This window comes from Aotus nancymaae, unplaced genomic scaffold (assembly GCF_030222135.1).
Source record: "Aotus nancymaae isolate 86718 unplaced genomic scaffold, 86718_ANA_hifiasm-v0.15.2.pri h1tg000062l, whole genome shotgun sequence".
Classification (NCBI taxonomy): domain Eukaryota; kingdom Metazoa; phylum Chordata; class Mammalia; order Primates; family Aotidae; genus Aotus; species Aotus nancymaae.
In genome coordinates this window covers 15,370,182-15,658,539 of record NW_026988476.1, presented here as the reverse complement: position 1 = coordinate 15,658,539, position 288,358 = coordinate 15,370,182, and the positions used below count along the sequence as shown (strand labels likewise).

Genomic DNA, 288,358 nt, shown 5'->3' with positions numbered 1-288,358 from the left:
AAGAATAGATGTGAATGATGCTGAGTTTCTTGAATTTACTACCTGGTAGATGTAAAAAGAAAATGAAATTTAAGGACCTTTCAAATTTATTAGGCCAAGGGGAAAAGTTAAGCCTTAATGCTTTCCAAACAGTTGCCTTTACACTTTGCACTTGAATAAACCCTTTTAACTGGATCCTGAGCCTTTTGATTATTTTAGGTTGACATGGATAAAGGTGCCTTTCACAGAGATTGGAAACATAATAGGGGCAGAAAGTTTGGAAGGAAGATATTAAATGGGATTTTGGATATTATTAATGTAAGATATCTGGATGAAAAACAAATAGAGATAACAAAAAGTTGTTGGGTTTAAGTTAAAAGACAATTGTGAGGCCAGGCATAGTGGCTCACAACTGTAATCCCAGTACTTTGGGAGGCTGAAGCGAGCAGACTGCTTAAGGTCAGGAGTTTGAGGGCAGCCTGACCAACATGGTGAAACCCTGTCTCTACCAAAAATACAAAAATTAGCCAGGTGTGGTGACAGGCACCTGTAATTCCAGCTACTCAGGAGGCTGAGGCAGAAGAATTGCTTGAACCTGGGAGGCAGAGGTTGCAGTGAGCTAAGATCGCGTTCACTGCACTCCAGCCTGGGAGACAGAGTGAGAACCTGTCCCCTTCACCACCCTCCCCCAGCAAAAAAAAAGAGAGAGAGAGAGAGATAATTGTGACCTGGAGATGTAGATTTGGGAGTCAGCACCATAGAGGTAATTCTTAAAGCCATGATAGTGCTGAATAGCACCCAAGTGAGAAAAAAATTATGGCAAAACTTTGAGGATTACCTAAAGAATAGTAAAGAATGGACAGCAAGAAAGGATTCTGCAAAAGGGACTGACAAGGAGCAAGACAGAGAAACTGGATGAAAAATGAAGAGTAACATACCAGAGCAACTACTAGAAGAGGGATTTTTCAGGATAAATGAGTGTGACTGGGTCAGCAGCATCAAATGCCACTGATGTCAAGTAATAGTAAAAGGAACTGAAAAATGCCCACTGGACTCAGCTACAAGGAAGTAAGGACATTGACAGAAGTACTTCAGGGAAGTGAAAGGATGCTATCTGCAAACAGATTGAAAAATAAATGCAGGTAATGAAACAGCAACAGAGCACATAAACAACATTTCCAAGAGACTCAAATGTAAAACGGAAAAAGATAAAGAAGAAAAACAAGGCAGGATTAGTAAGAGTTGTGCTGTAGAGAGATTTTATTGATTTGATTACTTAGTTGTTTGAGTAGTAATTTTTTGCTGTTGTTTTGTTTGTTTTAAAACAGGAGAAAACTGAATATGTTTAAATGCTTATGGGAAGGTATGGGAGTCAGCCTCCAAAATCACCTCCATGATTCCTGTCTCCTGGTATTCATGCCTTTATGTAGTTTTTCTCTCCACCTTACAACTCCCCAACTCTCACATTCAATAGGACAGATCTATATAAACAATAGGATAATATGGAAATGATGGTGTATGATTCCTGAAGCTAAGTCATAAAAGGAATTGTAATTTCCTTTTTTTTTCTTTACAACGAAGTTTCACTCTTGTCGTCCAGGCTGGAGTGCAATGGCCTGATCTTGGCTCACTGCAACCTCCGCCTCTTGGGTTCAAGCAATTGTCTGCCTCAACCTCCCAAATAACTGGGATTACAGGCATGTGCCACCACGCCTGGCTAATTTTTGTATTATTAGTAGACACAGGGTCTCACCATGTCAGCAAGGTGGGTGTCAAACTCCTAAGCTCAGGTGATCCACCCACCTTGGCCTCTCAAAGTGCTGGGATTATAGGCGTAAGCCACTGCACCTGGCTGAGACATTGTAATTTCTTCCTTGTTCTCTTGGATGCCTAGCTCTGGAGGAAGCCAGTTGCCATGTTGTGAAGACACTCAAGTAGCCCTTTGAAGAGGTCCATGTGGCAAGAAACTAAGGCTTCCTACGAATAGTCCTCTAAATGAGACATCCTGAAAATGGATTTTCTATCCCTAATCAAGCTTTCAGGTAATTGTCAGACTCAGCAGACATCTTGACTGCAACCTCCTGAGACACTCTGAGCCAAAATCGCCCAGCTTAGTCACTATGGAATTTCTGATGCACAGAGACTATAAGATAATAGATGTGTGTTGTTTTAAGCTGGTAAGTTGTTATGCAGCAATAGATAACTAATACAGAAGGTTATAGTATTAAAGGAAAGAAGTTAAAAATATTTTTAAAAAGGAGGAAATCATTGATATGCAACATATCTGGGGACAGAAGAAGGAAGTGTTCTCTAAGTGAAATGAACAGCCTTAAATGGAAGAAAGAGTGCCTCTTTCATTTCATAGGAGGAAAATAAAAGGATGCTGCATTAGGTCAAGTTGTTTGTCAGTACCAGGGAATGACGAAGTATGCATCCAATGTTCTGTTTTCTCTGAAAAGTAGAAATTGGGGTTATCTGTTAATAATGATGGAGGAAGTGGAAGGGTTTAACTTGAAAAGGATAAAGAAATTTTAAGTAGCTGCTGTGGAAAATAGTAAAGACATGACTAAGGAATCATAAAAGAATTTCTCAATAGCTTTGAGACCTCAGTTGATATCAGAGATCATGAATTTTTTTACATAACCAATCTGTAAATTTTCTCCAAAATAGAGGTGAACTACAGGAGTTCCTACTGGCAAATCCTCACAAAGCAGCTTTGAATCACACTTCAAATTAAGACAAAGTTGCCTGCACTGTGGTCTAATCACAGCTTGACAATTAAAAATGGCAGGTGTGATTGAAGAGAAGCGTGGTGCTTTACATCCAAAAGAAATGGAAAAGTATATGGCCAAAGAAATGCTTATACCTCTTTCAGGCTTAGATTTAATAAATTGCATTCTTCAGAACTAGCCCATCAAATATATTTATCCATTAAATGCAACATATACATAAATTTAATCTAATAAATAACTTGAGAAATAATTGCTATGATCTAAGATATAAACTTTTCTCTCTAAAATAAATATCCATGATTGGAATTCAAATGTCAGAGCACCAGTATATAAACCACCTTCAATCAAGCTTTTTCTAGTTTGTCTCTTTAAATACAACTTTTTTAATTCCAAGATAAACCAGGCTTAGAAAGATGTATACAGTCCCACCATGCATTAGCCAAACAAGAAATAATACCTTAAATGTGAATGCTGCTCCCTTATATTAATCATATTCATTAAAGAATAAAATATGTCACACAAATGAAAAATTTTAGGCCCCAAAGTATGGAATGTAGTATTTTTTAGCCATGACTTTTTAAAGAGGTATATTTCTAAAAATACCTTGGGCTTTATTTCAGTAAACAATAACACAAAATAATATAAACAGATACACTGCCAAATCATTATTCCCATCCTTATTAAGGCAAATGGCACCACAGACTAACCTGAAGCACTATAAATAATGAGAGTGTTAAACTGAATTCAATGAATAATTCACGAAGCCCAATTTTTCCTGTATTCTTGGCAGTACTCTCACAGCCAGATGAAACAATGCAGAATGATTTCAAAATGTATCATCTGTGTTACTGGGGTATGTGCCTTATCTATTAAACTAGCTCATTTATTTAAATAATAATAATCATCTCACAGCTACTTTGTATTCTAAATGTTTGCTTTTGTAAGCTAATGTGATGCAAATGTACCTTACTGGAGTTTAAAAATGAGATAATGTCCGAATGATGTCTGCTTCACACTCAGGACCTGATTTAGGAGGGAACTGAACCTCCAAGAGTAAGACGGCACACCCTGTGACTCTCAGAGACACTGTATTGCATTCCTGATCCAGCACTTCACCAAGATGAAGGAGTTCAGTGTCATCATAAAGGATCCGGGGAGTTCAGTAAACTGAGAGACAGGTTCTATTTCTGGATCTGCCATTGACTTGATTTGACCTCAGCCAAGTAATGAAACTTGTCTAGATTTTCATCCCTAACTCTTTTGCATGAGACAATGGACTGGAATAACTATGAGGCTCCTTCTGGTCTTCATTCTCAGCAATCTACATCACCAAGAAACCAATTTTCTAGCTTCTAGCCATATTCTACTAAATTGTAAGAATCATGAATGCAGAGAGATGTTTTGTTTACCAGTGTATCCTCAGCACCTAGCATGGCATTGGAGTATTTCAACATATATTTATTGAGTAAATAAATTAACCTAGAACAATTGAAAAATACAATATCAATCCCAAATGTGTTTCTTCTTTAACACAACGTTTGACACAGCAAAAGTTTGGAATAGCGAAAGCCCTAAACTACTGACAAAAACTAAAGAGTCATTACATTCAATAACAAATATCTTCATGTTTGGTTTTCTCACCAAACTATCAGAATAATATATTTTTCAAAGTTTATGGTACAGCAAGTATTGAAAGTTTGTTTTTCTATTGCTCTGAGTAGCTAGGCTTAGGTCTAGCATTCTGAATAATCAGCTGGCTATTCGTTTTGATAGTAATCCTATTACAAAGCAATAAATCCTCTCCCTCTTCCAATATACAGACATGAGCATATATGCACACTTAAGCCTATATCTCTTCTCAAAACATAAACTTAAAAACTATACACACTAAGAAAAGGTTTAAATCATGGAATATTCTAGAAGAGACTATTCTAAAGCTTCTGCCAACTTTATACCTGCCACCAGTCTATCTTGTGATTTATTCCCTTTGTCTGATTGAACCTCTGTCCTACAGAATTTTAGCATTTTCTCCCATAATTGAAGATTAACATTCTGTTACTACCCTCAGAAATTCTTCCTGATTTAGGCTAGCTGTGGTAGTGAGGGGAAAGCATTTTAAGTTTTGGTTTCCCAAATATCTGAAATGTATTCAAGCAGATTCTTTTAATGACTTAAAAATTTTTTAAAAAGATATTTATAATGTTTATATCTAATAAATGTCTCTGTAACCGATGATTTCTACCATATTGTGCTTTGTATAATAATAATTCAATATGAATGATTATAATGTAAACTATCAAGTATAGCAGATAAGCCCAGAACCATTTAATAAAGATTATAATGCTACATTATAATAAGATTATAATGTAAACTATAAAGTATAGCAGATAAGCCCAGAACCATTTAATAGTGGTGAACCTTATAAAAGATACCCAATATTTACTTATACCATTGTTCCATTGAGTAATAAAAATATGGTTTCAGAATCTTATCTAAGCGTACATTTGTTAATAACTGGTTCAAGAATGAGTAGAAACATACCTCATTTAAGTGTGCTTCACTTTAGGGTGCTTCTCAGGTGGTGTATTTTTTATAAATTGAAGGTTTGTGACAACCCTTACATGGAACAAGGCTACTGGCACCATTTTTCAAATAGCATATGCTTACTTCCTGTCTCTGGGTCACATTTGGTAATTCTCACAATATTTCAAACTTTTTCATTATTGTTATATCTCTAACAGTGATATGTGATCAGTGATCTTTGATGTTACTATTATAATGTTTTGGGGGCACCAAGAACCACTCCAATAGAAGATGGCAATTTTAATATATAAATATAATGTGTGTTTTTAGAACTCCACCTCTCTCCCTCTCCTTAAGCCTCCCTGTTCCCTGAAACACAACACTACTGAAATTAGGTCAGTTAATAACCCTATAATAGCCTGTAAGTGTTCAAGTGAAAGACAGAGCTGCATATCTCTCACTTTAAATCAAAAGCTAGAAAAGATTAAGCTTAGTGGGGAAGTCAAAAGCAAAGTAGGCAAGAGGCCAGGCCTCTAGCACCAGTTAGCCAAGTTGTGACTGCAAAGAAAAAATTCTTCAAGGAAATTAGAAGTATTACTCCATTGAACACATAAATAATAGGAAAGCAAAACAGCCTCATTATTGATAATGAGAAAGTTTTAGTGGTTTACATAGAAGATCAAACTAGCCACAAGATTTCCTTAAGCCAAAGCCTAATTCAGAGCAAGGCCCTAACAATTCTCTTTAATTCTATCAAGGCTGAGAGATGTTAGGAAGTTGCAGAAGAAAAGTTAGAAACTAGCAGAGGTAAGTTCACGGGGTTTAAGGAAGCAAGCCATCTCCATAACACAAAACTGAAAGGTGAAGCAGCAAGTGCTAATGTAGAAGCTACAACAAGTTATCTCAAAAAATCTAGCTAAGACCATTGATGAAAGTGGCCACACTAAACAATAGATTTTCAATGTAAACAAAAAAGTCTTCTATTGGAGGCAGATGCCATCTAGACTGTCATAGCTAAAGAGGAAAAGTCAATGCCTAGCTTCAAAGCTTCAAAGGACAGGTTGATTTTATTGTTAGGGAATAATGCAGCTCGCATCTTTTGGTTGAAGCTAATGCTCTTTACCAACCCAACAATATCAGGGCCTTTAAGAATTGTGCTAAATCTACTCTACCTATGTTCTAGAGATGGAAGAACAAAGCCTGGATGATGCACATCTGTTGACAACATGGTTTACTGAATATCTTAAGCCCACTGTTGAAATCCGATGCTCAGAAGAAAAATTTCTTTCAAAATATTACTGCTCATTGACTATTCACTTGGTCATCTGAGAGCTCTGATGGGGATATACAAGGGAAGTAATGTTATTTTCATGCCTGCTAATACAACATCCATTCTGTAGCACATGAATCAAGAAGTCATTTCAACTTTCAAGTATTATTATTTAAGGAATATATTTTGTAAAGCTATCACTGCTCTAGAGAGTAATTGCTGTCATGGATCTGGGCAAAGTACATTGAAAATATTCTGGAAAAAAAAAATCATTCTAAATGCCATTAAGAACATTTGTGATTCATGTGAGGAGACTGAAATATCAGCATGGAAATAGTTTGGACCTTTGTCCACTTCTAATCTAATGAGGAAATGTGATCCCCAATGTTGGAGGTGGGGCCTGGTGGGAGGTGTTTGGGTCAGTGGGGTGGATCCTTCATGAATGGCTTAGTGACTGCCTCATGATAATAAGTGAAGTCTTGCTCTATTAGTTCACATGAAAGCTGGTTGTTTAAAAGAGCCTGGCATCCCCCTCTTGCTTCCTCTCTCACCATGTAATACACCAGTTCCCCTTCACCTTCTGCCATGATTGTAAAATTTCTGAGGTCTCACAGAAGTCAATTCTGGTGCTATACTTCTTTTACAACCTGCAGAGCTGTGAGCCAAATAAACCTCTTTATAAATTTCCCAGCATCCAGCACTTCTTTGTAGCAATGCAAAATGGACAATATAAACGTTAACAAGAATTTGGAAGAAGTCAATGCCAACCCTCTTGGATGACTTTGAGGGGTTCAAAACTTCACTGGAGGAAGTAAGTGCAGATGTGGTGAAAACAGCAAGAAAACTAGAAATGGACCCTGAAGATGGAACTGAATTGCTGCAATCTCATGATAAAATTTGAACAGATGAGGAGTTGCTTCTTATGGAGGAGCAATGAAAGTGGTTTCTTCAGATGAAATCTACTCCCAGTGAAGATGCTGTGAACACTCTTGAAATAACAGAAAAGGATTTAGAATATTGCATATAGACAGTTGATAAAGCAGCAGCAGGGTTTGAGAGGATTGACTCCAGTTTTAAAAGAAGTTCTACTATAGGTAAAATGCTAGCAAATAGCTCTGCACACTACAGAGAAAATCTTTCATGAAATAGAGTCAATCAATGAGGCAACCTTTATTATCCTCATATTGCTGCAGCCACCCCAACCTTCAGCAACCACCACTCTGATCAATCAGCATCATCAACATCAAGACAAGAGCCTCCACAAGCAAAAGGATTATGACTCACTGAAGGTTCAGATGATCATTAGCATTTTTTAGCAATAAAGTACATTTAAATTATGGTATGTACATCTTTTTTAGACATAATGCTATTTTATACTTAATAGACAGCAGTATAGGGTAAACATAACTTTTTATGAACAGGGAAGCCAAAAAATTCACGTGACTCACTTTATTTCAGTATTCACTTTATTGTGGTGCTTTGGAACTAAACTCGCAAATCTCTGAGATATGCTTGTAGTGGCATAATTATTATCAATTAGATATGCAAAGAGAAATGCTAGGAACCTCTAGAAATATTATTCTTTGTTTATAAAACACAGTGAGAAAAAAACTGGTGTCTCCTACAGCTGGACAGCTACACATGAACAAGAAAACATGTAGCTCAGTTGCAACCACTTAAAATCACAAAGGGAATCAGCCTTAGTTTGAAGTCTGACAATGCAGATGGCACAATAGAAAATAGAAAGAAGCTAGATCCATGATGCCATTAATGAGCTACTAAAGCAGTTAAACTTCTAGCCTACCTTACCTCTAGATGCTCTGTTATTTGAGAAAACCAATGTCCTTGTTTAAATTCGTTAAGTTAGGGCTTCTGTTACTTGCAGGCCACAGAATTCTATCTAATATACATAGTTATCTATTTGTGGGAATTTTAAATATGCATATAATTAATGTGATTTAAGATTATTTTAAAAACAGGCTAGGTGTGGTGGCTCACACCTGTAATCTCAGCACTTTGGGAAGCCAAGGCAGGTGGATCACCTGAGGTCAGGAGTTCAAGAGCAGCCTGGGCAACACGGTGAAACCCCATGTCTACTAAAAATACATGGTGGCAGGTGCCTGTAATTCCAGCTACTCAGAAGGCTGAGATGGGAGAATCATTTGAACCCCGAAGACAGAGGTTGTAGTGAGCAGAGACCATGCCATTGCACTCCAACCTGGGAAACAGGAGCAAAACTCCATCTCAAAACAGAATTTAAAAAATAATAGCAAATCTGTGAAGAGTTCTGCCATACAATTGTACAAAAAAAGCCTTCTCTGAGCACATAGTATTCTAAGCAAATATTTCCTATTTAATTTATTGAGGTTTGTTATTTGTTCACAAGCAATTTTTTGACAAAGTTAAACACAAAAGATATACTAGGAATAAAACTTTGTGTGTCAATATGTCACTGTGAAAAGAGCTTTATGAATGTAAAAGATGGAAAAGGTCTGTTTGATTGGTACTTTTTCCAAGACGTGATAGTTTGTTACCACATACTTTCTTGTTAAAATTATACAATGGGTCTCAATCTTGAGGCGCTAGTGGATAAGCTGACTTCTAGCTGGGATTGAAATGAGATTTTTCCCCCACACCCCTTAAGGAATAGTACTACAAATATGATCAAGTGAACTAGTGAGGAATTTCACCCTACTCTATAAGACTCCTAGTCTGTTCCAGCATGATAATTTCTAAATACACAAGAAAAATTAAATCCAATGTAAAAAGTTACTTCATGCCCTCAGCTTCCAAACAATCATGAACAGATATAGTTTTATGTGGAACTAAACTTTCTAAAAGATCATTCTGGTAGGTCATAATGACTTGCCAATTTTCTAAGGGCCACAAAAACCAGCCTCAATAATCTAACTTGTCCTTACACCCTAACCACACATCAGTCACATTAATCTAGTTGGGCTTTATAGTCTCTTATATTTATTCTTCCATGTTTTTATTTATGATGTCTCTTTCATTTCAGATGAACTCCCTCTCCTCTCATATTTCCCACATTCCTCTCCTCTCCTTCCTCTTCTCTGCTTTTCTCCCACCTTTCCTCTCTGCTTCCTCTTTCCCTTTCAATTCCTACTTCCTCTTTCCCTTCCAATTTCAGGTCTAATTCATATCTGACAACCTGCTGAAAACCTTTCCTGAGCACTTCTCTCTTCTGAAATCCTATGAAGGAAAGTCTGTAATACATAATCCCAACATGTCTTGATTTAACAAGGCAAAATGGTATAATAAAGAGCTTAGTCTTTAAGATGAAACAAATGTTGAAAGCCCAGCTCTGACACTCTTTAACTCTGTGACTTTGTATCAGACCCTCAACAAAGAGTACAGATTATTATTACTAATAACAACAGTAATAAATGACTATTAAATCCTGATTCTACTATTTAGTACCTTTATGATCTTGAGCAAGACATTTGATCTACCAGAATCTCAGTTTCCCTATGTATAAATGAATAACATCTGTCCTACTGACCTCACAAAATTGTGAGAATTGAAGCAAGACTATGAGAGTAATAGCATTTGTAATGATTATACAAATATCTACATGATAGATTCTGTGAAATAAGAATAAATCCTAAGCACCCCCAACCAACAGAATGAACTCTTCTTGGCCAAGGAGACTCCAGAAAAACTTAAAAAACTAAATTTTTGAGCCATGACAAGATGGGAGGTTGGTCATACCTCAGTGCACTCTCTTCCTTGCTAACTATTCTCAGACTTTTGTTTTCTTTTACTAAAAGTTAAACAGAAGCCAGCCCCATAAAACAAAGAACAAAAGACACACTCCTCCACTGACTTCAGCCAACTGCCTGACACTGCAACCAGACTCTCCTCCATTTCTGTGGTTTCAACGTGGCAGCTGACCAGTTTCACAAAGCATCCTTCCTGATAAATGACCACCAATCACAAATGGTTCTGATTAGTTTACCAAGGCTGCACACTAAGCACCCTTGTGTTCTGTTTCAGCTTTTGAAGTATAGAGCCTAATTTTATCGCATTTTTTCTTGTGTTTTTTTTTTGTTTTTTTTTTTTCCAGAGACAGGCTCTCGCTCTGTCACTCAGGCTGAAGTACAGCGGTACAACTGTGAACTCCTAGGCTCAAGCAATCCTCTTGCCTCAGCCTCCTATAAGCACAAGTCACCATGCTTGGCTAATTTTTTCTTCATTTTTGGAGAGATGGGGGACTCACTTTGTAGCCCAGGCTGATACTGAACTGCTGGCTTCAAGCAATCTTCTTACCTCATCCTCCAAAGCACTAGAATTACAGGCATGAGTCATCACACCCAGCCCTCACTGTATTTTAATGTTAACCCTCCATCCCAAAGTGAACATGGGACATGTGTAACATGTCTGTTTGCTTACCATGCATGCACATACCCCTTTTATGAATATTCAGATCCTCCTATAACCTATTAAATATATATGTTTCATCAATCTACTTAGCATAAAACTCCTGTCCCACCCTTCCTCCTTCAAAGTTACTGCTTTCAGTCTCAACCAAAGGCTCTACTTCCCAGCCTGCAGATTGTAATCCTTTTCAACAAAAAGAAAGTGGCAAGGCATGATGGCTCATGCCTGTAATCCCAGCATTTTTGGAGTCCAAGGCAGTCAGATCACAAGGTCAGGAGATAGAGACCATCCTGGCCAACATGGTGAAACCCTATCTCTACTAAAATACAAAAAATTAGCCAGGTGTGGTGGTGCGTGCCTGTAGCCCCACCTACTTGGGAGGCTGAGGCAGGAGAATCATTTGGACTTGGGAGGCAGAGGTCGTAGTGAGCTGAGATTGTGCCACTGTACTGTAGCCTGGCGATAGAGCAAGACTACATCTCAAAAAAAAAAAAAGAAAGAAAAAAGAAAAAAAGAAAGAAAGAAAGAAAGCTGTCCTTTCCAAACTAATAGATCTCATAATTTTGAGTCAATAATCCTGAGAGTAATTAAATATATTCATAAAACATTTTAGTAATGTAGGAAAATGCTTATGTTCTAACATCAAATGAATTGAGAAAAATATATCCCCAGGACAGGCAATCAGCTAAACACCTGTGTCCCAGGCCTTAAAAAAAACCACATAGGCCAGCTCATGCAAAAATGAACCCAGGCCAACCAAGAAGCCTTGTGCCCAAATCCCAAGCCTGAGAATCAGCTTTGCAGTACACCCCTGCCAGACATTCCCCTAGGCAAGTCAATCAGCTGTGTGTCCATGTCCCGGGCCTGAGAAACAGCCTCATGGGCCACCCAGCAGGCACATACTTGGAACTGCTAAGCAGGCATATGATCCCATACGGGGCCTGAGAAACAGCACCATTCACTACCAGCAGAAAAGCCCCTAAGCCAGTCAAGTAGCCTTGTATTAACATCCCATGCCTGTGAAGGAGCCTCATGGGCCACCCTCAGCAGACAAGCACCCAGGCCAAGCAAGGAGCCATGCACCCATATACCAGGCCTAAGACACAGCCCTGTGAATCATCCCTGACAAATATACCACAGACCAACCAAGCAACCACATGCCCATGCTTCCAGCCAGAGAAACAGACCTATGGCTTCAATCCCAGCCAGGCAGACCTCAAGTAGGCTGACCCCAGGTGTACATGCATGTGCTTCTGACTTGAGAAACAGCCTAGAGAACCCACTCCCAGCAAAAGCACACCACCACTGCCACAACCTCCCTCAGCTTAGGCCACTAAGACACTAACAAATGTCATTCGTGTATATTACAGCTGAAAAAACTACATAGAGATGACACTACTGTATCTATCTAGAACAAAGGCCAAACTATTCATACAAATAAAGCTTTCCCATGAAACCTTATCCATAAAATTGGAAAAGGCTACTTTCTCACCAGATGCATAGAAACAAATGTAGGAACACCACATCGAACATGAAAAAGCAAGTGATCATGACACTTAAAAATAATAATTCTGTAGTAACATATCACAATTATAAGGACATATATAAAATGCTAGAAAAAGATTTCAAAATCATCATCTTTCTTAAGGAAACTCAGTGAGATACAAGAGAATACAGACTGATAATGTAACAAAATCAGAAAAACAATTTATGATTTGAATGAGAAACTCAGCAAAAAGATAGATATAAAAAAGAGCCAAACAGAAATCTGAGAACTAAAAATTTCAAGAAATGGAATAAAAAATGTAATTGAGAGCCTCAACAGTGGATTAGACCAAGCAGAATAAACTTGAAGGCATATATTTTAAAATAACATAGACAGACAAAAAAAGAAGAAATAATAATTTTTAAAAATGAAGAAAGCCTATAAGATTTATAGGACACCATTAAGCAAACAAATATTCAATCATGCATGTTTCAGAAGCAGAGAGGAGAAAGGCATAGAAAACACATTTAATGAAATAATATCTAAAGGCTTCTTAAATCTTGGAAGATAAATTGATATCCAGGCTCAGGAAACTCAAAAAAACCTCAAGTCAATTCAAACCAAACAGGTCCTCTCCAAGACACATTATATCAAATTGTCAAAAGTCAATGACAAAGAAACAATTCTAAAAACAGAAAGAGAAAAGCATCGAATCAAGTATATGTCAAACTCCAATAGATTAACAGTTAATTTCTCAGCAGAAACTTTTCAGGCCAGGACAGAGTGAGATGATGTATTCAAAGTCCTGAAAGAAAAATACTGTGAGGCCAGAATATTATAGCCAGCAAAACTATCCTTCAGAATTGAAGGATGAAAAAATCATTCACAGATAAGCAAAAACTAAGGTAATTCATCACCAACAAACCAGCCTCAAAATAAACAATAAGAGAGAAAGTAAGGAACAAAGGATATATAAAACAACTAGAAAACGATCAATAAAGTGACAGGAGTAAGTCCTCACCTATCAATAATAACCTTGTATGTAACCACATTAATTTCCCCATTAAAAAGATATAGACTGGCTGGATATATTTAAAAAAAAAACAAGACCCAACTACATGCTGCCCACAAGAAACTCATGTCACCAGTAAAGACATATAGACTGAACATGAAGGGATTAAAAAAAGATATTCCATGCACATAAAAACTAAATGTGAGCCAGAGTAGCTCTACTAATATAAGACAAAACCGCAAAAGATACTGAATAGCCAAGGCAATCCTGAGCAAAAGGAACAAAGCTAAAGAAATCACACTACCAGCTTCAAAGTATGCTCTAAAACTATAGTAACCAAAATATCATGGTACTGGCACAAAAACAGACAGATATGAATGGAACAGAATAGAGCTTCTAGAAATTAATCCACATATCTACAATCAACTGTTCTTTGACAAAGGTGCCAAGAATATTCACTGGGGAAACAATAGTCTCTTTAATAAATGGTGTGGGGAAACTGGATATCTGTATGCAGAAGAATCAAATTAGACCCTGCCTATCACCCTATACAAAAATCAACTCAAAATGAATCAAAGACCTACATATAAGATCCAAAACTGTAAAATTACTAGAACAATACATATGGGAAATATTTCAGGATATTGGTCTGAGAAAGATTTTGTAAATAAGACCTCAAAGCACAGGTTTAGAAAAAAGCAAAAGTAAACAAATGGGATTATATCAAACTAAAAAGCTACTGCATAGCAAAGAAACAAAGATGAAAAGACAACCCAGAAAATGAGAGAAAATATTTACCAACTAGTCATCTGACAGGGGATATTTTAATATCCAGAATATATAAGGTACTTGATATAGTTTAGATATTTGTCCCAAATCTCTTGTTGAAATGTAATCTCCAATGTTGGAGGTGGGGCCCAGTGGAAAGTTACTGGATCACTGGGGCAAGTGTCTCATGAATAGTTTAGCACCATCCTCTTGGTGCTGTCCTCACAATAGTGAATGAATTCACATGATATCTCATTGCTTAAAAGTGTTTGTTAGCTGGGTATGGTGGCTCATGCCTATAATACTAGCACTTTGGGAGGCAGAGGCAGGAAGATCACTTGTCAGGAGTTCGAGACCTGCCTGGCCAACATAATGAAACCCCATCTCTACTAAAAATACAAAAATTAGCTGGGTCTGGTGGTGTGCACCTGTAATCCCAGCTACTCAGGAGGCTGAGGCAGGGGAATTGCTTGAACCCAAGAGGCAGAGGTTGCAGTGAGCCAAGATTGCACCACTGCATTCTAGCCTGGGTGCAACCTCACTGCAATCTCTCCCTCCCGAGTTCAAGTGATTCTCCTATCTCAGCCTCCCAAGTAGCTGGGATTACAGATATGCATCAACATACCCGGCTAATTTTGTGTTTTTAGTAGAGATGGGGTTTCACCATGTTGGTCAGGCTAGTCTTGAATTTCTGATCTCATGTGATCCACCCACCTCAGCCTCCCAAAGTACTGGGATTACAGGCATGAGCCACCACACCCATCCAAAATGGCTATTATCAACAAGACAAAAAATAAGAAATGCTTGTGAGGATATGGAGAAAAGGGAACTCTTATAAACTGTTGATAAAAACATAAACTAGTATAACCACTACAGAAAACAATATGGGGGTTCCTCATATAGCTACCAATAGAATTGCCATATAATCCATTAATCCCACTACTGGGCATTTATCCAGAGGAAAGGAAACCAGCACATTGAAGAGACATCTATACCTTCGTATTTATCACAGCACTATTCACAACAGCCAATATATGGAGTCAATCTAGGTGTCCAATAAGAGATGAATAGGTAAAGGAAATGTGGTACACAAGGGAATACTATTCAGCCATAAAAAACAATAAAATCTGTTATTTCTGGCAACATGGTTGGAACTGGAGGGCACTGTGTTAAGTGAAGTAAGCCAGGAACAGAAAGTTAAACACTGCATGTTCTCATTCATATGTGGAAGCTAAAAATAAGTTGATCTCATAGAAGTAAAAAGTACAACAGCGTATACTGTGGTAATTCACTCAGAGTGGCAGCAAAAATATTAAGGGAAAAATATTAGAGAAAGTTATAGAATATAGTCTCAAACCCTTTTGGAAGGCCTAAAGGTTTTTTCTATAGTTCTTGGCTGAAGGCAGCCAGAGTCTCTTTGCAGGTGCCAGAGAGATTAGGACACAAATACAAAAGAATGTGAGTAGTTTACCTAGCTAGCTTGTTTACTCATATGGTCTTAAAACTAACCTTTAAGCCAGATGGCCTTCTTGGGAGGAGGTAGACCAGGGTATTACCCACTAATGGTGTTTGCTTTGGGCATTGGAACCTATCCTTTAATCTTTAACCTCTAGTAGTGTTGACTCAAGCCTTTGTCAATTAAACTTTACTAAATAAATGTGAGTCTCACTGGCTGGGAAGAGCTGGTGGTTGCAACTATTTACAGGACACTCCAGGGAATCTGTAAGCTGCCCAGACCCTCAGCCGAACTGGCAAAGCATAGTATCTGTGTGACAGTGTACTTTATTCATCTGTCGTTGAGTCAGGGTCTGCAGGACAGAACCCCACAGCACAGGTGGTGACCCTGACAGGATGCTAGAAAGGAAGAATCAGTTCTAGTATTCTGTATCACTGTAGGATGAGTATAGTTAATAATAACATATTATATAGTTTCCAATAACTTGAAGAAGGATGTTGAACATTCCCAACTTAAAGAAATTATGTTTGAGATTATGGATATGCTAATTACCCTGATCTGATCACTATACATTACATGTAGTAAAATATCAATGGGTACCCGATAAATACATAATTATTATATATTAATTTTTTTAAAAGTAAGCTGGGCACAGTGCTCATGCCTGTAATCCCAACACTTAGGAGGAGACCAAGGCAGATGGATCACTTGACCCCAGGAGTTTAAGACCAGCCTGGGCAACATAGAAAGACTTCATTTTTACAAAAAAAAATTAGCCAATATGGTTGTGCATGACTATGGTCCCAGCTACTTAGGAGGCTGAAGTGGGAGGGTCATTTAAGCCTGAGAGGTCAAGGCTGCACTGAACTATGATCATGCCACCACACTCCCACTTGGAAGATAGAGTGAGACTCTTGTCTCAAAATAAATTTAAATAAATAAAATCTTTTTAAATATGCAAATGTTCAACAATATGAATAAAGCTACATAAAAAGTACATTTTACAAAAGACTATAATGAAATATACCAAATTGTTAATAGTAGCTTTTATGGCAGGGACTAGAGGGTAATGCAAGTGAGGCACTTAGGACACAAAATTTAAGGATACAATCACTTATCTCCTGCAAATGTAAGGTCAGCCTCCTTAAATTTCATGCCCAAAATAATATCCTGGATACCCAGATAAAGTTGCATTGCTGGGATGATGCTGATGGTAATAGCAAACAATCAGGAATGACCAGTGCCTTCTTTCACCTCCTGTCTTCCAATCTCCCTCTATTGCTCCTGGCAGATACTAACAGAAAACTAGCCAAGAACAAATAGTTGGCAGTCCCAGACCCAGCATTACCAATTATAGAGCAGCATTACCAATTATAGAAGGTCAACTTGGAGGTGGAAAATAATGGCTTAATAACTGGCACACCCATCAACTAAAACTTCCCTAGGAATAATATAACCATTTTTCTTTTAATCAAATTGTATGCAAAAATAAATTCTGACAAAGAGCAGAATCTCAACTCCCAGCTAGAAAAGGTCATGGAACAAAGGCAGGAGTACTATTGTGGGTTTCAGTGCAGTGAAAGGACTTGCCTTAAGTTGGAAATTGAGCCTGCCTGAAATTATTTTTACTCAATATATGATTTCATGGACCTGGAATGATCAATCTTCTAAAGAAATAACTCAATGGTAACATAGGTCACAAGAGGTTGTGTTTGACTACATGAATAGTGAAGCCAAAATTTATGTAGCCAAACTAAATAAAAGTCATTCTCAAGAAACTCACTAGAAGAGACACAATTCACATTCAAATTATCTAGTTTCAAATCCTTGCTTCACCATATAAGGGTCTAGTGACTTTAGGCAAGTTACTTAAATTCTTTGTGTTTTAGTTTTCTCATCTATAAAGCTAACATCATAATAGTAGCTACATGATTGCGCTACTGTGAAAATTAAATGAGTTAATCCACAGTGATTAGAGAAGCACAAGGAACGTGGTAAATGCTTACTAAATCTTGGCCATTATATGTGATTGATTAAATTTCTTCCTTTAGCTTAAAGGAATCTTGTTAGTTTGAAAAAGTATTAATGTATCTTGAGATAACACTTTATTATTGATTATTTATGCTACAGTGTAAAGAAAAGATCAGAGGGTGGATTTAGAAGAGAATATAAGGGGTCAATAGTGAAGATTTAGGAAAACATGAGAGTACTAGGTTTGTAAAAAAAAAAAAATAATGAATGTTAGAATATACTGTAATGGCTGAGTGTGGTGGCTCATGCCTGTAATCCTAACACTTTAGGAGGCCGAGGCACACAGATCATTTGAGGACAGGAGTTTGAGACCAGCCTGGCCAACATGGCAAAAACCTGTCTCTACTAAAAACACAAAAATTAGCTGCAGGTGGTGGCACACACCTGTACTCCAAGCTAGTTGGGAGGCTGAAGTAGGAGAATCACTTGAACTTGGGAGGTGGAGGCTGCAGTGAGCCGAGATTGCACCACTGAGCCCCAGTCAAAAGAAAAGAAAGGAAAGAAGAGAAGAAAGAGAGAGAGAGAAAGAGAAGATACTATAAGATCTACAGTATTTTGCTCATAGTTATATTCCTTGCATAGTGTCTAACACATAACAAGTCTCACTAATTATTTGTGGAATGAATTACTTGAATAAATTTAGTAACTAAGGAGTGTTGAAAGTAAACAATGTAATTGACATTTCTGCCTCAGTTCAATCTAGATGGAGGCTGTACAATGCTTGAAGTGAGTTGATTGACCTAAATATGGAACAGAAAGATGTAATATTCTTCCTTCATGTAAGGCCAGTAGCCTCGCCGGGAGCACAGACGCAGACCACCCCCCTTTTTTCCAAAGCCCGGATGAGCTCGGTCAAGCTCAGACATGCTCAGGCATGTTCCCTTCTCCCATGCTCACACAGCCTGACCTTCCCTTAAAAAGCCCAGTATGCAAACAAGGTGCTACAACCCTAGCCTCTTTCTAGCCAATAGCAGCCAAGTCTTTCTAACCAATAGCAGCCAAGTCTTTCTGGCCAATAGCAGCCGAGCCTTTCTAGCCAATGGCAGCCGAGTAATTCTAACCAACAGCAAGCCAAGTCCTAGCTGAAGGCTTGTAATTCTACCCAGTAACAGTCTTGCTCTCCCACAACCAATCGAGCTCCTTCATTCCCTATAAAACCCGGTGCCTGAGAGGAGTCCATGCAACTTCTCCGGTCCCTCCTGTCAGACGGCAGAACCTCATCCAGGAGCCTGAATAAACCCTTCGCATTGGATCTTCTTGTGCTGGCCTCAATTTCTTCATTTTAAACTCGGCGAGAACAAACCTTACACTTCCCTTCCACTAAATAAAATAATAGATGTTTGGGAGGAGTTATCTAGAGCTATCCAAATGATACAAAAAATAAATAAAAGATGTTCTCAAGAAATTCACTAGAAGAGACACAATTCGCATGCATGAAAAAATTGACATTATCATCTGATAGCAGCATATAGCAAAGAACTATATTGTCTGGAATAAACAGTAAATGCCACAGCAGTTTAAAGATAGAATAGTCAAATCACTAATCTTATAGAGGCTACAAGAATTCATCTCTCCTGCTCCACACAACACTCTCCAGTAGCAATGGCTCCTAAGGTCCTGGAGTAACAAATTAAGTCAAACATAATTTGACTGGCAGATTCTAAGATTTTATTTGTAACATATCATATTTCATTTATATTATGAAAATCAAAGAATATCTCAGCCTAACATTGAAACTTTTATGAAGATCTTCTAAGCCTCCATATTATAATAATTTTGTAAGTTTCATCCAATCCTCCCCTGTGTCAATATACATCTATGTCCATTTAACAAGGAAAGAAGAGGAGAGGAAGGAGGAAACGGAGTTTTGTCAGGAAAGCTTGCTGTTTTGTCCCAAAAGTTTCTAAATCTATCAATGTTGTTATCTTAGTCTTTGATCTTTCAAATAGGCTATAATGACACTCCGTGATCCCAGAAGACAAGCCTCAAAAATCTTAAAGGTATATATAGTGAAAGAAATCAGTCTTAAGCATTCCAACATTAGTCTTGTTTTCTGAAGTAGTTGTAACTGATCCTTAGAAAATGAGTCTCCAGAACTCAGCTACCTGGCTTTCAAATAGTAAAATATTTTTAAGCTATGCTTTGCAACTGTTTAGCGAATCATGATATTGATTATTTTAATTACGTAATATATATGTATATAAGTATACATATGTTGAATCATGACACAAAATGCATTCTTACTATGGGTCACAAGTCAAAATGTTTGAAAAACACTAGTCTAATTTGTTAACAGGGAAGAGATCAACAAAGGAAATTCAACATATTGACACTCAACCATGCAAAGTTATATTAACATTATTTTCAGCAAAAGAGAGGAGAAGATAAGTCATCTGATTTGTCTGACCTCCTTATAATTAATGTCATAACAGTGTTAATTATTAATAGGATAGTACAACTTGCTTCCTCTTATGGAAGGATCTGAAGAAAACTTCACATATTTTGGGTTCACCCTCCTTGACCATTTACAATGTAATGGCTGTTTTCTCCCCAGGTCTGTAAAGAAAAACAAATGCCTATGGGTGCTGAATAATTCATGTGTCTCTATATAGAAATATAAAAGTATAAAAGTTATACGTCTATGTATAGAATATGTAAGTGCAAAAGGTCATTTTTTTGTTAATATGGGCATTACTGGACCTGTCTGTAATAATTAAGTTTGTTAAGTAAACTTTATCAGATAGAACACATGCAGCATAGGCTATTGTCTTGTAGGGTGTGGGAAAGAATGCCCTAAAGAAACATGCTGCAAGTTATGATAAGCTGTCTATAAGCACTGGATAAAAGCCCACAACTGGGTGGCCAACAGGACAGCTGACAAGGAAGACAGACCAGTGTATGTGTGAAATGGCTTCCTTGCTCATTCTTATCCTGCTGTTTCTTCCTTATGCACCATAGAAGTTCAGCCCAACTGGTGCCAAACAGCTTTGAATATTAATCCAGGAGTAGGTGAAGCAAATTGCCTTCATCACCATAAATGCTCATTATTTCATCATTTCTTTTTCTTCTCTCCTTTAGATGATGTGCATTATATGTTATATGTACTAAAATAACAAATTCACAATATAGGTTGTTTGCTACATTTTGTGTATAAAGTTATTCAAATAACATCTTCCTAAGAAAATCATTTTTTCTCATCTGCACGAACTCTATCTAAAAGAAGTAGAAAGGCTAAGGAAAGCATACACAACTTCCCACAGAGCAAAATAAATTCATTTCACTTTAGTCTAGCTCTTTATCCCCAGATATGGTCATTATACTACTTAGAGCTGACATAAATAGGAGAAATAAATGCATAGATGAGGGGAGACTGGGTATAAGTACTTATTTAGTGCCATTTTTATAGCTTTTAGCAATTTTACAAAAGCACTTAAATATACATTATAACATTTAATCCAGATTACATTGTGATGCAGTAAACAATATTACTTATCCTTATTTTTCAAGTAAAGAATGGAGGCTCAGAAAGGTAAAAACAAACCCAAGACTCAAACACAGTCCATCTGTTTCTTCCATATACCACACTGCCCCTCTATTGACCCAAGATGATTGAGGCTTCTTCAAACAGGATGAATTGAAACTCTGAAAACAAACAAACAAACAAACAAAAACCTGTAGCGTGGCATATAATCCCAACTCCTTTTGACTTTACCTATAATTGTAATTCTATACAATGCTGCATAGGTCTCATAAATACCTGCTCTTGTCACAGCTCTCTGCTGCTATTAATTATTATGGCTCACAGCCATTAAAAGCACTGGCACTAACTGTCCAGAACTGAGCAAATACGCCAACTGTGCCCATCCTCTCATGGCAAAACTAATTTCTCTATTTGAACCTAACAATTAATTAGACATAAATTTCAAAATGCATGGTCAAAATCAGGAAATACTGTCATGTTAATTATATGTGTAAAATACAACTACAAGGTAACCAATGAACCCAAGTAAGAGTAGTCTTAGGACATTTGCTCATTTACATGGGTGTGTTTAGTGGGAAAAGCTGTGTCAATGTGAAAAAAGAAAGCTTCCCCCAGCAATTCAATCTTTCCTGATCTCCTACATCTAATAAAATGATAGAAAAGATTTTAAACTATTAAAAAGGGAAGATAGATCACTTTGATGAAGTTAGCATTATATTTAAATGTGTGGGTGTGTCTACATATCCATGGTGAGATATATATATATACACACACACACACACACACACACTATATAGTGGGTGTGTCTATATATATATCACTATATATATAGATGTGTGTCTATGTATATCTGTCACACATTTATATATATCTCTCACTCTCACTTATATATCTCTCTCACTTGCACATTAGCTATATTTATGCATAGCTAATGTGCAAGGCAGTGCATGCCACAATCACCACAAAAAAAGTGATAGTGGTAGAGCTTCAGAGACCCTGTGGTCCAGTCCCTTGGGAAATAGGCAGTTACTTCTCTTTATATCCTGTTTTGATGCTCCACTTTTTATCGCTCTCCTGCTTTCTCCCCTATAACATTAGCCTATAAATCTGACACAGAACTAAAAGTTTCTAATTGGGACCTCTCATATCCACGTAGTATCACAGAAAAAACAACTCTGAATGACCCCTTTCCTTGATATAATAGTAGGTAACATCCCATAAATTGAACATTGTAATAAAAGTACAACAGGGTCTTCTTAGAGCATTGTTTTGCTCTTTTACAAAAAAAATTGTAAGGAGTTATAAAAAAGTTTATGAGAATTTTACCTTATGGTTAAACTAATTAAGATTACATAAATTTGTTTACAAGGTTGCATTAAGAATTAGGTTTAACATTAATAGAACACTAATGCAAAGGTAAAATTTGCCTTTCTCTTTTGAACAAGATTTTCATGTAATATTAAAAGATAATGAAAGGTTTTTTGTTGTCCCTTTGGGCAAATGGCAGAAAAAAGGAAGAAGAGAGAGAAAAGAAACAGATTCAGGTGACTTCATGCTGTCTTTATTGAGTCTTGTTGTTTAGAATGCTGATTCTCTCCTCTATCAGTGAGTATGAGGTTTTGCCATTTAAAAAAATTTTTTTGAGTCACCACTTCAGTTAAATAAACAACCTGCAATCCTGTTCTGTGATAGCCAGTATTTTACACTTTGATATTTGACAAACTTTCCAAAATCAAATTATAAATTATGTCTCTTTCTGACCTAAATTAAACTTTTAGATATTAGGTACCCTAACAACCAAAAACGGCATTTTTGGCATATGTGGTGTAAGAAATCATATAGGAAGCATTATCAAATATGAAATGTGTTTGGCTTTCTTTAGGCTGTAGTTTTATAAATATATGTTATTGGCATATGTTCCAAAATTATGGGAAACTCCTAAAATTTGATATGACTTAGTATACATTATTAATAATTACAAGTGTTATGTAAAATTGTTGTATGCCACAGAAGTAACAAAAATTTCTAGTCAATTGTGGCTTTAATAGTAGCTATCCTAAGACTTGTCATCCACAGACAATTGTTGTCTTGCTTTGATTCTTTTCAAAAGACAATTTATAATCAGATTAGTACTCTGACAGTACTCTTAAATGCAGGTCTCTGATAACTTTAGAAATTATGCTATTGGAATGGAAGAAAAAAAAACAAACTTTTAGACTCTCACAAAGAGATGATGCATTAAACATTGCTAATTCTTTTGTTTTTCAGAGTCAAGAAACTTTTTCCTTTTGAACTACTACAACTTTTAGCAATTGAGTAAAATGTAACTCCTGTGAGCAAAATTTGAAGTACATTGCTTTCTCTCTGCCTGATTTCCCCAGAACCATATGTGAGTGTTCTCAATTTATGGCAGTACAATTATTTGGATAAGTGCAATGAGAATCTGTTTTCTTTTCTAACACAACACAATTAGACTAAATGGTTATTTTATCAGGCCTTTGACTGGAATGGCATACTTTCAGATTTTAACACACTGCTTTAGGGAATCAAATTTGACCTACAGAGCCAATAAAAGCCCCTTGGGAAAGCTGGCCTCATATCTTGTCTATGCACTTCCTGTACAGAATTCCTCACCTGTGGTAAGTTAAGCATATCACTTTCTGACAAGCCCAGGAGCCCCAGGTTATCTTGGGACCTTGAAAGGAGGAAAATTCCGGCATAGTGAAAGAGATAAATCCATGGCTGGGCTTCAAGGCTTTAAAAAGTACAAACTGAGATTTCTTAGAGAACAAAGTTTCAGCAAAGCCAATATTTAAAAGAGCCTATATGGCAAATAATTATTCCTATTGCACTTTATGCAAATAATCAGCCAGAGCACGGTAACACTAAAACTTATTTTGCAAGTAAATTTGACTTACTAAGATTTATTTTTAATAAAAATGGGTATTGAAAAGAGAAAAATTATGATTCAAAAAAACTATAGTACAACTGTTAACTGTTCCTGAGTTTTTTGCTGCAATTTAAACTAACTCCTAAATTATTTGTGGGCTACAAGTCCCCAAACTAATGCTTTCAAATCTTTACTTTAAAAACTGGAAACTGCACTCCTTATTTTAGAACTCATTATTTACCCTGTAGTATGCTGTTTGCTTAAATGCTGTACTTAAACTACAGGCAAGAATACAAACACCTTTGTTGTGCAAGCCTTGGAACCCCAGCCCAGCCTGCTGGAGTACACACAAGACAACTGCAAAATGGTTCCACTTTTCTTACTTTGGGGTCAACACCTACCTGACTATGCCACTGGTAAGCAGGAAGAAGTTAGAGTGGCCTTCATCCTTTATCCATCTTAATTAGCCCACACCTTAAAATTAAGATGTTACAAAACCCAAAGTGAGGGATTGAAACTGCCATTGCAAAATTATAATTGAGACAGTGAAAGAGATATGACCTAACCAAATCCATCTTGCCTCTGACTTCCAAGCTGTCCTTGTTCATTCCTGGGCATAGACTGAACTAACTTAGAGAGGAACTTAGTTCGTAGTTTATAGTGTAAAACAAAAGAGGACAACAGCCCTTTCCCCAAAAGAAGCCCCCTCTTGTCTGGGGACTAGGCTGCCTTTGTAAGATTAACAAATTAAGTACATGATTAGAAATTATGATATAGGAGTCATGAAGGTGGAGGCTACAAGATTTTGACTCTTCCCAAATTGTTCCTGGGGACATCACTATTATAAAACCTAAGATCAGTGCCTGAGATATTTTGCAGACCCTGCACTTGATGGATCAGCTGGCACCAGCCAAATCAATAAACTGACTCATCATATCTTCCCCTCTCTCCCTCCACCAGGCAGGAACTGACTCAGCACAGGAGGAAAGCTTAGACTTCCTATGATTTCATCTCTGACCCAACCATTCAGCACACCTGACTCACTGGCCCCGCCACCCACCTTAAAAACTCTGATAGTCGAATGCTCAGGGAGACTGATTTGAGTAATAGTAAAACTCCAATCTCCCACAATAAAAAAGGTAACATCTCAAAAGGATTTTAAAATTATGTTCAGTAATCCCATGGGTGTGTTGTTTTGGAGGAGTGAGTGGTTTTCTTCTTTTGCTTTGATTTGTGTTCAGTTGGTTTTGATACAATTATTTGGGGTTTTTTTGTAATTATAGCTCATATGAGAGGATTTATTAATGAAATTCACAAGAATAACATAATGAGATTACATACAACACACATGCATGCATGTGTACATATTATATAATCCAAATCCAAATTCAAAAGAATCAGGATCAGCCAGGCATGGTGGCTCATGCCTGTAAATCCCAGCACTTTCAGAGGCCGAGATGGGCAGATCACTTGAAGCCAGGAGTTTGAGACCAGCCTGACCAACATGGTGAAACCCCATCTCTATTAAAAATATAAAATTAGCCAGGTGCGGTGGTGAATGCCTGTAATCCCGGCTACTTGGGAGGCTGAGGCAGAAGAATCACTTGAATCCAGTAAATGGAGGTTGCAGTGAGCTGAGATTGCGCCATTGCACTCTAGCCTAGGCAACAAGCAAAACTTCATTAAAAAAAAAATCAGGATATAAAAGAAAAGATATCAAAGAAGCATCAGAGTAAAATATACTTGTCACTGCAATTAACATATGCTTTACTTTTTTTACCATATTGATTTTTTATCATATTAGTGATTATTTATCTTGTAATACCATTTAGTCATCAAGAGACAGAAGTATTGTCTACTTGTGTTTGAAAACAGTTTTAATTGTGCATTCCATACAAATCTTCTATTTTAATCATTAAAATTGTAAAGTGAATATTTATTCTAATACATAAACTTGAAATTGTATATATTGGGTTTCACGTTGGCTTTGTTCAAAACTAACATGGGTCATTCTGAAATCCTATAATCACAACGAAGTGATGTTTTGAAAATAAGGCTGACTGTATATCCATCAACGTTCAATGTTAACAGGCTGGAAACACTACATAACTTTCTTATTCTACAATCTCACATTGCTTATATCAAGTGGCCCAATCATGCATTTCAGATACAAGAAGGACTTCAACAACTCTAGTGTCTGGTTCGTATTGATAGGAAACCTCTTAAGAAAAATTTAAAATGACAACCTAAGTTGGTGTGAAAAGGTACAACCTAATGGTCTGAGATACTGCTCTTTCTTTCTGACCTCAATCTATCATCCGATAACATAATGTTACCATAAGCTAACCAAGACTGAGATTTATGCATATTGAAAATTGCTTAGCAGTTCTAGAACAGCACATGCCATAATAATGTGCATTAAAATTTTTCTGATTTAGAAAGCTCAATTTACAGTTACTCTCACCAGACTTGGGTAAACTAAAATCTATCCATACCTTATTAACTGAAAGTTTCAAAAACAACCACTCATTTTTTTTTTCCTGGATTTTTCCAGGAAGGGATATGAGAGACAATAAATGCAAAAAAGAATTAGTTATCAATATCGCCTTTGGGGAAGGTCCTCAGTGGTCTAGAAGAGTCTGGTTTTTATGCTTTAAATTATGCTTACCCAGTGGCTCACCAGAAAGTGGAAAGTAAATCAGCATGAGAGGAAGACTCTCAAGGGAAGAATGCAAAATTCTTAATCCCTCAAAAGTTTCCTACCTCTGGTCAACGTCAGATCATACAAAGTTACTTCACATTGGAAAGGGAGGAGAGCTAGCGCTGAAGAAAAAGAAAAGAAAAGGAAGAGAATAAATCCAAAGAAGAATATCCATACTCCTCCAATTGTCCAATTGTCCAACTCCACTTAAGCTTGTGGCAAATGCAATGTCCACTAGGCCAGCAATGAAGTAACAGCCCTTCTGGGGCCCTGACTTGGGCCCGCCCTTGCCTCATTGGCCACAACTATGTGCCTACCATTCACCTGAAGCTGGGCTGATGTGTTTTACTAAGTAACAGCCTCAGTTATTCAAGTGAGAAAAATCTGGCATTGACGCCTAAATCACAAACACAAGATAAATGACAGACATCTTTTCTCCCTGCCCTAACAGTGTGGTATACACCACAATAATTTCATGAGAGCCCTTCAACCTTTCTTTTTTCAGTAACACATAATCATAAATGTAACAAACAGTTCTAATTAAATACATTAGGCTCCTAAACTTTAATTCAAATAAAAAATTCAACAGGTTTTATTTTTTTCCTCTCTGCATGTGAGAGGTAAGGGAACTACCAATAATTCCCTTCTCACTTAATTTTTGTTAAGCTTTTCAACTTCCAAGTATATTTATCTTTCAGAAAAAAAGGAATGTTGATTTAAATATTATTTTCAGAACAACAAATTATTGTTTAAGATGAGCAAAAGAATTGCAAATTTTTTAGAGGCTACAGGTTACCTTCCCAGAGCACGGCAACAATGCATAAAATTCAGGCATCTTACATGACTCCTTTGTTAAAAATAAAATTTCCAAGAATGGTTTTATGACAAAAATAAAATTGTGCCCATGTTTCTGCAAATATAGAGGAAGAGGGAATATTTTATCTTTCTTATCATGCTGAGATTTTCATCAGTAGTTAGAAATCCCTACAGTTTTCTTGCTAGTACTAGAATTTCATAAATTAGCATCAAGAGAAAAATAAAGAGTAGGCTGAAAAGCTCAAAACTTACAAAACAGAAAAAAGAAAAGGCCAAATAAGATTATTAATACGTGAAAACTGGGAAAATCAGGCCATGAAATGTTTTCCAACCTCATTTGACAACTCAGTAACATTACAGTTGCAAAAATAATTATAATTACTCATATAAAGGGTGCAGGATTACATAGGGGAATCATGATAATCTGCATGGATATTTTATGTTCCAGAAGTCTAACTTAGCCAAAAAATGTAACGTTAACACGTTAATTCTAGACATTTCTTTCATTTAAAAAGTTAGTAAAACTATATAATCACTCATGTGAAATATAAATAAATTTTTAATTCCTTAAAGGAATTCTGCATTATATGAAAGGAATTTGAGAATTAGTATGCAATTCTGAGGATCAAGGTCCTTTCTAGAAGCATAAAATATTCAATTAACTATCCTGTAGAATTTTTAATTGTGACATTGAAATGCTAACCAGAGCATTAACATCTATTATTCTTTATGAATTAGTATTTTCCAGGACTGTACACACTGTCAGTTCTATAAAAGCACTTTAGGGTGCAATTTAAGGTTTTGGTTTCATTCTCAACTCATGTTAAAAGGTAGTGTTTAATTCCAAATAAGCTACTTTTCACATAATAACCAAGCATCATTTCAAACCAAGAAAATACTATATTTCCTTAATTTAAAAGGAAGATGATTTTTAATATATCAGGCCATCTTACATGATTTCAAAATCAATAAGATGTTCCAGATTCCCAGTGCTATGCTACAATACATTTTTTTCAAAATGTGCTTTTTGGTTCATTCCTTTCCTTCCCACACACACAAAAACAGGTCCTCCACCCCACTTTCAGGGAACAAGGCAGCCCTGCACAATTGTGCCATCAGCACAGAATGGAGGAAGCATGAAACAGAATGTTGACCACCACCAAGGACTTCAATGAAAAGAAGTAACCAGGGCTATGAAGTCAAAAGAGATAATTTGAATATTGGCACCATTAGTTTACTAAGTCTATGATTTGGGGCAAGTTTACTTAATTCATTTAAGCCTCAGTTTCCTTTTCTGTAAAATAAGAATAAGGATAATACCTATTTCATATGGATGCTATGAGAATTATGAGTAAATACAGGTATAACATTGAACTCAGTGCCTGGTACCTAGAGAGTGATCATTTGATGTTTAATTTTTATTACATTAAAATTCTGATCAATCATATGGGCATTTCATGTTCGGTGTAACTCCAGGATAATAAACAGGTTCAAACATGTCTATAGCTCCAGTCAATTGGCAGCAGCTGCCTAGAGCAATGAATTAAGAATAACCAATGAAACCAAGAAAATATTTGCTCAATAAAAGCGGAGTTGTATTTTTTAAGGCATCAGAACAACTTCTTACAAAATTTTAAAATCAATAAGATTTTCCAAATCTAAATCTGGACTCAGGGGAAAAGCATTATCAATTAGTGCGCTCTACTGTGGGCACAAAACAGTTTAATAGCGTGTTTTCCATCCCTGGTATAGGTATGTATTTGTTGTCATAAAAGTAATATTTTCTGCGTAAAGAAATTGTTTATTTCCCACTTAGTTAAGCCTTTGTGTGAACAGGAAAATCCACTCATAGATGTGAAAGGACAACTGTGTGAGCAAATCTACAGAAAATTAATAAATCACTTTTAGTCCAGGATTCCCTAATTCAAACTACCAATGCAATACTGCCAAGAAGTTTTGATGGATCATCACAATAAATGCTTACATTTTAAAATAAATACATTATGGATAAACATTAGGTGCAATATTTTTGCATATTGAAAACTGTGTAGATTCCTTTTTGCAATGTATGAGGAATGCTGAAGATCACATGCATTAAGACAATTTTTAAAAAGTAGTGTTTTTTTTTAAGAAATGAAATAAACATTCAAAAGAGATCAGTCACAAGCTCTACATTCTACCACATTGCTGTCAACTTCCCTAGTTTAAAAATAGGTATGATTTTAGAAAAAGCAAGCAATGCAGAAGAGAATATAATCTTAAAAATAATTTTAAAACAGCTCATCTGCTAAATTCATGTTACATAAATTTAGTAGATTTATAAAAGATGTTTTTCAACAATTCAAACTGAATCTTATTCAATATTTATCCTCTGTTACAGAGAATGTATCAAAGTATGGATTTCTTACCACTAAAGTGGCATAGCTAATTATAGCATCCACTAAGACATAAAAGATTAACTCATGTTTCCCAAAATATTAACATAGCCAACAGGTTTAATTTGCAAACTTAAAGTTATTGCTAATTCTGTCACCACATGTAATATAATTACAGGGGTTTTATTGCAACACAATGCTACCACCCATAGTTTGGCTAATATGTATTTTCTATTTAATTCTCTTTATGCTGTAGCACATCTTCCTTGATAGATAAGCAGAATATTCAACTATTATCTACAAATTTCTATTTCCTTCAGGAATGGCCCTATGAAGAATCTACCGTAAAACAAGTGGTCTAATGCAATTTGTATGCAATGCTTTTCACTAAATTAGTATTTTGAAGAAAAAAGAAATCTTTGTATTTCAGTATTAGAATAGGGTGTATCCTAGGCCAGGCACAGTGGCTCACACCTGTAATCCCAGCACTTTGGGAGGCCAAGGCCAGCAGATCACCTGAGGTCAGGAGTTTGAAATCAGCCTGGCCAACATAGTAAAACCCCATCTCTACTAAAAAATACAAAAATTAGCTAGGCATGGTGGCGGGCGCTTGCAATCCCAGTTAGTTGGGAGGCTGAGGCATAAGAATCCTCTGAACTTAGGAGGTGGAGGTTGCAGTGAGTCAGGGTCACACCACTGCACTCCAGCCTGGGGGACAGGCTTTGAGACTCTGACTCAAAAAAAAAGAAAAAAAAAAAAAAAAAAGGATAAGGTGTATCTAAAAATCATAGAATGTAAAAGACTGAAGATTGCTTAAAGCAGTAGCTACCAAGGTTTTAGCCAGTAAGGACCTCTTTTTAATTTTATCTAAAATAACTTATGCTTTTCTATATCGAGTAGAGAAGAAAAATAAAAAACTCATATACTGTTGGTGGGAATGGGAATGTAAATTAGTACAGCCATTGTGGAAAACAGTATGGAGATTTCTCAAAAAACTAAAAATAGAACTACCATACAATCCAGCAATCCTACTACTGAGTATTTATCCAAAGAAAAGGAAATCAGTATATTGAAGAGATACCTGCACCCCTGTTTACTGCAGCTCTAATCACAATAGCCAAGATATGTAATCAATCCAAATGTCCATCAACAGATGAATGGATAAAGAAAACACGATATATATACAAATGGCATACTATTCACTCATTAACAAAAAAAAAAGAGGAAAATCTTGTCATTTGCAACAACATGGATGAGCCTAAAGAATATTATATTATGTTAAATAAGTCAGGCACAGAAAGATAAATACCACAAGTTCTCAATCACATGTGGGAGCTAAAATAAAAAATAAAAAAGGAGCTCACAGAAGTAGAGAGTAGAACAGAGGTTGTTCAAGTTTAAGAAGGGGAGTGAAAAGAGGATAGGGTGAGGCTAGTCAACAATTAAAAAATTACAGCTTAGATAGGCCAGGCCCAGTGGCTCAGTCCTATAATCCCAGCACTCTGGGATACAAAGGCAGGTGAATCACTTTAAGTCAGGAGTTCAACATCAGCCTGGCCAACATGGTAACACCCTGACTCTACTAAAAAAAAGTACAAAACTTAACTGGGCATGGTAGCGCATGACTGTAGTCCCAGCTACTTGGCAGGCTGAGGCAGGAAGATTGCTTGAACCCAGGAAACAGAGGTTATAGTAAGCCAAGATCATGCCATTGCACTCCAGCATGGGCAATAGAGTGAGACTCTGTCTCAAAAAAATAAAATAAAATTACACCTAGATAGAATAGTTCCAGTGTACTGTAGCACTAAAGAGAGAATACTGTTAACAACAAGTTAGTGCATATTTTCAAAAAGTTAAAAGGATTTTGAATGTTCACAACACAAATAAATAATAAATGTTTAAGGTAACGGATATGTTAATTGCTTGACTTGATCCTTGCATATTGCATACATGTAACAAAATATCATTCTGTAGCCTATAAATATGTACAATTTTTATGTATCAACTAAATAAGGGGGGAAAAAAATCTTTCCTATATCCAAAAAAATGCATTTAGAAAAATGATGATTAATTTTTCCATTCAATATATGCAGACATAAATGCCCACTTTCCAGTGGGCTTTAGGAATACCAAATAGGCTGGACACAGTGGCTCATGCCTATTACACCAGCACGTTGGAAAGGCAAGGTAGGAGAACTGCTTGAGGCCAAGAGTTTAAAACCAATCTGATCAATATAGTAAGAGTTTGGAACCAATCTGATCAATATAGTAAGATCTTGTCTCTACAAAAAATAAAAAATTAGCTGGGTGTGGTGGTGTATACCTGTAGTCCCAAGTACTTGAGAGGCTTAGGCAGGAGGATCGCTTGAGCCCAGGAGGTCAAGGCTGCAGTGAGCTGTGATTACACTGCTACACTCCAGCTTGTGCAACAAGCTCCCACCTACCCTCCCAAAAAAAAAAGAAAGAAAAGAAATACTGAACATAGCTCTTGGGCCAGTTTGAGCATGGTGCACTGATAGAGTGTGATTTCTAGAGCCAGATACCTACATTTAATCCTAGATCTACCACTTACTAGTTGTGTGATCTGTGCTTGTTTCCTTACCAATTAATATCATGAGAATAATGAGAGTAACTACTTCCTAGGCATGTATACTAACATTTATGTCGAAAGCTTTTAAAACAATGCCTGGCAGACAGTAACTGCTCATTAAGTGTGAATTATTATATGAATATTACCATGGTAGTCCCTGAAGCAGAAGCCGTCTTTGGAACTCATCTAGTCTATGTCCACCTAATTCAAGTGTCCATTTCTAAAACAGTCTTAACTAATGGCTATCCATTTCTTTCTTGAACATGACCAAACAACAGGGAGTGTGTCAGTTATCTATTGGCACAGTAATACTGCATAACAAAGCACCTCAAAACACAGTGACTTCAAACTGTAAGTATTGTACATCTCACTCTCCAATCATCTTGCCCCAAAATATTCACATTGTGCTGTCAAAGGTACAAGAGAAAAGAAACCCCAATGTGCGAGCCTACTTCAATCCTCTGCTTGTGTCATACCTGCAAATGTCCCATTGGCCAAGCAATTCACGTAATTCAGCCCAGAGTTAAGGGGCAGGACAGACAACCCTTCCCATAGCAGGAGGCACTACAAAATTACATGGAAAAGGACATGGATGCAGGGAGTGGTGAAAGAGTTAGGTTATCATTGCCATCATACACAGAGAGTGGACTAGATCAAAAGGCAGTCCTTTACAATTATTAGACAGATATGCTTGGGGCTAAGCCAAACCATCCCTCCCTAAAACTTCTGTGGTTTCTTCTAGTTAATTCTCTGGAGCCACAACTGGGTAAGTCTAATCATTCTTCTACATGACATTAAGTGCCATTAAAATATTTAATTATGTTCCTCATAAATCCTATCTTCTGCAAGCTAAAAAAAAAAATCAATCCCTTCTATTGTACTTCATATAACTTGAGAAATGATCTTGCTTTTACTGTCAATGTTTCCCTTAAATCATGGCACTTTATATATGTCAGATGAGGTCTAATGTTACCTACATTATTCTAGGTACTGTACATGTATTACAGCATTTAAAAAATAGTATAGGCTTTTTTGCTGCCATATCACATTGTAAACTCACGCTGGGCTTGCAGATAAAAGGCCCAAGTGTTTTGCATGCGGTATTATTGAAGTAAGCTCCTCTGACTATAATTTCTCATAGAACAACCCAATCACACACTTTCCTGAGTACATGCTTTAGTTCACAATGAATCAGTATGACTACGCCAGGATTTTTGTTGCTATTTTATAAACTAATTGATCAGTGTATCCCAAATGCTAGTCCCTAGTCAATTGCTTTAATGATACATTTTGGTCCTGTAAAACCAGCTTTATTAGGACTTCCTGCATTAAAGAATGGATTTGGACTTACTGTGCTTCCATCAGAGGTGGTTTATGTAAGCTTATAAACTTAAGAGTTGGAAGGGCAATTTGAGATTATCAGCTCCAACCTCCTCCCCAATACGGATAATGTTGAGTAGTCCTGACAGGTAAATCAGGTCAATGTCTAAAGAACTCTAGTACAATGCTGTGTTTGTGGGAATACATTTCCTGGTTACAGGGACACCAGAACGAGTTTGCAGGGGAGGGTATCCTTACCTAGTTCCTTATATTTCTAAAGGCTTTTCAATTTCAAAGTGCTTTCTTATCGATTATCTAATTTTATCTCCTTTAATCCAGGTACTCACTGATTTCCAAATTACTTTAATAGGGCAAAAATCTTTGATTTAGCAATTAGAAGCACTGGAAAATTCTAATAGCTCTATGAGAAGAAAACTACTGATTTATCTTCACATTAGGATCTAAATTATTCATAGCAGAATTCTTTCCCCAACAGATATTTAAAGGGTGTTGTGGCGTCACTGGGATATTTAAAAAGGAACAAATTAAGTTCCAAATAAATCTTACACACTTCAAAACTATGGCTAGGCGGGAAAGTAGTGATAGATTAGAAGAGTAGTAGATTAATATCGGAGAGTCTTAACTGTCCATTGAATAAAACTGCAAAATAGAAATGAGTAAAAAATAACCACAAGCAACTATTTTTCTTGCTATAGGAAACATGGTGAATAACCAATTAAATGACACTGAAATTGGAACTGTCAGCTCTTAGCATTTATTTCCTTTGGCCATAATAATGGAAGAAATAAGAATACATGCTGGAGCAAAGAATCAAATAGCTGATAATGAAAATAATAACATTTTTGAAGAAAAATAGATACAACCACAAAATTAATGAAAACAGGAAGAAAATATTCAAACTTTGCCTTATCCCAAATGACATCACTCATTTCCAGGTTGTGAGTGTTGTCCCTACAGAAAGGAACTGTGGTGAATGTCCTCTCTCTTTTGGTTTGGGTTTGCTCTGCTCATTCTGCTGTGTGAAGGATGAGAATAAGAACTTTCAGAAGTATATAATACTCTCAGCATGTGAAAAATCCCAAAGAAGGAAAAACTGTATGTTTTCGATTAAATTATTGAGCTTCATTCTCTCCTTCACATTCCAAGTTTGAAACACACACACCACACACTCACACTTCCCAGAAAGAGATAGGGGAAGGTCTGATTTCCCCTACTAGATTTGCAATGCAATTGAACTACTTTTAATTTTCAAATAATAATCCAATTTCTTGGACATGTCAACAAAATGATTGCTTAAGCAAACCTTAAGGGCACATTTCCTGTCTTAAAGAATTTTCTTGTGCCACTTTTCCAGACAAACTGTCTTTTCAGGTCTCCAGATGGCACAGGGATCTATCCAATGTAGTCCTACCACCTACTGACAATCCATTTATCATGTTTCATTGTGAATTATTCATCTACATATCTGTCTCCTCTACCAGACTGTGAGCTCCAGAGGGCAAGAATTACTTTTTGTTCAATTTTTATATCCAGTGCCTAGCATAAGTTCTCATACATGGCATTTTTTTGACGAAGCAAATAAATGGAAGCATTCTGCAGCACCCTGCATCAATCTCCTCCTTTTCACTTCACCTCCGGCAGCCACTCAGGTTGACTCCTAGCAACAACTTGATAGGTAAAAGTGTGACTTAGAGGCTGGCGCAGTGGCTCAGGCCTGTAATCCCAGTACTTTGGGAAGCCGAGATGGGAGGATTACTTGAGGCTAGGCATTCAAGACCAATCTCGTCAACACAGCAAGACCCCATCTCTTAAAAAAGGGGAAAAAAAGTATGACTTTGGAGAAAGGGACAAAATGGCTGACTAGACAGCTGGAAGCAACTCTTCCCTAGAGAGGAACCAAAATATCGAGCAAACCTTCACACTTCAATCAGATTTTTTGAGGGAAAATATTAAAAGTCAACAGAGAGGTGACAAAGACTCCATGGTTGAAGAGGGAGGAAACAGGGCAACCTGCTTAGAGTCCCTGAGTTCCAGGACCAGCCCAAGAACCTGGACCAGACCTAAGGAGGAGGTGAGTGAAGGAACCCTGGGCCACTGCATTCCCACCATGGGCCTCTGAGATCCTAGCTACAGGAGTTCCCATGCTCCTCACAGATCTCTGGACTGGCAGGGGAAGCTGCACAGAGAGCAAATAGAAACACAGTTTGAACTTATGCAGAGCCCAGAAGGCTTCACTGTGCTGTACAACTGCAGCAAAATGCAGTCATAGGGGCCCATCTGCCAAGGTTCTCTGTCTTGCACTGAGAGGTTGCAGCACCTGCTGTCTGTTCAGCTGGGAGGAAGTAGGGCATGGGTACATTCACATGCTCAAGACAGGCCCTGTTGCCATTGCCACAGGACTGAGGTGCATCTGATCCATGTGAGTTCTTGCCTGCCAGCCCCTCTCAAGGCCACCTACCTGGCCGTTTCTACCCACAGCACAGGCCTCACTGCCCCACCTGAGAGTTGTATTGGCAGCCTGCGAGCAGTTCACCACCCCCATCCCAGCTGGTGTTTGACCCTAAGACGCTAGCAGAAAAGTCCATGGACCTGGTCCCAACTCCTCAGGACTCAAACACACTGCCCTGGGATATCAAGCTGAGATTTGTGGTCTGATCTCAAGTTGGGGAGAAGCTCCTGCTGTCAGAACACAGAGAAGAGTGTGGCATAGGTTCATGTGCCAGCACAGAATTTGGGTGCCCTCCCCTAGTAAAACTGGACTGGGAAGGGCATGTCCTGATAGCCATGGCTTCTTCCCCAGGGAGTCTCACAGCCTGGAATGCCTGGAACAGCTCAGCAATCTTGGCACAGGTGGCTTCACACCTCAGTCAGATTTTTTGAGGGAAGATACTAAAAGTCAACAGAGAGGTGACACAGACACCATGGTTGAAGAGGTGTCTCTGGCATTCACCCTGGCAGGAGGCCCTAGCCATTGAGGCCTTCTGCCAGGGTGAATGCCAGCAACCAGCTGGGTCAGAGGAACATGAGCTGGGCAAGACCCACAGCCACCTAGTAGTCTGAAAATCCCAGGCCACAGGCACCATACCAGTTGTATATCAGCAGTGCCACTGCCTTGCCTGGGAATCCTCCACCCTTGATCTACTGCACCACCAGACCATCCAGACCCTACAACCCACTCTGACTTTGGCAAGCACAGAGGACCCAGGTAAACTGCAGGTCACCTGGTGATCTTACCCTCAGCATGAACCACCCCTGAGGGAGTGGGGATTGCAGGCCACCAAAGCCCCTCTTCAGACAAAAGAAACATGGGCACAGCACACCCAGCTGAAGAGGACACCACCAAGGCTTGGAGAGGTAGTCTTCTCTTCCTCCTGACCCACATCCTCTCCCCAGTGCACTGTTGCAGACATACTGAAATACAAAAGGGATGAGTGCAAGCAGCGGGCACACTATTCAAATTTCTCTGCCACCTCTGCCCCCATTGAAGACAACTGGGCTGAATATAAAAGCATATATGTCACCTCCTTCTTTTGAGCATCATCTACTAGACTGCAGCCTGCATTATACCACCAAACAAAAATATACTGCTACAACAAGCAATGCCTGTAAAACCCACCACAGGAATCTATCTAAAACCAAGGAACCCATACAGAGCCTTGACTTTCTGAAGCACCCAGAAACAAAGCCAATTGATTATACCCAACATAGACCACAGTCATACCCACAAGGGAAACATAATAAAAACTCAAGAAAGCTTCATCCATATCACAGCAAATTCAAAAAGAAAAAGAAGCATCAGTCCTACAAATGAGAAAGAATAAGTGCAAAAACTCCAAAAATACAAAAAGCAAGAGTGCTTCTTCACCTCCAAAGGATCACACTAGCTCCCTAGCAATAGATCTTAATCAGATTGAAATGTCTGTAATCACAGATATAGAATTCAGAATCTGGATGGCAAGAAAACTCAATGAGATCCAAGAGAAAGTAGAAATCCAATCCAGTGAAGCCAGAAAAACAATCCAAGATTTAACAGATGAGATGGCTATATTAAGAAAAAACCAAACATAACTTTTGGAATTGAAAAAGTCACTACAGGAATTTCAAAATGCAATTGGAAGCCTTAATGACAGACTAGACAAAAGCAGAAGAAAGAATTTCAAAGCATGAAGACTGGTCCTTTGAATCAATTCAATAAAAAAAAATTTTAAGAATTTTTTTTAAATGAACAAGGCCTCCAAAAAATACGGGATTATGTAAAGTGACCAAACCTATGACTCATTAGCATTCCTGACAGAGAAGAGGAGTAAGTAAGCAATTGGGAAAACATATTTGACGATATAATCTAGGAAATTTTTCCAATCTCACCAGAGATTAATATGCAGAATTACTAATTTACTAATTATAATTTATTAATTTATTAACATAAATTAATATACAAGAAATCCAAGGAACTCCTGTAAGACACTATAGAAAATGTCCATCACCAAGGCACAGAGTCATCAGACATTTCAAGCTCAACACAAAGGAAAACATCTCAAAGGAAGCTAGAAAAAAGGGTCATATTAGCTATAAAGGGAATTCAATCAGACTAACGGTGGACTTTTCAGCAGAAACCTTACAAGCCAGAAGGTATTGAGGGCCTATTTTTAACATTCTTAAAGGAAAGAAATTACAACAAAAAATTTCACATCCTTCCAAGCTAAGTTTTATTAACAAAGAAGAAATAAAGTCTTTCCCAGACAAGTAATCACTAAGGGAATTTGTCACCAACAGAATGACCTTACAAGAGATGCTTAAGGGAGTTCTAAACATGGAAATGAAAGAACAATACTTGCTACTACAAAAGCATATGTAAGTACATAGCCTGCAGTTTCTATAAAGCAACTGCACATCAAGAATACAAAACAGGCCGGGCGCGGTGGCTCAAGCCTGTAATCCCAGCACTTTGGGAGGCCGAGGCGGGTGGATCACGAGGTCAAGAGATCGAGACCATCTGGTCAACATGGTGAAACCCCGTCTCTACTAATACAAAAAATTAGCTGGGCACGGTGGCGCATGTCTGTAATCCCAGCTACTCAGGAGGCTGAGGCAGGAGAATTGCCTGAACCCAGGAGGCGGAGGTTGCGGTGAGCCGAGATCGCGCCATTGCACTCCAGCCTGGGTATCAAGAGCGAAACTCCGTCTCAAAAAAAAAAAAAAAAAAAAAAAAAAAAGAATACAAAACAACTAGCTAGAAACACTATGACAGGAATAAAACCTCGCATGTAAATATTAACCTTGAATGTAAATTGCCTACGTATTCCACTTAAAATACAAAGAGTAGCAAATTGGATTAAAAAACAAGGGCTAGCTTTCTGCTGTCCTCAAGTGACTCATATCACATGTAATGAACCCTACAGGATCAGATAAAGGAATAGAGAAAGATCTGTTATAAAAATGGAAAACAAAAAAGGGCAGAGATTGCTATTCTTGTATCAGATAAAACAGACTTTAAACCAACAACAATAAAAAAGGACAAAGAGGGCCAGGAGCAGTGGCTCACGCCTGTAATCCCAGCACTTTGGGAGGCCGAGGTGGGTGGATCATGAGGTCAAGAGATCAAGACCATCTTGGCCAACACGGTGAAACCCCATCTCTATTAAAATACAAAAATTAGTTGGGTGTGGTGGTACGCACCTGTACTCCCAGCTACTCAGGAGGCTGAGGCAGGAGAATCTTGAACCCAGGAGGCGGAGGTTGCAGTGAGCTGAGATCATGCCACTGCACTCCAGCCTGGTACCTGGCAACAGAGCAAGACCCTGTCTCAAAAAAAAAAAAAAAAAAAAAAAAAATGAAAAACAACAACAACAAAAAAAGGACAAAGAAGCGCATTACATAATGATAAATGATTCAATTCAACAAGAAGATTTAACTATTTTAAATACATATGCACCCAACAATAGAGCACAATTGTTTTATAAATAGAGATTTATAAAAAAATTACTACTAGAGCTACAAAACAGACTTAGGCAACTACTCAATAATAGTGGGGGAAATTCAACACCCTACTGAGAACATTAGACACATCACTGAGGCAAAAACTAACAAATTTAATACTTAAACACTTGACTGATTGGACCTAATAGATACCTACAGAATACTCCACCCAACAGCCAGAGAAAATGCATTCTTCTCATCTGCACACAGAACATACTCTAAGATTGACCACATACTCAGTCATAAAGCAAGTCTAATAAATTCAAAATATTAAAAGCATGCCAAGCATTTTCTTGGACCACAGTGAAATACAAATATAAATTAATACCAAGAGGAACTATCAAAACCAACAAATACATGGAAACTAAACAACGTGCTCCTGAATGACTTTTGGGTCAACAATAAAATTAAGGCAGAAATCAAAAAATTATTTGAAACAAATGAAAATAGAGACACAATATACCAGAACCTCTGGGATGTGGCAACAGCCGCATTAAGACGAAAGTTTGTAACGGTAAACACCCATATCAAGAAGATAGAGAGATCTCAAGTTAACAACCTAATGTCTCACACCTAAAGGAACTAGAAAAGTAAGAATGTACTGAACACAGAGCTAGCAGAAGAAAAGAGATAATTAAGATCATATCAGAACTAAGCAAAATTGAGACCACAAAAAACACATAATGAATTAACAAATCAAAAAGTTTGTTTTTTGAAAAGATAAATAAGATCAATACACAGCTAGGTAGTTTAACAAAGAAAAAGAGAGAAAAGATCCAAAATAGCACAATAGGAAATGACAAAGGTGATGTTACAACCAATCCCACAAAAATATAAAAGATCCTCAGCAACTACACAAACACTTCTATGGGCACCATCGGAAAATCCAGAGGAAATGGATACATTCCTAGAAACACACAACCTCCCAAGATTGAACCAGGAAAAAACAGAAACACTGAACAAACCAAAAATGAATTACAAAATTGAATCAGTAATAATTAAAAAAAAACATACGAGACAAAAAAAAGTTGTGTACTAGATGGGTTCACAATCTAATTCTATCAGACATACAAAGAAAAGCTAGTACCAAACCTACTGAACCTATTCCAAAAAATCAAGCAGAAGGGATTCCTCCCTTACTCATTCTATGAAGCCAGTACCATTCCCAGACTTAAACTCTCGCAAAGACACAATGAAAAATGAAAACTACAGACCAGTATCCTTGATGCATATAGATGCAAAAATCTTCAACGAAACCCTAACAAACCAAATCTAGCAGCACATCAAAAAGATAATCCATCATGATCAAATGGGCATTATTCCTGAGAGGCAAGGATGGTTCAACATGTGAAAATCAATAAATGTGTCATCACAGAAACAGAATTAAAAACAAAAACTACATGATTATCTCAATAGATGCAGAAAAAGCACTCAATAAAATCCAACATCCTTAATGACAGATTAAAAAAAAAATCTAGGCGTCAACAATCTAGGCATCGTAGGAATACACCTCAATATAAAAATTGCCCTCTGGCCAGGTGTGGTGGCTCACACTTGTAATCCCAGCACTCTGGGAGGCCAACGTGGGCAGATCAGAAAGTGAGGAGTTCAGGACCAGCCTGACCAACATGGTGAAACCCCGTCTCTACTAAAAATACAAAAATTAGCTGGGCATGGTGGTGTGCACCTATAATATCAGCTACTTAGGAGGCTTAGTGAGGAGAATCGCTTGAAGCTGGAAGGTGGAGGTTGCAGTGAGCTGAGATTGTGCCACTGCACTCCAGCCTAGGCAACAGAGTGAGACTCTACCTCAAAATAAAAAAAAAAAATTGCCATCTACTACAAACTTATAACCAATATTATACTGAATGGTCAAAAGTTAAAGCATTGGTTGGGCACAGTGGGTAGACCTGTAATCCCAGCACTTTGGGAGGCCAAGGCAGGTGGATCACCTGGGGTCAGGAGTTCAAGACCAGCCTTGCCAACATGGTGAAACCCCATCTCTACTAAAAATACAAAAACTTAGCTGGACATGATGGTAGATGCCTATAATCCCAGCTACTCGGGAGTCTGAGTCAGGAGAATTGCTTGAACCTAAGAGGTGGAGGTTGCAGTGAGCTGAGGTCACACCATTGCACTGTAGCCTGGGCAATAAGAGCGAAAGTCCAACTCATAATTTAAAAAAAGTTGAGCCGGGTGCGGTGGCTCACGCCTGTAATCCCAGCACTTTGGTAGGCCAAGGCGGGTGGATCACGAGGTCAAGAGATCGAGACCATCCTGGTCAACATGGTGAAACCCCGCCTCTACTAAAAATACAAAAAATTAGCTGGGCATGGTGGTGCATGCCTGTAATCCCAGCTACTCAGGAGGCTGAGGTAGGAGAATTGCCTGAACCCAGGAGGCGGAGGTTGCGGTGAGCCGAGATCGCGCCATTGCACTCTAGCCTGGGTAATAAGAGTGAAACTCCGTCTCAAAAAAAAAAAAAAAAAAAAAAAAAAAGTTGAAAGCATTTCCCTTAACTGGAACAAGAACAGACAAGGATATCTATTCTTACCACTCCTATTCAACAGAGTACTGAAATTCCCAGCCAGAGCAATCAGGCAACAGAAAAAATAAAAGGCATACTAATAGGAAAAGAGGAAGTCAAGTTATATCTCTGTTGATGATATGATTCCATACCTAAAGAATCATAAAGATTCTGTCAAAAAACTACTAGACCTGATAAACTACTTTAATAAAGTTTCAGAATACAAAATCAACATTTAAAAATAAGTAACATTTCTATACACCAATATCATTCAAGCGGAGAACCAAATCAAGAACACAATCCCATTCATAACAGCCACATACAAAAATAAAATACCTAGGAATACAGCTAACCAAGGGGGTGAAAGCTCTCTACTAGGAGAATTACAAAACATTGCTGAAAGAAATCACAGATGACACAAACAAATGGAAAAACAATCTATGCTTACACACTGGAATAATTAATATTGTTAAAATGTCCATACTTCCCAAAGCAGTTTACTGATTCAATGTTATTCCTATCAAATTACCAACATTATTCTTCACAGAATTAGAAAAAATTACTCTAAAATTCATACAAAACCAAAAAGAGCCCAAATTGCCAGAGCAATCCTGAAAAGAACAAAGTCAGAAGCATCACATTACTCAACTTCAAACTATACTACAAGGCTATAATAACCAAAGCAGCATGGTACTGGTACAAAAATAGATACATGGACCAATGGAACAGAATAAAGAACTCAGAAATAAAGCTGCACACCTATAACCAATTGTTCTTTGACAAAGTCAACAAAAATAGATAATGGTGAAAAGATCTCCTATTCAATAAATGGTGCTGGGAAAACTGACTAACGGTATGCGGAAGAATGAAACTTGACCCCACCACTCACCATTTACAAAAACTAACAAAAATGGATTAAAGACTTAAATGTAAGACATCAAACTACAAAAATTATAAAGAAAACCTAGGAAATACTCTTCTGGGCATTGGTTTACAGAAATGATTTAAGGACTAAGTCCTTAAAATCAAATTCCACAAAAACAAAAATTGACAACTGGGATCTAACTAAACTAAAGAACTTCTGCACAGCAAAAGAAACAATCAACAGAGTAAGTGGTCAACCAGAATGGAAGAAAATGTTTGCAAACTATGCATCTGACAAAGAACTAATATCCAGAATCTTTAAGAAACTTAAATCAACAAGAAAAAAAAACAACCAACCCCATTAAAAAGTGGGTAAAGGATATGAACAGACATTTCTCAAGAGAAAACACATAAGTAGCCAAGAAATACAAAAAAAAAATACTCAACATCACTAATAATCAGAGAAATGCAAATCAAAACCACAATGAGATACCATCTCACACCAGTCAGAATGGCTACTGTGAAAAAGTCAAAAAAATAGCAGATATTGGTAAGGTTGCTAAGTAAGGGAACATTCATATATTGTTGGTGGGATTGTAAATTAGTTCAGCATATGTGGAAAGCAATTTGAAGAGTTCGCAAATAACTAAAAATAGAATTGCCATTAGACCCAGAAATCCCATTACTGGGTATATAACCAAAGAAAAATAAATCATTCTACCAAAACACCACCTGTATTAACATGTTTACCGCAGCACAATTGCAAAGACCCAGAATCGATACAGGTGTCCATCAACAGTGGATTAGATAAAGAAAATGTGATACACATATTCCATGGAATACTACACCGCCATTAAAGAATAACAAAATTATGCACTTTGCAGCAACATGGAGGCAGCTACAGGTCATTATCTTAAGCAAATTAACATAGAAACAGAAAATCAACCACCACACGTTCTCGCTTATAAGTGGAAGCTAAACATTAAGTAGGCGTGGACATAAAATTTAGAGCAACAGGCCCTGGGAACTCTAAAAAGGGGGAGAGGGACATAGGTAGTTGAAAACTACCTATTGGATACTATGCTCACAATTTGGGTGATGGATTCAACTGAAGCTCAAACCTCAGGATCATGCAATATAAGCATGTAACAAACCTGCACAAGTACCCCCTAAATGTTTAAAAAAAACAAAGTCTGACTTGGTATTCTCTCCTTTTAAGATTACTTCTACTTCTTGTACTGCTTCTCCCTAACTCCAGGCACCTAATTTGTGTCCTACTATTGACTGCACCTTGATGTCCCTTAAGATGCTCATTAAGAATAGCAGAAAGCATTAAACATAAAATATCTTCCACATGATCCTTGACAAATAGTTGAAAAGTCTCTGCTCAAATACTTGAACTTCTAGTTATGGCAAAATTCCTCTAAAGAAAAACATCCGTTTACAGATAACTCTTTAACCAAAATATACTTTTTTGTCTCTCTAACACGTGCATGCTTCTAAGTCAGCCTCTGGGGTGTCCTGGAATAAATATAATTCTTCCACGTGACAATCTTTTAACTATTTAATGATAGAATCAGGTCCATTCAATTTCTCTCTTCCATTTTAAACATTTTCTATCCTCAACTACACCTCATGTGATACAGCTTCAATTCACTCTTCTCTGAATATACTCCAGTTTATCAGTCATTTTCAAAATGGGACACTCAGAATTAAACACAATCCACCAGATGTTTTACAGGGAAGAGAGGATATCACTTCTTTTGTGATGTGATCAATGTCTGCATTATGAGTTTACGGGTTTTCTGTTTCTGGGTGTTTTGTTTGTTTTTGCAAATACACCACACTGTCAACTATTTTAAGTTTACAGTCAGTAATACCCTTAAGATGTTACCATAAGTGCTACATTATACATTATGCCTGGGTTTGTTGATGGTTGTTGTTTAGTCACCTAAAAAAAAAAAGAAAAGAAAGAAAGAAAAAGAAAAGAAGAAAGCAGTATTTTAAGTTTAGTGTCAGAAAATTTCATTTTCTTAAATTTAACCTTCTATCTCCTGTTCCAGCTAATCAGGATCACTTCAACTTTAATTCTATCATCTGACATATTAGCTATGTCTCCCAGCTTCATCATTTGCCAATTTAATGAATATGTCATTTTAACAAAATGACATATTCATTAAATTGAAAATGTTGAACGCAACTTTTCAAAGACACATTACTAGAGATATACCTTAGGCACTATTTGAACACTGCCTTCAAACCAGTTACAAATCCAATTCCTGCATTTTTAATGTACTATGCCTTGAAAGCATGTTTAGATTTTAGTGTGAGAGCTTTAAAAGATCAAAAACCTGCAAGGCCAATAGAAATTAATTTCTAAAGATGAAATTTTTGAGTTGTGAGAGAAAGTGTTCTTCCAGGAGAGTTCTTCTATTGTAGGTGTCTGTCTGTTCATAAGCCTATACTGGCTAATCACATTCTTACCTAGGTTTTTAATTTCTTCTTTCCACAATGGTGATTGAATTGTGCTAAGAATTTATTAAAAGTATTGCCTTGAGTGAAATTGATTTGGAGAGATATGATCTGCTGATTTCTTTTAAGCATAAACTCTAATATATATCATTTCTCATGCAAATATCCATGGTGAACAGCTCCATATAAAAAGTCCCGAAGGGTTCCAGGTAATCACAAGCACTGTAACAATATAATATTAAAATGATTTCCTCATGTAAAATCTAGAAGAATTCAGAGCTTCTGGATATTAGGCTTGATTTTTAGCATGCACAAGTTACTATGATCATCTTCATTTCAGTTTCAGCTATTTTTTTTCCATTTTTACAACTCTCCTATGTCATTGAATCTTCCCTGGACTCTACAGCCATGACTCAGTGAAAACAAAGTGAATCACAAGCTATAGTTGTTTTATTTTTAGTACACAGCACAATGCTGAGAGAGTTGCAGATGTTCAGAGACAAAAACAACCACCATCACCTTGTGAAAAGCCAAAATAACACTGCCTTGCACCTTAAAGTGAGGATCTCCTGTTACCTGAATCTTAATAGATGTCAACAGAGATGGGGCAGCTCTAACACTTTCAGGAGAAACTGTGCACTCTCTCTGTACTTTTCTGGTGCCTTTTTCAGTTTCAGAGAAAAAGCACAAATGGCAAAGGAGGAATACCCATTCATGACCCAGGTTAGACGTCTACCACACAACTTTATTACTATTACACACAGGCTGTGTATGAAATGCATGAGAAAAATGGGAACCGGGGGTGGTGCCTTTCCAGCCAATAGAATAAAAAGAAGCCCTTTTTATCAGAAATGAAAAAGTCTGCTAAAATTATGCTGAATTACAAGCAAATTAAAAAAAATGGGTTCCAAACATCACTCTAAAGCTATTTTTAAGCAAAGTAGCCACTCATTTGGATAATAAAATGTCTGCCAATATAATTAATTCTACTTTTCCTGCTTTCTATTTGCTTTAAAAAGTTTTATATTTAACCTAGAGTGCTATAAGAATTCAATATAAACTAAATCTGATCTTAGAATATTATTATACCGGGCCGGGCACAGTGGCTCACACCTGTAATCCCAGCACTTTGGGAGGTTGAGATGGGCAGATCACAAGGTCAGGAGATCAAGACCATCCTGGCAAACATGGTGAAACCCCATCTCTACTAAAATACAAAAAAATTAGCCAGGTATGGTGGCGCATGCCTATAGTCCCAGCTACTGAGGAGGCTGAGGCAGGGGAATTGCTTGAACCTCGGCAGCGGAGGATGCCGTGAACTGAGATCGTGCCACTGCACTACAGCCTGGGTGACAGAGAAAGACTCCATCTCAAAAAAACAAAAAAGAATATTATTATGCCATTCAAGTGTTTCTTTTCCTCCACATGAATTTTAAATTAATGAAATCACATAACATCAGGCCTTATTATGTATGTATTTATATTTTAAGAGACAGTCACTCTGTCACCCAGGCTGGAGTGACAGTCCTCCCATCCCAGCCTGCAGAGTAAATAGTCCTGTAGTAGGACAATAGGCACATGCTATGCCCAACTAATTTTTTTTTTTAATTTTTGTACAGACAAGGCCTCACTCTGTTGCCCTGACTGATCTTGAACTCTTGACCTCGAGTGATCCTCCCACCTCAGCCTCCCAAAGTACTGGGATGACAGGCTTGAGCCACTGCACCTGGCCAGGCCTTATTTTTATAATACACTGAGTGTTTTTCTATAAGTGTGCCAAGATAACTATAGCTCAGTAAAAAATACTGTTTTTCCTTTACCTTGGGAAAGTAAGTGACTACATAGGCTAATTAGTGATGGGGACTGACCACAGCAATGACAACCCCAGCCACCAGAGACTGACACCACCTCAGGATATCATGAGATAAAAAATATCACTCTGTAGAAGTGTAACTCATGTAAAACAAACAATATTTTGAAATTAATTGGGTTTGTTTGTTTGGAGACAGGGTTTAGCTGTCATCCAGGCTGGAATGCAGTGGTGCAATCATAGCTCACAGCAAACCCAAACTCCTGGGCTCAAAGGATCCTCCCACCTCAGCCTCCCAAATAGCTAGGACTATAGGTATGTGGCACCATGCTCAGCTAATTTTATTTTTAATAGAAACAGAGTCTCATTATGTTGCCCAGGCTGGTTTCAAACTCCTGGCCTCAAGCCATCCTTCCATGTCAACCTCCCAAAATGTTGGGATTGTAGGCATGAGCCACCATGCACAGCCCAATGAATGATCTATTTTTAATTTAAATGTCACGCCATAGCAGTGGCATTTGCCGAGCTTCCTGATGGATTCATGGCCCATGTGTACAGTCAAACAGAGAATTTTTAAGTTGTATATATTATATAATTGTAGAAATAGGATATTTGGATATTTTTATTTCTATCATTATACCCTGCATCATTGTACCAAGTGTGATTTGTACATCAGTCCCATTAACCTCACTTAGAAGCTCATTAAAAATGCAGAACTCAGGCCCATGCCAACTCCTGAGTCAGAATCTGCATTTTAAATACAACCCCAGTTGATTCATATGCACATTAAAGTTTGAGCAACATTATCATAGTACACTTTTAAAGTCTCTTCTAGCTCTGATCCTCCACAGCCAGAATCCTGTACTCCCATTTAAATAACCAAAACACATCAATAATAGATGTCTCATTGAATCTTGCCTTCCTTTTAAATTAGCTGGAATAAAAAATTGTATGAACTTTGGTCAAACGATGAACAAATAACTGACTATGGTGGCAAAAATGATGGTTACATAAAAATTGTCTTTGGCCATGGAAAACAAATAACATCATTCATTCTTTCAGTATGCCAACTGCTGGTCAAATTGCAAATGATGCTACTAAATAAGACAAAATGACACAGCTATACAGAAATCAAAGAAGCACATCTGAGACAAATGCACAAAGAAAACTGTAATGCCAAAAGCAAAATTTCATTTGAAATAGGAATTGTTGTGCAGAAGAGTGTATGGACATGACAGTGTAATATATAATCATGAGGCAGGTCCTTCTCTCTTGTCTGTCACCCTTCCTATATGTTGTGGGGAGAAGCCCTATGTCCTATCCCTGGGCAAAACTGCTCCTAAACAACCACAAGCAATTAACCATTTCAACATTTTGTTGTTTTGTTTTAGTTTTTGTTTCTTCTGGCTTTTCTAACTTTTAAGTTCAGGGGTACATCTGCAAGTTTGTTAAAAAGGTAAACTTGTGTCATGGGGATTTGTTGTACAGATTATTTCATCACCTAGGTACTAAGCCCAGTACCCATTAGTTATCTTTCCTGATCCTTTCCCTCCTCCTAACCTCTACCCTCTGATAGGCCCCAGTGTGTGTTGTTTCCCTCTATGTGTCCATGTGGTCTCATCATTTAGCTCCCACTTACAAATGAGAACATAAAGTATTTGATTTTTCTGTTCCTGCGTTAGTTTGCCAAGGATAATGGCCTCCGGCTCCATCCATGTCCCTGCAAAGGACACAATCTTGTTCGTTTTTTTGGCTGCATAATATTCCATCATGTATATGTACCACCTTTTATAATCCAGTCTAACATTGATGGGCATTTAGGTTGATTCCATGTCTTTGCTATTGTGAATAATGCTGCAATGAACATATACATGCACGTGTCTTTATAACAGAATGATTTATGTTTTGGGGGGTATATACCCAGAAGTGAGATTGTTGGATCAAATAGTACTTCTGTCTTTAGGTCTTTGAGGAATTGCCACACTGTCTTCCATAATGGTTGAACTAATTTATCCTCAGACCAACAGCATATAAGCATTCCTTTTTCTACAAACCTTGCTAGCTGCTGTTATTTTCTGAATTTTTATAATAGCTATTCTAACTGCTGTGAGATGGTATTTCATTGTGGTTTTGATTTGCATTTCTTCAATGATCAGTGATGTTGAGCTTTTTTTCATTTTTTTTTTTTTTTGCCACATGCATGCCTTCTTTTGAAACATGCATGTTCAAATTGTTGACAAAAAGTCAAACTCTGTAAAATATTTGAAGAGATTTATTCTGAGCCAAATATGAGTGACCCTGGCCCATGACATAGCCCTCAGGAGGGCTTGAGAACACGTGCCCAAAGGGGTCAGGACACAGCTTGGTTTTATATATTTTAGGGAGGCCTGAGACATCAATCAAATACATTTACAACTCAAAGTTGGGGTGGGGGGCTTTAGGCTATAGGTAAATTTAAACATTTTCTGATTGACAATTGGTTATCTAAAGACCTGGGATCATAGAAATGAAATGTTCAGGTTAAGATAAAAAATTGTGGAAATCAAGGTTCTTTTGAAGTCTTATAGTGGCTACCCTTGGAGACAATAGATGGCAAATGTTTTCTATTCAGATCTTTAAAAGGTGCTAGACTTTTAGTTAATCTCTTTAGGATTGGGAGGGCCTGGAAGAAAAAGATCTAGCTATGTTAATAGAGATTCTTTACAAATGCAAATTTCCCCCCAAAAAGGATTGCAGGGTCATTTAAAGATATGGCAAAGAAACACGTTTTGGGGTAAAATATTTTGATTTTCTTCTTTTTCTCGTAATGTTATGCCAGTCAGTTTGGAAAGTAAATTACAATATATAGGGTTAAATAAAACCCATCTGATGAGAATTTATTATTTGTAGGGCATGACTCCCTAGACTCCTTAGATAGGAATTTGGGCAAGACAAAAAAATTGGAATTTAGTTCTCAAACTCCATTGCCCACTATTAATGGGGTTTGTATTTTTTCTTGTAAATTTGTTTAAGTTGTTTATGGATGCTGGATATTCAACCTTTGTTGGATGCATAGTCTGTAAAACTTTCTCCCCTTCTATAGGTTGTTTGTCTACCCTGTTCATAGTTTCTTTGGCTATGCCAAAGAAGCTCTTTAGTTTAATTAGATCCCATTTGTCAATTTTTGCTTCTGTTGCACTTGCTTTTGGAGTCTTCATCATAAAATCTTTGCCCATATCTATGTCCTGAATGGTGTTGCCTAGGTTTTCTTCTAGAGTTTGTATAGTTTTGGGTTTTATATTTAAGTATTTTCCATTTTGAGTTAATTTTTGTATATGGTGTAAGGAAGGGGTCCAGTTTCAATCTTCTACATATGGCTAGCCAGTTATCCTGGCACCATTTACTGAATAGGGAATCTTTTCCCCATTTCTTGTTTTTGTCAGGTTTGCCCACGATCAGATAGTTGTGGGTGTGTGGCCTTATTTCTAGGTTCTCTTTTCTATTCTGTTGGTCTATGTGTCTATTTTTGTACCAAGTACCATAGTGTTTTAGTTATTGTAGCCTTGTAGTATAGTTTGAAGTTGGGTACTGTGATGCCTCCAGCTTTATTCTTTTTGCTTAGGATTGCCTTGGTTATTTGAGCTCTTTTTTGTTCCATATGAATTTTAAAATTGTTTTCTCTCATTCTGTGAAGAGTGTGAATTATAGTTTAACAGGAATAGCATTGAATCTATAAACTGCTTTGGACAGTATGGCCATTTTAACAATATTGATTCTTCCTACCCATAAGCATGGAATGTTTTTTCATTTCTTTGTGTCATCTCTGATTTCTTTGAGCAGTGCTCTGTAGTTCTGATAGAGATCTTTTGTCTCTCTATTTAGCTGTATTCCTAGGTATTTCATTCATTTTTGTGGCAATTGTGAATGGGAGTTTGTTCCTGATTTGGCTCTCAGCTTGACTGTTGCTAGTGTATAGGAATGCTAGTGACTATTGCCCATTTATTTTGTATCCTAAGACTTTACTGAACTAGTTTATGAGCTGAAGGAGCTTTGGGCCGAGACTCTGGGGTTTTCTAGACATAGAATTATGTCATCTGCAAACAAGGATAGTTTGACTTCCTCTCTTCTTACTTGGATGTCCTTTATTTCTTTCTCTTGACTGATTGCCCTGGCCAGGATTTCTAATACTATGTTGAATAGGAGTGGTGAGAGAGGGCATTCTTGTCTTGTGCCAATTTTCAAAGGTTTTTTCCATTCAGTGTGATGTTGGCTATGGGTTTGTCATAGATGGCTCTTATTATTTTGAGGTATCTTCCTTCAACACCTAGTTTATTGAGTGTTTTTAATGTGAATGGATGTTGAATTTTATCAAAAGCCTTTTCTGCATCTATTGAGATAATCTTGTGGTTATTTTCATCTTTAGTTCTGTTTATGTGATGACACATTTATTGATTTGTGTATGTTGAATCAACCTTGCATCCCAGGAATAAAGCCTACTTGATTGTAGTTTATAAGCTTTTTGATGTGCTGCTGGATTTGATTTGTCAGTATTTTGTAGAGGATTTTGCATTGATGTTCACCAAGGCTATTTGGCCAGGTGCAGTGGCTAATGCCTGTAATACCAGCACTTTGGGAGGCCAAGGCAGGTGGATCACTTAAGCTCAGGAGTTCAAGACCAGCCTGAGCAACCTGGCGAGACCTTGTTTCTACAAAATACAAAAAAATTAGCTTAGTGTGATGACATGTGCCTACGGGCCCAGCTACTCAGGAGGCTGAGGCGGGAGGATCACTTGAGCTCAGGAGGCAGAGGTTGCAGTGAGCCAAGGTCGCATTCCAGTGTGGGTGACAGAGTGAGACCCCCTCTCAAAAAAAAAAAAGAAAGAAAGAAAGAAAGAAAAATGAATACTGGCTGGAAGTTGTTTGTTGTTGTTGTATCCTTGCCAGGTTTTGGTATCAGGATGATGCTGGCCTCACATGAGTTAAGGAGGAGTCCCTCCTCTTCAATTTTTGGAATAGTTTCAGTAGGAATGGCACCAGATTTTCTTTGGACATCTGGTAGAATTTAGCTATAAATCTGTCGGTCCTGGGTTTTTTTTCAGTTGGTAGGCTATTGCCAGAGTCATTTTTTAACAGCTTTATTGAGGTATCGTTGATATACAAAAAAAAAAAAAAACTATGTGATGTATACAATTTGATGAGTTTAGACATATACATACACCCCATGATACCATCACCACAATCAAAGTAGTAAATATATCCATCACCTCCCAAAATTTCATTGTGCCCCTCTGTATGGTTTATTTTGTTTCATTTTATAGTAAGAACACTTGGCATGAGATCTACCCTCTTAACACATTTTTAAATACACAATACTGCATTGTTAACTAAAGAAACCATGTTGGGCCAGCCAAAGTGGTTTATGTCAGTAATCTCAACACTTTGGGAGGCCAAGACGGAAGGATCTCCTGAGCCCAGGAGTTTGAGACTAGCCTAGGCAACATATCAAGATCCTATCTCTACAACAACAACAACAACAACAAAATTTTAATTAGCTGGGCATAGTGGTGCACACTTTTAATTACAGCTACTTGGGAGGCAGATGCAAGCAGATTACTTGTGCCCAGGAGTTAGAGGCTGCAGTGAGCTATGATCACTCCACTGCACTCCAGCCTGGGAGACAAGAGTAAGATTCTTTCTCTAAAAAAATAAAATAACAAAATAAAATTAAAATCAAGAAAGAAAAAAAGAAACCATGCTGTACAGCAGATTATTAGCATAACTGAAACTTTATACCAATGGAGCAACAACTCTCCATTTCCCCTCCACCATCCCAGCCCCTAGCAATCATCTTTTAAATGGAAAAAGCAGTCCTTTCCTACATTAAAACCCTTCAGTGTCAACAGGATTAAGACCAAGCCCCTTAGCAAGTACAGATGCTTTTCAACTTACGATAGAGATAGGCCTCCATAAACCCATCACAAGTTGAAAATATCATTGCTGAAAATGAAAATGCATTTAATATACCTAACCTACTGAAAATCATAGCTCAGCCTAGCCTACTGTAAACATGCTCAGAACACTTACATTAGTCTTCATTTAGGCAAAATCATCTAACACAAACCCTATTTTAAAATCAAGTGTTGAATATCTCATGTAATTCATTGAATATTGTACCGAACATGAAAAACAGAATTGTTGTATGGGTACTTTCAGTTCGGTTTCTACTGAACACATATCACTTTTGCACCATCATAAAGCCAAAAAAAATTGTTAAGTCAAACTAATGTAAATCGGGGACCATTTGTACACAGATCCCTTCATAAGCTGTTGATGACTTTCCAGGCTCATATCCTTCCACTTCCACATGACCTACCACATAACCATTCCACACTGCCGACTCATACTGCTACACCTTTGGACTTCGTTGCCCCTTACTAGAATGGTGTCTCTGTCCCTTTTAGCTTCTGGATGCTCATCATCCAAGTCTCAAGTTTCAGTTACCCTACATAGATGAGATTGGGCGTGTACAGAATCATATGGCCATAGACATCAGTTACTCTATATAGAATTACTCTTTTATCTGTTCTACCAATGTAGTAGCACTTAATACATTGTACTCTGATTAATATCTCTGAATCTTCCATTCAGCCAAACCCTTAGTCATCTTTGTAACCCCATCACTTGGTACACTGCCAAGCACTTACCACCACTCTTTTTTTTTCCACTTGGAGACAGTCTTATTCTGTCACCCAGGCTGGAGTGCAATGTCACTATCATGGCTCACTCCAGCCTCAATCTCCCAAGCCCAAGCAGCCCTCCTACTTCAGCTTCCCAAGTAGCTGAGACAACAGGCATGTGCCACCATGCCCAGCTAGGTTTTTGTTTTGGCTTTATTTTTTAGTGATTGGGTCTATGTTGCCTAGGCTGATCTCAAACTCCTGAACTCAAGCAACCCTCCTGCCTCAGCCTCCCAGAGTTTTGGGATTACAAGCATGAGCTACTGTGCCCAGCCAATTTACTGCTACTCTCACTAGATGTGTGTCACTATTGTTGGATTCTCTATTTTTGGATTAGTTTCTGGATTAGCTGGACTTCATTTGATGAGAGTTAAAAAAAAAAAAAAAAACTCTTAAATGCTTATGCCCTGACTACTTTATATTTGAATTATAACATAGATGAATGTAATATTTTTTCTATGAATGTGGTGGACAGCTCTATTTCTTCCAGCGCTGTTTCTGTAAAAAGTCTGACACAAGCTTGAATTTCCTTTTGTTAAGTAACTTGCTTTTTCTACTTGATGTCTGAAGAATTTTTTTTGTTGTTAAAATCTTGACACTCAGTAACATACAGTACACTTGTCAATGTTGATAATTCAGTATCAATTTTTCCTATTAGATGTGTGTGCTTTATTATTAAAGAGATTTTCCATTATTATATCTCTGAATACTTTTTCTCACCATCTGTTTTCTACTTCCAAGATGTCTGTTGTTTTGTCAGTGGTTCATGTCTACAGCCTCTTCCTAATTGCCTTCACCTCCATCTTGCCTCTCATTCACTGTAACTCACGCCTTTTTTCATCACATTAAATTTTAACTGTGTCTCTTCCACCTATTATTTTAATATATTTATTAGATTTAAAATTCTGCTTTACATCTGAGTTTCCTTGACCTTGCACTTATCTTGTTATTTCATTCTGTTGTTTTATACTCATCTTTAAACTTTCTTTTCATTGAATTTCTATTTGTGTAAAATTCTTGTACAGCAAGAGACATTCACAGGAAACAGTTTCTGTTACAGAAATTATTACTTCTTTTCTGCCTTTTTTTTTGTGACAGAGTTTCACTCTTGTTGCCCAGGCTAGAGTGCAGTGGTGCGATCTTGGCTCACTGCAACCTCTGCCTCCCAGATTCAAAGGCGTCTCCTGCCTCAGCCTCCCAAGTAGCTGGGATTACAGGCTCCCCTCCACCCCACCACCATGCCCGGCTAATTTTTTGTATTTTTAGTAGAGATGGGATTTTATCATGTTGGCCAGACTGGTCTCAAACTCCTGACTTCAAGTGATTGATCTGCCTCAGCCTCCCAAAGTTCTGGGATTACAGGCATAAGTCACCACACACCTGGCCTTTCTTTTCTTTCCTTTTTTTGGAGGCAGGGTCTTCACTACGTCACCCAGGATGAAGTGCAGTAGCATAATCACAGCTCACTATAGCGTCCACCTCCTGGGCTCAAGTGATCCTCCTACCTCAGCCTCCCAAGTAGCTGGAACTACAGACATGCACCATCTCCTCCAGCTACTTTTTGTACTTTTTGATACAGATGGGGTTTTGCAATGTTGTCCAGGCTGATCTCAAACCCCTGAGCTCAAGCTATCCTTCCACCTCGACCTCCCAATATGCTGAGATTACAGGCATAAGCCACCGCACCAATCCAGAAATTATTATTTCTTACAGATGGTTTCCTCATTTTTCTTCTACATGCATGTTTCTCTCAGTCTCTCTGTTTCTGTCTCTTTATATTTGTCTTTTTCTGTAGTACTTTTGCAGAGTTTTATGCCATTTCCTTTCATCTTGCATATGCTTATATAGGTAACACTGTACAGACACTATTTGCTATAATATAGTGTGTTTTGCAATCATTTTTACTTGTTTGTGCACAGTCTTCCATAAAGGTCATACCAGAAGATTTAACCCTGCTAATGTCTATAAGAAGAAAATAATAAATAATTCTTTTAAACATGACACAGTGCCATGATACATTGATTTACTACAATTTACTTATGGGGGGCCCTAAGATGTAGTGGTTAGGAGAGCAGGCTCTGGAACAAACTGTGTGGGTTTAAACCTGTATATCTTAGACTACTAAATCATTTAATCTTTCTAAGCCTCAGTTTCCCAGTCTCTAAATTGGGATTAATAAAAACACCCAATCTCATTGTTAGGGGGAGCAAATGAAACAAAGTATGAAAAACACATAGGAGGCACTTCATGTTTGTTAAATGAATAAATGAATACATATTCTCCAAATAAAACTTTTAAACATCACAATATATTTTCACTTTCAGTTTGAATAGCTTGATTCTAAATTTGGCTAAATCTGTGAATTGGTGCCTTTATCATTTTGATATAAGTGCAGCTGTCTCATGCAAAGATGTAAGTTTTAAACAGCAGCGATTTTTTAGCTTAATGCCACTGAGAAATTCAAAGAGGAGGCCTGCCATCTAGTGGAAACCTGTTAAATTCCAATGCCTCTTCTAAGTCTGCCAAATTCACAAATTAAGGTAAATTTTTCATTGTAATATGTTCGAGAGAAATTTCCTTTATATACCATGTTTGTGCACATTTACAGGAGGGAAATGTTCTGCGGTAGTACAAAATAATACTACTACTAACAGTAATAATAATCAACTTGAACTGTCCTCTGATTGAATGGGATTGGCTTTACAAGATACCATATATTTCACAGCATTCTCAAGTCAGACTTGAAAGAAAATTCCAGAAAGTAACGATAGAAAAGATATACTTAGTGTAAGATATGCCAGAATTTCTTCCACAATGCTCATGTAGAAATGTCATGAATATAAGTGGCCTCATGCTCCCAGGTCTCTTTCTGATTTTAAGGCCCAATTTCTTTGTTCTCATGAGCAACTTCCTTTCTTCTCCTTGCATTTAACTTTTTGTGGATAAAAGCCTGATCAGAAACTTCTAACCTATTTTGTCCTCTTAAACCATTTCCTTTTACTATCAAAAAATATCCTAAACAATGTTCTTTTTTTTTTTTAACAGATTGTCAGGTCTAATAAGTATTTCTGGGTTAAATATTATTCCTTTAATCATCACAGAGATGAAAACCTGAAGTAGCCAAGTCTTACGAAACTACTCCATATCTCAAGAAATAAATTACACTGGCAGGGTCATGAGCTGTGGCAATGATGTAGAATTCTTGGGTCAAAAAGGTAACCAATCTACATGTTGAATAAGGTCCTCTCTCTAAAAAGGTGGAAACTTGACAAAGTTATGGGTGATAATTCTTAAAAGAGGCAAGTAAGTGGATTCCGTTAAATTATTTGAAAGGTTAATGATTTTAAAATATAGTGAGGCAAGAGCTATGGTTAGGAGGGAAAAAATGTATCAGTGAGACCAGGGAGATAAACGCATCTGTGCAAAGCATGTAGTAGACAACGGTTCCAAGGACCTTCTGTCTTTCCAAAGCAACCTTTGAGTGAGGCTATTTTTGACTTTTATCTACATACTGAGCTGATCCATCCATCAACCAAGCTTAAATTTTTTTCTTTGTCCTTCAGGTAGAATCCTCCATAGAACCAAAGGCATGAGTTGAATGAAGGGCACTGTTAAAACAGTGATAGGTGCCATGGGGGTCTATAATACCTACTCGTGAAGCTTGTTTGAGCCATCTGGTTATGATTATACTTGCTCTCAAATGTACGAACTCCATCCTGTGAAGTACTGTTGCTTGGCCTGTCTGACCTTTCTATTTGGTAAGTCTGACAGAACCCAGCTTACGATGGGAATTTATATAATACATACATGGTTACTTGATACTCCATGGTCAGGCATCGTATCTCCACCAGGGCTCAGGAGCACAGCAAAAGGTATGTAATTCTCTACCAAAAACAGCATTATCTTGCTCCAGAAACCAAGAGACTAACATTATAATTTGCCCACTGGGACTTGCAACAAACTCTACACAGCATCTTGTCTTACCACTTACACCTTTATAATTGTAAGTTCTGCTAAATTGTATGACTCAAGTGGCAGGGCTGCTTGCACCCCACCCTGGACCTGTTGCTGAGATATTTCCTACTCCAGATCTGATTTAAAGTTGGCAGCATTCCGTGTCACCCAGTATGTTGGCTGGAGAAGCATCCCTAGTTGTAGAATTGTGGCTGCCTCCAGAACTCAGAGGCCCACCAGATGTTGTGCTTCTTTTCTAACACAGGAGGTACAAGATGCAAAAATTTGTCTTTTATGTTAGACAAATATAGGCACAGCCCTGATCAATAAACTCCTAAAGTATTTACAGACGTAGCAAGCACTTATATCTTCACAGGGTTTGTCTCTCACACACGAGAGCGCATCTTGCCAATGCCTGTACTGTGCTAGCCCTCTCCTGCAAATCCAACTCAATCAAAATCATGTCATCAAAGTAACTGATCAGAGTAATGCCAAATGTCAAGATGGTCCAGATCTCTTCAAACGGTATTATGACAGAAGACAAGAGGATTAAAAACAGCCCTGGGACAAATCTATAAAGAAATATTATTGTCCATTTCATATGAATATAAATTGTTTCTTATTCTCCTATTTAATTAGAAAAGAACACATTTTCTGACCTTATCTGTAGCCCAGTGAGACTGATTTTGGACTTCTATCCTTCAGAACTGCAAGAAAACAGATTTGTGTTGTTTTAAACTATCATGCTTGTGGTAATTTGTTATAGGAGCCATAAGAAATTGTTACAGCTAGAAATCTAATTGGTGTATGTTCACCACACAATGTTAACCCTTCAAGTCCATCTTGGATCTCATAAAAGATATATAAACTCCACTACAATACCTGTATCCAAGAAGCCATTTTATTGGAAGAAAGAAAAGGAAGCTGGCAGGAAATAGGATTTGTGAGATTAAACATTTAATACATTGTGTAAGTCATAAGGGATCAGTTTTTCATTTATCAGTAGGGGGCACTAGTGAGCATCTGGAGAGAGAAGACAATACTGGTCTTGGGCAGTGGCAGCCAGACTTAAATGTAAGGAACTCCAAATGAAACCAGCTTAAATCTTAGATTCTAAGAGACTATAGGAAAATGAAAGATTGGTTAACATCCAGAAATATCACCTACTGATGAGATCATCTAAAGCTCCTTTACTTTATGCTTCATGTAACACCAAGTCAGGAAAAACTGATGTCAAAGACTTCTGTAATCACAGGAATTGGGTATTCTACAAGACTACAATAGTACAAGTCCATCAGGGGAGTTCCCCAAGGTTCATATTCTACTATGCCCTATATATTTAGGGTATGTTGGTCCAAAAGGTAAAACTCAACCAAGAATCACAGATATTGGAGGCCAGTAACCAAGTTTAATGAAACCCTAGTTAGTTGAGATTAACTAGCATCATAGCTAGTTAAAACTTGGCAAATGTAGAATTGAGAAGAGACTCCAAATAATCCTGCTTCCAAGGTAACAAAAGCTCATGTTCCTGCCATGTGTTCCCTTTCAATGGATGTGACATATGGAAGACCTTAGCTTATTCCACTGTTTTGCATCTTTACCATCTTTAAGGGCCTCAGAAAAATAGTTCTGACTCTGAGGAAGTCATCCTAACAAAACGGATGTAAGGCTAACTCTAGGAACCCCAAATTCCTAGTAGAGTTTTGAGCTTTTTATTGCTTATCAATAAACTTATTCTTGCAGAGGGAAAAAAAATTCGAAATTGTTTCATCACAGGCAGAGAGTTTCTCTCTCACTGCCTCTCCTAAAACAGAGGCAAAAATATAAGAAATTACTATTGGTTCAAATACCAGTTTTAAAAATTGCCACATTCATCTCTATGTTATGTTGATAAGAGTAAAATTAATCTTTATAACATGCTTCCAACCAAATCATAACCATTATTGAACCTTGGACATTAGTATGGCCTTGGCTTCTATTATCCAAAGGAAGAAAAACATCTGCAGAAAAAAATTTCCAAAGTACAGCTGGAATAAATTTTACATTTTTTTAAATTTTGTTTTTAACTCTCAAGTTTAGATAATCATAAACAAAACCCAAGAAAGTTCTTCTATAAAAACTCCTCTTTAAGATGACTCAGGTAAAAAAAATAATAATAAATGGGGGGAGGCAGAGGAATGTTTTAGTTTTTATTTAAAAACTAAAACACTATATTATGACAGAATATTTTTTATTTAAACCAAATATATAGAGATACAGCTACAGTTTTGTTTTGTTTTTTGAGATGGAGTCTTGCTCTATCGCCCAGGCTAGAGTGCAGTGGCATGATTTTGGCTCACTGCAAACTCCACCTCCCAGGTTCAAGCAATTCTCTGCCTCAGCCTCCTGAGTAGCTGGGATTACAGGCACCTGCCACCGTGCCCAGCTGATTTTTGTATTCCATGTTGGCCAGGCCGGTCTTGAACTCCTGACCTCCTGATCCACCCGTCTTGGTCTCCCAAAGTGCTGGGATTACAGGTGTAAGCCACCACATCCAGCCAAGATATAGTTTTTATTTAAAAAGTAAAACAGCAAAAGATATATTTAAATTTTAAAGAAAAACCTGTACAAAAGCACTGAAATGTCTGAAGAGGACTGTGCTGAACAATTCTTGGTCACACATAGATATGACAATTAATATTCTAACCTTATCTATTAGACAGAAACCATTCCCAAAAAAAGGCAGTTCTCTTACTTTTAAAGACTTCCAAATGAAAAAATCTGTATCTGTTTCTTTTTTTTCATCTGTTAGGTGCCCTCTTCTTTAATAAGAGTATCCACTTTTTATGTCACTAAGAAAGAGTAGACTAACCTGCCTTAGTTCATTCCCAGAGTATGGGTCTCAGTAAGAAACAGGACACTCACCTGAGGTTTGTAGGTAACTTAATAAATAAACTATCTAACTTAATAAATAAACTATCTACAGATGTGTGAATTGGGTTAAGAAATGTTACAGGGATGCTGAGCACTTTGAAACTTTCACCACCCCTAGGCCTGAAGCGGTAAAGTGGAGGTGGAGTGCATTAGTTCATTCTCACACTCTACAAAGATATGCCAGAGACTGGGTAATTTATAAAGAAAGGAGGTTTAGGACACAATGGCTCACGTTTGTAATCTCAGGACTTTGGGAGGCAGAGGCGGGCAGATCACTTTTGGCCAGGAGTTCCGAGACCAGCCTGGCCAATACGGTGAAACTCCAACTCTATTAAAAATACAAAAAATATATATATATATATATCTGGGTGTGGTGGTGCGCACCTGTAATCCCAGCTACTTGGGAGGCCGAGGCAGAAGAACTGTTTGAACCCAGGAGGCAGAGATTGCAGTGAGCCGAGATCCTGCCACTGCACTCCAGGCTGGGTGACAGAGTGAGACTCTGTAGAAAGAAAGAAAGAAGAAAGAAAGAAAGTGGCAGGGAGAGAGACAGAGAACAAAAGAAAGAGAGAGAGGAAGGAAGGAAGAAAGGGACGAAAGGAGGAAGGAAAGGAGGGAGGGAGGAGGGGGTAGGGGAGGTTTAATTTACTCACAGTTCTGTATGGCTGAGGAGGCCTCAGGAAATGTTAACAATCATGGCAGAAGGGGAAGCAGGCACATTTTACGTGGCGGTGAGAGGGAAGTGAGAACACAGGAATAAACTACCATTTATAAAACTAACACATCTCGTGAGAATTCACTCAATATCACGAGAACAGCATGGGGGAAACCACCACCAGAATCCAATCACTTCCCTCCCTCAATCTATAGGGATGACAGGCCCCTCCTTCCACACGCGGGGATTACTTTGGAGATGAGATTTCGGTGGAGACACAGCCAAACCATATAATGGAGTAATGGAGACGTTAGGGGAGTGGAAGCCAATAGTTGCAGAGCTGCAGCCACACCCAGAACACAGGTCCAAGACAGAGATGGAGAAAAGAAAGAAACGCCCTAATCTCTCCTATCTCCCCACTTCCTGCAACCCCTCACTGGTGTTTGTTATTGCCTGAACCAACGGGAACTCGAGTAGAAGAGTATAAGAAAGTACAATGCAGTACAAGAAAGTCTATATAACACAGTTTATTGGGGTCCATCACCAGGAGAAAAAAGGAGGGCAGGGAATGGTGGAAAATAAATCTGGAGAAGAGTAGGCAGGGAAGCAGAATTATCAGTCAAGCACTGAAGTATTTTACCCATTAATAACCAGTAAAACAACCCATGTCCCATTTCTCTAAGAACCTTCTAAGAGATGTCCCTGGGGAGTGTCATCCCAAGTTCGATGGCATGTCTCCACATTGAGTTGCTACCTCTCACCAGAGCCAGAAACAAGTTAAATCTCTAACAGAGCATTCTGATATCCTTACATTATTTTAGTCAATTATCAGAATTGTCCTACCTACTCTGCTTCATTCAAGCAACAAGTCACAACTTTTCTCTAAATGCTTACATTACTTTGAAAATTAGGTTGTTTTTTGTTTTTTGATTTTGTTTTTGAGATGGAGTCTCTCTCTGTCACCCAGCTGGAGTGCAGCTGTGCAATCTCAGCTCACTGCAGCCTCCACTGCCCAAGTTCCAGTGATTCTCCTGCCTCAGCCACCCGAGTAGCTAGGATTATAGGTGTGCCACCTATAATGCCTAGCTAATTTTTATATTTTTAGTATAATTGGGGTTTCACCATGTTGGCTAGGCTGGCCTCGAAGTCCTTACCTCAGGTGATCCGCACACTTCGGCCTCCCAAAGTGCTGGGATGACAGGCGTGTGCAACCACACCTGACCAAATATTAAGTTTTAACTAGATACTTTGTTGCAAGTCATAATATTTTATGGCAAAGTAGTTATATCCATTTTTGGAAAATCACTTAAATATTTTAGGATGACAACTAAATCCAAATCACATATGTGACATCATACTAACCAGAGATAACAGTGCTACAAAAACTATAGTATGAATTAAAAATATAAGCAGTTTCCCAGGCAAGGTGGCTCACGCCTGTAATCCCAGCACAAGGTGGGTGATCACCTGAGGTCAGGAGTTCCAGACCAGCCTGGCCAACATAGTGAAACCCCATCTCTAATGAAAATATAAAAATTAGCCAGGCATGGTAAAACACGCCTGTAATCCCAGCTATTCAGGAAGCTGAGGCAAGAGAATCACTTGAACCCAGAAGGCGGAGGTTGCAGTGAGCCGAGATCGTGCCACTGCATTCCAGCTTGGGTGACAGAGCAAGACTCCATCTCAAAAAATAAAAAATAAACAGTTTCTAAAAATCACTTTAACCAAACATAAATATCTCATATCACTTAAAACAAAAGAGCAAACGAAGGAAAATTAAAAAGAGCTATTTAATAGGAAAATAATCCAAATATACTTTGAGGTATACACATTATGTAAAAATGAGTTTTTCTTTCTATATATAAAAGATAGCCAAAAAATTAAAGTCATTACCATTTAGGCTACATGACACATTTGGATGATTTTACTCTGCATAAACAATCACTAAAATTGTACATTCCATATCATACTTTTATCGACACATTAACAACTCAAGTTATCTTTAATTTTTCAGGTACAAAGTATCTCATGGACTTGGGGTCCTAGGAAAGAGGCATGATAGAATTATTTACTTTCAGAATACTCCATATGAGAGTTCTATTGTAGAAAGGGCAGCATAATGGTTAAGAGCATGAGCACTAGAGCTACATGTCCAGCTGTATCAGCTGTGTGATTTTTTTCAAGCATACCTAACTTCTCTATGACTCAGTTTCTTCATATACAAAATGAGTAAATAGTTGTCTCATAAGTCTGGATTAAATATGTCAATTCAAATAAAATGCTTTCAGCAGTGTCTTGAATAAACACAGAACACACAGTAGCCATTGCTATAGCTAAGCTGTCCCTCACGCCTAAGATTACTCCCTGGAAGCAAATTAAGTGATTTTGAGGGAATAGGATCTCTTGTGTCATACTTTCATTCTTTCACCCTACAAATTATCCTTACTCTCAATACGATAATTGATTTCAAAGGAGATCATACATAACGGTACACAGAAAAACTTACTGTATCAGGAACTGCATAAACAGACTTTAAAAAAAAAAACTTTAAACTCACAAAACTTTATTCGCTCCTTGCAGAGACAGAATGGTGGCTCCACAAAAGCATTAGTGACACTGGCTCATTCTAGCTTCTTCATCATCCATAGAAAGTAGCTTTCATTCTCAAAGTCATCTCATGAACCAGGAAGACTGCTGAGCCAAGACACAGTGGCTCATGCCTGTAATCCAGCATTCTGGGAGGCCAAGGAGGGTGGATCACCTGGGGTCAGGAGTTCTTCACTTGAACCCAGGAGGCGGAAGTTGCAGTGAGCTGAGATCCTACCACTGCGCTCCAGCCTATGTGACAGAGCAAGACTCCATCTCAAGATAAATACATAAATAATTTAAAAAAATAAAAATTAATTAGTAACAATTTAAAAATTAAAAAGGAGTGGGAGTTCCAGGTGAGCCCAGAAAAGCAGTTTTGAAACAAAGCAAGCAAAACAAACTGGATTGCTTTACTAGAACAAAATAACCAGAACTTTCATTTTTCTACTTTCCACTTTTTGCATTTCTTTGTGATAAATCACCCCACATTCTGCCAGGGATAGCCATGTGCCTTAAGAACATTTAGGTGTATTATAGCAATTATGCAAATGACAGGAAAAGTTCATCTTCACCTACTGGGAGTCAAAATAGGATCTTAAAGCAAGTCTTGAAAGCTAGGCTTAGTATTTTTTAAATTGATTTACTTCCAAGAACATATCAGGAAAAAATCTCGAGGGCTCAGACCATAGGGCAGAGAGGGCATGGAGGATGCACTCCTTTTGACTAAAATGGCTAGGCCCTGAAGCTTGCTATATAAGGCACAGAATAGCAGTTCTCAAAGTGTGGTCCAGAGGACCAATGGGGATCCTCATGACCTTTTCAGGATATCTGTGAGGTCAAAACTATTTTCATAATGTACTAAAACGTTTTGTGCTTTTTTCACTCTCATACTGTCATGAATGGAAAATGGAGTTTTCCAGGGGCTACATTATATATGAAATTCCAAATAATTGAATACAGAAGCAAATATGAGTTACTATTTAAGCTATCTTCTACTTAACCAGACACTAAAGGGAACACTAAATATAAAATAATGCCACTTTTTTCATCAATGGTGTTTTATTTTGAAAAATATAGTTCATAAAATATTATATGGTATGTAGTATAATTAATATTAAAATTTCTGCTTTAATTTCTTATATGGCAAATATCGATAACTATAACCCAAACAAATCAAATTTCTTTGAGGTCCTTGAAAATTTTTAAGAGTGTAAAGGAGTCATGAAACAAAGAGGTTTGAAAATCACTAACATAGAAGCAGAAAGTCCAACCCATCCAGGTATAAAGTGTTATAGAAGAAAAAAAAAGAAGAAAAAAGCTAGAACCAAGAAGTCAGATACTTGGATTCTCATATCTCTCTCTCCCTCTATGCCCTGTACTTCTGTCCAAATCTTGAGTGAGTTTAGAAACATCCAGATAGGTATGGGAAACTCAAGAATAATGAGACTAACATATATTAGAAGAAGGCTGAAAACAAGAATTCTCACATTTCTTTGTACCATGGACCACCTTTGGAAGTCTGATAAAAGTATATGGATCCATTCTTAGAATGTTTTTATATTCATAAAATAAAATACATATAATTCCAAAAATATATGTTGAGCTATATTTTTCTATTCATATGCCCAAAAAAATGTCCTGCACACGACCACTTCCAAAACGCACAAAAAAATGTTGGAATAGCAATTGCAGGCAGCTGTGGATAAATGAGCCTAGAACAATACCCGTGGTTCCCTATGACCAGTCCTTTTCAAAATGCACAGGATCCACATATTCCCAGGGAATGGATACCGAAGTGTAAAAGACCTGGGACTTAAAAATAAGAAAGAAGACAGAAGGAAGAAAAGAAGAAGAAGAAGAAAGAAGAAGGAAGAAGAAAGAAGAAGAAAAGAAGAAAGAAGAAGAAAGAAGTAGAAGTAGAAAGAAGAAGAAGAAGAAAGCAGCAGAAAAGAAAGAAGAAGAAGAAAGAAGTAGAAGAAGAAGAAGTAGAAGAAAGAAGAAGAAGAAGAAAGCAGCAGCCGCCGCCATTATATGGGGATACTTCGACACTTCAAAATAGCTTGGACCATGTACTCTAACAGCTGACTTCAGCATGTCACCTGCAGACTTCAGCGTATCAGACTTTAGCACATCAGCACCCCCTGCTGGGGGATGCTGAAAATGGGAGACACTATGCATGTCTGAGGACAGGGGCAAATGGCTAATCTCTGTACTTCCCTCTCTATTTTGCCGTGAACCTAAAACTGCTCTAAAAATTTTTTTTTTAATGTTCAGCATTGCTCCTGTTGCTCATCCCTGAGTCTATCTAGACATTTGGAATCACAAGACTAGAATAGGTCTCACTATATAGGTTCTCAAAGCAATCCGCAAGTCCAGAGGCTTGTCTTCATTGACCATTCCCATATAACAACTGAAGTGGAAGAGAATGAGATCCTCATGGACATGTGCAATGGTCATCTTGGATTAGATGCTCCATGTCCCAGATAAGAACCAACATTCATGGGCATAACTTCCTATTCCCCACAAAAGACATATCAAGTTATTTAGGAAAGCCCAAAGTTTTGGGTTCACATCAGGAATTTGTAGTTCTTCACAACTAGTCAAGGTAAATTTATCAATCAGGGTTATTTTTACTATAAACAACATTGCTAGTTACATAGTTGACATTCTGCCATGTACAGGTTTCTAGGGAAATGTAATTAGAAAGTTAATCCAAGTTAAATTTTGTCCACATAGAAAGAGAAAAAGTTTTGCTAACCTTCACTCCTTTTTTTTTTTTTTTTGAGATAGCATCTCACACCATTGCCTGAGCTGGAGTGCAGTGGTGCAATCTCAGCTCACTGCAACCTCCGCCTCCCGAGTTCAAGCAATTCTCCTGCCTCAGCCTCCCAAGTAGCTGGGATTACATGTGCCTGCCACCACACCTGGCTAATTTTTTTGTATTTTTAGTAGAGACGAGGTTTCACTATGTTGGCCAGGCTGGTCTCAAACTCCTAATCTCGTGATCCACCCGCCTCGGCCTCCCAAAGTGCTGGGATTACAGGCGTGAGCCACCACACCCAGCCCACTTATTCTTTCTATGTACCCTTTCCCAACATTCCATTAAACACCCTTGAAGCCACTAAAGAAGGTGGAAACTCACATCAATACCAAAAACTACGACTAATAGATATTTCAAAGCTGGATCTGAGAGAAATAATCCTTACTATAAGACAGATGGAATTTTTCTGTGAAAAGCACTTAAACTCTGCTTCATGAAACAGAGATTGCCTGACAAGAAGTAAGAAAATAATGCATACTTTCCTGCTATCTGTTTCTGAAGTCAGGGATACGGCATCTCCACCAATCAGAAATTTAGAATGCTATTCTTCTTTTTAAAAAGGGCCAGTCCACGCGTCGACTGTGTCTCTCCTCCATAAGTTGGGAGACAATTCTCCAATGGTCTCTTGTGTTTCTGTATATCTCATGAAGAGGCACTGACAGCTTTTGTTTCAGACTACCTTCTCAAGGATGTCTGGATGGAAAACAATCTTAGAAGATAAAAAGTTGAGTCTCCCTCTAGAGCAGAGCATATATTTGTTTCCTGCCAAAGATAGTAAATGTGTCTCTAATGAAATATTTTCTTGAAAACTGACCTAATAGAAAAGCGATATCATAGACCTCACTTTTAGGAGCAAAGAAGCTAATAAACAAGCTGATTTGTTTTGCAAATCCCAGAAAGTTTCAGGAAATGGAGGCTCCAGATACATCTGAAGGCAAAGTGTAGAGGTGAGCAGAAAACAGAAGAAATAGTTAAAAGTCTGTATTTTTAGGCCAGGCGCGGTGGCTCAAGCCTGTAATCCCAGCACTTTGGGAGGCCGAGGCGGGTGGATCACGAGGTCAAGAGATTGAGACCATCCTGGTCAAAATGGTGAAACCTCGTCTCTACTAATACAAAAAAAAAATTAGCTGGGCATGGTGGCACGTGCCTGTAATCCCAGCTACTCAGGAGGCTGAGGCAGGAGAATTGCCTGAACCCAGGAGGCGGAGGTTGCGGTGAGCCGAGATCACGCCATTGCACTCCAGCCTGGGTAACGAGCAAAACTCCGTCTCAAAAAAAAAAAAAAAAAGTCTGCATTTTTAAAACAATCATTTCTCAGTCCTCTTTTCTTAGCCCATAATTTGAAGGCACTTTTGCAGCTGAGGGATTAGTTCATCTGAGAAGAGGTTATTAATTGAAAGTCTTTATACTAAAATGTGACACCCCTAACCCTCTTTCCAGTTTGTCTCACAGAACACCAGCAGACAGGTTTATACTCTGTGCTGACTGCTCTCTGTTTGCCTCTCCTGGTCCTTTCTCTGTCATTTTCTCCCTGGCCCTGAGAAACTGACTTCTGTGGACTGTATCACCCAGGCTCTCTTAGTCTCAGGCTTCCATTTGGATTCAGCCAATGAGAGCCACCAGCATAAGATCCAGGGTAAAAGGAGAGATGGGTTTGGGCTTTTATTCTCTTTCTCCCCTTTCCCTGCCATTTTTGGCAGTTACTACATTTTTCTACTTTCAGATACAGCAATTGTTAGATGCCCTTTCACATACAACTACAGATCACTCCAATTCCAGTACACTGTTAGGCCTAGGAAAGGTAAGGGCTTTCAGCTGTTTTTAGTCCTGGAGTATTTTACCATCTCTTGATTGTTCCTGTCTGTGAAGGTTTGTAATGTTTTCCTCATTAAACTCTCTTCAAGGAATCCTTTCACTACTCTTTGCAATTTCCTCTTTGAGTGATCCATCTGTTTCTTATAGGCCCACAGAGTCACATAACCTCTAGCAACTTTGCAGGATGCCTCTGCTGAACTGGCCTGAACAAGCCCGAGAAAGGCCTACAAGATGTTTATTTCTAATCAAAAGGGGAAAGCATGAATGAATGATCATAGGCATGAAGCAGTTAATTGTGTTCTGGGAACTATAAGTGCTACTAGGTGTTCCATGTAGTGAAGTGGGCAGTGAATGCAGAGTAGGCCCAGAAAAAGACAAATGCCAACTCAAAGAGTATCTTGTAACTCACATCAAGGATCTTGGAGTTTACACTGTAGGCTCTGCAGAGGCACTGAAGGATTTCGTTTGAGCTTCAATCAATGCTGGAATAAAAATGAAGGAAAATGTTGATGCAGGCAAGGCTAGAAGATGGAAGACATGACAGAGACAAACAACTGCAATGGTTTCAATGAGAAACATTAGAGGCCATGATTCAGACAGTGGTAAAGGAATGGAGGAAATGGACAAAAAATTAGCGGCTATTGGGGGGCAGAATAGGTGAATGAGGGAATGGGGGGAAACAGTCCAAACTGGTTTGTGGGCCTCTGACTTAGCAATGGATAAACAGCCTTTCAATGAGATAAAGTGCAGAAGAAATGTGGGTGAAATTGTCCATGAGGTGCAAGGAAAGAACTTCCCTTTAACCCACTGAGTGTAGAAAACATTGAACTCTGAGTTTTCCCCTACCTCAATGAGGGAAACCAAATCGAGATCCACAGCAAAAGAAAAACAAAAACAAACAAACAAACAAAAACAGCAAATCTGCCTTTGATCCTTAGCATAGTAGTAGGCAACAGGCAAGACCAGAATAAAAAGCTCCCTGTGCAGATACCCATTTGACCACAAGATGGCATCAGAGCTAAGCTGCAGGAAAGCCCTAGTCAGAACCTACCTCAGTGTGGTAAAGCCATAGCTTAACTGTTTTTGTTTGTTAGCAAGGAAGGGCTATTCACCGGCAAAAATCATGGCTGAAAAGAGACATTTGGAATATTCTAAAACAAATTATACAGACTATACAGTATGGTCTAGGAGCTGGGAGGATGGCAGGTGATGAGAAGACTCAAGAGTCAAGCAGGTGCATTACACACCAGGGTCTGTGGAGGGGGGAATAGGGGAGGGACAGCGTGGGGTAGGGAGTTGGGGAGGGATAACATGGGGAGAAATTCCAGATATAGGTGATGGGGAGGAAGGCAGCAAACCACACTGCCATGTGTGTACCTATGCAACAATCTTACATGTTCTTCACATGTACCCCAAAACCTAAAATGCATTAAAAAATAAAGAAAGAAAGAAAGAAAGAATCAAGCAGGTGCCTGTTAAATTGGACATCAAGGGCTATGGGAGAGCAGATGTCACATAAGCAGACAACTTCAATATAAACCACAAAGTTGGCTGGGCGCAGTGGCTCACACTGATAATCCCAGCACTTTGAGAGCCCGAGGTGGGCAGATCATGTGAAGTCAGGAGTTCAAGACCAGCCTGGTCAACATGGTGAAACCCCATCTCTACTAAAAATACAAAAAAAAAAAAAAAAAAATTAGGCATGGTGGCAGGTGCCTGTAATGCCAGCTACTCAGGAGGTTGAGGCAGGAGAATCGCTTGAATGTGGGAGGCAGAGGTTGCAGTGAGTCAAGATCCCGCCACTGCACTCCAGAGCTTGGGGAACAGAGCGAGACTCCATCTCAAAAAAAAAAAAAAAAAAATACGAGGTATGAAAGGTGATCCAGAAATTAGGTCAATTGATATAACAATCAGAAACAAGAACAAAAACACTAGCAGGTTTATGTATCACCAGGCATGACCTCAAGCCTCACCCCAGATGGTTGTTGAAGAGGCCCAGGTATCCTCAGGTCCAATATTAGATTAGACATGGGCTCTCTGCCCTCTTGGCCCTTAATAAATACCCCTGCAAACACTGCAGTTCAGTCACTCACTGTGGAACTAAATGAGTGAGCAAGAAAAAAAACATGTCAGTGTTGGCATCTCATTCCTTCTTCCCCAAAATTATATGTCCTAGGAGTCATCTCAGCATGGAGAGGAGCTAGAAGCAGCAGGAGTAGAGTGAGACTTATGGCATTTCTCCCTGAGATTGGGAAGGGGATAGAATATTGTGATTTCTTTGAGAGTCAGGAATCTTCAGGGGCAGATTAGGCCAATATATTTTCAAAGTAGCCACTACTTAGAGAGAGAGAGAGGTATTTGACATACCACATTCAAAAGCAGGAACTGGGAAAATCAAGCCATCTCCTATGTACTTCCCAATAATTTGAGACTCTTTAATAAAAGAGTTCCATTTATTTGAATTCAAGCTAGTTTCAGTATGCCTTTTGTACCTATTAGTATGAACTGACATGGGAAAACACAATAAATTTTATGAAGTCACATCACATAAATCATAGATGCCCCCACCTTCCCAGCTCACTTCATTTTTAGCTGTAACTAAAATACTAGTTATAATAGGCATTACAGACATAGTTACTGTTAATACCACCAGGCCTCCCATATCACCCCAACCTCAGCCTACATGCAATTGAACTATCAATAGCTATTTCATCAATTTTCAAGTTGCCTAGAAATGGGCCATATCTCTGAATCATTTATCCTTCAAATCTCACATGGCTACCTCCAAACCTTCCTGTTACCATTGCTTAATTCTTACTGTCTTCAAGCTCCTCAAAACTTGTCTCTTGATCCTTCTATAATAATACTCCTAATAGTCTTCCCTTGCCTTTATTTTTATTACCATTCATTCAAAAATTTTAAAAAATCTGTCATCTGAACCACTCACCTAAGTATTTCCTTATAACTCCTCTGTATTCTTTTCATTCTGCTATATCCATTCCAAAATAACTCTAGGCCTGGATTAATATTTTCCCTTACAAAATTTATTAGAAACAAAAATAGTCAATCCTGTAAACTGGTGCAACTGCAAATCCCAACTCCAACTTTAGCTTGATTCTCAATATACTATAGCAATCTTTCTGTTTCTTTCATGAGCATTCTCTCCCATTTTCTAATAACAACTGTTCCGAAATTTGTCACCAAGCAATCATTGTGAGGATTAAGTACTTCAATATCTGCTAACTTAATTGTAGCCAATGATCTCTCTTCCTTACATCACTGACAAAAATATAGGCCATGAAAAGAGTTTAACATGAAGACTATTCCCTACCTAAAAAAATCATGTGCATCTCTACCAATAGTGCCTCCCAGGTAGTCATCCTAAAAGAAATGTCCCTCCATTTGTAAAAGGCTGACTGGGCGCAGTGGCTCACACTATAATCCCAGCACTTTGGGAGGCTGAGGCAGGTGAATCAGGAGGTCAGGAATTTGAGACCAGCCTGGCCAAGATCGTGAAACCCTGTCTCTACGAAAAAGACAAAAAAATTAGCTGGGCGCGGTGGCATGTGCCTGTAATCCCAGCTACTCAGGAGGCTGAGGCAGGAGAATCGCTTGAATCTGGGAGGCAGAGGTTGCAGTGAGCTGAGACTGTGCCACTGCACTCCAGCTGGAGCAAAAGAGCAAGACTCCCTCTCAAAAAAAAAAAAAAGGCTAACAATTCCTTAATCTTTGCTCAAAGAAAAAAAAATAATCTCGGCTAAGTCAAAGGCAAGTCTTTCCAACTCTGGAGAGAAATATTTCCTTAGTCCCAGATGGTCTAACTTCTTTCTCTCTCCTTCCTTTTACATATTTCTTGGGGAACAAATATCTTTGCGTCTGTCTCCAGTCACTCACCTCTTGATTACACACACTGTGACTACCATAACCAAGCTTCTGCCCTATGAACCTGTTGTCCCCAAGGCCCCATGATTGCTAAATCCAAAGAATATACTTTAACCTTTATTACATTTGCCTTTTGGGCAGCATTTGACATTAGAGAAAAAATAGTTCCAAATTGCAAATCTGTAATAATAACAATAACAACTACCATATACTAAGTACCTGATAAGTGCTAAGTGTTTTATACATGTTGCCTTATTTAAGTCTCACAATGATTCGATCTCACTAATGAGAAAATGGAGGTAAAGTAACTTGCCAATAGATATACAGAGAGTAAGAGAAAGTACTCAGTTTTTGAATCAGGGCTGACTTTAAAATCCATTCCCTTAATGACTATGCTATTTTCAGACCTATGTAGCATGCTGCCTACTGGCCAGTCCCTCTTGGATGTTACAAGGAAAATTCAAAATGACCAAGCCTAAAACTAAAGATATCTTCTTAACCCCAGACAAACCTTTCTTCCAGTATTACCTACTTCTCTAAATGGTACCATTAACCATCAAATTGCCCAAATCAAAAACAAGAAGGTTTTCTTTAAAAATTTTCCATCTTCCAAGTCCTACATCAAACTGATCATTTAATTTTGTCAACTACATTACCTTAACTTCTCTCCCCAATCTGCCCATCTCCGCTTTCCGAGCTTTGGATGAGGCCTTCATCATGTCTTGCCATGACAACTACAAAAACTTCTGAGACACAATTCTCATCTACAGCATCATCCCCTTCTAATCAATTCTCCACACATTGTCAAAGTGATTATTCTCAAGCTCAAATGTGGCTGAGAATGTAGACCACCTGGATCACTCCCATACTGCTGCTACTGGGAAAGTAAAATGGTACAGCCACTCTGGAAAATAATTTGAGTTTCTTTAAAGCACTAAATACTTCTCATGTTACCCAGAAATTGCCATCCTGGGCATTTACCTCAGAAATGAAAATTTAGTCTACATAAAAACTTACATATGATTTTTCATAACAGTTTTATTTGTAATAGCAAAAAACTGGAAATAATCAAAATGCCAATGAATAGATGAATGGTAAACAAATTGTGAGTACATCTGTAAATAAAAGGAACAAACTATTGATACACACAATTTGGATGCAAGGGAATTATACTAAGTGGGAGAAAAAAACACTCATCTCAAAAGGTTACATGTATGATGATTCTGCTTATACAACTTTCCTGAAATGACAAAATTAGAGATTAAATCCATGGTACAGTAAAATTGACACTTACAATTTACCATCACAGAGTACTAAAAAGAACGACCCAAGGCACCTAACTTTGTTTTACGTAACTTGAAACCTGTTCAGCATGAAAAAAAAAAGCAGCTACACAGAGGACAAAGATCATGTAGAAAAGACATGAAACAAGCAAATGACTATATTCCACAGGAAGCAACAACAACAAATCCTGAGGAGAGAGAAAAATGTGATGTCCAGAGTTAGCATATTTTAATATTCAAATATCCAGTTTCCAGCAAAAACATTATGAAGAATGCAAAGAAACTAGATAGTATGGCCTATTTACAGAAGAAATTAATACGAGCTCTACGGAAGAACAAACACTGAACTTATTAGAAAATAATTAAAAATCACCTGTCTTAAATATGCTCAGACAGCTAAAGGAAACCACAAAGAGTTAAAGGAAACCAGGAGAATGACGTCTTAACAATAAAAGATATCAACAAAGACAGAAATTATCAAAAGAAACCAAGTAGAAATTGTGAAGCTGAAAAGTACAATAACTGAAAGAAAATTTCAGAGGGTTGCAATAGCAGATTTGAGCAGGCAGAATAAGGAATGAGTGAACTTAAAACTGTCAATAAAAATCAAAATTATCCAGACTGAGAAGCATAAAGAAAAAAGAATGGCTGGGGACCGTGGCGCCACATTTGTTATCTCCACACTGTGGGAGGGTGAGGCAAAAGGATTGCTTGAGCCCAGTAATTCAAGACCAGCCTGGGCAACATTGCAAGACTCTTGTCTTTACAAAAAGTAAAACCAAAAAAAATGTCTGCTGGGTATAGTGGTGCAAGTCTGTAGTTTGAGCTACTTGGAAAGCTGAGGTGGAAAGACCTCTTGAGCCCAGGAGTTCAGGTATGCAGTGAGCCAGCCATAATTGTGCCTGTCAGCCTGAAGTGACAGAGCCAGACTCTGTCTTAAATAAAAATAAAATAAAATAAAGAATAATTATTGGAGTCTTTAAAAATCTATGGGAATAATCAAGAGTACCACCATACATATTACAAGAGTCCCAGAAGGAGAGGAAAAATAAAACAGTGGGAAGAAATGTTGAATAAATAACCAAAAACTTTCCAGATTTGGGAAGAACCCAAGAATCTCAACAAACTCCAATAAAGATAAACAGTTCCACACTGAGACACATTATAATCAAATTGTCAAAAGACAAAGACAAAAAAAGAATATTAAAAGCAGTGAGAGAAACAATTTGTCACATACAAGTGATTCTCAATCATAAGAGCATCTGATTTCTCATCAGAAACTATGCAGGCAAGAAGGCAGTGGGATAACATTCAAAATGCTGAAAGAAAAAGACTATCTACCAAGAAATCTATATTCAGCAAACTGTCCTTCAAAAACAATGGAGAAATTAATACATTAGCATGTAAATAAAAGCTGAAGAAGTCTGTCACAAGTAGACCTATACTATAAGAAATACAAAGGCCAGGCGCGGTGGCTCATGCCTGTAATCCCAGCACTTTGGGAGGCCGAGGCGGGTGGATCACGAGGTCAAGAGATCGAGACCATCCTGGTCAACATGGTGAAACCCCGTCTCTACCAAAAATACAAAAAAATTAGCTGGGTATGGTGGTGCATGCCTGTAATTCCAGCTACTCAGTAGGCTGAGGCAGGAGAATTGCCTGAACCCAGGAGGCGGAGGTTGAGGTGAGCCGAGATCGCGCCATTGCACTCCAGCCTGGGTAACAAGAGCGAAACTCTGTCTCAAAAAAAAAAAAAAGAAATACTAAAAGGAGTTCTTCAGACTTAAATGAAAGAAAACTAAACAGCAACTCAAAGCTATAAGAAGAAATCAAGAAGTTAGATAGATATAACTACATCTTTAAATACAAAAGCCAGGACTGATATGTTTTTGGTGTGTAGTTCCTCTTTTTTATATGATTTAAAAGACAAGTGCATAAAATAATTACAAATCTATACTAATGGACACACAATGTATATAGATGTAAGTGGTAATAATAGAAACATAAAGGAGAGGACTCAGTTGTTTAGGAGTAGAGTTTTTGTATGCTATTGAAACTAAGTTGGTATCATTTCAAATGAGGTTATTATAGATTTAGGTGGAAACAACCCAAATGAGAGTGGAGGAACAGGTAAATAAAATGTGGTGCACACACAATCATACACACAATATGGAATATTGTTCAGCCATAAAAGGAATAAACTACTGATCTACAATGTATAATTTTTGAGGTATATAAACCTCAGGAAAAAAAAAACTGTGAAAGAAGCTAGACATTAAAGGTCTATATTGTAATACTGTATGATTCAATTTATATGAAATATCCAAATAGGTAAATTCATAGAGACAGGAAGAAGATTGGTGGTTGTCTAGTACTGTGGGAAGGGGAGAAGAGAGAGTGCTTAAGAGTTATGGGATTTCCTTTTAGGATGATAAAAAATGTTTTATAGGTGATGGTTGCAGAACATTGTGAATGCACTAAATGTCACTGAATTGTACACTTTAAAATGGTTACTTTAAGTGAATTTTACCTTAGGATTTTTTAAAAATTAAAAGCCCTGACCATGCAGAAACATGAAAATATTCATATTGTATTACAATTGCATACCACAGGCAGTTCTTTGAGGAAACAGAAAATAATAACATGCACTGCGCAGAGTAATGTTAAGTAATGCTTTTAAAGCTTTTGTTTTAGTTAAGTGTAGTTTTGTATAATTATTAGGTTATAATGTACAATATTTCTTACTGTGGATTATAACAAAAAAATGGAAAGTGCCTGAAAATAAAATCTTATACACTCTTTTAATTATTCTTCTGTGACAGGCATGGAAGAGTGTAACTCTGATCTTTCGTTTAAAAAAAAAAAGTCACTGAGCTCTGAGGAGTGCAGTTTGTTGGGAAAAGCAGCAAAGGAGAAAGGACTTACAAGTTAACTGACTGCCTCTGGCTGCAAAGCCTTTGAGATCTGTTAAAGCCTTTGTGCTAAGGCCATGTTCTTCCCAGGCAGTCTCCAGCCTGGCAGATAGCAGGGCCTGGACTTGTCTGCCCACTGCAGGACTTCTCTTCCTATTGGGTTAGCCAAGACTCTGTCAAATCTCCATTGCAATCTTAGACTGCCCCTACCCAATTCCACTTGCATCAGTCTTTCCTTTTACAAATGTCAGATCTTTATTAAGATCTGAAGATTTACCAGGTCCAATTCTTCTTCCTTTCCTTTAGTCTTTCACAAGATCTATTTCCCAAAATCCTACTTCCAACTTGGCATCAGCTTCCTGGGTGATGCAAACTGATATATCCTTATAGCTGTTATCACAATTTGTAATATGATATGAGTTTATATATTGCCTCCATCACATAGCAATTTCCTCGGCAGCCTTTTTCACTGAAGGGTCCTCCTCTCACAAAACCTGGATAACTTCCTCATTGCCTCCCTCCTGTAGCCTATACAGGGGAGTAGTGGTTTTACTTTGTGCCTTACATAGTAAAGCTTTCACCCCGCTAAGAGAGTAAGAGGGGGCTGAAATCCTGTTTCAGGGCTACGTCTGCCAAGAGCAGAATTTCTCAACCATGGCACTACTGACATTTTAAAATAGTTAATCCTTTGCAATGGTGGGGGGCTGTCCTGTGAACATTATGATGTTTAGTAGTATATCTGTCCTCTACCTACAAGATGCCACCGGTACTCTCCCTAATTGTGACATTTATAAATGTCTCCAGGCATTGCCAATTGTCCCCAGGGGGGCAAAACAGTTCCTGCTTGAGAACCTTTAGCCTTGATGAAACAGCATTTTTCTACTTTCTCCAAAAGTGTCATATGGTCAGTTAGTAGTCCTGCTAGAACTTATCACAGTCCTGGGAATATTCCTCCAGGCTAAGCAGGCCCAGATTCCTTGGTAGCAACTGGCACACAATGTGAAGCTTTCAGTCTCTTCCTTTTACGTTCATTTTTTTAGACCCTACATAGGTCTGCATGTGTTTCCATGTGTTATAGGCCTAGGATGGGACAGATTATCCTAAGTGGCTGACTGTGAACTGCAAATCCACATCCAATCATCTTTTCATTATGGTCTCCCTTCCAAGCAGACAGAAACTTAAAGGAGGACCAACCCACGGCATTGAAACCACCTTTGCAAAATTATGACTGAGATGGTGAAAGAGATCTAACTTAACTGACTCCATCTTGCTTCTAACCTCCACGCTGAAGTAACTGTGGGAGAAACTTAAGTTTGTAGTATATAGTTTAAACAAAGACGGTAACAGTGCTTTCCCAAAGGAGACCTCCTTCTTGCCTGGAGACTAGATTGCCTTTGTAGAACTAATATTAGCCACAATATTAGAAATTATGGTTTGCAGCTGGAGGTTACAAGATTTTGACCCTCCCTAATCTGCTCCTAAGATCAGTGCTTGAGGTATTTTGCAGACCCAGCACTTAGGGGATCAGCTGGCACCACCCAGATCAATAAACTGGCTCATTTAATCTTGTGACCTCCCACCCCCAACCCAGGAACTGACTCAGCAAGAACACCGTTTCCACTCCCTGTGATTTCATCTCTGACCAATCAGCACACTAGTTCACTGGCTTCCCACCATCCACTAAGTTATCCTGAAAAACTCTGATCCCAGAATGCTCAGGGGAGACTGATTTTAGTCATAATGAAACACTTGTCTCCCACACAGCCAGCTCTACATGAATTACTCTTTCTCTATTGCAATTACCCTCTCTGGATGAATCGGCTCTGTGCAGGCAGCAGGCAAGGTGAACCCCTTGGGCAGTTACAGCATGTTGACATTAATGGACAGATGAACACTGTCCCTTGGCCACTAGGCCTTCTCATCACACTTTGCTATCCACAAACTGTTTAATTCAGTTTTGCTTGGAAAATTATTAGTCATCTTATGTAAATTCCTGTGGCCATTCATGTTGGAGCATACTATATGCTACTTCCTTCTCACATGAGAAGTGGCTAATTTTAAAAAATGTGCATTTCTAAGTGCCTGCCATTAATATTTCAGGGTTCCTATTTTGTCTAAATGTGTCAGCCACGGCCATCTTCATCGGGCACAGAAACCTCGATTTCAGATGCTTTGAAATTGGAATGCCTATTCCTTCAAACTTCCTCTTTCGAAGTATATTTCATACACGCCATTTAACCTGTTTTAAGGCGGGCTTTCCCCACAAACCTAGTGGAAATCCACGTCCAACAATTTTCTCATTGTGATGTACAAGCAAGAAACTTCATTTTATTCAGGTAAATTTGCTTCCTTTCCCCTACCTCCAACTGTTGTTTTTCATTACTTGCATTCATGTGGATGTTTTAAATTTATATTTTGGATTCTGATTATTCAGTGTAGATACAGCACTTAGGAGGGATTGCAAAAGTCACTTTAAAAAATTAATCCATTACAACCTTTTCAGTATAGGACTCTAAGTCTTAACAGGAAAATGTGATATATGACCAGGAAGCTTACCAATTTTCTTAGATGAACGGTAAAATAAAAAGAAACTCTCATGTCACAAATGCGGATGGTGGGGGAAGAGGGCACATTTCATGCAGGATTGGAATTGGACAGGATTGAGAGCTGAAAACACGCCTTACTACCCTGGCTTCCCCTTCTCTACTTTCAAGACTGAACCAATGAGTCCTATACAAGGCAAAACATACCCGTTACTCTGCGGTGGTTAAGAGTGGAGATTCATTGGGCGCAGTCTAAGGAGGGACGCAGCCTGGAAGTCACTGTTACAAACTGCATACTGCAACCTAGAGTTGTCAAGATTAATGTTTGTAGAATGTGAGGTGATAAAAAAATTTTTTTAAATCACTTCCTGGCCCGGTACAGTTGCTTGCCTGTATAATCCCAGCACTTTGGGAGGCCGAGATGGGAAGATCGCTTGAACCCACGAGTTCGAGACTAGCCTGGGCAGCATGGTGAGACCTGCTCTTTACAGAAAGTTTTAAAATTAGCCAAGCCTCGTCGCGCGCGCCTGTAGCTACTGGGAGGCTGAGGTGGGAAGATCCCTTGGAGTTCCAGGCTGCAGTGAGCCATTATTGTGCCAATGCACTCAGGCCTGGGCGACACAGAGACCCCCTGACTCCCACCCCCCACCCCCAAAAATCACACTTCTTGTGGAAACGGTTAAAACTAAACATCCCACTTTGTGCGTAACTTTATATTCAATCGATCATTCCCTCAAAGACAAAATGTTCTTTCTCCGCCTCAAACATGGAGGACTGAGAAAAACTGAGGTTCTCTCAAACTCAGGGAGCACGCAGATTTCCTGGGAAGAAAGGGAGGGATAGCAGCCGCTACTGCGCACAGCCCGTAGGGGAGGACGGCAGCCAGAAAGGGCCAAACTTCACCGCAGTAGCGCGCTCGCGGCTTGCGGCGTCTCCTACGTCAACCTTGCCGCGACAGAGCATCGCCGGAGGAATGGAGGCATTCAAGTTGGGCGCGTGCCCTGCGAAAACGCAACGAATTTTGAGGACAACTAGAGGAGCTCGTCCCCTGTCTGTGACAGCTTATGGTCACCTAATTTTTGTGGACACACTACGGTCCACGAGTGCGGAGGCCGCCAGAAATTTGCTTGCGTCCCAGTGAGACGCACGGTGGCGCAATTCCGAGCCTACCAATCCCAGGCTGACTGGAGGGCGGGCTCTTCAAATTTGAATTGCGGAAGTGTTGTGGGTGTTAGAGAACCTCGCGGCGGAGGTAAGCGTCGCTTGGGGCCCGGCCGCCGCGGGCAGGCGCCACCGTGGGCCTGAGGGGCGAGCCCCGCGGCGTCCGGCCCTCCCTCCGCGCAGAGCCAAGCCTGGACTGCCACAGTCTCGCCCTGCTAGGCCCTTCATCCAAGGTACGTCCTCCCCGCGCCCTTCTCTCGCCTCCCGCCGCGAGTCCCCGCCGGTGGTGGGCGTCCTGCCCTTTCAGCATCTTGGCCCACGCCGTTTTATTATTAATATTTGTAGATTTCTGGCTTTGGTACTGATTTTACAGCTGCGCACTCGATGTTTATTTGTTGCGTGTCTACTGTAGAGTAGAACACGATTGCTCACATTTATTTCGATGGTGAGCGTTCTAGGTCTTTGTTCTAAAGTCGCTTTAAAAAAAAAAAAAAAAGAATACCAAGTAGGAAAATTGTGTGCCTTAGTACCCAACTCTTCCCCTTGGCGCCCCAGGATCCAGGGCTACAGAAACAGTTCATCCATTCAGCTTATGTTTTCTTCTGATTAAATTGCATACTTGTTGCAAACAGCTTTAGATGTTAATAAAATTATTTAGAAAATGGTCGGGCGCGGTGGCTCACGCCTGTAATCCCAGCACTTTGGGAGGCCGAGGCAGGTGGATTATTTAAGGTCAGGAGTTCAAGAAAATGATAGGCCACTTCATCCTGCTCTTCAGAGATAACAGTTTACAATTTGGTTCACTTGCTTCCAGATTTTTTTCTCTGTGCTTATGTGTGTTTTATTTATTTATTTATTTTTACAGAAATGCAATTATATGTTCTGCTACTTTTTCTCAGTTTAGTATTTCTTGGATTTTTTCCATGTAAGTACATATATATTTTTTTGTTGAATATGTAAATTGTATGGATGTGGCAGAATTTATTTTGTCCTTTATTGGTGGACATCTGTAATTTCATTTTATGCTGCAGGTACTGCAGCGTGAACTTTCCTGTGTAGTGGTTCTGTATGCTATGTTGCCTGTTAGTAAAGAACTTAGACTTTGGAGGTAGAATCAGATCATCTTTCTCACTTACTGTTAAGTGAACCTTGGCCAGGTTACTTAACCACCTATACCTTAATTTCTCTCTTTTCAAACTGGGAATAATAACAGTACTTAACTCTTTAGAGTTGCTATTAGATTATATAGTGACTGGCATGTAAATATTCAGTGAATATCTGCTATTATGATGCATATATATTTGCATTCTTATGTAGGTGTTTCTGTAGGGAAAAAAACAAGTTAGAAGTGGAATTTCTGTGTCAGTGGTATACAGACTTGCATTTTGAAATTAATCTTTACCAATATGATATGTAAAAGAAGTCTCACTGTTATAGTTTGCATTTCCATTTATTAGTAAAATCAGGTGTCACTTGACTTGTTTATTGACCTTTTCTATTTCTTCTATTAATTGTCTTTCATGTCCTGTGACCATTTTCTGTTTTGAACATTTTTTTTAAATTGATTCATTAGGTCTCTTTGAATGTTATGTAAATTAGCCCTTTGTCATAGGCGCTGAGTACTTATTTCAAGTGTATCATTTTTTTTCAGTTCTTTTTTTTTTATATTTTTGAAAAAATATAATTTTTTTACAATATTTTCAACTTAAACACTATTCACACTGAACACGTATGGCAGCTTAACCTACCCAAATATAAAGTTTAAAAAGCCAAAACTCTTCTAGCTTTGTTAAAAGAAAAGTTGTGCTGCAGACTCTTGTGATGGTTAACAAAGCAAGGAAAAGCACCACTCAAATCATAATGTTACAATATCTTTGTTCGGCTGGATTATGGGTTGGTATTGGTCATATGTTAGACTCCACACAGGCATAGCTATGATGCAGTGAATCCCTTAGAAGTTACAATTCTCAAATTACATACTTCCTCAGATGTAACATTAGAACTCGATATTTCTAACACAATAACGTATCAGAAAAACCTGGACTGGCACTCATCTGCTAACTACCTTGTAGCCTCAGGAATATGACATACCTGTCTATAACAAATTATCTCAAATTAACTAACAGACCTTCAGAAAATGGAGATTCTTTTTGATGGGGACATAATCAAATTTAAGTCTGAATTGAGAAATATGCTTAACAGTTGGAACTCAAATTAAATTTAATGATTTTAAAGTTTAGACACAAGTGTTAGTTAACACTAAGGGACCAGTTTAGCCTCAAAAAAAGACAATTTAGTAAGGTTTAGGTCTTTTAATTTGGTGCTTCTTTCCTTGCTGTCTTCACATGAAGCCATGGGGCCAATTCTATTTTCAGTAAATGTTTGACAGCTTTTTACTTAATAACAGTCTCAGCACTTATATTAAGCATGCAAGACTAACAAAAACTTTGGCAATGCGTAAGTGTAACACAGTGACAAGAGAGAGCTTTTTACAATTAAGTCTTCTAATACTGCCTTCACAGTGTGGAAATTGTGCTACATCCACCAAAAGAGGGCCCCGTCTACTCAAATATTTTAGTACTTCACCCCAGGGACAAACTCCTTTGCATTTGGATTCAGATTGCTCTTGACCACAAGATCTTCCAGAGAAGAGCCGTCACTGATAACAAGGTCATTAAACTGGTCTTGGATTTGGTCCATAGTTTGTGGGAGATCTCGAGCTGGAATAAACCATTCATGCTCTTCTTCCTCTTCCAGCATTTCTTGGAAACAGCGTTCAATAAATTCTTCTTCCCATAACTCCTCTTCTATTTGTCTGTTGAATTCTTCTTCATTTTCCATCCACATGTACTCTGCAAATGGATTGTCATCTTCATGAGAATGACCGTTAATAATCACATCTTCATTGATGATGCTTGGGCTAGTACTGCTGCGACTTGGATCTTTCATGGTTGATGTTAGTTGTCGTTTTTAACCCAGTGCACAGCAGCGGGGACGGCAGCCAACGAATCCTGTCGGCCTCCGCGGATCTCCACAGGCAGCGCCGCTCCCCAGCTCGACGTGCGCTTAGCCCCTCAAGTGTATCATTTACGTCTTAACTTAAAATTCTATTTTTACTCCGAATTCTATCTCCCAGTTTTGGTTAGTGTGCTCTGGGATTTTCGACCCCTTCCATAGTAATAGCTATTACTATTGTTACCACTACAGTAAATTCTTACAAGAACGTTCCATCTTTTGGGAGGAGGAGGAGGAGTTATATTCAGGATCATATACATAACAATTGTTTAGCTTCAGTTCTGTGTTTATATGTGTCACTTATAACTGCCTGGGATATATTCTGAGAAATACATTCACAGGTGATTTTTGTCATTGTGACAGTATCATAGAGTGTACTTACAAAAACCCAGGCTATATGTTATAATCTATTGCTCCTAGGCGTCAAACCTGTACAGCATGTTACTTTACTGAATATTGTTGGCAGTTGTAACATGGCGATAAGTATTTGTGTATCTAAACATATCAAAATATAGAAAAGGTTCAGTAAAAATAAGGTATAATCTTATGGGGCCGCCATATGTGTGGTCTGACATCATTATGCAGTGCATGACTGTACTATAAATGCTATGGCCAGCCCTTTCCTGCATGGTTTTCCCATTCCTGTGTCTTTATGTTGAAAACATTTTTTTTTTCCTAGTACCTCAGCATTTGTCAGCTTTTAGAATAAGTTTTAAGGATTAGATTTTCCAAACAACTTTAAACAGTTGATGAAAAGAGAAACATACTTTCTCCGGTCTGAGAGGGAACTAACAATGAGCGACCTCCATCTGTTAGGTCAACAAATGTGCTTGGTTGGCTTCAGGACAAACTATTCTTTCCTCCACTTGAGGGATGCCAGTTATTTAGTCTCCACAAATGCCTGTGTTTTATCAGAGGCTGATTTATTTTGTTCTTTTAACTGGGAAGGAAATGGAGCTTCAGATCTGTCTTGGTTTATCTAGACTCAGTGTTTTTTGTTTGTTTGTTTATTTACTCTGCAAAGCCTCTGTGGTCAGTGGAAATTGTAGACGATTTTTTTCCTCTGCATTCTGTCTTTAACAAACCCCTGGCAAATATTGGCTGCTTTTTTTTTTACTTATGTTGAGTTGCTCTTTATCACATGGTGGGAAAAAGGTCTCTTACTTTCTGCGTCTTTGGGAGGGGAAGTGGAATTTGAAGGCTTTTCAGAATCTTGGCTACCCAACCTTTATCCTACTGCTTGCCTGAATAAAGATGTTAGGAAACAGAAATCTCTGTGCTGGTTCTTGGAGCCTTTCTATGTGACCACAATTATCTGCCTTTAAATGGAGACAGTTCTGCATGTCCATTACAGATTGGGTCTGTTTTCACTGCTCTTAGCTTATTTGCAGTTTTTACATTCTGTTTAGCATTTCATTAGGCTCTGAGGAATTGAGATTGTGTAAACCTGAACATTCTTTGCTATTTTGCTTTGCAGTTTTCCAGTTTATTCTTTTTTTTTTTTTTTTTTAATGGAGTGTCACTTTGTTGCCCAGGCTGGAGTGCAGTGTCGTGATCTCAGCTCACTGCAACCTCCGTCTCCCAGGTTAAAGTGATTCTCCTGACTCAGCCTCCTGAGTAGCTGGGACTACAGGCATGTGCCACCACACCTGGCTAATTTTTGTGTTTTTAGTAGAGATAGAGTCTTGCCATGTTGGTCAGCCTGGTCTTGAACTCCTAACCTCAAGTAATCCTCCTGTCTTGGCCTCCCAAAGTGATGGGATTACAGGTGTGGGCCACCACACCCAGCTGAGTTTATTGATTTGTGATTTTGAGCAATTATACAGCTTTATTGTTTTTTCTTTGAAATGAACAGCTAAGCCACACATGGTGGTTCACTCCTGTACTTCCAGCACTTGTGGGAGGCCAAGTCAGGAGAATCACTTGAGCCAGGAGTTCGAGACCAGCCTGGGCAACAGGCTGTAATCCCGCCTATAATCCCAGCAATTTGGGAGTCCGAGGCGAGTGGATCACCTGAGGTCAGGAGTTAGAGACCGCTCCCCACCCACCAATATGGTGAAACCCCATCTCTGACTAAAAATACAAAATTAGCCAGGTGTGGTGATGTGCGCCTGTGATCCCAGCTACTCAGGAGGCTGAGACAGGAGAATTGCTTGAACTCGTGAGACAGAGGTTGCGGTGAGCCAAGATTGCACCACTTTACTCCAGCCTGGGTGACAGAGATTCCCTCTCAAAAAACAAAAACAAAACATAGCTCAGGTGTAGTGGCACACACTACTACAAAAATTAGCTAGGTGTGGTGATGTGCACCTGTGGTCCCAGCTACTCTGGAGGCTGAGGTAAGAGACTTGATTGAGCCCCAGATTTCGAGGTTGCAAGGATCCCTGATCACATATCTGCACTCCAGACTGGGTGAAAGATACACTGTCTCAAAAACAAAACAGAAATGAAGTGAATGGCTAATATAACATCCAGCACAAGAACTCCTGGAACTAGCACATAGTAAACATATACATGCATGCATTAATACGTATTTGTAGGATTCATATGATGTGGAAGAATTATAGCAGTTTTTGGAGCTCCAGACTTCCAAGATACCCTTCTTTGTTGGCTGTTATAATTTAGGAATATTTTCCTTTTTTTCTCTATTATCAAAAATTATTGGATTAGATAATTTTTATATTAATTGCTTATTTTTTACAGATGTTGCTGTAGATAAAGATACTTGATATCTTTTGATCTGGCTATGTTAGAATTTTCTGTCACAGGTTTTTTATGTTTATATGATGTTAACTAATTGGAATAGTTATAAATTCAGCAGTAAGAGATGCTGTAAATCTAGACTAGTAAGTTCCAGGATGCTTGGACTGAAATATTTACCAAATATTAGTTAATGTAACTGTATGGTTCCTCGCCTAGAACCTTAATTTCTAGGAGTGAATAATAAAACTTATACATAAGAAACAAGTTAAAGCAAAGCTAAAACTGTGTAAACTTAAGTACAATGTTTCTGCTAAAAATTTTAAATAGCATTAAAAAATCAGAATGAAAATAATAGACCATTTATTTGAGGATTTTTCAACTAAGACTTTAAAATATAAATGCTCTGGAACATAAAAAATCAGGATTGGTATTATTAAATAATTGAATAGTTTTTTTTTTTAGCTTTTATTAGAATAGATCATCGTAGTTGCTACCTTAAAGTTTAAGTGCCTAAAGGGAAAAATTATATTTGTAAAACTTTATCTTTTGTAACCTAATGTATTGCCATGTGCATGTATCATTTATTTACTATTTTTTTTTGAGACAGGATCTTTCTTTGTCACCCAGGCTGGAGTACAGTGGCACAATCATGGCTCACTGCAGCCATGATTTTGACTTCCCAGGCTCAAGTGATCCTCTCTGCTCAGCCTCCCAAGTAGCTAGGACTGCAGGCGTGTGCACCATCACATCCAGCTCTTTTTTTAAGTAGAGTTTAACAAAAATAAAATCTTAGTCTGATTTGTGAGCTATAGATTATCTAGCATTGTTATGAACCAGTTAAACATTTTAATTAGTATAGTGTTGTGGAAAGCATATAAACTTTAAACCTTTTCTGCACCTAAGCATGATAAAGGCTGATTTTATATTGAATTACAGGTTTCTGTGGGTCCCTGCTGAAGTTCTGTCTGAAAATTGTGCTTAAGTGAATTTTCTGTTAGAAGAACTTGCTTGCTACTGTCCTGTCAAGATGATTGCAACACCTTTGAAACATCCAAGAATTTACTTACCTTCAGAGACATCATCTCAAAGGAAAAATCTACCCATGGATGCAATCTTTTTTGACAGCATACCTTCAGGCACACTTACTCCTGTAAAAGATTTGGTGAAATATCAGAACTCCTCTTTAAAGTCGAATGACCGTAAAAAGAATCAGTTCCTAGAAATGACAACTTTTAACAATAAAAATAGATTTCAATCAACCATGCTGGCAGAGGCTGCCATCTCCAGCAGTTCTCTTGATATCAGTGTTATAAAGCCCAAAAAGGATGGATTAAAAAATAAAGCAAACTATGAATCACCAGGAAAAATATTTCAAAGAATGAAAGAAAAAGTACTGCGTGACAAGCAAGAACAGCCATCAAGAAACAATAGTTTGTTGGAACCACAGAGAAGTGGAAATAGTGAAACCTTCACTCCTAACAGAGTTGGCAAAAAACTACTGCAGCATACCTATCTCTGTGAAGAAAAGGAAAACAACAAATTATTCCAGTCAGATAACCGTTCACTAAGAGGTTAGTTTTATGTGTTAGCTAAAAAGCTGTAATGTCTTAAGTGTTTAATGTGTCAGACACTGTTTTAGGTGCTAGAATATAGCTGTGTGTAAAATGGACAAAAATCCTTGCCTTTGTGTAACTCACATTCATGTGGTGGGAAGACATAATAAACATATTAAGTAATTTTTTATGGCATAATAGAAGAGGAAAAGTGGAAAGACAAAAAGAAGAAAAAGAATTAGGATGATGGGGAAGAGTTGGAGGGGGATGTAATTTTCAGTGAAGTGGTCAGAGTAAGCCTCAATAAGAAGATTGAAATTTGAGCCCACAAAATTGAATGAGATAATAGATACATGTGTCTTGAGGAATGGGGAAGGATGATCTAGGCAGGTAACAGCTGTTACAAACGCCTTGAAATAGGAGCATGCCTGACATGTTGAAGGACTAGCTATGAAGTTAGTGTATCATGGAGTGATTAGATAGAGCTGAGGAGAGAGAAATAAGAGTGGGTCAGATAATATAAGGGCCTTATAGGTAAATATAAGAGTTTTGCCTTTTACTGTGAGCAGAATAAGGCATTGGAGGGTTTTGAGCATGTGAATGACAAGATCTGAATTATGAAGTTTTTTTTGGTTTTTTGATTAACCATTGAGTACAATGACTTAAGTTTTTAAAATACTACTCTGGCTGTTCTGAAATAGTTACTACAATAAGCCAGATGACAGCCAATGTTGGCTTGGTTCGTGTGCTAGTAGTGAAGATACTAGGTGGCTGGATTCTGGCTGTGTTTTGAAGGGATAGCCAATAGGATTAGCTCATAGATTGGGTGTGGAATATAAGACAAAAAGATATAAAGGACAGCTCAGGGTGTTTTTCGTTTTGTTATTTGACTGTGGCCTAAGCAACCAAGAGGATGATTTAACTGAAATGGGACAGACTGAAGGAAGAATGATGTGCGGGCTCAATAGTTAATATTTTTGTCATGTTAATTTTGATAATGTCTATTAAAAATCTAATTTTAGGTATTAATTAGGGTGTTGGAAAAAACTAATGGGAATATAAGAAAATGATCAAGGCAACAAAAGTACATTTGGGAATTTCTAGCACCCAAATGGTATTTCAAAAGCAATGAGATTTGATGAAGTCATCAAGGAGTAAGTGTAGAAAGAAAAAACATTCAAGACCTGGGTCCTTGGGTACTCCAGCATTTAGAAGGTAGAATAAAGAGTGGAAAGGCCAGCTGAGTGTCGTGGCTCACACCTGTAATCCCAGCACTTTGGAAGGCCGAGGCAGGCAGATGACCTCAGGTTGGGAGTTCGAGACCAGCCTGACCAACATGGAGAAACCCTGTCTCTACTAAAAATACATAATTAGCCAGGCGTGGTGGTGCATGCCTGTAATCCCAGCTACTCAGGAGGCTGAGGCAGGAGAATCTTGTACCTGGGAGGCGGAGGTTGTGATGAGCTGAGATCGCGCCATTGCATTCCAGCCTGGGCAACAAGAGCAAAGCTCTGTCTCAAAAAAAAAAAAAAAAAAAGAGTAGAGTAGAAAGGCCACTGAGAATACCAGGAGAGTGATACAGTGAAAGCCAAGAGAATAAAGTACTTTAAGTTGGGAGTCGTCAGCTGTCTACTGCTTCTAATTGGTCAAGTAGGCTGAGATTCTACTGGTCGATTCACCAATATGAAGTCATTGTTGACTTTTTAAGGGTGGTTTTGGAGGAATGGTAGCAGTGAAAACATTTGAAAGGATTCGAGAGAGAACATGACAAGAGGAAATGGCAATAGTGAATGTAGACAGCTCTTTTTGAGGGGGGCAAAGAAATAATGGCAAGTGTAGTTTAAAGTTTTATCATTTTTAATACTTGGTGAAATGCAGCATTTTTGTTTGCTGTTGGGAATAATGGAGTAGGAAGAAAAAAATTGAAATTGCTAGTATGATGCCCTTTAGTAATTGATTGAGAGGAAATATAATCTAATGCATCATTAGAGGTTTGACCAGAACACAGCAGACCAATTGTTAACAGAAAAGAAAGCTGTTTACACAGATATTGGTGGGTCATTATTGTATGACTTCACAAATAATCTGAAATAAGAAGTAAAGTCATCAGCTAAGCGAACGTGAAAAACAGTTTGAGGAGGTAGAGGTTTGAAAATAGTTTGGGAGAGGCCTAAATTTGATTTCCTGGGTAACACAGAAGAGCTGTTTAAGATATGTGGACATGAATTTAAACTGGAACCACTAAATATGGCTGTGAGTTTTCCTTTAACCCTGTGTAGCTGCTAAGGTGCTGGTGTAGAACAGGGAGGGAGTTGGATTTAACTGGATTGTAATTTTGCCAAATAGAATAAAGTGACAGAGGACAGGGGAGCTGAGGGTGTATGTGAAGGAGTCATGGTGAAATTTAAGTTGATCAATGAGGGCAAAGGATCTGAAGGAGATGAGGGATTGTGAAGAAGTGTACATTTTGTTTGGATAGTCACTGGATTTGAGAGAATGATCTGGAAAGATAGACACTACAACAGTTGAAATTGAGATTTTACTGAGTTTCAGTCATTGATAATGAAAGATATTTTACATGTATTATCTCTGTCTCTTTTTTTTTTGAGACAGAGTTTCAGTCTTGTTGCCCAGGCTGGAATGCAATGGCATGATCTCGGCTCACCGCAACCTCTGCCTCCCAGATTCAAGCACGTCTTCTGCCTCAGCATTCCCGAGCAGCTGGGATTACAGGCATGCGCCACCATGCCTGGCTAATTTTGTATTTTTAGTAGACATGTTTTTTTCCATGTTGGTCAGGCTGGTCTCGAACTCCCAACCTCAGGTGATCTGCCCACCATGGCTTCCCAGAGTGCTGGGATTACAGGCGTGAGCCACCGAGCCTGGCCTTATTATCTCTTTTAATCCTTTCAACAAACACTATGGGTAGGTACCCATTAGAAGTCTGTAAATGGGGATTATAGAGAGAGTAAGTCTGCTTGCTGTATGTCTCATAGGTAACAAGTGATAGGCTGAGAACTGAATATAGGTATCTCTTAGAAAGCCCATGTTCTTAACCACTATACAGTAGGTTGTAGGTATATTGTTGAATTTCCAAGACAGTGACATATTCCAACACAGTTTTCTAAGGGAGTTTGGGGGTAGAAGTGGGGAGACTCACAAAGTTGTCTATTTGTCGTATAGCCTAGGATAAAAGGAAGAAGCAAATGAAATAATGCAGATTAAAGTGTTTAAATATAATAAGGTAGCATTTGAGAGTAAGGAATACCTGTTTTGAGAATTTGGTGACCTTTTCCCCCAGAAAATATACACACAAATACAAACACAAATTTTATATATAGTTTTAGAAACCTTTTAGAGAGTCTTCATGAACCTTGGATTCCCAAATAAGTGAATAAATATAACTTGTTGCATTTGATTGAATTACTACTGAATTGCCTTACCATTTCCAATAGAATGAGTTAAAGATGTAGAAATTTATCATTTCTTTTTGTGACATGTTGTTATAACAAAATCTTTATATTACGATTTCTGAGATCAAAGTGGCATACTTAATTAAAGCATAGTCACTACCAGTTTTTTCAAGTATAAGATTTAAAATTAAACATATAAGATAATTATTCTCGGGATCAAATTTTAAGTCTATTATCACCGCCTTTTTGTGTGAAAAAACTATATTTGAGAAACATTAAACTTCAAAGATCTAAGAGGTAAAGCATAATAAAATGTAAGCTGTGCTATTAGTCCTTATTTGTTTTAGTTGAGAAACCTTCAACTTCTGAGTGTTTGGAGGCCTACTAAAAAGCTGTCTAAAGGACATAAATTATGGTTGAGTCTGCTGTTGCATCTCACATTTTAACTTTTAAAGAATAAGTTCGAACTCTTTGTCTTTCATGCTTTCGATATTTACAGCAAGCAGAGAAGAATCAGAGTTTTCAAGACTGGGTGACACTTTATATTGTAAGCTTAACATATATGTATCCAATCTGTGGCAGCACCAGAATTACAGATCTCTAGGTTTCTAAGTCTAATACTTTTGTCTAAAGCTGGCAGGTTGTCTTGGAGAAGGTTTTAAAAAATTCTTCCTCATAATGTTGGTATAGAGAACGAGGTAAAGGTATGAAAAGATAATACAGTGAAAAATGTATGTAACTATCATATATTGCAAAAGTACTGTATTGGTTTGATCATTACTAGTGTCTTTGTTTCAAGAATTTTAAAAACTTTTTTTCTTTGTGACTAATACAATTCAACTTCTTCTTTCTTTAAAACAAAACCTTAACCTCAGTCCAAGAAGCTCCTCTAGAATCATCAAATAATGATACTTTCCTCCCGGTCCAACAAAAGATTCAGTGCCAGCAGGAAAAGAAAGCATCACTGCACAATTTAACTTACGGTAAACTATTTTTTGTCTGTTTTTAGTTTGTTACTTAAGTATATTGTTAAATGTCCTAGGTAATTATTTTCCCTGTGTGGGCATTAAACTTTGGCTGTGGACAAGAGCTTGAATCGTACAAGAGACACTCAGACTGGGCAGGCGGGTGGAACAGTCCTAACCTAAATTTCACTTTTAATTTTATGTCATCCTTCTATAAATTTTGTTTTGTTTCGTGTTTTTTGCAGACCTTCCAACTCTGAACCAAGAACAGGAAAATTTTTTGGCTGCAGAAGCCCCAAACAAGGCATTAACTAGAGCTCAATTGGCTAAACAAATTCTTCACTCAAAGGAAAATGTAGTTGCAACCACTGGGTCTAAAAAGGACACATTTGTTTTAGAAGGCGTAGATTCTGCTGATGAAAAGTTTCAAAATACTAATGCCGAGACTCTCAGTACTAATTGTGTTCCTGTTGGCAGTCTGTTAACGATTTCTGAGAGTGAGAGGACGACAGAAGGGACTTCGCAACAGGAAGTTAAGAAAGGAGATGAAAAAGCAGTGCCTGGAGAGACTGGTCTACCAGGTTCCACGAAAGATACATGTAAAATTGTACTTGCAACACCAAGACTTCATATAACAATACCTCGGAGGTCAAAAAGAAATGTTTCAAAGCTTTCTCCAGGAATATTTCAAACTGTAACAAATCAAGTTAAAAAAAATCAGGTGGGAAAACTTTTAAGGCAGATATTCTATTTTTACCCCATTCTTCAAGAGCTTTTAATGTTCTCTCATTTTTTTTTTTTTTCCTAGCTAGGATTTGAACCTGTGTGCTTCATTATTAACAGTGTCTTCATTATCGCATTTTATTATATACTATAGTGACAGTGTGACCTAGTGAAAAGAACAGTGAGCTGAATGTAACAAGACCCAGGTGTTAAGTCTTATCTTGCTGTATTACTAGTTGTGTAGTCTTCAGTAATTTACTTGTTCCCTTTGGTAATGAACACTGAATTTATTTCTGCTCTTTTTTTCTAATACTTAGGGTGCTGTTAAAATAATTAGATCAATTAAGATAGAAAGGAATTGTAGCATCTGAAGAATTTAGAATTTTTCCCAAATTAAATATAGAGTAATCAATAAAAGCCTTTTTTTTTTTTTGAGACAGAGTTTCGCTCTTGTTACCCAGGCTGGAGTGCAATGGCGTGATTGCGGCTCACCGCAACCTCCACCTCCTGGGTTCAGGCAATTCTCCTGCCTCAGCCTCCTGAGTAGCTGGGATTACAGGCACGCTCCACCATACCCAGCTAATTTTTTGTATTTTTAGTAGAGACAGGGTTTCACCATGTTGACCAGGATGGTCTCGATCTCCTGACCTCGTGATCCACCCGCCTCGGCCTCCCAAAGTGCTGGGATTACAGGCATGCACCACCGCGCCCAGCCCAATAAAAGACTTTAAAGCATCAAACTGTTACATTAGGATGAATTCTCTAAGAAAGTGGAAAGGAAATACAGACTTAAGGAGGAAGATGGAGTGTAAAATTTCCAATTGTTAAAGGTTTGCCTATTAATTAATTATTTATTTATATTTTGAGACCATGTTGGCCAAGCTGGTCTCCTAACTCCTGACCTCAAGCGATCCTCCTGTCTCAGCGTTCCAAAATGCTGGGATTAAAGGTGTGAGCCACTGCATTCAGCCATTAATTCTTAAATGGATGATGGGGGTTATAAAATTGAGATGGTGTATAAATTCTATCTAAATTTTAATTAATAATCAATTTTTTAGATGAGGCCCTACTCTGTTGCCCAGGCTGGCTTCTTGGGCACCTAAGCCACCCTGGTAGCCATGTAAATTTTAAAGCACGACATACCAGTTATGGTTTTGTATCTCAGTATATTCACTGGAAATCACATTATTTGAAAATATTTAAACTTTTATTTATTTATTTATTTGGAGACGGAGTCTCGCTCTGTCGCCCAGGCTGGAGGGCAGTGACACAGTCTTGACTCACTGCAACCTCCGCCTCCCGTGTTCATGCAGTTCTCTTGCCTCAGCCTCCCGAGTAGCTGGGACTACAGGTATGCACTGCCATGTCTGGCTAATTTTTTTATTTTTATTTTTGTATTTTAGTAGAGATGGGGTTTCACCATGTTGCCCGGGCTGGTCTTGAACTCCTGAGCTCAGGTCATTCATCTTCCTTGGCCTCCCAAAGTGCTACGATTACAGTTGTGAGCCACTGCGCCCGGCCTGAAAATATTTAAACTTTTGATGAAAAGTTTTAGATGTTGACTTAAAAATGTGTGAGGTGGGTTAAGCAGAAAAGTTTGAAGGCAACTATTCTAAGAGGCCCCGTAGTACTAATTCCATCATCTCTATAGTACTGTTTATCTCAGTTTCCACTAGAAGTCCAAGCTTCCCAAGACTCTTATCCCTATTTAGTTCTGTACATCATAATTCTGTCTCAATTTCTCACTCATACCTAACTCTACATACATTACATTGTGTCCTTTTGAACTCCAGTTATGGCATCAGCAAAATGTTTTATTCCCTGTCTTCTATGAAGATTTCTTAACCTTGCTCTAACTAAAATACGGCTTCTACAAACAACCAACTCAAGTGGTGGCTCCTTTTTTCTCATATCCCGCATTCTGTTGGACCTAGAGATGACATAAGGTGTGTTTCTCTTTCTCCTTATTGCTACTTCAGACAGTTTTTTCTTCCTTTTTTCTAAAGCTTCTTTGAAGCACATGCCATAAGACTTTACCAGTTGTATACATCTGTAATACAACCTCCTAGTTATGACCTTGCGTTTTTAAGTGTTTGACATCTGTAAGTTTTCCCCCTACTACTTCTGTCATAATCTCTGGTTACATCTGCACTCGTTGAGATGATCCATCCAGCCTTCTTTTTTTGATAGTCAGTGACCTTTCTCCTACCTTTACCCTCTACCATAGACATCCCCAATCCTTCTCATTACCAAATAAACATGCACTGAATTTTCTTTCAGATGTGCCACTCTCTCACTGCCAACTTCTATAGTTCAGATCATTCCCCTTTAGCACTGTTCTCCTACCCCTCCCCATCAATGTTCTGACCCCACTAAGACAGCATTCATCCATCAGCTCTCATGTCCTCATTTCCCTAGTCCATCACTATAACCATTATAGGTTATAAGTCTCAACTCTTCTTTTCTCTTTGTCTTCCACTGGCAAAATCTCAACCCTGGTTAAATTTAATTCTACATTCCTGTACCAGACAGCTGAAAATGGCTGTAGCAAAACCACACAACTATGCTGACTCATCTCATTTAAATTTGACAACAAACCTTAAATGACCTCTCAGTATTGCCCCATTACTCCTGGTACATTTCACTTGTCAATCGGAGTAACTCACTTTTTCTCTCCAAAAACCTCCAGGCCTTCTCTTCATTCCCATTTCATTGAGAACTTCATAATCCCATCACAAAATCTAACTGCTGCTATGTTTTCACATACTCTGCTTTCCCTCCTGTTAAAAATGGATGAAGTATTTATGTCCCTTTTCAGGACCCATTCATTTCCTCTTACCATCTAAACGACATTGCCTTTTCAATTGCCCCCTCAATTTTTCTTTTCTAGATCATTCTCTTGAGCATATAAACACGTTGAAATATGGCCTGCATTTTTTTAAAAACTTGCAAATAAAAGTCCATTTTTCCTTTATCCCTTATCAAACTCCAGCTGCTACAGCATTTTTTGTTTCCCTTCAAGATACTTTGAAAGAGGTCTTATGTATTCATGGTTTTAAGTTCTCCATTCCTTCTTGAACATGTTTCACTTTGGACTATGCATAAAATATCCACTATTTTATGAATATTGCCCTTTCCAAGTTCATCAGTCATCTCTATAACACCAAATCCAGTGACAGATTTTGGTTTTTGTTTTTTTTTTTGAGACAGAGTCTCGCACTTGTCTCCCAGGCTGGAGTGCAGTGGTGCAGTCTTGGGTTCAAGTAATTCTCCTGCCTTAGCTTCCTGAGTAGCTGGGATTACAGGCATGTGCCACGACACCTGTCTAATTTTTGTATTTGTAGCAGAGACAGATTTTCACCATGTTAGCCAGGCTGGTCTCGAACTTTTGACTGCAAGTGATCCACCCACCTCAGCCTCCTAAAGTGGTGGAATTACAGGCGTGAGCCCCCGCAGCTGGCTGACTGATTTTTTTTTTTTTTTTAATGAAGTCTTGCTCTGTCCCCCAGGCTGGAGTGCAGTGGAATGATCTCCGCTCACTGCAACCTCCGCCTCCTGGGTTCAAGTGATTCTCCTGCCTCAACCTCCCAAATAGCTGGAACTACAGGCATATGTCACCACACCCAGATAATTTTTTGTTTAGTAGAGATGAGGTTTTCACCACATTGGCCAGGATGGTCTTTATCTCCTCACCTCTTGATCTGCCCACCTCGGCCTCCCAAAGTGCTGGGATTACAGGCATGAGCCACCGTGCTTGGCCTCTTAATTCTTATTCTCAGTTTCTCATGAAGGTTTAATGCAGTGAATCAAAATGTCTTTCTAAAAAAAGTGTTATGCTTTGTCTTTTGTATTCCAGGATATCTCCTGATTTTCTACTACATGGCTGGCCATCCATTCTCAGTCCTCCTTGCTCTTTACTCTTTCTTTCCCCAGAGTCACTCCTAGAAATGTTGGAATTACTACAAATCAGTCCTATGTTTCTCTACCTATATGTACTCTCTAGACTGTATCTCCAGTGTCATAGCTTTAAATGTCATCTCTATGCTGATAGCTCTCAATTTATGTTTCCAGCCCAGAATATTCTTCTAAACTCTACTCTCTGTGCAGTTGTCTGTATGACTTTTCTATTGATATCAAATAGGCATCTCAAATTTAAAATGTGAGAAAATGTGAGATTCTTATTCTTGATGTTTTTACTGCACCTTCTCCTCCATTGTTCTTAGTACATTGTATTATCATTGGCCCCAGTATTTAGGCAAAATTTTAGATTAATCTCAGACTTGTTTTTTTCTCATGCTCCACATCCGAACCATGAAGAAATTCCATTGGCTCTACTCTCCTGAATGTGGCCTCTTTTCACTGTTCGACCACTACCTCCTAGTCTAGGGTTAACTGTCATAGCCTAGTGATCTCCCTGCTTCCAATATTGCTTTTCTCCTTTTCAGTCTTGTTTTCCAGACAGAAGCTAAAATCTTTATATAGTCTCATCTCTACCCAACAGCCCCTTAAAGTATTAAATGTTGTTATTCTGTTCAGAATCCTCCGGTAACTTTTCATCTCAGTAGAAAACACTAAGCCTTTACCATGGTTTATGGAGCTGTACTTAGTTAATCCTGGAGATCTCAAGCCTCACCACTTATTCCCCGTCACATACTCCTTTCAAATTACTATGCCTTTCCGTGTGCCTACCTCGGTCTTTGGTCTAACTCTCTGTGCTTGGGAGAATCTTCATCTTAATATCCATGTGACTCATCCCTCACTTTATTCGCTTCTCTCTTCTAAGACATTCCTTGACTGTTTTGTCTAAAAAAGTACTCGATTTATATTTATTTTTCATAGTAATTATCACTACCTGACATTTTCATATTTGTTTAGTGCCACCATCCTGCTTGCCTCTGCCCCCCACCTCAACACACACACAAGAATGTTGGACCTAAGAGGGCAGCTGTTTAGTTTCTCACTGAATCCGCTATCTAAAACAGTGTGTAGAACGCACCAAAATTTGTTGAATGAATAATGAATGTTTTGATATCTTATATAAACAGTATAATAGTATGGTACAGGATTATCTACATCTGACTGATGCATTGATATATCTCATGTAGTTCCAAATGTGGGAGATGGTAAAAAGGGAGTATTATTTACTGCTCCTTCCCCAAGTCCTACCTATACTTTTTTATTGTCAGAAATAAACATTTAATAGGGGCTTAAAAACAGAAGCCATGTCTGTGTCTTCGGTGAGGGGTGAAACAAGATGGTGACTCCCCTTGCCATTACTACTGAGACCCACGGCTTATAAACCATCCTATCTATAATTTTTTATTTTTATGTATTTACTTTTTGAGACAAGGTCTTGTTCCATCACCTGTCGAGGCTCACTGCAGCCTTGACATCCCAAGCTCAAGTGATCCTCCCACCTCAGCCTCCCCAGTAGGTGGGACTACAGGGTGTACCATGACACCCAGCTAAATTTTTAAATTTTTTGTGGAATCTTACTATTGCCTAGGCTGGTCTTGAACTCCTAGGCTCAAACAGTCCTCCCAACTTGACCTTCCAAAGTTCTGGGATTACAGGTTTGAGCAACTGTCCCTGGCCATTACTTCTAATTTTTTTAAATGAACATAATTGACATGTGTCGTAACAAAGACTGTCACATTTTAATGTCTTTTCCTGACTCAGTATAAAAGTACAACTAGAGATTTTGTCTTTATTTGTGAATGTATAACTTTATATATAAAGTAAATTGCACTCAAATTATTCCATAAATTTTGACCTTTTTTCTCATTGTAGTTCAATCTTAAATTTTATGAAATATATACAAGAATTTCTTTGCACAGATGGTCAAATTTTTTTCCAGTAAAATGATATTTTACTTAAAATAATAAAAGAGTTCTCTGAGCTATTCACATGTTCACTTTGGAATAAATTGCCGTTAAATGTAGATTACCAGCAGTCACCTTTTTAGTTGGTAGAAAATTGGGATGCAGTTCTAAACTTTACAAAAAAAAAAAAAGCTCTAATTTTTTAGTTACAAAACATAGCTGACTTCTTTTCACTCCATGTTATTGGGCTTTTTATAGGACTCTTTTTTTTTTTTTTTTTTGGGAGACAGAGTTTTACTCTGTTGCCCAGGCTGGAGTGCAGTGGCCAGATCTCAGCTCACTGCAACTTCCACCTCCCAGGTTCAAGCGATTCTCTTGCCTCAGCCTCCTGAGTAAGTGAGATTACAGGCGCGCACCACCACGCCCAGCTAATTTTTGTATTTTTAGTAGAGACAGGGTTTCACCATGTTGGTTAGGCTGGTCTCAAACTCCTGACCTCGTAATCTGCCCGCCTCGGCCTCCCAAAGGTCTGGGATTACAGGCGTGAGCCATGCACCTGGCCAGGACTTGGTGTTTTAATCTGTACCTTGGGATTTTACATGATTTTTTTTTCTCCCATCAGTTGAGATTTGATAATGGAATGAAGTATAATTGTTTAGAGCAAATGTAATACAACCTGAATTCAGTCTTTTCTGTTTAATTATATACAAGAATTTTACCTATTACTTTCTAGAATAGAATGTGAATCCTATATAAATGGGCACTAAGGAATATTTGGATTACTTAGACAAGTTTTTTCTTTTAATGTAAATTAATTTTGTAAAGCGTGTGCTGCAAGTAATACAGGAAATATGTTCTTTGTTTTGTACTTGATTAGGTAATTCAGCTACAGGAATGGATGATTAAAAGCATCAATAATAATACCGCTATATGTGTAGAAGGAAAATTGATGTAAGTATAATATTTCAATATTCTTTTAATAAAACTTTAGTTATGTGTAAGCACTTAAAAGGTGATGCATGAGAAATAGCATCTTCCACAAAACAAAGACCTAATGAGGTTGTGAACTGAAGGCAAAAAAGTAAAATTACTGTTCAAGTCCTAGCCACGTTCATTGCTACCAGCTTTCTTGTTTTTGCATGTTTACTCAAGCTTTTTTTAAAAATAGTGACAGTTCAAATTTGTATAGTGCTTTATTTTTTTCTGAAGTGCTAATAAGTAGACTGGTATTATCTGCTTAATTATATATGATCAGTTAATATTTACTACATGCATTTCAGTTCATATTCTCCCACCTAAATTGGGACAACCAGATATTAATTACTGATCCAGAAAAGGAATCAAAATTACTTAAAATTTTGCCCTAAAGCTACATATTAAGTAATCATTGGCACTGTCTGGTTCTCCCTAAAGTGAGAGCATCATCAGGTAAGTGGGCTTTACCTAATTCTGCTGCTGTCTTAGCACCATTTCCTATTCTTCAAGACCAGTTTCTTAGTGCTACAAATATTTGTAATAAAAGGTTATAACTTCTTCAGCCTGGGTGACAGAGCGAGACTCATCTCAAAAAAAAAAAGTTGTAACTGTTTAAGGTACTTATATGTAAGTTTGTAAGTTGTATAGTCCATTTTTATCTGTCTGCCTTGTGCCCATTTCCTTGCTATTCAAGATGATGCAGTGTAGATTGCCTTTGTTGGAATTCTGTTGCTGCTGCTCACTATTTGTATTACCTGGGCAAGTTACATATCTCCTGTCAATCTGTTTCTTCATCTGTACAATGTGGATAATTGTATTACTTACCTTGTTAATTGTGTTGAGGATTAAATGAAAGTCTAGAGAACAGTGCTTTCACAGTGTTATTTAAATGTTTCTTAAATAAGTAAATAAAGCAAAAGAAGAACTGAAGAGAAGTAACAGTGTATTAAGGTATACTGTATGAGTTTAATTCCAATTGACCAAAGTAAAGTAACTTGACTTCCTTATTTGTCATGCTTATCATTCGTATGTTTATTATTACTAGTTATCTGATGAATGGGACAGTGTTCATCATTTATTTAATACATCTTCATCTTCATATGTTCTATTTCATATTCTTTAAAGAAATATGAAGAATAGATTATGGGTTTGTGATTTGATACCATAATTTGTTTTTTCCCACTTAAGCCTCTTTTGGTACCTTCAAAAATGAAAGGTTAAAACATTTGGCTGTATAGCAAGGGGAAAAAAAACACAAGATTAGCTGGATCCAATCTGCTTCTCTGCATAAAAGCTAACAAAGTATAGACACTGAAAGAGAGGGACAGGGAAATCATTCTTTGGAAGCTCAGCATCAGTTAAGCTGAAGCTTCAAGTATTTATTGCCAGCATCAGATATTTAGACAAGGCCCTTGCTTTCTTACAATAATATTTTATAGGAGGAACATGGTTTGGCCACAGTATAGTTTTTTTGGTACATAATCTGAGGATTACAATAGCCAAGCAGTTGAGTTCTGCTGTAATGTTTGGCCCTCAAATATTTTGTAATTAGACTAATAACATTATTAGTGTTGCTGTAGCTAGAGTGTAAAATTATTTTGTGTTACAAATTTGTATGTGAATATTTTAACCTTACCAAAACTATTTTTTTCTTTAGAGATATCACTAATATATACTGGCACAGTAATGTAATTATAGAGCGGATTGAGCACAATAAACTTAGGACTTTATCAGGCAACGTTTATATATTAAAAGGCATGATAGACCGAATTTCCATGAAAGAAGCAGGTAAATGACTGTTGTTATTGATAAGTTATTTTAAGAAGTAAAGCAGTTAACTGTTTCTCACAGTAATATACTTTAACTTTTTAATTAGGTATTTTAAAATTATGAATAAATCTGAACTAAAAATTAAAACATAACTGATACTATGTATATGTAAAACTTTTATTAAATTGATAATTTTATTGACAATTTTAAATAAGTTACGTGATTGTGTGTGTGCGTGTGTGGTTTTTTTTTTTTTTTTTTTTAAGACAGAGTCTCGCTCTGTCACCCAGTCTGGAGTGCAGTGGCATAATCTCGGCTCACTGCAACCTCTGCCTCCAGGGTTCAAGTGATTGTCCTGCTTCAGCCTCCTAAATAGCCAGGACAACAGGTACCTGCCCTCTGTTAACCACATATCTCCTTTTAGCCACTATTGTTCTCATTTATAGCAAAACAACTCATAGTTTGTTTATATTTGCTACTGTAAATCTAATTTTTCTTGAATTTTCTTTTTTTTCTTGAACTCTCTTTAATCTCCAATTATTCACCAAAACCACCCATATCAAGGTCACCAGTGGCCTCCATATTGCAGTATACACTTAACAGAGTTCATCATACTTACCTCCTTGAAATACTCTATTTAGCTTCTCTAATGCCATATTCCAATTTTTATGCTGCCTCACTGCCTGTTCCTTCTTAATTTCTTTGTGTATTTCCCTGTTTCTTCTTTACCTCTGCATAATAGGATAGCTTGGGGCTCTTTCTATTAATACGTACCGTGGTGTGCTGATTCCTTTTAGTCTTTAAAAATAATTTATATGATGATAAACACCAATTTTATATCTCAAACCAAGACCTCTCCCCTTAGTACCAGTTAATTTTCCACCTGTTTATTTGACATCTCCACTGGGATGTCTGTAGGCATTTTTGAACTTAATATATCTAAAACCTGATCTTTTCCTTTAAATTTGCTAAACTGATAGTCTTCCCCATCTTTCCATGTGTCCAGTGGTTAGCCAGAATTCTTGGAGGCATCTTTAAATTCTCAGTTTCTCTCATCCACATCAGTGTGTGTGTGTCAGTGCATCCTATTAATATATCTCCAAAATATATCCAAAACTCAGACCTCTGCAGCCTCATTATAGTCCAGACTTTCCTCATCTTTCATCTGAATCATTACCGTGGCCTGACTGGTCTCATTTTTTCTCCCCTTGCCCTTCCACAGCCTCTTCTCAAAATAGCAGTTTACTGTAGCAGTCCTTTTAAAGTAAACTAGATCCTGTATCTCCTCTGCTTGGAATCTTTCCATAGCTTCTCATATTGTCCAAAGTAAATGGCCAGTTCTATAAAATGACTCTAATAGTCTTGTATTATAATCTCTCACACTTCCTACTAGCTCTGTTACTCATCTGAGTGGACTCCTAAGTCCTAACCCCTCCTTATGCCATGTCAAGTATACTAGCCTCCTGATTGTTTCAGACAGGCCAGGTATACTCTTGTTTTTCACTTTCTGTTTTCTCTGTTTCCAGCATTCTAACCCTATATTGCCACATAGTTCAGTCACTTTGTTCAAATGATGCTATTTCATTAAAGACTTCCCTGATTATCCTTTTTTAAATTTCTATTCACCCCTCTACTCTTCAATAAACATACTGATATCTGTATCTACCTTCCCTGCATAACTGTCTAACAAACAAGATATTGTACTTGTTGGTTAGCTTTCTTTATCCACACTATAAGGCAAGTTCCATGAGGATGGGAGTTTTTGTCTGCTTTGTTTACTGCTGAATTCTGAATATCTGTAATAGTGCCTGGCACATATTAAGCAATAAGTACATATTTCTTAAATTATTTAATGAATTAATGATATCTCTTTAAAATTCGAGACTTTTTAATACGTTTTTTTTGTTGTTTATCCTTAAATAGGGTATCCAAACTATCTCATAAGGAAATTTATGTTTGGATTTCCAGAAAATTGGAAAAAGCACATTGATAATTTTCTAGAACAATTAAGGTAAAATGTTGTTTTATGTTTTTAGAAGCCAACTTTATTGAGGTATAATTTACATTTAATTATACGCGTGCCACCATGTCCAGCTAATTGTTGTATTTTTAATAGAAATGGGATTTTGCTATATTGGCCAGGCTGGTCTCAAATTCTTGGTTGCAAGTGATCTGCCCACCTCAGCCTCCCAAAGTATTGGGATTACAGGTGTGTGCCACTGTGCCTGGCCTGAGGTATAATTTACATTTAATTAAATGCACCTGTTTTAGGTATTTGTTTGAAATGCCAGTTGAGAAGTTTGCTTTGGTCTGTGAAGCATTTCTGCAGCAGTAACTTTTTTTTTTTTTTTTTTTTTGAGAGGGAGTTTCGCTCTTGTTACCCAGGCTGGAGTGCAATAGCGCTATCTCGGCTCACCACAACTTCCGCCTCCTGGGTTCAGGCAATTCTCCTGCCTCAGCCTCCTGAGTAGCTGGGATTACAGGCATGCGCCACCGTGCCCAGCTAATTTTTTGTATTTTTAGTAGAGACGGGGTTTCACTATGTTGACAAGGATGGTCTCGATCTCTTGACCTCGTGATCCACCCACCTCGGCCTCCCAAAGTGCTGGGATAACAGGCGTGAGCCACCGCGCCCGGCCAGCAGTAACATTTTACTAGAACTTCTGTCATATTCAGTAAATCTCAAAGGAAAATGAAACTTTTGATATACATCAAAGAGTAATTCTTAATCTTCTGCCCTTCAAAAGGCATGCAGTTATTAAATACTAATGTACAGTTCTTGCTCCTTTTTTTTTTTTTCATTCATTTTCTCGGTAGTTATGGAGTCTGCTACTTAATAGCCACCATAGTTGATGCTGGCGAAACAAAGAAGAATTTGATTACTTCTTGCCCTTATGGAGCACATAGGGGAGACAGAGTTTAAACTTAATCACAGCACAAATGTAATAATTGATAGCAGGGGCTGGCAGGTTTTTTCTGTAAAGGAAATATTCTGCAAAAATAATATTCTTGCAGGCATATTGCCTCTATTGCAGCTATTCAACTCTGCCTTTGTAGCAGAAAAGTAGCCATAGATAATATATACATGAGTGAACATGGCAGTGTTTTAATAAACTTTATTTATAAAAACAGGCAACTGGCAGTTGTCTGGTAGTTTTCCTGTATCATCAGTTTAAATAGGAATTATAAGAGCATATAGTAGAAAGCAGTTAGGAGATCATATTTGAATCCTTTGACTTAAGTTGTTACACCTCAGTTCTTTGTGAAGGAGGGAGTGGGAGCCATGAAGGATTAATAATGTAAGATTAAAGATACCCTGCCTGGGTGGAAAGAGCTTTCTGTGAAGGATTTTTATTTGTTTATGAAAGGGTTTTTTTCTTTGTTGGTTTTTTTTGAGAATCAGTATTAAGGAAAAACAATTGCTTTTAGGGCTGGTGAAAAGAACAGGGAAAAGGCCAGAAAAAAACAGAAAACTGGAAGATCTGTCCCTGACATAAGAAAATCAATGAAAAATGGTGCACGAGAAAACCAAACAGATACCATTCAAAGAGCCACCACCACTTACTATCTTAATTGTGATAACTCGGGTATGTTTTGTCTTTACTTCTCTGTTGGTACAGTGGTAAATTCTTCCATGATCTACATTGTTTATAATGTGTGTAGTATTATATTCTTTGACTTATACTGCCCCAAAATTCTTACTCCTTCACTACAAAATGAGAAATAACTATAATGTAGATTGATCATAGTCAGCATTCAGCTTGCTTCATTAAATATCATTTATGGCTGGGCCCAGTGACTTACGCCTGTAATACCAACACTTTGAGAGGCTGAGGTGTGAGGATTGCTTGAGCCCAGGAGTTCGAGACCAGCCTGGGCAACATGACTAGACCCTGTCTCTACTAAAAGTCAAAAAAATTAGCCACACATGGTAGCACATGCCTGTGTTCCCATCTTCTTCGCTAAAGTTGGAGGATCGCTTGAGCTCGGATGGTTGAGGCTGCAGTGAACCTTGTTTGCACTACTGGACTCTCCAGTTCGGGCATCAGAGTGAGGCCCTGGCTCAATAATATTAATAATCATCTTTTTATTAATCAGAATACCAAGAACACTGATAAACATATTAATGAAAGATGATTGTTCTTTCAGTTTCCTTGACCCAAAGTGTTTAAACTGCCAACCTACCTCAAACCTATTGTATAAGACACATTTTTGTGCTAAATTTCATTCCTCCAAATAGGCAAAATCTGCTTCCTTTTGTGGAGGAAATGAAATTCAAGAAAATGGTTTCCTTGAATGACTGTTGTACAAGAATAGATTGCAGAACTGTTCTTTCTTTCCGCCCCCCTTTTTTTTTTCTTTTTTTTTGACACAGAGTCTTGCTCTGTCGCCAGGCTGGAGTGCAGTGATGCGATCTCAGCTCACTGCAGTCGCCACCACCTGGGTTCAAGTGTTTCTCCTGACTCAGCCTCCTGAGTAGCTGGGACTACAGGCGTCTGCCAACATGCCTGGCTAATTTTTGTATTTTTAGTAGAGACAGGGTTTCACTGCGTTGGCCAGGATGGTCTCGATCTCTTGACCTCATGATCTGCCCACCTCAGCCTCCCAAAGTGCTGGGATTACAGGTGTGAGCCACCACGCCCGGCTCTCCTCTTTTTTTTTTTTTTTTTTTTTTTTTAATATAAGGAGACCAACTAGCCAGAGCAGAACTGTTCTGTATCAGGTCTTTGCCAACACTATAATCTGCTTCACATGTATAAAAATGTATGAACATGTCCAGGCTCTGTGGCTCACACCTATAATCCTAGCACTTTGGGAGGCCAAGGTGGGTGGATCACCTGAGGTCAAGAGTTTGAGGCTAGCCTGGCCAACATGGTGAAACCCCATCTCTACTAAAAAAAATGCAAAAATTAGCTGGGCATGGTGGCAGGTGCCTGTAATCCCAGCTACTCGGGAGGCTGAGGCAGGAGAATCACTTGAACCGTGGAAGCAGAGGTTGTAGTGAGCCGAGATTGCACCACTGCACTCCAGCCTGGACAACAGAGTGACACTCTGTCTCAAAAAATAAAAAAAAGGTATGAACATTAATATTAACTTACAGCTCTTTGTAAACAATATAGATGAGTAAAAGTTACAGAAATATATTATAAACATTTCTGCTGATTTTACCTTGACCTTGTAACCAAGAGCTTTACAGAACTTAGAAAAACTTAAAAAAGAGTTCAGGAATCCTTCTACCAAAAACATAGCACCATACTGGATATACATGTACCTCTATCCTATTCTAACCACTCCCTAACCCGCATTTGAACTTCAACCCTTGAAACTGCTTATCCTTTCTAATGCAGAGAACACTATTTAAAGAATAACTTAAATATGTAGATGACTGCCTCCCCAGAGCTAGCAAAAAGTCACTTACCATTGCTCTAGATCCTTCTCAATCCTTCCTCTTTTTATGAAAAGTCATCCTATTTTCCCTAAATTAGGCATATTGCTTATTGTTACTGCTGGAACATCTTGAGTGTGCTGGAATCTTGGGGATTCAGCACGTGCGATCTACTTTTTTACAACTAAAACAAGAAAATCTTTGAAAGTATAGCTCACTTTTAATTATTTGTTAGTCTTTAGTCTTGGTTCTTATGTCTTCATCTACCCCATTTCACTTAGCGCCAGCACTTATTAGGGATTTGAGCTTAATTGTCAATATTATCAGTAAAGTGTTTAAGAAAACTAGTGGCAAGATAACTTAATACAAATTTAAAAGACTAAAGTTTGGTAAATTATGTGTCAACTGTGTCCATAGGAAAATCACTCAGCTTTTTTTTTTTTTTTTTTGAGACAGGGTCTTGCTCTCTATCCCAGGCTGGAGTACGTGGTACACTGCAGCCTCGACCTCCTTGGTTCAAGTGATCCTCCCACCTCAGCCTCCAAAGTAGCTGGGACTACAGGGATACAGTACTGCACCTGGCTTTTTATTTCTCGTAGGGATGGGAGCCTACTATGTTGCCTAGGCTAGTCTCCTACTCCTGGCCTTAAGCAGCCCTCCCCTCTTGGCCTCCCAAAGTGCTGGGATTATAGACATGAACCATTGCACCTGGCCTCAACATTTTAAAAATGCTTTCCATGAACTCCAGTCTATGTAAAGTTGTAGGAACTTAGAGATGAATACGACATGAAACCCCTTACCCCCAGGGATCTTAGTTTAGGGGCAGATATTACTGTATTCTGTTATGGTTGCATCATTTTTCTAGTATGATTCATTAAATCTTTGTTTAATGAAACTGTTAGACTCTATCTTCATATCACATAAATTTTGAGTGGTGATTGGAGCTGTTAATAATTTTAGTATCATTACACTTTGCATGAAAAAAACGAAACCACATCTAACATTAAATAGCTAAGGTTATGTAAAGATACCAACCCATGTTAATTTAAGATAATGTAATTGTATGTATGTGTTTTAATGATTTGCCTAAAAAGTACTTGTGTATCATAGTGTTGCTCATAGAGCACTTTATCTGTTATTACACTTACAAAAATATATGATAAATGACCTATCATAATAGAAGCCTCCTTCATTATATGGTAATATTTTCAAGAGCAAGGACTAGTCAGTACATCTTTAAAGTATAGATTCCAGAAGAATAACAAAAAATGTTTTTATACTTTTTATGAATTTGTTTTAACTTATCTAGAATTCCAGCTGAGTAACTGTTGAACATATATACTGTATAATTTAGTTTTGCTCAAAATTTTAATTAGCAGAAATTTAGTTATACATTGGAATACATAAACTAGTTGAAATATAATTCTACATACGTGAAGAAATAGGAGAGGAACAATTACTAGCTTTCTGTTTTGTTGATGTGCAATTAGGATGAATTTTTACTTACAAAATGGATTAACCTTATCTTTAGATGTGACAAAGGAGATACAAAAAAAAGGGTCATGAATAATATGACTGTCTAGGTTTTTTTATTTTTATTTTTGAAGAAAAGTGATTTGGACAAAATATAGCCCTATATAGAGTGATTCTGTCCAAATAAAATTGCTTTATATCATAGTCAAATTATAACAAATATTTGTAACATTAATTAGACAGGTTTTTTTTTTCAAAATTTTCATTATTTCTGAGAGTGTTGCTCTGTCACCCAGACTGGAGTGCAGTGGCACAATCATAGCTCACTGCAGCCTCGACCTCCCTAGCTCAAGTGATCCTCCCACTTTAAGCTTCCAAGTATTTGGGACCATAGGCATGCACCAGCCTTTTATTTTTTGTAGAATCAGTGTATCACTATTTTGCCTAGGCTAGTCTTGAACTACTGGGCTCAAGCAATCCTCTTCCCTTGGCCTCTGAAAGTGCTGGGATTACAGCCGTGAGCCACCACACCTAGGCTCAAAGTTAATTCTTCATGTAGAAAAGCAGCTTACCTTTTATATAATCATTGATTGAGATCTCCATCTTTGTATTCATAGAACTGAAGAATAATAAGCACAGTGAGTTGCCAGGGGCTACAGAATTAAACGTGTGCCACAGTAATTGCCAAAGTAAACCATCATTAAGGTTCCCAGATGACCAAATAAATAATACCATTCAAAATGAAGGAGGATATGAGTTACCTAATCAGGTAAGACTTTATTGTACACTGCATAGTACAAGTTGATATTTAGAGGGGTGATTTACTACTGAAAAGGTTTGGGATCGTATCAGGGACATGAGTTCTGTGTGTGTGTGTGTGTGTGTGTGTGTGTGTGTGTCCGTGTGTTCATATCAGGGACATGAGTTCTGTGTGTGGTGGGGGGAGGGCAGATTTGGGACCATATCAGGGACGTGTGTGTGTGTGTGTGTGTGTGTGTGTGTGTGTGTGTTTATGAGACGCTTTTCCCTCTGTTGCCCAGGCTGTAGTGTAGTAGCGTGATCTCTGCTCACTGCAACCTCTGCCTCCTGTGTTCAATTGATTCTCCTCCCTCAGCTTACTTAGTAGCTGGGACTATAGGCGTATGCCACCACGCCTGGCTAATTTTTGTAATTTTAGTAGAGACAGGGTTTTACTATATTGGCCAGGCTGGTCTAGAACTCCTTACCTTGTGATCCACCCACTTCGGCCTCCTGAAGTGCTGGGATTATAGGCATGAGCTGCGCTCTTCCATGAGTTATGTTTTTTAAGTATCAGCTTTTCATTCACTTGGGTACTGAATGTCTTGATGTTTATTTTCCCTGTCTCTCATTGACAGAATGCAGGCAACAATAAAAGTTTTAGCTTTTAGAGAAAAGCTTAAATAAAGTATATTTTTAAAAGCACTTGAAAAACCACAAAATATTAATAAAGAAATTATATAGGATAATGGACACCCATATGTTGCTCGTAGCACTCAAGCTCTGGCAAATGAGTTTCTGAATGTGTCCACTAGTGAAATTTGTGGAACTATAAGTACCCAGAAATTTGTATGTTTGATGCATACTATGAAAATGCTTCAGATCATGTTTAGGTAGTAGTTTTGAAATAAAACCTAATTATGTTTTTGTTTTGAAGGAATTAATTGGAGAAAAAGAATATAAAATGTCTTCAAAGAAACTAAAAAATGGTGAAAGAACAAATGAAAGGTTAATAAAAAGTCAGAAGCAAGGTGATATATTTTTCATGGTTTTTTAATGATAAGCAGAAAGCTACTATTTGAAATGTTTTTATATGATAAAAGTGATCTTCTAATTTCCTAGTGTAAAATGGCAAATTATTTAATGGTTTTAAATGTTTGGTTTTGTTATTTTTACATAAGATGATTTGCATAATAACCCATTTAAATACCACTTATACCTACAGGTTTGCGCTCTTTAATCTGGGTACTAAAAGATTTGTTTAGATCACAAAATTATCATTTAAAATATGCTTACAGGAATGTGTAAAGACTGAATCCTTTTATGAATTTAATACAATAATTTTGTTTTGTTTAAGTGTGGATTTTCGGAGTGATTTAACTGGAATCCTGCAGGACATAATTTAGAGCCTTTCCTCTAAACATTAGCAAGTTTACAATTTCATGTTGAGCTAAAGCCATTAGTTTTATAGCATTTTTTCAGTTTTATTTCTTGTAAGTGAAAAGTGAAAGTAAAGAACATTTATTTGTTTGAAGAAGAAGATAGGAAAGCGCTGCTACTTAGATTAGTTTATGCAAGTTGGGTTAAAGTATCCAAGACAGCTGGATCTTTAGTAAATGGTTTATTAAAATTAACAAATATTCTGAATGGAAGTATTGTTCAGAATTAGAATGTTGAAATTTTTCAAATTCCCAACTGAACATTTGAATTGGATTTGTATGAGGAATTAGAAGAAAATACTTCTCTCATAATTTGAAGATACATGATGGCAGTGGAAAATCTTGTAGGATCTTTCTAAGTTATTTTAATTAGTACCTTTTTCCATGGATTATAACTTAGAGGCTTCTTTTCTCCCCAGCGTTCAGTATTATCCATCAGTCTCATTTTGTCAGTCATCTTGTAAACAATGGCACATAATATGTGGAGGTTATAATATGTTTCTATGACAATTGGTGGGATGATTTGCAGTTAACGTGTATTTCTGATTATAGTTGGATAGGTCAGTTTCAGTTAGTTTGACTTCTCACTTAGGTTTTGAATTGGTGAATTGTTCTCATTTTAATTTGCTTTCTTTAGTGACAAGGTATAAGATGCTCAGGTTCTGTTTTTCTTGTTCTGTACTTCATGGTGTTTGGGGGGATTCGGTTTTGGTGTGTTTCTTTGACACATCATTGGTCAATGAAAGTGGAGACATGCAGATGAAGTTCCGTGTTTTCCTAACTAGCACAACTCATATAATACATACTTAGTAAGGTTTCAGTGACTCTGCTGGGTTTCTTGTATCTTCTGAATATTTTACCTTCAGGGCATTGATTTAACAAGTATTTACTTATTGTCTGCTATATATGTGAAAGGCTCTGTACTAACTCCAGCAAAAAAAAATCAAACCATAAAGATAAAGTTCTAACCATTAATAATTTTTTCCAGTCTGATTGAAAGACAAGTGTGCAGTTATAGTACTGGACTCACTGTCAAACATGTCGTTATTTTAAAGTATTCTGGAAACTTGCAGGAGAGCTTTCATTCAGTATAGGGAATGTGTACAAGTTTGTACACGAGGTGGGTTAGAGAATAAAACTGAAGTAAGTAGTGATTTTGTTTATAGATAAGTGAAGAACATTCTTCCCTCCCCTCCCCTCTCCTCTCCTCCCCTCCCCTCCCCCTTCTCACTTCTCACTTCTCTCTTCTCTCTTCTCTCTTCTCCCTTCTGTCTTCTCTCTAGAGTCTTGCTCTGTCACCCAGGCTGGAGTACAGTGGCACAAACTCGGCTTGCTGCAACCTCTGCCTCCCAGGTTCAAGTAATTATCCTGCTTCAGCCTCCTGAGTAGTTGGGACTAGAGGCACTTGCCACCACATCCAGCTAATATTTTGTATTTTTTAGTAGAGATGGGGTTTCACCGTGTTAGCCAGGATGGTCTCAATCTCCTGACCTCGTGATACGCCTGCCTCAGCCTCCCAAAGTGCTGGGATTACAGGCATGAGCCACCATGCCTGGCCAGAACATTTTCAAAGCAGAGTGAACAACATTAATGAAAGTTAAGAACCAAGAAAATCTGAGAAATAGCAAGTGGTGTAGTTCTAAACATAGAATATAGTTGAGATTTTGAGAACATTGAGAGATTGGAACTATGTGGAAGGCCAGGCAAAGGAGCTTATTTATATGTCTACTAGAATACTGTGAGAAGTCACTGACAGGGTTTGTATAAACAATAGTATCTGTTTATAATTGAAGGGACAGTGGTCTGAATAGACCTGGGCTTCAGAAAGATTAATATGACAAGAGGGTATACAGTGTTAGCGTGGCGATAAAAATGGTATATTGTGAAAATATATTTTCTTTGCTTATATTTGTTTATAGCTAATTTGAGATTTTGGTCTTTGGTTTTTGTCTTACAAAATTATAGAGACAACTGAAGAATCGGATATATCCATTGACATTCTAACTTCAAGGGAACAGTTTGTCCCAGATGAAGAAGGAAAATACATCACCATCAATCAGAGAAAAGCTTATATTTTAGTAACACCACTTAAATCTAGAAAAGTGATAGAGCAAAGGTGCATGAGGTATAATCTGTCCTCTGACACCATTAAAGCAGTAACAGATTTTGTAACACCAGAGCATCAAAAAGAAAGTCCTGTCAATAAGTCCATGGGGACTTCAGAAAATACATTGGAAGGTCGTAAAAGTAAAAACAAGGAAGATTGCAATGAACGTGATTTACTTAGCGTCAGCAAGAAAGTAAAAATATCTAACCTTGAAAAGGAACAAATGCTCACCTCTGACTCTAAGAAAAATGCCAAGTTGTTATCAAAATTGAAGAAAATAGAAAATCAGGTAGCTATGTCATTTTATAAGCATCAGTCCTCACCAGATTTGTCAAGTGAAGAAAGTGAAACAGAAAAGGAAATTAAAAGGAAAGCTGGAGTTGTTAAGAAAACCAAAGCAAGAAATACCAAAGAAGCAGTGGTTCACCTGAGAAAGAGCACCAGAAATACCACAAGTAATATTCCAATGATTTCAGAACCTGAAACTGAAGAAAGTGAAAATGAATTTTATGTCAAACAAAAGAAAGCTAGACCTTCTGTCAAAGAAACTCTTCGGAAGTCTTGTGTTAGGAAGGAGTTTCCAATTACTGAGGCAGTAGGAGCTGAGAAGTCAAATATGCATTCCTTAGAATGTTTACCTGGTTTAATTCAGGATAAGGAATGGAATGAGGAGGAGTTACAGAAACTTCATTGGTAAGGTTTTAGATTTGATTCTGAAATATCTAAAGAGCAGCCATAAAACAGTTAAAGTCATAAAAACAGCAATAAGGGGTTGAATTAATGACTTCTGACAAGTAACATGGAAGATGTCACCCAAAAAAATGGGGAGAAATTACAGTTTGTACAGGGAATAGAGATAGAATACAGATAACTTCTAGTGGTATTTTGTGGTCATCTCTAATATGAGGAAAGTGTGAGGAAAGCCTATGTATGAGGAAAGCAAGTGACTTTCTTTTCATTCCCATGTAATATTTCAAGGTAGCCAGATTACATAGCTTCATAGTTTAAGAAATGGTTTATAATTAACTTTACTATTATAAAACCATAAAACTGAATTCAAATTTGCAGGTTACTTAATGTAGTCTTTTTCCTTTCATTTATAGGGAATAAAACAGTTTCAAATTGATGTTTTTTTCCAAGGTTTTATACTTAGAACAGAAATTCGAGTAAAGCTCAGTTAAGAACCTGCTCTTTCTCCAACTCCATTAGCTCTGTGCCTTAAGAAAAAAAAAAGAACCTCCTCTTTCATTCATTCATTCAACATTGACTTATTGGGTACTTCCTATATACTAATTAGTTTGGAATGTTTGGAGATACAGAAATAAAATAGACAGGGTTCTTTTCCTCAAGGAGTAATTTAATAGGGAAGATAGATAATACAAAAGTAAGCCAGTAAATAAAAATAACTAATAAATTGTGATACATTCTGTGAAGGAAGCAAACACGAAGCTGATGTGGGGAACTGTAGGTGGTAGTATCAGGAAAGCTTTCTTTTGGTTGATGTTACTTAAATGGAGATCAAAGGATTATATAGTGTCACCCATATGAAGAACTAGAGAAACCGCATTCCAGGAACAGAGAACAACCTAAACAAAGGTCCTAATGCTAGGAAAATGTTGATATGGGAGGAACTCTAGAATAAGACTACTGTTATTGAGCATAATGAGTTGTAGGGGAATGGCTTGAGTTGTGAGCAGAAAGAGGCTGTGACTATATTGGGCACAACCTTCTAGGTCATGCTTAAGAGTTTTTCTTTTGATTTTAGGTGTAATAAAAAGACATTTAAGGATGGCATGATACAGTTTAAGAAGATGCCTTTGGGGAGGTAGACAAGGCATTAATTGTGGGGTTGTTGGAGTAGTCCATTGTGGTCTGCACTGATATGGGAAGCTGTAAAGATGGAGAAAATCAGATTAAATCTAGCAATATTTGTACAGTATCAAATACAAATTCTACCAGTTGTGTGGCACCTGACCTATACTTGGTAGACGGTGGTGTGGGAAATATTTGAGGAAAGGATAAGTTGAGATTGGGAATTGAGTTTCTTTTTAGACATGGTCTGTTTGGATTGTCTGTTAAGAGGCAGGTTTCAGTGAGTTCTAGGCTACAATATAACTTTAGTAAGCATAAAGATGGTATTTGAATCCAGTAGATTGAAATGATGAGAAAATATAAGGAGATGGTGTAAAGAGAACAAGGGCATAGGCCGGGTGTGATGGCTTATGCCTGTAATCCCAGAACAGCACTTTGGAGGCCGAGGCGGGTGGATCACGAGGTCAGGAGTTCAAGACCAGCGTTGCCAATATGATAAAACCCTGTCTCCACTAAAAATACAAAAATTAGCTCAGTGTGTTGGCATGCACCTGTAGTCCCAGCTGCTCGAGAGGCTGAGGCAGGAGAAGAACTTAAACTCCAGAGGCGGAGGTTGCAGAGAGTTGAGATTGCACCACTGCACCCCAGACTGGGTGACAGAGCAAGACTCCATCTCAAAAAAAAAAAAAAAATTAGAGAATAGGGCATAATCTTGAGCTCTGAGAAAAGTATTTAAAGGAGGGAGAGGAGCAGGCCAATAAGGGGGGAAAATCCCAGGACTAAGTCATATTGTAGAGACGCATAGTGAGAGTCTTTCAAAAGTGTTGGAGTGATTTGTGGTGCCCATTGCTGCTGTTAAATCAGGTATATTAAGAATTGGATATGGTGGCTGAGCGCATTGGGTCACACCTGTAATCCTAGCACTTTGGGAGGCCAAGGTGGGCGGATCACAAGGTCAGGAGATGAAAATCGTGTTGGCCAACATGGTGAAACCCTGTCTCTAATTGGTTGGGCATGGTGGCATATGCCTGTAGTCCCAGCTACTCGGGAAGCTGAAGCAGGAGAATTGCTTGAAGCAGGGAATCAGAGGTTGCAGTGAGCCCAGGTCGTGCCACTGCACTCCAGCCTGGCGAAAGAGCGAGACTCTGTCTCAAAAAAAAAAAAAAGAATTGGAAACCAGATCATAGTTGAGTGATTAAAAGTGAATTGAAAGGTAAAGAGACAGCCTAGATAGACAACATAAGAAATTTGGCAATGATGGGGAATAAGAAAATGCATAAATAATAGAAGAGAATGTGAAGATAAAGGAAGGTGTTTGGTTGCTTACTTGCTTATTTGTTTGTTAAGATGGCTGTTGCCAGAGTATGATGGTATGCTGATGGAAGTGATCTAGTGAAAAGAAAGGAAGATATGATCAATAAAGGCGAGAAGGAGAACACAAAACTATACCACATCTAGTGTTCTACTGCCTTGTGTACTCCCCAGCCTTACAACAATTATAATTCATTTTGTATTTGCCTTTTGAAATACTATTCCTAGAGCATCTCTGTGAAATTGTACTCTTCCTTTTATAATTTTCTAAATATTCTTTCTCTGTCTTAATTTCAGACAGAAAAGGTAATCTTCTTTCTTATTCCTCCCAAATTTTTTTGTCTGCTTTCTTGCTGTAGAATCCCCTCAGTGATCTTTTGTCCTCACAAAATACTAACTTTTTTTTGTACAATGAGTCCCCAGTCTGTATCTCTAGCCCTGAATTTTTGTATTTAGATTTGTATTTCCCATTGTCTGCTGGGCATTACTATATAAACCTCACCCATGGGTCTGAAATAGTATGTCAGAAGCAAACTTATATTCCCCTGCTTGCCTACTTTGCTAACATTTCTTTTTCTGGAAATGTAATTCTTTTTTGTTTGTTTGTTTTTTGGGAATGTAATTCTTTGTCATTATTGATTTTTTTAAAAATTCAATTAGTTGCCAAAAAGCTATTCCACAGAGTCATTCTGTCTGCACCCTCTTTTCTTGACACTACCCTTTTAGATCTTTGATGTATTTTGTCTGAACTATGGAAGTCGTTTTATTTGTAGTTTCTTCTTTTTGCCTGTGTAACCTTTTTTATACATCTCCGGGTTAGTCTTTATACATAATTGTGGTTCTGATCAAAAACTTTCATTGCATTCTTACTAATCTTCAGATTATGTAAAGATTCTTCTGCCTTGCATTGAGAGCAATCCATATAATGGTCTTGATTATCCTTTCCAGCTATATCCCCTGTTGTTTCCTTTAATAATGCTTCTTAACCTTTACTATATATTCAAATCATCTGAGGAGATTTTATAATGCCTGAACTGTAGAGATTCCAGTTCCCAGTAAGGTGGAATAAATACACTCCACTCTGTTTCTTCTGTGCACCTATAAAACCTAGAGGCCAGTGCGGTGGCCCATGCCTGTAATCCCAGCACTTTGGGAGGCCGAGGCAGGTGGATCGCCTGAAGTCAGAAGTTTGAGACCAGCTTTGTAAATGTGGTGAAACCCCGTCTCTACTAAAGATAAAAAAATTAGCAGGTCATAGTGGCACATGCCTGTAATCCCAGCTACTCTGGAGGCTGAGGCAGGAGAATAGCTTTAGCCCGGGAGGCAGAGGTTGCAGTGAGCCAAGATTGCACCATTACACTCCAGCTTGAGCAACAAGAGTGAAACTTTGTCTCAAAAAAAAAAAAAAAAGAAAGAGAGAGAAAGAAAGAAACCTAGACAGAATGCATGAAGCGGCTTTTTGTTGACTTTAAAAAGTAAATGATAGCAGGTCGATTGTAGACTGGAATTTTAAGTACCACTAAATCATCAGTGAGTTTCTAGTTCTCCAGTTCTGGGTTAAGGAGCAGAAAGGAGGACTTCTAACACTAAAAAACAATAGAGGAAATCCGTAGTTTTCTTTTGTCTTTTTTCTTAGCTCAGTCCCCATGCAATCCTGCAGGGGCTACAATCACATTATCAGCTGGGGCTGCTGAGGTATATCTAAAACTCTGAGAGATGAAAACCTCCTCTACAATTAGGATTGGTTGTCTCAAAATAGTGAGGCAAGTACCTGTTGCTTCTGTTTTTCTGTTGGCTGTTGCTTGGTAATGGACAAAAATTCAGTTGTGTGAAGCATACAGCAGAGCAGAGTAATGAAAGCCCAAGCTTTCTGGCCAGTGAACTGACAAGGGAAACTCCTGGGAACCAGAAATCACAGAGAAACTAGCAACCCCATAAAGTTGTTTATGAACTTCTCTACCCACCCAGGAGTTGTACATATGTGGACGTGGTCCTAAACAGCATATAAAAGTCTTTGAGAACTGAACTAAACTGAGCTAACTGAAACTAGACCACATCTAGTTTCTAGACTTACTACTCAGTGTCTCACACACAGGATAGATCCTAATAGCACTGAAGAGCTTTGAAAAATGAAACGGACACTGAAACAACAATGATAGTAGACTGAATGGATAGCTTGGGATACAACCAGTTTGATGACCTACTAAAAGAAAAATATTAACATTTCCCTTGAAGCTGTAAAATACTGATTCTAAGCAGACTGTTGAAGTTAAATATATTTAATGTCATCCCTAGAGCAACTTCTAAAAAAAACTATTCAAAGAGATAAATTTAAACATGTAAATTAAAATACCAGAAAATCAAATAGCCCAAAAGAAGGCAAAAAAGAAGAGAAATGGAGGAAGTTTTTATGTGGAACAAGCGGGAAACAAATAAAATGATTGACCTAAATCCAGCATAATTAAATTAAATGGTCTTAATATACCAATTAAAAGGCACATTGTCACAATGAATTTAAAAACATGATCTAACTATAAGCTGTATACAAGAAATTCACTTTAAATATAATGATATAGGTAGGTTACAAGGATAGAAAAGTATCATGTAAACACAAAAGAAAGTTTGAGTGGCTGTATTAATATCTGTCAAAATAGATTTTAGTAGGAAGAAAATTATCAGGAATAAAGAAAGACATTACAAATGATAGAAGGGTCAGTCATAAGGAAGCCATAAAATTCCTAAGTGTGCATGCACCTAACAATAAAACCTCAAAATACATGAGTTAAAAACTGACAACTGAAAGCAGCAGACTAAACTGCAAGGATAGTCAAATCTATTCATCTCTTGGTATTAGATAGGACTAGTTGACAGAAAATTAGCAAGGATATTGAACTGAATAACACCATCAGTCATTTGTATCTGATTCACATTTACAGAACATTTCACCCAATAATAAGAAAAATAATACATTATTTCCAAGGATAGGTTTGATCATTCATCAAGATAGAACATATACTAGATCATAAAACATCTTCACAAATTTAAAATAGCTGAGATCCTACAATGCATGTTCTCTGATAATTGAATTAAACTATAAATCAATAAAAGGAAATTTTCCAAGTGGTTGAAAATTAAATGATTTATAAATACATATAAATAATCTGTAAGTCAATGAAGAAGGCTCAAGGAAAAGTAAAAAAAAAATTTTTTTTTTTTTTTTGAGACAGAGACTGGTCTGTTACCTAGGCTAGAGTGCAGTGGTGCAATCTCGGCTCACTGGAACCTCCACTTCCTGAGTTCAAGCAATTCTGCCTCAGCCTCCTAGGTAGCTGGGATTACAGGTGTGCACCACCATGCCCAGCTAATTTGTATTTTTCGTGCAGTTGGGGTTTCACCATGTTGGCCAGGCGGGTCTGAAACTCCTGGCCTCAAGTGATTCACCTTCCTCAGCCTCCCAAAATGGTAGGATTACAGGTTTGAACCACCAGCCTGGCCAGATATTCTTAACTGAACAAAAACGAAAATATATCAAAATTTGCAGGATGGGCCTAGGAGTTCATCAACAACTTTAAAGGGTTGCTGTGCCAGTCTCCTCCCTTTCTCTGGTTTCTGTCATACTTTCTGCATAAACAAATTATGATACATTTTTTCAGTGGACTACTAAGCAGTAAACAGGAAGAACTATTGATACATATAACAACCTGGTTGAATTTCAAAGGCATATTGAATGAAAGAAGCCAACTCAAAGGGTTCTATACTATATGATTTCATTTATAGGACATTCTGGAAAAGACAAAACTTGAGAGGAAGAAAACACATTAGGAATTGCAGTGGTTAATATTGTGAGAAGGTGTGACAATAAAAAGGTAGTATGATGGATTTGTTTCCTTGTGGCAGAACTATTCTGGGTAACCCCTTGTGATAATGGTTATGCAGGTCTATATGTGAAGAGTCATAGAACCATATACCAAAAAGTCAACTTTACTGGATGTTAATTTTACAAATTCATGTTAGAAGTGCATACTGTTAAGATATTCAAATATGGGCTGCCTGGGTTTAGGTATGCTTTTCTAGTTTTTTTCAAAGCTCTGATTTGCAGCCATTACTTTCAAATTTATTGTACTGTGAATATAAACTGTTTGCCATTCCCTAACCAAATGTCATAGTTCCTCATCTTCTTTTGTTTGCCACTGTTATTGCTTCATCGTCCACCTGTTATATTTTTATCTATTCTTCAAACTGTATCTCACCTGTCACCTACTTCTTGAAGCCTTTCCCTGTCATTAACTGTTTTTGTTAACCACTCAGTTATATGTGATTCTCTTTCTTATGAACAACATAAAAGCAATTTTAATCCTGCCTACACAGCCAAATAATCACAGGCGGTCCTTTTGAAGAAATGCAAATTACTGACATCTCAGACTTGCTAAATTGAAATCTTCAGGAGTAGAGTCTATCTGCTTATGTTACTTACCCATTTGCTTGTTTGCATTTTTGTTCTAGGCTCCTCAAGTGATTCTCAGTTACAGTCCACTGCCTTGTACCCCTTATCATGATTGTAACTGAATAGGGTAGACAGATACTTAGCACATAATCATTGTAGGAAATTTATAAAAATAATATATATATCAGGGCAGTCTCATGTAATTTAAGCCTGGTACTTGAACTAAGATCTGAAGGATAAATAAGAATTATTTAAGCCACCTTAAATAGAACAGTGTACTTAAAAGTAGGAATTAAAGGGGTATATTTAGAAATACCGAAAGGATGGGCGTGGAGGTATGCACCTGTAGTGCCAGCCATGTATTAGTCCATTCTTGCATTGCTATAAAGAAATACCTGAGACTGGGTAACTTAAAAGAGGTTGTCCAGGCGTGGTGGCTAACGCCTGTAATCCCAGCACTTTGGGAGGCTGAGGCGGGCGAATCACGAGGTCAGGAGTTCAAGAGCAGCCTGGGCAGCATGGTGAAACCCTGTCTCTACAAAAAAATACAAAAAATTATCTGGGCATCATGGTGCATGCCTGAAATCCCAGCTACTTGGGAGGCTGAGGCAGGAGAATCACTTGAACCCAGGAGGCGGAGGTTGCAGTGAGCCAAGATCGTACCACTGCACTCCAGCTTAGGCAATAGAGTGAGACTGTCTCAAAAAAAAAAAAAAAAAAAAGAGGTTTAATTGGCTCATGATTCTACTGGCTGTACAGAAAGCATATTGGTATCCACTTGGCTCCTGCGGAGGCCTCAGCAAACAGTCATGGCAGAAGGTGAAGGGAGGACAGGCACATCACATGGCCAAAGCAGAAGCAAGAGAGCGAGGGGGGAGGTGCTACACGCTTTTAAATGACCAGATTACACGAGAACTCATTATCACAAGTACAGTACCAGGAGGGATAGTGTTAAATAATTCATGAGGAATCTGCCTGTGTGATCCAGTCACCTTCCCGTAGGTCCCACTTCCAATACTGGGGATTACATTTAGATATGAAACTTGGGTAGGGACACATATTTAACGTATATCAATAAATAATCATTTAAGCCAAAGATTCAAGACAAATGGACCTTGCAATAGCATACACAAAAGTAGAAAGGAAGAGGCCATATTTAGAAATACTGAAAGAATGGGTGTGGTGTATGTGCCTGTAGTGCCAGCCACTAAGGAGGCAGAGTCAGGAGGATTGCCTGAGCCTGGAAGCTGGAGGCCACATTGAGCTGTAATAGACAGTCCTAGACTTAGAAATTAGCTACACACACAAAAAGGGAAGCTTAAGTTCCCAAGTTCTAGTTTTTCACTTTAGAACACCTGTGGAATGATTAATTATGTAAGATTCATTAACAAGTATTTAATGCTCATAAGTATTCTTTTCTGCATGGAATAGTATACTGTGGTCAACTGGTAGCTGTTCATAAGAGCTGATTGTTACATTTTGGGGAATTTTACAAATTGAGTGTTAAAGTCATTAAAAATTAAATTATATAAACTTGTAATTAAATTATTTAAAACATAATGCTCAAAACTCATTACTTCCTAATTATTTTACATTTTATTATGTATGCTCTTGAGGCTCTTCACCTTTCTTGTATGGTGGAAATACTATATATATAATTGTGTGCTATCACACATTTTTCATCAATTCCACAGTCAGTGACATGTTGGTAGCTTGAAATCAACTACAGTGGGAGTATTTATCCTGTGGAAATCGTCAGACTGTATAAATCAGGGCTGATTAAAAATTTTTTTGCATACTACTACATGAAACCAGTATCTACTAATTGGAATCCAAGTTAAAATAAAAATATTTTGTCAAAGAAACAGATTAAAAATAAAGACATGGTATAGTTGAAATAACATTGTTAATATCACCTTTAGGCTAATTGATGAGTTACATAGATGTTTTCTGGCTAAATTATCAATCTAACCACAATACGTAAAATCTTTTTCTGGGGAGAGTGGGGGTGGTAATGTGTAATCAGGTTCTAAATCATTTACAGAGGAACTTGTAGAATGTAACTCAGATGTTAAATTAGGGACTTCCTTACAGTTTTCTCTATTTCAGTTTTCATTTTCCTTAAGAGAGCATGTATCTAAAATACTGAGTTCTATAAAGTATAGCAGAATGAAAGCAAGCATAAAACTTTTTAATACCTTATAACCTAGACTATATAAGAGAACTAAAAGCTTATTGTCCAATATACTTATCACCAGTAAGATTTAAGGTAACAGGGTAGAAAATTTGGTCATGCCGGAATCTCCCAAAAAACCGTATTTTCGATTAGTTGTACTTAGGAAAAAAAAATGTTGAAAGATTGAGGGGTCATTTTGCAGGTTTAATAGAACACATCAAAATACTTAGACATCTACTAGATATGCAAAATTACATCTTCATATTTTAAGTACTAGAGTAAGTTACTGGGGGGAGCGAATATCTTTCCTAATTTTATCCAGAATGGTTTTGATAAAATGAATTCCTTCATCCCAGTAAATCTCATTAATTCAGTGGTAAGCTTTTAAGAGGTTATTGTCACTGGTTTGAACTTCTTATGCTTTAATTGGTTTTGATCTTCCATAGTGCGTTTGCATCTCTTCCAAAGCACAAACCTGGTTTCTGGTCAAATGTAGCTGCAGCTGTCGGTTCTCGATCTGCTGAAGAATGCCAGAGGAAATACATGGAAAATCCCAGAGGAAAACGATCCCAGAAACATGTCACTAAGAAAAAGCCAGTGAATTCCAAAGAACAAAACGGTAATCTTTGTAGTAGTTTTTTCCTAGTGCTCAGTGTTGATGTCTGATCACTGAAATCAGATGTATTTTATATTTATCCATGAATATTGTTTATAGGTATATGTTCTTAAAATAGTAAAGCTAGAAAGAACTTCAGAAATCATCTGTTTAATTTTTAATTCTTACCTAGGTTGCTACTTTCATTGGTAGTAGTATAGTAGCCTTGTGCTTTGAGTTTTAGGAATTCTGCAGTTGGATCCAGAGATTTCAATATCTGAATTATTGTTCTAAGGATTTAATTAAAAAAGCCACTTGGGTCAGATTCCCCAAGTAATTTATGAGAAAGCTCAGAAAAAATGTCATAGTCCCAGGATTATATACTCCTGTTCATGATTACAAGTAAAAGGTGTATTATGCTAGAGAATTTCTATCATAAGCATTAGTGAGCACCCAGTATGCCTGTTGTAATTCAGTAAAGTTTATATATTTTAGCAAAATCAAATTAGGCATAGTATCATGTGGGCTAATCATATTGCACAAATCTCAGATCCCAGTGTAGAAATAATCATTTGTTCTATAGGAGACTTGTAAAATAACAGGTTAAGTTTTCTTTTTTTTTTTTTCTTCTTTCTTTATACTTTTTATAGAGACAGGGTCTCCCTATATTGCCCAGGCAGGTCTCGAACTCCTGGGCTCAAGCATTCCTCCTGCCTTGGCCTTCCAAAGTGCTGGGGTTACAGGCACGAGCCACTGAGCCCAGCCGAGGCTGAGTGTTTTTCTTTTTTAACATGAATGCACAATTTAGACCTTGCAAAGGCTGTTAACTTTATAGAGCAGTTACTATAAATAACCAAATCTTTATCAAAATGTTTTGCTACTCAAGGCAAGAGAGGCGATGCTGATCAGAAACAAACTATTAAGATAACTGCCAAAGTGGGAACTCTTAAAAGGAAGCAACAGATGAGGGATTTTCTGGAACAGTTGCCAAAAGATGACCATGATGATTTTTTCAGTACAACACCTTTACAACATCAAAGAATACTGGTAAGAGGCATGAAATCATTGTTTTCTTTATCTGTATTGACTTTTGTGTCTTTCATTTTTTTTGTATGGTTAATGTTCATCACTAATAGGCCAAGGATCAGTAGCTTCCCTAGACATGATTGTAGTCTTATGGCAAATGATCTGCTGATACATGCCATTCTTACTCGTTTCCAAAGTCTGCAGTTTCGTTGTTGGTTCAAAGGTAATGTTTATAGAATCAAACAGTAAAGTAAACCTAGAAATAGGCCAAACATATATATTTAAAGTTTAATATACTACCAAGCAAACTTTTTTTAAAGGTGATGAAAGATTATTATCTACTGTGTAGTAATTGAAAGAAGGGATTGATAGTAGCACAGTATTGAAAGATTTGAATGTATGAAAGAATTTTTGTATATGAAGAGTAGCATTAACTAAATATTCACAGCAAATGCAACCAAGCTAATATCTGTAATACTAAGAACTCATTCAAATGTTACTGGAATAACAAAAAGTACCAGGATCATAGCAAAAGTGTGACTAAGAACAAATTCAAAAGGCTGAATAAACAGCTGGGGAAGTCATTTTATCTAGTAATCCAAGAAAGTAAAATGAATTATATGTATACTTTCTAAATTATAGAATCTTTAAGAAAAAGTTAAAATATCCACTGCTAACAGAAGCAATGGTGATACTGATACAGTCATACATCAGTGGGTATACAAATTGAATCATACCTTTTAGTAAGAAAGCATTATGGCAATATATTATAAAAAGCCATAAAGATTTATTCTATTCTTGAGAGTTAGTCTAAGAAATCCAAAAGCCCAAAATCTTTGCAAAGATATTTATTGCAGTTTTATCTTTACAGCAAAAAACTGGAAAACAATCTGTATGTCCAATAAAGATGTTTTTCATAAACACAGTGAAATACAATACAGATATTAAATATACATTTAAGACTTTCTAGAATTTAAATATAAATGTTAAGAATATTAAGATTTAAGTAATGCAAAAATGTGTGGATAATAGACAACTGGACTATGGAGAATAAAAATTCAAATAGTTGTGTTAGTTAGCTGGACATAAACGTAATTTTTTCATCTACCAATTTCTTGTCATTAAATCATCTTCAATTTAAAAAGGCTACACTATGCTTTACAGAGTTTAGTAACATCATTAGCTGGGCCCCCCTTTTGCTTATACAAGTTACAGAGGGAAGTCTTTTAAGAGAGCCATCAGAGGCCCTGACAATGTTTTCTTCACAACACTATGGTCCACTAGGGGTTGTACCCTTTATATTATCCCACCATCATTTCAGGTTCTATATATGTAGATTTTAGCCTAAATCCAATAGTAGCATCATAAAGAACAGAACTAAAGTAGAAATAGACAGCAACAAATTATCTCATTTTCTATGATATAGTTTTAACACAGCTTGAGTCCCTACTAAGTGCTAAGTATAATAGTAAGTGAATTATAGTTTTATTTTGTTCTGTTGATATGAAGGGATAGCAAACTGTGGCCCTGTGGACCAAATCCAGCCTACCACCTTTTTTTGTTAACAAAATTTTATTGGAACACAGCCATGCCCATTTGTTTGCATATTGTCTATGGCTACTTCCATGCTACAGTGCAGAGTTGAGTAGTTAGGACAGAGATTGGACTACAAAACCTAAAATATTTATTGTCTGATTCTTTACAGAAAACATTTGCTGACCTCTGGTCTACATAACCTTTAGAAGTAGGTGTTATTATCTCGGTTTTACACAAGATAAGTCTTTAAAGGCTAAGGCTCTGTCCTTGTTCCAAGGTGAGTAGGTATATGCAGACCTATCCCCAAAGGCTAAGGGAACTGAGAGGCTGAAGAAAGAGGCTGACAAATTCAGTTTCTCAGAGAAAAACATTTAATGGAGAGCTGCAAATACAAGCTATATCTCAGGTGGCTTCAGAATGCTGGATCCCTGCACTGTTACCCACAGACTCAGGGCTTAAATACCATAGTTGAAATGGGTGAGTTCCTCTTTTCTCAAGGTATAAAAATAACTTGGGATTCCTAGGCCTGTCAGATAGTGACATGCTTAACTTAGCATGGATTAGGAATCTTGTAAAGGAACCTGTGTAGTCAAAATACCAGACCAGTCTTTCCAAGGGGCTTTTTAACAGCTCTATAAAGCTAAACTCAATTTCTCAAAGCAGTATGGTCATATTTGAAAATAGGCCATTTCAGTCAAAGCCGGCGTATAAAATAACCCATGTCTCCAATGTGTCCTAGTACAAAGGAAAACATATTCTTATTGAAAATCACTATATTGCTACAAAATAAAAATATGTAACAGTTTCCAGATTTTGGAGAACTCAGAAAGGTAAATTTTGCTTGTAAAATATACTTTACTCGGCCGGGCGCGGTGGCTCAAGCCTGTAATCCCAGCACTTTGGGAGGCCGAGGCGGGTGGATCACGAGGTCAAGAGATCGAGACCATCCTGGTCAACATGGTGAAACCCCGTCTCTACTAATACAAAAAATTAGCTGGGCACGGTGGCGCGTGCCTGTAATCCCAGCTACTCAGGAGGCTGAGGCAGGAGAATTGCCTGAACCCAGGAGGCGGAGATTGCGGTGAGCCGAGATCGCGCCATTGCGCTCCAGCCTGGGTATCAAGAGTGAAACTCCGTCTCAAAAAAAAAAAAAAAAAAAAAAAATATACTTTACTCAATTCCTGTAAGCTCTAAATAGCTTAAAAGAAAAAAAGGTGTTCTTGACTCTTCTTTAATCAGAGTAGCAGCCTTCAAAACAAGGTTTGGACAACATGTTGGAATTGCCATCTACAAACCAAGCAGTTGTTAATCATGTGAGAGCTGTTTATTAGGTACTGTGGAATCCAGCAGCTCATCACACAGTTCCAGAGTCAGTCTTAGTGGAAAAAAGGCTCGCTGCTCATACTGCCTCATACTCTCCTAGTAGCATGACCCTGTAGAAATTGTTTCCATTGCAATATGGCATGCTTCCAGGCACTGCTGTTCCCATTACAGTGTTTCTCTGACATCACCTCACACAGCATAGGTATTTCAAGTGTCAGGATCATTTTATATCCTTCAGTCATAGGGATAGCTTCAGTTAATAACTCATAGCAAGGCAGTAAAAGTCCCTCAAGTGAAATTCTCCAGTCTAAAGTCCCAGTAGTCTCTGCTGGGAGGTACTCACGGACTTTTGCCGTAAGCCCCAGTGAGTTTTCCACAAAGGGCTATCAAGTGATGAATTTATCCCTACCAGTACTGCAGCTTCTTCTGTATACTCTGTGGGCTCAGGCAGTCTTAACTGGTTCCCATTTAGCATGTCCAATTAATATTGCTCGAAGAGCAGATTTACATATTTTCTCTTTTACAGGCTGAGGTAGGGAAAACAATCACCAATGAGATACAATGTTTGTTTCCATAAAACATTTAGGTAAAGGGGACACAACTACTTTACATAAAACTTGTATAAACAGAATATAACTTTCATAATCCTGTCAACCCTTACATTTTATGTTCTAGTCCCAGGAACTTTGCTTTTCCACCCCTAGGCCATTTTGCACTTTCTTGTGAAAAAGGTTTTAGGTTCCTAGCCGGTGGTTGAGCCAAGTGACTTGATCCCTTCTCCCAGTCTTAATTAGTCTAACCATTGACCCAGGCAATTACAGGTGGGGTTTCTCATTGTAATCTTTACTTTCTGACTTTTAAATTTTCTCCAAATTTGGGAAAATACAGTATACTGATGTGGAACTTCTTTTAATATTGAGGGACCAGCAGGGACTCCCTTTGGTCCACCCAACCATTTGGTCCACCCAACCTTAGATGGTGGTGTAATTAAGACATTTTTATTTATTTTTTATTTTTGAGACAGATTCTTGCTCTGTTGCCCAGGCTGGAGTGCAATGGCATGATCTTGGCTCACTGCAACCTCTGCCTCCTGGGTCTAAGTGACTTTCCTGTCTCAGCCTTGCAAGTAGCCTGGGATTACAGGCATGTGCTACCACGCCGGGCTACTTTTTTGTTTCTGTTGAGATGGAGTTTGCTATTTTTGCCCAGGCCGGAATGCACTGGCACGATCTCAGCTCACTGCAACCTCCACCTCCTAGGTTCAAGCAGTTTTCCTGCCTTAGCCTTCCAAGTAGCTAGAATTACAGGTACGTGCCACCATGCCCCACTAATTTTTGTGTCTTTAGTAGAGATGGGGTTTCACCATGTTGGCCAGGCTGGTCGTGAACTCCTGACCTCAAGTGATGATTTCCCTGTCTCAGCCTCCTAAAGTGCTGGGATTATAGGCGTGAGCCACTGTGCCTGGCCTAAACATCTTTTCAAAAATGAATATAATCCCGTTTCAATTCTTAGTTTTTTTAAAAATAATTATCAAAATTTTTTAAAAAGAGAATTTGACCAAGGAAACATAAAGCAGAAGGAGAAACCAAGGCAAGTTTTAGTGCAGGAATGGAAGTTTATTTAAAAACTTTAGAGCAGAAACAAAAGGAAGGAAAGTACTCTCAGAAGAGGACCAAGCAGGTGACTTGAAGGACAAGTGCGTGGTTTAACCTTGTGAGTTGGAGGTCTACACGTTGGCATGCTTCTGGAGGTCTTGTGTTTCTTCTCCCGATTCTAACCTTGAGGTGGGCTGTCGGCATCCCTAGTGGCCTGCTAGCACTTGAGAGTGTGCTTACCGGATTTGTACGCAGGCTCACTTGAGGTTTTCTTCCCTTATCAACAGAGTGTCCCTAGAAAGTTATGTACCAGTTCAACTCCTCCCTTTTCCCTCTTAATGCACATGCTTGAGCCCACTTGCCAAGCTCCTGAGATCTTATCAGGAAGCTGCTGATCACCAGTTTTGGGTGTTTTATTTATTGGGAGATTGCCTTTCCCCTGGTGCTGGCTGCAATTATTTATTATTTTAGAGACACAGTTAATAACAGCTTGACCATGGGATGGTTGCCTAACATTCCTGGTGAGGGGTGGGGAGCCCCGCTTATTTCCTGCTTATGCCTGACTAGCTTACCTGCTGTAACAGTCCCACCTCGACAAGTCACCAGTCAAAGTTAGATGTTTCTAGCTGGAGAGAGCTAAGGCCCAGGGGAGTTTAGGCTGTAGGTGGCTTGTTTCCAAAGTAGTCAGGAGGATGGAGCTGGGAGAAATAGAAAAGATGAGGAGAGAGAGAGATTAGGGGCCATACACATGGACAAACAAATGGTGCACCACCTCCAAACAAATACCCAGTTAAGGGGGGCTGGGTAGAGTTCCAAACTCCTTGCCTTGGTTTCAAATGGCCCTCCCCAGGGGACTGAGTCCAATGCCAGCAAAGTCCTGAGGGTGCCACAAATATAAATGCATAAAAATGGCCAAATGGTGACACTAACAGCTAAGTCTAAACAGAGCAGAGCCCCAGCAACATCCTAAAAGAGGCAGAGGGAGGTTGGGTGTGTAAGGTTTGTTCTCGCCGAGTTTAAAATGGAAGAAACTGAGGCCAGCACAAGAAAATTCAATGCGAAGGAATTTATTTAGGCTCCCGGACGAGGTTCTGCAGTCCGACAGGAGGGGCCAGAGAAGTTGCGCGGACTCCTCTTAGACATGGGGCTTTATAGGGAGTGGAGGCGTTTGATTGATTGTGCCCAAGGTGAGTGGGACCCGGATGGGACAAAATGATAGGCAGGGAGTGGGGCCCAGATGGGACAAAATGCTATTGGGTAGGTCCTGGCGGGGCTTTTTTTTTCGGGCTCCCGGTGGGGTGAGGTGTGTCCGGGCACCCGGCAAGGGAAGGAGGTGTGTGCGCGAGCTCCCGGTGAGGGAGAGGGGTGTGTCCGAGCTCCCGGCGAGGGAGGGGGATGTGTCCAAGTTCCCGGCGAGGGAAGGGGGGAGCGTCCGAGCTCCCGGCGAGGGAGGGGGATGTGTCCGAGTTCCTGGCGAGGGAAGGGGGGAGCGTCCGAGTTCCCGGCAAAGGAAGGGGTGAGCGTCCGAGCTCCTGGCGGGGTGGAGGGTGTGTGCGTTCATGCTCCCGGCAAGGCAACCGGCCATACATTCCGACCTTTTGGTGAGAGATAGAGGGCGCCGCTCTTCCTGACTACTTCCTGCTGAATAGGGGCGGAGTAAGGGGGACAGGTCATTTGGCTGGTGACTTGACTGAAAATCGGACGAAGGGATGAAGCAGCATTTGGTTAACAGCCACTCATTTAATTTTTCGCATACGAGCTTGTAGGAACCTGGGCCAGTGACGTGATTTGTCGCTGGAGGCCAGAGAGGCGGCTGACGCTTTAATGGCCACACGGAGCTTGTCTTTCAGTGACACTGTACCCTAGGGCACCGCTTCCGAGTCCGGCTGCTGCTAGAGAGGATGCTAGAGAGAGACCAACAACTATTGGGAGGAAGACAGACTGCTCGTTTGTTTTGGGGAGCAGAGGGAAGCGTAAGGAGAGATAGGAGCTTAGCTTGCCCATATACCTTTAACCGCAAGACTAGAGTAACAGGCACACAGGGGGAGGGGAGAGAGGCACTTATAACCTTGGTTAGGGTCCCATTACACCAAAAATATCCTCCCGGAGGTGCGTAGTGGGTGGATTTTACTTTCACAGTCATGTTGCAGCTGGAGCTGTTAGTCGTTCCGTAGCAGAGAAAGAGATCTTGGGAGTGTACCTTGAACAGCAGGATACCCATTAGGGTGGTGTCAGGTCCTTTAGATGATTGTGACAGGTTGAACCCTGTCCAGAGGGGAACTGCGGCTAAGGGGGGTTTGTTAAGGGAGGCACATAAAAGCAATTAGTGAAGTTTATGGATTTGACTAGTGACCTTTATTATCACCCTTATTATTACCACTGTTATTACTACAACCTTTACCATCACCACCATTACCATTACCATCATTACCATAACCTTCATTCTTCATCATCACCATTGCCATGATCATCACCACTTTTACCATCATTACCATTGCCTCCGTAACAGTCACCTTCATCTCGAGGGCCTGAGTTGGTTAGTTAAGGTGGCCGCATTCTGTAGGTCCATAGGGGGGCAACGTGCCTCAAGGATGGCTGAATCTGTAACTACTGCATAGGCCACTTTTTGTCGCCCCTTGGCTGTCACTATTGAACTCTCATTTACAAAAAGGCAAGGTCTGGGCTAGAGAGAGGAAGGTTAGACAGGCACTCCCAATGTGTAACAAATGTATTTATTTGTTCAGGACAGGAATGGGCTGGAGAGGGGGAATGGGATGGAAGAGGAAACAAAGTAGCCGAGTTGAGTAGAGAAGTGGGATGAAGGCTGACTGAAGGATTTTTAAAGAGAAAGTAAGACTTAGAGTGTAGAGGAATGGTAAAGAAGGACTGAGACTTGGGAAGGTATGATAGGCCCAGAGTAGGAAGGAATAGTTAGCTCCCATATCTACTAAGAAGGAAATGGACTTACCCACTACCTGCAGCTTTACCCTGGGCTCGGCAAGGGTGATGGGGGTCCTCGACTCCAGGCTGCGTCAGTCGTCCAGAAGGCCGAGAAATTCAGGCAAAGGGATTGCTTCCTGTGGACCAGGCTGCTCCTCACATAGAGGTACGGGGAGTGGGCCTGTGGTCCGGGATGGGCAATTGACCTTCCAGTGTCCAGTTTGCTTGCAGTTTGGGCAGGGTTCAGGAGGTGGACGAGGGCAGGGGCACTGCCGGGCCCAATGTCCCTCTTGACCACATCTGAAACAGGGCCTGGGCCAGGCCCTTGGAGCCTTTTGGAAGGGTTTCAATGGACCTCCCCCACTGGATGTTCGGTGGGCTGCTGGCCTCAGGGCTGCTACAAGAGCTCGGGTTTAGAGGCCTACCCTCTGCCGTAAATGGGCATGTCGGGTGGCCTCAGCCTTATCCTCTCAGCTGTTAAAAACTTTAAATGCCATGTTTACCAGGTCCCGAATGGGAGTTTGGGGGCCCTCGTCGGCTTTCTTAAGTTTTCTCCTTATATCAGCCGCTGACTGGGAAATGAAGTGGGTGACTAGGACTGTAGCTCCTGCTAAGGAGGCTGGATCCAGCCGTGCATGGAGGATCATAGCATTAGTTAATCAAGGAAGGCGGCTGGGTTTTCATCAGGTCCCTGAGTTATTTCCCTCAACCTGTTGTAATTAACTACCTTCTGGGCTGCGCTTTGCATGCCCGCTAAGAGGCACTGTATCATCTGGTCTCGGCGGCAGCAGCCATCTTGATCACCTTGTGCCCAAGGTGATTGGGGCCTGGATATTCCCAATTAGGGTCGCCCTCGGGGACCGCTGCCGCGCCTACCGGCATCTGGTTGTCAGTTAGGTGTACCTGATCGGCATGTGCCCGGGCTGCTGTAAAGATCCAGTCATGCTCATCTGGGGTGAGGGTGGAAGACAGGATTACATATGTGTCATGCCAGGTTAGGTCATATGCCTGAGTAAGATAGCGGAATTCTTTGGTGTAAGCAGTAGGATTGGTGGAGAAAGACCCTAGGTGTTTTTCGATAGCTGATAGATCAGAGAGGGAGAAAGGGACGTGCACTCGGACAGTGCCCTCTGCTCCGGCCACCTCGTGGAGGGGACAAAGGAGGGAGGCTTTGTCGTTGGGAGCACAGTGCAAGCGGGTGTGACCACTAACAGGAGAGGCCAGGTTGTAATTAGGAGGTGGAGGAGCTGAAGGGGGTTGAGGTCTGTCATAGGGCGGAGGATTATTGGGTCGGGCAAGCGGAGAGGAGAGTTCCTCAGACGCATTGGGGTTAGAAAAGGAAGAGAAGGAGGGTGGAGAGGCTAAGGGTGAAGAGGAGGTTTCTTTGGCTAGGAACACCTGCTTAAGGGCAAGGTACAGCTGCCATTTTGAGAGGGAGGGAGAGAAGAAAAGAGAGAGAGAGAGAAACAGAAAAAGAAAGAAACCAAAAATACAGTTTTGTACTTAACGGGAGCCTTTTTGCCAATAGGCTGGTTCAAAATTCGAATTTTGGTGGCATAAGCTGGGGGAGTTGGCTCTGCCGTGAGGCAGGGCTGCTTGAACGGGGCTTCTGAATACCCACACCTCGGTCACTGGTGAGGGTTCAGGAAAGTGGGGACGTCTCCCTCAAATTCCTGACCCTAAAAAACCCTTCACGGGGAGAGAACAAGAGTGTAGGGATGTCTCCTCTTACACTCAGGTCCTAAGCCGGGGCCCCAGACCCACGGCAGGCAGCCAGAGTCCTGGAGTCCCGGACTCCCAGCAGGAATCCCTGACGCTATAGCGGTTTCCAACAGGGACTCCCCAAGAACAGCTGGTGGGGTGGTGGGCAACAGAAGTCTTACCTTGTGGTGGAACGAACGGTAGCTTCCCCGTCCAGCTTTGTGTAGAGGAGTCAGTTTCCTCCAGGAGGGGTCTTCACAACTCCCCCTGGGTTTCGGCACCATATGTAAGGTTTGTTCTCGCCGAGTTTAAAATGGAAGAAACTGAGGCCAGCACAAGAAGATTCAATGTGAAGGAATTTATTTAGGCTCCCGGACGAGGTTCTGTGGTCCGACAGGAGGGGCTGGAGAAGTCGCGCGGACTCCTCTTAGACGTGGGGTTTTATAGGGAGTGGAGGCGTTTGATTGGTTGTGCCCAAGGTGAGTGGGGCCTGGATGAGACAAAATGGCAGGCAGGGATTGGGGCCCAGATGAGACAAAATGGTAGGCAGGGAGTGGGGCCCGGATGGGACAAAAATGCTACTGGGTAGGTCCTGGCGGGGCTTTATTTTTCAGGCTCCCGGTGGGGGCGGGGGTGTCCGAGCACCCGGTGAGGGAAGGAGGTGTGTGTGTGAGCTCCCGGTGAGGGAGAGGGGTGTGTCCAAGCTCTGGGCGAGGGAGGGAGGTGTGTCCGAGCTCCCAGAGAGGGAAGGGGGAGTGTCCGAGCTCCTGGCGAGGGAAGTGGGGAGCGTCCGAGCTCCCGGCGAGGGATGGGTGGGTGTGTGTGCATTCATGCTCCCGGCAAGGCAACCGGCCTTACAGGGTGCACATCAGCATCTTACCCAGTTACAGTGTTTGTTGTTTTCTTCAAAATACCACACTCTTTGTGTCAGCAAAGCTTTGGAAGCAGCAGATGCTGTGGCAGAAAGAGAAAGGGAGGGAAAGTTGCCTGAGACAAAGGCACCATGGCAGCTGCTGGAAGCTCCCCTAATGTTCTTGCCACAGGGTCAGCTAGCCATGAGCAGCTGGCACTCATAGGCCATGGCTCAATCCAACAGAAGATCAGAGAGGTGGGTCTGCAGCCTCCTGTGAATGAATACACAGGGTTCCCTGTATGGGCCACCAAAAATTATAACCAGCCTAGGGGTCCAACTACTCACCACTTGTCAAAAGAAGCCAATATAACAATAGCAAGATATGATAGAGTTTTATTATCTGTGCCAGCAAAGGGAAGTGTGGGTGGAATTCCAAAAGTTCCAGTCTTCAGTTTGTAGAGTTGAACATAGGGGTTTATAAAGAAAGAAGGTTTGGAATGCAGGAGATGTCAGGTGGCTCAATCTTCTCCAACAAATTATTTTGAAATATTCCATTTGGTGAAGGGGCCAGCACCATCCTGGGCCCAACCAGGTTACAAATTAATTGTAGTAAATCTCGCAGTGAATTTCTAGATGAGAGTGAGTTTTGGGCTTGACTGGGGAGAGAATTCTGGAGGTGTCCAGTTTGTGCCAAGATCCAGACCCTGAAGCTTCTAAAGAAATATATAACCAGATAAATGAGCATGGTGTATGCTTAAAAAGCATCTAGGTAAATACATGTGCATAGGGCATGGGAGCATAGAATGGGCAAAGAAAGGGTATGAAGGTTCACAGCACATTTTGAGGCTGTATTTCAAGATTAATGGAAAAACATATGCAGTTTATCTCAAAGTTATGTCTTAAAATTGGGGAGAAAGGAAGAAAAAGTTTTGGAACATGGTTTGAAGCCATGCTACAAGGTTACAGGCTGAATAAAGAGGGTGACAAATCCAGTTTCTCAGAAACATTTAATAGAGACTTTTGAGCAGAAGCCATCTTTTGGGTGGCCTCAAGATGGTGGATGTGTACACTGTTATTCCCCCAGACCCAGGGTTTATATACCATAGGAAATTTGCCTAAGGGCAGGATTTATGTTTAGTATGTGTTTACATACGATAACATGAAGGTTGTTTTGACCTAAGGACAAGATTTCCGATAAGTACATGGAAGTAGAAATCTTAAGAGGCATTTCCAGAACTGGGGTTAATCAGAAGTCAGCATGGTGGATTAGCATCTAAAATGGAATTCCTCTAGCCTCTACTCCTCCACCTCTACTACCAGTGTTTTTAATTGTCTACTACTATTTTTAAATGTTATAAGAAGGAAAACCAACTTATCAGCCCACCAAAGACTATTTTGTGATAATGATAAAATACATTTTTATGGGTGCCTGCTGATAATAAATACTTGTTTTCTAGTTGCCAAGTTTCCAGGACAGTGAAGATGATGATGATATTCTACCAAATATGGACAAAAATCCAACAACTCCATCATCCGTTGTCTTTCCATTGGCAAAAACTCCTCAATGTCAGCATGTCAGTCCTGGAATGCTAGCTTCCGTAAATAGGTAAATATTCATGCATATGGTATATTAATTCTCTGCATCAGAGTAGGGAGGAACATTTAAACATTTTGTGAGGACCATAGATGCCAGTAATGGGAAGAGTCATTATTATTAAAAAAAAAAAAAATCAAGAATATATAATTCCTAGAAGTTAAGGATGGACAGTTTCATCAAATCAGGGTGCTTTTCAGTAAATAGCATTGTAATATAACCCACATTTACAGCTGGATAGATTTGAAATGGATCAAGGTTTTACCTGTAAAAACTAAAATAAATACACACACACACACACACACACACACACACACACACACCCCAAAAGAAACCTTGGAGAATTATTTTATAATACCAGATTAATGATGGTCCTTCTAACTATGATATAAAACCTATTAGCCATTAATGAAAAGATGAATAAAGTCAACTGTATAAAAATGTTCTAACAAATTTTACCTGGTACCAACCACTACAAACAAAAGACAACCTGAGAAAAGAATATATGCAACTTGTCACAGGCAAAAGGCTGATGTCCCTAATATATACAGCATTCCTACAAATTAACAAGAAATGCATTGTTAATTTTCATGTATTGCTAGTGAGAAGGTAAATTAGTGTTATCTTTGCAGCCACAATCTGTAAATAATCTATCCAAATTATAAATAACACATGACCTTTGACTTAGGAATTTTACTTGTAGAAATATGAATGTATAGCTTATTCATTATAGCATTTTTAATAATAGCAAAACCTCAAAAAGCCATCAAATAGGGACTAATTAAATGAATTCTGGTCCTTTATGTAGTCATAGAAATTAATGAAGAGCCAGACACAGTGGTTGAAGCCTGTAATCCCAGCACTTTGGGAGGCTAAGGTGGGAGGATAATTTGAGCCCAGGAGTTCAAGACTAGCATGAGTAACATAGGAAGAGCCCATTTCTACAAAAAGAAAAAAGTTAGCAGAATGCAGTGGTGCAAGCCTGTGATCCCAGCTACTAGGGAGGGTGATGTAGAAGGATTGTTTGAGTCCCAGAGGTCTAGGCTGCAGTGAACTATGATTGTGGCAATTACGCCCCAGCCTGGGCAACAGAGCAAGATCCTGTCTCATAAAAAAAGAAATTAATGAAGATATTTTTTATTGCTATTATGATAAAATGCCTAAGATATATTAAATGAAACAAAGGTAGATGCACTGAATAACACACTACTGTTTGTGTAAATAGAAGCTATGTGTATGCATATATGTATATATATGTGTGTGTGTGTGTGTATATATTTGTGTGTGTGTGTGTGTGTAATTGCTTTTATCTTAAAGGATACATAAGAAACCAAAACGTTGGTGATCTCTAGGAAGAAGAACTAAAATAGCTAGAAGAAGGAGAGGGAGGCTTTTGAATTTCGAACCATGTGATTATAGGAACAATTTGAAATATAAAAATAAAATCAAGAAAAAAGTAGGAGTGACCAACAGTAAAATGTCAAAGGAAAAAAAGAGGAAAAGAGGGACAGTAGTAAGAATGAGGCCTGAAAATAGGCTATTCCACTTGGCAAGTAAGAGGCCATTGCTGATCTTAGAGCAGTTTCCACTAAATGAGAGGCAGAAGCAAGATGATAATGACTGAGAAAAAAACTATTCAGTAATCTCAGGAAGCAAGTAAATTTTAATTTGCATTTGTTGGATAAAAATATAATTTTCTTGGACATCTACAATTTTTTTTTTTTTTTTTTTTTTTTTTTTTTAGTATTTAATGCAGGGAAAGCATATTGAGAGTACAATTTTGGACAAACTTTTTGATAAGCACTTTGGCCAAATCATATTCTTTTGGCTGTTGAATTTTATTAAACACTAAGGAAATAGGAGATTTGGACAAGCATGTATTTGTATGAACAAAGATGTTCATCACAAACATAATACTGAAAGTTTGAGAATGACCTAAACATCCAAAAATAAAGAAAATAATAAATTAAGATTTGTCCATATAATGGAATATGAAACAACTAAAAAACTGTGTCTTCAAGAATTTTTTTTTTTTTTTTTTGAGTCAGAGTTTTGCTCGTTGTCCAGGCTGGAGAAGAATTTTTAATGACAGAAAAATGTCCAGTGGATAGTAGTTTCTAAAAGCTAGGAAAACTACATTCAGTATGATCCCAATTTTATATAACAAATTCATAAGGAAGGAAATTTTTTAACTTACATATTACCAGCTATTATTTCTAGGTTGTAGAATGACACCAGTACACCAGTGTGGGTTGGGAGTTTTTGGTTTTTGTTTTGGGGAGTTTTTCTGTCAGTTTATATCACTTTTTTAATAGGAATCAGACTCACTTATGTCATGAATCTATATTCAAAACTTTTTTCTTAAAAAATGATTTTCTTAGGCTTCTTCACTAGCAGTAGTAATTGACTTACTTTTCATAACAGTTTTAAGTAACGAAACAGTTGTATCACTTCAGAAGTGAAAAACTCTTTGTCTTCAAAGAGATCTCTTTTTGATAACAGACTTTATCAGTTGCTGACCCTTAACAACTAGCTAGGCCTGTTCATTGGTAGTTTTTTTGTTGTTCATTTTTGAGATGGAGTGGTCCAGGCTGGAGTGCAGGGGCACAGTCTCAGCTCACTGCAACCTTTATCTTCCGGGTTCAAGCAATTCTTGTGCCTCAGCCTCCCAAGTAGCTGGGATTATAGGCGCCCGCCACGATACCTGGCTAATTTTTGTATTTTTAGTAGAGATGGGGTTTCACCATGTTGCCCAGGTTGGTCTTGAACTTCTGACCTCAGGTGACCCACCAGCCTCCACCTCCCAAAGTGTTGGGATCGGCCTGTTCATTTGTTAAACAACTTGCTAACAATTGGCCATGCTTATTCATTGCTAAACAGCAGTGTTTGATTCAGATAAATATCTTAATACAGTTACATTTACAAATATCTACATGTCATGCCTTTAAGGTTGTTCCCAAATAGTCATAAAGGACAGAGGATACTCAGGTATGTAAGATCTTGGAGCCAAGGGAGAGGATGGAAATGGGTGTTCAGCTGGTAGTTACTGTCATAACTGGGATTAGAAATTGTGGGGTCGGGGAATTTAACCAACCATTCTACTTGGCTTTTAATCTCTTAAGTCATGAGTCAAGCCTATTTACACATAAAGGAAGATATAAGGTAAAAGAAATGAAAAAAAAAAAAAAAAAAAAAAAACTTGGTGGTTCGTATGGGGAATACAAGAAAGATATAATTGTGCAGAAATAAAAGGCTTGATGAGCTGGATTGGAAACCCAACACAGTTAGAAAAATTGAGGGTTTTCAATAGTGAGGGTTTTCAAAATATCTTTAAAGTGAATAAACTGAGATTCAATTAGGATAGGGAAGAAAGTGAACAGGAGAGATAATGGTATAGCAAAAGGGAGTCTAAGGACAAGAAGTCTCAGAGTTTTAGAAAAGAGGAGCAGCAAGATACTGGAAAGATCGTAGATGGTACAGTGACAAGTAAACAAAGCATAATTTCCTAAAATAGTCTTATTCACTGTTTCCTTTAAAATCTTTGATTTAAGCGTTTTATCCATTGCCATAGGCACATTTTATTGTCTTTTAATCGTTTTATCCATCACCATAGGCACATTTTATTGTCTTTAAAATACAGAATGTAATTTTTTTTTTTTTTTTTTTTTTTTGAGGCGGAGTTTCGCTCTTGTTACCCAGGCAGGAGTGCAATGGCGCGATCTCGGCTCACTGCAACCTCCGCCTCCTGGGTTCAGGCAATTCTCCTGCCTCAGCCTCCTGAGTAGCTGGGATTACAGGCACGCGCCACCATGCCCAGCTAATTTTTTGTATTAGTAGAGACGGGGTTTCACCATGTTGACCAGGATGGTCTCGATCTCTTGACCTTGTGATCCACCCGCCTCGGCCTCCCAAAGTGCTGGGATTACAGGCTTGAGCCACCGTGCCCGGCCAAGAATGTAATTTTTAAAGATGGAAATACGTTTGAGGTCAGGTGGGGTGGCTCATGCCTCTTGGGAGGCCCAGAAGGGCAGATTGCTTGATGAGCTCAGGAGTTTGAGACCAGCCTGGGAAATGTGGCAAAAAACTGTCTCTAAAAAAAAAAAAAAAAAAATACAAAAGGTAGCCAGGCGTGGTGGCATTGTGCCTGTAGTCCAAGCTACTTAGGAGGCTGTGTTGAGAGGATCACCTGAGCCTGGGAGGTTGAGGCTGCAATGAGCCATTATCATTGGCAGTGCATTCCACCCTGGGGGACAGAATGAGACCCTGTTTTAAAAAAAAGAAATACATTGAAATTAATTTAGGCAATTGCTGTTCAACCTGTAGACAGCTAATGTTGACTTAAAATTATTTTGTATCCAAACAGGAATGATTGTGATAAATATGTTTTTCGTATGCAAAAATATCATAAAGGTAATCGTGGTATTGTCTGGGGCAACATCAAGAAAAAATTAGTAAGTATTTTTCTTTACCCAACATGTATCTCTGAAACAACTTTTACAAGTTATGTAACAGTCCCTATCCCTGAGGTGCTTATAACCGAGCAAGCTATAATAATGAAGCCATGAATGAGGTAAGCACGTAAGTACTGTAGGATTACAGATGGCATCACATAGACTGAGACATTGGAGCAAGGGGAAAATGGGTAAAAACTTTGATTTGGGAAATGAGGAAGGGTGGGAAAAATATAAAGTAAGAAATTTCATCAAATCCTATCAGCTTTAAAATGGTTTCAAATGTTTTTCAGATTTAGCTACTTTTTTTTTTTATTCTAACATTTAAAATCCAACTACAGAAAATTTTTAACTGAAACATGCCTTAATAGAATGATCTATGTCCTTTAGAGAAGAGTTTAGGACAATCCTTTATCCCCTTGAATTACTTTTTAAATTTTTAGTTTTCTGATTTTAATTTCAATAACAGATTACCAGATATAAGTACTAGTATTCTGGAAAACCTATTTAATCTTAAATTTCCTCAAAGGAAGTAGCTAATCTTAGAGAATGGTAACTTATGGGAACCCCCTTGAGTCCCCTGCTTTATGACACTGAACAAGTTACTTGAGCTTTCTAATATTTTATTCATGTGTGGTATGACAATGGGGATCACGATTATATTGGTTTTATGTTACCGAATAATTTTTAGGGCTAAGTGATATATGTGTTTTGACTCATTTCAGAAATAAAAATACATTTATATCACAGTCTGTGAGCATGAATTTGTAACCAAAAAATTCTTAAAACAGTACTGGCCAGGCGCGGTGGCTCCTGCCTGTAATCCCAGCACTTTGGGAGGCCAAGGCGGGAGGATCACAAGGTCAAGAAATCAAGACTGTCCTGACCTACATGGTGAAACACCGTCTCTACTAAAAATACAAAAAATTTACCTGGGAGTGGTGGCGCGTGCCTGTAGTCCCAGCTACTCGGGAGGCTAAGACGGGAGAATTGATTGAACCTGGGAGGCAGAGGTTGCAGTGAGCCGAGATCGAGCCACTGTACTCCAGCCTGGCGACAGAGACTCTGACTCAAAAAAAACAAAAACAAAAAACAGTACTTACTCTTAGTATAAGGGCTATCATATTTTTTATTCTGTTCTTTTTTATTTTTTTAAAGATTGCCAGCCATGGCCAATAGTTTGATAAGCATTGTAATGTGTGTGAGCATGCACTTCAAACTTGCCATATACATTATTACCATTTTAGCCAAGAATTTCAAGTACAGAGAATTAAAATTTTGCTAGTATAAAACATTGTACTATTATAATAACGGACTGTAGGTAAAAATAGTACAGTATTTACTATTCCCTATTGTATATAGTAATTACTGTAATAGGACAGTATAGTATGGTAATTATAATTACTATAATTGTAATAATAAATTGTGTTTATATTTTAAGTTTACTAAATGAGTATATTCGTTACTTAATTACTTAGTACATCTGGTAACTTTTGGAGGCTGATAGACTATATCCTTTAACCGCAACAGCATTAGTTTATAATAATTTCTTAGAGCTGTGTTTGCCAGCAGTGGGAAGCAACATTGAGTAAGTCATAGTTCTTGCCCTGGATAAGCCCAAGAGAATTAGGCATTTCACAGATAATTTTAATGTGATAAAGTATTGTTATAGGCATATGTTCAAAGTACTCTGGGGATAAGCATGCTAATTGTCTAGGTTTGAGGTAGGCTTCACCAGGAAGTACCATTTAGCTATTAATATTAACTCTTTTATAGGCTGAAACTGATTTCTCAGCTCCAACATCAAGAAGGAAAACCCCATTTAACCCAGGTAATATTTCTTTCTTTTGTGGTTCAGTTCTATTGTAAGGTAGGTTCTTTATTTAAATGATATTAAAATTAATTGGTCTCAAGTGGACAGACTTAGCATTTTGTTCCTTACAGTTGTTTTCAGTTTTATCGAAAGTACTTTTAGAAATTTATTAATCTTTTTATTAAACTTCTCTTTACAGATTTAGGAGAAAACTCTGGTGTTGGAAAACTTTTCACTAATGCTATGGAATCTTTAGATGAAGAAGAGAAAGATTATTATTTTTCAAACTCTGATTCTGCAGAGTAAAATGAGAAAATATGATTCCTGAGGGGGGTTACCATGAAGCAGACAGTGTATTTGTATTTTCAATTGAAGTACATGTATTTTCTTTGTAAAGTAGCTTATGAAAATGTGGACTTTTTTGAAGGTCTTGTGTGTGTGTTTGTATTCAAAGTAAAATATCCTCATTGCTGCAGCTTACTAAAAACTTAAAGAAAATTGCTCTTGCTTGTGTAGATATCTGTAAATTTCTGTTTTTGCACATTAAAATATATATAGATACTTTTTAAATGAGAATCTAGGTCTGTTTACTTAAAATCATTTCCCATTTTTTTTTTAATTTCAAGAAAATTTTGCTACCATTTAAGTAAGGGAAGGTGAAAGGATGACAGAGGTTGTATTGGCAGCTACTGAATTCATGAAAACTTTTAAGTTAGCATTTGTTACCAGTTCATATCCAAGCCAGAGTAGGATTTGTTACCAGTTGTTGTCCAAGCCTGATCTTTAAATTACACGTTATTGAAACTGGCATGCTTGTCTCCTGATTTTTTTTAACTTATGATTGGTATGTCTATGAAACCTATGTAAATTTAGTTTATTACTTTGCCATTATTTTACTAGGTAAAATTAGAGAACAAAATCTCTTCTTTATTTACATATGCAGATACAGCTTAAATATTTTGACTAGATTAGACATTCAGTTAATAGATTCACCATTAGGAGTCAAATTAATATGTGAAATTTCTTCTTTTAGAAATAAATTTTCATTTGTTATGAAACATAGGATATTTTCCCTCTGGCTACACATTCACCTACAACTTGTTCTCTAGTTAGACTGTTCAAATAAAGTTAGTTTGCTTTTATAGTATTTGTTTGTTTTTTGTTATTAATTACTGGATGATAGATATAAAAACAAATCACATTTTGTTACTTAACCTGTTTAAGTTTCCTTAAGAACAAATACACAGGTAATAACATTTTCTTGTTTCGTATTTTAGTCAGAGCAGGCATGGTGTCATATAGCTGTAGTCCCAACTACCTTGGAGGCTGAGGAAGGAGGATTGCTTGAGTGTAGGTGTTCAAGACTGAAGTGTGCTATGAGCATGCCTGCATCTAGCCACTGCACTGTAGCCTGGGCAACAGAGAAAGACTCCTTCTCTTAAAAAAAAAAAAAGAATTTAGATGTAATAATCAGCAGTTATATAATTATAAGACATATAGAAACAGGATGTGAAAAGAACAGTGCAATTGGACTAAGATAATTCTTTAAAGTACCATGATTATTTCTGACATAAAGACCCTTGGTCAATACAGGATAGATCAAAACAAAGGGTTATTTTGTAGTGGCCCAAAAAAATACTGTTGTAGAATTTGAGTTGCCAATATTTGATCTACTGCTATACTGCTTGAAGTTAATGGATAGCATTTTAGGGGTTAAGAAGGTGGTTAAGTCCCTTAACAGTAAAAAGGTACTTGAAATGTCATAAGCTTGACTCAAACCAAGAGTCTGACCCCCTACTGCTCATATGTTCCCTGTGTCCTATCAGAACTCCTTCAGCACCTTCCCTATTCTAAGGTATGTCACCTGCCAGGTACCTGGTTTGTCCCATTTCTTTCCATCAGGTTGTAAGATTAACTAATAATAAGGTTTAAGGTAAGTAACCCCCAGAGGAGACTTAAAAGTGGAAGAGAAAAATACTTTAAAGACTTAAATAATAACTTGGGCTGATAATCAATGGTTAATAATAGTTAACCATAATGGCTACCAATGAGAGTATAGGAGGAGGCTGTTAATAAGCCTAAATATGGATAGAGCTCTCCGCACAGCAAGCATACATAAATAAAATCCTCAAGGTTATGTCTGTAACACTCTGTTAATTTATGTAGTTCTTTTGTCTGATGGAGACACACAGATGAGTCGGCATGTGGTGGTACCTGTGTGGGAGGTGCTGCAAGGTCAGCCAGCCAGCCTCTGTGTGAGATTGTTGAGCGACTGCATGAATCTGGTATGCAGCTGGGGCAAAGCACCACCAGATGTCCCTACCCACAGGCCCTGCTGACAGTGTAGCAGGAGCTTGATGCATGAAGATGTAGCACAGTGGAACCAGAAAAAAAGGCTCCTTTCCTCCTCCCGTCAAAGCTTAGCATTGTGCTCACTACTAGAGGAGAAATACTCAAAAAGTCGAGTTATAATAAATTGATAACTGCACACTAGGCAATAACTTGTAGTGCTTCCTCTCTCTGGTTTTGACAGAAAAATTCAATAGCTGCTTTCAGATGAATTGAGAGTTGATACTATCTCAAAGGAGCTAAACAATTAGAGTAACTTGTCTCCTTTTTCAACACCATAGAGTGAAAGAGAATACCTAGTTTCTGGGTTCTTCTAGATTTGCCAGTCAAAACCTGAATAAGTCACTTGTTTCTGGGCCTCACTTTATCATTTAGTAAGGAAGGAAAGAGAAGCAATTTGAATTACATGCGCTCTGAAGTCCTTGCCAGATTTAAGGTAAGGAAAGCTCTCTGGGGTGAGGCTGGTTCAACTACTCAACAATGTTATAGGGATAAAAATGAGGCTAAGAATAAGACTTACATAATTAAAGGCGGCTTTAGTACTACACTGACTAGAAGATGTCATATATATTGCAGATAGAAGTGAAGCCTTCTCAATGCCATCACAAACAATAGAATGGATCAAAATGGTAAATGTAAGGGGGTCAATATAATGGGCCTACATTTGGTAATTTATATTAAAAAGAAACTTTCTAAGTCCAAACCAATATACCACTTCTTTGAGTATATTTCAGCAACAAAAAGAGTAATGTAGCTGGGAGTTTGTATTAGTCCATTCTCATACTGCTATGAAGAAATACCCAAGACTGGGTAATTTATAAGGAAAAGATGTTTGACTCACAGTCCCAACATGGCTTGGGAGGCCTCAGGAAACTTCTTATAATCATGGTGGAAGGGAAAGCAAACATGTCCTTTTTCACATGGCCATAGGAGAGAGAACTGCAGAGATAACAGGAAAAGCTCTTTATAAAACCATCAGATCCTCTGAGAACTCACCATCACCAGAACAGCTTTGGGAAACCACCCCTATGATCTAATCACCTCCCACGAGGTCCCTTCCCAACACATGGGGATTATCATTCCCATTACAATGCAAGATGAGATTTTTGGCTGGGGACGTAGACAAACCCTATCAGAGTTCATAGTACTAGATTTGACAGTACCTAACTGGGATACACCTTTGGTCAGATAAACATTCAGTTTTCTACTTTCCTAGTTACTGGGTCATTTATCTCACAACCCACCTATCACCCACAGCTTACCAAGTACATATATTTAGAATCAGTACATTTAAAGTATACCATCTACACACAGAAAATTTAAAGTGTACTATCTACACACAGGGAAAATCAACAAGTTGGCTGTGGTCAGAGACATATCAACTTTACTATTTATCACATTAGTACATACTTCAATCTTAGGAACATTCCAAAGTGCATCTCTAACTTAGCTTTTACTTTGTTAAACTATCCTTAGTAGTAATACTTTTAATAAACCTTGTTTTATTTAATAAAAAAAATTAGTTTCATAATCTAGTCAAAATGATCACTGAACATCAGATTTTTAAAAATTATATAATCTATATAAATAAAAATGTATACAATATAAAATAATATATTTAAATGATAAGGAAATACTCTTATTTACAGATTTTAAACTGATAATCACAAACAGCAATGATTACTGAAGTACGTTTAATATTGTGAGTTATTTGATAACCCCATCTTTAGCAGCTTGATCATGCATCACATTTCAGCCTGTCTTGGTTAAGATCATTTGGTAACATTTGTATGTCAAATACATAGTGAATATATCTGTAGATCTCCTCAGCCTTCTGATGAGTTACTTGTGCACAGATGGATATTTCTTGAGGTGAGCTGAAAAATAAATGAGACAAAATCATTACACTAGGACTTTTGGCTTTTACAAAATTTAGTATTAGGTAATAATAAACACAGTAGCCTTTAAGAAAATCATCTCAAACATTATCCATTAAGCTGATATGTCTTTGTTTGGATAAAAGTTACTTGTTTCCTTTCCTTAAAATTATCTGCAATAACAATTTCAGTATCTTCAATGAACTGAATGTTTTTGTGTTCCCCAAATTTGTATGTTGAAGCCTTAATCCCAATATGATGGTATGTGGAAGTAGCAACTTTGAGAAGATAATTTGGTGATGCAGGAGGATATCCTAGTGCTCTTATAAGAAGTAAAAAGATAGCTAGCTCTGTTTCTGCCATGATAGGATACAATGAGAAGTTGGTAGTCTGTGACTGTAGAAGTCTCTCTCTAGAACCCAGCCATGCTGGCACCATGATCTCAGATTTCCAGTGTCCAGAACTGGGATAAATAAATTTCTATTGTTTATAAATTACCCAGTTTATGGTATTTTATCATGGCAGCATGAGCTAAGACAACATTTGATGTAGGCCTTTAATTAAAATGAATAACATTCTAAAATCTCCCTCTTCAAGAAATATAATGATCAAAACTAGTAAAATGCTCAAACATTTTTCTAGTTACATATAGAACTGAACAGCCCAGAAATGTTAGATTGCAAGGTCAAATGTAACTGCTATTTATTGTCTCTCCACAGAGCTCTAAGCTTCTCAAAGGAATGCCTACACCTATTTTCTTTTTTTTCCATTAATGTCCCTCAGCTTCATACAGTAACTAATATATTTTGGCAGGCAAAAAATGTTTACTGAATAAAATAATCCAACAGGCACTATTCTTCTTAAATTTTTTTAACATTAAAATTCTATGAAATGCTTTTAAGAATCTTTTAAAAGTAATCATTTAAAAATATTACAACAGACATACCTGTTAGCCATCTTTTTCACAGATGAAAACTGGTGACACATATTTAATGCAGTTATATAACTTATATTGGGAATACTTAAATAAAACTGGAGTGCCTCACTTTTACTACTATTCATCACTGTTGGAACATGAATACCAACATTCTTTCTTTGTTCCACTAAGGACAGTTCCTTTAGCAAATCTGCAGTTTCTTCTTGGCAGGAACTGAAAAGAATTCGGATTCCAGCGCCAATTAAGGTAGTCAGCAGGCTGTCATAGCTCTTTGTTCTCCTAAACATCCTTGATATGTCTCCTAAATATTTACATTTAGGGAAAGGCAAACTTTAGTAAATAACATTAAGTAGAATAATTAATATACTTTATATTATTAAAATCCCAAGATCTACACCATTGAGCAAACTAGTGTGACATTCTGCTAATGAGAAACCCTACAACTAATGTTTCTCAAATATCTGAGAAAGAAAATAGGGACAATTATGAGTGCCTTGAGTTGGAATCAACAAAGAAGGGTGAGTAAGTTGATTTGGAGGTAATGATAAAAAAAAAAAAAAAAAGGGGGTGAATAAGAAAGAGCTTACATTTCTAGATAATTCACTCCAGAAGGCCAAGACTACTCATCTCTAATTTTTCATGCTAGCTCTGATGAAGGGGGCATTAAGTATTTAACTGATATAAAATTATTTATTCCAAAGAATAACTCAACAAATACCCTGTACACCCATTTTAATATCATCTTGACAATTACTTCCCTACCCTTTCTTGTTTTCTATTCCATATTCTACTTAAACACTTTTATTGGTACTCCCTATTATGGACCTCTATACTTTTCTATAACTTTTGCCATGTTACCTTCCTGTGTATTCTAAATCTATTTCCTTTATCCCTGACTTTTCAAATTAAAAAGAAGCCTAGGTGCGGTGGCTCACATCTGTAATCCCAGCCATTTGGGAAACTAAGGCAGGCGGATCTCCTGAATTCAGGAGTTTGAGACCAGCCTGGCCAACATGGTGAAACTCCATTTCTATTAAAAATACAAAAATTAGCTGGGTGTGGTGTTGGGCGCCTGTAATCCCAGCTACTAGGGAGGCTGAGGCAGGAGAATTGCTTGAACCTGGGAGGTAGAGGTTGCAGTGAGCTGAGATGGCGCCATAACCTCCAGCTTGGGCGACAGAGACCCTGTCTCAAAAAAAAAGAAAGAAAAAGAAAAAAGTTGGGTAACCAAAAGATAAAATGACTCATCTAAGGCCACATGGTTCACCAATGACAGCACAGGGATGAAAAAGCTGACCAATTTCCACACCAATATTTTACATAAACTATACTATTACCAAAGTATAATTCTTCAATTCTTCCAAAGTAGCTTTCACCTGCATGATTTTACTTAGTCCTCATAATATCACAAGATGAGTAGGACAAGCGTATTATCAATTCCCCAGAGGGAGTGATTTGTCAATGCAATGTCACATAGAGAAACCAGAAATCACACAGAGATACCAGTGTCTTCTGATTCCATATCTCATGATCTTTTCACTGTTCTTGAGGGCTTGCCATGACTGCAGAAATTCTCTACCTAAGCTCCAATCCTGCATTTCCAAATGCATTCTAGGCATTCTCTTCAGTGACCTGTTGAGAACTCAATCTTAACGTGTTCAGAATTGAACTTCCCTTGCCCCCCATATCTGTTGCTTCCCTTATGTTCACAGTTGCAATAAACAGCACCACTACTTAACTGCCCAATAACCAAGAATTTGGTCAACTTAGTAATTCTCAACTCCTTCCACCAACCCTTGCTAATCCTAAACATCTCCTGAATACTACTTCTCCTCCCCACTGCTGCCTTATTTAAGGCCCTCATTCTTCATGGGTTCCTGAAAAAGTCTTATGTTTGGCAGACTTGCCTTCAATTTTGGACCCTTCAGTTCTCATAAGCTGCATTTAAATACAATGACTAGCGATAACCATTATGGCTGTGTGAAAATATGAAATGACATTCACCAGTCAGGTGTTTCAAGAGTTTCCCACATCCTAATAATAAAAGAATAAACTAAGTTAACAGTCAACTTCCTTTACAGCCTTATAAACGAAGATATTTAAAAATACAAACCTGTTTTTTCTCTGTCCTTTTCCACAATCACACATATTCTTTCAAACATGCTCTGCAGGTGCTGGATCTGCTCAATGAGCTTGTTCTTATTGACACTATTTAACATCTCAGATTGAGACCTCCTTTCCACCACCATGCGGTTACTCACAATGTAATCACAGCCATTAAGAGGACAAACTTCTACTTGTAACCCATGAATTGCTCTTAGGGAAGAAATTACTTCTAATCCAGAAGTGATTTCATGACCACCTACAAGAATACAGGTTCCTTTTCCTTCCTGTAGAAGCCTAAGAGAAGTATGTGTCCCAGCTAAATGTGGTCTTGAATTGGAACAGAATGCCCCTGAAGTGCTAGAATCCTCCAAAGCATTACCATCCTGAAAAAGTGGAAAACACTGGTCACAATCAGGTTAAATACATATAAATGACATAAAAATCTCACACCCAAAGTTGATTCTCCTTACTGATAGTGTCCAGTTTTCCTCCTTTAACTTGACCAAAGTGACAATAAATGAAGGAATAAATAAGTCACTACTCTTATACCTCAAAAAATTGTAAAGCTATAATTAACAACAGAAGCTAAGAACAGTAGGATATAAAGAAATAGGAGAAAGTCTAAAAATGAACAGGAAAAGAAATAAGTGTTAAAAAAGAAAATTACAACTTTTAGCCTAGAGAAAACAAATGAATGGAAGGTGAAATAACCTTACAGCAGGTTAGATTTCATCGTGAAGAATAAAAAAACTAGAGAAGACATTTTTGAAAAATAATAGGAAGATTCAATAACCAGAAAGTATCACCAGCTAAAAACAACTTAACCTTTTTAGTTTTTTAAAAACTAACATGTTTTTAAAAAATACTTAAAAATGCCTAACTGACATGTTGTTTCTGACCTCGGTTCATTCCTTACTTTCTTTGACAAGAGAAAGAAAAACAACATGGAAGTGAGAATTCTGGAAGTTAGTTAAGCCAGAATATACCCAGCTTTCTTTTCCAAAGTAATCTGCCAAATCCTGTGAACCATGAGCTCCTCTTTTTGCAGAGGCACAGGGTATGGAAAACATTAGTGCTAGATGTCCAAACCTCTGTCCCCAAAAACAGTTAAACATTTATTGTAGGTGCAAATAAAAAATAAATCTACTCCATAAAAGCAAAAAGTAGTTCTCAATCTCAATATCTGGTATAGAGGGAAAATCTCAGAATTGGTATCTACACACTGGCCCTCCAGCCCTCATATGGGCTTGTAGCCAGAATACACAATACCTGTGTGATCCACAAAAGCCTTAAACAAGTAATAAAATGTGCTCTCCAAAAACAGATGCAAATGGCTCTTAAGAGCTATATGAATGGGGAAACCCATACTAAATTTCAAATATTTCAAGGAACTCTGAATATCTAAAGCAATCTTAAAAAAGAACAAAGTTAGAAAACTCGGACTTACTAATTTCAAAACTTACTATAAAGCTACAGGAATCAAGACAGTGTGGTAGTGGCACAGAAAAAGACTTATATGCCAAAGAATTGAGAGCCTAGAAATAAACTCTCACATATAGGGTCAACTGATTTTAAGCAAGATAGCCATGCACCACCACCAACAAAATTTGGACTTTTACTTTACATCATTAACAAAAGTTAACTCAAAATGGATCAAAGGTCTACAATGAAGAATTAAAACTATAAAACTCTCAACAAGGAAACATAAAGGAACATCTTCATGACTTTGGATTTGGCAAGATAGTCTCTTCCCATACTTGTGTTAGCAGACTGCTCTCCTTACTTGGTGTTTGCTAGCCTGGTGGGAGGGAGAACTAGGAGTGTGGAATTAGTGTTTTCTGTTGTCCTGGTTCAGCCATAGTATTGGGCAGGACCTGCGTCCCTGGGTCTGGAGGATAGGAATTTTTCAGTGATCCCACTCTCCCTCTCAGTGATCAGAGATGTCTAATTGTCTAGGCTTAAGATGTTTTCCTGCCCTTCTGTCAGGTATAGAGGGTATTTTTCTTGTTTCCTTCCTGACCTGCAGTCTTCACCTAAGCCCTGAGGGCAATACAATTTGCTGATCTTCCCTAGTGGTTTAAAGCTTTTTGTTCCATTGGGGAAACAGAGAAGGAACAAGGTGGGGCATGGTTCCTTTTCCACAGTAATTGCTTGTCTCTTCTCCAAGGACTGTACTAGGAAAATGGCTTTTTCTCATTCTCAGTCTTTTTTGTGAATGCCTGATGAGTGTGTGGAGAAGAGCCCATGAGTGGTTTTAAATTCCCCTTCTGTCTACAACTCCCAGGAGTTCTAAACTAGTCCACTGCCTTTTGCAATTCAGTAATAGCTGAATTATTTTCTTTTCTTTTTCAGACAGAGTCTCACTTTGTTGCCCAGTCTGGAGCTCAGTGGCGCAATCACAGCTCACTGCAGCCTCAACCTCCCAGGCTCAGGTGATCCTTCCACCTTGGCCTGCCGAGTAGCTGGGACTACAGGTGTGCACCAGCATGCTAGGCTAATTTTTTGGGTTGTTTAGTTTGTTGTTGTTGTTGTTGAGAGGGAGTCTCACTATGTCGCCCAGGCTAGAGTGCAATAGCACAATCTTGGCTCACTGTAACATCTGCCTCCCTGCTCCAAGGAATTCTCCTGCCTCAGCTTCCTGAATATCTGGGACTACAGGTATGTGCCACCACGTCTGGCTAATTTTTTTTGCGTTTTTAGTAGAGACAGCGTTTCACCATGTTGGCCAGGCTGGTCTCAAACTCCTGACCTCAAGTGACCCACCTGCCTCGACCTCCCAAAGTGCTGGGATTATACGTATGAGCCACTGCACCTGGCCAGCTGAATTATTTTTACCAGATTTTATACTGTCCAGTGATTGCCATGAATCGGCAAGTTTTTCTTTGGAGGGGCCTGTTTCTCCTTAAATATCAGTCTAATTGTTTGCCCTACAACCTTAGCTCTGTAATGGTTTCAAGAAAACATGATTTTGCAGATGACTGGCTTTTTGTTATAGTAAGGATAGGAGCAACACTCCTTCCACCTTTCTACATCAAAAACTAAGATGAACTTTACACCTTTTAACATGCTAACCTATGATCGACATCCTAATTATTCAGAAATTATCACTTATATTTATTAAATCATTAGAAAATGATTACTGGCCGGGCACGGTGGCTCAAGCCTGTAATCCCAGCACTTTGGGAGGCCGAGGCGGGTGGATCACGAGGTCAAGAGATTGAGACCATCCTGGTCAACACGGCGAAACCCCGTCTCTACTAATACAAAAAAAATTAGCTGGGCATGGTGGCGCGTGCCTGTAATCCCAGCTACTCAGGAGGCTGAGGCAGGAGAATTGCCTGAACCCAGGAGGCGGAGGTTGCAGTGAGCTGAGATCGCGCCATTGCACTCCAGCCTGGGTAACAAGAGCGAAACTACGTCTGAAAAAAAAAAAAATGATTACTACATGTAATGAAGGAGGAAATAGCCACTAAAGAACTAGAAGAAAATACTGGAAGTACTTAGTTATCTTAGAGTATGGCTTTCTAAACATGACAACAAGGTCAGGAAGTACAGAGAAAAAAATATAGACTGCATAAATAAGTTATATTTTATATAGCAAGAAACACTAAACATAAAACAAAAAATCAAATGAAACGAGGAATACCGTTTATAATACACATGACAATGGAAATATTAGTATTTTTAATCTGCGAAGATTTTTGTCAGGGTATTTAGTCTATTTTATGTCTTTTCAAATTTACCTCAAATTCTTTCCCCTCCTAATTTCAAGTAATAAGAAGCATACTATATGTAATTTTATTCAATAATAGTAGAAAACTTAGACCCTGTTTCCATTAAAATCTATTAATCCTTTTTCATAGTCTTCTTCAAAGTATCACTTGCCCTTATCTATTTTTTAGTTAGGACATACCAAAGTAGAAATACTGCTTAAAGTGTTAGTGCTAACCAGTGCTTACTTCTCTTTTCAAAGTACAGAGCACTGGAGTGTAGTGTGGGGGTGAATAGGCACCTACAGTTATTAGAAGCCCAAAGGGCAGTGTAGAGGCAACCAGCCTCTGTAGCCTCATCTCCACTGTTTAGGTTTAGCCCAGGGTCAGGAGGGACTTTGCCTTGTGAAGAAATCCTAGGATACTGAGACACTTGCAAATGCCACTAGTGTAAATTATAGCTAAAGAAACTAGACAGAGACTACACTACCGTATCCACCTAGAACAAAGGCCAACATACCCCACCAAACTGACACCCTAAGACCCATTCATACAAATAAGTCTTTCCCTGGGAAATCAACTCCATAAAGCCAGATGAGGGGAATGTCCCACCAGACGTGTAGAAATCAACATAAGGACACATCATACACTTTATACTATAGATGAGGATATTGATGCTCAAAGAAATTAAGTACTTTCTTGTTCTCCAGTCTATCATAAACACTTAATGTAGTTAATCTTTTCCTAATAATGCCTTCAAGAAGTAACGCATTAAAAAAAAAAAGCTGGGGACAATTTAAAACTGGAAACACAAATATGAGGACCATTGTGTGGACACTGTTGAGCATATGGCTAAGGCAGCGTGTGGTGAAACATCTTGGGGATAAAGAGAAGTAGAAGCAGACAGTGGAACAGTGGTGAGTAGGGGGTTAAGGTGGGGGCAGGGGATGTTGGTCAAATGACACAAAATCTCAGATAGGAAGAGTAAGTTCAAGAGGTTGAATGTACAACATGGCGACTCTAGTTAATTACAAGGTATTTTATCATGAAAATCACTGCAAGAGTAAATTTTAAGTGTTCTCAACACAAAAAACGATAAATACTTGAGGTAATACTATATTAATTAGCTTGATCTAACCATTCCACAATGTATACATACTTCAAAACATCATGTTATACTTGATATATACAATTTTAATGTTAATTTTTTAAATTATTAATTTTTAGTAAGTCTATTTTCAGTCTCACTCCTAATTAAAGAAATGAATCAATATATACAGTTCCTATTCACTTTAACCCCTATTTAGCAAAATTACTATAACGATAAAGTATTAAAAACGGAAAACAGTTTTACAGTGATTCTTCTAGAAATAGTACAATAGGGAGAAGGTAAAACTGGACTACTTAGTAGCCATTCTGAAAGGAAATGGAAAAAAACTTTAAGGAAACCAGTTGGTACTCCTAAATCCCTTTACCCAATAAAAAGAGACTTACATATCCAAAGCCTTTGTGAAAAGTTAATCTGGGAACTAGTTCTAGTTTTGTTTTGTTTTTTTTTCAGACACAGTCTTGCTCTGTCATGCAGGCTGGAGTGCAATGGCATGATCTTGGCTCACTGCAACCTCTGCCTCACGGGTTCAAGCGATTCTCCTGCCTCAGCCTCCTGAGTAGGTGGGACTGCAGGCATGTGCCACCACGCCGGCTAATTTTTGAGTTTTTAGTAGAGATGGAGTTTCACCATATTGGCCAGGCTGGTCTTGAAGTCTTGACCTCAAGTGATCTGCCCACCTCGGCCTCCCAGAGTGTTGGGATTACAGGCGTGAGGCACCGTGCCTGGCCAGGGAACTAGTTCTAAACACATATTTTCAGTTAATTTTACCTTGCAGAAAGTCCTATTTTCCCACATCCTTTTAATAAAATTATCAAGTTCTCTTACATAGTGTTATTAAGAAAACATTATTTAAAAAATTAAAACCTAAGCATCCTGTGAATTGCCCATATAATTTTGTGTATTGATTTCTTGCTTGAAGACATTTTCTTTACAATTTCTTTGTTAATTTTTCTTTGACCTAGTCATTTAATACAAAACACACACATAAGAAAGAAAAAGAAAAACTTCTGGTAAACATCTGAAGACATTTTTCCTTTCTTTGATCCATACCTTTTGTGGAATTGGAAATTTTCTACATTCTTTCTGTGAATCAACAGTAGTGAATGGTGGTGTGGTAGACTGGACTTTATTATGATTCTGAGGTTTTAAGTCTGAGACTTCAGAAATTGTATCCTTTAAATTAAGTGATGGCTGTTTTCTGTGCTTTGGTGATTGATGAACTATTGGAGTAGAATGCTCCTTGGACTGCAGTGAAGATCCAGAAGGCACTGAATTGAAACAAGGGTCCTGTTGTTTGTTCTTCTTAACAGTGCTTGGGTTAACCATAATATTAGATTTTCTTTTATCGTTTACATTGTTCTCCTCCTCACTTGAATCATCTGGTAAAATAATTCTGGATAATTTCTTTTTTGAACGTGCACAGTTTTGTTCCATCATTTGTTTTAGCATTACTGCACGTCGAGTTTTATATTTTTTACTCCTATTTGCAAAGGAATCATCAGCTATTAAGTTAAAATCAACACAAACTTCTTCTTCACTTGATTGGCTTTTGCAAGACTCCTCTTCATTAACACAAAAACTATCCTCTAAATAGGTTTCATCTTGTTCAGGAATCTTCAATAAAAACACAAGAATATTTTACATTTATTTCAGACAAACAGGTATTTAAAATATGCTTCTAAGCACATGAAATCTTCATTAATATTTGTTTCATTTACTTTATTAATTCAGCCACTTACTCAACTAACATACACTAAGTACTTTCTTTATGGAGGAAAATGAGAAGTTTGAGGATAAAGGAAAAGAGTAATGTACCGTCTAGAAATGTAAGGTCTACTAACAGGCAGGTAGAAAGTAACTAATAATAAATAAATACTATATAATAAGCACAATAAAAGTACAGAGAGAACACATAACCTAGCTGAACATGGCAATTTATAAACAAACAAGACTAATATGAAAATGTTTTCCATAAATGACATAACCTGTAATTTTCAGAATATAACATTTTTATGAAAAAAATAAATTTTAATCAACCAAAAACAAAAACAGGATCTTTTTATTTTTTGAGACAGAGTTTCGCTCTTGTCGCTCAGGCTGGAGAACAATGGCGCAATCTCGGCTCACTGCAACCTCCACCTCCCCGGTTCAAGTGATTCTCTTGCCTCAGCCTCCCAAGTAGCTGAGATTACACGTGTGCACCACCACGCCTGGCCAATTTTTGTATCAGAAGAAACAAGGTTTCAACATGTTGGCCAAGCTGGTCTCGAACTCCTGACCTAAGGTGATTCACCAGTCTCGGCCTCCCAAAGTGCTGGGATTATAGGCGTGAGCCTCCAGGCCCAACCAAAAAGGGATCTTAAGAATTCATTTAGTCCACCTTCCTTACCTTAGGCAGAAATTATCTCAAATAGCTCTGAGAGCCCACTTTTAGAAACAAAATGGAGGCATCATTAACAAGAACATATTTCAACATCACCATCTAGAAATTCTCCATTATATTTCTACAGTTCATACCTGTGAGAAAATGTTTATGTTTTTATGTGTCTTATGAATCATTTTGTACTTATTGTTCATCATTGGACTACGCAAAGATTTCATGTAAACAGCTCTCATTTCAGAATCTGTGTAAAGAATTTAAGATAAAGTAGCAAAATTATTTAAATGAAAACCAGCAAAGTATTTAACTTCAATTTATTTCAAATTTACGTGATTCAAACCTTGTGCAAATATTTTACACAAAAGATAATATATATTAAAAGATGTCTATAAACAATTATTCAAAACTATAAAGTTAGGAGTTTTGTCTTTGAAATCAGATCATCTAGGTGAGTGATCATGGACAACTTAAGTTCCCTGCTTTAGCTATCTCTCTGAAAATGAGGATTCAGATAGCGCCTCTTCACTCAAAACAAAGGTATACAAAGACCTTAAAACTGTACCAGATTTACAGAAGTTTCAAAAAAAAAATAAGAAATCTAGACCAAAAAGCAAATATGCACTAAAGACATTAAAAGCCATAGCCAATAAAAAGTATGTTTCATAATTTTCAGTTAAGCAAAACCCGGGAAACACATTGGTTTTTTTTTTATGCGTATCATTTTTTAAAGTTATAATATAATGAACAGTACTTGAGACATGATACATAAAAACAAAAGTTCATGTGAATTTCAAGTTTCTTTAAAAAAAAAAAAGCTTTGAAACTGTACATAGTTCAAACATACTATGTCTAAAATGGAATTAATTTCAGATCTCTCTAATCACCATCTAAACTGTTGCATCTGCAGTCTTCCCAATATCAGATAACAGGGACTATGTCCTTCTTGTTGTTCAAGGCTACTGTCTCCTTTCTTCCTAATCCATCAGAAAATCCTGTCAGCTTTATGTATCCAGAATACAATCCTCCTCACTCTCCTCAGTGCTACCATCTTGGTAGAAGCCACTACCCTTCCTTGACTGGAGGACTGCAACAGTCTGGTAACTGGTCTCAATCTACTTCTGTTCCCCTGTAAGTCATTCTTAACACAGAAGCTAGAGGGATTCTACTAAATTATGTCAGATTATGATCTGGCTGCTATTTATCTGATCTTCCTACTACCTTCCCTTTTCCCTCATTCCAGTCCTTCAACAGGCCAGGTATATTACTGACTCAGGGCCTTTGCACTGGCTCTTGTCTTTGTATCAACATTCTTCCACTGGATTGTACTGTAAACCTGCAAAAGCCACTTCTATTAATGAACATGAAGGGCATAAAATCTTATCCTGCAAATTATATCAGCATTAAGGGCAGTACTAAGAACACTATCTTTAAACACTTTTTTCTTTACAATCATGAACTTTGGGAAATTTTGCCACTTTAAATAATATCAGAGACTGCAAAAGCAGAATAAATGGTGAGATCTGTGAAAGATTACTGAAGAGATAATCAGAATATTTCTCACTTCGAAAACAGCCAATCTGAATCATCTCCTCTAAATGTATTTTATGTAAGATCTGTTCAAGCACTATATAAACACATCATTTTCTGAAAGTAAACTGCCCTTACTTGGCACATTTAATAAATTTAGCTTTGTATTTCAGTTGGTTTTAACAATCTACATCATGAAACCTCTCTTCTTCTAGTCTTTGATGAAATGTCACCTTCTCAATAAGGTCTATTCCTAATTGCCTTATTTAAAATCACAACTAGGAGGAGTGCAGTGGCTCACAGCTATAACCCAGTACTCTGGGATGCCAAGGTGAGAGGATCGCTTGAGGCCAGGAGTTGGAGAAAAACCTGGGCAACATAGTGAAACTAAATCTCTAAAAAAGGCCAAAAAAATTAATGGTCATGTTGCACATGCCTGTAGTCCTATAAGAGGCTGAGGCAGGAGGATCTCCTGAGCCTACAAGTTCAAGGCTACAGTGAACTATGACTGTGCCACTGCACCCTAGTCTGGATAACAGAGTGAGACTCTGTCTCTAAAAAAATAAAATTTAAAAATAATAAAATTGCAACTTGTCTGTTACTTATACCCTCAACCCCAACTACTCCAAATCTTTCTTATCTTGTCCAACTTTTATTTTTCTATGATTTTTTATCTTACAGTAAACTAAGTAATTTAGTATGTATATTGTCTCTTTCCATTTGAATGTAGGCTTCATAAGAAGGAATTCTTTGTCTATTTTGTTCATTGATATATCGTTCTTAAATGCCTTACATAGAACCAGGCAATAGCAGGCACTAAACACTTGTAAAATGAACATTTGACACTTGAGCAACCCAGGTCATTCTGAAGAGAAATATTCAAATTAGCAGAGGTCTATAAACAACCAAGTCTAAAATAAAGCAAGTATTAAAGAATTTGAATGAAAATGATCAAACAAATATTTTGCACATACCACATTTAATTACCTTTAAGGTCCAGTTTCATTAAACACTGATTAAAAGATTTAAATATAAGCACATAAAAACATTAAAAAAATTTTAAAGAATCATTATAACATTTACCATTAATAGACTGTGAAAGCTGAGTTTCATCATTTAAAAAGTCAAGTAATGAGGAATCCTGTTCATTTTCAGACTCATCATTTTCATCTGATGAAACACATTCTGCATCTTCTTCAGAAAGTTCTGCTTCATCATCTAAAAACTTCCTAGCTACATGCTAAGACAAATTAGAAAACATGAAGATACCATTGAGGAAATAAATTTCTCTCATGATTGGAAATAATTCTGGTAAACTTATTTCTTATCAATGCTTTCAAGATTAATAAAATAATAAAAATAGAAAATTTCTACACCAGGCATGGTGGTGCACACCTGTAATTCCAGCACTCTGAGAGGCCAAGGTGCGTGTATCATCTGAGGTCAGGAGTTCAAGACCAGCCTAATATACTGAAACCCTCTCTCTACTAAATACAAAAGAAAATTAGCCAGGTGTGATGCACATGCCTGTAATCTCAGCTACTCAGGAGGCTGAGGCAGGAGAATCACTGGAACCCAGGAGGCGGAGGTTGCAGTGAGCTGAGATGGCACCATTGCACTCCAGCCAGGGCAACAAGAGCAAAACTCCATCTAAAAAAAAAAAATTCCAAGAAGAAATGACAAAGTTACATTTCTATTTAAAAATTCTGATAATTCTGTCATAAGTAAAATAAAGTAAAACTCAGCATATCTGCTTGATTTTTTTTTTGAGACAGAGTCTTGCTCTGTCTCCCAGGCTGGAATGCAATGGCATAATCTCGGCTCACTGCAACCTCCTTTTCCTGGGTTCAAGCGATTCTCCTGTCTCAGCCTCCTGAGTAGCTGGGATTACAGGCACCTGCCACCATGCCCAGCTAATTTTTGTATTTTTTAGTAGAGATGGGGTTTTGCCGTATTGGCCAGGCTGGTCTCAAACTCCTGACCTCAGGTGATCTGCCTGCCTCGGCCTCACAAACTGCTGGGATTACAGGTGTGAGCCACCACACCTGGGCAATTTTTTTTTTTTTTTTTTTGAGACACAGTCTCACTTTGTTGCCCAGGCTTTAATGCAGTAGCACAATCTCGGCTCACTGCAACCTCCGCCTCCCAGGTTCAAGTGATTCTCCTGCCTCAGCCTCCCGAGTGGCTGGGATTACAGGCATGTGCCACCACACCCAGCTAATTTTTGTATTTTTAGTAGAGACAGGGTTTCACCATGTTGGCCAGGCTGCTCTCGAACTCCTGACCTCAGGTGATCCACCTGCCTTGGCCTCCTAAACTGCTGGGATTATAGGCGTGAGCCATCATGCCCAGCCTGCTTGATGTTTCTTAATAAGCATAAAATCTCCTGAGTCTTCCAGCTAAGTTCTTTCAAGAAAATTACTGCACCATAAAAGAATGTAATCAGAAAGGAAAGGTACTGAGAACACTTTTTCAAATATTTGAAAATTGGAGAGAAATAAGAAAAACAATATAATGATCATAAAAGCAAATATCTTAAAACTCAAATTCCTAACTCTATATTGTTCAATTTGAAACATAAATTCTCAATACACTTGAGTTTTTGATATTCATTCAAAGTAACATAACACTGCAAGATAAAGTATCAAAACACAAAGAGAAACAAAAAAACTATACTTTGAATTTAATTCCAGTAAAAAAACTAAATGGGTGTCAAAATACTTAAAATTTTTTTCTATAAAGAGAATTCATAGAGAAATCTACTTTGATGTAAAACCAAGGATCTTTACTGATAAAACACATATATATAATAAACTAAAAAAAAAAGATTACCTTTAGGTGACTCTGTCTCTTTTGGACTTTGATGCCTCTTCTGGCATTCCTGTTACAAACCTTGAAGTCTTCTAATTGTGAATATGGGTTGTAAAAATTCTCACTCTCATCACTAGATGATAATTCTGACTATAATAATTCAACAAAAATCTTGCATAAGAAAAAATAGTTGAATTTTTTTATTTTAGTGCATTTCTCAAGGGTTGTTTCTTTTTTCATTTTTTTCTTTTAAAATATTTGGCCCAATACTTTCTTCCTAGTTCAATAAAATTACTCTCACAACTCAGAGCAATGTTATAAATATATTTATGTTATAAATACTTAAGAATGCAAAAGTAAATAGGTAATATTAAAATGCTAAAATACTAAATTAGGTTATAAGTAATACTAGTATAGGTATTAATTCAATATAGTATCACATCAAATATATTTGATGAAAACACACTTTTAGTTTTTATTTTCATTTTTTCTGCAAACACTATGGTGACTTGGAAACTGATACTTTTAGTTTAACAGTATTTCCTTCAGAAGATCTTCAAAAGCTTCACAAAGAACAAGCTATAAATTGGGCCATCAAAAGCAATCCAAACATAGGAATCCTTTGAAACCAAGAAACCAATATAATAACAAGTTTTGACTATGAGGCCTACCACAGTATCTCTTACAAAATAATATAAAACCAGTCAAAAGAATCAAAAGTTTATCAAAATCATTTCAATTAACAGGAATAAATTTAGTTTAAAACAGATTGATCATCAGTATTATCAATATTTTAATTCATTTCTTCTAGTTAAGGTAGCAAGTTTTTCTTCTAGTGAGGTCTTATATGAGTACAAAAGGTTAATACAGACTGGTTGCATTTTTAATTACATATGGTTCCCAACTTACAATGGTTCAACTTAAGATTTTTAGACTTCACCAAAATGCAACACTTTATTATAAAATAAGCTTTGTGTTAGATGATTTTGCCAAAATATGTGTTTTGAACACATTTAAGGTAGGATAAACTAAGCTATGATATTCAGTAGATTAGGCGCATTAAATGCATTTTCAACATACAATGTTTTCAATTTATGATGTGTATCAGGATCCAACTCTATTCTAAGTTGAGGAGCATCTGTAATTTTACACAAATTATCCTAGACTGTATTAGAGAATTAAAACAGACAAGATTTGCTAGTCTCAAAATTTAGCTATCAGCTATAAACTGATGATTATCATTAATCTTAAGATCTACCCATCTACTCAAACTTCGGATTCACAGTCACCAATGCCTGCCAGACACTATGACTTTACTATCCCAGAGGAACCTAACACTCTAACCTGTGCAACACTTAGCTTACCAGCTCTTTCTTGTTTTGCCTAACTCTGTAACACACTTGCCAAACAGCTCAAGGCAACCAGAGAGTCATCCCAGACTCCTTCCTTTCCTTCTTTCAAACTCATTCAGTAATCAAATGAAAGAATAAGCACTTCTAACACCTGACTTTAATTTTTCTCCAATTTTACCTCTTGAAACTCTTTTGTCTTTACAATCTAATAACATAGAGATGCTGTTTCTCACCTTTGGGTCTTTCTTTAAGCTGTTCATTTTGTTAACAATGCCTTGTCTTCTCCCTTTTTTGGCCTAGCTGCCACATACAGTTTAAGATTTAATTAAGGTATGACTTTTAAGAAGCTTGCCAGAAGATCCCAAAATCAAGGTTAAGGGCTTAACTTCTCATCTCTCAACTTTAAAAATTATACTGAGATTGTCTGTTTACTTCTTTATCTCTCATACCGGGTGTTAAGACAGTATCAGGATATATTCTTTTTATTCTTTACTTTACTTTTTTTTTTCCTATTACCAGGGGAAATCGTGAACACAGTCCCCCACTACCACAAATTATGCAGTCGAGTTTCCCACATTTGGGGAATTCACAGGGCTCAGCACATCCGGAGTGCAATGTATAAGACTCGTCCTGGGAAAACCACCTTCGTAATCATGTTATCTCCCCTGCCAGGTAAGTATAGTATCAGGATATATTCTTTAGAGTATCCCCAGCAACTTACACAATAGACACATAGTAGGTATTTAATGATACCTACTTGCTGAACTGCTAAAGTGTACTGACAAAAATAGGATGGTTTTCAAAGAGTCTAAAATTATTTAATAATTGTATTTATTGTGCGTAGGAAAGTTTACAGTGAATACATCTTTGACAACTAACAGAAACTAGAAATTCCAATCACATACAATAGAATATCAACCTTTCTATTAAGGATTAAAAATACCTACATTTATCTACACATATATTTTTCTTATAATTTTTATCCCAAAGGAATTTGCATTATTATACATTATCTGTTATTTACTTACTCTGTTTATAGGAAATCTGCGCTTTTTGACAGCATGAAGCGGAGAATCAACTTCACTATTTTTCTGATCCTAAAGTAAGTAAATAAAGTAAAAGGTAACAAAAGTCTCAGCAGAAGCCCAAGTATAGAAGGAAAATAGCCTTTGATATGATTACACTATTGTAATTACTGGAAGACTCACCTCAGGAGAGTTTAAAACATTTCCTTTTGCTTTTTTAACTTTTCTTTGGAAAATCTCATCATCTTCACTTTCATTACTTGTTAATAATTGTCCATCTATAATTTATTTTTAAAATAATGAATGGTTAATAGATTTAGGTTTACCCAATCATAACAATCTATTTTATTGACTGTTTTTCTACGTTAAGAATTCTTTCAGGCAATCTCAACATTTATTCACTTTCAAAAAAAAGATAGTCTTTGAGAACTTTGGACAAAAAACCTCAACAAGAAGAGAAAAAACTTAAAATGCCAGTGAAGAAAACAAGACAATATCTTTTGTTAATAAACACATTTGAATGAAGTTCAATTTTATAAATTAATTGAAATGAGGCCAGAAAAATACAAAAATGTAATTTCATTAGTCACTGTTTCTCTTAATAGAATTTATCTCTAGAATCTGTAGTCTTTCTGCCCTCCGTGTCTTATTCTTTCTACCTGAAAGAGTTAAAGAATAAAAATGCAAGCTACAAGCCAGGTGTGGTGGCTCACACCTGTAATCCCAGCACTTTGGGAGGCTGGGGCGGGCAAATCACTTGAGGTCAGGAGTTCGAGACCAGCCTGACCAACACAGAGAAACCTCGCCTCTACTAAAAATACAAAAATAGCTGGGCATGGTGGCGCATGCCTGTAATTCCAGCTATTCAGGAAGCTGAGGCAGGAGAATCACTTGAACCTAGGAGGCAGAGGTTGCCGTGAGCCAAGATCATGCCATCACATTTCAGCCTGGGCAGAAAGAGTGACACTCCGCTCAAAAAAAAAAAAAAAAAAAAAAAAAATGCAACCAACAAAACAAATATATGAAAAGATTCTTTGTCATGTATGTGTTTTCCATATGTGTTTGTGTGTGTATGAAATAAAAATTGGTAAGATACAACACAATACAATATATATAAATACGATACAATGTTGTAACTAAAACTGTGCAGGTCAGACTTAATAACTCGCTTCTAACAAAAGGATAAAATGAAAATGAAGGTGTATAACTTATAAGTCTAGGCCATAAAAGGTATTGTGGCCTTATTTTTGCTTTGTCTCTTGCAGTGCGAGAAGTCAGATGCTATGTTTTATGACTGTATCAGGCCTGGAATGGTGGCTCACATTTGTAATCCTAGCACTTTGGAAGGCCAAAGGAGGCAGGAGTTCGAAACCAACCTGGACAACACGGCAGAACCCTGTCTCTACAAAAAATACAATATTTAGCTGAGCATAGTGGCACATGTCTGTAATTCCAGTGGCTGAGGAAGGAGGACTGCTTGAGACCAAGAGACAAGTGGCAGTGAGTCATGACTGTACCATACATTCTAGCCTGAGTGACAAAGTGAGACCCTGCCTGAAAAAACAAACAAAAAACCGACACTTAACCAACTACCCTATGAAGAGGTCCACATGGCAAGAAACCAAGGTCTCCTACTAACAGCAATATGACTCAGCCACCTTAAAAGCAGATCCGGCCAGGTGCGGTGGCTTACACCTGTAATCCCAGCAGTTTGGGAGGCTGAGGCGGGTGGATCAGGAGGTCAAGAGATTGAGACCATCCTGGTCAACATAGTGAAACCCCATCTCTACCAAAAATACAAAAATTAGCTGGGCATGGTGCCACATGCCTGTAGTCCCAGCTACTTGAGAGGCTGAGGCAGGAGAATTGCTTGAACCTGGGAGACGGAGGTTGCAGTGAGCAGAGATCATGCCACTGCACTCCAGCCTGGTGATAGAGCAAGACTCTGTCAAAAAAAAAAAGCGGGGGGAGATCCTCCAAAACTATTCAAGCTTTCAGATACCTGCAGCCCTGGCCAATGTTTGAACTATAACTTCATGAAATATCCTAAACCAGAACTATTCAGCTAAGCCACACTTAAGTTCCTGTTGCAAAGAAACTTTGAGGTAACAAATCTGTTATTTTACATCATAAAGTTTTGCACGTAGATTGCAATGCAGCAACAGATAAATAATACAGATTTTGGTACCTGGAAATAGGGAGTTGCCAAAACAAAAACCTAAACTGGGAAAGTTGCTTTGGAACTAGATAGTGGGTGGATGCTGAAAGAACTTTGAGAGTTTTAGTGAAGGAAGGCTTGAAGAGCCTCAAAGAAATTGTAAGGGAGGAGTTCCAAGATGGCCAGTTAGATCCAGCTCAGGATTGCAGCTCCGAGTGAAAGTGCAGAGGGTGAGTGGACGCCGCATTTCCAGATGGATTTTTACTGCCCACAGACCAGGAGATTCGCAGGCGGAGGAGCCCCATGGGTCGGCAGCACGGCTGTTTTGGCCGGCGCGGCTGTTTTGCCTGCTACCTGGCGCAGCCGCTCCTGGTGCAGAGTAAACAGGACTGTGTTCCCACTTAGCCAGCAAGGGGAGCTGAAACAGGGAGCCAGGCCAGGAGATTCCCGGGCAAAAAAAGCGCCATGAATCTCAGAGCCGCGGTTTCAGCGACGCAGTGGGTCGCCGCACGGGAAATCACACAGATCCTGGTGCCTATTCAACAGGCGACCAGGTCACCTGGTAGAGAGCCGACTATTCAACAAAAAAATAAAAGGCTCTGAGGCAGGGAGCCAGGAGATCAGGCCTGGCTGGTCCCACCCCCACAAAAACAAAAACAAAAACAAAAACAAAAACAAAAAAACAGCAATTGGAAACGCTCTGGGTTGAGAGTTTCACAGCAAGCACAGCTGAACCCGGGACGGTCCAGCTCTGTGGGGGAGGGGTGTCCGCCATCACTGAGGCAGCCTGCCGTTGCTGCGGCAACCCGACATTACAGAGAAAGCCGTGATTACAGAGGTGGGCCAACATTGTGGAAGCAGCTCTAACTACACCCATATGACAGGACTGCAGGGAAGTTCAAACGGCAGCTGGGCGGACACCATAGCAGCTCAGCAAATGACTAGGCTGCCTCCTTGTGGGCAGTGCAGCCCTGAAGAAAAAAAAAGGCAGCACCACAGAGGAAATTCATAAAGCCCTAACTCCCTGGGACAGAACACCTGGGGAAAAAAAAAGGGGGGGCTTATGAGTTCTGCTGCTGCAGACTTAAATTTACCAGCCCAGCAGCTCTGAATGAACAACGGGGCTCACAGCTCAGCAACTGAGCTAATATAAAGGACTGTTTCCTCAAGTAGCTCCAGACCCCCGTATATCCAAAGAGTCACCTCATAAAGGAGAGCTCAGACTGACATTGGGCAGATATCCTTCTGGGACAAAGCAGAAGAAGAAACGGGTAGCAACCTTTACTGTTCAGCAGCTGCTGCAAGTGATCCCCAGGCAAGCAGGGCCTGGAGTGGACCTCAGCAGTCCTACAGCAGAGAGGCCAGACAGTTAAAAGAAAAACTAGGAAACAGAAATAACTTCATCAACAACAAACAGAATGTCCACTCAGAGACCCAATCAGAAAGTCAACAACTACAAAGCCGACAGGTGGATAAATCCACAAAGATAGGAAGAAACCAGCGCAAAAAGGAAGAAAACACCCAAAACCAGAACACCTCTCCTCCTACAAGGGATCACAACTCCTCACCAGCAAGGGAACAAGACTGGATGGAGAATGAGTGTGATGAAATGACAGAATCAGCCTTCAGAAAGTGGGTAATAAGATACTTCCGTGAGCTAAAATAACATATTCTAACCCAATGCAAAGAAACTAAGAACTCTGAAAAAAGATTTGACGAAATGCTAACGAGAATGGACAACTTAGAGAGGAATATAAGTGAATTGATGGAGATGAAAAACACAACACGAGAACTTCGCGAAGCATGCACAAGTTTCAACAGCCAAATTGACCAAGCAGAAGAAAGGATATCAGAGGTCGAAGATCAACTCAATGAAATAAAACGAGAAGGCAAGATCAGAGAAAACAAGGTAAAAAGGAATGAACAAAGTCAACAAGAAATATGGGACTATGTGAAAAGACCTAATCTACGTTTGATAGGTGTACCTGAATGTGACGAAGAGAATGAATCCAAGCTGGAAAATACTCTTCAGGATATTATCCAGGAAAACTTCCCCAACCTAGCAAGGCAGGCCAATATTCAAGTCCAGGAAATACAGAGAACACCACAAAGATATTCCTCTAGAAGAGGAACCCCAAGGCACATAATCGTCAGATTCACCAGGATTGAAATGAAGGAGAAAATGCTAAGGGCAGCAAGAGAGAAAGGTCGGGTTACCCACAAAGGGAAGCCCATCATACTCACAGCAGATCTCTCAGCAGAAACCCTACAGGCCAGAAGAGAGTGGGGGCCGATATTCAACATCCTTAAAGAAAAGAACTTTCAACCCAGAATTTCATATCCAGCCAAACTAAGCTTCATAAGTGAAGGAAAAATAAAATCCTTTGTGAACAAGCAAGTACTCAGAGAGTTCATCACCACCAGACCAGCTTTACAAGAGCTCCTGAAGGAGGCACTACACATAGAAAAGAACAACCAGTACCAGCCACTCCAAAAACACACGAAATGGTAAAGAGCATCAACACAATGAAGAATATGCATCAACCAACGGGCAAAACAGCCGGCTAGCATCAAAATGGCAGGATCAAATTCACACATAACAATATTAACCATAAACGTAAATGGACTAAATGCCCCAATCAAAAGACACAGACTGGCAAATTGGATAAAAAGCCAAAACCCATCAGTGTGCTGTATCCAGGAAACCCATCTCACATGCAAGGATACACAAAGGCTCAAAATAAAGGGATGGAGGAAGATTTACCAAGCAAATGGAGAGCAAAAAAAAGCAGGAGTTGCAATTCTCATCTCTGATAAAATAGACTTTAAAGCAACAAAAATCAAACTAGACAAAGGACATTACATAATGGAATGGAAACTGAACAACGTTCTCTTGAATGTTGACTAGATAAACAATGAAATGAAGGCAGAAATAAAGATGTTCTTCGAAACCAATGAGAACGAAGACACCATGTACCAGAATCTCTGGGACACATTTAAAGCAGTCTCTAGAGGAAAATATATAGCAGTAAGTGCCCACATGAGAAGAAAGGAGAGATCTAAAATTGACACCCCATTGTCAAAATTGAAAGAGCTAGAGGAGCAAGATCAAAAAAACTCAAAACCTAGCAGAAGACAAGAAATAACTAAGATCAAAGCAGAATTGAAGGAGATAGAGACATGAAAAACCCTACAAAAAAATCAATAAATCCAGGAGCTGGTTTTTTGAAAAGATCAACAAAATAGACAGACCACTAGCCAGATTAATAAAAAAGAAAAGAGAGAATAACCAAATAGATGCAATAAAAAATGACAAAGGGGATATCACCACAGATTCCACAGAAATTCAAACCATCATCAGAGATTATTACAAACAACTCTATGCACATAAACTAGAAAACCTGGAAGAAATGGATAAATTCCTAGACAGTTGCCTCCTCCCAAGCCTAAACCAGGAAGAAGTCGAAACCTTGAATAGACCAATAACAAGGTCTGAAGTCGAGGCAGCAATTAAGAGCCTACCACCCAAAAAAAGCCCAGGTCCAGATGGGTTCACAGCAGAATTCTACCAGACATACAAAGAGGAACTGGTACCATTCCTTCTGAAACTATTTCAAATAATCCAAAAAGAGGGAATCCTTCCCAAATCATTTTATGAGACCAACATCATCCTGGTACCAAAACCCAGCAGAGACTCAACAAGAAAAGAAAACTACCGGCCAATATCCATGATGAACATAGATGCAAAAATCTTCAATAAAATACTGGCAAGCCGATTACAACAGCATATCAAAAAGCTTATCCACCACGATCAAGTAGGATTCATCCCGGGGATGCAAGGCTGGTTCAATATATGCAAGTCTATAAATGGAATTCACCACATAAACAGAATCAAAGACAAAAACCACATGATTATCTCAATTGATGCAGAGAAGGCCTTTGACAAAATTCAACAGCCCTTTATGCTAAAAACCCTCAATAAACTAGGTATTGACAGAACGTATCTCAAAATAATAAAAGGTATTTATGACAAACCAACAGCCAATATCATACTGAATGGGCAAAAATTGGAAGCATTCCCTTTGAAATCTGGCACTAGACAAGGATGCCCTCTCTCACCACTACTATTCAATATAGTACGGGACGTTATAGCCAGAGCAATCAGGTAAGAAAAAGAAATAAAGGGTATTCAATTAGGAATGGCGGAAGTCAAATTGTCTCTATTTGCAGACGACATGATTGTATATCTAGAAGATCCCATCATCTCAGCCCAAAATCTCCTGAAACTGATAAGCAACTTCAGCAAAGTCTCAGGATACAAAATCAATGTGCAAAAATCACAAGCATTCCTATACACCAATAACAGACTTAAAGAGAGCCAAATCAAGAACGAACTGCCATTCACAATTGCTACAAAGAGAATAAAATACCTAGGAATACAACTAACAAGGAACGAAAAGGACCTCTTCAAGGAGAACTACAAATCACTGCTCAAGGAAATAAGAGAGGACACAAACAGATGGAGAAACATTCCATGTTCATGGTTAGGAAGAATCAGTATCGTGAAAATGGCCATACTGCCCAAAGTAATTTACAGACTCAATGCTATCCCCATCAAGCTACCAATGACCTTCTTCACAGAACTGGAAAAAACCACCTTAAACTTCATATGGAACCAAAAGAGAGCCCGCATAGCCAAGTCAATCCTAAGCAAAAAGAACAAGGCGGGAGGCATCACACTATCGGACATCAAACTATACTACAAGGCTACAGTAATCAAAGAGGCATGGTACTGATACCAAAACAGAGATATAGACCAATGGAACAGAACAGTGGCATCAGAGGCAACACAACATATCTACAACCATCCGATCTTTGACAAACCTGATAAAAACAAGCAATGGGGAAAGGATTCCTGTTTAATAAGTGGTGTTGGGAAAACTGGCTAGCCATATGCAGAAAGCAGAAACTGGACCCCTTCCTGACACCTTACACTAAAATTAACTCCAGATGGATTAAAGACTTAAACATAAGACCTAACACCATAAAAATCCTAGAAGAAAGCCTAGGCAAAACCATTCAGGACATAGGCGTAGGCAAGGACTTCATGACCAAAACACCAAAAGCATTGGCAACAAAAGCCAAAATAGACAAATGGGACCTAATCAAACTCCACAGCTTCTGCACGGCGAAAGAAACAGTCAACAGAGTGAATCGGCAACCAACAGAATGGGAAAAAATTTTTGCAGCCTACCCATCTGACAAAGGGCTGATATCCAGAATTTACAATGAACTAAAACAGATTTACAAGAAAAAGACAAACAAGTCCATTCAAAAATGGACGAAGGATATGAACAGATACTTTACAAAGGAGGCATACATGAGGCCAACAAGCATATGAAAAAATGCTCATCATCACTGGTCATTAGAGAAATGCAAATCAAAACTACATTGAGATACCATCTCACGCCAGTTAGAACGGTGATCATTAAAAAATCTGGAGACAACAGATGCTGGAGAGGATGTGGAGAAATAGGAACACTTTTACACTGTTGGTGGGAGTGTAAGTTAGTTCAACCATTGTGGAAGACAGTGTGGCGATTCCTCAAGGACCTAGAAATAGAAATTCCATTTGACCCAGCAATCCCATTACTGAGTATATATCCAAAGGATTCTAAATCGTTCTACTATAAGGACACATGCACACGAATGTTCATTGCAGCACAGTTTACAATAGCAAAGACCTGGAACCAACCCAAATGCCCATCGATGATAGACTGGACAGGAAAAATGTGGCACATATACACCATGGAATATTATGCAGCCATCAAAAACGATGAGTTCGCGTCCTTTGTAGGGACATGGATGAACCTGGAAACCATCATTCTCAGCAAACTGACACAAGAACACAAAATCAAACATCGCATGTTCTCACTCATAGACGGGTGTTGAACAATGGGAACGCATGGACACAGGGAGGGGAGCACTATACACTGGGGTCCGTTGGGGGGGAGTTGGGGGGACAGCAGGGGGTGGGGAGTTGGGGAGAGATAGCATGGGGAGAAATGCCACATATAGGTGAAGGGGAGGAAGGCAGCAAATCACACTGCCACGTATGCACCTATGCAACAATGTTGCATGTTTTTCACATGTACCCGAAAACCTAAAATGCAATAAAAAAAAAAAAAAAAAAAGAAATTGTAGGAAGATTAGTTGGCCATTGAGGAAATGGTGGATGAGGGCTTAAAGAAAAGTAGGAAAAATCTTAAATCCTTTATGTAGAACCAGAAAGTTTAGCAACATTGCAATTGGCACAAAAAGGAATAAATGTACCTAATCTATGGGGTGACCTAGCTAAGGAGACATCTAGACAAAATGTTACTTTTTGCTATAATAGCAAAATGCAAAAGGAAAGACATTAAGGACAAACATAAAACAATTCGAATTTGCTGATTTTGAAAACTCCCAGCATCTCCTGATGGAAAACAATACTAAAAATGAGAAATTTTCTTCTTTTTCTTTTTTTCTTGAGACTGAGTCTCACTCTGTCACCCAGGCTGGAGTGCAGTGGCCCAGTCTCGGCTCACTGAAACCTCTGCCTCCCAGATTCAAGTAATTCTCCTACCTCAGCTTCCCAAGTAGCTGAGATTATAGGCACCTGCCACCATGCCCCGGTAATTTTTGCATTTTAGTAGAGATAGGGTTTCACCACGTTGGCCAGGCTAGTCTCCTGACTTCAGGCGATCTGCCCGCCTTAGCCTTCCAAAGTGCTGGGATTACAGATGTCAGCCACCTCGACTGGCCAAAATTAATTAATTAATTAATTAATTTTTCTAGGCAAAGATCAAACCCAGAGGACTGCCAGGAAAATATTATGAAGCTGAGGTTGTAGTTTAAATGCTTTAAGACCTCCTTAAAAATCAAAGGTTGTGCCTCAGAGTACCATTCAGTCAAACAGTAAGGATTTTATCTTATTTATTTATTTATTTATTTAGAGACAGAGTCTCACTTGGTTGCCCAGGCTGGAATGCAATGGCACGATCTCAGCTCACTGCAACCTCTGCCTCCTGGCTTCAAGCAATCCTCCTGCCTCAGCCTCCCATCTAGCTGGGACTATAGGCGCATGCCACCACGCCCAGCTAATTTTTATATTTTTAACAGAGATGGGGTTTCACTATGTTGGCCAGGCTGGTCTTGAACTCCTGACCTCAGGTGATCTGCCTGACTCAGACCCTCACAGTGCTGGGATTACAGGCATGAGCCACTGTGCCAGGACCATTAAGCATTTTAATGAAGCTCCTCACAGATGCTCTCAAACAACATGCCTTCTAAGAAGCTTTTTTTATTTTACTCATTATTTTAAGCCACTAAGGTTTTGGGGGGAACTTTGTTAAACAGCAATGGATAAGAAATAAAAACTCACACAATAAATTTCTCCTCTATGTTCTGCTAGTAAAATTTACGTTCTGCTAGTAAAACATCTACCCAGGCAGATAAACTTGAGTGATTTCCTTTTTGCAGATGAGCAATATATAAGTCACCTAGTTTTTCCTTTTTCATTACCTTCTAAGGAAGCCAGAGTTAAATGCAGGACTCGGCTATACTAACCAACTCATTCCAGTAAGTTTCTTTTTAAGTGCTTTCATGATGTTTTAATGAACCATGTTTTTCATATATAATATGGAAAATGAGCTTAAATTCTTTCTTTGAATTAAATAGAATAAAAAATAACTAAACATTTTCCAATAATTTCCCTGATATGTGCTAATAATTATTTTGCCCATGATTTATAGTTAAGTATAATCCTAGAAAAAATGTTTTAGTGCAAATCTGACAGAAAACCAGAAAAATGATCTCACTCATTAACATGGACTTCATATAGAGGTTTTCAAGCAAATATTGAACACTCACAAGCAACATACACTTTGTAAAATACATATATATGTCATGGCACAATCCAGACTATATAGAACAGCAAGGTTTTGAAAATTAAACCTATTTCCAGAATTTACTTCCAACATACTTTCATCTTAAATAGAACATTCACGAACCATGTTCTCCATGCTAATGAGAATAACATAAGGAAAAGATTTACAGAGGAAACTCTCTCTTTATCCTACAGCTACTTTTTATTCAGCTTTTAACAGAAGGAATAAAATTCATAAATGGCTTGATATAATAATCTTTGGAGCTGTATTATACAGCAGGACTTCATATCAAACATCTATCACTATATCTTCTAGTTTTTCTGTAAGCAAAATGGTTAAATTAGAGAAATCCAGAGATTTCTCTCACTTTTTGTGGTCTAGTCTCAATCTGCTGAATATAGTTTTTATTTCTCAAACATTTTGCTACCTAAAACTCTTACTTCAGACTATCTCCCAAAATCATACTTTCCTTCTTTCTCCTTGCTTTCATCATTTTATAACACCCAAATTATGTCTTTAGTATCTTCAACATACCAAAAGCATAAATATTCCCAAGGAACCAAAATGAAAACCTACACTATATATAAAATCTTGGTCAGATGCAGTGGCTCATGCCTGTAATCCCAGCACTTTGGGAGACTGAGACAGGAGGATTACCTGAGGTCAGGAGTTCAGGACCATCTTGACCAACATGGTGAAACCCTGTCTCTACTAAAAATACAAAAATTAGCCAAGTGCAGTGATGGGTGCCTGTAATCCCAGCTACTTGAGAGGCTGAGGCAGGAAAATCACTTGAACTCAGGAGGTGGAGGTTGCAGTAAGCCAGCCGAGACTGCGCCACTGCACTCCAGCCTGGTCAACGAGAGCAAAACACCATCTCAAAAAAAAAAAAAAAAAAAAAAAGTCTTTCCAATCTAATCAAACTCACAATTTCATCATCCTCTGAACCTTCTCAACAGCCACTCTCTGATTATTCATTTGGTAGTTATTTCCACATTTTACTGGCATCTTTTTAAATACATATGTCACATAATTATGTTTTACAACCAAGACCTAGGGCGAGATCTTATACATCTTCATATATTTCATAATGTCTAGCAATAATAACCTTTTCCATACCATGCATGCCATAGTATATGTAAATAAACCTAATATTAGTAAGATCGGCTTAAGAAAAATATAACAAACCAATTATCTAATCCAATATTTATATTGTACCATATACTAAAAAATTACATTTGGAAAAATTACCAAAGTATTTGTAGAGTAATTATTCTAGAAAGATTTATAGACTTTATAAAGATGGAATCTTACCTTCAACAGAATGACAGGATTTATGCAGATACATCTGACCACTGCTTTTAGACTTTTCTAGAGAAAATTCTGAATAATCAAAAGTTGAATTCAATGCTTCTTTGAATCTTTGTAGATTTACTTTTTCCTTATTAGAATCTGGTGTCTTAAGTATTTCCTTTCTTATATTAGAAAATGAGTTCAATGTGTTTGATTTAGAGAGTGGTGTACTCATAACTTTTTCTCCCACTGGTAAAGAAAACTGAGAATAACCAGGAGATAACAATTCTTCATTTTTTGCTGTACTCAGTGGAAAATTTACACATTTTGGATTCTGTATATCTTCATTTGATGAGACAACAACAGTTCCACTTGTAAAATTTTTGCTATGATCTCTTGGTATCAGTGGTGGATTCAAAACATAATTTGCATCACTTATCTCCTTAATTTCCAAATACCTTCCAGATAGATCATCTAGAGGTCTACTGCTATCTGATACATGTTCCAATATTCCATCATCGGAATCTGGACTACAGAATCCTAAATCAAAGGTAACAGAAAATAAATCCCTAGAGCAATCAAAAATATCCTCATCATTCTTCACTTTTTCTTTCTGTACACCTCTCAAATCATTATGAGATTCAAAATTATTAGCATCACAGGTGATTTGATCTTGGGGTTCAGAATTATTGTCCAACAAAAGTTCATCAGAAATTAAGAACTGAGAGACCAGAGGCATTTCACTAATAGCAGTCTTGTCTGACTCATGTAAAGATTTGCTTTTACTGTTCAAGGGTGAAAGACTCACATCATTAAAGTCTGTATTAACATCTTCAAATAATAGCAAACTTTCATCTTGGTCAGTGGACAATACTGGGAGGTCACTGTTCTCAACATCGTGATTGTTCTCTCCAACTAAATTCTGTGCAGGGACTCTGTGCATTTGAACACGATTGTTAGGTACTAAATTTTCATTTTGATTATGTTTATGTACATCACGGTCACAGAAGCTTGTCTCATCAGAAATATTATCATTAGGTATATCAAAAAGGTATTTTTTTTCAGATGGATAATTAATACATTTAAGTGAATTCAATTCTAAATTCTGCTGAGAATTCACAGCTGAATGTGACATCAAACAGGTGCATTTATCACTTTGTAAATGCTCTGTATAGGGTAAGAAAAGCAAATTCTCAAGTGCGGAACTCTTAGCAAATTCATATTCCAAGTCTGAGAGTCCACTAAGAGGTGGAGGAGAATGAGATAAAAAACTCTCTACGTTAGCTAGTACCTCTTTTGTCAGTGAGTGACAATTAGAAAATTGATCATCTGTTCTAACAATATACAGTTCTTCTTCAAATGGAAGAAATAAGTTAGATGAAACAGATTTTTCATCACTGAAACTGTTATAACCAGAATCTAAAACATTTCCAGCAAATGAATTAGATTTATTTGTAAACTGACACTCTGTTAATAACACACATGGCTCTTTAATAAGGTTTTCATTAATAGTACATGTGGCAGCAACTTCATCTGTATCTGATGTCCTTTTATCATTTGGTAGGTCTACTTGAAAAATATTTTCAACAGTAGAATTTCTGTCAGTATCTAAAGAATCTATAATACTATGATTATTTTCTTTTTTAAGCTGATATTCTTTTATTTCTTTAGACACCTTTTTCTTTAAAGAAACAATTTTAGAAGGTTTGATGTGAGTTTGTTTCAAAATTTCAGCATATTCTTCATCAGATTCTATCACTGAGGATGAACTGTCTTGATGTATGTTCCTTATAAATGACGATTTCTTGTGAGTGATAGAGGTGTCATTGGCAAGATTATTAGATTCATTCCTGGGAGCGATAAATGTTGAGTTGACATCTTCCATTTGTAAATAAGATCCAATTTCCAATTCATAGCTGCATTCTCCCTATAAATAAAGAAAATTTTAAAAGCCAGAGGAAAACAAAACAGAAAGCCAAATCTGAGAGGAGTTTCACTCTATATTAAAATTTCCCTTATTACATTATTCCAATGATATTCTTTTATACCTTAACAGTTATTCTGATAAATCAAAATTATAAAGTACACTATTGCAAAAAAACTATCAAGTTATCATTAATCAGTTAACTTTGTCGTATCCCCAGTACTTAATACCCAAAAGACCCTTGATAACTATTTGTAGGAAGGACAAATTTAATGATTATGTAAGAACATAAATACTGTGTTTTGCACTTCTAACACTTTACGGAATTATTCTAATTTCCTAAAAACAGATATTTTAAAAATCATGTATATTAATAAAAAACACATACGTTTGTTAAATTTACTCTTTCAATAGCAGTAAACTAAGAATAGCTTTTAGAACATCCAACATAATAGTAACTGTATGTGTACTAGGTTGTATCCTGGAATATACTTCTATTTTTAACAAGTTCCTAATCAAGAATTTGTATAGTGAATTTCTAAGTCTTACTTATCTCTAAGTTATTAGCTAAAACTAAAATCTCCAACATTCCTCATTTCCTCCAAGAATGCTACTTTAATCAGGATTCCTCTACTACTCTTAGACTTTTGAGTGGTTACCTCTCGGCTTTTTTTTTTTTGAGAGCAGTCTCACTCTGTCATCCAGGCTAAAGGACAGTGACTTGATCTCAGCTCACTGCAACTTCCACTTCCTGGGTTCAAGTAATTCTTCTGCTTCAGCCTTCTGAGTAGCTGGGATTACAGGCATGTGCCACCACACCTGGCTAATTTTTGTATTTTTGGTAGAGAGGGGATTTTGTCATGTTGGCCAGGTTGGTATCTAACTCCTGACCTCAAGTAATCTGCCTGCCTCAGCCTCCTACAGTGCTGGGATTACAGCCATGAGCCACAGCACCCGGCCTTCTCTGCTTTTATGAATAATAAATATAATAAGCATTAATGTGAGCCAATGTGTCTCCGTGCTAGTTTATATACTCCTCTTAAACAGAATATTTTCTCTGGTTTGCTCGCAGTGTTAGCCATAAAGCAGGGAACAGAGTGTGGTATATAGAAGGCACTTAATAAATATATGTTAATTTGATTGCACACATTTTGCTGGGATCCACATCTAACTACTTTATTTATGTTGGGGGAAGTAGCAAAGGAGAAAGGACTTACAGAGTGCCTACATAAACTGGTTATGAGTAACATATAAACTGGGAACAACAAACTGCAGCAAACTGCGGGAGGCCTCTGCGGAGGCAAACTTCTCCATGCCTCATGTCCTGGTGCAGGGTGACCTAAGCTGTGTTACCATAAACACTGTGTTCAAGGAGGTAAAACCCCTTCGTAGCACTATGATGTAGCACTATGATGTAACCAGACTTGTAGGCTCCTTGTAAGGCCTGCATTCCAGCAGCTGCACATAGATAATAGGCTAAAGATAACCACGTTCTTGTTTTGTGAAACTCCCAAACCGCCACTGTTATCAATCTTTAGAATGACACACCAGTTAAGGCTCACTGATTGATTTCCAGCTCACTGATTCACTCCACCATCAGGTCACCCTCTCCCGACCATCGCTCCACCCCTGTAGATCAAAGTGACTGTAACCAACAAAATAGTGTGAGAGATCAGAGCTAGGGGCCTTCACTGCCTCCATGCCAAGTGATAGCCCCCTGGTCCCACTTTGTGCCTTCTTAATCTTTTTCTCATTTATCGTCACTGAACTCGGGGTACCCACGGGTGACGTGGAGGGGCTGGTTTCCTACAATTTACATGTATGCATGACCAAAGGCTAATAATAAAAATAGGAGCTACAATTTACTGAGTACTTATTATATGCCAGTTACTAAGTGCGTTATATGTATTAGGTCATTTAATCCTCACAACAATCTTGTGAAATAAGTATTATCACTATACCTGTTTAACAGATAAAACCGATGCACTGAGAGGTTAAATAACTTACAAGCACACAATCAGTAGGAGACAGACTTTGGACTCTAACCCAGGCATTATGGATTTCACACTCATAATTGGTTCACTATGCTGACTCTAGGAAGAATAATCAAGGAACTGCTCAAGGAATCTACAATTCTCTAAACTAGGACCAACCAGGATACAAGAAAGATATCATATAACCTAGATGATACAGAATATTTCAATAAATCCCAATCCAAAAGAATCTTAAACTAGCTTTATAACCAGTTTACATAAATCATTAAGTATATTAAATTCTACTCTGGCCTATCAATATTTACAGATGATATTCTTCTTCTAATTAATTAAATCAGTTTCTTCTCTTAAGGCAGAAACTCATTCCTTATTGAGGTCACAAGGAACTATACAGGAAAACAAAATATTTCTTATTACTTCAAATTAAGAAAAATAAAATCCAACTACTCTACTTTTACTATCACACCAGAAAGAGAAAATTAAAATAAAACCCTACCTCTTCGTGTCTCATTCCTTCTATCATTTGCACAAGGCCTATAAAATGGCGGCATCGATCTGAGTGATCAACTTGATATGTAGGCAAAGGATGATCTTGCCACACTCTCCATTCAGAGAGAGAGAGTTGATGAATTCCAGTGGTTGGTTCCTGAGTCTTAATTATTTAAAAAGTAATAAAAATGATGAAAACATACTGAAATTTCACAAACAAATTTTTAAAAAACACTCAATACACATGTAATCAGCTTAACATAATTTGGATCCATTTAGGTACTCCCAACTAAAATCTGAGAAGAAAAAACTGAAAATAATTTCATGAAGCAGAAAGATACCCTTTAAAATATATTTGTTAAATAACTGTTAGATGACTTACAAGTTGACAATATTCCTGTTTACATATTTCCATGATAAGAGCAAATAGTTAAATATTCTAAAAGAAATCTTTCCTGAGGTTGTTTTCCTAGCTCTCCAGGCACATATGCAACCTTTGATCAGTTCTCTTGACTTTCATAAAATTAACCAATAATTTGTTAATAATAAATGAATAATAACATCAAATTTAAAGTATTACCTATAACTTCAAAACAAAAAGTAAAAACTGGTTTACAAGGATGCTTATGAAAGCATAATTTATGTTTACAGCCAACTGATTTTCAACAAAGCAAAAACATAAAGTGGGGGAAGGACACGGTATTCAACAAATGGTGCTGATAATTGGCAAGCCACAAGCAGAAGAATAAAAATGGATCCTTATCTCTCACCTTATACAAAAATCAACTCAAGATGGATCAAAGCCATAAATCTAAGTCCTGAAAACAAAAAAATTCTGTAAAATATTCAAAAAACTTTTCCAGACATTGGCTTAGGCAAAGAGTTCATGACAAAGAACCCAAAAGCAAATGCAAGAAAAAAAGATAGATGGGACTTAATTAAACTAAATGCTTTTACACGGCAGAGTAAACAGAGAACCAACCCACAGAGTGGGAGAAAATCTTTGTAAACTATGCATCCAGCAAAGGACTAACACTGAGAATCTATAAGGGACTCAAATGGCCAACAAACATATAAAAAATGTTCAATATCACTAATTATCAGGGAAATACAAATCAAAACCGCAATACAATACCACCTTACTCCTGCAAGAATGGCCATAATTAAAAAATAAAAAAATAATAGATAGTGGTATGGATGTAGTGAAAAGAACACTTTTGCACTGCTGGTGGGAATGTAAAGTAGTACGACCATTACGGAAAACAATATGGAGATTCCTTAAAGAACTAAAAGCAGAATTACCATCTGATCCAGCAATTCCACTACTGGGTATCTATACAGAGGAAAAGAAGTCATTATATTAAAAAGATACTCACACATGCATATTTATAGCAGCACAATTCACAACTGCAAAAATATGAAACCAGCCTAAATGCCCATCTACCAATGAGTGGATTTAAAAAAATGTGGTGTATATAGGCTGGGCGTGGTGGTTCATACCTGTGATCCCAGCAGTTTGGGAGGCCAAGGTGGGCAGATCATGAGGTCAAGAGATGCAGACCATCCTGGTCAACATGGTGAAACCCCATCTCTACTAAAAATACAAAAAATTAGCTGGGCGTGATGGCACAGGCCTGTAGTCCCAGCTACTCAGGAGGCTGAAGCAGAAGAATTGCTTGAACCCAGGAGGTAGAAGTTTCAGTGAGCTGAGATGGCACCATTGCACTCCAGCCTGGCAACAGAATGAGACTTCGTCTCAAAAAAAAAAAAAAAAACGAAAAAAAAAGAAAATGTAGTGTGTATATATATACCATGGACTACTTCAGCCATAAAAAAAGAATGAAATAATGGCATTCCCAGCAACTTGGATGGAGTTGGGGACTATTATTCTAAGTGAGGTAATTCAGGAATGGAAAACCAAACATTGTATGTTCTCATTTAGAAGTAGAAGCTAAGCTATGAGGACCCAAAGGCATAAGAATTACATAATGGACTCTGGGGACTCGGGGAGAAGGGTCGGGGGAGGCAAGGGATAAAAGACTATACACTGGGTGCAGTGTACACTGCTCAGATGATGGGTGCACCGAAATCTCAGAAATCACCACTAAGAACTAATCCACGTAACAAAACACCACCTGTTCCCCCAAAACTATTAAAATTTAAAAAAAAAAATGGTTTACAAGAATGCTTATGAAAGCATAATTTATGTTAGTAGAATATTGAAGGCCGAGTGCCGTGGCTCACACCTGTAATCCCAACATTTTGGGAAGCCAAGGCAGGAAGATCACAAGGTCAGGAGATTGAGACCATCCTGTGTAACACAGTGAAACACTGTCTCTACTAAAAAAACAAAAAGTGAGCAAGGCATGGTGGTGGGCACCTGTAGTCCCAGCTACACGAGAGGCGGAGGCAGCAGAATCACTCGAACCCAGAAGGTGGAGGTTGCAGTGAGCCGAGATTGGGACACTGCACTCCAGCCTGGGCAACAGAGCAAGACTCTGCCTCAAAAATATATATATATGTATATATATATAGAAAAAGCCAGATGCAGTGGTGCACACTTTTAGTCCCAGCTACTTGGGAGGCTAAAGTAGGAGGATCACTTGAGTTCAGGAGCTGATGGCAAGCCTAAACAACAAAGCAAGACCTCATCTCTTTAAAAAAAAAAAAAAAAGTTGAAAAGAATCCCAAAACACAACAGGTAAATAGTCAAGCAAACTATGGTATATTGCAGATATACCTATTGTGTTTTGGGATTCTTACCTTAACCATGTAAGATTATGCCTATATAGAAACGTTTAAATTACAGTAATGAAAGGCAGAACTTATGTAAAAATATCACAGTTGGTTAAATATATACAATAAATAATATAAGAAAATTAGTAGTTTTGTAAACTTAGACGTCAATCATTTTTAAAAACTGACAACATTCTTAATTTCTTATAATCCAATGACATTTATTTCATTACTCCCAAAGCTATTGCTTGATCATTATAAAAAACATCTGAGGGCCGGGCACAGTGGCTCACGCCTGTAATCCTAGCACTTTGGGAGGCTGAGGTGGGTGGATCACCTGAGGTCAGCAGTTCAAGACCAGCCTGGCCATCATGGTGAAACCTCATCTTAAAAAAAAATAATAAAATAAAATAAAATAAAAAACAAAAATAATAAAAATAATAATAAAAAAATAAAATTAAAAAAAAGGTAACTCCATGAGGAAGAAGAGGCCAGCATCAGCTGGGCATGGTGGCTCATGCCTGTAATCCAAGTACTTTGGAGGCCAAGGCAGGCGGATCACCTGAGGTCGGGAGTTCAAGACCAGCCTGACCAACATGGTGAAACCCCGTCTTTAAAAAAAAATTAAAAAAAAAAAACAAACATCTGAGGGGTTTTAGTATTAAAGTAGGGGGTGGGTGGGAACATATGAAAATACATTCAACTTACTAGTCTGTTTTCTTCATTTTGTAAAGAAGAAAACTGAACTTGAGGCAATGTTATCTCTTTAATTTCATCACTGTCTCTTAATCTATAGAGTTTGTTCCATAATTTAAATTCTTCTTCTGATAAGAACCAATCTTTCTTTAGGTTACTTTGCCTTGTTCCTATAAGTTGAAAAAATAATGGAAAAGAGATTTTTTAAAAATCTGCAAGGCAAAAAAATCCACAATATCAATTCAAACTCTGTCACCCAGGCTGGAGTGCAGCAGCACATTCAGAACTCACTGTAACCTCGAACTCCTGGGTTCAAGCAATCTTCCTGCCTCACTCTCCACAGTAGCTGGAATACACTCATGCCACCAGGCCTATCTAATTGTCTTATTTTTTTGTAGATACCAAGTCTTGCTATGTTGCCCAGACTCGGCTCAAACTCCTGGGCTCAAGTGATTCCCACCTCAGCCTTGATTCTATTTCTTAAAACTAGTATTCTTCATATAAAACCACTTAGTTTATCACTTCTGCTTCCAAATATCTCCTGAACTTCTCTCATCTCTCTGAATGTACCTATTTGTCTAGAAGCTAACCTTTGGTAATGAATTTATTAACAGAACAGAGTCAGGTAGATATTGGAAAGTTCATCTGAAACTTGGTGCGGGTGTTGAGAGTGGGCAGGAAAGGCCAAGACTTTTAAAAAGGGTATGTATCTTAAGTCTTAAATGGGGTTGGGGGCAAAAGGAGTAAAGGGTTGGGGGAACAGACTTGTTGCTTTTAAAAAGGACATAATAATAGACTTCTAAAAATATGTATAATACATTAATTCTTTTCAGCTTCTATAATCTCTAACAATCACCAAACTGAAAAGGCTAAACAGTACAAAGCAAGAACTCTGGCTAATACATATGAGAGCAGAAAAACTAAGAAGCTACTGAATTAAAAATCAGAAAACTGGCTGGGTACAGTGGCTCACACCCGCTCTGCGGGAGGCCGAGGAGAAAGGATCAGTTGAGGTCAGGAGTTTGAGAACAGCCTGGGCAACACATCAAGACCCCAAGTTTAAAAAAAATAAAATTAGCTGGGCATGGTGTTGCATCCCTGTCATCCTAGCTACAGAGGAGGCTAAGGCAGGAGGATCTCTTAAGTCCAGGAGTTGAGGCTTCAGTGAGCTAGGATTATGCCTCAGGTATTCCAAAATATAGTGTAAGAAGCTTTTTTAAAATGTTAAAAAAATAAATGGCTTCTTTGCATGTGTTTCCTCATCTGTAAAATAAGGGGGTTTGAACTAAATGATCTCTCAGGCCTCTTTCAGACCTGAAACGTAGAGGCTCTAAGATTCTGAAATAGCCAGGTACCCCTAGTCTCTTAAAATAAAATCAGAGTTGCTGGGTGCAGTGGCTCACACTTGTAATCCCAGCACTTTGGGAGGCCGAAGAGGGCAGATTACCTGAGGTCAGAAGTTCCAGACTAGCCTGGCCAACACGGAGAAACCCTGTCTCTACTACAAATGTAAAAATGAGCCAGGTGTGGTGGCACATGCCTGTAATCCCAGCTACTCGTGAGGCTGAGGCGGGATAATTGCTTGAACCTGGGAGGTGGAGGCAGCAGTGAGCCAAGATCATGCCACTGCACTACAGCCTGGACAACAGCATGAGACTCTGTCTGAAATGAAATATGAAATGAAATGAAATAAATTCAGAGCTTTAAGCTCAAATGAATTACATACTAGTGTATATAATATGTACTATGTATATACACTAGTATATAATTTACATACACTAGCAAATACATAGTTTATACACTAGTATATATTTTATAGATTAGTATAAATACACTAGTATATTGATATACCATTATAGAATTATAGAATAATTCCATACATAAATCACATAATCTTAGCAAGATAAATCTTTGACACTTGAAAAATCAAAGAAAATGGAAGGAAACAAGTATAGAAAAATGAACATAAGTTTATATTATCCCAATTTCTTAAAAGGATAGGTTCCAGATATTCAATAAAGAATTGGCTATCCACCCAAGTAATATTTTAGAAATAACTGTTAAACACAAGATTAATTAGCAGCTATAAAAAATATAATGATCACTAAAAATGATTTATCCAACCTAATCAAGTTTTGATGCTTTTATTAATTTATCAAATTCAAGAAAACTAAAAAGACATGCTATGTTTTTATTTTAAGCAAATAACTGGCAAAATCTTGAAAAATGACAGGTATGTTCCTATTAAGTGGATTTGTATTAGGTTTAATAGACATAGCCAAAAAAACACTGATTGACAGCTCTGAGTTAAGGGAAAGAACATTAGCAAATTTGAATCCAGAGCAAATAGTAGGAGGGTAAAGACTTCAAAAATGCATGGTATGAAAATTAGTGGAACAAACAGTTGAACAAACTTGAAAGATATGGCCTTCAAATACATAAAGAACCATTATAAAGGTAAACCAAAGATGAAAACTGTACTTTTTATCTACAAAACTAGATCAATGAGATAAAGGTACAAAGACACAGATTTTTCAACATTAGAGTCTTCTACTATATAGGGTCATTCAGCAATGGAATGAACCCTCATAAAGAAATATAATTTATATTAACAGAGGTATTCAAGTTGAGGCTGGCTATGTATTAACAAGAATCCTGCAGAAGCATTCCCACCTTGATAAGTAATTGGATCACATGACTCCTGAGTTTCCTTCCAAATGTTAAAATATATGATATCTGATTATTTAAAACCTGCATTCGAGATAAAGTAAAATCCAAAACATAAACTTTTTTTTCTCACTTTGATAGTGCAAATATCTCAAGATACTTTCTTGGTATTATGTCTCTGCAGTTCTTAAGCTAGGAGTACTCTCTCTCCTTACTAACAATGCTTCTGGCACCAAAGTATTTGTTTCTTACTGTCTCAATATTACCAATAATTTCATCTAACTTTACCATTATCTTGCATAGAAGTGAATTTTTAAAAAAAATTTTTTCTCCTTTGTGAAAAGGGAAAGAGACCCATGCCCCTCCCTTTCTAGGAGCATTTGCAGACACACAAACAGCTTCTAAATCCTTTAGGCTGGGCATGGTGGCTCACACCTGTAATCCCAACACTTTGGGAGGCCGAGGCGGACAGATCATCTGAGGTCAGAAGTTTGAGACCAGCCTGGCCAACATGGTGAAACTCTGTCTCTGCTAAAAATACAAAAATTATCTGGGTGTGGTGGCACATGCCTGTGATCTCAGCTACTGGGGAGGATGAGGCGGAGAATCCCTTGAACCCAGGAGGTGGAGGTTTCTAAGTAAGCCGAGATCACACCACTGAACTCCAGCCTGAGCATCAGAGCAAGACTCTGTCTCAAAAAAATTAAAAATCTTTTCTTTAATCCCCTGATATCTATGTAAATCTGTGTAAAGACCAAGCAAGCCTCTATCCAACTTTCCAAACAAGAAATGTGTTTTTTTAAGTGTTTGGAGGTTATTTCTTTAAAATACAAACATCAAGGAAGATAGTGTCCCTCTCTGCCATCATCATGAGTGTTCAGGCATTTCTCTAAGATCTATCAATTTCTGCTTGTTATAGACATAAGAGAAGTTTTCATTATTCCTTCAGATAAAGGCAACCAGCTAATGCAAATGGCTACCTCAATTGCCAGGTGAATATGTTATAAACTATGAAGGAATATATAGCAAATGGTGCCTTCTTATATGAGGACAAGTTACTATTAGTCTTGACAACATGTATGTAAAGGATTATAAGTGCTTGGGAGTACATATAAGGAATTTCTTTCTGTCTTGGTATTATCTTAGTAGATTGTCTTCAGCGCATATTGTAATCTGGTTTAATGCTTATTCAAAAATAAAACTGTTTTCTTTCTTTTCTAAACTTTAAGGAGAACATTCTCTGGGTTGGTAGGATATTTTTAACACTGAGTTTCTGTCACTCTATACTACAAGTGTCTCTCCATTTGCCCCAGGAATAATCTCTTATAGCCTTTCCAAAGAGAATGCTTATAATATCCTAGAACATAGATTCAGTTTTACAAACAAGAAATATTATATCAATATATGACCTGCTAAGTAAGAACAGGGGAAAAATGCATGTGTCAAATGCAAAATTTATTTACCATCCTTAAAGGAAAAGATAGATGACTTTCGCTGCAAGTTCCGAGAAGGCTTCTCTGGTTCATAGACACCATGTGTGATGAACATTTTGTGTAATTTTGGGTTGATTCCATCAGGAACCATTCGTGGACTTCTTTGGTAAAAATGAAGGACCTGCCTGTTACTTGAAATAGCTTTATATATATTTCTTTTGTTGGACTGACTCTGATTATAAATCTGTAAAAACAAATATAAAATGTCAGATTATTTCTGTAAATAACAATTTATCCACAACAGGCAATTATTAGTTTGGATTTATTGTAAACATAAAATTGAACCCCAAGCTACTTAAATACATAGAGAATAAAGCTTCTGGGCTGGATGAGGTGGCTCATGCCTGTAATCCCAGCACTTTGGAAGGCCGAGGCAGGTGGGTCACAAGGCCAGGAGATCGAGACCATCCTGGCCAACATGGTGAAATCCTGTCTCTACTAAAACTACAAAAATTAGCCAGGCATGGTGGTGTGCGCCTTTAGTCCTGGATACTCAGGAGGCTGAGGCAGGATAATCACTTGAACCCAGGAGGCGGAAGATCATGCCACTGCACTCCAGCCTTTTTGCACTCCATCTCAAAAAATAAAAGAGGGAATAGAGCTTCTGTTCTCTTGATTTTGTTTTGTTTTGTTTTGAGACAGAGTCTTACTCTGTCACCCAGGCTCTGGACTGCAGTGGTATGATCAAAGCTTACTGCAGCCTCAACCTCCTGGGCTCAAGCAATCCTCCAACTTTAGCCTCCTGAGTAGCTGCGACTACAGGTATGAGCTACCACACCCAGCTAATCTTTAAAATATTTTGTAGAGTTAGGCTGTGTGTTGCCCAGGCTGGTCTTGAACTCCAGGGCTCAAGTAATCCTCCAGCTTTAGGCTCCCAAAGTGCTGAAATTGCAGGTGTGAGTCATTGAGCCCAGCTGTCTTGAATTTTAAAACCTATCATCAGTAAACTGTTAGATTAATCTCCAATGAAGATCATTTCAAAGTCCTTTATTACAAAAGCCCACCTTAGCAGTTATATTGCATAAAGTAAACCTATTCTTTGTTATCTTGCTGTTTTATAAAAAGGCTGATATTTACATAGAAGTGTATGGTTGTCTTGTGTTTTTTAAAAACTATTCCTTTATTTCAGTTTGTTCATCTCTCTATACTTCAGTTTCCTTCACTGTATACAACAAAAGCTTTACTCCCCTTACAGGGTGCTGACAGGGTTACATAAGATACTGAATTTGAAACTTGGAACATTACACAGCATAATGTAAATACTGAGTAAATGTGGCTATTGTTACTATTTTACAGATAAGAAACCTAACATGTTAATGGAAAGGTTAAGTAACTTGGCTAGGGAATACAATTAGAACGCATTTCCACTCACTGATATTACATGGCCTTTTACAAGCTACCAAACATTTCATTAGGAACATTTTATGAATAAACTAGATGTTACATATGAATATGCATAATCACATGAAAAGTATTAGAGAAATAATTCATTTTTCAAGGTGATTTTAAAGAGTATTTAAAATATTTAAAATCAACTTTTTTTCTTCAGATGGAGTCTCACTGTTACCCAGGCTACAGTGCAATGGTGGGATCTTGGCTCACTGCAACCTCTGCCTTCCAGGTTCAAGAGATTCTGCTGCCTCAGACTCCCATGTAGCTGAGGTTACAGACGCGCACCACCACACGTGGCTCATTTTTGTATTTCTTTAGTATAGACGGGGTTTCACCATGTTGGCCAGGCTGGTTTCAGACTCCTGACCCTCAAGTGATCTGCCTGCCTCGGCCTCCTAAGATGATGGGATTACAGGCATGAGCCACCGCACCCAGCCTAAAATCAATTTTTAAAAACTATCATAGTTGTTAAGGCAATCTTTAATGTGATCCTGTATATTTGGCCACTGAACTAGTCTCAATGAGTCATAAAAGTTAATTAATACCTTAGTATAACAAATACAAAATATTATTTTATATAACATCTTATTTAGAAAGGCCTGTCACTCAAGACTGTAGCAAAATATGAATATAATTCAAGTTACTTATCACTTAAAATAGGCATCAGCAAACTTCCATAAAGGGCCAGAAAGTAAGTATTTTGGGTTTTGCAGGCTACATATTGTCTGATATATATTCCTTGTTTCTTATTTAGTTAACATCCCTTGAAAAGGAAAAAACAATTCTCAGTTTACTATAGTTAAAAAATAAAAGTAAACTAAACACAAAGCATAGGCCTTCTTTAGAAGCACAGGGATATAGTAAAACAAAGTAATACATATTGGTTTCTGGATCTAGGTATCTCTGAATTACTACTTAAGTATTAAAATGTGTTTCTTTAGATGGATAAAAATTAGGAAACTGCATCCAGTCAAAAATTTGCCGAGTTACAAGATAGAATCCAATACAAAGGGGGGAAAAATAAACCACAACTATCCAGAGTGTTTGGACTTGGAATGCTAAAATGTTGATATTTATCTTTGGGCTTTATTTCTCAAATTTCAAGTGACAAACTGTGTTTCTGCAGCTCTACTTACACGTTCCTCTCGTCCTTCCGAAAGGATAACAACTATCCTGCCTTGACGTTTTCGGCCAGTTCTACCCATTCGTTGTACAAGACGAATTGGGCTCTTCTGAGAATCAAAACATATTATAAGATCAACTTCTCCTATATCCAAACCTTCTTCACCCACACAGGTAGAAACCAATGTGTTGTAACCACCATCACGAAACTGTTTCACTACCTGAAATAAAAATGATTGAAAAATAATTACATGCAAATATAAGAGAACCGTAGATCAAAGTATACTGTTCCCCACTCACCTGAAAAATAGTGAAATCAGATTAAAAATCAGTCTCAAAGTTGGCCACAGCTCATGCCTATAATCTCAACACGTTGGAAGGATAAGGCAGAAGAACTGCTTGAGTCCAAGAGTTTGAGCTCAGCCTGGGAACACAGAAAAACCCTGCCGCTACAAAAAGAAAGAAAAAAAAAAAACTAGCCCAGCATGATGATGCATGATCTAACTACTTGGGAGGCTGAGGCAGGAGGATCTCTTGAGCCAAGGAGTTGGAGGCTGCAGTGAGATATGACTGTGTCACCACACTCTGGCCTAGGCAACAGAGTAAGACCTTGTTTCAACAAAACAAAACAAAAAAATCAGCATCAAGGGTAGTATAGAATAGGAAAAGTGGCAACCAACTGGCAATATAAGCTGAAAGAGATTATGGTCAAATAAACAGTTCTAATTATTTTGCTTTAGTAACGGTTGTGATGTCAAAAGGATCTGTCAATAATTTAACAGATTCTCAATGAATGAGAAACCCCAGAGTTTATTTTTAGCACCACAGAAAGGGGAATAGGGCAGGGAAATGGCCTATAGCAATTACTCCTATTTATCATATCTTAGACCTAAATGTAGAGCTTTATCTAAAATAGGTTTATAAATATTTCTCATAATATTTGTAAGTAAGAATGTTATATTACTCCTAGAAGTCATATCTTAGCTTTTACACTACCATTCTAGGATTTCTCTGATCGGTTTAATGAAACCACAATAGCGTAAGAAAGAGTTAATGAAAAAGTTAATGAATCATTTTCTAAAAGTCCCTAAGCCTTATAAATTTAGTTCTCAACTGCTCTGAGCCTCAATTTCTCCATATAGATCAACACCAACATTGCAGGTTTGTGTACAGTGGTGTGGTGGCAGTGGTAATTAAATGAGATAATGCAACATCAAAAGCTGAATTCGCTCATAAATAATGATAGCTACTATGTGCAAGGGCACACTATGTGCCAGGTACCACACTAAGTATATATTAGTTTTTACTGCCAACGACCCTAAGAAGTAGATATTATCATTGCATTTTATTAAACAATCTGAAAATCTGAAAAGTTAAGTTATTTGCCTAATGTCTCACTAATGAACATCAGCATTTGAATGTTGGTGTCTCTGACTCCAAAAACCTATCTTAATCTGTGAGCTACTTTTACTGTTAAAAACAACAACATTAAAAGTAGGACAATAAATATAAATGTATCGTGTTAAGTCTTCTCATAAACATTTCAAGTGCACTGGTCAAAGGATTTTCCTTCAATATGAAAATCCCCAAGAGTACAGGGAGAAACAATAATCATGATTAAACATTAGGAGTAATTCACTTCCTGATCCTGTGCGGTGGTTCATGCCTATAATCCCAGCACTTTGGGAGGCCGAGGTGAGTGGATCACCTGAGGCTGGAAGTTTGAGACCAGCCTGACCAATATGGAGAAACCCCGTCTACAAAATTAGCCAGCGTGGTGGTGCATGCCTATAATCCCAGTTACTTGGGAGGCAGAGAAAGGAGAATCACTTGAACCCAGGAGGCAGAGGTTGTAGTGAGCCGAGATCACACCATTACACCCCAGCCTGAGCAACAACAATGAAACTCCATCTCAAAAAACAAACAAACGAAGAGTAATTCACTTCCTTTGGAATTTGTAATGACATTAAGTCAAACTGCATATAACATAGTAAAACAGATGTCCTTTTTGCCCAGATAAAGAAAACAAAAGGGCCACATTGCTAGAGATACATTTTTTGAAATTCTTAATTAACAGATAAAGTCAATTTACTTTGTAGTTAACATGTATAAACAAAACTGTTACTTCCATGCTTAAGATTGGTATTAATTTGCCACTGAATATACACTTCCATGAACCCTTTCCACAAACTGAAGACATATATTCAATTGCTTACCCAACATCTCTGCTTGATGTTTAAAAGAGTGCTACTGAAAGTGTGCTCCATGAACTGTTTATTACTGGCTGACAACAAGATAAATTGTACTTCAACTTTTTCATCCATTTTACTTTCTAGTAATTCATTTTTATTATTCTGTTCAAAAGTATCAGTACTGATGTAGTAGGGGATATAAACTGGTCCTCTATCAGTTTTGATAGTTTGAAAAGCATTAATCTGAGAGGCATGTCAAAGTTAACTTACGTAAATTAGCCAGGCATGGTGGCAGATGCCTACTTGGGAGCCTGAGGCAGGAGAATTAGAGAATCTCAGGAGCTTGATATTCTGGCTAATTTTTGTATTTTTAGTAGAGACATGGTTTCAGCAAGTTGGCCAGGCTTGTCTCAAATTCTTGACCTCAAGTGATCCACCTGCCTCGGCCTCCCAAAGTGTTAGGATTACAAGCATGAGCCACCACACCTGGCCTTTCCTGCAGTCTTACCCATTTTAGTTAATACCAGCTCCTTTCAGTTGCTCAGGCCAAAAAACTTGGAGTCATCCTACAGTCAAACTTCACATGCCTTTATCTCATATCCCACTCTAGTTTGTCAATACACCCTGTCAGCTTGACCACTTCTCACCAACATCCTTGTTACCACCCTAGCTCAAGTCACCATCATCTTCAGCTTAAATTGTTGTTAGTCTCCCAACTGGTCTCTCCACTTCCATCCCTAGCCCCCTAAAGTTTATTCTTCAGACAATAACCAGTATGATTCTTTTTTATTTTCTTTTCTCCAGACAGGGTCTCACTGTGTTGCCCAGGCTAAAGTACAGTGGCGTGGTCTTGGCTCACTGCAGCTTTGACCTCCAGGCTCAAGCATCCTCCCACCCCAAGCATCCTCCCACCTCAGCCTCCCAAGGAGCTGAGGCTAAGGCGCATGTCACCACACTTAGCTAATTTTTGTATTTTTAGTACAGATAGGGTTTTCACCATGTTGCCCCAGTTGGTCTCAAACTCCTGGCCTCAAGCAATCTGCCTAATTTAACCTCCCAAAGTGCTGGGATTACAAGCATGAGCCACAGTGCCCAGCTGATTCTTTTAAAATATAAATCAGGCTAAGACCATCCTCTGCCCCAAAATTTCCAAGAACTTCTCATAGCAATCAGAGTAAAAGAGAAAGTCATTAAAACAGAAATGACATACAGGGCCCTAAAGGATCCCACCCCCATTTCTTTTCTGACTTAATATCCTGTTTCTAAATAAATGGGCAATGTACACTTATTTGCCTGAAAGCTTGTTTCAAAATAAAACAGCTGTTATGAAAGCAAGAACGTATAGGAGTAATAAAAAAAGTTTTTAATTGGCATACATAAAAATATTATTGATATAAATGAGTAAATGATAAAGTCAGTAAAATCAGTAAGGTTCTTTATGGTACCTGACAAGTTCAGGAAATAATGACTTTACAGAATACTGAAATTGATCAGATTGGGTATTTCAAATAATAAAAATGCTTGACCTCCAAAGCAAAAATCCAATTCATTTTTCACTCATACATAAATGTTTAAGAGTAGTAATCACTGACTAGCTGTCTGAACCCTTTAAAATATGTATAATCTGACTTGATGATGGGTAAAGGTATTATTTGCAGATTTAGGAAGACACTCCCTACCATATCCAGTCAGCTTAAACAGACTCTTCTCAATGTAGTGAGGGCTGGTATAAAAGGTATTTAAAGAATACCTGACCAACACGCTGAAACCCTGTCTCTACTAAAAATACAAAAAAAATTAGCCAGGCATGGTGGCACATGCCTATAGTCCCAGCTACTTGAGAGGCTGACACAAGAGAATCACTTGAACCTGGGAGGCAGAGGTTGCAGTGAGCCGAGATCGCCATTGTACTCCAGCCTGGGCAACAGAGCAAGACTCCATTTCAAAATAAATTAAAAAAAAAAAAAAAAAAAAACAGAATAACGTGGCCAGGCACGGGGACTCATGGCTGTAATATCAGCATCTTGGGAGGCTGAGGCAGGCAGACAGGCACCTGAGGTTAGGAGTTGGAGACCAGCCTGGCCAACATGGTGAAACCCCATCTCTACTAAAACTACAAAAATTAGCCAGGCATGGGTGCCTGTAATCCTAGCTATCTGGAGGCTGAGGCAGGAGAATCTCTTGAACCTGGGAGGCAGAAGTTGCACTGAGCCATAATCGTACTACTGCACTCCAGCCTGGCAACAGAGTGAGACTCTATCTCAAAAAAAAAAAGGGATACCTCACCTACTAATGTCTGCAGAATCAAAATGCATCTGTCAAAATGAATTAGACATTAAAGACATATCTAATTGTCAGTCATTACTCTAGTATAGACATATGATTTATAAAAAGCTGCAAAGATTTTATAAAAATCAATAATGTAAAATTTCCCTCAAAACATCACAGCACTAGAAAACTTAATGTCCTCTTACTCAAAGCATGAGGCTATCTTAACTACTATCATGGTTTCTTCTGACCACACTTTTAAAATAAGATTTTTAAATAAATAATAAGAGATAGGCTCATTATTTATTTAGAATAAATTATTAAAGGGACTTAACATAAACAGTAAACATTTACTGATGGCTCTACAATAAGATCTCTTTTAATGTTTACAACAACCATGTGATGTATGTTTACAGATAAATAAAACTGAGGAACAATTAGTAAAGAAACTTTTAAGTGGTAGAGTCAGGATTCCATCCCAGGTAGTATGTTTTCAGAGCTTTTCTGCTTAACTTTTACACTTTACATTACTTTAAAAACAAACAAAAAAAGTTCCAAAACTACACAAAACATTTGTTATGGTCTTTCAAAATATGCTTATTTTTATTTACATATTTACTATAAAATTATTTTTAAGTACCCAATTGACCAATGAGTTAAAACCAACAAACAAAGAACAAGTGCAAAGCTAATCAATCTTAGTTTTATTTTCATCAACTCTAAAAATAATTACCTCCAGTTGTTCCTTCTGGGTAAAACCCTTCGTGCTTTTCCCTGAGGCATGGCCAACAAAAGTCATTACTCTAATAATTGGCTGATGCTGTGAAAGCATTTCTGCAATTTCTTGAACACTATCTCGAAAAGAAGAGAAGATCATAACTCTGGTCTCATCACGTTTCTTTCCAGAAGTGTTTTCAGCTGTAAATATAAAAACTTTAATTACAACTTTTTACAAAGCATTTAGACAAGAACTAGTTCAAAAGACAAACCTGAAAGTATTATGCTAATGAAGATAATTCTTTCCAAAAAAAAAAACAATTTAGCTGTATGTGGTAGCATACACTGTAGTCCCAGCTTGGAAGGCTGAGATGGGGAAATCATGTGAGTCCAGGAGTTCAAGATTAGCCTGGGAAATATAGCAAGACCCAGTCTCTAATGAACAAACAAATAAATAAATAATTTCAAACATCTTGAAATTTTGCTGACTTTTTTAACTACACTTGCTATTAATTTTAATAATCTCAGCTTATTTCTCAGTCGCTGTCATACAATCCTAAGCAAATCAAATATGAATTACCTGAATCACTTTTGACTAGTTCTTTAATTCAGGCATAATGACTGTTATTTCCCTTTACCTTCTAAGATAGCCAGAAGCACAGAACTATACAGCTCCCCCTAATTTCATAAATTGTCCCTTTCCTTTCTGTTCACTAAAGGCACTGTCTTAATCCAAGCCATGCATTCTGTCCCCAAATCTACAATACTTTCAAATTCTCCAAAGACAACTGCAGAATATACCCTACAGTCAATTCCAAAGCTGCTCTTGATATCTCTGTGCTGGCGGAAGCTGGTGGAGTATGGGGATGGCAGGCAGTAGAATGTACTCATAAGAACATGATCTTTGTGGCAAGGCACTTAATCCTCTGGGTGACTGGTGATCATGGTAGTTATTTAAGCTCTTTAAGGTTTAGTTTCTTCATATCTAATATGGATTAAGGTATAAATGAAACAGTAAATATAAGGTATATAGTTTTGCACACACAGTAATTGGTTAATTATTACATATTGTGTGGGGTTTCTGGTTATTTGTTTTTATTTATTTTTGAGACAGGGTCATGCTTGGTCACCAAGGCTGGAGTGCAGTGGCTCCATCATGGCTCATTACAGCTTCCACCTCTTGGGCTCAGGTGATCCTCCCACCTCAGGCTCTGAGTTGCTGGAACTACAGGTACATGCCACCATGCCCAGCTACATTTTAAAATTTCTTTGTAGAGACGGGGTTTTGCCATATTGCCCAGGCTAGTCTGAAACTCCTAGGCTCAAGAGATCTACCTGCCTCAGCCTCCCAAAGTGCTGGGATTACAGCCATGAGCCACCACATCCAGCCTCTAATGATTTTTATTATAGGAATCATCATATGTATTCCAAGGACCACGCTAAGCATTTTATATATGTTAACTCATTTAATCTTCACAACAACTCTAAGAAATAAATGACTTATGAAATGTAAAGTTAGGCTGGGCATGGTGGCTCACGCCTGTAATCCCAGCACTTTGGGAGGCCCAGCGGGCAGATCACGAGGTCAAGAGATGGAGACCATTCTGGCCAACATGGTAAAATCCTGTCTCTACTAAAAACACAAACAATTAGCCAGGCGTGGTGGCACATGCCTGTACTCCCAGCTACTCAGGAGGCTGAGACAGGACCCGGGAGGTGGAGGTTACAGTGAGCCAAGATGGCACCACTGCACTCCAGCCTGGGCAACAAGAGTGAAACTCTGCATCAAAAAAAATAAAGTTAATGTACAATACAAAATCAAACGTAGGACCTGAAGAAGCAGCTGTTCCAAGTAAGATTATTCTAAGTAAACTTCTTTTGAATCATCATTGCATTAAGCATTAAGCCCCTATATACAACCAGTTCCTGAACGAATTGCTGTTTTCATCACAAAACTACATCTCTTTAATCTGTCACAGCCTGCCTTTTTACCCTCATTCCACTAAAGCTCCTTCCAGCAAAATAATCAATAACTTCCCCACTGCCAAGTTCAACGGACATTTTTTACTTTAACACAGTTTACTCTTTCCTTGTGAAATAGCCTCTTTCTTCATCTTCTCTGACACTTTACTTGTCTGTTTTCCTCCCCAAGCTCCTTAGTGGCTTTTTCTCTTCCAAACTCTAAATGCTGATATTCCTCAGGACTCCATTCTGGTCCTCCTTCTGTCTATCTCTACCGATAATCACATCTATTCCTGAAACCTTAAATATTACCTTTTTGCTGATAATTCTAAAATATATTCACATATATGTAAATATATAAAAAAACAGCACCAGCCATTCTTCTGAGATCCAGATTTGCTTATCTAATGCCTACTTGACACTTAGATGTCTCAAAAACATCTTAACATGTTTCCTTTTCCTTTTGTTATTTGTTTAATTGACAAATAAAAGTTGTATATATTTATATTGTACAATATGTTTTGAGATGTATATATACATTGTGGAATGGCTAAATCAAGCTAATTAAATATGCATTACCTCACATACTTATCTCTATTCTTCATTTTTCACTTTGCTTGTATAATCATTTGCAAACATGTACACATAAACGTATATACACAGCCTTATGATTCTTTTTTTCTTATATCCTACGTCCAATCCATCAACAAATAAGTTGGCTCCATTATGAACATATATCTAGACTCTATTTCCCAGCACCTTGACCACTATTGCCTTGATGCACATCACCACGATGTGTCCTCATCCGAGACTATTATAATAGTCTTCTAAGTTATGTCTATGCTCCACAAAACTTCCAGAGTGATCCTTTTAAAATCTGAAGTCATTCCACTGCTATATGTATCTCTGTTTGGTTTTGCAAAGCACAAATATTCAAAAATTAAAAACCAAAGTCCTATATTATCTGGCTACCTCTCATCTATACAACTTGTAGCCTCAGTCACACTAATCTAACCACACTGGTCTATTTAATCATACCAAGCATCCTACTGCCACCTCAGGGCCTTTGAATCTGCTATTTTTACTGCTTGGAATTCTCTCTCCCCCAACCTCAAAAAATCACAAGGCTTGGTACCTTATCTCCATCAAGTATCACTTTAAATATCCCTCTACAGAGAAGCCTTTTATAACCATCCTATATAAAACAGCACTCCTCCCTAACTCTCTCTCTCCTTACCTACTTTACTTTACCCTTCTACTGTACTATGTATTGTTTTACTGTCCACTTCCCTTATATTGCCCCAAGCTAATATATAGAGTACCTTATTCTTAACATTCCCACCACTACCCTTGCCCTAACCCCTCCAAAATTTCTCAGAGATTTTTAATATTCATTATCCAGAGGAACTAAAAGCTCACCTTCTCCACAAGAAGTGTTAGCATAAACTAGTAAGTTGAAGTTTTTTTGTTGTTTTTCTTTTTTTATTTTCGAGACGGAGTTTTGCTCTTGTTGCCCAGGCTGGAGTACAATGTCACGACCTTGGCTCACTGCAATCTCCACCTCCTGGGTTCAAGCGATTCTCCTACCTCAGCCTCCCAAATAGCTGGGATTACAGGCATGCACCACCATGCCTGGCTAATTTTTGTATTTTTAGTAGAGACGGGGTTTCACCATGTTGGCCACACTGGTCTTGAACTCCTGACCTCCCATGATCCACCCACTTTGGCCTCCCAAAGTGCTGGGACTACAGGCATGAACCACAGTGCCCAGCCATAAATTGAAGTCTTACCTCTTGCAATAACTTTGTCTTCCCTTAAAGCTACTAAACATGACCTACCGTTCCATGACTTGAAGTGTTCAATTACAACTTCTTCTAATTTCTTTAACTTTGGATGACCATAAACAAATTTTTTACCACCTGGAAAAAAACAAAAATATCAAAAAATTTTCCTTTTTTTTTTCCCATAGTCAATTACAGTAATTTTTCAAATGCATATGTTGGGATTTTTTAAAATTTAAACCAGGAGTAACACCTAGGTAGCATATAAGTCTTACTGTAAAATGAAATTTGAACTTTTATAAACATTTCATTCTGAGAGAACCCAAATAGGAATCAGCAGCAAAGAAAGCAAAAATATATGTTAAACTATAAATCAGGTTTTGATAGTTCTGAGAATTTTCACTACCACTAACAACTACAGTTTGTAAACTTGTTTAAAGAAGTTTAAACATTGTTTAAAGTATATAAACTTTAAACTTGAATATATATATATTAATCCTAACTTAAAAAATGAAATATATATGCATTTAATAGATCTGTTGCTACAAATAATTGTAGACATTTGCATTAATGGAGCAAAATTTCAAAATTAACTATGATTAAGCAAAACAACAGAATATATAATTTTAAAAGAAAAACCAGACCTTGTTGGATAGCAGAAATACCATTTGCTGAAGTACTACGTGTATGTGCAAACATGCACTCTAGATATTTATAGAGTTTCATGAAGTCTTCATTTCGGCTAAGTTCATTTTTTGACCGTGTCATTCCTTCAGAAATTAAGAAAAAGTTTTCCAAATAAATAATAAAAGTGATGAAATGTATTATTTATTAAAACAAAATTAAACTTTAGCAATGAATATAAGTTTCTCAAGTGTAAACATGAAAACCAGCAACTGTTTCCAGTTCTACATTCATATATGTATTAATGAATGGTTTCCTTTTTTCTAGCAATTTGTTAAAAACAAAGAAACATGGCTGTTTGTTAATTATTCCAATGCTTTTTTTTAAAAAAAAAAATCATTTTTAAGTAATCCAAATTCTTTTTTTTTTTTTTGAGACAGTCTTGCTCAGTTGACCAGGCTGAAGTGCAGCAGCAGCATGATCTCAACTCAAGGCAACCTCCGCCTCCTGGGTTCAAGCGATTCTCCCACCTCAGTTTCCTGGGTAGCTGGGATTAGAGGCATGCACCACCACACCCGGCTAATTTTTTTTTTTTTTTTGGAGACGGAGCTGTTTCGCTCTTGTTGCCCAGGCTGGAGTGCAATGGCACAATCTCGGCTCACTGCAACCTCTGCCTCCCAGGTTCAAGCAATTCTCCTTCTCAGTCTCCCAAGTAGCTGGGACTACAGGCACGCGCAACCACGCCCAGCTACTTTTTGTATTTTTAGTAGAGATGAGGTTTCACAATGTTGGCTAGGCTGGTTTTGAACTCCTGACCTAAAGTAATCTACCCGCCTCGGCTTCCCAAAGTGCTGGGATTACAGGCGTGAGCCACTGTGCCCAGGCCTTCAATATGTCTTTAACCAAAATAATAAATGTCATTATTTCTTTAAATAATTTGATATAATTTACCTTTAGTTCCATCCATAATTCCACAAAGGAAGAAATATAATGATCTCATTCCCATTTGCTGCAATAATTCATAACCATGATATAAACTAATACAAATAGCAAACTCTCCCTCGATTATGCCTTGTTGTATTCCCTAGAAAAACAGCATATGTCAAATTTAACCAGAGAAGTAAATGAACATACATGTTCCATGCCCAAGTTGTCAGGCCATAGGCAGTGTAACATTTATAATATAATCCAAATGATCATAATAATCATTCCCTTCTACACTGCTATAATGGATTGGCTATTAAATATTGTCTTACAGGATGTTGCTATGAAAAGGTATCAATGTATTTTCTATGTAAAATCTTTCCCTTTTTTTTTTCTTTAATTAAACAGGAAATTCACATTTTAAAAAGATAAGGAGAAAAAACTATAATATACTGTTTCTCTTTACAGGTAAATTAATTGGCAGTATACAGATACATTTGTTCTTTCAAAACTATATAGTAAGCATCTACTACATGGGGAGCACTGAGCTAGATAAAATGGAAATGGAAAGTAAGTTACATATGGCCTGTCCTCATGAACGTTACTGGCAAGAGGATAAATATTTAATCAGACTGTTTTGATGCCAACATTTAATACCAAGTATATACGCCATGATAATATCTGACACTGAGCCCCAGAAACTATTCTAAGCACATTATTTGCATAAATTCGCTTAATCTCAGTATCTAGTAGGTAGCTACTATTGTTATGCCCATTTTACAGATGAGGAAGCTCATACAGGCGTTAAGTAGTAGAATCACTATTTAGACCCAGGAATTTTGGTTAAGGTCCCTTGTGCTTTCAACCACCACCCTCATGGAAAAATGAGGGACACATTCCTTTATGGAAGTGCATGGAATGTGTATCTGTCTGATAAGATCGTTTTCAAGGAGACCAGGGAGAACATATTCTAATTATTTTCCTTTGAGATGAAGACTACCGTTTTCTATCTAACATTTTTAGTAGTATTTAACATCAGTGTTAGTGATTTTAAATATTTCCAGGATACTAATAAATGCCCTAAAATGGTACTCTAATTTCCTCTCACCAGTTCCAGTTAAGATCTAGTTAAACAGGTTTAGATTTACTATTTCCTAGTTGAAATCAAAAAAGTTGTAAATAATAATATACTATAATTTTACAGAAAACACTCCTTCATTGGTTCCCCAGACACTATATGATAAAGACCACATTTCGTGGAATAATGTGGTCTACTCTCATGTAGTCACAACCTATATTATCATATCTGGTTTCCATATCCTCAGCCAAATTGGTTTGCTCACTGCCTCCCACAGGCTTTCATTCAATTGCCTCTGTTCTTTTGCACAGGCATTCCCTATTAGTTCAAAGAATGACTCAGTGCCTTTTTTCGTGTTTGTCAGTGTCTTCTCTGACTTTGGACCTAGTCTGATAGATAATTTCCTATCCATTTATTTTCCAGTGAAGGTTGGAAATAAGAATCTTGCTGTGATGCTTTCTTCAAACTCTGGTATTGACAGCAAGAATAAATGTTCTGTGCCTAAAATTCAGTTACAATTTACCTTCTCATGGCCTTGTGACTTTACAAAATACAAATGGACTAAAAGACAAATTCTTCATCAAAAGTTAAAAAGAAAGGCTGGGCACTGTGGCTCATGTCTGTAATCTTTGGGATTACACTCTGGGAGGCCAAGATGGGTGGATCACCTAAGGTCGAGACCAGTCTGGCTAACATGGTGAAACCCTATCTCTACTAAAAATACAAAAATTAGCCGGGCATGGTGATGCATGCCGGTAGTCCCAGCTACTAGGGAGGCGAAGGCACGAGAGTTGGTTGAAACTGAGAGGCAGAGGCTACAGTGAGCCAAGGCCATACCACTACACTCCAGCTTGAAAAATAGAGCGAGACTCCGTCTCAAAAAAGAAAAGAAAAAGTTCAACAATAAAATTTATCTTAATGCAGATCATTAAATTGTTTTCTTGCTAGATTTTTTTCATGCTTTTATAAACTATATAAACATTTAAAAAATTTTTTTTAACTCTGTCACCTAGCCTAGGCTGGAATGCAATGCTACAATCACAGCTCACTGCAGCCTCCACCACCCAGGCTCAAGCAATCCTCCCCTAGAGAAGTAGGTATATAGAACCATGCTTGGCTAATTTTTTAACATTTGTAGAGACAGGGACTCACTAAGTTGCCCAGTCTGGTCTTAAACTCCTGGGCTCAAGTGATCCTCCAACCTCAGCCTCCCAAAGTGTTGGGATTACAGGCATCAGCCACTGTGTCTGGCCTCATTTTTGAATTCTTGATGAGCTAATAGGTACCCAAAAAATCATTACCTATGTTTTATCTACGTTTTATCCTGGCTTTGAGTGAAAATTTAATCTGTCATCAAAATTTATTTAAAAATACCTACCACAATATTCGGAGATGGGTTTTTCCTAAATTGATCTCTTGCCAGAATTATCTGGTATTTTGTGAGATTTGAGATATCCCTTCTCATCAAAACATTCCTCTGAATCAAAGAATGAGCAAATGCTTCCAAAATCTGCAAATTTAAAAGCAATCCAGTTTAAGCTTGCTTTAAAGTTCTTTTTCAAGTACAGTAATCTTCTCACATATTAAAATAGAAATTATATATTTAATAAAGTCTGTCTTAAAAATGAATATTTAACTGAACTCAGCAATGATAACAGCATTTCAAATTTGACATCTATCCCCAAATAATACCCATATAAAAATCAAACTAAGCAATTATTATATACAACTATAATTTAAGAACACATTTGTTTATCTGTTTATTGCTTAATCCTCTCTCCCTCAACCTATACGCACCGTAATCTAAGTACTATGAAAGAAGACCTTTGATTTCTTCCCTGTTACATCCTCAGTACCTAGAATAGTTTGGCACTTAGGTCCTCAGTAGATATTTGCAAAGTAATTTGTAAAGTACTGAATAAATTGAAATGTCTTGAGTATATTTAATTTTACTCACTGATTCATTTTTTTCAACAAATATTTATTAAGCATCTACTATGTAACAAGCACTGTTATAAATGCTGGGGATAGTGTGGCTAAGACAAATAAAGTCATTGCTTTCAAATAGTTTAGATTCCAGTGAAGGGAAGCAAAGAATAAAGTAAACAGAGAAAAAGTAGATAATTTTGATTATGATAAATGCATTTAAGAATCTAAAACACAATAATGCTGTAGAGTCTTTGAGAGGAAAGGGATCACTATTAAAAAAGGTAAACAGAATGGGATCGATCCAAGATGGCCGCTTAGGAGGAATTCGGGAATGCAGCTCCGAGAGAAAGCACAGAGGGTGAGTGCACGCCGTATTTCCAGAATGATTTTTACTGCCCACAGACCAGGAGATTCACACGCAGAAGAGCCACACGGGTCGCCAGCGCCGCTGGTTTGAACGGCGCAGCCGCTGGGCCGGCACCCTGAGGCAACGGCTCACAGTACAGAGTGAGAGAGTCTAAGTCCCCTATAAGCCAGCAAGGGGAGCTGAAACGGGGAGCCAGGCCAGCGCCACGAATCTCAGAGCCGCGGCTTTAGCCAACGCAGTGGCTCCGGAGGCAGATCAGATGAGACGTTGTCCCCTCTTACCCAGCAAGAAGACCTGAAACAGGGAGAGAAGACAGGAGATTCCCGAGCAAAAAAAAAAGCGCCACTGCAAATGCAACTGAAACCGGGACGGTCCAGCTCTGTGGAGGAGGGGAGTTCTCCATAGGCACCCTGCTGTTCCCAGGGCAATCTACCAAGGCAACCCGCCACTACAGAGACTCCGTCACTACAGGGGAGGGCCAACATAGTGGAAGCAGTTCTAACTACACCCAGAAGTTCACACGGAAGCTGGGTGGAGCCCACAGCAGCTTAGCGAAGCCTCTGCAGCCTGAGTGTGACTAGGCTGCCACCTTGTGGGCAGGGAAAACAGCAACCGCACAGGGGAACATCATAAAACCGTAACTCCCTGGGACAGAACACCTGGGGGGAAGAGCAGGGGGTTTATGAGTTCTGCCACAGCAGACTTAAAATTACCAAAATCAGAAAGACAACAACTACAAAGTCAACAGGTGGATAAATCCACAAAGATGGGAAGAAACCAGAGCAAAAAGGATGAAAACACCCAAAACCAGAACACTTCTCCTCCTACAAGGGATCACAACTCCTCACCAGCAAGGGAACAAGACTGGATGGAGAATGAGTGTGATGAAATGACAGAATCAGCTTTCAGAAAGTGGATAATAAGAAACTTCCGTGAGCTAAAAGAACATGTTCTAACCCAATGCAAAGAAACTAAGAACCTTGAAAAAAGACTTGACGAAATGCTAACAAGAATGGACAACTTAGAGAGGAATATGAGCGAATTGATGGAGATGAAAAACACAACATGAGAACTTCGCGAAGCATGCACAAGTTTCAACAGCCAAATTGACCAAGCAGAAGAAAGGATATCAGAGGTCGAAGATCAACTCAATGAAATAAAACGAGAAGGCAAGATTAGAGAAAACAGGGTAAAAAGGAATGAACAAAGTCAACAAGAAATATGGGACTATGTGAAAAGACCTAATCTACGTTTGATAGGTGTACCTGAATGTGACGAAGAGAATGAATCCAAGCTGGAAAATACTCTTCAGGATATTATCCAGGAAAACTTCCCCAACCTAACAAGGCAGGCCAAGATTCAAGTCCAGGAAATACAGAGAACACCACAAAGATATTCCTCTAGAAGAGCAACCCCAAGACACATAATCGTCAGATTCACCAGGGTTGAAATGAAGGAGAAAATACTAAGGGCAGCCAGAGAGAAAGGTCGGGTTACCCACAAAGGGAAGCCCATCAGACTCACTGCAGATCTCTCAGCAGAAACCCTACAGGCCAGAAGAGAGTGGGGGCCGATATTCAACATCCTTAAGGAAAAGAACTTTCAACCCAGAATTTCGTATCCAGCCAAACTAGGCTTCATAAGTGAAGGAAAAATAAAATCCTTTGTGAACAAGCAAGAACTCAGAGAGTTCATCACCACCAGACCAGCTCTACAAGAGCTCCTGAAGGAGGCACTACACATAGAAAAGAACAACCAGTACCAGCCACTCCAAAAACACACGAAAAGGTAAAGAGCATCAACACAATGAAGAATCTGCATCAACCAAAGGGCAAAACAGCCACCTAGCACCAAAATGACAGGATCGAATTCACACATAACAATATTAACCCTAAATGTAAACGGACTAAATGCCCCAATCAAAAGACACAGACTGGCAAATTGGATAAAAAGCCAAAACCCATCAGTGTGCTGTATCCAGGAAACCCATCTCGCATGCAAGGATACACAAAGGCTCAAAATAAAGGGATGGAGGAAGATTTACCAAGCAAATGGAGAGCAAAAAAAAGCAGGAGTTGCAATTCTCATCTCTGATAAAATAGACTTTAAAGCAACAAAGATCAAAAGAGACAAAGAAGGACATTACATAATGGTAAAAGGATCAATGCAGCAAGAAGAGCTAACGATCCTAAATATATATGCACCTAATACAGGAGCACCCAGATACATAAGGCAAGTTCTTAAAGACTTGCAAAGAGACTTAGACTCCCACACAATAATAGTGGGAGACTTCAACACACCATTGTCAATATTAGACAGATCAACGAGACAGAAAATTAACAAGGATATCCAGGACTTGAACTCAGACCTGGAACAAGCAAACCTAATAGACATTTACAGAACTCTCCACCCCAAATCCACAGAATATACATTCTTCTCAGCACCACATCACACCTACTCTAAAATTGACCACATAATTGGAAGTAAATCACTCCTCAGCAAATGCAAAAGAACGGAAACCATAACAAACAGTCTCTCGGACCACAGTGCAATCAAGTTAGAACTCAGAATTCAGAAACCAACCCAGAACCGCACAGCCTCATGGAAAATGAACAACTTTCTCCTGAATGTTGACTGGATAAACAATGAAATGAAGGCAGAAATAAAGACGTTCTTCGAAACCAACGAGAATGAAGGCACCCCATACCAGAATCTCTGGGACACATTTAAAGCAGTCTCTAGAGGAAAATATATAGCAATAAGTGCCCACATGAGAAGAAAGGAGAGATCTAAAATTGACACCCTATCATCAAAATTGAAAGAGCTAGAGGAGCAAGATCAAAAAAACTCAAAACCTAGCAGAAGACAAGAAATAACTAAGATCAAAGCAGAACTGAAGGAGATAGAGACACGAAAAACCCTACAAAAAATCAATAAATCCAGGAGCTGGTTTTTTGAAAAGATCAACAAAATAGACAGACCACTAGCCAGACTAATAAAAAAGAAAAGAGAGAATAACCAAATAGATGCAATAAAAAATGACAAAGGGGATATCACCACAGATGCCACAGAAATTCAAACCATCATCAGAGATTATTACAAACAACTCTATGCACATAAACTAGAAAACCTGGAGGAAATGGATAAATTCCTGGACAGCTGCCTCCTCCCAAGCCTAAACCAGGAAGAAGTCGAAACCCTGAATAGACCAATAACAAGGTCTGAAGTCGAGGCAGCAATTAAGAGCCTACCACCCAAAAAAAGCCCAGGTCCAGATGGGTTCACAGCAGAATTCTACCAGACATACAAAGAGGAACTGATACCATTCCTACTGAAACTATTCCAAATAATCCAAAAAGAGGGAATCCTTCCCAAATCATTTTATGAGACCAACATCATCCTAATACCGAAACCTGGCAGAGACTCAACAAGAAAAGAAAACTACAGACCAATATCCATGATGAACATAGATGCAAAAATCTTCAATAAAATACTGGCAAGCCGATTACAACAGCATATCAAAAAGCTTATCCACCACGATCAAGTAGGATTCATCCCGGGGATGCAAGGCTGGTTCAATATATGCAAGTCTATAAATGGAATTCACCACATAAACAGAATCAAAGACAAAAACCACATGATTATCTCAATTGATGCAGAGAAGGCATCCCATTACTGGGCATATATCCAAAGGATTATAAATCGTTCTACTATAAGGACACATGCACACGAATGTTCATTGCAGCACAGTTTACAATAGCAAAGTCCTGGAACCAACCCAAATGCCCATCGATGATAGACTGGACAGGAAAAATGTGGCACATATACACCATGGAATATTATGCAGCCATTAAAAACGAGGAGTTCGTGTCCTTTGTAGGGACATGGATGAACCTGGAAACTATCATTCTCAGCAAATTGACACAAGAACACAAAATCAAACACCACATGTTCTCACTCATAGGCGGGTGTTGAAGAAGGAGAACACATGGACACAGTGAGGGGAGCACTATACACGGGGGTCTGTTGTGGGGGAGTGGGGGGACAGCGGGGGGGGTGGGGAGTTGGGGAGGGATAGCATGGGGAGAAATGCCAGATATGGGTGAAGGGGAGGAAGGCAGCAAATCACACTGCCACGTATGCACCTATGCAACAACCTTGCATGTTTTTCACATGTACCCCAAAACCTAAAATGCAATTAAAAAAAAAAAGAAATGTGACAATGAAGCACACATGCTTTAATTAACCATGTGTAATTATTATAAATAAAAATTAGCATATCTAAAGTATAAAAAAAAGGTAAACAAAGACTTTCTCTTTGAGGAGGGAACATCTGAGTTCACATGTGAATCATGAGGTCTACCATGTGATGAGATATGAGTTCACATGTGAATGATGAGGTATGTCTACCATGTTAGGTTCTAAGAACAAAGGACTCTAGAGAGAGGAGATAGCAAAAAAAAGGTCCTGGGGCAGAAATGAGCTTAAAGACACAAAAAGAGACCTGCAGATGAAGACCTACTATAGCAATATGTAATTGTTTAAATTTTTGCCTAATTTGTATTTTCTAAACTATGGCTAGGTTAGTACATTTTTTCCCTCCCTTCCAGCTTTGCTGATCATATGGCCTAATAAGGCACTCTAAAAATACCAACAAAATTAAATTATATTTGCATATGATTATAAGAATTATCATTTTTACATGTTATAAATGGAATAATTTTCAATTAAAAATGCATTAATATCAAAGGGATGATTACAAAAAAGACTTTGCCATATCTTAACTCAATAATGCTTAGAATTTTGTTACAAATAATTTAAAAATAGAAAACAAGATTTATTCCTAGAAAGCATCCCTTTAAGAAAGGCTTATTATAGATTAAGTAAGTGATAGATAACTTTTTGGTTATCTATTCCTGTAACCATCTTTAATCCATGGCAATGAAAATGTGAAAACATGTTGTTTTACCATGACACTAATTATGAACTGTAGAAAAACAATGTGTTATCTCGCATTTCTCCCACTGAAAATGACAATCGTCTAAGCAGGTCCTTAACAGTGATAATATAGACATTTGGCCAGATAATTCTTTGTTGTGGGGCTGCTGTCCTATCCACTATAGGATGTTTAGCAGCAATCTGGTCTCCATATATAGATGCCAATAATAACTCCAAATTTCACCTCTTACCTCCCCTTCTCTCCTGCCTTTTTTTGTTGTTGTTTTAAGAACCAAAAATGTGTCAAGTTTTTGCCAAATGTTGCAAGTGGGTGAAATAATTTCCAGTTGAAAACCACTGCTGTAAAAAAGATCAGGGAGGACAATAGTGAAAATTTATTTCATTACAAAGAAACTTCTGGGGGCCAGGTGCATGGTGGCTCATGCCTGTAATTCCAGCACTTTGGGAGGTCGAGGTAAGAGAATAACTTGAGGTCAGGAGTTCAAGACCAGCTTGGCCAACATGGTGAAACCTCACCTCTATTAAAAAATACAAAAATTAGCCAGGTGTGATAGCATGCTCCTATAATCCCAGCTACTTGGGAGGCTGAGAAGAATTGCTTGAACTGGGGAGGTGGAGGTTGCAGTGAGCCGAACAAAAAACAAAAAAAAGAAAACAAAGAACATTCTGGCTGAATCTTGGTATGTGTTCACGTTACAGGCATGTGCACTTTGTGAAAATTCACTGAGCTATAAACTTACACTTTGTCTACTTTGTTGTGTGTGTGTGTGTGTGTGTGCGTGTGTGTGTGTTCTATATTACAGTTAAAAGGTTTACTTAAAAAAATACAAAACCATGTAAGGCTATTATTTGCTTTACAAATGGTCCATCTTTTGTAGTTTCCCTTTAAATAATACTTTGCTAGTACATATAAAACACGGTGCTCATTCCAAAAATTTTAACTTCGAAGAATTTTTTCAATATATCAATTATATAAAAATAAGATAACTATATTATCACATCCAAATCCTGTTAGCTAAAGTAATTAAATTACCAGTTTATTTATGAAATCCCTAAATGTCATAAAAATAGCTTACCTGGATATAGGTCTTTTGGATGGCTGCAAGTTCTTCACCAAGGGGAACAATAAGCTTTTCAACTTTTCGTTCATGAGAATATGCCAATATATCTGGAGAATCTTCAGAACGAAGCTCTACCTGCCCAATTAGCAGGTTAGTTATAACTTGTTGCACAGCCTATGCAAAATCAATTAAGTATGATTATAAATTACATGTTAAAATTTTTTAGTTTAAGTCACTAACAGAAATAAAATAGCAGTAAAATTTTGAAAGAAGCTCCAGAAATTCATATCAAATACCAAAAAATGGAAGAAGACAAGCCCATTAAAAAAGTACATCAGAAATAAAAAAGTACATCAGAAGTAACACAATAGGTCAAAAATGCTTCTGAGATATCTTTTCCCCACACAGACCTCCAAGTTAAGCATTCCAGAAATAAGAATATTTGCAAATTTTCAAAAAGTTCCTCAAATGTAGTTTGGTACTTTCCAAATAGAATCTTTATACAGACTCAGATAAAAGTTTCAGATTAGCAATACTAAATCAATTATTGATAAATTAGTAGAATATTTTCCATTTAAATCAACATATATTATGTAAATATATTTCTAGGGCTAAATTGCATTTACCCAAAGCTTATAAAGAGACTTTATTGTAAAATTAGGAAACAGGAGCAAAAACATATAATCTGTTGATGTAAACAACTACTGTACCAGAAGACTATGGTACTGACAGTATGATTAACAATTAAAAAGAAAAAAAAAAAGAAAGTGGATCCTGAGAGTATCTAAAAATTAAAAGCTTTTTTTTTTTTTTGAGATGGAATCCCCCTCTGTCGTCCAGGCTGGAGTGCAATGGTGCAATCAATCTCAGCATACTGCAACCTCTGACTCCTAGGTTTAAGCGATTCTCCTGCCTCAGCCTCTTGAGTAGCTGGGACTACAGGCATGCATCACCACGCCCAGCTAATTTTTGTATTTTCAGTACAGACAAGGTTTCACCATGTTGGCCAGACTGGTCTCCAACTCCTGATCTCTGTGATCCACCCGCTTTGGCCTCCTAAAGTGCTGGGATTACAGGTGTGAGCCATGGTGCCCAAACAAAAGCTTTTTTAAAAAAACTAGAAAGACTTGTGGGTTTAGGCCAGGCAGCAGCTCATGCCTAAGGCTCATCCCAGGGCTGTAGGAGGCCAAACTGGGAAGACTGCTTGAAGCTAGGAATTTGAAACCAGCCTAGACAACATGCTGAGATCCCATATCTACAAAAAATGAGAACAATTGCTGGCGAAGTGGCAAGCACCTGCTGGAGTATCACTTGAACTCAGGAGTTCTAGGCTGCAGTGAGTGAGCTACAGTTGTCACTACATTCCAGCCTGGATGATGAAGCAAGACCCTGTCTCAAAAATAAATAAATAAATAAATAAAGAGAGAAAGCTTTGAGGGCTTGATTTCGTAGTATTCCTAATACTTGGCACAGTGCCCAAAATAGCATACCATAATCACTGGAGGCCTATATGTATTCAAAACCTAGAGTATATTTATGACCATTTTATAAAATTAAGCTTATTGTTTTTAATAGTTCATTCATGAAAGAAATACATGAGTAACTCCCACATGCCAGGCATTGAGTTAATGACAGAGGAATAACCAAAATAGGCATAATCCCTACATTCATGTAGCTGATATTTTAGTGGCACAGAACGGCAACAAATAATCAATATGCAAAAGAATGACAGATTATCATGAATGTTAAGAAGAAAATAACAAGACGGAACACTGACAAGATAGCTTAGATAGAATGGATCTTTCTGAAGGGATGACATTTAATTTGACTGAAAAACATGAACATTTAAACAAGGTCAGGGAGAAAACCAGAGACAGGATAATTTCTAAACTTATCAAAAAAAGAATAGATGAAAAAGTCTTACATCTTGGGAGAGTTAAAAGCTATCATTGGAGGCACGGAGCAAGACAGAAAACAAGCCTCTACAGATAATCGCCCACACAGAACATCACATTTGACAACTATCTACACAAAAAAGCACCTTCATAAGAACCAAAAATCAGGTGAGTAATCACAGTACCTGGTATTATTAACTTCATATTGCTGAAAGAGGCACTGAAGAGGGTAGAAAAGATTATCTTGAATCATCGACACCACCCCTCCCTCATCCCCCAGTGGCCCTGTGGTATGGAGAAAGAATCTGAGAACTTGGGTAAGGGAGAGTACAGTTTCTGTGGGACTGTGCATTGAACTAAGAGTTGCTCTGTCACAGTGAAAAGCAAAACTAAGTGGAACTCAGTCAAAACCCACCCCCAGAGAGAGCATTTAGACTAGGCCTAGCCAGAAGAGAATTGCCCATCCTAGTGGCCAGAACTTAAGTTATGGCAAGTGCTCTGGAGACAATGAACATGGGGGGCACATAACCTAGTGAGACACCAGCTGGGGCAGTTAAAGGAGTGCTTGCACCACCTTCATTCACCCCCAAGCTGTGCAGCTTATAGAAATGAAAGTGATTCGTTCCTTCTGCTTGAGGAAAAAAAGAGGGAAGAGAACAGAGGCCTTTGCCTTGCAACCTCACTATCAGCTCCGCCACAAGAGGATAGGGCAGAATCATGAGGTCCCCATTCCAGACCCTAGCTCCCTGATAACCTTTCTAGACATACCCTGGGCCAGAAGGAAACCCACTGCCTTGAAGGGAAGGACCCAGTCCTGGCAAGATTCATCACCTACTGACTAAAGAGCCCCTGGGCCCTAAATAACCATCAGCAATACCCAGGGATATGCCATGGGCCTTGGGTGAGACTCTGAGACATGCTAGCTTCAGGTGAGACCCAGCATATCTCCAGCAATGATGGCTCTGGTGAGAGACTACTTCTACTTGAGAAAAGCAGAGGGAAAAGTAAGAGACTTTGTCTTGCACCTTAGGTACCAGCTTGGCCACAGCAGGGTAAAGCAACAAATGGGCTCTTGGAGACCTGATTCCAGGCCCTGACTCTTAAATAGCATTTCTTTTCTTTCTTTCTTTTTTTTTTTTTAAAGAGACGTGGTCTTGCTATGTTGCCCAGGCTGGAGTGCAGTGGCTATTCACAGGTGCAATCTCATTACTGATCAGCACTGGAGTTTTGACCTGCTCCATTTCTTACCTGGGCCGGTTCATCCCTCCTTAGGCAACCTGGTGGTCCCCCGCTCCCGGGAGGTCACCATATTGATGCCGAACTTAGTGCACACACCCGATCGGCATAGCACACTGCAGCCCAGAACTCCTGGGCTCAAGCGATCCTCCCATCTCAGACTCCCGAGTAGCTGGGACTACAGGCACGCGCCACTGCGCCCGACTTAAACAGCATTTTTGAAAGTGTCCCAGGCCAGAGGGGGGCCCACTTCCCTGAAGGATGAGTCCCAGGCCTGGCAGCATTCACCACAAGCTGACTAAAGAGTCCTTGGGCCTTAAGTGAAAATCAGCAGTAGACTGGCAGTCCACCCCATGGGCCTATTGTGGTGGTGGCCATGGGGAGAGGCTCCTCTGCCTGTGGAAAGAAAGAATGAGAAGGACTTCCTCTTGCACTTTGAGTGCAAGCTTAGCTGCAGTAGTATAGAGCATGAGGTAGATTTCCAAGGTTTTTGACTCTAGTTCCTAGCTCCCAGAAAGCATCTCTGGACTAGCCTGGGACCTAGGGGAACTTGGTGCCCTGAAAAAAAGGATAGAAGCCTGCCTGGCTTCAATACTTGCTGATTATAGAGCCTTGGATAAACATAGGCAGTAGGCAGGTAGTGGTAACAGTGAGCCATGAGTGAGACTCAGTGATGTGGTAGCTTCCGGTGTTACCCAGTGCAGTACCAGTGGTGGTGATCACAGGGGGGCTTGTGTCACCACACTTCTAGCTCCAGGTGGCTTAGCACAGAGAAAGAAACTCCATTTGTTTAAGAGAGAGAGTAAGAGAAGAGAACAAGAATCTCTGCCTAGTAATCCAGAGAATTCTTTCGGATCTCATCTCAGACTATCAAGGCAGTACCACTGTGTCTGCAAGAACTAAAGTGTTGACTGTACTTGGAGTGCAGTTAATGAAAATATGGCTTAGGTCACAACACACAAGCCCCTTTGAATACATGCAACACACAAGTCCCTTTGGGGGAAATCCTTCCCCCCAAAAAGATAGGTACAAACAAGCCCAGTCTTCGAAGACAATAAATACCTAACTCTTTAACATCCAGACACAGATGAACATCCAAAAACATCAAGACCATCCAGGAAAATATGACCTTTCCAAATGAATTTAACGAGGTACCAGGAGACATGGGACCTTTCAGGCAGTGAATGCAAAATAGTAGTTTTGAGAAAACTCAAGGAAATTCAAGATAAAACAGAGAAGGAATTCAGAATTCTTTCAGATAAATTTAACAAAGAGATGGAAATAATTAAAAAGAATCAAGTACAAATTCTGGAGATAATTGCATAGTCTCTTAAAAGCAGAATTCATCAAGCAGAAGAAAGAATTACTGAGCCTGAAGACAGGCTATATGAAATATACAAAAGAGACCAAAGAAAAAAGAATAGAAAAGAATGAAGAATGCCTGTAAAATGTAGAAAATAGCCTCAGAAAAGCAAATCTAAGCGTAATTGGCCTTAAAAAGGTAGTAGAGAGAGAGATGGGGTAGAAAGTTTACTGAAAGGGATAATAAGGGAGAACTTCCCAAACTTAGAGAAAGATATCATTATTTAAGTACAAGAAGGATATAGATCACCAGGAAGATTTAACCCAAATAAATCTACCTCAAGGCATTTAATACTCAAACTCACAAAGGTCAAGGATAAAGGGATCCTAAAAGCAGCAAAAAAAAAAAAAAAAAAGAAAAGAAACAACATACAATGGAGCTCCAGTACACTGCTCTCTGGCAGCAGACTTTTCAACAGAAACCTTCCAGGCCAGGAGAGAGCGGCATGATAGATTTGAAGTGCTGAAGGAAAAAAATTGTACCCTAGAATAGTATATCCAGCAAATGTATTCCTCAAATATGAAAGGAAATAAACACTGTACCAGATAAACAAAAGCTGAGGGGTTTCATCAACACTAGACCTGTCTTACAATAAAAAATGCTAAAGGGAGTACCTTAAGTCAGGAAAGAAAGGGACATTAATGAGTAATAAGAAATCATCTGAAGGTACAAAACTCACTGTTAATAATAAATACATTTAAAAAACAGACTGTTATAACACTGTAACTGTAATGTGTAAACAACTCATGTCTTTAGCAGAAGGACAGATGAACTGATCAAAAATAACTACAACATCTTTTAAAAACAGTACAGTAAGATAAAAATACTGACAACAAAAAATTAAAAAGCAGGGAGAAAAAGTTAAGGTGTACATTTTTTTTAGTTTTCTTTTTGCTTGCTTGCTTGTTTTTTGTATAAGCAATCACGGTTGTCATCAGTTTAAAATAATGAGTTACAGATATTATTTGCAAACCTCATGATAACCTAAAATCTAAAAACATACAACAGATACACAAAAAATAAAAGGAAGAAACTAAATGATACCACCAGAGAAAATGACCTTCACTAAAAGAGAAATAGGAAGGAAGGAAAGAAGGAAGACAAAACCACAATACAACCAGAAAACAAACAACAAAATGGCAGGAGTAAGAGCTTAGTTATCAATAAAAACATTGAATGTAAATAAACTAAATTCTCCAAACAAAAGATCTAGAGTGGCTGAGCAGATGAAAAAACAAGACATAATGATTTGTTGCCTATTATAAACACACTTCACCTATAAAGATACCAGCAGACTGAAAATAAAGAGATGAAAAAAATATTCCATGTCAATGGAAACCAAAAAAGAGCAGAAGTAGCAATATGTACATCAGAGAAAATAGATTTATTTCAAGACAAAACCCATACAGAGAAAGGAGATAATTATATAACGATAAAGGGGTCACTTCATCAAGAGGATGTAACAGTTTTAAAAATATATGCACCCAACATTGGAGTACCCAGATACATAAGACAAATATTATTAGAGCCAAAGAGAGGCATAGACTTCAATACAATTATAGCTGGAGACTTCACTCCCCACTTTCAACACTGGATAGATCTTCCAGACAGAAAATCAACAAAGGAACATTAGACTTAATCTGCACTACAGACTAAATAGACCTAATAGATATTTACAGCTGCAGAACATATATTTTCCTCAGCATTTGTATCATTCTGAAGAATAAACCATATATATGTTAGATCACAAAACAAGTCTTAAAACATTCAAAAACAATGAAATAATATCAAGCATCTTCTCTAACCACAATGGAATAAAACTAGAAATCAAACAAAATAACAAGAGGAATTTTAGAAATTATACAAACACATGGAAATCAAACAATACACTCTGGAATGACTAGTAGGTCAATGAAGAAATTAGGAAGGACATTGAAAAATTTCTTGAAACAGATAAATACCAAATAGAAACACAACATACCAAAACCGACAGGAGACAATGAAAGTAGTTTTAAGGGGCAAGTTTATAGCTATAAGTGCCCACATCAAAAAAGAAGAAAAACTTCAAATAAATAACAGTGTATCTTAAAGAAGTAGAAAAGCAAGAGCAAACCAAACCCAAAATTAGTAGAAGAAAATAAATAATAAAAATCAGGGCAGAAATAAATGAATTTGAAATGAAGAATATAAAAAAAAATAATAAAACAAAAGGTTGGTTTTTTAAAAAAAATAAAATAAAATTGACAAACCTTTAGCCAGACTATTAACAAAAAAAAAAACGGAGAAGACCCAACTAAAATCAGAGACAAAAAAGGACACATTACAATCTATACCACAGAAACTCAAAGGATCATTAGTGGCTACTATGAGCAACTATATGCCAATAAATTGGAAAACTTAGAAGGCATGGATAAATTCCTAGACACACACAACCTACCAAGACTGAACCATGAAGAAATCCAAAATCTGAACAAATCAATAACAACAAGATCAAGGGCCGTAATAAAAAGTCACCTAGCAAAGTAAAGTCTGGGACCCTATGGCTTCACTGATGAATTCTATCAAATATTAAAAGAACTAATACCAATCTTACTCAAACTATTCTAAAAAGTAGATGCAAAAGTTAATACTTCCAAATTCATTCTACAAGGCCGGTATTACCCTGATACCGAAACTAGACAAAGACACATCAAAAAGAGAATATTACAGGCCAATATCCCAGATGAATATTGATGTAAAAAAAAATCAACAAACCATATTCAACAATATGCTAAAAAAAAATCATTATGACCAAGTGGGATTTGTCCCAGGGAAGGAAGGATAGATCAACATACAAAAATCATTCAACGTGATACATCATAGCAACAAAATGAAGGACAAAAAAACATTTAATCATTTCAATTGATGCTGACCCTTCATGATAAAAATGCTCAGAATATTGGGGGTAGAAGGAACATACCTCAACATAATAAAAGCAATATATGACAAACTCATAGCTAGTATCATACCAAATGGGGAAAAACTGAAAGTCTTTTCTCTACAATCTTCAACAGGACAAAAATGTCCACTTTCAAAACTGTTATTCAATAGAGTACTGGAAGACCTAGCTAGAGCAATCAGACAAGAGAAATAAATACAGGGAAACCAAATTGAAAAGAAAGAAGTCAAATTATCCTTGCTTGATCATATGATCTTATATTTGGAAAAACCTAAAGACTCCATCAAAAAACTATTAGAACTAATAAGCAATTTCAGTAAAGTTGCAGGATACAAAATCAACAAAAATCAATAGCATTTCTACATGCTAACAGTGAACAATCTGAAAAAGAAATCAAGAAAGTGACTCGATTTACAATAGCCACAAATAAAATACCTAAGAATAAACTTACCCAAAGTGACAAATCTCTACAATGAAAACTAAAAAACACTGCTGCAAGAAATTGAAGAGGATGCAAGAAAACGGAAAGATATTCCATGTTCATGGACTGGAAGAATCAGTATTGTTAAAATGTCCATACTACTCAAAGCAATCTAAAGATTTAATGTAATCTCTTTCTCTCTTTTTCTAATGTTATCTCTATCAAAATCCCAATGACATTCTTCACAGAAATAAGAAAAACAATCCTAAAATGTATATAGAGGCTGGGTGCAGTAGCTCATGCTTGCATTTCCAGCACTTTAGGAGGGTGAGGCAGGTGAATTGCTTGAGCCCAGGAGTTTGAGAGCAGCCTGGGTAACATGACGAAAATCCATCTCTACAGAAAATAAAAAACAAAAAAATTTAGCCAAGTGTGGTGTTGCGGGCCTGTAGTCCCAGCTACTTGGGAGGCTGAGGCAGGAGGACTGATTGAGCCCAGAGGTAGGTTGAGGCTGCAGTGAGTCATGACTGTGCCACTGCACTCCAGCCTGGGCTAAAGAATGAGACCCTATCTCAAAAGCAAATAAATAAATAGCCAGAATATATGAGGCGCTCAAGTAACTCTATAGGAAAAAATTTAATGATCTGACTAAAAAATGGGCAAGATATCTGAATAGACTTATCTCAAAAGAAGATAAACAAATGGCAGACAGGTATATGAAAAGGTGCTCAATATCACCAATCATCAGAGAAATGCAAATCAAAACTACAAAGAGATATCACCTCACCCCATTTAAAATGGCTTTTATCAAGAAGACATGCAATAACAAATGCTGGTGAGGATGTGGAGAAAAGGGAAGCCTCATACACTGTTGGTGGGAATATAAATTAGTATAATCACTATGGAGAACAGTTTGGAGGTTCCTCAGAAAACTAAAAGTAGAGCTACCACAGGATCCAGCAATCCCACTGTTTGGTATATACCCAAAAGAAAGGAAATCAGTATATCAAAAAGATATTTGCACTCCCATGTTTACTAAAGCATTATTCACAATATCCAAGATTTGGAAGCAACCTAAGTGTCCATTAACAGATGGAATAGATAAAGAAACTGTGGTACATATACCCAACGAAGTAATAGCCATTAAAAAAAAAAAATGAGGCCAGGCACAGTGGCTCACGCCTGTAATCCCAGCACTTTGGGAGGCTGAGGCGGGTGGATCATGAGATCAGGATTTCCAGACCAGCCTCACCAACATGGTGAAACCCCATCTCTACTAAAAATACAGAAAAAAAAAAAATTCACTGGGCATGGTGGTTACTCAAGAGGCTACTCAGCTACTCAAGAGGCTGAGGCAGGAGGATCGATTGAATCTGGGAGGCGGAGATTGCAGTGAGCCAAGAACTCATCACAACATCCAGCCTGGGCAACAGAGCCAGACTTTGTCTCAAAAAAAAAATGAGGGCCAGGCACAGTGGCTCACTCCTGTAATCTCAACACTTTGGGAGGCCGAGGCAGGCGGATCACGAGGTCAAGAGATCAAGATCATCCTGGCCAACATGGTGAAACCTCGTCTCTACTAAAAATACAAAAATTAGCTGGGCATGGTGGCACGTGCCTGTAGTCCCAGCTACTCGGGAGGCTGAGGCAGGAGAATCACTTAAATCTGGGAGGTGGAGGTGGCAGTGAGCCAAGATCATGCCATTGCACTCCAGCCTGGTGACAGAGCAAGACTGTCTCAAAAAAAGAAAAGAAAAAAGAGATCCTGTCATTTGCAACAACATGGATGAACTGGAGATCATGATGTTAAGAAAAATAAGCCAGGCACAGAAAAACAACCCTTACATGTTCTAACTTTTTAGTGGGCACTAAAAATTAAAGTAATTGAACTCAAAGAGATAGAGAGTAGAAGGATGGCTACTATAGGCTGGGAAGGGTAGTGGGGGAGGTGGGCAGGAGGGAGGAACCTACGTTAATGGGTACAAACAAACAGAATAAAGAAGATCTAATATTTGATAGCACAATACAGTGACTATAGTCAATAGTAAGTGTACATTTTAAAATAACTAAAAGAATATAACTGGATTGTTTGTAACACAAAGAATAAATGCTTAAGGTGATGGATACCCCTTTACCCTGATGTGATTATTATGTGTTGCATGCCTGTATCAAAATATCACATGAATACCATAAATATATACACCTATTTATGTACTCATAAAAATAAAAAAAAAATTTTAAAAGCTGTCACAGAATGTATCCAATAATATCCTTACTCAATACGGAAGACCATTAAGAGCTATTAAAATAAAAAAGTTATGGAATAGGTCTCGAAATCTGCATTTCTACCATTCTTTAATAAAGCAAACCAGAATTCCCCAGAGAAATAGTTGATTCCATGGCTGGACAGAAAAAATATTAAAGGAGCATAATGTATCTTATGATGTCAGTAAGTTACAGAAGCGTTAAAAAAAAAAGTGGCAAGGTGTGGTGGCTAATGCCTATAATTCCAGCACTTTTGGAGGCCAAGGCAGGTGGATCACTTGAGCCCAGGAGTTTGAAACCAGCCACAGCAACACTGGGAGACCCCGTCTCTACAAAAGATACAAACATTTTCCAGGTATGGTGGCGCACACCTGCAGTCCCAGCTCCTCAGGAGGCTGATGTGGGAGAATCACCTAAGCCTGGGAAATGTCGCTTAGGTGACATTTTATTAGCAGATATTATTGTGCACTGCCCTCCAGCCTGGAGGACTCGGTCAGATCCTGTTTAAAAAAAGAAAAAAAGTGTAGGTCTAAGGGACACAGGAGCTTGAAGGCCCTCCTAATGGCCAAAGTTGGAACAATTGTAATAAAATTGATAAAAATAGTATTGGACTGTGGCCCATAGGGGGGAAAAAAGACAGCTCTTTATTGCAGAAGAATTCAAATTAATGAATGTAAAAGAGAGAAAGAATGAACAGGCAAATATCACAGCAATAACTGCTGCAAGCAAGAACCACCATTGGATGCTAAAACAGGATATTTACATAGTCTCAAAGTATTTCCCCCACAAGATAGTTATAATTACAAAGGGAATTACAGTAATTTTACAATGAAGAAACCAAGAAGACATCATCTTAACTAAGTCAAGATTAACAACACAAGTAAAAAGCAAATCAGCATCACGTATTCCCTGATAGGATGTGCTGAGAAAGGTACAACATCACTTCTGGATTATTGTTAGCAAATGCATAATGTCACCATGTCATGAGAAAACATCAGACAAACCCAAATTGAGGGATATTCTACAAAATATCTGGCACCTACTCTTCAAAAGCATCAAGGTCATGGAAAACAAGAAAAAGGAGGAACTGTCACAGAGTAGGAGTGACTAAGAAGCCATGACAACACAACGTGAGATCACAGACTAGACTCTGGAGCAAAAAAGCAATCAGAGGGAAAACTGGCAAAATTTCAGACAAGATCTGCAGATTAGTTACTGGTATATCAATGTTAATTTTCTGGCTTTGATAATTTTCTTACGGCTATATGATATGTTAACATTAGAGGAAGATGGGAGAGGATCAAACAAAGATTTCAATTTTTGCAATTTTTCTGTAAGTCTAAAGTTATTTCAAAATAAAACTTTTAAGAAAGTGAAAACAGTAACAACTTTTAAAAATCATTTTTACGTGACCAGCCTAACCAATATGGTGAAATCCCATCTTTAAAAAAAAAAAAGAAGAAGAAAAAAAAATCATTTTTACTATAAAAAAAAATTTCAGTATTTTTAACAGGTTCTGGGGATTCTTATACACATTGAAATATGAAAACTACTAATTGAAAGAAACTTCTGGCTGGGTGCAGTGGCTTACGCCTGTAATCCAAACACTTTGGGAGGCCAGGGTGGGTGGATCACCTGAGGTCAGGAGTTCGAGACCAGCCTGACCAACATGGTGAAACCCCGTCTCTACTAAAAATACAAAAACAAAAAAAGCCAGGAGTGGTGGCTCATGCCTGTAGTCCCAGCCACTTGGGAGGCTGAGGTAGGAGAATCACTTGAACCTGGGAGGTGGAGGTGCAATGAGCCAAGATCATGCCATTGCACTCCAGCCTAGGCAACAAGAGCAAAACTCCATCTCAAAAAAAGAAAAACATAAAGAAAGAAACTCCTGGGCTGGATGCAGCGGCTCATGCCTGTAATTCCAGCACTTTGGGATGATGAGGCAGGCAGATCACCTGAGGTCAGGAGTTCAAGCCCAGCCTGGGCAAGATGGTGAAACCCCATCTCTAATAAAAATACAAAAATTAGTCAGGCATAGTGGCGGATGCCTATAATCCCAGCTACTCAGGAGGCTGAGGCAGGAGAATGACTTGAATCCTGGAGGCAGAGGTCGCAGTGGGCCAAGTTCACACCATTGTACTCCAGCCTGGGCAACGAGAGCGAAACTCCATCAAAAACAAACAAAAAGAAATAAAGAGAAAGAAAAAAGAAAAGAAAGGAAAGTCCTGCAACCACTGAAAAAAAACTAGGCAGGTTGTAGGAAATATTGTAGTTCTTATATCAAACTAGACAAATACTACAATGGAAAACTGATCTGGCCCCATACAAAAGTTCTTATTATTTGGATTATTCATTTATGTCTTTATTTTTTAAGATAGGGTCTTGCTCTGTCACGTAGTCTGCAGCGCAGTGGCAATCATAGCTAACTGCAGCCTCGATCTCCTAAGCCTAAATGATCTTCCTGCCTCAGCTTCCCGAGTAGCTGGGACTACAGGTGTGCGCCACTATGCTCCAATATTTTTTTAATTTTTTGTAGAGGTCTCACCATGTTGCTCAGGATGGTCTGGAACTCCTGGCCTCAAGCAATCCTCCCACCTCCACCTCCCAAAGCACTAGGATTACAGGTATATCCCACTGCACCTGGCCAAAAGCTTTATTTCTTAACTATTAATAAATAGAAAAACATTTTACTTACCTTTATATCACTACCTGGTGTGGCACTTAGAGCCAAGATTCTAAAGTGATTTGTAAATTTGACTAGTTCTCTTACAACCTTAAGGAAAAAAATGTTATTTAGTTTTATCTGTTCAATGCAAAAATAACAGTGATTCTGTTAAACAACCTATTATACATGGTCCCTTATCATTATTCTTTAATCAGTATATTGACGGTCTAGTGAGTAAACTACTGCCAGTTATATTATCTGAAGAGCAAAGGATTTAGATTTATACTTAATGCTAATTAATAACACAGTAAGGCTTCTTCTACAGAAAAAGCTATAACATCAAAGCCAAATACAAAGGCAAATCAAAATAAAGGGGCTGGGCACGGGGGCTCATGCCTGTAATCCCAGCACTTTGGGAGGCCAAGGTGGATGGATCACTTGAGCTCAGGAGCTCAAGGCCAGCCTGGGCAACATGGTGAAACCTGGTCTCTACAACAGAAAAGAAGAAAAAAAAAAAAAAAAAAAAAAAAGAAGACCTCAAAGGGCTGCTTCAAGGTCAAATGGAAGAGGAAGAAAGTTCAGTCTCCATTGTCTGGGCCAAAGTTTAACCTTATAGCTATATCCATATGCACACTTAAGAGATTAAGATAAACCTCAACAGATAAAACTGCAAAAAAATTATAAACAGCAATATGAAATTATATTTGAAATTTTGGGAAAAATTTTTTAAAAGTTAGGTTTTATGTGCAAAGCTCACAATTTAAAAAAAAATTGTTTAGAGACAGGGTCTTACTCTATCACCCAAGCTGGGGCACAGTGATGCCAACTATCATAGCTCACTGCAGCCTTAAACTCTGGGGCTCAAGTGATCCTCTGCCTCGGCCTCCCAAACAGCTTGGGCTACAGGTATGTGCCACCAGGCCTGGCTAATTTTTTCACTTTTTGTAGAGGCAGGGTCACCCAACATTGCCCAGGTTGGTCTTGAACTCCTGGCCTCAAGTGATCCCCAGCATTGCCCTGCCAAAGTGCTGGGATTACAGGTTCATGTCACTGCACTCAGCTCACAGTTTTAAAATTAAGTGTATTCATTTAAAAATACAGTAATTTGGCCAGTCGCGGTGGCTCACACCTGTAATCCCAGCACTTTGGGAGGCCAAGGTGGGTGGATCACAAGGTCAGGAGATTGAAACCATCTTGACCAACATGGTAAAACCCCGTCTCTACTAAAAATATAAAAATTAGCTGGATGTGGTGGTGCATGCCTGTAATCCCAGCTACTCTGGAGGCGGAGGCAGGTGAATAGCTTGAACCAGGGAGTCGGAGGTTGCAGTGGGCTGAGAACGTGCCACTGCACTACAGCCAGGTGACAGAGGGAGACTCCGTCTCAAAAAAAAAAAAAAAAAAAAAAAAAAAAATATATATATATATATATATATATATATAGAGAGAGAGAGAGAGAGAGAGAGAGAGAGAGAGAGAGAGAGAGAGAGGAGAGACAGATAGATAGTAATTTGACATAATTTTTAAAGTTTAAATTTCCTTTTAAATCCTAAAACATTTCCTCAGTGGCACCAAAGTACCATCTGCACTCTCTGATTTGAACTCAACACCCATTTCTAGTATGATTAATACTGGTAATTTTCCAGATTCCCATATGCCACTTCATGTGAAGCCCCAATACAGAGGAAAATGCACTTCCAAGTAGATTGATTTGCAGAAATAGCTCTCAGTATACCATAGTTCCCAAATTAAACACAGGAATTAAACAAGAAAATCAGATTATCCAAAAATCACTCCAATTTCAATCCAAGACAAAAACAAATTCAATGAGACTAACACTGAATCTTGATTAATACTGAAAAAATATTATTTATAGAGTTTTAAAAAATATGGTACAGATTGCATATGAAGACATAAATTACACTTATTATTCTTCAGAAACAAGTAAAAATATTGTAAGTAAAAACTGATGCAAGACAAAATATCCCTAGTGACCATTTTCAGTTTAACTTAATGCTGGAAGTGATGGTCCTTATATATCATAGAAGGATTTTTAAAAAGTCATGAGTGCATCAAGGAAGACAAAGATTGCTTACTTGACTGATGCTTTTTTAAAAATCTGTTCTGTATGATAGCCAAAATTCAAAGTGTTTTTTCAGATGGTGAGGGAGTTTTGGCAATTCTGAGTGAAATCATTTTATTGTTATATGGTACATATATCAATATGCCTTTCGGAACTATTATATATGAAAAGTCGGTGGCTCACGCCTGTAATCTCAGTAGTTTGGGAGGCTGAGGTGGGCAGACCACGAGGTCAAGAGATCGAGACCATCCTGGCCAACATGGTGAAACCCCATCTCTACTAAAAATACAAAAATTAGCTGGGCGTGGTGGTCCGAGCCTGTGGTCCCAGCTACTCAGGAGGCTGAGGCAGGAGAATTGCTTGAGCCTGGGAGCCGAGATCACGCCACTGAGCTCCAGCCTGGCGCCTGGCGATGGAACAAGACTCTTGTCAAAAAAAAAAAAAAAAGAAAAGAAAAGTAAGCCAAATACATTACTTCTTTTCAGGAAAAATTCTCAAGCATCTTGTAGAAGAAGAAATGATGGTGTGTGCTTCATGGAGCAGGTGTACCTGTTGGAATGTATATCTGGAATATTCAAAGTAGTGTAAACTCTCAGGGCTGTCTGGTTACTAATGAAGTCAATGCATGCTTTATTATATTCATGAAGCCTTGCTGTTAAAAAAAATCGTCTAATGTCTAAAAATTTTTAAAAAATAAGTTAATTACAAGCTAAATCTTCATGTATTCCATACTGTCTGAATTTTTTTTAAAAAAAACAAAAAACCTTTAAGTGTTTCATGATTTCATTTCATTTTTATAGACACAGGGTCTCACCATGTTGCCCAGGCTGATCTCAAACTCCTGGCCTCAAGCTAAAAATTTTTTTTTCCTTTTTTGAGACAGAGTCTCACTCCGTCGCCAGGCGCCAGGCTGGAGTGCAGTTGCGCGATCTCGGCTCACTGCAACCTCCGCCTCCCAGGTTCAGGCAATTCTTCTGCCTCAGCCTCCCAAGTAGCTGGGACCACAGGTGCGCGCCACCACGCCCAACTAATTTTTGTATTTTTAGTAGAGACGGGGTTTCACCATGTTGGCCAAGATGGTCTCCATCTCTTGACCTCGTGATCCGCCCACCTCGGCCTCCCAAAGTGCTGGGATTACAGGCGTGCCATGGTGCCTGGCTCAAGCTAAAATTTTTTTTTTTTTTTTTTTTTTTTTTTGAGACGGAGTTTCGCTCTTGTTACCCAGGCTGGAGTGCAGTGGCGCGATCTCGGCTCACCGCAACCTCCGCCTCCTGGGTTCAGGCAATTCTCCTGCCTCAGCCTCCTGAGTAGCTGGGATTACAGGCATGCGCCACCATGCCCAGCTAATTTTTTGTATTAGTAGAGACGGGGTTTCTCCATGTTGACCAGGATGGTCTCGATCTCTTGACCTCGTGATCCACCCGCCTCGGCCTCCCAAAGTGCTGGGATTACAGGCTTAAGCCACCGCGCCCGGCCTCAAGCTAAAATTTTTTAAATGCCCCTCTCAGGTGGAAATTTTTAACATGCTGTGCACTAATTTAATTTGGAATAATACAAATAAGTGGAAAAATATATCAATTTCATGACTATAACTAGGAAGATTAACTATTAAAAAAGATGACAATTCTCCCTAATCAGAGATATAATACACTAACATTTAGAGTCCCCAAAGAAACGGCTACACAAATTCACAAACTGGCAGTGAAATACATGTCTATGTTCTAAATGAAATTAACTTTCCCTATCTTTTCCCTTTTATTCTTGCTCTGTAATCTCCTCCTGTCATCATCAGCTACTGTAGTTTTAACCAACATCTATATGCTTGTAATTTGCAAATCCATATCTCTACCTCAGAACTCTCCAGCAAGATCCATACTTCTATCAAGTATCACCTAATGAATATCTACAGCTGAATTCCTCATAGACACCTCAAACTCAACACATCTAAGCCATCTTTCCATGTTCCCCTAAACCTGCTCTGCATCCAGAACTCACAATCTTCACAGTTTTCCAAGTCAGAAATCTGGGAGTCATCCTACATCCCTTCTTCCCCTCATTAGATACCCTGCCTTTAGCTTTCTCCTCTCTAATCTCTTTCAAATCTTAAGTGTCATCCCAGCTAAACATTTTTTAATGAGTCCCCACCAGTTTTATCCCCTATGGCCTACAAAGTGCTTTCAAACTGTTAAGCATAAAATATTAATGACCCGGCCCTTAAGTAGAAGTGGCAAAGTCACCCTTACAGAAAAGGGAAACAAAGTCAATTTCATTCAGTGCAAAGATATAAATGATATCTACAACTACATCCCACTACTTCATTTTATTTTATATTCCTGTCGTATTCACCTGGCAGTCACTGTGTTAGGTATGTGGCATACATTATGTCATTATTTTACCTAGCTGACAAAAAAAGACACTGCATATCCACTACTAATCTTCATTAATTCCAAAACTCCATTCATACCCTATTTTAGATCACTGTCCCAACCATGACTAGGCTCCCTTGATCTGTATCTGACACTAATTATCTGGTTAGGCTTAAAAAACAAAAAGAAAGAAAAAGAAAACAATAGCAGCAAAAGGCAATGGAGACACTGATTAGAACGGATGACAGAAAGTACAGGTATTCTTCATCACCTTATGTTCTGAGATAATAGATATAAAGACTTTTTATAATAATATTGTCAATAACTTCATCACTAGTAACTATTCACCAAAATACTCTTTAACAATACGATTACACTACAAAATACCATTTAACAAAATTATTACCTGGCAATAAGCATAGTTTCCGAGAGCTTTATGAGCTTCATCAATAACTAGACATTTTATTTCAGCAGCGGGACAAGCTCCTCTAGAAAGGTCATTCACCATGACCTGAGGTGTAAGAAAAAGGACTCTCTTACTGCACCATATTTCCTTCCTGGTGAAAGCGTGTGTAGACCCTGGAAATAAAAGTGACATTCTACATTCTAAACTTCAGACTGTTATCCATAAAATATAAATAGTCTAGCCTTTTCAGAATGCATACATGCTTTGGTAATCTTAAGAGGAAAACAATTTGACAATCTATGGGAATGCTACAAATATCGAAGCAGGCACTTATCTAGGACTACCACCAAATTGTCTTTAGAGAATGCCTACAAAATGGCATAATGTTTGAAGAGACGCAAACTCTTCAACTGGGAAATCTTTTTTCAGGAAGAATGCCAGGAAACATCATGTTCGGTTACCCATGAGGTATACACACATAACAGCTTCAAAATACTATGACAAGCTGAAGATACTCTCTGAAGATTGAATAAAGCAATCCTATTCAGCAGTGTTGCGCTTGCTACAAGTAGAGAATGTTTTAAGAGAGGGGGCGTAAGATGCCCGTATTGTATAGCTTGGCAACTATTCCACATGGGACAGGAGGAATTCCTGTAGCTCTATTTCCACGGAAATGCATGTTTTCCCCGGAAACCCAGCTCTTACTTCAAATTAGTCCAGTTTAAGATACCTGTCATTTCGGCCATGTGGGATTGCGGGATACCCATCACCTGGTAGCAAGCCTCGATCTGCTGTGTCACCAAGGGTTTCGTTGGGGCCATGAAGACCACCTTTCCTGAAGGAAACCAGCGGTAAAAATTATACATGACCACGGCGGCAATAAAGGTCTTTCCCAGTCCGGTAGGCAGACACACCAGCGTGTTGCAGAACAGAGCAACCCGGGAGATGTGCAGCTGGTAGTCCCGCACTGGGCAATTGGTAGGGTAAATCCACAGGGCGCCCGCGGAAGTGCAGAACCCGCCATTCTCTAGACTTAGCCGCTGCTCAGCCTCGTACACTGCAACAAGCAACACATCATCGTCCGACTCCGGCTCAGCCTCCGCTGCTGCTGGCAAAGGCGCCTTGGAACTGCCAGGGCTCTGAGGTCGCTCAGTTCCGGAGCTGCAACCCAGAGCCCCAGATGATCTGGAGATGCTTGAGCCCCACGTCTGAAAAAGCGTTCTTTGTCGTCCGCTCATTAGGCCGACAACCGCCAAAGGCTTCACTCAGATACCCGTAGCAGCAGCAGCTCAACCGCTACGGTTCGGACCCCCATCAGTTTCCTTTGCACAAAACTCTGGAACGAGAAGGAGGGACTAAGGCCAGTTTATCCAGTTGAAAATACCGCCACAGAGTTTGCGGTGGAAATATGATTGACCGGCTTCCCGGAAACTCTCTCAGCTCTTCCGGAGACGCATGCGCATTATAAGGCGTTACTCAAAATACGGTCCCTTGGAGTTCCGGTGTTTTGTTTTGTTTTAACAGGCTCTAAATTTAGGTTCCGTTTCCAATGATTAGGTGTCTGGGCGTCATCGCTAACGTGATAAATCACTTAAAATGTTATAAAAGAGATTTATTAAAAATATTATATCCCAGGGTACAATGAAATACTCATCAATTTGTGAATTTAATGTTATTGAGCCTCTAACGTGTCTTATTCCTTGCACTTTTTTTTTTTTTTTTTTTTGAGACAGAGTCTCACTCTGTCGCCCAGGCTGGAGTGCAACGGCGCGATCTCGGCTCACTGCAACCTCTGCCTCCCGGGATCAAGCGATTCTCCTGCCTTAGCCTCCCGAGTAGCCAGGATTACAGGAGCGTGCCACGGCGCCCGGCTAATTTGTGTATTTTTGGCACAGACGGGGGTTTCACCATGTTGGCCAGGCTGGTCTCGAACTCCTAACCTTGCGATCCGCCTGCCTCAGCCTCCCAATCTTTGTTCTTTGCAATCGGAATATAAAGTAAAAAGCAAAAGTGTGTAGATAGAATAATTTGTCTTATATCTCTATCTGGGATGAGAAAAAAAAATGCCAAGTCTCTTTTTCACCATGCTAGGAGTGGCAACTCGTTATTTTATTTTATTTTTTTTCTGTTTTTGTTTTGTTTTGGTTTTGTCTTTTGAGACGTAGTTTCTTTCGCTCTTGTTACGCAGGCTGGAATGCAATAGAGCGACCTCAGCTTACCGCAACCTCCGCCTGTCGGGTTCAAGCGATTCTTCTGTGTCTGCCTCCCGAGTAGCTGGGATTACAGGCATATGCCACCACGCCCGGCTAATTTTATGTTTTTAGTAGAGACGGGTTTCACCATGTTGGTTAGACTGGTCTCGAACTCCTGAGCTCAGGTGATCGGCCGACCTCGGCCTACCAAAGTGCTGAGATTACAGGCGTGAGCCACCGTGCCGGCTTATTTTTATATTTTCATTGTTTAAAGGGAAGTGAACTTGATCTGGTCCAGCTATTCGTCAGAATTTTTTTTTTTTTTTTTTTTTTTAAAGCTTCTTGCAGAGCAGAGCTAACTCATAGGCAGCACGCCCAGAGTAAGCCTAATTTTTTTTTTTTGAGACGGAGTCTTGCTCTGTCGCCCAGGCTGAAGTGCAGTAGGTAGCATGATCTCGGCTCACTGCAACCTCTGCCTTCCGGGTTCGAGTGATTCTCCTGCCTCAGCCTCCTGAGTAGCTGGGATTACAGGTGCGCCCCATCACGCCCAGCTAATTTTTCTATTACTAGAGACAGGGTTTCACCATGTTGGCCAGGCTGGTCTCGAATTCCTGACCTGGTGATCCGCCCTCCTTGGTCTCCCAAAGTGCTGGGATTACAGGCGTGAGCCACCGCGCTCAGCCAGAATTTTTTTTCTTATGTAAGGAGTCCTGATGTTCAACTATTAAATCTTTATTACACATAAGAGCATTATAATAAACGTCGGTGTGCAATTATTCCACTCTAACTAAGATTTCTGTCTCAGTCAATTCCTGACTTCTCTCTAAACCTGACAACTTTGAGTAACAGCTGTAAATTTGTTTCCTTGTGTACTGAGAAAAAATATATACATCACAGAGTTACGAGGATTAATAATGTCATTCTTATTAGCAAATGACATCCTGAGTGCAGCTTCTTTAGAAATTGTTTTATTTGTTCAAGTTTCTGAACTTCGTTTTAGACAAACTTTCTCGTGTCTGTATGTGGGGAAGAGGATGAGCAGTTTGTATTTAAGTTTCAGTTACGTGATCTTTAAAAGGGAGATGGTGGCCGGGTGCGGTGCCTCACGCCTGTAATCCCAGCACTTTGAGAGGCCGAGGCGGGCGGATCGCGAGGTGAGGAGTTCGAGGCCAGCCTGGCCAAAATAGTGAAACCCTGTCTCTACTAAAAATACAAAAATTAGCCAGGTGTGGTGGTGTGTGCCTGTGGTCGCAGCTACTTAGGAGGCTGAGGCAGGAGACTAGCTTGAACCCGGGAGGCGGAGGTTGCAGTGAGCCGAGATCGCGCCATTGCACTCCAGCCACGGCAACGGTGCGAAACTCCGTCTCAAAAAAACAAGAGGGGAGAGATGGTGTGGGTTTCCTGATCGACAAGGACTGAACCAGTTTAGGTGTGAATTTTTAGGATAGAACTAGATAAAACGAGATGAGGAGTCCATTCAGGGGCTGTTTTCTTTTAACAGGTAATAGACTGGGTTTTAAAGCCATAACTGCCATACGTAATAAAAGTGAGTAATGGCTGATAAATGTCGCTACCATCATAGGCCGCTTCACAAGGGATGAATTCAGAATTAAGGACCACTAGCGGTCTTCAGTTAACTGCTGAGACCACAGCGGTAGGTTTTTTAACCCGGACTCAACAAAGAAGCCCACATAGTACAGCCTTGACGTCACTCAAAGGCCCCAATCCCGACTGCTAGTGCAGTAACCCGCCCCTCGACCTCCGTCAGGGACCACGCCGCGCCTCAGGGGGCGGGGCGATGCCGAACTGCGGCGGGCTGGCTCAGTAAAGCAGAGGCAGCGGGGGAAGATGGCGGCGGCTGTTCCACATCGGGCGTGGACCGTGGAGCAGCTGCGCAGTGAGCAGCTGCCCAAGAAGGACATTATCAAGTTTCTGCAGGACCACGGTTCAGATTCGGTACCGGAGGCGGAGGGGCGGCCGGGCTGGTGCGGCTGAGGGACGCCTCACCCCCCTGGAGATGCCCATACATTCCGTATTCCTCTGTGCCCCCGCCCTCGTCTTCCCGCGGCCGGTGGCCTGGCAGGCCGCGGCGGCCCAGTGTGCGCCTCAGAGCCTCGCTCCCGCCCCTCGGCGTGTGCTACTGGGGCGGCGGAGCAGCTTTATTTCTTGGGGCACACGGGCTGCAATTGTAGAGTCAGAACCTCATTGGGATCCTTGAGTAGGGGTGGAGGCCAGAAAAAAAGGGACCCGAAGATATTGGGGGTTAGGGCGGGGAGGCCGAGGAATAGTGGTATGGATGAGACTCCTGGGAGTGGGGCGCTGGCTACTAGGGAAATGGGAAGGGATGTGAAGATTTCTATGGGAACGGTTATCCAACTTGGCTTTTCTCAACAATTTACTAAATACTTAATATTAATGCGAGTGATTTTTTAAAAATACATAGGTTGTGGTTTAAGTTTTGGTTTAACGTATCGACCCTTTAAATGACCTTCTCACCTTTATACTTTAAGGGAGGTACGTGCACATTTCTCTTGTGCAGTGGTCTCCCATTGTTACAAACAGATTAAGAAATTTATTTGGAATTCTTTATACTGTATGCTCTCCATTGTCAGCATGGTCTCCATCTTAACCATCCGTCTATAGTGAAGTTATTTTTGTCATTTTTTTCCTTTGGAAATTAAGATCATTCATGTGTCTCTTAAATTGCTGAGATAGTTGTGCACGCCGCATTCTCCTCTTACAAGCGGCAGACTGCTTGTGTTTTCTATACAATTTTAAAAGTTATAAACTTTAATTTAGAAAAATTGTTTCTGGGTTTTATTTTTGAGCTGGAGTCGAGCTGTCACCCAGGCTGGAGTGCAGTGGAGTGATCTCGGCTCATTGCAACCTCTGCCTCCTGGGTTCAAGCGATTCTCCTACCTTAGCCTCCCAAGCAGCTGGGACTACAGGTGCGCGCCACCACGCCCAGTTAACTTTTTTGTATTTTCTTTTTTGTTTTATTTATTTATTTATTTATTTTTTTATAGAGACGGGCTGTCACCATGTTGGCCAGGATGGTCTTGATCTCTTGACCTCGTGATCCGCCCGCCTCGGCCTCTCAAAGTGCTGGGATTCAGGCTTGAGCCACCGCACCCGGCCTTAACTTTTTTGTATTTTTAGTAGAGACAGGGTTTCACCACATTGGCCAAGGTAGTCTCGAACTCCTGACCTCGTGATTCACCCACCTCGGCTTCCCAAAATGCTGGGATTACAGGTGTGAGCCACCGCGCCTGGCCCGTTTCTGGGTTATTTTGAGATTATATTTTTCATTTTGGACGGGTGCCTTGACAGGGCGATATAACAACTCTCCAACTTCCAGTTCCTTCTTCCTGAATCGTTATCCTGGCATTTGCATCTTAGATTAATGTAGTAAATATTAATACAACATCTGTAACAAAACCTATTCTCAATGTTTGGAGGTACAAGAGCTAAAAAAAAAAAGAACATATATCGGGGAGCTTACCCCATTTTAATGGAGCTGTTTTTTCTTAAGCTAATTAGTATTTCATCTGAAACAATAGAATAGACATATCATTAACATTTATTAATCCCTTTGTCCTGTACTTCATCATAGTCTTATGAAACAAATCATGCCAATGTGGAATCGAATGTAAAGCTGGGCCACTTGGGACAATTTCAACAGACTTGGATTATCAAAATGTTTTTATAACATAGTAATCTTTTAAATCCATAGTCTCGGCCAGGTGTGGTGGCTCGTTTCTGTAATCCTAGCACTTTGGGAAGCCAAAGGGGGCGGATCACTTTAGGCCAGGCATTCCAGACCAGCCTGGCCAACGTGGCAAAACCTCGTTTCTACTAAAAATACAAAAGAAATTAGCTGGGGGTGGTGGTAGGCGCCTCTAATGTCAGCTATTCGGGAGGCTGAGGCAGGAGAATTGTTTGAACCCAAGAGGTGGAGACTCTTACTGTGTGATAGACTCTATGCTGAATGCATCAAATGGATTGTTACATTTTTATCCTTATAGCAAATGTTTGACACAGATGCTATTATTAATCTTCCACTACAGATAAGGCTGAGTCTTGTGGTTTTTTTGTTTTGTTTTGTTTTTCTGGGAGATGGAGTCATACTCTGTCGCCTAGGCTGGAGTGCAGTGGCACAATCTCGGCTCACTGCAACCTCTGCCTCCCAGGTTCAAGCGATTCTCCTGCCTCAGCCTCCCTAGTACCTGAGATTACAGGCGCACACTGCCAAGTCCACCTGATTTTTTGCATTTTAGTACAGACAGGGTTTCACCATGTTGCCCAGGCTAGTTGCAAACTCCTGAGCGCTGGTGATCCACCCGCCTCAGCCTCCCAAAGTGCTGGTATTACAGTCATGAGCCACCATGCCTGGTGAGGCTGAGTCCTTAGACAGGCTTAGTCCCCTTTGTAGTATCAGACAGCTAGGATTTTTTTTTTTTTTTTTTTTGGGGGGGGGACAGAGTCTCACTCTGTCACCCAGGCTGGAATGCAGCAGCGTGATCTTGGCTCACTGCAACCTCTTGCCTCCAAGGTTCAAGCAATTCTCTTGCCTGAGCCTTCCGAGCAGGGACTACAGGCATAGGTCACCATGCCCGGCTAATTGTATTTTTAGTAGAGTTGGGGTTTCGTCATGTTGGCCAGACAGGTCTCAAACTCCTGACCTCCGGCAATCTGCCGACCTCGGCCTCACTCCCAAAGTGCTGAGGTTACAGGCGTAAGCCACCATACCTGGCCCAAAGAGGTAAGATTTTAACCTAGGTAATATGACTCCACGGCCCATACACTTAGCAATTATGTGTGTGTGTGTGTATGTATGTGTATGTGTAATGTTAGGCATAGTTATCTCAACATATCTGTGTTACCTGCTTGTATAACAGTGAGTCTTCCTAGTCTCCCAAGAATAGGTTACAGATGCCTCAGGATAGCTATGCCCAACCTGGCTGGAGGCGCTCAAAGGCTGTACCCAAGTATCTTCCTGCAGTGAGCAGCTGCCTCAAGTCACCACAGTGTACTTGCTGTATAAATGTTATTTTTTGTGGCTGCGTGACTGGGAAAAGGTTAAGACGAACCACTCTGTCCAGTACATAACACTGCATTCCAGTCTTGTGAATAATTCTTATAAATATCCAATTTTTAAAAAAATCTATCTTACATTTTTTTGTAATGAAATAGAGTATAAACTATAGGTTTTATTTCTTCTTCAATACTAGTACTATCAAAAATACAACTGCTAACATAAAAGGGTCATTTTCTAATTTTAGACATTTCTTACTTGAGATAAGTTATCTTGATTACCCAGCTTTTTCCCTTATAGTTTCTTGCAGAACATAAATTATTAGGAAACATTAAAAATGTCGCCAAGACTGCTAACAAGGACCACTTGGTTACAGCCTATAACCATCTTTTTGAAACTAAGGTGAGTATTGTTAGATTCTGTTGGCAGAATCTAACAGAACTTTTGAAATTTTATTTCCTAAAAGATGTTTAAAATGCATTTATTTGCTGAATGTGTTGGAGCTTCTCCACCTGCAGTTTTTCTGAACCGTTATCATAAGTGGACTAGCTGTCAAATCTAGCAAGGCTAATCAGCAATATGGCAGAATGTTTCATTATTTTCAAAGGGTTTGGATTTTGTAGCTTAAAGTGAGACAACAAATTCTTAAGGCCACTAAAGTTATAAATTCATTAGGGCAGTGGTATTTCCATATTACTTTAGCATATAGTATATATTAAATTTTTTGTTTTATTATATATATTAAATGTTATACAGAAAATAAGTTTCCATTTCACTAATGAATTTAAAGTCTGGTTTTGATTTAAGCTGAGCATTTACAAAAATAAATTTTAAGATATTCTCCCATATTTGTTCACTATGAAATGAGTATCTTCCACAGAAAAAAAATCTTTATTAAGGAGTTATTTGAATAGTATTTATATCTCTGGGTATGAGTTGGCCTTTCTTATGTCATGGTTCTCATTTCAGAATTTATATTGTAAGCTGGTTTGAAAGTAATAATTTATGTTTAAAAATAAATTATGAATAAAATTTATTTGTTCTTAGTTTCCTTAGACCATTTATTCACAATTGTATTATATAACCTATATTTATTGTCCAGATGTTCATTTAATTGAAAGGCTGAAAATCTTGATGTTGTTCCTTGGCTTTAGTCTGTCCTGAATATGATGTTAGAACATTTTCCTTACAGCGTTTTAAGGGTACTGAAAGTATAAGTAAAGTGTCTGAGCAAGTAAAAAATGTGAAGCTTAATGAAGATAAACCCAAAGAAACCAAGTCTGAAGAGACTCTGGATGAGGTCTGTATATACTATTGTCTTATTTTATCATGTGGATTCTAGAAATTGTATTTATTTCTTTATTATTTGCACTAATTTCTCATCGTGAAGGGTGGTCGAGTATGACCACTTTGAATAAGCCAAACAGTTAGTTGGAGTGTGCTGTTTGCCTTAGGGTCAGAAATAATCCTAAGAACTAGTGCTTTACAGTTTTTAGCCTATCCTGTGAAATACTTCTGACATTATATTTATCATTGCTGCCATAGGTGGCCAGATCTTCTGAGCTTTTGAAGCTATTTTAAGATCTTGATTCTATAGCCAAGTTGGACTAAGTGAAATAAACTTTCTTTTGATTATTTTTAGCTGTTTCTAATGTACGTGATGTCCCTGGCAATAGAAATAATCCAGGCTTGGCTGCAGGATGTGGGTTCATCTGTCTCAGCTTTCCCAACTCAGGTTTTATATTTTGGTACAAAGGTTTAAAGAAGCAGATTCATTCATTTCTGCAAATTGACAGCCTTAGTAGAGCTAAGATCAGCTGCTAAGAACTGACTTAGCAGAACTGAATAGATTATAATCTTGTAATTTCCGATCATATGTAACTATCTAAGCTCACTCATTGCTAGCAGTCTTAGTATCAGTGATAATAATCTATCGTTAGTTCTTGTAAAGAGATGTAGCCTATTGATGACAGTGTAGTTTTTGGATATTTGTGGAAAGTGTAAGTTCAATTATACAGTTACAGATGCTTATTTTATTAAAGGTAGATAATTTTGCATGATTTTTTTCCTGTTGGCTAAAAAGCACAAATTAATGATTGTGGGTATATGTACATATAAAGCAATTTTAAAGTTTATCACAATTGCCAGGCGTGGTGACTCAGGCCTGTAATCCCAGCACTTTGGGAAGTTGAGGTGGGCGGATCACCTGAGGTCAGGAGTTCAAGACCAGCCTGACCAACATAGAGAAAGCCCTTCTCTACTAAAAATACAAAATTAACTGGGCATGGTGGTGCCTGCCTGTAATCCCAGCTCTTGGGAGGCTGAGGCAGGAGAATCGCTTGTACCCAGAGGCGGAGGTTGCAGTGAGCCGAGATCACACCATTGTACTTGAGCCTGGGCAACAAGAGCAAAACTCTGTCTCAAAAAAAAAAAAATTAAAATTTTTTTTAAAAAAGTTTATCACAATTAATATTTGATAAATGTTATATCTAATGACTAGCTACTAAGGTAAATGGAGCAATTATTATTGAAGGGTTTCAGAAGCAACTGGCAACATAGTTTGCCTTCCAGAAAATTAGAATGAGGGTGGTTTTAGGAGACAGATAGTATTTCATTAAGGAGTTAAGAAAAGAAGTTACAAATAAACTAAATGGCAAGTTCATAAGAGCTAGAGACAATCTAGAGAGATCTTATGAGGATCCTAAACTATATCATTTTATTTAAAACCTCTTCATTTAACTGGCCAGCTTGAGCCCAATTATGTACTGTGTCTGTTTTCCTAGCACCCTAGATTCAAAAGCCTCTTGTCTATTCCCTTGCTAACCCTTATTATTGTCTACTCTGTCTTCATGCTTTGGGACTAGAGAGCACATAATCATAAAACCTTTTATTGAGCCTGGTATAAACTCATGCTTAATATTAGCCAGGCATGTTTTCTAGTTTCATTGCTACTCAACAACATTTATACTATCCTTTGCCCTATTCTCTATCACATTGCTCATTGCTCACATAAGGTATTTGACATTTTCTCACAAATTCTTACTCACCTTTTTTTTTTTTTTTGAGACAGTCTTGCTCTGTTGCCCAGGCTAGAGTGCAGTAGTGCCATCTAAGCTCACTGCAACCTCCACCCCCTGGGATCAAGTGATTTTTCCACGTAGGCCTCCCCAGTAGCTGGGACTACAGGCATGTGCCAGCACGCCCGGCTGATTTTTGTATTTTTAGTAGAGACAGGTTTCTCCATGTTGGCTGGGCTGGTCTTGAACTCTTGACCTCAAGTTACGTGCCCACTTCAGCCTTCCAAAGTACTGGGATTCCAAGCATGAACCACTGTGCCTGGCTTCCCTTCTTATTATATGCTCCTGTGTTCTCTTTTAACAAAATGTGAATGTCTATTGCCATTCCCTTCTTCCCAGCTTAAAAGTTCTCTGAATCTTTGTCTCACTTTTTCTCTCATGTCTCCTTCAGGACTAACACTATCAGACATCTTTCTTTTATTTTAAATGTTCCCTTTTTTTTTTCCCCCATTTTCAAGCATTCTAAGCAAGACCTCAGACCTGGAATGTTAGAAACGTTGTTCCTCTCTTGCATCCCTTCTCTTTCTTTATCCATTCAGCCTCAAAATGGGTATTCTAATAAGATTTCTGAAACAATACTTTGCAAACCACAGCCTGCTGAAAAATTTTCAATTATTCTGTGCGGTCTAGAATTGCACTGTTCAGTATGGTAGTTACTAGCCAGATGTGGCTATAGAGTGCTTTAGCTACTTTGAACTGAAATGTGCCTTAACAGTAAAATATGTACTGTTTCAAAAGTGTGATTTAGTCATTTAAAAAAAAGATTGTAAAATATCTCATTATTTTTATATTATTTATTGAAATGATGGTATATGGGATATTTTAGTTTAAATAAGACATATTTTTCATTTAAAAAATTTTTATTTTTTTAAGACAGGGTTGGCCCAGCACGGTGGCTCGTGCCTGTAATCCCATAATCCAAGCACTTTGGGAGGCCGAGGTGGGTGGATCACTTGAGGTCGGGAGTTTGAGACCAACATGGTGAAACCCTGTCTCTACTAAAAATACAAAAACTACCTGGGCGTGGTGGCGCATACCTGTAATTCCAGCTACTCGGGAGGCTGAGGCAGGAGAATCGATTGAATCCAGGAGGCAGAGGTTGCAGTGAGCCGAGATGGCGCCACTGAACTCCAGCCTGGGCAACAGAGTGAGACTCAGTCTCAAAAAAAAAAAAAAAAAAAAAGACAGGATTGTGCTGTGTTGCCCAGGCTGGATTCGAACTCTTGGGCTCCAGCAATCCTCCTGCCTCAGAATAGCTGGGACTACAGGCATACCACTGCCTGGCATAGACATACTTCATCCCTTTTTACATTTTTAAGTGCAGCCACTAGGCAACTTAAAATTACATTAGTCTCATTTTTATTAGTCACCACTGGTCTTCAATATATATATATCCAAATATTTTATTCTTGGCATTCAAAGCCTTTCAAAATGTGGCCACTGCTAAATTCCATATTCCGTGTTTCTATAGATGTATTCTTGGCCCAGTGCAGTGGCTCACGCCTATTATCCCAGCACTTTGGGAGGCTGAGGCAGGTGGATCGTTTGAGCCCAGGAGTTCAAGAACAGCCTGGGCAACATGGCCAAATCCCATCTCTACCAAAAAAAGTAGCCAGGCATGGTGGTGTGTGCCTGTAGTCCTAACTACTCAGGAGGCTGAGCAGGAAGGATTCCTTGAGCCTAGGAGCCATAATTGCAGTGAGCCAAGATTGTGCCACTGTACTACAGCCCAGGCGACAGAGTAAGACCCTGTCTCAAAAAAAAAAATTTTTTTTCTCTGACCACAAATGTCTGCTCATTGTCTACTAAATCATGCCCTTTCCTACCTCCATATTTTATTTCTTCCTTAGAGTGTTTTTTAGTGTCCTATTTGTCAGTTCTGTGCTCCTGTGAAGACCCAGCTCATGGGCTCATTGCTTCCTCTGAAGTTTTTACCATGTGAGACTTTGCTATACATACATAACTGCATAAATTCCTAAGCACACTGTATTTGTATTATTTCTACCTTATATATTTTAATATAAAGACACTTGTCTAATACATCGTATTGGACTTTAAATCAGTCATAGTCCATATATTTATTGTCTATTATATATTAAATAGTGAGGAAGATTTTCAAGGTATGAATGAGTATTGTACAGGAGAGAAAATATAAGGTGGGATAGAAGCTCACACTTAGCAACTAGAAATGAGTATAAAAGTACACAAACCAAAAATTTGATAACTTCATCTTTGATAACTTCTTCATATGTAGTCATTACCAACTTCTGGTGATTCTGCCTCCAAAATACATTCCAAAGCCATTCATCGTTTGTCATTCTCACTGTTAGCACCCTTGTCTAGACCTAGACTACTACTTTTTTTTCCTAACAAGTCTCTCCACTTCTACTTTTGATTCCCAAGTCATTTTTTATATTTCAGTCACAGTGATCTATTTAAAACGCCCTCCTGGGCGCAGTGGCTCACACCTGTAATCTCAGCACTTTAGGAGGTGGAGGTGGGCAGATCACTTGAGGTCAGGAATTCAAGACCAGCCTGGTCAACATGGTGAAACCCCATCTCTACTAAAAATACAAAAATTAGCCAAGTGTGGTGGCTTATGCCTGTAGTCCCAGCTACTTAGGAGGCTAAGGCAGGAGAATCGCTTGAACCCAGGAGGCAGAGGTTGCAATGAGCTGAGATCACACCACTGTACTCTAACCTGGGCAACAGAGTGAGACTTGGTCTCAAAAATAAAATAAACACAGATCTGATTCTGATACTTATTTAAACTCTTAATTGGCTAATGTCCCAAAGATAAAAACCCAGACTCTTAACATGTCCTACATATTTTTCTAGCCTTATCTTATGCCATTCTCCCTTTCATTGCTCCCTTACAGACAAGAATAGTTTTATGCTTTTGAAATATTATTAAGCAGGCACAGTGGCTCCCACCTATAATCCCAGCACTTTGGGAGACTGAGGCAGGTGGATTGCTTGAGCCTATAAGTGAGCCACGATCGTAAAATATTGAGATATTTTACAGTGGTGTGATCACTCCAGCCTTGGCAACAATGAGACCCTGTCTCTTAAAAAAGGGGAAAAAAAAGCTGGGTGCGGTGGCTCACACCTGTAATCCCAGCACTTTGGGAGGCTGAGGCATGTGGATCAGGAGGTCAGGGGTTTGAGACCAGCCTGACCAACATGATGAAACCTGGTCTCTACTTAAACATACAAAAATTAGCTGGATGTGGTGGTGCACACCTGTAATCCCAGCTACTTGGGAGGCTGAGGCAGGAGAATTGCTTGAACCCAGGAGGCGGAGGCTGTGGTGAGCCAAGAGCACGCCACTGTACTCCAGCCTGGGCGACAGAGCAAGACTCCATCTCAAAAAAAAAAAAAAGGAAAAAAAATTATTGAAAATTTTTTTTTTTTTTTTAGACAGTTTCACTCTTGTCGCCCAGGCTGGAATGCAGTGGCAAGATTTCGGCTCATTGTAACCTCTGCCTCCGGGGTTCAAGCAATTCTTCTGCTTCAGTCTCCTAAGTAGCTGGGATTACAGGCGCCCACCACGACACCCAGCCAATTTTTGTATTTTCTGTAGAGATGGGGTTTTACCATGTTGGCCAGGCTGACCTTGAACTCCTGACCTCAGGTGATCCACCCACCTGGACCTCCCAAAGTGCTGAGATTACAGGTGTGAGCCACTGCACCTGGCCGATTGAAATATTTCTATGCTATGTGCACCTGCTCTACTGAGAAGGTCATGGAAGAGACGAGTTCATAGGGCAGTAGAATTCTGGAGCTTCAGGGAGGGATAGATTAAGATCCTGCATGGTTTAGGCCTTTGGACACAGAACTATAAGCAGTAATTATTAACATCACTCTAGCAATTGAGTAGAGGACTGAAGGTGTCAGAGATAAACACAATTGGACATTAAAGTGGTATAAACAGATTTTTTTTTTCAGCCTATTGACAGTAGGGGAAAGAGCTGAACTATCTCATTTATGGAGAGGTAACTGGGTCTTTTTAAAACAATCAGGGAGTAGGGAGGGATTTAAGTTAGGGAAGTGAAAAATTACAAAAAGCAGGAAGTGGGAGTTGATCCATATGAAACCTATCTGAGTTTGCTAACTGGCGCTTATCAGAGTTAGGCTCCCACAGAGACTGAGAGACGGGTCCCTTCTTCATCTTCAGGTGTTGCCTGGAACAAACAGTAAATTTTTTTGGCAGCCTTAAATTTTCTTAGATGGGCACTTTTAGGAGGGATCGGGTCCTCCTAGGAATAAGGCCTTGAGCTATTTGAAACTTGTGTTTGTTCAAATCTTTATAGGCCAAGCTTGAGGCCTTGTGAAGAAGAGGGCTCAGAGTAGCCTAGCTAGAGTTTGGTGAGGGAGAGACTCTTTTGTCAAGAGGTAGACTATTTTGCAAGGAGATCAGACTTTTTTTTTTTTTTGAGATGGAGTCTCACTCTGTTGCCCAGTGGCGCCATCTTGGCTCACTGTAACCTCTGCCTCCTAGATTTAAGTGATTCTCCTGCCTCAGCCTCCCAAGTAGCTGAGATTACAGGCGCATGCCACCATATCCGGATAATTTCTGTATTTTTAAGAGAGATGGGGTTTTACCATGTTGGCCAGCTTGGTCTCGAACTCCTGACCTCAAGTGATCTGCCTGCCTTGGCCTCCAAAGTGCTGAGATTACAGGCGTGAGCCACTGCACCCAGTATGGATTTTTTTTTACTTACAAGTTTTGGAAAAGGATAAAAATCCTAGCTAGGGAAGTGAAAGTGAATAAAAGTTTGCATAACTTGCCTAATTATTAATAGATTAGGAATAAAGAAAACGCTGTTTCTCTTGCTTTTCAAACTCAGGAACTAATAGATTTGAAATACTTGATATACAACCACACCTTTGTTACTTATTTTATGAAATTTAGAAACCACGTACAAATTTGGATAATGCAGATCTCTCTGAATTTGGTCTGAATTCAGAAACCAAATAGATTTAGATAAAGAGGATACTTTTAAATTTGGCCTACCTCTTTTTTTATTTAAATTAACCTCCTTAGATTCTTGACAGTTAATCTCTCTGCTTTCCTCTCATATATGAATTACTACTGATAAAATTAATCTGTAACCTTTTTTTTTTTTTGAAGACCCTGATAATTCTGCTTTGTTCTAGGAAATATGCCTGTTATGGCAGTTTCTTTAGGTAATTTCATCCATTGTGTGAACTTATTTTTCAAATCAGGGACACAGGCAATATCACTATATTCATTCTAATTGGATATAATAAAAACACCTAATAATATCAATTATTGCTGCTAAAACAGTTCAAATCTTTGTGGGGGGAAGTTACCATCCCTTATTTTAATGCCTTATGATTTTATAAAAATTAAATAGTAATTTTTTAAAAAAACTTTAGGAAATAACTGAAATCATTTTATGGTTTGCTGAATAATTAACAATCTTGTTAGAAGAATTTTGGCTTCCAAAGAAGCTGGAAGTTTTTTGAAATTAAATTATAGATGTTTAAGTTACTAATATTCATATCACAGCCTTGAAATGAGACACTGAAGTGTTTGTTTTTTTTAAGTCATAGAGGTGGCCTAGACGGAAAACAGTTTATTACCAAATCCATCAAACTCTTTAAACTGACTTTGGTCATTGTTGGCTATTGTTTGTCATTCTTCTAAAAGACACAAATTAATAACTCTGTGTGTATGTTGTTTTTTGTTTTTAGGGTCCACCAAAATACACAAAATCTGTTCTGAAAAAGGGAGATAAAACCAATTTTCCCAAAAAGGGAGATATTGTTCACTGCTGGTATACAGGAACACTACAAGATGGGACTGTTTTTGATACTAATATTCAAACAAGTAAGTCTAAATGTAATCTTACGTTTTTAGCTTAAAGACATTACAAAATACTTGGGTGGCAGATAGATGAGTGGTTAGCCTTTTTCTTCACTGTCACCTACTTTTATCCAGATGTACTTTCCCCCAAGAACTACTTGGAAGAGGTCTTCAGTTCACTGATTATTGGCTGGCTAAAGACCTCTTGTTCATTGGAAAGCAAAAAGTAAGGAATCTCAGTTTAAACCTGGTTAATGTCCCAAAGTAAGGCTTTAGTATTTGAATAGAAAAGGCAGGATAGTGTGCTGTTTTGTGATATAAGCATAGGTCCTACCCCTCTACCCTTTGATAAGAATATAATTATTTTTACAGCTAGAATTTTATTGATGGGTGATCTGGCTTTGTAAATTTTTCTTTCTTTTAAAATACATAGTATTGTAATTCTGAAATCAAACCACTATATTTTTTCATTGTAACTTAATTTCTTAATAATAGAGTATATCATTAATTATAAGGAAAATCTGTTTTACAGGTGCAAAGAAGAAGAAAAATGCCAAGCCTTTAAGTTTTAAGGTCGGAGTAGGCAAAGTTATCAGAGGAGTAAGTAAAGAATGCCAGTGAATCAGTAGATATTCTGACACATGTTGTTTGTGGTATGATGCCGTAAAAAATTAGGTTTGGGGATATAATAAAAAGGAAACAGAACTTGGAGTCTGACAGATTGGGTATAATCATTGCTAGCTGATCTTGTACAAGTTGTCTGGATCTGTTTTCGCTATCTATAAAATGAGGACAGTACTGCCTACCTCAAGGTTGTTAGAAGATTCAATGAGCATAACTTAAGCAACTAATACAGTAGGGGCTTAAATGTTAGTCTCTTCCATGTGTACCCCTTTTATTGTTTTTCTTCATACAGTCAGTCTTTGTCACAATGTTTGGCCCTCTAAATTTGTCTTTAAGATTCCTAGATAATGTTTTATAACTATTTACCATTTACATATAATTGGGAAAGGTAAAATATGTTCCATTTTAGTACTCATAGAAGCAAAGTTTGTTTCTGAAGCCTTTTCACTTCATACAGCGCAGGCTGCAATACCAGACAATTGTTCAAACATAAGCATGCTTTAACCTAACTTACATGCTTTTATCTAACTTATAAGTGATAGATAACAGAAGGAAACTGAGAAAAGGGGAAGTTAGGCTTGACCTGTATTGACCATTATAGTGTACAGAAGAAGATAAAAGAGCAGGACTGACCGTCACCTTCTATGAATCAGGCTTTCATGCTAGGCCCATTGTTTGTTTTAAATTGTTAGTCTCAGAACATCAGACACCAATAATTGAAATGCCTATTTAAATGCAGTTATAAGAACCTTCAATATATTACTCTCTGTACTATCGGTAGGTCATAAGATATGATTCACACAATCATATGCAGAATATAAAACATCTTAGCCAGGCACCGTGGCTCACAGGGAAGCTGAGGAGGGTGGATCACCTGAGGTCAGGAGTTCAACACCAGCATGGCCAACAAGATGAAACCTTGTCTCTACTAAAAATACAAAAATTAGCCAGGCATGGTGGCAGGCGCCTGTAGCCCCAGCTACTTGGGAGCCTGAGACTCTCAGGAGAAGTGGTTGCCTGAACCTGGTAGGCAGAGGTTGCAGAGAGCCGAGATCATGCCACTGTACTCCAGCCTGGGCAAGGGAGCAAGACTCTGTCTCAAAAAAATAAAAATAAAACATGTAATTGTTATCTGCCTTTACCAAGTTGATACCAAGTATATATCAAATTGGGCCATTTTTCTATTTCTGAAACTTACTTGCATATTGGCAAATTTCTTCTAGTGTTCCATATTCTTTTTTTTTTTTTGAGATGGAGTTTAGCTCTTGTTGCCCAGGCTGAAGTGCAGTGGTGCAATCTTGGCTCACTGCAACCATCTTCTGGGTTCAAGCGATTCTCCTTCCTCAGCCTTTCGAGTAGCTGGGATTGTAGGCATGCGCCACCTCACCTAATTTTGTATTCCTAGTAGAGACAGGGTTTTACCATGTTGGTCAGGCTGGTCTTGAACTCCTGACCTCAAGTAATCCACCCACATCAGCTTCCCAAAGTGCTGGGATTACAGGCATGAGCTACTATGCCCAGCTAGTCTACCATATGCTTAATGTCCAAATGTGACCAGCCTTTGTCCTTTGAGCTTTAAATGATTGTTGCATTTCAACAGAGTGTATAATATTAGGAATATTACCCTTGTGGTCAAATCTGAAAAATATGGGGAGGCCTACCCAGAAGCCTTTTACTGAATTTCTTTGAAAAGTTAGTTTTACCTTTTGCAAAAGACCCTAGTGCCATAACATTTTAAAAATTATATTTTATGTTAACAACATGACTCTACTATTACAATGTGGTCATCTTAAGACAATTTTAGTTGAATACTTGCCAGTATATTCCAGTAAAAAACTCTCAAGTTTGTCCTGTGAAGTAAAAGTGTAGCAGATTTTTTTATGATGATGCCAGTAACAAACTGGTTTTAATAATGTATGGTATGTTAAGGTTTATAAAAAGTTCTTTTCTTTTTTTTTTTTGGTGAGACAGAGTCTCACTCTGTTGCCCAGGCTGGAGTGCAGTGGCACAATCCCAGCTCCCTGCAATCTCTGCCACCTGGGTTCAAGTGATTCTCCTGCCTCAGCCTCCCAAGTAGCTGAGATTACAGGCACCCCACACAAACACACCCCGCTAATTTTTGTATTTTTAGTAGAGATGGGGTTTCACTATGTTAGCTAGGCTGGTCTTGAATTCTTGACCTCAAGTGATCTGCCTGCCTCAGCCTCCCAAAGTGCTGGGATTATAGGTGTGAGCCACCACAGTTGGCCTCAAAAAGTTCTTTTAACATTAAAAAAGCCCTCCTTAAAATACCCTTATTTTTTTCTATTGAAGAAATGGAAGACAAAGATTTAGGGACTCACTGAAGTACACTACCTCAGAATATAGTGAAATCCAGTAATAGATTCTGTGTTTGTTTTAACATACAATCTTGTCTTGACTGTCATAGTATTGCATGTGCTTTTTGCAAAATACCATTAGTTTTTATTTTGTTCTTGCCTTTAGTGGGATGAAGCTCTCTTGACTATGAGTAAAGGAGAAAAGGCTCGAGTGGAGATTGAACCAGAATGGGCTTATGGAAAGAAAGGACAGCCTGATGCCAAGTATCCTTTTTTCCCCTCATAATTAAAAGGAAAAAAATAATCTCAGGATCAAATGAAGATGTAAAAGACGCTGTCTAGGTGAACTTCTAGATTAAGAATCCTGTCCAGACTAGTATTCCTGACATTTAGATGCTTATGTGTCAGCACCTCCAATAGACAACAGTATTTTCTATTGGGATAAAGTTCAAACTTCAGCTAGAATCTTTTTTTTTTCTCTTATTCAAATTCTTAACTTTCAAGACCCTAACTGCGAAGTTTAAACTTAAAAGGCCATTACTAATGTTTTTAAGAGTTTAAGAAGTTACAATGCCAGTACAAACTATAGCAAACTAGGGTGCAAATATGGCTCATGGTAATTTTATGGTACAGTATAATTTTAGGCAATTAAATTCAAAGCTTAGAAATGGAATAGATGTGGAAGATTACCAGTTGTGAACTGAAGGAGATCATAGAATCAACATAGTGTTAGTATAAGCATTTATTATTACTACTAATGACAGTACTCACTGAGAAGTCCAGTTTATGAACATTAAAAAAAACAAGGAATGACTCCAGACCATTAAGACCAGACCAATCCAATAGGTAAGAGGGAAGGTAGTTGATGGCTTTTGTTGGTTCCATTCCCCTTGGACCCGTTAGATTTTAAGTTTGAAAAAACAATTCTTTTGGAAGGCAGCATTCTGTCATCTTATCAGATAAACGTATTTGGGAATATAATAGCTCCCTTAGCTTTTCAAAATCAAATGGCCAGGATGGGCGAGGTAGCTCACACCTGTAATCCCAGCACTTTGGGAGGCCAAGGAGGGCGGATCACCTGAGGTCAGGAGTTTGAGACCAATCTAGGCAACATGGCGAAACCCAGTCTCTACTAAAAATACAAAAATCAGCCAGGCGTGGTGATACATGCCTGTAATCCTAGCTACCCTGGAGGCTGAAGCAGGAGAATCGCTTGAACCTGGGAAGCGGAGGTTGCAGCTAGACGTGATTGCGTGACTGCACTCCAGCCTGAGCGCAAGAGTGAGACTCTATCTCAAAAAAAAAAAAAAATCAGATGGCAGCTGCAGCTCCCTCTCCCATGTGAAGGAGGATTTGAAGACCAATCTGATGCATATATAAATTATATAACTCTGAAGTTAGCATTTTTTTGTTTGTTTGTTTTTTGAGCCAGGGTCTCACTCTCATCCAGGCTGTAGTGCGGCAGACAATCTCGGCTTGCTGCAAACTCCGCCTCCCAAGCTCAAGCAGTTCTCCTGCCTTGGCCTCCCTAGTAGCTTAGGGACTACAGGCATGCACCACCACGCCTGGCTCATTTTTGTATTTTTAGTAGAGATGAGGTTTCACTGTGTTAGCCAGGCTGGTCATGAACTCCTGACCTCAGGTGATCCACCCACCTCAGTCTCCTAAAGTGTTAGGATTACAGGCGTGAGCCACCGCATCTGGCCTTGAACTTAGCATCTTAAAATGCACAGTAAAAGTTACGTACTACCTCATAAAAACTTTAATACAACATATTTTTTTCCTAGCTAGAATGGTATTACTTTTTTGAGTACTTAATAGTCGTAATTAAGTGGTGGCTAATTTAGGAGTACTTGTAAAGCATCCAGGTAAGCATGATCCTAGTCCAAGCTAAATTTATCTAGTGAGCCTATCTAATCAGCCTATCCTGATAGATTATGATCTCCATTTATCATGAAAAATACTTTTAGGGGCCAGGCGTGGTGGCTCACACCTGTAATCCTAGCACTTTGGGAGGCTGAGGTGGGCGGATCACGAGGTTAAGAGATCGAGACCATCCTGGTCAACACAGTGAAACCCCATCTCTACTAAAAATACAAAAAAATCAGCCAGGCGTGGTGACACATGCCTGTGGTCCCAGCTACTCGGGAGGCTGAGGCGGAAGAATCGCTAGAACCCAGGAGGCGAAGGCTGCAGTGAGCAGAGATTGTGCTACTGCACTCCAGCCTGGTGACAGAGCAAGACTCCGTCTCAACAACAACAAAAAAAATACTTTTAGGAACCTCTAGGCTAGTTATGTATTAGCCGCTGAATCAGCTTCAAAGCTTTTCCCTTTGGGATTAATTACTAATATCCAGAATACATAACTGTAATTTTACACTAAGGTTTTGAGGGTAGGGGAGAGGCACTTTTTATTAAATGTACCTTGACTTCTTCAACAGAATTCCACCAAATGCAAAACTCATTTTTGAAGTGGAACTAGTGGATATTGATTGAAATAGCAGTGCTTCAGCTCTAAGGATATCAGCAACAATGACAAAACTTGGCCTTGAAGAAACTTACATAACTAGTTAGAACTTGTTACTATTGTTGTTAAGGGAAGAGTCAACTGGAAAATTCAAGGAGTTAATAAAATTTGTTTACTTGATCCCAACTTTTGAGAGATGTAATCCCTTATGAATCCCTGAAGTCTAAAATACCTTCCTACAGCTATGTAAAATACTGGTCAAGGAAAACTCCTTTTACCTCATGTTGTAAACTAAGTGGCTCAATAAAAATTTATCCAGTGTCTTGATTTGACTGATTTGTTTAGTGTTAATATATTAATCGTTCTGATTAAGTAACTGAAACTACGGACCTCATCAAACCAGGGAGTAACTCCCAATAAAATTAAAGCATAGGGCTTGAGGGGAAACAAAATGCTATAAGGTCTAAAAAATCGTGGCAGGAAGATAATACTTGAATTTAGGAGAAGTGTACTTCAAAAACCTATGAGCCACTAATAAAGGTGAACATAAAATTAATATTACTAATTTATTCCCCCAAAATAAATTCATAAACGATTACTGGATGAGTCTTCAGTTTTATTACAAAAATGAAGATGATCAGTTTGATCAAAATGAAAGTTTGTTCACAAGTTTTACATGAATATTCTAAATACAAAGTCTCCTGAAACAACATATTTTTGATATGATTTTCATTTTTTAAAGGGATGCAAACATTCCATTTTCTCATTTATAATCTCTATTCCAAGGCATAGAATTTTAATAATGTATCCTTTCTGCAGTTAGATCACAGTTCACAAGTATAACTCAAACAGACAAAACCTGTCAGCAAAGGTTAAAAATCCTTTTTTTTTTTTAAAAAGGAGGTAAATCCTTAATAACCAGCCCTTATGTGTTTTCAGAATTTTGTACTACACAGACATGATTTGCAGTCAGGCTTTTCTTCCTACCCCTTAAGGCTACAAAATTCTGTTGCAAATGCATTGCAAAAGAATTCTAGACCACTTAATGCAAAAATCAAAAAATAGTTCTTCAATAAAAAGTAAATTTTATAAATGGTAGGAAATAGTATCTGTGGTAAGCTACTAATTGACATTTTTCCCCTATTACTAAACAAATTGTGTTACACAGAAACAAGGAAGACAAGTTATCAAATACAACAAGCTTATACTGTTTACATCCCTCATTAAAAAAAATAACAATTTTATATTTTTCACACACTCCATTTGAAATTTATATTCCCATCAGGTTGGAGGGGGAGGATAATACTGTCCATAATTCCAAGGATTCTGATAATTGTACTGAAAGGAAAAAGTAAGTATATGTTAGCATATTAGAACTGTGGCAGTTCCATGTGTAAAAGTATAATTAAAGCAGGTATGTTTAAGAAAACAAGTGTTCACTGCTAAAATTCTAGTACTTTATCACCAAAGAATGAATTAATGAATTAGAATAAAAACGTTTTCTAAAAAAAGAAACTATCCTAATTTATGCTAATAACATCTATGAACAAAGAATTATAATTATGCAGACTCACTTGATACCAGGCACTATAATTATATACAGCTTGATTTGCCTGTAAATCACCATCAATCATCTGTGTAGATGATGAAGTTGTATCTTCTGTATGTGCTTTCTTTTCCTCTGGTTCTTCTGATCTATATAAAATGTCAAATGGAAACTTTCAAAACTCCCACATATAAGAACTTTAACGAATAGATGAATGTTAACTGTTTTGCTGAAGTTTTGAACCACTCATGACTTTTTCAAATCATGAAAATAAAGTGTGTAAATTACAACATAAAAATAACACTTAAAAACATTTGTCTTTGAAGGCATTTCCATAATGAAGCACCCCTTCTTAATTTAGCAAAAACTTACATACCCATTTTCTGCTTTCCTTTTTAAAGAATCCTGTTCTTTTAAGAGTGTCTGATGTTCATCATAAGCATTCAGAAGCCTGAAAGGGAAGAAAAAAAAATCCTCTGGAATGAACAAAAACTAACCTATTATTTAATATTTAAAGTTGTTTTAACTTCAGAAACTACCCAAGTAAATTTATAAGCAGCTCCTTTATTTTCAAAATTTCTACTATTAAAATCATAGTCCTGATACTCAAGACACCCCATTCCCTATACTTACAATGGATTAAATAACACACTTGTGTTGAATCTCCAATTTGTCTGCCTATTTTTGCCAAATTAAAATAATATCATTTAATTTCACTGTCAAAATTCCAATAGCTAGCTACTGTCAACTGCCTACTCTATGTACTCTCAATTCAGTCTAGCTTTCAATGCACAACACAGTCAAGATCATACTTCCACTACTTCACAAAAACCTGCAATCAAGCAGATGTTACTTTTATATGAGCTTCAACTTGCTTCCGCCACTGTGTCCTCTGCTCAGCTTGTCAGAATCCAGTAATCGCTAAATGAAGCCCAACCTCCTCTATGAAGCATGACAAATCCATTCTGATCCACAGAGAGATCACAGCCCTCCTAGCAGTTATTTGCTACCTCATACACTTACTTACTTTTTTACTCATATCATTTAACTTGACTAGAAGCTAAAATTACGTATCTTGTACCTTCTTCAGTGTAAACATAAGACAATAAATATACAGCACACAAGCAGTTAAGAGCAGAAACTCTGAAGTAGGTTCAGTCCTAGCTCCACAATGTAGTAATAGCTATGTGACCTCAGAAAAATTGTCTAATCTTTCTTAAATCCTCTCATCTATTAAGAGAATAGAACCCTTACCCTCATTCTGCTATAAATTTTCTGTAAGATAGCTAATATAAAACATTTAGCATCATGCCAAGCACACAAATAATACATTAATATATTAAAATACACTAATAAAAACATTAGCTATTATATTCGTTTTACACAGCCATCAAAAATATATACATACATATACAAACATTCAGATACAACTAATACTCAGTTTATCTACAGTGGTTTCAAGAGAAATCTAAATGAGAATAATCAGAGAAGGCACATTCCTAACAGAGACTGGTATACTTCCTTACTAGAATCAGGTAAGACTGGAACCTCAGAAATGCTCTAGCCAGTATTTGTACTCTTAGTAAACTAAAACCCACTGGAGCATTCCCTTTGAACATCCTCAACTTTCAGTCTTTTACAATGAAGGAAGATGAGGCCACTAGGCATGTTCTGTGAGACCATATCCATTCTCATCTCCAATCTCAGAAAATAGCACTCCTACTGGAAATTAGTCCCATTCATCCTTATTGACCTATATATTAAATGTTTGGGTTGCAGGATTCAATCCTTATCCCATTTCCCTTTTCACAGGATTGCTCCTTGCTGCCTTCTCTCATTCAGTCATGGTTTAAATTGACATTCTAAAATTGGGAAAAATTTTGGAAGGAAAAACAAACCATACGCCTTCTGTCAAGTACATACACATATACAAAACTGAATTTACCCCCATATATATCTGAGGAAAAAGTAAACTAAGTGAACATTTTAAAATTTAACAATGTATTAATCTGTACTAATCATCAAATCCCCATCCAAAAATATCAATGCTCATTTATCATTCAAATAGATAATATAATTAAGATCTTACTTATTGACATCGGAACCAAAATCTTCAAGAAATTCCACTTTTCTCTGAGAAAATGTGATTCTCATTTTAATAGGTAATGAACCATGTACAGCTTTGTCAAAACAACTTAGGATATTTTCTTCATTTTGTTTGAGGTCACCACTGTATTCCATTTCAAGTAAATTGAGGTATAACTTTGTGTTCTCCTGTGTAAAAAGCAGCATCAATTAATATTTCTAAAATATTTTTATTAGAGCAAAGATATTTAAAATGCCTCAATTTTTATATCTCAATTTGAAAAAAATTGAAAATTATATTAAAATACAACTCATGCTAAATATTTTCAGTGTATATCTAAAGGCACGAAAAAATTTATTAACACATTGATGAATTTTTCAACCAATCAATCATCCTAGTATCTCCTAAATTATGCAAATTGTTAAATGCCAATAAATTAAAACTCTATATCCTATCTTGGGTTTAATATGACTTGACCTACCATGACAATTAGAAAATAAAACATAAAAAAATTATCCCTATGCTTCAAATAATTTAAATCTTTACTACAACTATAGATTAATATCTTAACTGGCCATGGTGGCTCAATCCAGCACCTTGGGAGGCCAAGGCAGCAGGATGACTTAAGGTCAAGACCAGCCTGGCCAATGTGGTAAAACGTCTCTACTAAAAATACAAAAATTAGCTGGAGTGATAGTGCACACCTTTAAAAAAAAAAAAAAAAAGGGAGTCTTGCTCTGTTGCCCAGGCTGGAGTGCAGTGGTGAGATCTCTGCTCACTGCAACCTCCACCTTCCAGTTTCAAACTATTCTCCTGCCTTGGCCTCCCGGGTAGCTGGGATTACAGGTGTCCACCACCACACCTGGCTGATTTTTGTTATTTTTAGTAGAGACAGGGTTTCACCATGTTGGCCAGGCTGGTCTCAAACTCCAGACCTCGTGATCCGCCTGCCTCAGTCTCCTCAAGTGCTGGGATTACAGGTGTGAGCCACTATGCCTGGCTGGTGCAAACCTTTAATCCCAGCTACTCAGGAGACTGAGGCAGAATGGCTTGAACCCAGGAGGTGGAGGCTGCAGTGAGCTGAGATCACTCCACTTGACTCCAGCCTAGGTGACAGTGAGACTATATCTCAAAAAAAAAAAAGGAAAAAAAATGGCCAGGCACAGTGGTTCATGCTTGTAAGCCCAGCACTTTGGGAGGCCAAGGCAGGAGGATGGCCTGAGGTCAAGGAGTTCGAAATCAGCCTGGCCAACATGGTGAAACCCGATCACTAAAAATACAAAAATTAGCTAGACGTGGTGGTGCATGCCTAAAATCCCTAGCTACTCCGGAGGCTGAGGCTGGAGAATTGCTTGAACCTCGAAGGTGGAGGTTGAAGTGAGCCAAGATCAGCCACTGCACTCCAGCCTGGGTGTCAAAGCCAGACTGCGTCTCAAAAAAAAAAAAAAGATAAAAGATAAACATCTTAAACTGCAGCTAGAAGCAAACTGCTATAAATGTGTATGTTAAACAGACCTGGCAATAACTAAAATACTGGCCAGGCGTGGTGGCTCATGCCTGTAATCCCAGCACTTTGGGAGGCCAAGGCGGGCAGATCATGGTGAAACCCTGTCTCTACTAAAAATACAAAAATTAGCTGGGCGTGGTGGTGCATGCCTGCAGTCCCAGCTACTCAGGAGGCTGAGGCAGGAAAATCGCCTCAACCCGGGAGGCGGAGTTTGCAGTGAGCCGAGATTGAGCCACTGCACTCCAGTCTGGCAACAGAGTGAGACTCCATCTCAAAATAAAACAAAACAAAACAAAACAAAACCTAAAATTCTAAAACTTGAGAAATTATCTATTACCTATACATTGCCTTTTTTTTTTTTTTTTTTTTTTTTTGAGACGGAGTTTCACTCTCGTTACCCAGGCTGGAGTGCAATGGCGCAATCTTGGCTCACCGCAACCTCCACCTCCTGGGTTCAGGCAATTCTCCTGCCTCAGCCTCCTGAGTAGCTGGGATTACAGGCACGCGCCACCATGCCCAACTAATTTTTTTGTATTAGTAGAGACGGGGTTTCACAATGTTGACCAGGATGGTCTCGATCTCTCGACCTCGTGATCCACCTGCCTCGGCCTCCGAAAGTGCTGGGATTACAGGCTTGAGCCACCGCGCCCGGCCTATACATTGACTTTTGACAACTGATATATAAAAAGTACTCCGTGGAGAAGCAAAATCATCTCACTGCTAAATGTGCTTATAACACAGGAAACACCTATGCTTTTGTTTATAAAATACTCTCCTAAGCCCTCTGTTCTACTTAATAAACAGTAAATTTGTTAATTTCTAAAGGGAAAATAGAAAGCATCACAATGTCTATAACACTTTTTAACCCAATAATCTTAATGTCTCAAACTTTTAATTCAAAACAATTTTTAAAACTTTTTAAAATGGCAACATCAGTTTAGAGGGACTGCTGTCCTCATTTAGTAATAAAATACATTACATACAGACCAAATCTTTCATCACAGTTGCCACAGTTAAAATAAACTGACCACTGGTTTTTTTACAAGATACTTGAAAAAAACAAATACATACTTTGTCTCTTTCAATTGCTTCCAAAAGTACCTTTCTTGATTTTGGAAGGTTTTTCTGTATTTTGAATAGATGCCGGGCTAGTTTGACAGCATAAAATGAAGATTCATTATTTGATTTGGCATTCTTAATGGCATCCTGAAGCAAATGTTCAGCTTCTTCCAGATTTCCATGCCGTCGTTCTAAACTTACTCTTCGTAAACGAACCATTGCCAATCCTAGAACACATTCTTCAAATGTTCTCAAGATATTCCTGGCTTCATTAATATTACCTAGAAACAGTAATTAACATGTTCATGCTTCTGTTTAAACTTATAAAATAATGTTTATACCAGATACTGGCAAACAATCACCCATGAGCTAAATTCAGCAACTAATGGGAAACAACCATGCATATTTACATACTGTCTATCGCTGCTCTGAGGCAGAGGCAACAATGGCTTACAAAACCTAAAAGAACACATGGCTTACAAAGCCTAAAATATTTACTATCAGGCCTTTGAGAGAAAAAGTTTGCCACACTCTGCTTTACACCATCCCTTACCACCCAATTCCTCACTGTATCCTGAAATAACTTAGAAATCTCAAAAATATCAACTGAATTTCTCTACTCTTACCCTGCTGTTCCTCAAAAGCTGCCCAAAGCATATGCACCATGGGTTTCTTTGGGAGATGTATAGTACAAGCTCTGCTGAAGACATGCCTCACTCCTTCAATGCTATGGTTTTCCATGTACTTGGCATACTACATACAGAAAAGAGGAAATACTGAATAATTTACAGTTGAACAAGCCATTAAATTTGTGACAGAACGATAAAATTCTATTTTTAAACCCATTCAGCACCTTTATTGAACCACTAGACTAGTTTCTGTAAGGAAGGACGAAGAGAGGCAACGAGGTTGGCATATGCAGCAGTCAAATCTGGTTGCAAGCAGACCATCTCCTAATGCAACAGATATAGTTATATGAACAACATTCAACAGAAGTACAAAAAAGGTTAGTCACTAGATCAATGTTTATAATATATTCAAGTTTAAGAGCACATGATTTTCTTACCTTAATCCAAAACTCCTCATAGAGGGCACATGATATGACACATCTTTCAAAGAGAACCACAACTCGTTCATGTGTCCCATTTTCAATTTCAAATTCTAAGTATTCTTTCCAGTTTTTCAGTTGTGCCTTTTCCAAAGGTTTCACATGAAAGTAAGGTCTTTTAATCTGTAATGAAATTGTAACATGACAATGAAAGTAAACCAATATCACCAAAATATGCCCAAGTACAGTGTTAATACAAATTATTTTAAATATAAGTATAGTTGATAATTAAAAATTTTTAATATCTTATAATTTAAAAAAACTTCTAAAATTAAAATCCCTTAAATTCCTTAAGCTTTACAAACAAATGAAACAATACATTTTCTATTTATTCTGCCATTTTGCCAATTACATGCTTTTTAATATACAGAACATTTTATACTTTGTTGAATATTTTAAAATTGAACAACCATAGTGACAGAAAACAGATCAATGGTTGCCTAGGCTAGGAGTGGGGAGGGGAACACTGGCTGGAAAAGGGCCAAGCACCTTTTGCCGTGCTGAAAGAGTTCTGTATATACATCTGTGAAATGACTGCATATTCTAAGATTCATATGAAAGGCCATTATAGGGAAATCTACAGTAACAAAAAGCAGATAGTGGTACCTTAGCATTGGGGGTAGAGGATCGCAGCTGAGAAGGCAGGGGTAGTGACAGCTAAAAGTTAAGGGGTTATTTTTTGAGGTGGTGATCATGTTCTAAAATTGACTGTGGTGATGGTTGTACCTATCTGTGAATATACTAAGAACTACTGAACTGTACACTTTAAATGGATGAATTACATGGCATTTGAATTATATCTCAGTAAAGCAATGAGAAGAAAAAAAAACCAAAGAATTAAAATTGTGGGAAATTACCTCATTTTACTATATACCTAAAATGGGTCAATTGTACTCTACGTAAAATATGACTCCAAGAAGCTGACTTTTAAAAACTGAACAATTAGAATAAAATTGTTCAGATGAAGCATGTATCTTGCAATTCAAGTAAATCTCAAACCAAACATTCTAAAACTGATCAGGGAAAATGGAAAAACTGAAAATGATCACAATAAATGAGACAAGCATCTTAAAGTTATGGCTTAAATATGCAAAAATAAAGTTATAATAGAGATATTACCATCAAAATTGAAAGAAAAATAAGTTATTCCTATCTTTATATTTTAAAGACTATTAAAAAACAAAAACACTTACACCTTCTTCAAATGTCCACCTTTTACTAACTTCATGCTCATTATAATTAAACATTTCTTGATGAATCTCAATGATTCTATGTCTCATGTTTTCTATTTCTGTAATTAGCTTGGGAAGAAAAAGGGAAAAAATAAATCTTATAAGCTATATACTGAAAATTTTCCATATCACTGCTTACATTTAAGTATTCACAGATATTTTAGTCTTAGGATAGTGGTAGAATTTTAACTGTTGGCAATTATGTGCAAAATACAATTAACAACACTAAAATATATCACACAACTTCCTAATTAACCACTTTCATACATTTTTTTTCTTTTTTTCATAAATTGGGCTAGTAGATTCATAACCTAGGCAAAATATTCCTTCTAAACTAAGTTTTTTTGGGAGTGTCTCATAGTAAAATAGATTCTCTATCTTAAATCCATACATACCAGCTACTGAATCCCCATTTGCCTTAATCAGAAATTAACTTCAAACAAGCTACAAATCACTGGGTAAATGGCCAGCTATATAAGTGATCGCTATGCCACTCAAGGAGTCAAGGGATAACAGGTCCAGTTTCTTCTACACTAAAGACCTTTTTTTTTTTTTTTTGCCGAGATGGAGTCTTGCTCTGTGGCCCAGGCTGCAATGGTGCCATCCCAGCTCACCGCAACCTCCGCCTCCCAAGTTCAAGCAATCTTCCTACCTCAACCTCCCAAGTAGCTGGGACTACAGTCACGTGCCACCATACCTGGCTGATTTCTGCATGTTTAGTATAAAGGGGGTTTCACCATGTTGCCGAGACTGGTCTTGAACTCCTGACCTCAGGTGTTCCGCCTAACTTGGCCTCCCAAAGTGCTGGGATTACAGGCGTGAACCACCACATCTGGCCACTGAAGAACTTTAGAATAAGACTGGTTACCTTTGCAGGATCAGTTATGTCTTCAATTCCTGATGGTAGATCATCACCAGGAGGACCATCATCACCACTATGTCCATTTACAGAAGCTAATTCCCTTCGAAACTGAATAAACTGTTCACCAGTTAAAAGATCTCTAGGTAAGTTATTCTGTACATGTTCTTTAAATCTAAAGGAAGACAATAAAAATACATACTCTATATTTGAATCATAATTTTAGATCTCATATTGAGATTCCTACTATACACTACCTTTTCAAAGGATTTGATTTAAAGAAAGAAAGCAAAATATCATGTCCTTTCTCCTTCTTTTCTATAGTGAAAACCTACCATATGATAAAACACTACCATATGATGAAACAAGTCTATAGACATCTTCAATTTCTTCCTTCCTTTGCAGTGGAATGGAGAAGGCATGGATGAGCATAAATTAAAACCTCAGTTCTGTCTGTTACTAGTTATCTGACTTAAGGGAAGATTTTCCTTTCTCTAAATCTTAGTTTCCTCAACTGTAAAATGGGATGACAATACCTATTCTTTATGTCTCATAGAATCTATTTTACTAGAAGGCACAAAAGTTACAGTAAAATTAAATATTGTAATCCATATTTAAATTCTAAATAATCACTTGTAAATAATCAACAAATATTACCAGTTCTTTCCCACCTCCCAAATACTCCTCAATCCACATGTGGGTTCACAAAAACCCAATGAAACTGCCCAATTAAGATTATCAATTACCTCATACATAAAATTAAATGGACACTTGTTTTGTGGTATGGTCCTCCAAGCCTCTGACTGCTGCTCTTTGTCCTATTCCCCTTCTTACCTGCCCTAAATGCTAGTATTCCCAAGAATTCCACTCTCCCGATTGGTTCTCAACTACTTTTATTAAGACATACTTCTGGCCAATCCCATTAATACAGCTTGAAATACCTATGCCATGATGACTCTCAAAACTATAACACAAGTCCAAACCTTTCTCCTAATCCAGATTAGCATATCCAACTGCCAATACTCTGCACAAAGAAATACAGATTAGTTTAAAGCTAATCTATAAAGAGATTTTTGAAGAAAATATCATTTTGCTATTTTATAAAAAAATGCAATAATTTGTATACACACAAACTTTAATCAAAAACAACAGGTTGAGGAGCTAAAGTACACCATCACAATATGAACATACCTTTGGAACCTCAAATGTGAAATGTCTTAAAGTTAAGTGTGTCATCTCCATCTGAAAATGAATACCCTCAGCATTTCTAATATTGATTAATGGTACTGTCAACCACTAAATTTCTCAATCTCTTCCACCTAGCTTTACATTTACATTACATTAGATACCAGGCCCTATAGACTGTACCTTTTAAATACATCTTCATCACCTCCTCACTTTTAAGCTGGATAAACCTAAAATAGCCTCACAGCCTCTAGTCTCACAACTCCCATTCCCACCTCAATACTACTATCAGAAATGTTGTTAAAAAGTAAGCAAACAGGCCAGGCGTGGTGGCTCACGCATGTAATCCCAGCACTTTGGGAGGCTGAGCCAGGCAGATCACCTGAGGTCAGGAGTTTGGGAACAGCTTGGCCAACATGGTGAAACTCCATCTCTACTAAAAATACAAAAATTAGCCAGGCATGGTGACATGCACCTGTAATCCCATCTACTCAGGGGGCTGAGGCAGGAAAATCACTTGAACCTGGGAGGTGAAGGTTGCAGTGAGCTGAGATCGAGCCAGTGCACTCCAGCCTGGATGATAGAGAGAGACTCCATCTCAAAAACAACAACAACAAGAAAAGGCCAGGCATGGTGGCTTTACGCCTGTAATCCCAGCACTTTAGGAATCCGAAGTGGGCAGACCACCTGAGGTCAGGAGTTCAAGACCAGCCAGGTCAACATGGTGAAACACCGTCTCCAATAAAAATACAAAAAATTAGCTGGGTGTAGTGGTGCTTTGCCTGTAATCCCAGCTACTTGGGCGGCCAAGGCAGGAGAATTGCTTGAACCTGGGAAGGCGGAGATTACAGTGAGCCAAGATCTCTCCACTGCGCGCGCGTGCGCGCGCACACACACACACACACACACAGAAAGTATGTAAACAAACAGTAAACTGTTCATCCCTCTCTTGATAGTTCGTTAGGCAGTCTTTCATATTCTGACCCAGGCCTACCTCTTCAACTTAATTACTAGACTGGCTGCCCATGTCCCATATGTTCCAACCTTATAGATTTTCTCCCAAGTTTGTTAAATTAAGACTTTCAAAAATATATGTAAGGCCAGGCACAGTGGCTCACACCTGTAATCCTAGCACCTTGGGAGGCTGAGGTGGGCGGATCACCTGAGGTTAGGAGTTCAAGACCAGCCTGGCCAACACAGTGAAACCCTGTCTCTACTTAAAATACAAAAATTAGCCAGGTGTGGTGGCAGGCACCTGTAATCTCAGCTACTTGGGAGTCTGAGGCAGGAGAATCACTTGAACCTGGGAGATGGAGTTTGCACCATTGCAATCCAGCCTGGCCAACAAAGAGAGATTCCATATCAAAAAAAAAAAAAAAAAAGAAGAAAAAGTGGATGTGGTGGCTCACACCTGTAATCCCAGCACACTCTGGGAGGCCGAGGTGAGTGGATCACCTGAGGTCAAGAGTTCAAGACCAGCCTGGCGAACATGGTGAAACCCCATCTCTACTAAAAATACAAAAAATTAGCTGGGCGTGGTGGCAGGCGCCTGTAATCCCAGCTATTTGGGAGATTGAGGCAGGAGAATCGCTTGAACCTGGGAGGCAGAGGTTGCAGTGAGCCAAGATCGAGTCACTGCACTCCAGCCTGAACAACAAGAGTGAAACTCCATCTCAAAAAAAAAAAATGTAAATAACATTGGAATCTAATTTAAATTTTCCAAAGTCAATGGATACAGAGGCTAATGGCCCATTTCAGCACCAGGAGGAAATAAATTAACATAAATTACAGTATGTTAAAAAATTAAAAATGAGAAAGTAATTCTCAAATATGTAGGATGAAAAAACAGATTTAATTACAGTTAATATTAAAACTCAAAATTGTCAACATATTAATTAAAACTTAAAATAAGGTAAAATTTAAAAATAACTACATACAGTACATAAATTTAAAACGACTTGATTGCTACATCATGCAGAAACTTCTTTAAAACAGTGACAAAACGTGCATAATATTAAGCAGTAATTTTTAGCAGTCTTTTGTATTATAAAGCTAATATTTTTTCAGTAAAGACTGGCTGAGTGTCTAATATATATTGAGCTCTATTCCTAGATATTAGAGATACAAAGAATTAAGCCTCAGAAACTGACAGGCATGTTAAGGATATAGGAGACATAAATTCAAAGCAGTGTTACTAGTGCTAATATATATGTAAATAGATAGGTAAAGTGGCGGCACAAATGACAGACTAGATATCTCAATGTAGGTGAACCAGAGAAAATTTCAGAGAAGACACAAAACTGTGTGGTCTCAAGGAATATGAGTTTACCAGACAAGTGGAAAGAGGAAAAGGTATTAACAGTCATAAAGATATAAAACAACACTGCCATTTGGGAAGTGTTATCACTTAGGTGTGTCTAGAGCTCAGGAACCACCAGGGATTGGACTTGGATGTTAGACCAGATCACAAAGTCCTTTTCCTAAAGAAGATTTAAAATTAGACTATCTCAGAGACAATTTGCAGGGTATATCTAATATACAAGCCTAATGCACAAGCACAATAAAATTATTTCCATTATTATTGTATAGCACTTAGAATATTTTTTTTTTAACATATACCTCCTCCTCTACCCTTCTGACCAACTCACAGGCAACACCATTACACACAGCTTTAGGCCTTCATTCCTACAACTTAAACAGCCTATCAACAGTTACATAGCAAATGCTAAATAAATGACTTCAAGAAAGAGGCATGTGTTAGGAAAAAAAAAAAAAAAAAATCAGTGGTTCTCAAAGCTGTTAGTCATTTGAATTAGTTAGCTTATATAAACTATAAGAATTGCATAAAGACTACTTGTGAGTTTGCTACAGATAAGGAAAGTGGTTCTATATGCATTAAGTGAAAAATAGCAGATTATAGATCAGTATGTGTAATATAATCCTACTAATATCTATTATAAGTATATATGCATTTTTAAAAGCCTAGCGTAACTGATGACTTAAAGGAAAATAAATAAAAGCCTAGCGGGCTATTCATTTAGAAATAAAAAAGACTTGTAGGAGAACCTATCAAAAACTTGGGGTCCACACTGTCTAGGTTCCAAATAGCTTCCAATCACTTATAAACTCTGTGGCCTTAGATAAATATGCTAATCTCTCTGTGTCTCCACTTTCATTAAATGGGAACAATAGTACTTGCCTCACTGGGTTATTGGGAGAATTATAAAGTGAGTTACAAAGCACTCAGCACAGTGTCTGTGATAAAGAAAATGCTATGTGTATTTCCTACACATATTTATTTTCATCATCAGTAAAGTTCTTGAAGTCACAGATTTTTCCTATACTTTAAATCACAGAAGAATTAGTCTATGAAAAGACACCCTCTTTGGCCCATCAGGTAATTTAAGTACTTTTGTACTTATGTGTTCAGTAACTATTTACCAAGCACTTCCATATGCCAATTCTTGCTTGTGTTAATGTCTTTCAGCAAATGTCTTCCTAGGTCATTATACCTTAGAAACCTGTCTGCTCCCTCTATTTCATCAAAAGCAGAGAGTATATTCCTATCTACATGCTTCCTGTTTCTAACCTAACTGTATAACTTCTACCTCTAGCAAATTGATCCTTAGTACTTTACAAATGCTTCATCAAAGTCTTCTACTTTTGGTAGTAAAGAAAAATTTAGAAAATAACTCACTTAAAAAGTACCTAGGTTTATACGATATTATTCATAAAAAATGTAACAAAAATAGAAAACATGCCAATTTTTTAAAAAAGCAAAAACACAGTCCTCACACTTGTTCAGAAAGACTTTCTGGATCCTTACTGATGAGATATTCTGCATAAAGCAGAAAACAGAACACAACAATTATTACACACAGAATTAGTTGTTTTAACAGTAATCAATACAAGGATACCAACTGTAACAGAAAAATCAGGGTGGAAAATTAAAATGGAATGATACCTGATTGTTTGAAAATAGATATTATTTACCATATAAGATGCATCCTTCACTGTTCTGGATATAAGATTTTACAGCAATCCCAAGAATGTATATTTAGCAAATCATTAAGTTTAAAAAATTAAACATCTATCATGCACCAGGCACTGTGTCAATCTAATGCCATAAATAAATAATTAAACTTAGGTCCTATTTTATTCTTCCTTCACTACTCTGAAATACCTTACATAAGACAGAATTCCTGTGTTTCTTTATCTATTAAAATGTATAAGGATAAACTTCTATCTAAAAACAGTAAATTTTCTAAACACTTCATTAGGTATATGAAAAAATGTCAAAAGCAAGCATGCAGGTTATAATTAGCAACAAAATTTATTCATTTTTCCACTGAATAAAAGTTTACATAACATTTCAAGAGAATTATAATTCTCAATACTACCAACTAATTATTTGAGTAATCAAAGATGTTTCAATAATCAGAATTTCCCACCTACCTCTGAAAATGATGACTATACAGCTGTGTTGGAATACCAAGAATACGATCATATATAGCTGTAACTTCTCTCAGGTTTCCCTGCTCATTTTCCCAGTTTATATACATTTCCCACAGTCTGTCAGAACGGAAATCTGTTCCTGCAGCTAGAACAGCATGCTCAAAAGTTCTGAAAAATTAAATTACTCTTAAGTTACCTTTCCAAGATAAAATCATTTTTAAAATATTTCAAATTTAGAAGATAATGCTAACTTCAAAAATTATATTCAACTGCTTCCTATGCAAGTAGGGATTAAAAGGTAGACAGAATAATGGAAAGCATACAACAGCAGCTTAAAAAGAATGAGAAAACAAAGGGAACAGATAAATGTACTTTTTATGTAATTTTATTTTATATAAAATTAAATACAAAATGTACACATTGCAAATAGGTAGGAGTAGACATTTAAGTATTTGTTAAATCTGAAATGTCTGTTTGTATAGATTTATTTGTAACAGAAGACAAAACTAAAACAAGTAGGAAGTTCAAGAGAGGCAAATTTCACCTCAATTTAAGAATAGTTTCACCAGGTACGGTGGTTCATGCCTGTAATTCCAGCACTTTGGGAGGCCAAGGTGGGCGGATCACCTGAGGTCAGGAGTTCAAGATCAGCCTGACCAACATGGTGAAACCCTGTCTCTACAAAAATTAGCTGGGCATGATGGCAGATGCCTGTAATCTCAACTACTTGGAGGCTGATGTGGGAGAATCACTTGAACCTGGGAGGCAGAGGTTGCAGTGAGCCGAGATCACATGATTGCACTCCAGATTGGGCAACAGAGACCCCGTCTCAAAAAAAAAAAATATTTTCAAGCAAAAATAACACTCCATCAAGGAATCCAGCTGCCTTGTAAGATAATAACTATACATTTTAAACCTCTCAAAAGACCTTCTCAATTCTAAAATTCTATTATTAAAGTTTATCACAGGCTGGGCACAATGAATCATACCCATAATCCCAGCACATGAGGCCAGGAGTTTGAGACCAGCCTTGCCAACATGGCAAAACCCCATTTCTACTAAAAATACAAAACTTAGCCAGGTGTTGTGGTACATGTCTGTAATCCCAGCTACTCTGGAGTCTGAGGCACAAGAATCACTTGAATCTGGGAGGGGGGGTTGCAGTGAGCTGAAACCAGAATCACTTGAATCTGGGAGGTGGGGTTGCAGTGAGCTGAAACCACACCATTGCACTCCAGCCTGGATGACAAGAGCAATACTCCGTCTCCAAGAAAAAAAAAAAAAGATTTGTTACAAAGTACTTTAAAATACCTAGTCATGTCGAGAGATTTCTGTAAGCAATTTTAATCACTGGATTTAATACTCCAATGGAATAAAGCTTTTAGATACATACTTTCAAGATAAGTACCTTAAAATTAAGAGAGATTTTTTAAAAGTTTAAAAATATACTAAGTTAAACCACAATTTTAATAAAGCTCTAAAAAATTTTGAGTGGAACAAGAAAAATCAAGTTCTACTGTTCATCTAGTATACAAAAATGCAAAATATCTTTGTAAAAGGACAATGCAGCAGGCATTGTCCTGAAAGATAATATAAGAAACTAGGAAGCTATAGTAATTACACATTTGGCACTGGCCAGGTTAACAGAAAAATGGATCAGTAGTACAGAGGCAAAGAAAACAAAAAGAGATCAATGTGTTTGAGTATTTAGTGTATAATATAGGAGATATTTTAATTCAACAGCGGAAAAATATGAAAGTCTAACGTCTATCTCGAGACAGATAGAAATTAAAGTCAGATAAATGAACAAGCAAAAAACTATAAAAAAGTCAGAACAAAATACAGGATTTATACATTTTTGGCTAAATAGGCACAAAACTCAGAAACCAGTAAGAATTAAAACAGCAGCACATAAAGGAAAAATAAAACTCCATATGATAAAAGACACCATAAACAAAGTTAAAGACATACCATTACTGGAGGAAATATGTTTAATATGGCGATAAATGAATATGTTTAATGTAGAAATGAAAGAAGAGCATGTATGTGTGTCTGTGCATATATGCATGTGCGTATTTGGTGTAAGGTTTTCAAAAGAATAAAATAGATGTTACTGTCCCTACAGAACCCCAAAGGATTCAGAAAATTAACCAGACACTGAAAAAAGTATGGAGGAAAGGGGAAGAAGGAGGTAATGAAATAAAGACAGAACGTTTAGAAGGTCTGCTTAATGAATGGTGAGAAATCTTCAACTTTCCTGCCCAGCTGTGGGGATTTCAGAAGCTAGGTTTCCCTTCCCCAGGTAAATCAAATTATCTTTTTCTAAAGAAACTGCTTGGCTCAGGAATAAGATATAAGGTTACTATCACTGGGAGTCTACCAGCAAAAATCAGAGTGGCCACATGATTATGCTACCGTGAAACCCTACAGGCCAACTGACAATGCTCCATACAAAACACACAGTGCTTCCATATAGCTTTTTTTTTTTTTAATTTTAGACAGAGTCTCACTCTGTCACCCAGGCAGGAGTGCAGTATCACGATTTCAGCTAACTGCAACCTCCGCCTTCCAGGTTCAAGCAATTCTCCTACCTCAGTCTCCTGAGTAGCTGAGATTACAGACGCCTGCAACCATGCTCAGCTGTTTTATATTTTAAGTAGAGACAGCGTTTCACCATATTGGCCAGGCTGGTCTCAAACTCCTGACCTCAGGTGATCTGCCTCCCTCAGCCTCTCTAAGTGCTGGGATTACAAGCCTGAGTCACCGTGCCCAACCTGCTTGATGTTTCTTAATAAGCCTAAAATCTCGTGGGTCTTTCAGCTAAATTCATCTAAGAAAATTACTAATCTGTAATAGGAACAGAAATCCAGAGATCAGATATCTCAGAGATGAAAATGAGTAAACAGAAAAATTTCATAGGAAATAGTGCTGAGAACAGAAGAAACCTCAACTTTCTTTTGTATTGTCAAAGAAACAACAAAAAGATACGCAGCCATGAAACGAGAATTGAAGAGTAAGGAACATTTAGAGAACAAGAAAGATTCTTGGATATTAAGAATCTGATGGAAGATGTTTAAAATCCAATAGGGTGAAGAAATACCTCAAAAAGCTAGACAAGGTCTAAGAGATGAAAAATAGGAAGAAGAAAAGAATAATTAAGAGGAGGTCCTATAGCCAACTATTAAAAACAACAGAGAAAATCAAGGCAAAGAAACTGTCAAAATAAGAATATCCATAATAAGAGTATTTCTAAGAATAAAAGGACATTAGAACCTAAGATCAAAAAGACCCACCAATAATCACAGTAAGAAAAAGAAAATCCACATCAAAGCTCATCATTATAAAACTGCATTTACCTCAAATCCAAAGAGAACACCCTAAAAGCTTCCACAAGAAAACATGTTATAGAAAGAGAATCTATTCTAGAAGAATGGTACTGGACTTCTCAAAAGCAATAGCAGAAGCTATAAAGAAATAAAGAATGCCTTCAAAGTTCTAAAGAGAAAATAATTTTCAGCTCCAAATTCTGTACCTTACCAAACCTTAAAATTATTTTTTCATCCAAGCATCCTTTAACAAGAAGTTATAGGACACACTCTTCTAAAAGCTGGACATGAAACCAAGAAAGAGTGAGACCTATTTATAAATTCACCCAGGAGTGAGGTAAAGGTAACTCCTAGAACCATGATGATAAGAAAATCCCAAGACAACTCTTGTACAGCAGACTAGAAGACCAGTCCAGATTATAGTAGAAAGGTTTCCAGGAGACACAACTCAAAGGAGAGAAAAAAATGGTACTTAAAAATATTTTTTAGCAGGTCTGATTGTATAGAAAGCTATATTTAAAGCCTTTTACAAAGCTGTTGGAGGTATGAAAAAACCTTAAATGTTCAAAGAAAATTAGACAGATGGGCAGGGGAGGCATAATTAACTCCACAAAAAACCAAAAGGTTATAAAATGAAAGGGCAGTATAATGAAAAATATTTATAGGTTTTTAATCTCTTTTTTGAGACAGGGTCTCATTCTATCACCCAGGCTCAAGTGCAGCGGCACAATCTTGGCTTACCACAACCACTGCCTCCTGGGTTCAAACAATTCTCTTGCCTCGAGTAGCTGGGACTACAGACACAAACCACCATGCCCAGCTAATGTTTGTTTGTTTTTGAGACAAGGTCGCACTCTGTCACCCAGGTTGGAGTGCAATGGTGTAATCACGGCTCAAAGCAGCCTCAACCTCCCAGGCTCAAGCAATCCTCCCCACCTCAGCCTCCCAAAGTGCTGGGATTACAGGTGTAAGCCATGTGCTCATCCTTATTTATGGATTTAGAATGATTAAAAAAAATACTGAAGCTGATTATTGAAACCTATCCTGTAGCTACACTGGAAAGATAAGGAATGGAAAAACAGAGTGTAAGTGGGTTAAAATTCTCATTTACCATAACAGATACATAACGTCCACAACTAACAGAGAGAGAGAGAAAGAAAGCAATACAGATCTACTGTTATACGCATGGTGGAAAATGCCAGAAGAGCTAAAATACTTGAAGGGAGGTGGAGGGGTTACTTTTTGTTACAGTTTAACATTAGCTAACTTCTTAAACTATATGCACATGCTCTTTTGAAAACCAAAAACAAACACATTAACAAATTACTGTAATCAATAAGAAAAAGATAATATAAAATAAAAATGAGCAAATGCTATCAACAGGCAATTAAAAAATGGCTTATGAGAAGATGGTAAACCAGGATGAGTAATCAAGAGATGCTACTGGAGGTAAAACAAAATGTTGCACAGCTGTGGGAAAATGATTATTTTCATACATTGTGGGAGTTAAGAATTGATATCATTTTTGAAGGAACATTTGATAAAACTTAGCTGTGTGTTCCCTTTGACAGAAGCTCCATTTCTAGTACATTCTACAAAAATACTGACTTGTACAGCGATGTTCACTGTAGCACTGATTACTTCCTATAAATAAGGATTTGGTGAAATAAAGTATTATAGTACTTTGGCATTATAAAATACTTTTTGCAATGGTTAAAAATATAGCAGGAAGGGATTCCCAAACATTGTTAAATAAAAAAAGTCAAACAGCAATATGAAAATACACATACAAATATGTACATACACCTGTATCTGAAAGAACACACACCAAGATATTAATCATGAGGAGTGGAATTGGGGACATAAGGAAAGGGGTATGGAAGGTAGGAGGGCTTTATTATCTGCATTTTCAAATCATAAAGCATAAGTGTATTACATGTATTATTTTTTTAACAATGGAAAAGTTAAAACTTCCAGCTCAGCTTTCATGAGCTCTATTATCAACATCAGAATAATTATTTGTGTCTTAAAATACATTTGAGTATCAATGTTCCACATACCCTCTTATTGTATTGTTTGTCTCAGGATCACCAGGGTCCAATGTTTCTTTTAAGAAGTTTATATAATGTATCCAGAGGTCAACACTAAGAGGTATTGCCTGAAGCCCCCGCCGATAAACCTAAGAAGAAAACAGCAAACTGTACTTCAAATATTTATTTATTTCTTAACAGAGAGGCAACACTGTGTTATCCGGTGAACCTTAGAAATACTAATTACTGGAATTTTGTTTAAATAATCTACCATTACCATTTGGGTGGAGGTTGGATAGAACATGGCAATGTTCTGATCCCCACGTGCAGAGTCTTGATCTTCAAAGCGCAGCAGTCCCTGCATTCTGACCGGGTTGTGTGGGCAGGCTTTGGGTTACAGACCATAGGGCACAGACCCATTAGAGCATCAATGACAGCGTCTGACCAAAAATGCAATAAGACGTAGCAAATGTGACTAGCAAACCAACTATATTGTTTGGAAAATGAGAAATAAATGTAAGTGAGAGAAAAGCCCTGCCCTACTTGTTAAGCTGCAGTGTAATACAGAGGCTTGCACTGCAAAGCTTGACAAACTGTAGAGGTTTAACGCACCTGCCAACAAAGAGAGAAAATATTAGCTACAAATGCCACAAGAGTGACAAATGCAAATAAATACCCTATAAAAATTGTTTGACCATAAATGGTAGGTACTGCCAGCCAAAAAAAAAAAAAAATCTTTGTTTTGTTATTAATTGGCTTACAGTACCTATTGGAGATAACTTTATTCAGTGATGTACGCACCTCATCTGATTGTTTAATGTTGTCGTGCCGCTTTTCAAGGTCTGCATACTTTTTCCAGTAACCATAGCAATACGGATAGTGTATGAAAAATTTGTCAAATGCCTTCCTGGCAGCCATCAAGTGATTCTGACAAAAATAAAACCGTATTTAAATACTGTGGAAATTTCTGTCAAAAAAAATTTATTATTCCTTTCAAATGTTATTACCTAAAAAATATAAATAAATGGCAGGCTTAAAAACTACACATACAGACTGCTCTGCCAATGGAGAAGTCATTCTTTTACTCCTTTACTTTCTTAATAAACTTGCCTTCACTTGGAAAAAAAAAAAAACAAAACAAAACACACACAAAAAAACCTACAGAGGCAGCAGCCCTCTTTTCCTTCTAATGCAATTGAAACAAAAGGAACTAATTTTGTGAACTTTGTATTTCAGCAATTTTCCACACACACATATACTTCAATTATTACAAAATATTAAGCTTTGACACCACTGACTCTCCACAACATAAAAAAGCTATAAACTATTTTCAAGTCTAAAAATGTATCTACCTAATGTTATTCAACTTCATCTGAAAATTATGAGTCGATTTTAATCATAAAACAATAAGGACTACTGTTTCATTATAAATTAATAGGACTTATTTGTTCCTTCTGATACCATTTAAATAGTTACTAACCTCCTGTTCTACATATTGAAGCAAATATACCCAGCCTGTAAAATCCTGAGGATTATTTTCTACAGTTTTCCAAAATTTTTCATATTCTGGAGGGAAATTTGCTTCTGTTTCTGTCAGCATCACTGGAAGGTCCACAGCACTTGCCATTTCACTTTCTTCTGTAGATGCATTTACATTGGGAGAGTCATCAGGTGACTGTTCCATTTCTGTAACATTCATAATCTCAGTACTGAAATCAGCAGGATGTTCTACCACCACCTCTGAACTGTTGCCTGTGCTGCCATTACTAGAATTTCTGTATTCATCCATGTGAGAATTTTGCATAGCTACTTATTTTGTCTTCAGTTAATGATCTGTGGAAACACAAAAAGAGAAATATCTTTCAAATGCCAATACAATTATTTGGCCTCAACAACCCTTTTAAAAAGCCCAATTTAGTATTAAAGAAACATGAATTTGATTCTTAATCTCCCCTACAAGTCAGAATCAGAAGGTTCATTAGCTTTTTATATGATAAATAAAATTATAAATTATTGACAAAACTACCATTTTGTTGTTGGTATTTGAATAAAATCCAAGTAACTATGGATTTGTTACCTCATTCATTAAAAAAAAAAAAAAAAAAAAAAGGACTCTGCCTGCTACTTAATGAAGAAATACTGTTTAAAATTCAATGTCTCTTATTTAGGTAAGAATCTGATTCAGTGCCTGAATACTACCTTGCTATCAATCACTGGAAAACAGCCTATCTCTAATAACTGTTCTGCAGGCTAAAAGTAAAACTGACAAAAATTCTGGTCATGGTTTTAAACATTGCAAAAGGAAGTTCATCACTTAGCTAGGATAAAGTTTTAGAAAAGAGAAAACCATATTGCTTAAATATATTTATGTACTTATGAATTTTAAATCCTGACAGCTAGGTTTCAATTTTATTATAAAAGATACAAATTATGGTTTTAAAAATTAAAAAGTAATTTTTAAAGTGAATAAAAAACACATTTAAAGAGCCAGACATGGTGACACAAAGCCGTAGTCCCAGCTACTCAGGAGACGCTGAGTCAGGAAGATCACTTGAGCCCAGGAGTTTGAGGCTGCCTAAGCTCTGACCATGCTACAGTACTCCAGCCTGGGCAACAGAACACCACCCTACCTCTAAAAAACATATTTGAGAAAGGCTTACAATCTGGATAATAACTGCATAACATATTTAAAATTATGTCATCTAATTTTTAAGGCTATAAGATAAAGAATTATCGCTTTAAGGTAGTACCACAACGTATTTTCATAATTACCTTCATCTCTTTCTCTAACAGCTTAAATGAAAACCAAATCATTAAATTATAGGGCATGTCTGGTTTTTTTTTAAATGAGGGATTATTCTCAAAATTAAGCAGACTATAAAGTTGATTTACTCTTAAAATATACCTGGAATACACTACTACTTAATATATTAATAGTACAGTTCATTAAAAAGATGATTAAAACTGTAAAGACAATAATGCAAAGGAAGAAATGCAAATGACCAATAAATATATAAAAGGATTATATCTTTACTAATAAAGATACAAACCAAAATGATGAGTGTACCACATACCAACTGTCAACTGAGCATATTTTATACTATGGGAATCATCAGAAAAGGTCAAATATTTGTTTCAGGGCATTCATTACCAGCACTGTCGTACAGCAAAAAGGGAGGGTATATTAAGAAAAAGATGCTTTAATAAATGGTATACTTATATAATGGAATAATAAGAATTAAAAAGGAAATATGTATATCTGCACTGATACAGAAAAATATCCATTACACATACATATATTATACGTGTGTGTGTTTGTGTGTGTGTGTGTATAATTCTTATTTTTTAAAATGGAGTCCTGCTCTGTTGCCCAGGTTGGAGTGCAGTGGCACAATCTCGGCTTACTGCAACCTCTGCCTCCCAGGATCAAGCAATACTCCAGCCTCAGCCACTCTAGCTTGGATTACAGGCACACACCACCATGCTCAGCTAATTTTTGTATTTTTAGTAGAGACAGGGTTTCACCATGTGGTCCAGGCTGGTCTCGAACTCCTGACCTCATGTGGTCCACCTGCCTTGGCCTCCCAAAGTGCTGGAATTACAGGCATGAGACACCTCGCCCAGCCAGTATTTTAAAAATACATATATATGCATACATACATGCACTCACAGATTTGTAAGGATTTACACCACATAAAATACAATGAAACTGTCAGCTGGTGTTAACAGTTGTTTTCCATACAAAAGTGAGGTATGCTTTATTCTTTTTGCTTATCTGCAATTATTTAACTGAATTGGGTGGAGAACTTTTCTGCTATTTTTTTAAAAAGCCAGCTATAGCTTGACTGGATACTTTTTTTTTTTTACAATTTTATGACTACCATACTTTAAAAATTTGGGTTTCATTATCATCTATGCAGAAATTTGCAAATCTAGCTCCAAACAAGTCAACTAGTAAGCTGTTTAAAACTAATATAGCTTCCTTACCTACTCCAGTGATTCTGAGGTCTAGGTAAAGGCCAAGAAAGTTATACTTCTACCAAATAATCTAAATAATTCCAAAAAAACAGAAACTTATTTGTGGGTAAACTCTGAACAGTGTAACTTCTGGATCAAATAATAAGCATGTATTAAATTTGGGAAGATGCTAACGATTTATCTCTGGAAAAGTTGCGCTAGTAATCTGGCAGACACTTTTAGTTGCCTACCCAACATCCCCTCTCACTATTAGTAATTTCCTTACTAACAAAAGACTGATTTCATTCAAAGCAGCAATATAATTAATCTCATGTAAGTGACCAGAAAACTGAAAAGAACATCTGCTGCAGAGCTCTGAGAAAGATCCTGCTTTTTTGATAAGAAGGGACAATCACAACTAATGTGGTTCTTCCTTCTACCAATGTATTCTTACCTTGGATTTGACCATATCTGAAACAACTTATGTACATAAAGTAGTCTATAAGGGATTGACCAAGAAAATTAAGAAATACCAACCCTGACATCATCAAGCTGCTAACAAAATGCCACCTTCCTATTGTGTGAGGAAATAAATTCCTATTTGTTTAAACTCCTATCAATATACAAGTTTTCTATAACTTGGAGACAAAATGAATTCCTAACCAATTCACCCATCAATAGTGCATGAGACTATCCATTGCTTTATATCCTCATCAACACTAGGTATCACTTGCTCATCCAATTTTTTTTAACAAAGTAGCACCTCATTTTGATTTACATTTCTTTACGAGTGAAGTAAAATTTTTATTTCTTTTTTTCGTATTGCCTTTTCACATCTTTTGTCCATTATTTTTTGTTCATTACTAACTTTTTTCTTATTGGTCTGTATACACTCTTTGTAAACTAAGAAAATCAGATATTTGCAAAATACATTGTAAAGTGTTATTATAAGTTTGTTATATTAGTTTTACATTTGGGGGCGTGTGTGTGTGTGTGACCTCTCTGAAATTGTGACACAGATACAAAATCCAGATTTTAAAATATTTTCACCATTTCAAAATGTAGCATGCTTAGACAAGGTGGCTCATGCCTATAATCCCAAAACTCTGAGAGGCCAAGGTGGGTGGATCGCTTGAAGCCAGGTGTTCCAGACCATCCTGGGCAACAAAGTGAGATTCTGTCACTACAAAAAAATTTAAAAATTAGCTGGGCGCAGTGGCGTGTGCCTACAGTCCTAGCTACTGAGGAGGTTGAGGTGGGAGAATTACTTGACTGACCAGCAGTTCAAAGCTGCAGTGAGCTACAATCACTGCACTCCAGCCTTGGAGACAGAGTAAGATTCTACTAAAAACAAGAAAAAAAAGAAAAAGAACAAAATAGTATGAAGCCATTTTTTTTTTCCTAAGAGAGAATACATTTTAAATGTTAAATCAAAAGATCTTCTGAATCTGAATGCCACTGGAAGAATCAGCTATAACCAGGTAAATCTATGGAATATACAAAAATATGAATGGAAAAACTGGGACACGGTGGGAGGGGGAGATGTAGACGAAAAATTTTCAATGCCTGATGGAGGTCCAGCATTATATTACATTCCTTGTAGTGACATATCAGTGTAAGATAAAGTTCTCACTCACTAAGGTCTATTGACCATGTAGAGAAAGAGCAAGCACACAAAACACACCACACACACATTTAGAGATAAGCTTTCAAATGAAGTAAAGTCAAAGATTAGAAAAAAGTCATTTGAAAACGACAGTAATCAATAGATGAAAACCTTCATAAAATATAATTAACTTTGAAAAATCATGGAATAATGGATGAAGAATGGTAAACTATTCTAGAATGTGGAACAACCCATTAAACAACTCTTCTTGACAGCAGACAAGAAGGTAGAAATGATGACTGGAAAGGTAAGAGAGAGAAAGAATGACCAGAATGAAGCGGTTGGTACTGAGAAGTAGAAGGGTAAAAGCAGAATAAGTAGCAGACAGCCAGATTATGGACACGAGAATTTGAGAAGAAATTATACAAAATGCAAATCTAGCCAATGCATAACAAAAGAGAATCCAAAGTATTAGACTACCAGAAAAAGAAAAAGTAAGTTCCCTTCTAGTTGAATGAATGCTTAATGTCACAACTTTTCCAAGTTTAACCACTTCAGGCCCTAGGAAAAGGCAAAGTAACTTGTAAACTTATTTTGCTTTTCCTCCCTTCCTTTAAAGAAAAAGATACATTTCAAGATTAATTTTCCACATGCAAATTAGTCATCAGTATGTGGTTTTATATTTCAGAGCTCAGTTTAAAAACAAAAAACACTATAGACTAATATATTCTGAGTCATTAACTAGCTACCTCAATCTAACTTCATACTTGAGACATAAGGGTTTCTTCTGGAATCAGCAAATTTACCACACCCCTGCATCTTCAGAGACTGTCAATTACTCCACACCCTGCAATCACAGCGTTGTAAAAAGATTTAAGAACATCAGCCTTATGCTTATAGAGATCATTTTGATAATTACTTCATAAATCACAGAGCCAAAATAATACACTAAAGTTATTTTTTAGAGTTACTCCGACATATTCTTTATATGTCAATCATTACCAGTTTACTCTTAACGACAACCAACAACTTTCAGCTAGCAACATAAAATGGGAAAGGGTACAGAATAGCTATTAAAAGAAAGAAAATGGGCCAGGCCTGGTGGCTCCTGTCTGTCATCTCACCACTTTGGGAAGGTGAGCAGGCAGATCACCCATGAGTTCCAGACCAGCCCGGGCAACATGGCAAAACCCATTCTCTACAAAAAATTAAAAAATTAGCCAGACGCTGAAGAGGGAGGATTGAGCCTGGGGAGTCAAAGCTGCAGTGAATTGTGATCGTGCCACTGTACTCCAGCCTGGGCGACAGAGCCAGACCCTGCCTCAAAAGAAAGAAAGAAAACAAGTGTGACACTGACATAAAAACAGCCAAATAGACCAATGGAATAGAAAACCCAGAAATAAACTCCCTTGTCAAATGGCCCTCAACAAAGTGCTAAGACTATTCAATGAGGAAGGGATCATCTCTTCAAATGGTGCTTGGAAAACTGAATATCCACATGCAATAGAATGAAGTTAGACCCTCATCTTACACTACACGTAAAAATTAAGTCAAGATGGAGTAAAGACCTAAATGTAAAACCTAAAACTATAAAACTCCTAGAAGAAAACGTAGGGGAAAGCTTAATGATACTGGGTTTGGCAATGAATTCTTGGATAATGCCAAAAGCACAGGCAAACAAAACCAAAAATAGACAAACAGGACGATATCAAACTTAAAAGTCTTTGTGCATCAAAGGACACAATCAGCAGAGTGAAAAGGCAACCTACAGAATGGGAGAAAATATTTGCATATCATATCTCTAATAAGGGGCTAAGTAATCATCATCTCTCCACTGTATCAGTAATTTTTAAACTGCAGATTGCTTCAAACCAGTTTCTTATCCCTTCTTCAAATGGAAAATAGAAAAAAATTTAGCACAGCGCTTTGCATAGTAAAAGTATATTGTTTTATGATAGTTTAATGTAATAATACACATACACATGTAATTCAGCTATTGTATACTGAGTTGCCTGGCACACAAAGACACTCATTACTTAAGACTTAAGAATGAATGAAGAATATAATCTGCACTGCTCTAATTTCAATTACTAGCTATCAATGATAATAATAGATGATATTTATTGAGCAAATATTTTGTAAATGCTACCTTCCCTTTTAAGGATGACAAAACCAAAATTCACTGAGGTTAGACAACTTGTCTAAATTTATACTAATGGTAAGAAACAGAGCCAAAATTCAACCTCATCCTAACACCAAAACTCTTGCCTCTTCTCTACTAACTTGTACAGCCCAGAGATTCTATTTCTGTTGAGTTTTATTTTCTGTTTTTTTCCAATTCCACTCCTTTCAGCTTCAGAACCTTAGTATACGCAGTTTCTTCTACCTGGATGCTTTCTTATTCCTTTACCCCACCCCACACTCTGACTCAGTGCCTTCAAACTGACTAAAGCCTAATCTTCTGGGCAAAGTTTACTTTCTAATTTTTTTTCAACAATTGCTCAGAGGGTAGTTGTTTTCATGATTAATCCAAAATTGACATAAGAAATGCCATCATCACAGTGGGCCAAGTTTAATATCACTTCCTGAAAATTGTCCTCATACCCCCAAATAAGTTAGGTTGCCTCCAATCATGCCCCCACAGCATTTTTTTCTCCATAGCACATAACACATTTGTGATACTTGTTCAATGTGTATCTTCTCTACCAGATTACATGTTTCTTGAGAGTAAGGACAAGACCTACCCATACATAAGGATATAGTACACCTGGAGGCCTAGTATACACTCAATTCATTGAACACTAAACAAATAACAGTCTTCAGTCATCCATACTAAAACCCAGTATACTGCTTTCATAACCATATGGAAAGTGGTAAGTGTTTGGGCTTTAGAGGCCAAAGAACAGACTTCTGGCTACACATTAGGGAACTGTGAGCCAATTACATAACCCCTCTAAGCCTCATTCACAAAATAATCAAACATATCTTGGTATAAAAATGAATGATCCCCTACCCCAAAATGTATATAATTATGATCTGTCAATCAAAAATAATAATACACTCTGGGCCATGCATGCAGTGGCTCACACATGTAATCACCTAGCACTCTGGGAAGTCGAGGTAAGAGGACTGCTCGAGTTCATGCGCTCAAGATCAACCTGGGCATCAGAGGGAAACTCCGTCTCCACAAAAAAATTTAAAAACTATCTGGGTATGGTGGCACATGCCTGTGGTCCCAGCAACTTGGGAAGCTGAGGCAGGAGGATTATCTGAGCCCAGGGAGGTAGAGGCTGTAGTGAGCCGACCATGTCAGTGCACTCCAACCTGGGCAACAGAGCATGATAATACACCTTAAAAAATTAACTATCCCCTTCTTTCCATTCACACTACTAATGTTATACTTTAATTATTTTCTCTCCTCTAGATCAATGTTTTTCAAACTGCAGATTGCTTCAAACCAGCTTCTCTTTTTATTTTTTTTGAGAAGGAGTCTTGCTCTGTCACCAGGCTGGAGTGCAGTAGCGCAATCTAGACTCACTGCAACCTCTGCCTCCTGGGTTCAAGCAATTCTCCTGCCTCAGCCTCTGGAGTAGTTGGGACTATATAGGTGCACACTACCACAGCCAGCAAATTTTTGTATTTTTAGTAGAGACGGGGTTTCACCATGTTGGCCAGGATGGTCTCTATCTCTTGACCTAGTGATCCGCCCAGTCTCAGCCTCCGAAAGTGCTGGGATTACAGGCATGAGCCACTGTGCCCAGTCCTCATTTTTTTTTTTTTTTTTTTTTTGAGACGGAGTTTCGCTCTTGTTACCCAGGCTGGAGTGTAAAGGTGTGATCTCGGCTCACAGCAACCTCCGCCTCCTGGGTTCAAGCAATTCTCCTGCCTCAGCCTTCCGAGTAGCTGGGACTACAGGCATACGCCACCATGCCCAGCTAATTTTTGTATTTTTAGTAGAGACAGGGTTTCACCTTGTTGACCAGGATGGTCTCAATCTCTTGACCTCGTGATCCACCCAAATCGGCCTCCCAAAGTGCTGGGATTATAGGCGTGAGCCACTGCACCCAGCCCCTCATTTTTTAAATATAGAAAAATATATATACCAGAGTGCATGCACACATTAAGGGCATATTGTTGAAGCACACACAATTTAACTGTTTACTGAGTTAGTGATGTCCATGAACATCTTATTGTGGACTGCAGTAAAAAATTTTGAGAAACACTGCTGCACTACTGCTACAGATAAACTAACATTACTTGAAAATTAAATTCCCTGATAACAGCTCAACAGGAGTAAAAGGAAAATAAATAAATAAATTCATTGAGAAAGAGGCCTTATCAGTTTTGTTCACTGCTGTCCCCCTAGAACCTAAAATAATACTTGCTATGTAACAGCATAACATCTCTGAATGATATATCCAGTCCCAACTTAACTTTCCAAAATCTTACAATACTCCTCCTCATTGCCATTTCCAGAACCCCTTAGATTCTTCCTTCCTGAGCCTTGACACAAGCTGTTCCCCCAGACTAACAAAAGTCCTCCTTTTTTCAACTCACCAAACCAGTAGATTCCTTTTCACTACATACATTACACTTTATTATAAAATCATGATAGGCACAAAGTACACGAGTATAAAAGGAAACATAAAGTGATTATGCAGTATATAAAAAATACATTTATCATACCTTTCACGTTTAGTATAGTTATGACATACCTTAAACATTTCTGTGGCAATTATGCCATCCTAAAATTTAAAAGGTCTTTTGGAGGATAACTTCAATTACCAACACTTAATTAAAAATGGGACATTTGATCTAATATCTTATTTTTTTTTATTATCTATATGCCCCTTATTCCTTTAGATGTACTTAAAAATTATACTACTGACTATTCTTTTTCACAAACAGAGCAATATATAAAAATCTGAAGTCATCACTAAAGACTGAAAGGAGTTTTGGGTAGAGCAAATCAAGTAGCTTTGCAATACACGAATCACTTTGTGTCTCATTCACAAATAAGGCAATCTAGAGATTTGGGATGTAGGAAGAAAAGAGACTATCATAACCAACGGTTTTGGCGGCTGTTTTTAGGGGCAAAGTAGGCTAAGTAGCCACAGGCGGACTTTTTAAAGTCTCCACATACTAAGCACTGTGTTCTAGAAACTAGACTTTGCATACGTATTTACATAAATGTCTACCTCATCTTCAGATCTTTGGAAAACTTACCATTTGGCTGGAACTATACTACTTTCTTCCTCCTTTGGCTACTTTCAATTTTTTTAAAAAGTCCTATCTTCCATGGAGATTTGTTAAAACATACCACAGAAAACAGCACACACAATTTTTATCATTTGACATTTGACTTTTAAACATCATCTTTCTTATTCAATTATAAGATAAGAAAGTAAAAATATTCTGAGACTTTAAACAAATAGTGTCTCCTACCATCTACTTTTAGACATCTATGCTCAACCCCTACCAGAATTCTCAATCTAAGTACTAGTCTTCTTTAACAGAACTCCTTTACAGAACTCCTTTCCACTACTTTATCCTTGCTAAAGAGTGAACAGTGGAAAGTTCCAACTTTTGCAACTGTAGAATGAGGTTATAAATCTAAAGGGAGGAGGGAAACCTGACAGTAGACGCTTGTTCTTTTCACTCCATTTAAGCTCCCATAGACCCAAAAACACTTAAGTTCCAACATGAACTCTATACTTCCCTGTCCGAAACTTATTTCTCAAGTCTCACACTTTCTCAGCTGTAGCAAATTTTATTTCTGAACAGATTAAATCAATTGCTAAAGAAATAATCTGAAGTCCTCAAACAGAAGGCCAAATGAGTATCACAAGAAAAAATAACATTTGAATCGGCATAAATTTACATGGTATTATGGCATCATCAATAATACACTGAAGAGTATTATTTATTAACTTCAAGTATTAATTAACATAAAGATGTGATTTTAGAGTGAGAAAAATACCAGTGCTGGTCTCTAATTACCAAAGTTGAACATTCTTAAACAAATTCCCTTAAAATATCTTACCAAGATATTTGATGTCTGTTTTTTCTGTTCTACCCTATCCTGCCAAAAGCCTAGAGTGCTGTGACTTAGGGTCGCTAAAGTGTTGCTCGTGTAGTCAGACGGCAGAACGCGCTCTACAAGGCGTTCAAATGCCTTAGTAATAGAATGTATATTGTATCTTCCCAATCCTCTGGCGGCTGCGAATGTGCTCCTTGCACTTCCAGCCATCCCAGCCTCACTGTGTTCCAGCTCCGGAGAAGCAAGGGCTTTAGAATTACCCCCAAATCTCTTCCTAAATCCAGGCGAAGGAGGCCCAACACTTCCCCACCCTACCTAACGCACCCCACAAGTGAAACGTGTGGTCTAAGAAAAAAATACCTTGCACCGCTCCACCCAACAGGTGGGAAGGAGAAAGGAATGGACAGCTGGGCGCTGAGTCCGAGCCAGGCCTTAAACAGGGCGGGAGAGGGAGGCCGCGGCCCCAGCGCGGCCTGAAACCCGTCAGGCCCCTTTTTGTCCCAAGAACCACCCTCCACCCCCAGCTAATTTCAAGGAGCCCGCCCCAGCAGACCTTACGAAGGATGCCACTCGATGCCATGAGCCGAAGCCTGGGACGACCCTAGCCGAAGAAGGTACTACACCGCCTCAGTCCCCACAGCCACCACAGCAGCCGCCACCCGCGCCACGGCCGCCTGGTCCAGAGCACGATGCGCATGCGTCGGTGTCCCGGGAGGCGAAAACGTCACGTGAGTCCTCAGCGCGCAGGCCTGGCCCTCACTGGAATCAGCCCCGCCCTGCAGCCTCGCCCCGCCTCCAGGGAGGGCGGGGACCGCTGCTCCCACCTGCTTTTCCCTGTGGTAGGGACTTCCCAAAGGAAAGAAGGCTGATTTAGGGCCTTTTACACGCCTGATCTGAAACACAGCGCCCTGATGCCTCCCCTGCAGAAAAGGTAAAATGTCATTTTTGGGGGCAAATCTAAGGTTTTCCCAACAATTGTTCAAGCTTTCACACTAAAAAATGTACCTAAAAACGGGCAGAAATTCAGCGTTAAACCCACAAATCTCAACATGATGTAGACCCTGGGCCCAATCGTTTCCTGAAAACTAAACTGTGGACTTAGGGGTTTGGAGAACGTGCTATTGTTAAAGAAAAAAGTATTTAGTGACTCTTGTTAAAATACAAAAAGGCCGGGCGCGGTGACTCACGCCTGTAGTCCCTGCACTTTGGGAGGCCGAGGCGGGTGGATCACGAGGTCAAGAGATCGAGACCATCCTGTTCAACATGGTGAAACCCCATCTCTACTAAAAATACAAAAATCAGCTGGCCATGGTGGCGCGCGCCTATAGTCCCAGCTACTCGGGAGGCTGAGGCAGGAGAATTGCTTGAACCCAGAAGGCGGAGGTTGCAGTGAGCCGAGATAGCGCCATTGCACTCCCGCCTGGGTAACGAGCGAAACTCCGTCTCAAAACACACAACACACACACACACACACACACACACACACACGAGGACTTTATTCAGGACCATCGCAGTAGGTATAGGGACCACTAACTGCAGTGGAGACTTATGAGTGGGGAAGAGATATTGGGCTCAACTCCCGGTACAGCATGGGCAAGTGGAGATTTGTAGCCAAGAAGTGTTAAGTGAACGGGAAATTACTAGGAGGAAACATCAGGGTAAGGGGAATTTTGGCTAAACCCACCTAATAGGATTTTTGCTGAAGATAGGCCAAGATAATCAATCAGACACCACCTGGGGATGATGGAGGCTGAGGAACCTGAACAGATATTGATGATGATCAGCTAGCAAGGATAGGGCTTTATTGTTAATCTGACTTAGCACACTTCTTTGCTAAAACTGGATTTTACCAAAAAAGTGTACAGAAGAGCCTAGCAGAAGATGCAGAAGCCTGACTAAAGTTTGGCCAAGCAAAAAACAACAACAAAAAAAACCCAAAAACAAAAACAAAACTTTAAAGGGATATGTTATTCTCTGGACAAATTGAGAGGAGCTGTGTGTTGACAATCTTAGCAGTCCTCTTCAGTTGTACTGCCGTCTCCACTTTAATTTAAAAAAATTTCTTTCAGCCATCGCCACTTTAAGAAAAAAAAAATTCTTTCAAATCTGACCTCTCTCCCTTTAAGATTCTGTTACACTTGTGCCCCTGCATTCACCCATCATTTACCATGTAATCTCTTGTTCAAGGTGGAGTAGTATTACTACTGGGCTCCAAGTTCCTCATCTGGTGTCTGTCTCCTCTGGAAACAATTATCTGCAAGACGATATTTCCTGCCACCAGCACCTTTCCTTCCAAATAGCAAATTCAGTCTTTTGTTCTACCTTTTACTTTCATCAAACTGCACCTAGTTGTAGCTTTCCCTTTCCATTTGCCCCTTCAACACTCCAAGCTAACTTTTTTGAATTATCTGACAGTGTGGCCAGGTTTATTTTTTTACAGGTTTAAACAGCACTTTTAAAATGTTTCCTATGGGAAGAATAGTCAAGGGAGTGGTATGTTGGGAAGACAGGCCAGAGTTTGCTGGTGGCACTGTTACACAGTGACTGGCAAGACCTTCACTCCTTTTCTGGTTCTTTGGTCTTTCCTAAGGTGGCCTCAACTTCTTCATCAGTAAAAAAGATTATCTCTGAGCTATCGTTCACTCAAATAGCCATTTTGTAAAAATCTACTTGCTTCTTCAATTCTTCAACTATATTCACTGTGGATTCATTGTTGTTCTTTATCTAGTTTTTATATTTTACCTTTCAAGCCAGTGTATGCTTGAAAGGTAAACAAAGAGGTTTAGTGGACTCAATTCCACGTGGTTGGAGAAGCCTCACAATCACAGCAGAAGGCAAGGAGGAGCAAGTCATGTCTTACATGAATGGCAGCAAGAAAAGGGAGAGCTATTTTACCTTTCAAGCCAGTGAGTGTGCTATTGCTCTCACTCCCCTGCTTAAAAACCTAAACTTTTAGAATGGAAAATGCAGTGTTTCATAATCATGCCAGCCTTCTCACTGTTTCTGCCTCCCCATAACTCCAAAGAACCTACTGTTCCCACAGTGCTTTTATGTGTCTAAACCTTTACGTGGGCTCTTCTCTTTGTCTAAAATGTAATCCCCACTGGCAGAAACACACATTATCTTAAAAATTGATTTAGCCAGCTGGGCACGATGGCTCACGCCTGTAATTTCAGCACTTTGGGAGGCCGAGGCAGACAGATCACAAGGTCAGGAGTTTGAGATCAGCCTGACCAACATGGTGAAACCCCATCTCTACTAAAAATACAAAAATTATCTGGGTATGGTGGCACGAGCCTGTAATCCCAAATATTCAGGAGGCTGAGGCAGGAGAATCACTTGAACCCAGGAGGCGGAGGTTGCAGTGAGCCAAGATCATGCCACTGCACTCCAGCCTGGGCGACAGAGGAAGATTCCATCTCAAAAAAAAAAAAAAATTGATTTAGCCTTAGTTGACTTTTTAAAAATTGTTTGTCACAATTATAAGCTTTGGGAAGAAAAAAATATACCAAATGCTGTAGTTTAGAGGGTGGTGAGTTCTAAAAAACAATGCTTAAAGTCATGGGATCTCCGAAACAGAACAAAGAAATCAGACAAATGGGAAATGATGTTATTTATTAATGTATTTCTTCCATTTGCCCCTCCAGATCACTGTCTTTCCTATCCACCCTGCTCCATTCTTTGGAGATTGACCCTTATAGACCGTATCAATAGGTTCTCTTGCTTCCTGGTTTCTGGTTGAGTGTGGCCAAGAGAAAGTTCTGGCAGAATGGCAGTGAGGTCAGGGTATGTACTCCTCCAGCTCCTTCTATGTGAGTAATCTCAGCTCTGATCAAAGTAGTCCTCTCCATATAATTTCCTTCTTCTAGATTCCAGGTTTCCCTAAGCCCTGCCTTTATACATGGTCCCTTATTAACTACTTCCCAAATTATGCTGATTTTTATTTGCCATCTATTTCCTTCTGGGTCCTGATTGATAAAGGAGCAAAATATAGCTTGTAATACCCAGTGTTAATCACAGTTTCTGAGCTATTCAGTATTATTCCTGTTTATTCTCTTCAAAATGTTAACATGCCATGAAGAAATGCATAAAATACCTCATGAATCATTTAATTTACAGAATATATTGCTCGGAAATGAAATTTGTTTATATTATAAATAATCCATCACTAAATAAATAGTGGTGGTTTTCTTTTTTTTTGAGACGGAGTCTTGCTCTTGTTGCCCAGGCTGGAGTGCAGTGGCTTGATCTCAGCTGACCACAACCTCCACCTCCCAGGTTCAAGCTATTCTCTTGCCTTAGCCTCTTGAGTACCTGGGATTATAGGTATGTGTCACCACACCCAGCTAATTTTGTATTTTAGTAGAGATGGGGTTTCTCCATGTTGGTCAGGCTGGTCTTGAACTCCTGACCTCAGGTGATCCACCCGCCTCGGCCTCCCAAAGTGCTGGGATTACAGGCATGAGCCATTGCATCCAGCCTATGGTGGCTCTTCTATTAGAAAAATTCAGACTCCTGTATTTAGTGTTTCTCCTTACTGGTAAAGCAAGTAAACTTAAAGCTGTAGCTCCAGGAGATTTAAATCCAAACAGAACATGAAGCTTGTTTCCTCTTTACTACTTGATCTTTCAAATTTAGCTCAAATGGTATTAATATCTCCTCAATTCAGTCTTCCTGAGAGTTATCAATGTTACTCCTGTTTCCGGATAACCTTAAAGAAGAACGCTATAGTAATAACATTCTGTATACTCCTCCTATTCCCTCAGAGACTTCTGGCTACTTACTAAGGTGACTTCACACCAGAAAACAGAAAACATGCTGGTTTCTTGGAATTTATTAAACATTGGATCTGAATCAAGACCAAATTCCTGGGGCATAGAATGCCACTGTGGTTCATCATAGTGGGGCTCATGGAATATGGCAGATATTGTAGGTCAGCTCAATTGTATCCATGCTCACTATCTTCTCTATTATCTTCCTGTATTATTGAGACTGGGAAATGAAATACTCAATTTCCTAGCCTCCTTTGAATCTAAGGGTGGCCAATGAGATGTAGGTAGAAGTACATAGGAAGGGCCTCCTTTCCTAAATGAAGAAACAAAGCCTTACTAGAGAAACTCCTGTGCTTGTTATCCCTTTTACTTTTTTTTTTTTTTTGTCTGAAGCACAATTATGATATTTGGAGAGGAAGCTGCCATCTTATAATCAGCTCTGATATCATCAAGCCATTGGCACAATGCTTAGCAGTGACATACTTCTACACTTCTTGGAGTATGAGACAAATAATATACCAATTGGTTTAAGCTATTGTTAGTTGGGTTTGCTATTCAGTCAAAAGCATTCCAATTGATAACAACAGCTTTAGAAGCTATAATAAAACTTAGAGGACCTTTCTTATCAAATATCTCTTAAGAAAATATGAAACAAAAGGCAACACAATTCTCTGAGGGAATCATAGAGATGAGTGCCTCAAAGTCTTGATCAAGTGTTCATCAATGGATGAATGGATAAAGAAAATGCAGTATTTATACACTGTGAAATACTATTCAGCCTTAGAAAAGGAAGCCCTGTCATTTGCAACAGCATGGATAAACCTGGAAGACATTCCACTAAGTGAAGTAAGCCAAGCACAGAAAGAAAATACTGCATGATCTCATATGTGGAATCTAAAACAGTTGAACTCCAAGAAGTAGAAAATAGGATGGTGGTTTGCAGGAACTGGCAGGCTTGGGGTGGGGAAAGGGAAAAAAGGGTGGGGAAAGGGAAAAAAGGATGGTCAAAGGGTCCAAAGTTTCATTTAGAAAGGAAGAATTGTGGCCAGGCCAAGTGGATCATGCCTGCAATCTCAGCACTTTGGAAGGCTGAGGTTGGAGGATCTCTTAAGCCCAAGAGTTCAAGTCCAACCTGAGCAATACAGCAAGATTCCATCTCTAAAACTTTTTTTTTTTTTTTTGAGAAGGAGTCTTGCCAGGCTGGAGTGCAGTGGCATGATCTCGGTTTACTGCAAGCTCTGCCTCCCAGGTTCAAGTGATTCCCCTGCCTCAGCCTCCCAAGTAGTTGAGACTACAGGCCCGCACCACCACGCGTGGCTAGTTTTTAGTAGAGACGGGGTTTCACCATATTGGCCAGGATAGTCTCAATCTGACCTCGTGATCTACCCACCTTGGCCTCCCAAAGTGCTGGGATTACAGGCGTAAGCCAACGTGCCCGGCCTAGAACTTCTTAAAAATAAAAAAAAGGAGGCCGAAGTGGTGGCTCATGCCTGTAATCTCAGCAATTTGGGAGGCCAAGGTGGGCGGATCACCTGAGGTGAGGCCTTATAAAATAAATAAATAAATAAGGCCGGGCACAGTGGCTCAAGCCTGTAATCCCAGAGTTTTGGGACGCGGAGGTGGGTGGATCACAAGGTCAGGAGTTCAAGACCAGCCTGGCCAACATGGTGAAACTCCATCTCTACTAAAAATACAAAAATTAGCCAGGCATGGTAGCAAGCACATGTAGTCCCAGCTACTCGGGAAGCTGAGGCAGGAGAATCACTTGAATCTGGGAGACAGAGGTCACAGTAAACCAAGATTGCACCACTGCACTCCAGCCCTGGCGACAGAGTGGGACTCTGTCTCAAAATAAATAAAAGAAAAGAGGAATAAGTTCTGAAAACCTACTGTATAACACGGTGACTATAGTTTATAATAATGTGTATTCGAAAATTGCTATGAGAGTGGATTTTAATGTTATCACCACAAAAAAAAGTTAAGTCTGTAAGATGATGGGTATGTTAATTAACTTAATGATCCACAATGTATGAAAACATGAAGTTGTACTTCATAAATATACACAATAAAATAATTCCTTTTTGCCATGCCAGTTGGGTCTTCCTTCTTTTGGGAATGTTACCTTTACATAGCATTTGAGGTTTACAAAAACTTTTTTTTTTTTTTTGAGACAGAGTCTTGCTCTTGTCACCCAGAATGGAGTGCAATGGCGTGATCTCGGCTCACTACAACCTCTGCCTCCTGGGTTCAGCCAATTATCCTGCCTCCCAGTAGCTAAGATTACAGTTGTCCACCACCATGCCTGGCTAATTTTTGTATTTTTAGTAGAGACAGGGTTTTACCATGTTGCCCAGGCTGGTCGAGAACTCCTGACCTCAGGTGATCCAACCGCCTCAGCCTCCCAAAGTGCTGGGATTAAAGGCATAAGCCACCGCATCTGGCCCTACAAATCCTTTCTTATACATAATCCCTTTTAAATTTTGGACTTCACAATAACCCCAGGATGTATGTAAGGTTTAGCAGGTAATTATAAAACTGGGTTCCCAAATTCATGCTTTCTGAATCAAAGTCTTATGCTCTTTATCTGAATAATACTTGTCTCCTCTGTCATCTCCCTTTGAGTCACAACACTGTATACCTCTCTTAGCACTTTTCTGTTCACTATTCTCCTCTGTTATATATTTTTCCTCTTCACATTACTTTTCAGATTCTCTTAATTTATGGAAATTTAAATTTTACTATAAGCAATGTCTTCTTCATTTCTGAAAAAATAGAAATTACAGAGAAGTACATTGAAAAAAATTAAATTCCCTGCCCACAGATTACCACCATTAAGATTTGGTGTATACTCTACTACTTCCATTTTCTATGTGCACATATATTGATAGAGATACTATACCAAGTTTTTCCTTTAACATACTGTGAACATTGACCTGTGATTAGCATTTGGCATTATTTTTAACGACTACATGATATGTATTCCATTGGGTAAAAACGTTATTTAACATTTTTTTTTGTTGCATTGCTGGGTGAGGGTGGACTTTTATAATTATCACTGCTAGTAAACGACATTACTTTACTCCAGGTAAATGCATTTGTTTATTCAGGCCTTCAGCTTTACTTTAGTTCTTTCAATCAGTGATCAGTAATTACAGTGATCTGTAATTCTTTGTTGATAACTTGATAAGAGTCCTAGACTTTTGAGTCCTCAATATCAACAAGTTATTAAAATACAGAAATTCTTTAGGCTTGGGACTCTTGTTATATTAATGGCTATTTTCTTTATTTTATTAAAAAAAAGGTAGCTCACATATTATGTGAAGTAAAGCTGCCACATTATTAGTAGAGATTATATTTACTGTACTTTTTTTTCCTCCCTAGACTGATCAAATACTCACTTTTGTTCAATGCAAAATTCAAACTAAGGAATAATTAGGCTTATACATAAAGTGTTCTTTTTTTTTTTGAAA

At 38.2% G+C, this 288,358-nt stretch overlaps 5 protein-coding genes and 3 non-coding genes across 15 annotated transcripts; 2 read left to right on the top strand and 6 right to left on the bottom strand.

The window, feature by feature from the left end:
- Positions 1-80,888: 80,888 nt before the first annotated feature.
- On the top strand, positions 80,889-142,573 carry MIS18BP1 (MIS18 binding protein 1). 2 transcript variants are annotated; one of them, XM_064365837.1, is made up of 17 exons: positions 80,890-80,978; positions 87,400-88,034; positions 92,305-92,412; positions 92,640-93,115; positions 99,817-99,890; positions 101,572-101,702; positions 103,608-103,695; positions 105,114-105,271; positions 109,161-109,312; positions 110,219-110,312; positions 112,686-113,520; positions 123,017-123,189; positions 124,052-124,212; positions 135,597-135,745; positions 140,097-140,184; positions 141,961-142,015; positions 142,197-142,573. In XM_064365837.1, the coding sequence occupies exons 2-17, from the start codon at positions 87,491-87,493 to the stop codon at positions 142,301-142,303; spliced, it is 3,393 nt and encodes a 1,130-aa protein (XP_064221907.1). In that variant the 5' UTR covers positions 80,890-80,978; positions 87,400-87,490; the 3' UTR covers positions 142,304-142,573. The 2 variants fall into 2 exon arrangements, with proteins under 2 accessions (XP_064221908.1, XP_064221907.1); XM_064365838.1 differs by lacking the exons at positions 103,608-103,695; positions 105,114-105,271 and having other exon boundaries at positions 80,889-80,978.
- LOC105719953 (polyadenylate-binding protein-interacting protein 2) lies at positions 83,299-83,715 on the bottom strand. The gene has a single exon (XM_012456283.2). It carries the CDS (start codon positions 83,692-83,694, stop codon positions 83,320-83,322), a length of 375 nt encoding a protein of 124 aa, XP_012311706.1. The 5' UTR covers positions 83,695-83,715; the 3' UTR covers positions 83,299-83,319.
- Positions 139,700-228,003, bottom strand: FANCM (FA complementation group M). 6 transcript variants are annotated; one of them, XR_010338571.1, is made up of 26 exons: positions 227,305-228,003; positions 226,575-226,747; positions 221,750-221,827; positions 208,952-209,110; positions 201,999-202,130; positions 199,570-199,702; positions 198,639-198,764; positions 198,052-198,132; positions 194,268-194,452; positions 189,089-189,295; positions 186,531-186,744; positions 182,413-182,570; positions 178,976-179,131; positions 174,583-176,488; positions 163,366-163,460; positions 163,186-163,254; positions 160,827-160,955; positions 159,078-159,234; positions 156,605-156,711; positions 155,138-155,701; positions 149,274-149,649; positions 147,170-147,461; positions 146,039-146,223; positions 145,188-145,285; positions 143,316-143,434; positions 139,700-141,249 (listed from the first exon to the last, which is right to left on the bottom strand). XR_010338571.1 is itself a non-coding variant. In XM_012456279.2 (23 exons), the coding sequence occupies exons 1-23, from the start codon at positions 227,810-227,812 to the stop codon at positions 146,085-146,087; spliced, it is 6,144 nt and encodes a 2,047-aa protein (XP_012311702.2). In that variant the 5' UTR covers positions 227,813-228,003; the 3' UTR covers positions 145,709-146,084. The 6 variants fall into 6 exon arrangements, 5 of the variants coding, with proteins under 5 accessions (XP_012311702.2, XP_012311703.2, XP_012311704.2 ...); XM_012456279.2 differs by lacking the exons at positions 139,700-141,249; positions 143,316-143,434; positions 145,188-145,285 and having other exon boundaries at positions 145,709-146,223; XM_012456280.2 differs by lacking the exons at positions 139,700-141,249; positions 143,316-143,434; positions 145,188-145,285 and having other exon boundaries at positions 145,709-146,223; positions 208,952-209,071.
- LOC135270494 (U1 spliceosomal RNA) lies at positions 162,674-162,837 on the bottom strand. Its single transcript, XR_010338664.1, has one exon. It is a non-coding gene; the product is annotated as a U1 spliceosomal RNA (small nuclear RNA).
- Positions 228,004-230,581: 2,578 nt separating the features above from the next.
- Positions 230,582-248,452, top strand: FKBP3 (FKBP prolyl isomerase 3). The gene is made up of 7 exons (XM_012456287.2): positions 230,582-230,722; positions 234,102-234,203; positions 234,994-235,101; positions 242,600-242,735; positions 243,244-243,311; positions 245,820-245,917; positions 248,095-248,452. The coding sequence occupies exons 1-7, from the start codon at positions 230,615-230,617 to the stop codon at positions 248,147-248,149; spliced, it is 675 nt and encodes a 224-aa protein (XP_012311710.2). The 5' UTR covers positions 230,582-230,614; the 3' UTR covers positions 248,150-248,452.
- A 263-nt stretch (positions 248,453-248,715) lies between these two features.
- On the bottom strand, positions 248,716-280,784 carry PRPF39 (pre-mRNA processing factor 39). 2 transcript variants are annotated; one of them, XM_012456284.2, is made up of 14 exons: positions 280,670-280,784; positions 269,994-270,346; positions 269,315-269,440; positions 268,544-268,662; positions 263,158-263,325; positions 257,527-257,692; positions 256,620-256,727; positions 255,385-255,549; positions 254,945-255,071; positions 254,331-254,599; positions 251,756-251,940; positions 250,043-250,117; positions 249,695-249,815; positions 248,716-249,458 (listed from the first exon to the last, which is right to left on the bottom strand). In XM_012456284.2, the coding sequence occupies exons 2-14, from the start codon at positions 270,315-270,317 to the stop codon at positions 249,402-249,404; spliced, it is 2,010 nt and encodes a 669-aa protein (XP_012311707.1). In that variant the 5' UTR covers positions 270,318-270,346; positions 280,670-280,784; the 3' UTR covers positions 248,716-249,401. The 2 variants fall into 2 exon arrangements, with proteins under 2 accessions (XP_012311707.1, XP_064221903.1); XM_064365833.1 differs by lacking the exons at positions 269,994-270,346; positions 280,670-280,784 and adding exons at positions 268,791-268,953; positions 269,057-269,125 and having other exon boundaries at positions 269,315-269,383.
- Positions 254,184-254,269, bottom strand: LOC135270480 (small nucleolar RNA SNORD127). The gene has a single exon (XR_010338653.1). It is a non-coding gene; the product is annotated as a small nucleolar RNA SNORD127 (small nucleolar RNA).
- On the bottom strand, positions 276,573-276,638 carry LOC135270464 (small nucleolar RNA SNORD58). The gene has a single exon (XR_010338638.1). It is a non-coding gene; the product is annotated as a small nucleolar RNA SNORD58 (small nucleolar RNA).
- Positions 280,785-288,358: the final 7,574 nt, after the last annotated feature.

Bases quoted from the DNA above. Each gene is read 5' to 3' on its own strand.
- FKBP3 (XM_012456287.2), top strand. From the start codon at position 230,615: ATGGCGGCGGCTGTTCCACATCGGGCGTGGACCGTGGAGCAGCTGCGC. The intron at 235,102-242,599 runs GTCTGTATATAC...TTTTGTTTTTAG, and splicing joins CTGAAGAGACTCTGGATGAG to GGTCCACCAAAATACACAAA. The intron at 245,918-248,094 runs GTATCCTTTTTT...CTTCTTCAACAG, and splicing joins AAAGGACAGCCTGATGCCAA to AATTCCACCAAATGCAAAAC.
- MIS18BP1 (XM_064365837.1), top strand. From the start codon at position 87,491: ATGATTGCAACACCTTTGAAACATCCAAGAATTTACTTACCTTCAGAG. The intron at 123,190-124,051 runs GTAATCTTTGTA...TTGCTACTCAAG, and splicing joins GAATTCCAAAGAACAAAACG to GCAAGAGAGGCGATGCTGAT. The intron at 140,185-141,960 runs GTAAGTATTTTT...ACTCTTTTATAG, and splicing joins GCAACATCAAGAAAAAATTA to GCTGAAACTGATTTCTCAGC.
- FANCM (XM_012456279.2), bottom strand. From the start codon at position 227,812: ATGAGCGGACGACAAAGAACGCTTTTTCAGACGTGGGGCTCAAGCATC. The intron at 176,489-178,975 runs GTAGGGTTTTAT...CTTTATTTATAG, and splicing joins AAGGAATGAGACACGAAGAG to GGAGAATGCAGCTATGAATT. The intron at 147,462-149,273 runs GTTTGTATTTTT...GTAAATATTTAG, and splicing joins AAAGGACAGAGAAAAAACAG to GAGACATATCAAGGATGTTT.
- LOC105719953 (XM_012456283.2), bottom strand. From the start codon at position 83,694: ATGAAAGATCCAAGTCGCAGCAGTACTAGCCCAAGCATCATCAATGAA.
- PRPF39 (XM_012456284.2), bottom strand. From the start codon at position 270,317: ATGCAAAATTCTCACATGGATGAATACAGAAATTCTAGTAATGGCAGC. The intron at 255,550-256,619 runs GTAAGTGTTTTT...ATTTCATTACAG, and splicing joins GGTGGACATTTGAAGAAGGT to ATTAAAAGACCTTACTTTCA. The intron at 249,816-250,042 runs GTATGTAAGTTT...CATTTTATATAG, and splicing joins AAAAGGAAAGCAGAAAATGG to ATCAGAAGAACCAGAGGAAA.